Source organism: Schistocerca cancellata, chromosome 7 (assembly GCF_023864275.1).
Source record: "Schistocerca cancellata isolate TAMUIC-IGC-003103 chromosome 7, iqSchCanc2.1, whole genome shotgun sequence".
Lineage (NCBI taxonomy): Eukaryota > Metazoa > Arthropoda > Insecta > Orthoptera > Acrididae > Schistocerca > Schistocerca cancellata.
Window position 1 is genome coordinate 257,218,849 of NC_064632.1, and position 288,358 is coordinate 257,507,206.

Genomic DNA, 288,358 nt, shown 5'->3' on the forward strand with positions numbered 1-288,358 from the left:
TTACGGCGCCTTCCATAACCACCAGGGGCGTACGTCGGCCCCACATAATGCTACCCCAAAACAGCAGGGAACCTCTACATTGCTGCCCTCGCTGGACAGTGTGTCTAAGGCGCTCAGTCTGACTGGGTTGCCTCCAAACACGTCTCCGACGATTGTCTAGTTGAAGGCATATGCGACACTCACCGGTGAAGAGAACGTGAGGCCAATCCTGAGCAGTCCATTCGGCATGTTGTTGGGCCCATCAGTACCGTGCTACATGGTGTCCTGGTTGTAAAGGTGGACTTCGCCATGGACGTCGGGAGTGAAGTTGCCCATCATGCAACCTACTGCGCACAGTTTCAGTCGTAACACCAAGTCCTGTGGCTGCCCGAAAAGCATTATTCAACATGGTGGCGTGCTGTCAGGGTTCCTCCGATCCATAATCCGTTGGTAGCTGTCATCCACTGCAGTAATAGTCCTTGGGTGGCCTGAGCGAGGCACGTCATCGACAGTTCCTGTCTCTCTGTATCTGCTCCATGTCCAACCAACATCGCTTTGGTTCAGTCGGAGAAGCGTGCTGAGAGCCCTTCATGGCACATAGTAACTACGTGGATGCGATCGAACCACGTTAGTGACTGTCTAGTCATGCTTGAATTACAGACAACACGAACCGTGTACCTTCTTCCTGGTGGAATGATTGGAACTGATCGGCTGTCGTACCCCCTCCGCCTAATAGTCGCTGCACATGCATGGTTGTTAACATCTTTGGGCGGGATTAGTAGCATCTATGAACAGTCAAGTCAAAGGGACTGTTTCTGTGATACAATAGCTACAGTCAAAGTCTGTCTTAGGGAGTTCTAGGCACCGGAGTGATGCAATACTTCTTTTGATGTGTATATTAGAGACTGAAGTCAGAAGCACAGTGTTGGTGCGGACGTTTTACTGTTGGAGGGGAGAATTTTGGTGTATGGTTTGCGTCTGATCGCGACGAACCGTTGCGGGATTCTCCGTGCTGGAGCTAAATCTGGCTATTGGACGGCAGTGTTTTGTATTATAGCTACTAGCAACTGGCACTGCTTAGCGGAAAACGGAGAAGAAAGTGAAAGAGAGAGCCAAAAATAAAGGACTCAAGGTTGAGATGCAGTGGTGTCGGCATCATCCCCATGTCCAGACTCGGTGGAGGCGGCATCAGCTTTGGCTGAGACGTGGTGGTAACCACAGCTAGTTCCCAGTTACGAGACGTCCAGGGAACGTTGCCGCAGTTGTAGCAACGCGCCATCGTGTTCTCGAGAGAGCCCGTGGTCATCATGGCGTGCGGCAATTCAATGACGGTGAGCATTCATAGTAGCATTCACGGGCTAAATCGTTCTTATTCCGCGCTTGTAGAATCATATAGAATCGCCTGTCCCAGATCAAACGTACGTGTGTTGAATGTATTAACCTTTCAGTCAGTCACTAATGTTTCAGTCACGATTTTCCGCCCGGAAATAGCGAGTTTCGAAAGTGACTTTCAGACTGCCATTTCTGAGTTAACAGGCAGTCGAGTAACGCTGCAATCCTTATAAACATTAATCATAATTTTCATACAGATATCATTAGTCAACTGTTTGATTATCTTTTCTTTATAATTTAAGTGGTTAAATGAATGATGGTTTGGTCAGACACCTTTCCGTCACATTAAATTAATGAGTAAATCCCCCACCTTAGGGCTACACCTAGCTTCTAAGAAATCGCGTTATCCATTAGAAGTGGCGCATATTAAATTCATAGGATAGGTCTTAAGATAGTGGCCTACTCATAATTTGTTTTCAATGTTAGGGAAATTTTTCACAAAGATAAGATTTCACAAAACAAGCAGTTTCAAATGGATATAGGTTGTAAGAGTTATTCAGAATTGAAGAGACTCGCAGAGGATATACTAGTGTGGAGAGATGCATCAAACTAGTCGTCGGACTGAAGACCAGAACCAGCCCAACAACAAAAACGGATTCAGGAGCACTGCACTGAACACCATTCCCAATCTCAGCGACTAGCTCCCGAAAGTGCAGACATATTATTTCCTCAGCCGTGCAGGTTGGTACAGTGCCAAGCCATGGGATTATCTGCAACGGAACAGATGTCCACACAGACAATACGGAGACGTCTGGAGGGAGGCGCACTGTCGGCGCGCAACCACTGTTGCTGCTTCCTTGGACGCCGCGACAGAAATAGAGGCGATGACAATGGTGAACCCACCAACAAGAGGAAGCACGGGAGTGACAATATGTCGCCTTTTCAGACGAGTTCCTGTTCAGCATACGCCATTGTGCCGAAGGTACTCGTGTGTGAAGCCTCGCAGGAGAATGAACATTACCAGGCTGGATTCGTCATTGTGTTAGCGGCCCAGCATCCGACCTGGAGGCATAGAGTGCCACAGGGTATACAACATAGTTATGTTTTATTTACATAGCTGGCAATTTTGACTGCAGCCGATGCATTTACAAAGGTGGTTATGTCCTATTTTTTCGTCTCCGTGGCGGTACTATTCAACAAGATAACGCAAGACCACATGTTGCCCCCGCTTTTCTGATCTAACCCGATATAAAGTGTGTTCTTGCAAGGATACTGTGACATCACTAACACACCCACTACAATTAAAGAACTCTGGCATAGAATCGCGGCCCACATCTCTCATCCAAGCTCACGTCAACTTGGTGCCTAACAGTAGTGGAGTCCTGTTGCTGCCAGAGGTAGGAGCTCTATATGCTGTGTGCTATTCTTCCTACTATTTTAGCACTGGATTCGGATCAAGACCGAATCACATATAACGAAGAAATACTCGGCTATACCGGAAAGTTTTACAATGACCTGTACAATCAAATCAATGATGATACCTTGGTCCAAAATGAATTGGATGCTTCTGTCTCCCAAATTCCAGAAACACTCACCTCAGGAGTCAAACATGTTATAGACAAGATGAAAATAGTAACTGCTTCAGGTAGTGATGACCTTTCAGTCGATATTTTAAAGCTGCTCGATGAGGGATCTAAAAAGCATTCAGCTAAAATACTTTCAACTTGTGTGCTCATTGGTACGAAAAGATTGGAATGAAACCAAAACAATCGTAATACATGAAAGACTTGTACTAAAGATATAAAGAAAACTGGCCCTCTCAGCCTTCTATCTATGCTGTACAAAATGTTCACTAGAATTAATGAGCACTACCCTAGACCTGGCTCAGTCCACTGAGCAGTTTCGGTTCCGCCCAGGGCTCAGTACAACTGACCATATCCTCACCCTACGTGAAACAATTAGTAGAACAAACGACTATCATCTATCTCCACACCTTGCCTTTACAGATTTTGAAAAGGCATTCGATTCGATCAGTCACACTGCTGTGTTTGAGGTCCTAATGGAACAAGGAGTAGAACTTGGCTATAATTGAAATCTTATATGATACACACAAAACCTCCTCAACGTTTGTGAGTGTTATTGACGAAAGTAATGAATTTACTACTGACACGGGTATAAAACTAGGTGACTCTACATCTCCAAAACTATTTCCAGCAGTCCTAGAAAAAACAGAGTCTAAATTCAGTTGGGAATCAAAACGAAATTGAGTTCTGGGAAAGAGATTAAATAACCTGAGATATGCTGATGATATTGTTCCATTTGCAAATAGTATAGAGGAACCTCAAACATTAGTTCGCGAACTTCCTTTTAGTATGGCTGTAAGTGGTATTGTACTATAATAAAACCAATATCTAGGTGAATGAATAGACACTGGAGGGAAATACGTGTGTTGGAAGTACAGTCAGCTTGCAGATGTGGAGACATAAAACAAGAAATATTTCGACGTATTACATTGGACATTGAGTTTAAGAAAGGTAGTTTTCAAGTCGAAGATGTTGGCTAAACTGAAGAAAACAGTTCTTGGCCAATGTATGCCACCAGTAATAACTTGGACACTACATGAGATGACTGCTAGAAGATTCCTACAACCTCCAAGAGGAATGGAAAGATCAGTGTTAGGCTACATAAAGAGAAACAGAAAGAAAACAATAGATACTAGACGTACAACAAAGGCTAGTGACGTAAGGGAAAGAGTAAATACCTTGAAATGGCAGTGAGCTCGACATGCCATTCTAAGAAAGGTTGGCAGATGGTCAAAACAAAAATTAAATGGTTAAAATGGCTCTGAACTCTATGGGACTTAACATCTGAGGTCATCAGTCCCCTAGAAGTTAGAACTACTTAAACCTAACTAACCTAAGGACATCACACACATCCATGCCCGAGGCAGGATTCGAACCTACGACCGTAGAGGTCGCGTGATTCCAGACTGAAGCACCTAGAACGGCTCGGCCACACCGGCCGGCAACAAAAAATACATTGAGCCAACTCACCAATAATTATTTAAACGATACTAAAATATTGCCATACCACGTTTTTAAGTTGGATTAATAAGTATAAAATAATTTCTACTAGCACCATACATATTCCTAGACCTACACAGTCACTCCCGAAAATTTGTGTTTATCAATTTTTAACAGCTGTGGATATACTTTTAAGATTTAAAACAAAAAACGTTAGTCACTTACAATACATGACTATTGCACGAACATTTATCTACTGCATGCCTCAGTTTTTTTGTTTTAAATCTGACAAGTATTTTCATAGTTGTTAAAAATTCACAATCATACATTATCAGGACTATCTGTAGGGCGTCAGGAATCTGTATGGAACTAGGAGAAATTATTTCATACACTCCTGGAAATGGAAAAAAGAACACATTGACACCGGTGTGTCAGACCCACCATACTTGCTCCGGACACTGCGAGAGGGCTGCACAAGCAATGATCACACGCACGGCACAGCGGACACACCAGGAACCGCGGTGTTGGCCGTCGAATGGCGCTAGCTGCGCAGCATTTGTGCACCGCCGCCGTCAGTGTCAGCCAGTTTGCCGTGGCATACGGAGCTCCATCGCAGTCTTTAACACTGGTAGCATGCCGCGACAGCGTGGACGTGAACCGTATGTGCAGTTGACGGACTTTGAGTGAGGGCGTATAGTGGGCATGCGGGAGGCCGGGTGGACGTACCGCCGAATTGCTCAACACGTGGGGCGTGAGGTCTCCACAGTACATCGATGTTGTCGCCAGTGGTCGGCGGAAGGTGCACGTGCCCGTCGACCTGGGACCGGACCGCAGCGACGCACGGATGCACGCCAAGACCGTAGGATCCTACGCAGTGCCGTAGGGGACCGCACCGCCACTTCCCAGCAAATTAGGGACACTGTTGCTCCTGGGGTATCGGCGAGGACCATTCGCAACCGTCTCCATGAAGCTGGGCTACGGTCCCGCACACCGTTAGGCCGTCTTCCGCTCACGCCCCAACATCGTGCAGCCCGCCTCCAGTGGTGTCGCGACAGGCGTGAATGGAGGGACGAATGGAGACGTGTCGTCTTCAGCGATGAGAGTCGCTTCTGCCTTGGTGCCAATGATGGTCGTATGCGTGTTTGGCGCCGTGCAGGTGAGCGCCACAATCAGGACTGCATACGACCGAGGCACACAGGGCCAACACCCGGCATCATGGTGTGGGGAGCGATCTCCTACACTGGCCGTACACCACTGGTGATCGTCGAGGGGACACTGAATAGTGCACGGTACATCCAAACCGTCATCGAACCCATCGTTCTACCATTCCTAGACCGGCAAGGGAACTTGCTGTTCCAACAGGACAATGCACGTCCGCATGTATCCCGTGCCACCCAACGTGCTCTAGAAGGTGTAAGTCAACTACCCTGGCCAGCAAGATCTCAGGATCTGTCCCCCATTGAGCATGTTTGGGACTGGATGAAGCGTCGTCTCACGCGGTCTGCACGTCCAGCACGAATGCTGGTCCAACTGAGGCGCCAGGTGGAAATGGCATGGCAAGCTGTTCCACAGGACTACATCCAGCATCTCTACGATCGTCTCCATGGGAGAATAGCAGCCTGCATTGCTGCGAAAGGTGGATATACACTGTACTAGTGCCGACATTGTGCATGCTCTGTTGCCTGTGTCTATGTGCCTGTGGTTCTGTCAGTGTGATCATGTGATGTATCTGACCCCAGGAATGTGTCAATAAAGTTTCCCCTTCCTGGGACAATGAATTCACGGTGTTCTTATTTCAATTTCCAGGAGTGTATTTCTTAGTTTGATTTCCTGCCTCTTAGTCCCGTGTGAGTGAAAGTCTCCAATGGAATTTAAACATATCGAAAAGGTCGCAACAGAGACACGCGTTAAATTTCAGGTTTATTTCAGTGTCTTCTCACCTAGTAATATGTGGAACAGAATAAAGTTTTTTATACCCACTGATAATTTAGGTTAGTGCAAAAATTCGTGGCGTTTCCGTTTTGCGTGTTGGAATTCCGATTGTTATGGGTTTACTTATCGATTGTCATTTTGGTATCTGAGTTTACATATTTTCATTTTCTCACATGGAGATAGTAAGTTGAGCTGTGGACGCTATAAAATGGGAGTGCCAAGTGGAGAAATCGGAACATTTACGACATATTGTTTCGTTTCAGTTCAATAGAGGGATTACAGCAGCGGAGGGAGCTAGAAACATTTCCGCCGTGCAAGGGGATAATGCCATTGGACAGAGCACGGCAAGAAAACGGTTTTCTAGTTTTAAAGAGGGGCGTTCAGGAAGACCTTCGCGGTTTTATGAAGATCGTTTAAACGGATCGATCCAAATAATCCATATCAATCTTCTCGAGAACTGGCAAGTGGGTGAACTGCGATCATTACCATCGTGTGACATTTGCATGCAATGGGGAAGGTTCCAAAATGTATCTATATGTACTACATATACTCTAAGCCAAAATCACAAAAATCAGCAGGTGGGCATATGTATATCCCTACTTGCTCGTCATCACTTGACTCGTGAACGACACTCAACATTCCTAACCCGTATCGTTACTGGTGACTATAAATGGTGTCTTAATGCTATCAGAAGGAAAAGAAAGGAATGGTTGAGCCGAAACAAAGCTGCAACTCCCTGTTCAAAGACCTGCGTGCATACACAAAAGACAATGTTATGCATCTGGTGGTACAGCGACTTTGTGTTGTACTAAGAACTGCTTCACCTAGGTGTAACCAGCAGTGTCAACACTTACTGTCAACAACTGAGATGTCTTACAGATGCAGTCCAAGAACGACTACGGCGCAGACTGCGTCATAACAAGAAAATAAGAGCTCACACGGGAAGATGTAAGTGTTAGTGTTGCTCGCGTACTGTTAAAGACTGGAACGTTGGAGATGTAGCTGAAAGGTGGTTATATGAACCCTGTTCTAGGTACTTAATTATGAACTGCAGATTAATCATGTTGATGCAGATGTGAAGTGGCACTTCTCCATGATGACATCCGTCCGCCTTCTACTAGTCTGACAAAAAACAGTATACAGGAGTTGCGGCGGGAAATCATTCCGCACACACTTTATTCACCTGATCTTGCAGCCTGAGACTTTCACCTTTCCCGCTCTCTATCGAACAACCTTTAAGGCACTTCCTTCTGGATGTGAATGAGCTCCGAACATGGTTCGAGGAGTTCTTCACCTCAAGGCACGTCATTTCTATAGTCGCGGAATCGAAGAGTTACTCCAGCGTTGGCACATTGTTGTAAATAGTGAAGGAGAACATATCACTAGTCACTAAAGTCTCTGTTATGTGTTGTCTTTATGAAACTTACGGAAAAACGCTACGAACTTAGGCAGCAACCTAATATATCCATCTGTTTGGTTATTATTTCCTAAAAAAATAAAATAAAGAAGCAAGAAAAATTAATTTTACGTCAGTTTTGTAAGATTTGCATCTCAATATTAGTTTTATACCTGTGGCTTCACCCTTGTAGACATGTGTCACACATCTTCCCTTCCCCCCTCTCTCTGTCCATCTCCTCCTCCTGCCTTGTCTATGTGCATCTCATCCCCCCACTCTCACTATCTGTCCTCTTCTCTCCCTCACTAAGCTAAGCCGTGCCTGTCCGCATGTACAGCCCCTGAGGCACATTCTGCTACTACCCACACAACACACTGGTGACGTGGGGCACCCTAGATGGCAGGCATTAACAATCTTCTACACTGACACCCCCACCCCTACCAAACAGCCCAACAAGAAAGCGAATTAATATTGCCTTGGCATCCAGTACTAAGCTCTTTTTAAAATTTCAAACTCAGTACTGCTATTACAGTATACTAATAATTTCTACCCTCTGACTACAACTGAATGATATTGTGTCTCACTGTTTAGAGGTACAAAACACGTGGGTGTTTTCAGCTCGTTACTAACTGCAAATAAGTAGGAGGCCGAGTTGATAGGAGCTGAAGGAGTCCAGATTGCAATAATATACAGCACAGCACACTGTTAGAGAGAAGGATTATTATTCAATATACACATAGTACAATGAAAATTACTTATCTTCAGTAGTTTGTAGGACTGCAGCTACAGCTATGAACTAATACAACATATTCTCAGGGACTAAGCCTGATGGGCCCTCCTAAGAGAATCAATGCACACAGAACTGGCTGAGGGCCGATTATGAAAGTGCATCTGCCTAGGTCGAAATCCAGCTAAGAAGTGAACGAGGCACACTCCAGTTCCGTCGAGCTGCACAGCCCGCTAGAGTGCGCTGTGCTCGGCAGACGACGGCGCGGCGTTGTAGTAGTATCTGTGGCAATGATACTACGAATGAAACACAATTTTCGTGCCCATCATACGGTCCAAAAAGTAAAAATTGTCACTATACCGTAATATTACACGCAACTGAGGAAGACAGGACTACAAAAGTTGGAGATGTCAGTACTGACAGATCTTCAGGAAGCTTGTTTAAAAGAAATGGATAAATTTTTTGCCAGACAGACAGACGAGGAACTCAGCTAATAAAAACTTGGTAAGGAAGATCAGGGGGAAGGTCACCAGGCAGATGGGACAGGGACGCACGACAGACAGATTGATTCAGTTGGCAACAGGAAGCTCGAGATTGGCAGCAATGGAAGAATTTGTTGGGATCATATGTTGCACGCTAAGAGAGGCTTCAACACAAATTGATTGAGGTAATGATGATACTGTCTACGGCACAATAAACAGACTTTCGTTATTTTATATTATTTCTGGCGTTGCAGATCCGATGGCCACCAGTATGCTTGAATAACTTGGAATTGAGAGTGGGCCGACCGTGATTTGCTTCTCTGTTGCAGTGGCGTGACGGTCCCGCAACTGACTGCGTCCGTGGCCGTCCATGCGGTGAACTACCGTGCTGCCCCACAACGCAAGAAGCGCCCCGCCGCGTCTGCTTCCTGCCACCGCCTCTCCGGGAAAAACCCAGCAGCCAGCAGGTGGTAGTCGGGCCCACCGTGGCCTACCCGAGTGAGACCGGCAGCAAACGGCCTACCCCGCTGGTAACTCGCCGCGGCCCGGCAGGCATACCGCTCGCAGGGGGCGCGGTTGGCGGAAGCGTTAGGCAGTGTCCTACGTAAGCTTCAGAAGAGACCGTCTGCCCCAATAGCTTATAAAAATTAAAATAAGAAATATAAAAAAGTTAAAAAAATACAAGTAGAAAAGTAAAATAAAACAATTAATAGCTGAACGGTCAGCGCATTGGAATGCCACGCAGGGGGCCCGGGTTCGATTACCGGCTGGGGAGGGAGATTTTCTCCCCTCAGGGACTGGGTATTGTGCTTTCCTCATCATCATTTCACCCCCATTGTCAACGCGCAAGTCACCCAATGTCGTGTCGCACTCAATAGGACTTGCACATGGGGGGCCAACTTCCCGCCTGGGAACTCCCGGCCATTGACGCCATACGATCATTCCCATTTTTTTCAGAAGAGACCGTCAGCGAACGACATCAGAATACGCGACACTCAAGCAACAAGCAGCAGCATTGGGCGAAAAGCTCGGGTGTCCTGCGTGCGAGCGACCATCTTCCGCTACAAGACGGCTGCTTATAGTCGACCAGCTGTTTCTATGAAACGGCGCCCCTATAGTGTAGCTGGAGAGTGAGGCTACAGCATTAGCTTTACTTAGAGAATTTCTTACTTGGAGAATTTCATAATTTATGTCATCAACTACGAAGACCACCAGGCTGTGACGCGACAGTGTTTGAAGAGACAGAGGTCGCCACCGTATCAGGCGGGTTGACCACGGCACGTATACAACAATTTGCGCGACGGATGGGCTAAAATAAGACTTTCCGATATCAGCGATTTCAGTGAATGTTACCTTTCGGTAACTGCCATTTTTAGTTGCGATTAATCATAGTTTACAATCGCAGGTAACAAATTCACGACTTACATACCTCCTTGACATTAAGGTGCGATTCGTCGCAAGTAGCAACTGCGGTGATAAAAAGCAGAAATCGCATTTTAACGTCGCGAAGGAATACAATTACATCTGTTATCGAATTTCTGGCCACTTTAACTGACAGTGCAACGGCAGTGATATGCTTTAAAGTGTGCAAATTGAATATTTCAACAGAGTGTAGTTGCTATGTGACTTGAAAAGGGATGAAAAATAAATGTGAAATACACTGTTAATGAATAATTCAAAAAAGCGATATTCCCCTTGTTAAATCCATCTCCTACATTTTGTGCCATGTACTTTTGAAAAAGTCTAGATTATATGTTTTGAGGTAAATGTTGTTGTGGTTGTTGTTGTTGTTGCGGTGGTGGTCTTCAGTCAGAGTCTGGTTTGATGCAGCTCTCCATGCTACTCTATCCTGTGTAGGCTTCTTCATTTCCAAGTAACTACTGCACCCTACATCCTTCTGAATCTGCTTACTGTATTCATCTCTTGGTCTCCCTCTACGATTCTTACCCTCCACGCTGCCCTCCAATACCAAATTGGTGATCCTTTGATGCCTCAGAACATGTCCTGCCAACCGATACCTTTTCCTAGACAAGTTCTGCCACAAATTCCTCTTCTCCCCAATTCTGTTCAGTTCCTCCTCATTAGTTAATGACCTACCCATATAATCTTCAACATTCTTCTGCAGCACCACATTTCGAAAGTTTCTATTCTCTTCTTGTCTAAACTATTTATCGTCCATGTTTCACATCCATACATGGCTACACTCCATAGAAATACTTCGAGAAAAAGACTTCCTGACACTTAAATCTATACTCGATGTTAACAAATTTCTCTTCCCCAGCAACGCATTTCTTGCCATTGCCAGTCTACATTTTATATCTTCCCTACTTCGACCATCATCAGTTATTTTGCTCCCCAAATAGCAAAGCTCATCTACTACTTTAAGTGTCTCATTTCCTAATCTAATTCCCCCAAAATCACCTGATTTAGTTAGACTACATTCCATTGTCCTCGTCTTGCTTTTGTTGATGTTCATCTTATAGCCTCCTTTTAAGACACTGTCTGTTCCGTTCAGCTGCTATTTCAGGACCTTTGCTGTCTCTGACAGAATTATAATGTCATCGGCAAACCTCAAATTTTTTATTTCTTCTAGATGGATTTTAATTCCACTCCGAATTTTTCTTTTGTTTCCTTTACTGCTTGCTCAATGTATAGACTGAATAATGATATGCAAGAGAAAACAGTCGGAAGTACAGATCTGCCTGTTAAAAGTTGACAGTGGTAATAGTTTAAATGCAATACTGAAGACACACGCATAAATTTACTTATGTATTGTAGTGTCCTTGTGAATACACTACCAGTACCGTTAAACGTCCGGCAAAAATTACTTGTTGGTCCCCATCCCCGTTGAATTTTTACAGTTCATGCACAATACGGCCAACGGCCAGTGGTTACACCGGTTCCTGTCAGATCACCATAAGTGAAGCACTGTCGGGCCTGGCTATGACGTTGATGGGTCACCGTTGGCGTCTGCCGAGTGCTGTTGGCAAGCGGGGTGCACTCAACCCTTGTGAGGCCAACTGAGGAGGTACTTGATTGAGAAGTAGCGGCACTGGTCACAAAGACAACGGCCGGGGTAGCGGTGTGCTGACCAGGTGCCCCGCCACATCCGCATCCGGTGACGCCTAAGGGCTGAGGATGACACGGCGGCAGGTAGGTACCGTTAGGCCTTCAAAGCCTGTTCGGACGGTGTTTGTTTGTTTTATGTACGATGTATGTGAATAAAATGCATCCAAATACTCATCGGAGCCTTGTCCATTATCTAAAATACGTTTTCTGAATTTATCTTGCAGCTTTAATTACGTAGCGAACCCTCGCCCTCTTGTATTTTTCGTAGTTTGTACGCGATTTATGCACGTAATGTATGCATCAGTGTTGCTGCCGTGTGAAACATCATGTGTAAAATTTTTTATGACCAGATTAGGTGCATAGTTCATTTCATCCATAGCTGAGACACAAGGTTCTTAGAATGTCGCTCGACAGATGGCTAGCGCCGTTGAACGTTAAATGTTACTTTCAGTTGTTATTGGCGACTTCTGGTTGCGACTTCTCACTGGAATCACAGCCAGACTCGACTGCTTCACACGAGGTTCTTAGAAAGAAGTACTAAATTCGGCTAACAGATGCTGAAACGTTTCTTTTTATGTGTACATAAATGTAAGCGCCAAAACTAAAATAATTTATGTAAACCTATTTTTGTATGAATTCCGTGTATTGTCTTTAAATTGTTTTATAATGTATAATTGTAATTAATTCTTAAATGTGAGAGAGCAACTGTAATTTTTAATTGGCACAATGCATCAGACCAGTGCAAGCGGCGTCAACAATCAAATTTTATGCGACCATCCGCGCAGGGAAGGAGCGCAGCGAAGTTTCCCGAACATTTTTCCCCGCAAGAGGCTTCCAGAACAGGAAGAGTCCGACGAAAAATGACAGTAAAGCTGTTTTCAGTTGTCTACTTGTATATGAATACGAGCGGCATCTGGCTCATTCTCTTTCGATCTCTCTCTCTCTCTCTCTCTCTCTCTCTCTCTCTCTCTCCTGAGGCCCAATCTCTATTGATTCTCCGCTGTTCTCGATTGTTCTCTCTTAATGGTCGCTCTCTCGAATGATTTTGTAACAGTCAGTTTTACTTGAAAGATATTTTCAAGGTGTGTAAAGTATTTATGTGCGTAAAAGTATTGTCAATATATGAATAATTGTTATTGTTTACCAATATTTCATTTCAACAACATAATCTGCCAGCTTTTCTATGTTTCAGCTAGGAGAACTGCAAGACTGCCGACATACTGTTTGCTGGCCACTGCCGAACATAATTGGTGTCCGAATTTGTAGCAGCCACTCGTGCGTCCCTGAGATCTGTTAAGCCGATATGTAAATGTACACTCCTGGAAATTGAAATAAGAACCCCGTGAATTCATTGTCCCAGGGAGGGGAAACTTTATTGACACATTCCTGGGGTCAGATACATCACATGATCACACTGACAGAACCACAGGCACATAGACACAGGCAACAGAGCATGCACAATGTCGGCACTAGTACAGTGTATATCCACCTTTCGCAGCAATGCAGGCTGCTATTCTCCCATGGAGACGATCGTAGAGATGCTGGATGTAGTCCTGTGGAACGGCTTGCCATGCCATTTCCACCTGGCGCCTCAGTTGGACCAGCGTTCGTGCTGGACGTGCAGACCGCGTGAGACGACGCTTCATCCAGTCCCAAACATGCTCAATGGGGGACAGATCCGGAGATCTTGCTGGCCAGGGTAGTTGACTTACACCTTCTAGAGCACGTTGGGTGGCACGGGATACATGCGGACGTGGATTGTCCTGTTGGAACAGCAAGTTCCCTTGCCGGTCTAGGAATGGTAGAACGATGGGTTCGATGACGGTTTGGATGTACCGTGCACTATTCAGTGTCCCCTCGACGATCACCAGTGTTGTACGGCCAGTGTAGGAGATCGCTCCCCACACCATGATGCCGGGTGTTGGCCCTGTGTGCCTCGGTCGTATGCAGTCCTGATTGTGGCGCTCACCTGCACGGCGCCAAACACGCATTCGACCATCATTGGCACCAAGGCATAAGCGACTCTCATCGCTGAAGACGACACGTCTCCATTCGTCCCTCCATTCACGCCTGTCGCGACACCACTAGAGGCGGGCTGCACGATGTTGGGACGTGAGCGGAAGACGGCCTAACGGTGTGCGGGACCGTAGCCCAGCTTCATGGAGACGGTTGCGAATGGTCCTCGCCGATACCCCAGGAGCAACAGTGTCCCTAATTTGCTGGGAAGTGGCGGTGCGGTCCCCTACGGCACTGCGTAGGATCCTACGGTCTTGGCGTGCATCCGTGCGTCGCTGCGGTCCGGTCCCAGGTCGACGGGCACGTGCACCTTCCGCCGACCACTGGCGACAACATCGATGTACTGTGGAGACTTCACGCCCCACGTGTTGAGCAATTCGGCGGTACGTCCACCCGGCCTCCCGCATGCCCACTATACACCCTCGCTCAAAGTCCGTCAACTGCACATACGGTTCACGTCCACGCTGTCGCGGCATGCTACCAGTGTTAAAGACTGCGATGGAGCTCCGTATGCCACGGCAAACTGGCTGACACTGACGGCGGCGGTGCACAAATGCTGCGCAGCTAGCGCCATTCGACGGCGAACACCGCGGTTCCTGGTGTGTCCGCTGTGCCGTGCGTGTGATCATTGCTTGTGCAGCCCTCTCGCAGTGTCCGGAGCAAGTATGGTGGGTCTGACACACCGGTGTCAATGTGTTCTTTTTTCCATTTCCAGGAGTGCATTTTCCGGGCAGCACTTCTATGCATAACGCGTAATGTTAATGATCGGCATACGGCCAACAATCGATGTGCGCGGTCAGTCCACTCCACGGTATCAAAGCAGGTTAGACAAAATTTAGAATCATTAATTTTCTCTCTCTTAGTGGTAAAGTTATCTGTGCCGTGTGATAATTTAAACTTATCACTGTTTTTTACTTGAGTTGATTACCTCTTATCAAAATTTTTCATTTGCCACTAAAGAGCGCCACACAAAATAGAGAAAAGCTTTTTTAAATAATAATTCAAAGTAATACAGCGGTAAATGTTAAATGCTACTTTTAGTTGCTACTTGGTAATTCCAGCTGTGACTGAAATTGCAGCCACATACTGTAAAGATGTTATTGTGAAAATTAAGGCTTCTCAGTCACTATTATTTGTAACAGTAATGTGATTTCTTGCCCTCTCCTGTTCTGGGCAGAATCCTCCTCAGGATCCACGTACGCGATTATTCCCATCGAGTTCGTGAAAGCATCACAAATATTTCATGCAATCATGAGTTGTCTTCCCTCTTATGCTCATCTTCCACTCGTTGCCTATTATCTCCGCCCAGTGTCAAAAAGACGGAGTGACTTACATCAAGTAGAACGCTTCTCTTGAACAAGGATGTACTTCGGTACATCAAATTATCTACGCTCCATATCCTAATGAGGGCGTTATTGACGCCTTTCTATCATCTAGTATATTTCTCGTGACCATGGATGTACTTCGGTACGTCCCGTAGTCCATAAAGCCCCGTTCTCTGTCATTGCTAGATAGAATGTCTTTTGGAAGCTATTAGGTGCAGCGTCTTAACGTATACTGCTGCCTACCTTCCCTGAACGTATCGTTCGCAAACTTTCCACATTGCCTATCCAGTCATTTTAATTTGCTTGTTTTCCGTGATTAGTAGTCCCCAACCGTCTTTTAGTGAAGAGAAGAAGATTAACACTTAATGTCCATTCAACATCGAGATTATTTCGGACAGAGAACTGGCTTGAATTGAGCAATGTTAGTGAAAATCTTTATAAGATTCAAGAGGTGTGCAAAGATTACCAACTGTGCATTTCACTAAACGAAAAATCGTAGTACCTTCTGAATGCAACATCAGTGAATCAGCTGAAATCGGTCAACTCATACAAAACAACCTTGGTGTAACAACTTCTAGGGATGTGAAATAGGATTATCACATAGTGTTAGTCGTAACTAAATCAGGTGGCAGTCTGCGGTTCGTTCGTAAAATACTAGGGAAGTGTAATCAGTCAGCATAAGACACTGTATAAAAAACATTCGTACGAGCTTTCCTAGAACATTACTCAAGTGTGTGGGACTTGTATCAAACAAGACTAACGGGGTTATTGGAGGGATACAAAGAGGGGCAGCATGAGTAGTGGTTCAAAATGGTTCAAATGGCTCTGAGCACTATGGGACTTAACATCTGAGGTCATCAGTCCCCTATAACTTAGAACTACTTAAACCTAACTAACCTAAGGACATCACACACAGCCATGCCCGAGGCAGGATTCGAACCTGCGGCCGTAGCGGTCACGTGGTTCCAGACTGAAGCGCCTAGAACCGCTGGGCCACACTGGCCGGCAGCATGAGTAGTCATAACTTTGTTTGACCCATAAGAGACTGTCAAGAAAGTGCTGAAGGACTGAACTGGCAGACACTAGGAAACAGATGCAAAGTATCCCCCGAAAACGTACTTAGAAAATATCTAGAACCAACTTTAAATAATAAATCGGGAATATGCTCCACCTCCCTACGTATCACTCCCATAGCGGCTCGCGAAACGAGATCAGACAAACTACAGGGCGCACAGAGGCGTATAAGCCATTATTTTTCCCACGCTCATCACGTGTATGGAACAGACATACACTGACAAGCCAAGAAACACTATGACCACTGCCCCACCGCGACATTGGAAGCCGCTTGGCGGCGTTGCGGGCACGCGACGCGGTAACAAAAGGATGTAAGCGGAGCAAACACGGACGGGGGATTACCATGGCGAAGATGGAAAATCCATTGAGATAAGCGACTCTGACAGAGGGCAGATTATTATTAGGCAGAGCCTGTGAACGAGTATCTCGAAAACTGCGAAGCAGATCGAATGTTCACTTGTTACTGTTGTGAGTATCTACGGAAAGAGGGAGAAGGACAATAAAGCTACTACAAGGTGCTAAAAGGTTGGACATCCACGACTCTTCACAGAACGTTAGGTTCGGAGGCTTGTCTGTTTTGTAAAGTAGGATAGAAGGTGATCTGTGACATCTTTGCCGAAAGAGCACAATGCTAGTGCACGCACAAGTGTTTCGGAGAGCACCGTTAGTCGCACATTGGTGAACATGGAGAACCGCAGCAGACCTTCCCTACGTCTTCACATGTTGACCCAACAACATCGTCAATTACGATTTCAGTGGACAAGGGACCATCGGGATTCGACCGTTGACCAATAGAACCGTGTAGGGTGTTCGGGTGAATCACACTTTTGCTACACTAGGACGATGGTCGTCTTCACAAACGTCGTCATCGAGCTGTACGGCCGCACGAAACGTGCAGCGCGCCACAAATATTGGCTATTGGGAGCTGTATTATGGTATGGGAGACATTCTCTCGCGCTTGCATGGGACCTGTGGTAGTAATGGAAGACACGCTGACAGCTGCGAACCACTTGCATCCCTTCCTGCTTGATGTCCTCCCGGATGGCGATGTCATCTTTCAGCAATATAATTGTCCGTGTCTCTAGGCCAGAAACATGCCGCACGGGTCGAAGACAACTATAGTGAACTAACGTTGATGTCTCGGCGACCAAATTCGTCTGATGTGAGTCCTATGGAACCCATCTGGGTCGCTATCGGGCGCCACAACCGCGTACGGAAATCAGCGGCCCTTTTATTTAGTTGCAGTATATGAGCTGCGTGTAGATATCTAATGCCTCACACCTCGACACACCCACAAAAAAAAAACTGTTGGATCCCTGATACGCAGAATCACTGATGTTTTTCGTTCCAAAGACGGACAAACAGACTATTAAGCAGGTGGTCATAATGTTTTGGCTCATCATTCTACATTGGAACGTTCCTTCTGCCATTACTTCTCAGTGGCTTGCATAGTATAGATGTAATATTACATCATGAGATTTTTTGTGGAGCCGACCTAGCATTTGTATCAATAGCTTTCGGAGAACAATGAAAATAAATGAGTACTGGAGTTGGACAAAAATATGGAATAACCAAACACACGCCATCGTACCACGGTTAATATGGTGTAGGAAACCCGTTGCATCCAGATCACCTTCCAGGCGTCTCTAAATGGTTAAATACGGGTTTTATATGGTTTCATATGAAGTCTCTTACTATCCTTCCTGGATTTCTGAAAATAATGACAAGTTCTGTTAACGAAAATTGAGGCGGCTAGCGATGACACACCCTTCCATCCAAAGTAGACCACAAAGGCTCAGTAAATCTCGTACTCACAAAATCACTCCTGGACGACGTGAGTTTTGTGGACAGAGGCTCCCTCGTCTTGAAACACAGTATCACAATTCGGGAACAGACACTGTATCATGGGCTGGACCCTGTAATCTTACCCTCCCACACATCACCATTAAATTTTTCTTAGTGTCTTCATTAGTTTCAAAAGCTTAGAGAAGCGTAAGACATACAAAAGAAAAACTTTTTACATATCTCCATTATCTCATTGTTGTTGCTGTTGGCTCCAGGTCTTGCGTCTACGGGTACATTGTTGCGGCTGAAATTTTAATTTGACGTTGTGGGTTCCTGATGACTAAATAACTGACGAAGTACTATCTGTTGCTATGAGTTTATTTTATCCCACTCTTGTATACCACGCTGTCTTCACAATCTCCATTTTCTTAGAACCATAAATTACATTGTTCTAGGCAAAATTAAAAAAAAATTCATGCGTTTCCATCAGAGACATGCCCACTACTATTTACATTCTGCTGTACTCACAATATTCCAAAGAGTTTACAAAGCAACAGAGATTATGAACTTCATTCACAAAAGAAGAATCATCACCAAGATACAATATTATTTTATAAATGAATCCAGAAATAAATTTAATAATTAGCGTTATATTGCGCAATTAATAATATTAATTCTAAGTATACCAGCAATTTCGTAATTTCAAATATTTCTAAAATAAGAGTAAGTTTAACCATTAGTACATATCGATTGCATCAAATTAATTTCTTTTTATACATTTTAGCCTGAAATATAGTACATTGTACAGAAAATCATATGAAATTCTTTTAGTGAAACAGCCGAGATAATGTTCACCTATACGACAGTCGAGATGAATTCTGGTATCGGCTACTTATGTAAAAAAAAGGTAATGTTAGAGGAGGGTATCCCATTACAACCTCATCAGCCAAAATTGTCATACAACCCTTGGCAGTAATATGGCCTTGCCAAGTAACAATGATATACAGATCGGTATCTGCACGCTCTCAGCCACCACCATCCGGCACAAAAACGTGGCGTCCTGAATACCCTCGTCCATCGTGCTAAAGTCGTCTCAGACGCTGAAAGTCTGCCACAAGAACTGAGCCACCTCCGAAATGTCTTCCGGGAAAACGGGTACAGCCACGGACAGCTGTCACAGGCTATAGCTGGTGTTGGTGTGACACGCAAGAAACACACCAACAGAGAGGAGAACACCACCGAGGAAGAAAGCAAGAAACTTGTGTTTTTGCCTTTCTGTGGTACAGTATCGCGAAAGATTAGCTGGCTCCTGCAGAGATATAACATTTCATTGGTGTTCAAGCCCCCAGACAAAATTCGTCAGGTCATGAGGCCTGTGAAGGACGATCTAGGACTTAGAACGCCTGGAGTGTACAAGATAGCATGTCAGTGTGGCTGTTACTACGTCGGCCAAACAGTACGCACTGTAGAGCAACGCCGGACGGAACACGACAGATGCTTACGCCTACGCTATCCAGAAAAATCAGCCGTGGCAGAACACGCCCTAGAAATTGGACACCAAATTCTATTCGACGAAACATCTGTCGTTATGAAGAGGAAGGGATTTTGGGACAGCGTCATAAAAGAAGCTATTGAAATAAAAACCTCTGAAAACGCCATCAACAAGGACGGCGGTTTGCAGCTCAGCACAGCCTGGGACCCGGCTATCGCGATGTTAAAACGGGCGCGACGGACGCGGGATGAAAACATTACCTTATATGGCGAGGAAGAGAGCACCAGTGACGTCACAGCCAGCAGTGCGGCTATATGACGACGCGGCCACGGCGACACAGCAGTCAGTCTTACCACTTGACAATGACCGGGGAGAGCTCGGTCGAAAGTTCGTGGGATTTTAACCACCTGATGCGGGTAGAAGCCCGAGAAAATTTTATTAACAATCATATCGTTGGACAAAGATGATACAGCTGCCCAAATCAGCACCGAGCCCCAACCATGTTTCACTCTTGTTACGTAAACTAAACGAGGAGTTGGAACAGTGTGAATGAAGACTCATCCGACCAAATAAGTTTTTTCCACTGCTCTCCATAGTCCAGGTTTTATGGCTTAGGCATCACGCTGTCCTATTGCAGTCATTCACATCACTGATGAGTGCATTTTTCACTTCCGGCTCGCCTTGAAATCCCCTGGTTATAGGGCTCCCTCCATGTTGTGTGTGTTGACAGGGTTCACGAGTGCGACATTCAGTTCTGCTGTGATTTTTGCAGCCGTAGTCCACTTGTCACAAACCTCCTCAATTACTGTCTATCACCATCGCTCAACACACACTTTCTTTCGCGTTGTGACATAGCGGATGACGTTTTTCCGCTTTCCGTGCGTGCCGTGTACAGCATCGACACGGTGCCTCTTGAAACACCACACACTTCGGCTTCGTTGATTAGGGAAGCACCAACCAACGAGCACCAACAATTTTCCCACGTTCTAATTCACTTAGCTAGGGCATAATGCAGTCTCAAGTACACAGAACACTGGTCTGACCATGACTGACACTAGTATTGTACCCGTCCGTGGTAAAAAATACACACATCAAAAAAAGTTTTGCATCACCTCGGTTCCGAGAGATCCGGAACCTGTACAGAAAATTGGAGTAGAGATCAACATAAACATCATTTCCGCACTTTTTATTGCTCATGAAAACCACACATTGCATTTTGTACCACCATACAGCGAGACCTTCACAGGTGGTGGTCCAGATTGCGGTACACACCGGTACCTCTAATACTCAGTAGCACGTCCTCTTGCACTGATGCATGCCTGTATTCGTCGTGGCATACTATCCACAAGTTCATCAAGGCACTGTTGGTCCTGATTCTCCCACTCCTCAACGGCGATGCGGCGTAGATCCCTCAGAGTGGTTGGTGAGACATGCCATCCATAAACAAATTTTTCAATCTATCCCAGGAATGTTCGATAGGATTCACGTCTGGAGAACGTGCTGGCCACTCTAGTCGAGTGATGTTATCCTGAAGGAAGTCATTCACAAGATATGCACGGGGATGGGGGGTGGGGGGTGGGGGAGCGAAATGTCATTCATGAAGGCGAATGCCTCGCCAGTATGCTGCCGGTGTGGTTGCCCTGTCGGCCGTTACGGGGCCTTCCGTGGCCAAGAGGGGCGTACGTTGGGTCCGCACAGTGTCACCCTAAAACAGCAGGGAACCTACAACTTGCTGCACCTACTGGACAGTGTGTCTAAGGCGTTTAGCCTAACCGGGTTGCCTCCAAACACGTCTCCGACGATTGTCTTGTTGAAGCCAAATGCGACACTCATCGGTGAAGAGAACGTGATGCCAATCCTGAGAGGTCCATTTGGCATGTTGTTGGGACCATCAGTAGCGCGCTGCATGGTGTCGTGTTTGCAAAGATGGACCTCGCCATTGACGTCGGGAGTGAAGTTGCGCATCATGCAGCCTACTGCCTACAGTTTGAGTCGTAAATCCTGTGGCAGCACGAAAAGCATTGTTCAACATGGTGGCGTTGTTGTCAGGGTTCCTCCGAGCCATAATCCGTAGGTAGCGGTCATCCACTGCAGGAATAGCCCTTGGGTGGCCTGAGCGAGGCATGTCATCGACAATTCCTGTCTCTCTGTATCTCCTCCATGTCCGATCAACATCGCTTTAGTTGACTCCGAGACGCCTGGACACTTCCCTTGTTGAGAGCCCTCCCTGGCACAAAGTAACAGTACGGACGCGATCGAACCGCGGTATTTACCGTCTAGACATGGTTGAATTGCAGACAACACGAGCCGTGTACCTCTTTTCTTGTGGACTGATTGGAACTGATGGGCTGTCGGAACCGCTCCGTCTAATAGGCACTGCTCATGCATAGTTGTTTACATCTTTGGACGGGTTTAGTGACATTTCTGAACAGTCAAAGGGACTTTCTATGTGATACTATATCCACAGTCAACGTCTATCTTCAGGAATTCTGGGAACCAGGGTGTTGCTAAACTTCTCTTTATGTGTGTGCAATAGCGCAATATGCACGCATTGCTAGCATTTGTATTCATCCATGATCGGTGTAGCGTCATCTTTTTAGATTGTGAAAGAATGTATCTGTAGTGTGGTTTTATAAATGTATCAACAGTGTACCAGTAACTTCTCGCATAATTAAATAACATGTGTGTAAGAATGTGTAAACGGGAAGGAATTTACGCTAGAGTTAAATGGAAGGGGTTTGCACTATTTATAAGATGTGGCCTTGTTTTCGGGAGGATGGAGGCTAAATTACCTGAAGCAAATGCTTCGATGGTTGCTACAACAAGGCCACATCTCCTGTCATTGACGTTTAGACATGTGTGACTGAAAACATCTGTAAACGTATATATATATATATATATATATATATATATATATATATATATATATATATAACATTATCGCTGTATATATTTCGTAAAACACATCAAATACTGGCGAATCGATTCCACAGACCGAACGTGAGGAGAGGAGCTAGTGTAATTGGTTAATACAAATCTTAAAAAAATGCACAGAAGTATGTTTTTTAACACAAACATACGTTTTTTTAAATGGAACCCCGTTAGTTTCGTTAGCACATCTGAACATATGAACAAATACGTAATCAGTGCCATTTGTTGCATTGTAAAATGTTAATTACATCCGGAGATATTGTAACCTAAAGTTGACGCTTGAGTACCACTCCTCCGCTGTTCGATCGTGTGTATCGGAGAGCACCGAATTACGTAGGGATCCAAAGGGAACGGTGATGGACCTTAGGTATAGAAGAGACTGGAACAGCACATTACGTCCACATGCTAACAGCTTTTTATTGGTCTTTTTCACTGACGCACATGTACATTACCATGAGGGGTGAGGTACACGTACACACGTGGTTTCCGTTTTCGATTACGGAGTGGAATAGAGTGTGTCCCTATGTGTCAGGCCAATAGATGTTCAATGTGCTGGCCATCATTTGCTGCACACAATTGCAATCTCCGGCGTAATGAATGTCGTACACGCCGCAGTACATCTGGTGTAACGTCGCCGCAGGCTGCCACAATACGTTGTTTCATATCCTCTGGGGTTGTAGGCACATCACGGTGCACATTCTCCTTTAACGTACTCCACAGAAAGACGTCCAGAGGTGTGAGATCAGGAGGACGGGCTGGCCAATTTATGCGTCCTCCATGTCATGGTAATGTACATGTGCGTCAGTGAAAAAGACCAATAAAAAGCTGTTAGCATGTGGACGTAATGTGCTGTTCCAGTCTCTTCTGTACCTAAGGTCCATCACCGTTCCCTTTGGATCCCTACGTAATTTGGTGCTCTCCGATGCACACGATCGAACAGCGGAGGAGTGGTACTCAAGCGTCAACTTTAGGTTACAATATCTCCGGATGTAATTAACATTTTACAATGCAACGAACGGCACTGATTATTTATTTGTTTATATGTTCAGATCTGCTAACAAAACTAACGTGGTTCTATTTAAAAAAACGTAGGTTTGTGTTAAAAAACATACTTCCGTACATTTTTTTATGGTTTGTATTAAACAATTACACTAGCCCCTCTCCTCACGTTCGGTCTGTGGAATCGGTTCGTCAGTATTTGATGTGGTTTACGAAATACATCCAGCGGTAACGTTAAGTGACTCACCCAGTATATACAGGGTTATTACAAATGATTGAAGCGATTTCACAGCTCTACAATAACTTTACTATTTGAGATATTTTCACAATGCTTTGCACACACATACAAAAACTCAAAAAGTTTTTTTAGGCATTCACAAATGTTCGATATGTGCCCCTTTAGTGATTCGGCAGACATCAAGCCGATAATCAAGTTCCTCCCACACTCGGCGCAGCATGTCCCCATCAATGAGTTCGAAAGCATCGTTGATGCGAGCTCGCAGTTCTGGCACGTTTTTTGGTAGAGGAGGTTTAAACACTGAATCTTTCACATAACCCCACAGAAAGAAATCGCATGGGGTTAAGTTGGGAGAGCGAGGAGGCCATGACATGAATTGCTGATCATGATCTCCACCACGACCGATCTCCTGTTTAAGAAATGCCGAACATCATGATAGAAGTGCGGTGGAGCACCATCCTGTTGAAAGATGAAGTCGGAGCTGTCGGTCTCCAGTTGTGGCATGAGCCAATTTTCCAGCATGTTCAGATACACGTGTCCTGTAACGTTTTATTCGCAGAAGAAAAAGGGGCCGTAAACTTTAAACCGTGAGATTGCACAAAACACGTTAACTTTAGGTGAATTGCGAATTTGCTGCACGAATGCGTGAGGATTCTCTACCGCCCAGATTCGCACATTGTGTCTGTTCACTTCACCATTAAGAAAAAATCTTGCTTCATCACTGAAAACAAGTTTCGCACTCAACGCATCCTCTTCCATGAGCTGTTGCAGCCGCGCCGAAAATTCAAAGCGTTTGACTTTGTCATCGGGTGTCAGGGCTTGTAGCAATTGCAAACGGTAAGGCTTCTGCTTTAGCCTTTTCCGTAAGATTTTCCAAACCGTTGGCTGTGGTACGTTTAGCTCCCTGCTTGCTTTATTCGTCGACTTCCGCGGGCTACGCGTGAAACTTGCCCGCACGCGTTCAATCGTTTCTTCGCTCACTGCAGGCCGACCCGTTGATTTCCCCTTACTGAGGCATCCAGCAGCTTTAAACTGCGCATACCATCGCCGAATGGAGTTAGCAGTTGGTGGATCTTTGTTGAACTTCGTCCTGAAGTGTCGTTGCACTGTTATGACTGACTGATGTGAGTGCATTTCAAGCACAACATACGCTTTCTCGGCTCCTGTCGCCATTTTGTCTCACTGCGCTCTCGAGCGCTCTGGCGGCAGGAACCTGAAGTGCGGCTTCAGCCGAACAAAACTTTATGAGTTTTTCTATGAATCTGTAGTGTGTCGTGACCATATGTCAATGAATGGAGCTACAGTGAATTTATGAAATCGCTTCAATCATTTGTAATAGCCATATATATATATATATATATATATATATATATATATATATATATATATATATATATATATATATCGACCGGAAAACTCTCTTCAAAATTCTAGCAGAATACAAAGTAGATGACAAAACACGAGCTATCATAGAGCAAACTTTAACCAACACGACCTCCAAAGTAAAGTTCTGTGGGGAACTATCAGAGCCCTTCGAAATTCGCACAGGTGTCCGACAAGGCGATGGCCTCTCACCTCTCCTTTTCAATCTGGTGTTAGACAAGGTCATAAAAGAATGGGAAACATCACAACAGGGGATAACCTTAGGAAACCTACAGATTAAATGCCTGGCTTTTGCAGATGATTTGGCGATTGTCACGAAAGGTATAAAGGAAACAAAAGACGCTATTGAAAAACTGCACGAAATCGCTTCCAAAACTGGACTACAGATCTCTTACGAAAAGACACAGTTTATGAGCACAAAGAAACTCTCATCTCTGAACACAAAGTATGGCACGATTTACAAAACAGCAAACTTCAAATACCTCTGTGAAACACTACAAATGAGTGGACATAACAGAGACTCAAATGAAGAAAGAAAGACTAAACTGGACAAGGCGTACAAAGTAGTGTGGAATCATTACAACAAGAAGTCTATCTCACAAAAAGCCAAATTACGCCATTACGACACGGTGGTGCTCCCCGAGGCACTATATGCAGCAGAGACCACCTAATCCGAGGGCATACACGTATCAGGCAATTAGAAAAAGTAGAACGGAAAATACTTAGGAAAATATTTGGCGCAACTAACAACAATGGAATATGGATCAAGAAACCTACAGAGGAACTGTACAAACATACGGAGACAATCACAGAAAAGATTAGAAAACGCAGACTACAATTCTATGGACACCTATACAGAATGCCATCACACAGGCTGACCAAACAGATCTTTGACTGGGTAACCACTAGAAACAACAAATGGGTGGCAGAGGTAGAAAACGACCTGAACCAGCTCAACATAACAGCAGACACAATAAACGACAGAATAAAGTTCAGAAACATCATTAAGAAAAGTAAACTACATGAGATACAATGCGACAAACGAACAGGCATAAAATGGACCGAAGAACGAAAGCAAGATCACAGCCAGAAGATGAAAGAAATATGGGCAACCAAAAAGGCAATCAAGATGAAGCCGAAGACACGAAGCCGACAAGAAGCATGGACAGAGGACCGGAAACAGAAACACAGCGAGCGAATGAGGGAAGTTTGGGCAGCAAGGAAGGCAGCAAAAGGAACTGGCCATGTAGTTTAGTCCAAATGCGCTCTTTAAGGGCAAAACACCAATAATAATATATATGATGTTATAGTCTACGAAAAAAATTATATATATATACTCGTATTATATATATATACTCGTAAAAGTGATCCATCGATGAATAATACTGCTACAGCTACTACATTTTAATACCACTACTACATTTTAATACCACTACTGTTGTTGAGAATGTACAGTTGGACTACAGCATCCTACGGACGTTAATCATGGAATGTGCAAAAACAGGGAAACGAAAGGATCGAAGGTTTTGAGATGTGGTGTTACAGAAGAATGCTAAGGATTAAGTTGAATATAAGAAAGAGGAGGTACTCCACAGAATAGGCGAGGAAAGGATTACGTGGAAATCACTGACTAGATGGAGGGACAGGATGATATGCTCATGACTTTCGTACCTGAAAACTGAGGACGTTCGACGTAATTCTTGAGACTGATTGTTGAGGAAGAAGCGTGGAGGGTCTGCTAAAACGGTCAGGAGGCTAATGACTTCCCCCCCCCCCCCCACTCCAGAAAGGCAAGACGACATAACATACCGCTAGTCCATTCCCGAGAATGACCTCCATCCACTCGCCTGCATAAACTGCCTCATCAGCAGAGGACCACTTCAGTCTCAGCCATTACACGGAAGGAGCCTGTGCATGGGCCACTGAACCCAGCGTGCGGCTACTGACCGTCGCGGACCAATGGCGAAGGACAATCGGGCTGTTGTTGGAAAGTTCATCATACCTGTGTCCTGTCGCTATGGGACTGTGTGGCGTGTAGTGCACGGCTTGGCGAACCTCACCTCAACGTCGACCAGAGTCTTCACGCCCATTGAGGCAGCGATCGCTACCTGCCGACTGCCACACGGCGACAGTTTTATGAAGGAACGCCCAACACAACTAAATCACCTGAACGGATGTAAGCACTCTCTCGGACTACGCTAGTCCTGCTTGGTTGAATATAGGCAATTTCAAGGCCTTTAGATAAGTGGTTTCGCTGCTTACCATCGAAATTTGCAAAGAGTTAGCATACCCATTTTTTTGTTTGTTTGCATCACCCCTTCGACCACCTGTCGCTCATTTTCCTTTCACCATGACCATCTCCTCCCAGCTGTTCTTCCTATAATCACCAATGCCTTCATCCCCCATCCTCTCCCGCACTATAGCACTATTTTCGTCGCTCCCTTCCCCACCCCACTCACGTCGCTGCAAAACATCTACCTCTCTCTCTCTCTCTCTCTCTCTCTCTCTCTCTCTCTGTCTCTCGCTCACACACACACATAAAAAACTAGGAAAAAATTTCCACTCACAGGTTGGCAATACGATCTACACAGACAACAGATGAACACGCTTGAACACTGTGCTGAGTTCGGGACACGTGAAACTACTGTACTATTCCTACTGTGAAGCTGACAAAAGTGGGGTATAATAGGGGAGACACAAAAATTGGACTTAAGAAGCACAGGTTACAAAAAAGATGGAAAAACAGCGGTAAGTGAATGTACGACAAACGTTTCCACTAATAAAGAAGAAAAAAGCAACGCACTTCATAACACAATATATAAACAACAGCGAAACATAATGTAATTAAGTTGCACGCCATTGTTATGAATAAATACTGTTTTCATCCTGTAAATTCGAAAATGGAGAGACGTATTGCGTATATCATGATTCCAAAATGGCCGCCGGCCGCGGTGGTCTCGCGGTTCTAGGCGCGCAGTCCGGAACCGCGCGACTGCTACGGTCGCAGGTTCGAATCCTGCCTCGGGCATGCATGTGTGTGATGTCCTTAGGTTAGTTAGGTTTAAGTAGTACTAAGTTCTAGGGGACTGATGACCACAGCTGTTATGTCCCATAGTGCTCAGAGCCATTTGAACCATTCGAACCAGAATGGTCACAGGAGATGCTTTACAAATAAAAGCGAGAAGCGTCTCCTGGAAAATTCTGTTTAATTTCAGTTGGCTTAAGAAGGAAAATGCAATAATGATTAGTAGTAATTGATCTTTTCTTCTTCACTGTTAGTTCATTCACTCATCCCCCACCCCTTGGAAAGACGCGAGCTACCACCATTTATACCTCTCTTCAAGCAAAGATTTCTAATGTTCAACTAAGTTGTAAATCTATGAAACAGATGAAATGAATTCTGTTTTATAATACATATTACAAAGGAGTGTTTATCATTAAAAATGATGACTTTACACAACAGTTAAAATATAATCACGGATAATGATGGTGAAGTAAGCATGATCAAAAGGCGATGCTGGTCGTATATGAAAATGACTGTGTTCATGCTTGAGGTGGAATGATGAGTGCTTCAATATGCTCTAAGGATCTGTAGCAACCAATTAACAATTTTTGACTGGGAGCATGGGGCACAAAATAAAACGGAAACATGAGCTAAAATGTAGAATTGTTGATTGGGGCTTAAGGGAAGGTATTGTAAGGTTGTTGCGTTGATTTGTTCTGAAAGCTGTACTGATAGACAATAAAAGCTGGTTAAAAGCTGTGAGCCGTCTGGGGAAGTTAACCTTGCATTACTGCGCAACTGTTTCACCAGGTATCCAGTCTAGCTTACCAAATTCCCAACCAGACTAACATTAATTATAATCTTTTAGTACTCATCTTACGATAACCGGTGATATATATATAAAAGACAATTTAAATAAAAAGAAATAAATCAGTTTATATTTGGACGTTATTTTAACATTGATCATTGTTCTGTTAAAATTTCAGCATATCAAACTTGATTCTTAACTAAACTGGTGCCTTATTTAGGATTGTGGAAATGTGAGTTTGTAATCTTATGGAACACATCAAATAATGAGCCAAGATTGGGAGACTACATGCAACACTGCATTCATAAATTAACACACTAAGAACGTTCAAACATATCCAAGAGGAAATCAACCACAAGCAACCGATTCAATTTTCACCCAAAGAAGTTACGTTCGTAGCGCAATCCTGTCTGTCATGAAATTACCACACACTGGTATACTAAATTCATACTAACTCACTGTGAAATCTTCCCGAAAAGAATAGCTGAGGGCTACTTTGATGCTTACACGACACGCTTCACGTGGTCAACTTGGTTTACACAAAGAGTCTAACTCCACAATAATTTTGATAATTAAAATAAATTACATCGAAACGCAATTTACAAAAGAAAAACCTCGAACTGGTTACTATCGTCTTACTATTAACCTGATGGGTCAAACAATTGTATAAGCACGTGGTACTGGTCTCACAAAGTACACCCCACGTGGGTTGAACATAAAGAAAAGTTGCTATATTGAAAAATATTGTCAAGACGAGACGTTATAATCTCACGCACATTTGCATTAAAGATTGATGATCTTAGGCAGAGTTACTGACCAACACGTGGTTCCACTTTACTCACAAAGTAGTGACAAAGCAACTACCAGAAGATATTCTGAACTTCACACGCGAATTACACTGCGTTGCAATTTAAGATAACATTAGATATTTTAGAGCTAAACCTGAAATAAAGGTGATTAAATTTTCAGTTAGGCTGAACATAAGAAATCCATTGTCCTACGGACTTAGCAGACACGCGCTTAGCCAGAGATCTTACCACTTCAGACGCTCGCTGTGGACAGACTGCCTTGGTCCCTTCCTGAGGGTGGCTCACAAATACAAACGGAAGTGACCAGAGAGGCCGCTTCCTATACCAACATGACAAGGGACAGACAGGACCATACTAAGAATAGAAACCTCTCTGCTTTTAGAAAGCGTAGCTATCTGTTCCAACGTTGGTCCTACTGTTCTCTAGCAAACAGGCTTGTCTGCTACCCTCAAGCATGCAACTAGAAATACATTTGCTCATTCATCCTCTCACACAGAAGGGAAGGGGGATGACAGTATCTTATCATATACAGTATATAAAAGAAAGCGGATGTAGGTTCCGTATGAGACTGTGTGACATAAATTACATATAAACTGTGTTTTAAAGTGTGGTAGTGTGACAGATCGTTCTTGTTTATGTGTAAAAGTAACACGTTCCACTACTCAGTCTCCTCCCACATAGTCAGAAACACCACAGTAAATTTAGAAAAGGAATTTATGCCGTAAATGACAACACATTTAAGAAATTAACATGAAAGGAATCCAACAGAGACCTTTCAGTATATCTGTGAGAGATTTCATCATTAGATAGTGCGATTCGAAGTTCTGGCCGGACAAGACAAATGGGGCGTGGAGTTGAATGAACGTTGGATGTGAATGTAAAGGCGCAGAAGGGTACATAGGTTGTTAATTACTGGGCAGTATATTGGTTGCTGGGACTGGGCTTTCCGCTTAACGTATTTTGACCAAAGGTGCTCCAAACAGAGAAACTGTGGAGAATGGGATAAGATGATTTATTATTTCAGGTGGGGAGCGTGCATATACTTAAGGGGTTTCAAGAGATTTGTAGAACTTGGGAGATACGAAGATCCAAGCAATATCGGCGTAATTCAGTATGGGTGGATGAGGGATTTATAGATAAAGATAATGGCAGAAGTATGTATAGTTCAAGTGGCGTTTGCTAATACTTTTAACAGTTTTAGTTTGTTTCGAGCAACGTATGTTTTGTGTTGGAAAGTAAGGAAGTGTGCATCGCAAGTTATTTTTCTGCCAAGGGTACTTCTAAATACGTACTCTGTTAGTCAGAGGAATGGTTGGTTGCAGTTAGAGAGGTGGAAACTTGAACGACGGAGTCGCCCAGCGGTGAGACCAAACAAATTACTCTGGCTTTCCTGTAGATTTACTTGAAATTTCCAAGTGGTAGGGCATCCAAGTGACGTCGGAGGGAGACACGTAAAAGTTGGAGGTTATGAGGGGTCGCTAGATGGCGGTGCGGTCAACATAATGCAGGAGACAGAGAGATAAAATCGATAGTGTTGAAAAGTGACATTTATAAGAATAAGTAGTTGTTAAACTTAAATATCGTAAAAGACACTGTTGGCAATTTAAAATAAAAACTGGCCAGTTAAACTTCAGTATTATAAAAGAAACTTTTGAAAATTTAAAATAAAAATTGGCTGCTTAGAATACACGATTTCACAAAATGGGAGAAGATAGCAAAATATCAGGAAATGATTAGTGTAGCCAGAGAGAGGTTTATTTAAGGAGAAGATCAACATTGCGTCATTAGGGACAAATCTGTAAACTTCTAAGCCTATTGCAGAGCACTGCATAAAAGAGAAACTTCACCAATGACCACACAGCGATTTTTATAGCTCATACACCAACAAATGAAAAACGCAATGCACATTGTTAGAAGACTTGGACCGAGATGTCAAAAGCACATGGCGCTGGGTGAAACAGCAACAAATTTTACACCAGAGTCTTCGTGTCTGTAAAACGGAAAATCGAAACTTTAAAATCTTTCCTTATGCATCATAATGCATATTTATGTAAACATATAATTAGTTTTTATCTAAAAATTGTGTCCTTTACTGTAATAGTGCAGTCAATTAATATGTTCTTCGTATCAATATTTCACATAGTTGATCGATTACCTTCATATAAACTGGTTTCACGAAATGCAATGTTTTATATTTTGTAGTGAAGACCAACAATGACATGTTTGTATCATGATATAACTGTATGAGGTGAACTGGTCTTTGCTGAAAGCAGTAATATTTTTATAGTATCGCGGTCCATCGGACAAATGAATAAAGGCGTACCAACTGGAAAAACACATGTTGTTCAGTTGTTCAGATTTTAACACGTACAAATACTTGTTTGACTGATTTATGACTCGATTTCCTTTCATCAGTTTTTGTGACTATATCGGACTATTTATTCCTCGTGTGTTGTGTACTGTGCTCAACACTGCCACATGCCTGGTATTTGTTATATTCTAGGTCACACATACCAATATATAAACAGCTTATGATTTTAATTTTTACAAACAGTGTAAACATGTTCTAATGCGTATGTACTTGGCAAAGGCACAGATGTCGTGACCGACCGCAAGAGCCAAATGAAATAGAAATATCTATTCTAATGAATGGACTTCGCAGAAATACAAATGTCTATTCTAATGAATGGGCTTTTGCAGAAATGGTGTTGTCCTTCTGAAAATTAAAAAAAAAATTCATTGAAAGAATTATGTTCCAGAAGGGTGTAAAAATTAAGCACGCAGAGAAACTATGAAATATGATGAGCAGGAAAGTAATAAAGTAGAAAATTTTTATGTTTTCCTAATAGGTATTGGTCGATGGCAGCTAAGCTAAGACATGAAGGAACAGTTGACTTCTCCCTTCTTATTAGAAAATATTTAAAATTAGATGGCAGAGATGTGGCTCATTTAAAGGCAATGACAATACCAATGGAACACACTTTACGTAAATTTCGCTGAAGGATTAACTACCATCTGGGTCATTCCAGAGCCGAGTACGTCCCAGTTCAACTGTTGCTTCATCAGTGTGGAACTTTCTAGTCTATATGCAGTGTGATTTCGTGAGTCAATTAGCTTCTCAGTAGATGAGTACCGACAGTGACTTGAAGGCTTTTAAACTGTTTGAAGAGCGTAACAGTATTATTTGATTTTGTTTTTACTTCTTATAACATAATTTGACTAATTGATAAACACCTTATCTATTTAGCTTTTCTTTCATTTTAATCTCTTAATAGCAGTTTTTACTATGTAACGGGTAGCAAACTAAAGAAAAAGTAAAAAAATGGTAATAAGTATTTTGATGGAGTATTATGTTGGTGCATAAGTTCGTAGTGTTTTCTTTTTCCATCTTGGTATTTCTGTTTCATGGATTTATGTGTAGATTGTCATTTTTTATTTGTAGTTCATTGTTGCTATTTGAGTTTATATATTGTCATTTTGTCATTTGGAGATAGTGAGTGGCCCCGCGGGATTTGCCGAGCAGTCTTAGGCGCTGCAGTCATGGACTGTGCGGCTGGTCCCGGCGGACGTTCGAGTCCTCCCTCGGGCATGGATGTGTGTGTTTGTCCTTAGGATAATTTAGGTTAAGTAATGTGTAACGTTAGGGACTGATGACCTTAACAGTTAAGTCCCGTAAGATTTCACACACATTTGAACATGTTTGATAGTGAGTGGAGCTATGGACGCTAGAAAGTGCAGTGCCAAGTGGAGAAATCGGAACATTTTCAACATATTCTTCTGTTTGAGTTCAGTAGAGGGTGACAGTAACGGAGACAGCCAGAAACAATTGCACCGTGTATGGGGATAATATCACTCGACAGAGCACGGCAAGCAAATGGTTTTCTTGTTTTAAGGAGGATCTTTCCGATATTACTGACTCCACGGTCATGAAGACGTTCGGAGTTTGGTAAGAACGCTTAAACGCATTAATCCACAATGATCGACGTCAGTGCTCTCGCGATGTGTCAGATGTGATGAACCGTGATCATTCCACCATCGTGAGATATTTGTTTGCAATGAAGAAGGTTCAAAAATCGAGTACCGAATGCTGTGGGCAAAAATCACAAAAGTTAGTAGTTGGCCATTTGTGAATCTCTGCTTGCTTGTAACCAATTGGCTCGTGAACAGCACCGACGATTCCTATCTTTTATCGTTACTGGCGACGAGGCATAGCGTCTTTATGTTACCGTAAGGAAAAGAAAGGAATGGTTGAGCCCAGACAAAGCAGCAACTCCCCGTACACAAACCTGCATACATCCGCCAAAGTTAATGTTATGCATCAGGTGGAACACCGACGGTCAAGTGTACTAAAAAGGGAACCTCCCCATCGCACCCCCCTCAGATTTAGTTATAAGTTGGCACAGTGGATAGGCCTTGAAAAACTGAACACAGATCAATCGAGAAAACAGGAAGAAGTTGTGTGGACCTATGAAAAAATAAGCAAAATATAGAAACTGAGTAGTCCATGCGCACGATAGGCAACATCAAGGATAATTTTAGCTCAGGAGCGCCGTGGTCCCGAGGTTAGTGTGACCACCTGCGGAACGAGAAGTTTTTGGTTCAAGTCTACCCTCGAGTGAAAAGTTTAATTTTTTGTTTTCAGACAATTATCAAAGTTCGGGTACTCACACATAATCAACTTCGCTCTCCAAAATTCCAGGACATGTTCAGATTTGCTTGGAAATATGCAGGATTTGACGGTCTACACAAGGAAAAATTTGAAAACGTTAAAAACATATGTTTTGACAGAGAACAGGGAAAACTGCGACTGTGAAACTGTTGCATTCATTTGTTGCAGTTTATGTGACAAATTCTAATGTTTTCATCACATTTTGGGAGTGATTATCACATCCACAAGAAAACCTAAATCGGGCAAGGTAGAAGAATTGTTGTGACTTGGCAAGACAGCCAAGCCACTAGGAGGAAGCCGAAAGGCACGCGTTAAGCTCACGCAGGCTGGCGTGAGGTCTGGAACAGGTAAAGTAATTATACTAGCAAAAAAGGTACGTAGCTTCTGGAATACTTAACTTTAATTCATAATTGGTGAACATCGGTCTGACGGTACATGCATCACAAGATAAATAGCAATTGATAATGGCGCCTTGCTAGGTCGTAGCAAATGACGTAGCTGAAGGCCATGCTAACTATCGTCTCGGCAAATGCGAGCGTAATTTGTCAGTGAACCATCGCTAGCAAAGTCGGCTGTACAACTGGGGCGAGTGCTAGGAAGTGTCTCTAGACCTGCCGTGTGGCGGCGCTCGGTCTGCAATCACTGACAGTGGTGACACGCGGGTCCGTCGTATACTAACGGACCGCGGCCGATTTAAGAGCTACCACCTAGCAAGTGTAGTGTCTGGCGGTGACACTACAAGAATCTTTTTACCCATTCGCCAAGTGTACAAGTTAGGAGGGTCGACAACATATTCCTGTCGTGTGACGCACATGCCGTCACCAGTGTCGTATAGAATATATCAGACGTGTTTTCCTGTGGAGGAATCGGTTGACCTATGACCTTGCGATCAAATGTTTTCGGTTCCCATTGGAGAGGCACGTCCTTTCGTCTACTAACCGCACGGTTTCCCGGTGCGGTCGCAAAACACAGACACTAAACTTATTACAGTGAACAGAGACATCAATGAACGAACGGACAGATCATAACTTTGCGAAAATAGAAAAATTAAAATTTTTTCTCGAGAGAAGGCTTGTACCAAGGTCCGCTCGTTCCGCAGGTGCTCACGCTAACCACGGAACCACGACGCTCCTCAGTTAAGTTTATCCTAGGTGTTGCCTATCTTGCGCATGGACTACTCAGTTTGTATATTTTGCTTTTTTTTTCATAGTTCCACAAAACTTCTTCCTGTTTTCTCGGTTGATCTGCTTTTAGTTTTTCAAGGCCTATCCACTGTGCCAACTTATAACTAAATCTGAGGGGGGTGCGATGGGGAGGTTCCCTTGTAAGAATTGCTTCCGCGAGGTGTAACCGTCACTGCTGACGTTTGTGATCAACATCTGAGACGTCTCGCAGGAGTAGTCCAATAACAACGGCCAGAAAGACTGAGTGAAGCGATGTTATTCCTCGATGTCGATCGCCCACATTCTGCTAGACCGACAAAAAACACTGTACAGGGGTTGGGTTGAGAAGTCGTTTCACCAACGTTATTCATCTCATCTCCCGCCCTTAGATTTCCACATTTTTTGCTCTCAATCGAACCACCTTCAAAAAACTTCCTTTCTTGATGAAAATGCGCTACGACATGGCTCAACGAGTTATTTTTCTCAAAACCACGTGATTTCCACAGTCTCAGAATAGAAAAGCTACCCGAGCGTTAGCAGACTTGTATGTAGTGAAGGACAATATGTTATTGATGACCAAGGTCTCCGTTATGTGTATCTGTTGCGTTTATTAAAATTATAGAAAAACTAGAAGGTATCAGATAGATTATATAATGGTGACAGATTTAGGAACCAGGTTTTAAATTGTAAGACATTTCCAGGGGCAGATGTGGACTCTGACCACAATCTATTGGTTATGAACTGTAGAATAAAACTGAAGAAACTGCAAAAAGGTGGTAATTTAAAGAGATGGGACCTGGATAAACTGACTAAACTAGAGGTTCTACAGAGTTTCAGGGAGAGCATAAAGGGAACAATTGACAGAATTGGGGGAAAGAAGTACAGTAGATGAAGAATTGGTAGCTCTGAGTGATGAAGTAGCGAAGGCAGCAGAGGATCAAGTAGGTAAAAAGACGAGGGCTAGTAGAAATCCTTGGGTAACAGAAGAAATATTGAATTTAACTGATGAAAGGAGAAAATATAAAAATGCAGTAAATGAAGCAGACAAAAAGGAATACAAACGTCTCAAAAATGAGATCGATAGGAAGTGCAAAATGGCTAAGCAGGGATGGCTAGAGGACAAATGTAAGGATGTAGAGGCTTATCTCACTAGGGGTAGGGTAGATACTGCCTACAGGAAAATTAAAGAGACCTTTGGAGAAAAGAGAACCGCTTGTATGAATATCAAGAGCTCAGATGAAAACCCAGTTCTAAGCAAAGAAGGGAAAGCAGAAAGGTGGAAGGAGTATATAGAGGGTCTATACAAGGCCGATGTACTTGAGGGAAATGTTATAGAAATGGAAGAGGATGTAGATGAAGATGAAATGGGAGATACGATACTGCGTGAAGAGTTTGACATAGCACTTAAAGACCTGAGTCGAAACAAGGCCCCCGGAGTAGACAACATTCCATTAGAACTACTGACGGCCTTGGGAGAGCCAGTCCTGACACAACTCTACCATCTGATGAGCAAGATCTACGACACAGGCCAAATACCCTCAGACCTCAAGAAGAATATAATAATTCCAATCCCAAAGAAAGCAGGTGTTGACAGATGTGAAAATTACCGAACTATCAGTTTAATAAGTCACAGCTGCAAAATACTAACACGAATTCTTTACAGACGAAGGGAAAAACTGGTAGAAGCCGATCTCGGGGAAGATCAGTTTAGATTCCGTAGAAATATTGGAACACGTGAGGCAATACTGACCTTACGACGTATCTTAGAAGAAAGATTAAGGAAAGGCAACCCTACGTTTCTTGCATTTGTAGACTTAGAGAAAGCTTTTGACAATGTTGACTGGAACACTCTCTTACAAATTCTAAAGGTGACAGGGGTAAAATACAGGGAGCGAAAGGGTATTTACAATTTGTACAGAAACCAGATGGCAGTCATAAGAGTCGAGGGGCATGAAAGGGAAGCGGTGGTTGGGAAGGGAGTGAGACAGGGTTGTAGCCTCTCCCCGATGTTACCCAATCTGTATATTGAGCAAACAGTAAAGGAAACAAAAGAAAAATTAGGAGTAGGTATTAAAATCCATGGAGAAGAAATAAAAACTTTGAGGTTCGCCGATGACATTGTAATTCTGTCAGAGACAGCAAAGGACTTGGAAGAGCAGTTGAAAGGAATGGACAGTGTCTTGAAAGGAGGATTTAAGATGAACACCAACAAAAGCAAAACGAGGATAATGGAATGTAGTCAAATGAAGTCGGATGATGGTGAGGGAATTAGATTAGGAAAAGGAGTTTTGCTATTTGGGGAGCAAAATAACTGATGCTGGTGGAAGTAGAGAAGATATAAAATGTAGACTGGCAATGGCAAGGAAAGCGTTTCTGAAGAAGAGAAATTTGTTAACATCGACTATAGATTTAAGTGTCAGGAAGTCGTTTCTGAAAGTATTTGTATGGAGTGTAGCCATGTATGGAAGCGAAACATGGACGATAAATAGTATGGACAAGAAGAGAATAGAAGCTTTCGAAATGTGGTGCTACAGAAGAATGCTGAAGATTAGATGGGTAGATCACATAACTAATGAGGAGGTATTGAATAGAATTGGGGAGAAGAAGAGTTTGTGGCACAACTTGACAAAAAGAAGGGACCGATTAGTAGGACATGTTCTGAGGCATCAAGGGATCACAAATTTAGCATTGGAGGGCAGCGTGGAGTGTAAAAATAGTAGAGGGAGACCAAGAGATGAACACACTAAGCAGATTCAGAAGAATGTAGGTTGCAGTTAGTTCTGGGAGATGAAGAAGCTTGCACAGGATAGGGTAGCATGGAGATCTGCATCAAACCAGTCTCAGGACTGAAGACCACAACAACAACAACATGGAAAAACGCTACGAATTTGTGCACCAACCCAATAGGTGTCACGAAAAAGGATTAATTTCTCGATCTGATACAGAATTGGCATTGATGTTCAAGATCTTAATGTTGTTAAATGTTACGCGGTAACGTAAGTCAAGTTGTGACGAATCAGTGCAACTGAAGCCACAAATAACCAAAATCCTTTGCAATTTTCTTGTAATATGTTCTGTATGTAAGTAATTATTTTATATGTATGTTGTAAGAAACGGATGGTAGATCTCAATACAAGCTGTATTATGAATGTCTGTGATACACTATGTGATCAAAAGTTTCCGGACACCTGGAAAATGACTTACAAGTTCGTGGCGCCCACCTTCTGTAATGCTGGAATTCAGTATGGTTTGGCCCACCCTTATCCTTGATGACAACTTCCACTCTCGCAGGCATACGTTCAATCAGGTGCTGGAAGGTTTCTTGGGGAATGGCTGCCCATTATTCACGGAGTGCTGCACTGAGGAGAGGTATGGATGTCGGTCGGTAAGGCCTCGCACATAGTCGGCGTTCCAAAACATCCCAGATGTGTTCTATAGTATTCAGGTCAGGACTCAGTGCAGGCCAGTCCATTACAGGAGTGTTATTGTCGTGTAGCCACTCCGCCACAGGCCGTGCATTATGAACAGGTGCTCTATTGTGTTCAAAGATGCAGTCGCCATTCACGAGTTCCTCATCAACAGTGGGAAGCAAGAAGGAGCTGAAAACATCAATGAAGGCTTGTGCTGTGATAGTGCCGCGCAAAACAACGAGGGTTACAGGCCCCCTCCATGAAAGGCACGACCACACCATAACACCACCGCCTCCGAATTTTACTGTTGGCAATACACACGCTGGCAAATGACGTTCACCAGTCATTCGCCATACCCACACCCTGCCATCGGATCGCCACATTGTATACCGTGATCTGTCACGCCACACAACGGTTGTCCACTGTACAATCGTCCAATGCTCACGCTACTTACACCAAGCGAGGCGTCGTTTGGCATTTACCTGCGTGATGTGTGACTTACGAGCAACCGCTCCACCATGAGACACAAGTTTTCTCTCCTCCCACCTAACTGTCACAGTACTTGCAGCGGATCCTGATGCAGTTGGAAATTCCTGTGTGATTGTTTGGATAGATGTCTGCCTATTGCACATTACGACCCTTTTCACTGTCGGCGGTCTCTGTCAGTCAGTAGACGAGGTCGGGCTGTACGCTTTTGTGCTGTACGTGTCCCTTCATGTTTCCACTTCACTATCACATCGGAAACAGTAGACCTAGGGATGTTTAGGAGTGTGGAAATCTCGCGTACAGACGTATGACACAAGTGACACCCAATCACCTGACTACATTCGAAGTCCGTGAGTTCCGCGGAGCGCTCCATTCTGGTCTCTCACGATGTCTGATAACTACTGAGGTCGCTTATATGAAGTACCTGGCAGTAGGTGGCAGTAAAATGCACATAATATGAAAAACGTATGTTTTGGGGGGTGTCCGGATACTTTTGATCACATAGTGTATGTAAGCAGGGTGTTACAAAAAGGTACGGCCAAACTTTCAGGAAAAATTCCTCACACACAAAGAAAGAAAATATGTTATGTGGACATGTGTCCGGAAACGCTTACTTTCCATGTTAGAGCTCATTTTATTACTTCTCTTCAAATCACATTAATCATGGAATGGAAACACACAGCAATAGAACGTACCAGCGTGACTTCAAACACTTTGTTACAGGAAATGTTCAAAATGTCCCCCGTTAGCGAGGATACATGCATCCACCCTCCGTCGCATGGAATCCCTGATACGCTGATGCAGCCCTGGAGAATGGCGTATTGTATCACAGCCGTCCACAATACAAGCACGAAGAGTCTCTACATTTGGTACCGGGGTTGCGTCGACAAGAGCTTTCAAATGCCCCCATAAAAGAAAGTCAAGAGGGTTGAGGTCAGGAGAGCGTGGAGGCCATGGAATTGGTCCGCCTCTACCAATCCATCGGTCACCGTATCTGTTGTTGAGAAGCGTACGAACACTTCTACTGAAATGTGCAGGAGCTCCATCGTGCATGAACCACATGTTGTGTCGTACTTGTAAAGGCACATGTTCTAGCAGCACAGGTAGAGTATCCCGTATGGAATCATGATAACGTGCTCCATTGAGCGTACGTGGACGAAACTAAAATGAGCTCTAACATGGAAATTAAGCGTTTCCGACACATTTCCACATAACACCTTTTCTTTATTTGTGTGTGAGGAATGTTTGCTGAAAGTTTGGCTGTACCTTTTTGTAACACCCTGTATACCTGTATACACTGTGGAGGTGTCAGGCCTTATAATTTTAAAGTAATACTTTTAGGGGTAGACGGTTTTAGAATGTTCATGGGAAGCAGAACTAAAAGTCCGCGCGAGATCTGCCTAAACCCCGATTTATTGTTGATTGAGATAAACTAGGCTGGAGTCACTGGGTTTGAGGCACGCTCGAATAATTGCGGATTACTCACCGTTCACAGCAGCGAGCTAGGTGTTACCTGTTAAGAACCACAGGCGCTATTACCGCATGCTGCGAGCGCCGAGTCAGGCACATGTAAACGGTAGCCCTAGTGGATTATTGGAGGTGATCATCACCCGACACCACAGTAATCAAGCCGTCGACAGTACGTAAAGAACATCGTCTGGACTGTTTAGCATGTAAAAGACAGCCCCAGAGCATGCACCAGTTAAGCTGTGTAATGCTGTTGTTAAGTGTCAAGTCATTATCTTCACATTATTATTACGTCGGATAAGATCATGTACCTATTACCAGTTGTGGAGGAGTCTCATTCGGTTAATGAAGTAACTTTTATAACTACAGAGTCCAGCAAAAAGACCTCTCGTATTTGGTGAGGCCGTATGTGGCGGGGATACTGATGCGAAGAAGGTACCGCGTCATCTTCAGCATGCGCAAAGGCTTGGCTAGGTGAGCATAGTGCGTTTGTTGTTGAGGCTGCAAAATCTCCTTCTGTGTGACTTGCGTTTACTGACGGGGACAGAAAAATTGTTGACTGCTTAGTAAGAGAAAAAAAAATTAACAATTTGAAAATTAGAGACGCCCGGAATTTGAGGATGATTTTCGATGGAATCGTTAGTAGCAGAACACATAGGGATTTCCATTTTAGTGAGAGAGGTACGAACGAATTATTTCCTTGTGTCATATTTCACGATTATGGCTAGTTTTACGATCTAGAAAAAAAATGTCTCTCTCGCTTTAGATGGGTATTCAGGATGCAGAGGGTTCTCTGATGAACTGACTTGAAGAAAACTGTTATTCTTTTTACGTTTCGACCTTTAAACCTGAAAGTAAAAGACTGCAAGTTCTTGAAAAGGGTGGGAATTGCACTGCCAGTTTTTACGTACAGCGCAAGCGACCATTTTGACAGAGTCCAAGCCAGCCATGAATTAATCGGCTTTCACTTACCTGCTTTTACAGCCTCGAAGAGCCGCTAAACTACTTCGCCTTCTCCATCGCGGAAATTACCATAGGGAAATAATAACGTTTTTACACCAATTTATGCAGTTGAATCGTTATTAATAAATAATGAACGGACATACTCCAATCTGCCCAAGCTCTGTTCAACGCTAAAAAATTAAAGATATACGTATGTGACAGAAAAAGATCAATCTTAACGTATCTACTGTTTTTTTTCTACAGAGATCATAATATTCCATATGGCACCGAAATTATTTATTGCATGTTTTTTGTGGCGTATATTCGTAATGGTGGTTCCATGATTACTACCCGCCAAGCATTTGGCATTCGGTTCGAACTTTGCCGACATGATTCTGTTCCTGATAGAAAAACTACTCGAGTGTGGGTAGCAAACTTTAGAGCATCGCGGTTCTGCACTGCAAAGGAAATCTACTGGCCAACCTCGGACCGTAACAACGGCGGGAAATGTGGCGCTTGTGACAGCTCCCATCCAGCAATCTCCAAAGTTCCCAGCACTTCAACATGCAGCTGCCCTGGGATTGTCTGACAGGATCATCTGCACAAAAATCCTCACATCCACGCCTAAAAAATTATGATGGTTACCCAAGAATTGCGTAAGAGAGATTCTGAAACTTGCAAATCTGTGTGTGAGGAAAGTTTCCAGAACACTCCCCCTCGACACTGGTTGGATTTCTTATGATAAGCCCCACTTCAATTTCTCAGGTACTGTAAATAAACAGAATTTCCTTCCTGGGCAAGAGAAAACCTTCATAAACTTCACTAACGATCACATCACAGCCATCGTGTAACAGTTTGGTGTGCCGTTGTTGAATTTGGCCTGTGGGGTCCATATTTTTTCGAAGAAGATGGGCAACGGTAATTGATACTGTCACGCGATAGAGAACTAGGTTTAACCAGTTTCTTGGGGACCCGAAGAGGGAGAAGTCTGATTCCAAGAATACGCAGCCACAGCATTTCTAGGCGCTCTCTAGAAATTCTGAGAGAGTTGTTTCCTCAACGTCTCCTCTCTTAGCGAGGAGACATCGCCTGGTCCCCAAGGTCACCTCATTTATAAGTTTATGATTTTATTTCTTTGCTGACACTTAAGAGCTAAAGGTATAATCATCGTCTCACAACCCTGCAAGCACTTAAGGAGGCAATCACCCAGGATGTAGCTACCATACCACCGGAAATGGCACGAAGAACTATGGGCAATTTCCGGAAAAGATTTCGTCAATGTGTGAGGAATGGAGAACGCCTTTCATGTGTATAATTTTTAAAACCAACTAATGTAAAACTGCATAGTATTTGTTGTTCACAAATAAAAGTGATTTCTCTATATCTTTGTTTGTTTGTAACTACCTTTTGTAATTCGGGAGGTCCTTTTGCCGAATCCCGTATCATCAAAATGCGTCGCAGAAGATTTTAACTTTGTTTTTCACTAAAGTGGCACAACGAATAAAGCAGGCACTGAAGACCGTAAGACCTAAATCCAGAAATGAATCAGTATAATTTGAGGAATAAGAATTTTTTTTGTTTTGTGTTAATTACTCTAGTACCTCAACAATTCGATCCAAGATTGCATGTCCCGTGTTTTGTATGTTACGTCCGTCTCGATTGCTAATGATTTTTAGTGTATATATACCACATTTTCAGGAAGTGCCAAGAACATTTTCTTGTGCATAGATGTATGAACTCAGTTTCCCGTAAGGTAAGGTATATTTTAACCGAGCATAAAGGCCAACTCAGTGTCTGCTATAAGTTATAGTCCTACACAAAAATTGGTCAGCTTCTCTTATTTTCATTCGCTTGTGGCTTATGGTATTATATTATGGGGTAACTGTTCCCGTTCTCGAAGCGTATTTTTGGCTCGGAAACAGGCAGTTCGAGCAATATGTGGTGATAAGTTTGCAAACCTCTTGTCGCCTCCATTTCACGAGTGTGGGAATTCTGACATTGGCTTTTCAATATTTATTTTCTTTAATGTCGTTTGTTGTTGACTACACGGGATGTCGTGTGACTAGGGCTTCCTGTCGGGTAGACCGTTCACCTGGTGCAAGTCTTTCGATTTGACGCAACTTCGTCGACTTGGGCGTCGATGGGGGTGAAATTATGATGACGAAATAAATCTCGGGTGAACAGCCTGGTATGAGTGTGCATAGGACACAATATTTCGGCAATCGACCACGTTGTCATCATCAGGTGCGCTGATGTACTGACCGGCGGCGGGCCGGCGCCATGTATATACAGGATGTTACAAAAGGTACGGCCAAACTTTCAGGAAACATTCCTCACACACAAATAAAGAAAAGGTGTTTTGGGACATGAGTCGGAAACGCTTAATTTCCATGTTAGAGCTCATTTTAGTTTCGTCCACGTACGCTCAATGGAGCACGTTATCATGATTCCATACGGGATACTCTACCTGTGCTGCTGGAACATGTGCTTTTACAAGTACGGCACAACATGTGGTTCATGCACGATGGAGCTCCTGCACGTTTCAGTCGAAGTGTTCGTACGCTTCTCAACAACAAATTCGGTGACCGATGGATTGGTAGAGGCGGACCAATTCCATGGCCTCCACGCTCTCCTGACCTCAACCCTCTTGACTTTCATTTATGGGGGCATTTGAAAGCCCTTGTCTACGCAACCCCGGTACCAAATGTAGAGACTCTTCGTGCTTGTATTGTGGACGGCTGTGATACAGTACGCCATTCTCCAGGGCTGCATCAGCGCATCAGGGATTCCATGCGACGGAGGGTGGATGCATGTATCCTCGCTAACGGAGGACATTTTGAACATTTCCTCTAACAAAGTGTTTGAAGGCACACTGGTACGTTCTATTGCTGTGTGTTTCCATTCCATGATTAATGTGATTTGAAGAGAAGTAATAAAATGAGCTCTAACATGGAAAGTAAGCGTTTCCGGACACATGTCCACGTAACATCTTTTCTTTCTTTGTGTGTGAGGAATGTTTCCTGAAAGTTTGGCCGTACCTCTTTGTAACACCCTGTATAGGACAATCCCCCTCCGGCTCCTGTCTCAGGCGCTTCCTATGTATGAGTCGGTGCGGTCCGAGCCCCGCGCGCGGTCCAGGTGCAGCGTCCGTTCTCCCGCCGCCTGGGCGCTGCGTCCTAGGCCTTCTCGTTCAGGAGGGTCTGCCGGCACCGCTCTCGTCATTCTTCTCTCCTCCTCCGAAGTCGGTACACTCTGAGAAATATCCATTTTCTTCTTAATCCGGGTGATGGTGGATTCCCTCGCATTGCTAAGGATGTAACCGCTGTCACGATTTAATTGTGGCTCCCTTACTCTGATCTCTATGGTTTCTTTGATGACACAGTCCCAGAATTTTGAAGTCTGCGTCAGGACTTTGGTTTGGTCATAATCCATGCTGTGCGGTTCCGACAGGCAATGCTGAGCGATTGTCGACTTACTGGGCTGTTGCAGACTAGTGTGCCGTTGATGTTCTCGGCATCGGTCCTCAATGGTACGAATGGTCTGCCCTATGTGTACACTACCGCATTGGCAAGGTATCTGATAAACCGCTGATTTACGTGGACCAAGGTCGTTCTTGACACCTCCAAGTCCAGATGCTCAGTCTGAGTTTCGGCTCCATACAGCCATCACATGACTTTTTGGGAGCTCCGTCAGTGAAGCCATGCTTTTGTTGCGTGTTACAAAAATAGAACAGCGGATAAATATCTTGTGATGTTGCAGTTCTTCTTATTTCCGTGCTTGCTATAAAAAGCTGGATGAGGAATTCGCCTTACGCAAGACACCTTTGGTGTTTTGTTTCACTCAGATATGAGCAAACTAAAGCATACAGCCACCCTTTTTCCAAATAAGCTATAAAACCAGAACTTCAGAAATATTGTAATAAACAACATACACTGCATCAGCCCAGTGATACACATCTCAACTGTGAACTGTAAACAAACCACGTACAATATATTACAACAATCACTTCATTCACAAATATAAATATTTTGTACCAAATGTTTTTTTCTAAACGTTAGCCGACCACGGAGGAAGATCAGTTTGGATCCCGTAGAAATATTGGAACACGCGAGGAAGTAATGACCCTACAACTTATCTTAGGAGATAGGTTAAGAAAAGGCAAAAGTACGTCTCTAGCGTTTGTAGACTTAGAGAACGCTTTTTACAATGTAGACCAGAACTCTCTCTTTCAAATTCTGAAAGTGGCAGGAGTGAAATACAGGGAGCGAAAGGCTATTTGCAATTTGTACAGAAACCAAATGGCAGTTATGAGAGTCGACTGGCATGAAAGGAAGCAGTGATTGAGAAGGGAGAGAGACAGGTTTGTATCCTATCCCCGACATTATTCAATCTGTATATTGAGCAAGTAGTAAAGGAAACAAAAGAAAAATTTGGAGTAGGAATTAAAAGCTGTGGAGAAGATATAAAAACTTTGAGGTTTGCCGACGACATTGCAGTTCTGTCAGATACAGCAAAGAATCTGGAAGAGCAGTTCAACGGAATGGACAGTGTCTTGAAAGGAGGATATAAGATGAACATCAAGCAAAGCAAAACAAGGATAATGGAATGGAGCCTAATTAAATCAAGTGATGCTGAGGGAATTAGGTTAGGAAATGAGACACATAAAGTAGTAGATGAATTTTGCTATCTGGGAAGCAAACTGATATGGTCGAATTAGAGAGGATACAAAATGTTGACTGGCGATGGCAAGGACAGCGTTTTTGACGAACAGATATTTGTTAACATCGACTATAGATTTAAGTGTCAGGAAGTCCTTTCTGAAAGAATTGGAATGGCGGTTAGCTATGTATGGAATGGAAACATGGACGATAAATAGTTTAGACAAGAAAATAATAGAAGCTTTCGAAAAGTGGTGCTACAGAAGAATGCTGAAGATTAGATGGGTAGGTCACGTAACTAATGAGGAGGTACTGAATAGAATTGGGGAGGAGTGGCATAAGTTGACTAGAAGAAGGGGTCTGTTGGTAGGACACATTCTGAGGCACCAAGGAATCACCAAGTTAGTACTGGTGGGAAGCGTATGGGGTAAAAATCGTAGAGGGATACTGAGAGATGAATACAGTAAGCAGATTCAGAGGGATGTAAGTTGCAGTAGTTACTCGGAGAGTATCATTGAGAGCTGCATAAAACCAGTCCCTGGACTGAAGACCACAACGACAACAGTATGTAATAACAATTTTACAGAAAGGAAATAAAGTAACCCACCGAAGATAGCACAAACTTGTCTGGGTAAAACAAAACTCCAAAAAGGCGGAATTCCTGATGCAATGGAACAGCGGAAGTTATGCGTCTAAACATTTTATGACGTTGCGCAAAGAGCTTGACCGCGTGAGAGTATGTCAAAACACGATAAACAGGATGAGTGTTATTCGTCGAAGAAAGACGATGGAAACAAATGTTCCAGGCGATCATTTCACGTGAACGCATTGTAACACGAGTTTGCAGCGGAACCATCATCATCACAGTTTCTAAACTGCGAATTTATGTTTATCCCAGGGCAACTCACCTGTAAATGAGCATCCATAAGTTTCAATAAAAGCATGTAAGCCATCAGATGACGAATGCATCAATTCGGAAGCCATAACGGCGCCTTTTCAATTACGCACATATACATGTACATCTACATAAATACTCCGCAAGCCACCGTACGGTGCGTGGCGGAGGGAACCCTGTACGACTGCTTGTCATTTCCTTTCCTGTTCCACTCGCAAACAGAGTGAGGCAAAGATGACTGTCTATATGCCTCCGTATGAGCCCTAATTCTCGTATCTTATCTTCGTGGTCCTTATGCGCAATGTACTCCGATGTTGGCGGGAGTAGAATCGTTCGGCAGTCCGCTTCAAACGCCGATCCTCTGAATTTTCTTAAGAGTGTTTCTCGGGAAGAACTTCGCCTTCCCTCCACGAATTCCCACTTCAGTTCCCGAAGCGTCTCTGCAACACATGTTGTTCGAAGCTACCGGTAACCAAACCAGCAGCTCGCCTATAAATTGCTTCGATGTTTCCCTTCAATCCGACCAGAACGGATCCTAGACACTCGAGAAGTACTCTCCTTTACAGGTGAACCACTGTTTCCTAAAACTGTCCCAACAAACAAAAGTCGACCATTAGCCTTCCCTACCACAGTTCTCACCTGTTGGCTCCACTTCATATCTCTTTGCAACATTACGCCAGCATATTTCAACGACTTGACTGTGTCAGGTAGGACACTAGCAATATTGTATCCGAACATTACAGGTTTGTTCTTTCTACTCATCCGCGTTAACTTACGTTTTTACATATTTAGGCTACCTGCCACTCGTCACACCAACTCAAAATTTTGTCTAAGTTGTCTCGTTATCTTCCTACAGTCACTCAACGTCAACACCTTACCGTACACCATGGCATCATCGGCAAACAATCCCAGATTGCTGTTCGCCTTGACAGCCAAATCATTTATGTATATAGAGAACGATAGTGTTCCTGTCATACTTCTATGGGGCACTCTTGACAATACCCTTGTCTGTGATGAACACACGCTGTCGAGGACAACATACTGGGTTTTGTTATTTAAGAAGTCTTCTAGCCACTCACATACCTGTGAACCTATTCCATATGTTAGTACCTTCGTTAACAACATGCAATCGGCCGCCGTGCCAAATGCTTTCCGCAAATCTAGAAATACAGAATCTGCCCGTTGCCTTTCAGCCATAGTTCGCAGTTTATCACGTGATAAAAGGGCAAGCTGAGTTTCCCACAAGCGATGCCTTCTAAAACCATGCTGATTCGTGGACATACGCATCTCAGTTTCAGTAAAGGTTATCATATATTCAAATATTCTGCAGCAAACAGAAGTTAGGGATATTGTTCTGTAATTTTGGGGGTCCGTTCTTTCGCTCTTCTTATGTCTAGAGTCACATGCGCCTTTTTTCTAGTCGCTTGGGACCTTGTGCTGGGCGAGAGATTCGCGATAAATGCAAGGCAGGTAATGGGCCAATGCCGTGCAGTCAGCTTTGTAAAATCGAACTAGGATTCCATCCGGACCTGGTGATTTATTTGTTTTCAGATCTTTCAGTTGCTTCTCTACACCAGGGATGCTTATTAGTAAGTCGTCCACACGGGAGTCTGTCCGATAGTCAAAATGACTGTATGTTTGTACGATTGTCCTGTGTGAACGATTTCTTGAAAGTGAAATTTAAAACTTCAGCTTCCATTTTGTTATCTTCAACTGCCACACCAGACTGGTCAACAATAGAATGAATGAAAGCCTTAGACCCGCTCAGCGATTTTACATAAGACCAAAATTTCTCCGAGTTCTCTGACAGATCTTTTGATAAGGTGTGACGGTGCCACTTGTTGCGTGCTTCGCGCATGCAAAAATAGAACCGAATTGTGGCTGGCTGCTGCTGTACACTATCAACATTCTGTACCGTTTGTTTGTATGCTATATTTCAGGGCGAAAACAACAACAAGGTTCAAATTCGCCCATGTCAAAACTGTAAGACACGAAGAGAAAGAGAGCAGTTAAAAACGACTAAATGTCGATCTCAATCGACGGAAGATAAGACAGCTGATAACAGGAACGTGAAGAAAGGTTTATAAAATACACCATAGAGAAACGGAGGTCCAGAACTAAAAATTAAATGGCCTTCGCCATATTGCTACGACAGATAAAAAGTAAAAACCGGTTGACAGCCCTCGAGTCGTTCGCTAAAACGGACGACAACTCAGACGGCCAACCGAAATGGTAAAAAGGGCATTCTGTCAGGAAATAGTGGACAGTTAAAAGTTGGGAGCAATGTGTACAAAGTGGTGGGGGAGCACCACTGAACAAACGGCGATGGCTAAAAAGGCAGTGCCCAGTACGCAACCTAGCTAAAGTGACCTCGTAACGGCGAGAGGGCCGAGAGGTGACCGTCCAAGCCGATGGGAGGACTAATAACACGGTTCCCACGAAGGGAGGACCAATGGCGATGCCAAAATGACAGCACCTCCTGACAGACGGCAACACGGAGATCATCGGAGGTAATATAAGAAGTATAGGGCTGGAATATAGGAACTAATGGCCTGAGATACGAGGGCTGCAGCCTTGGCAGCGGCGTCAGCGGCGTCGCTTCCTGTCAGACCGATGTGACCAGGGACCCACATAAACGTCACTGTAGCTCCATCAGGAGTGAGCAAGAGACAGCTTTCCTGGACCCGTTGCACTGAGGGATGGACGGTGAGCAGCACACAGAGGCTTTGAAGGGCGCTGGAGAATCTGAGCAGATGACGCAATTGAAAAGCCTGTGTGGCCGGATGTACTCCGTGGCCTGATACAGGGCGAAGAGCTCTGCTGTAAATACTGAGTGATACGGAGTAACGTCGGCGCCAATGGCGAAGGCACACCCGACACCAGGGTCAGTCCGAGAGCCATCAGTGAACACAAAGGTACTATCGCAAAGTTCCGTGCGAATGTTGTGAAACAGAAGGCGATAGAGCGAGGCTGGAGTAGTGTCCTTTGGAAGCAAATGAAGGCCAAGGTGAGCACGCGCCTCCGCACAGAGCCAAAGTGGTGAAGGGTTCACGCCCACAGGTAAAGATGCAGATAGTGTGAAAAGCCGCCGGAGAATGTGCCGAAAGCGAACTCCAGGAGGAAACGGAGAAGAGGGACGCGCCCCATGCTGGCGATCAAGGGAGTCATCGAAGGAGGGGGCATAGAACGGGTGGCCGCGTATGGCATACAAACGGCTTGTATGTATGCTGAGGAGAAAGTCACGGTGGTAGGACAGCTGTAGTTCGGCAGCTTCTGCATACAGACTCAACCGTGCTAGTGAAAAAGGCACCAGTGGCAAAACGGATGCCACGATGGTGGATATTATAGACAAAGCACTACATCTACATCTAAATATATACTCCTCTAGCCACCAAGCGGTGTGTGTCGGAGGGCACTATTCGCTCCAAAGTCATATTTCCCCCACCCCTCTGTTCCACTCGCGGATGGCGCGAGGGAGAAACGACAGTCTGAAAGCCTCAGTACGTGCTCTAATTTCCCTTATCTTTGAATGGTGATAATTGCGCGATTTGAACGTTGGTGGTAATAATATTTGCTCTAAATCCTCGATGAAGATCTGATTTCGGAATTTAATGAGCAGCGCCTTACATTTAGTGCGCAGTCCATCTGCAGGTGTGTCCCACTTCAAACTTTCTATGAGAGCTGTAACTCTCTCGCGATGGCTAAATGTATCAGTCACGAATCTTGCTGCTCTTCTTTGGACCTTCTCAATCTCTTGAATCAGACCCAACTGAGAAGGGTCCCATACAGACAAACAATACTCTAAGACTGCATGCACTAAAGTGTTGTAAGCAATTTTCTTTGCTGAAGGACTGCATCGCTTCAGGATTCTACCAATAAACCGCAATCTAGAGTTCGCCTTGCCCGTTACTTGTGTAATCTGATCATTCCATTTGAGATCATTTCGAATAGTCACACCCAGATACTTGACGGATGTTACCGCTTCCAAAGATTGAGCATTTATTTTGTGCTCACGCATTAATGGGGTTTTTCGCCTTGTCATAACGCAGTAGGTTACACTTACTAATATTGAGAGATAACTGCCAGTCGTTACACCACACATATATTTTCTGCAAATCCTCACTGATTTGTTCACAACAGTGATACTACTTTCCTGTAGACTACAGCATCATCTGATCGGCGAACAGTCTAATGCCGCTGTCAGTACCATCAACCAAATCGTTTATGTAAATCGTAGAAAGCAGCGGACCTATTACGCTGCCCTGGGGCACACCCGAAGTTACACTTGTATCTGTTGAAGTCACCCCGTTCAGAACGACATACCGCTCCCTGTCTTTTAGAAAACTTTCTGTCCAACCGCATTATGTTATCATATGTTATCGGATAGACCGTAAGTTCATTACTTGCCGAGAAAACGTTCCTCCGCTGCCAGCTGTGGCTAAGCGAAAGATAGGTGCAGAGCGCCGAGGGACAAAGGGGAGGTTCAGTGACACGAGTCTGCTGCCGGCCGGAGCCAAAGACCCGCCTTCGATTCTCGGCCGGTCACGTCGGCACCTCCACGTTTTACGGTCACTGCAGGCAATCGCAAAAGGCGGCGCTGAACCGAGCCAGTTTTCTCGAATAAAATTTTATCCTCCGCTGGGAGGAATGGGGAGCAGACAGCAATGCGCGCGAGTCGCTCTTCCGGCCGCCCGCCAGCTGCTGTTTAAGCGGGCGCGCAAGAAAGTCGGAGCGTTGATCAGTGCGGCGCCTCCCTCCCTCCCTTCCTCCTTCCCGCCCTCCCCCAGTACTGTCAAGAGCAGCGGCCGCCTGACCACCTCGCCGTCGCTGTGTGGCGAATTGCGTTAATTGGCAGTTAACAGCGAGCGGCCAGCATTCCGCAGCAGGGAAAGCCGAGGGTCTGCGCCGTCGCTGCATCCAGCGAGCCGACACATCACATCACAACCGTGGCGCTATCCACGTTACGACGATTAGCGAGTGCGCCGCGACACTGGAAACTCACCGCCCGGAGAACACTATCGGCAGCGGCAGTTATCTGTGTACAGGCGTTGCCTGCAGGATATAGAGAAATGGTTCCCAACGTTTCTTAGTGCAATCAGACATTGTCCAGCACCCACGTCCTCCGCCCCCCCCCCCTCTTCTGCAGTCTGTTGCCCCCCCCCCCCTTCCACCATATTATCAACAACTTTAGCACCTAGATAAACTGTAGAATGAAAGACTTTTCTTGGAACACTTTTATTTTTAAAATGATGAAAGATGTGACAGTGTGTGTGTGTGTGTGTGTGTGTACGTCTGTATGTTTTAGAATGAATGAGGATACAATCTGCGGTGAATCGCAAGTGCTACTCACAACTCCTTCTCAGATAAGGAAGCTTACTATACACAGTGAGGGTAGACACTTGTTACAAAGCGTACTTCCCTTGCATTACTCCTCTCCATTGTGGCACTTACTTGACCTGCACACTGCAACTCCATTGAAAGTCTACATCTACATCCACATCTACATCTACATTTATACTCCGCAAGCCACCCAACGGTTCGTGGCAGTGGGCACTTTACGTTCCACTGTCATTACCTCCCTTTCCTGTTCCAGTCGCGTATGGTTCGCGCGAAGAACGACAGCCGGAAAGCCTCCGTGCGCGCTCGAATCTCTCTAATTTTATATTCGTGATCTCCTCGGGAGGTATAAGTAGGGGGAAGCAATATATTCGATACCTCATCCACAAACGCACCCTCTCGAAACCTGGACAGCAAGCTACACCGCGATCCAGAACGCCTCTCTTGCAGAGTCTGCCACTAGAGTTTGCTAAACATCTCCGTAACGCTATCACGCTTACCAAATAAACCTGTGACGAAACGCGCCGCTCTTCTTTGGATCTTCTCTACCTCCTCTGTCAACCCGACCTGGTACGGATCCCACACTGATGAGCAATACTCAAGTATAGGTCGAATGAGTGTTTTGTAAGCCACCTCCTTTGTTGATGGACTACATTTTCTAAGGGCTCTTCCGATGAATCTCAACCTGACACCTGCCTTACCAACAATTAATTTTATATGATCATTCCACTTCAAATCGTTCAGTACGAATACTCACAGATATTTTACAGAAGTAACTGCTACCAGTGTTTGTTCCGCTATCATATAATCATACAATAAAGGATCCTTCTTTCTATGTATTCGCAATACATTAGATTTGTCTATGTTAAGGGTCAGTTGCCACTCCCTGCACCAAGTGCCTATCCGCTGGAGATCTTCCTGCATTTCGCTGCAATTTTCTAATGCTGCAACTTCTTTGTATACTACAGCATCATCCGCGAAAAGCCGCATGGAACTTCCGACACTATCTACTAGGTCATTTATATATATTGTGAAAACAGGTTCAGATGTGTTGACTATATTTACTGTTTGTGAATGACTTGATTGTTGAACTCCTCCCTTCTACACTGGCACAAATTGGACGATTTCAGGCTGTTACTAATTTGTATCTAACCAGTCTAACAATAATAATAATTAACTGAACAAACACTGTTTTTGGCCTTGTTTGACAATTTTATTATTAATGTTGTTGCACAACCTAGGGTTCGGGTGCCCGCATCTCGTGGTCGTGCGGTAGCGTTCTCGCTTCCCACGCCCGGGTTCCCGGGTTCGATTCCCGGCGGGGTCAGGGATTTTCTCTGCCTCGTGATGGCTGGGTGTTGTGTGCTGTCCTTAGGTTAGTTCGGTTTAAGTAGTTCTAAGTTCTAGGGGATTGATGACCATAGATGTTAAGTCCCATAGTGCTCAGAGCCATTTTAGGTTTCGGGTTATAAGCCCATTTTTAAGTACATTGCTGATTCCCAAAGATGATAATGCACAGATAATCATGATGACAAGGCAAAGATAATCATCTCAACTTCTTAAGGTATCGATCCATAGCTTAATGTACAATTGCGTCAATGACCATTTTTAACAAATTACATACATTATTATACATTCAGCGATTACACTACAATGACAGGACGAAAGTTATGCATCAGCCAAGCTCTTTTTAACTACGATGCACTGGGGCCCAAAGTTTTGCTTCTATCCTGGGTTTGTGATCTCATCTAAAAGAGGTGAATAATTGAATTGGGTTTGCTCGTTTAATAATAGGTGTGGGGATATGCACATCTGTCTTTTAATTTCTAAAATTTCTGATTGGTTCAGTTTGCACTCCTTTTCTTCTTTGTGTAGGGCTTGTACATCTATCGTGTATCTGTGGTTATTGTTCAGTCAGTGTTCTGCAAAGGCTGAGTCGCCTTCCGCAATCTCCAGCTTCTGTGGTGTTCTTTAAGTCTGGTACAGATTGACCTCCCCGTCCGTCCTATGTAGTATGTGAGTTTATAAACACCACTTTTTGTGATAGCTGGTGGTTCGTCTTTCGCATTGAACAAGAAACTACCTATTGTCCGAGGCACATGGAAAAATACTAAACGAGCAAACCCATTATTCACCTCCTTTAGGTGAGATCACAACCCCAGGATAGAAGCAAAACTTTGGGCCCATTCCATCGTAGCTAAAAAGAGCTTGGCTGATGCATAACTTTCGTCCTGTCATTGTAGTGTAATTGTCATGTGTGTAATAATGTATGTAATTTGTTAAAAATGGTCACTGACGTAATTGTACATTAAGCTATAGATCGATACCTTAAGAAGTGGAGATGATTATCTTTGCCTTGTCATCATGTTTATCTGTGCATTATCATCTTTGGGAATAAGTAGTGTACTTGAAAATGGGCTTATAAGCGAAACCTAGGTTGTGCAATAACATTAAAAACAATATCGTGAAACAAGGCCAAAAACAGTATTTGCTTAGTTAACTTACAATATTTCGCCAAGAACCCGTAGTTGATTCAGTTAAAATAATAATAATAACTCCGCCATTGCTGGTCTCAAACCAAGGGCCTCATCTGGCAGGTGATGAGGAAGGAGGAGGGGGAGGACTAACAATCTCGTTCATCATCATCATCACCATCATCATTTAAGACTGATTATGCCTTTCAGCGTTCAGTCTGGAGCATAGCCCCCCTTATACAGTTCCTCCATGATCCCCTATTCAGTGCAAACATTGGTGCCTCTTCTGAAGTTAAACCTATTACTTCAAAATCATTCTTAACCGAGTCCAGGTACCTTCTCCTCGGTCTGCCCCGACTCCTCCTACCATCTACTGCTGAATCAATGAGGCTCTTGGGTAACCTTGCTTCTCCCATGCGTGTAACATGACCCCACCATCTAAGCCTGTTCGCCCTGACTGCAACATCTATAGAGTTCATTCCCAGTTTTTCTTGATTTCCTCATTGTGGACACCCTCCTGCCATTGTTCCCATCTACTAGTACCTGCAATCATCCTAGCTACTTTCATATCCGTAACCTCAACCTTGTTGATAAGGTAACCTGAATCCACCCAGCTTTCGCTCCCATACAACAAAGTTGGTCGAAAGATTGAACGGTGCACAGATAACTTAGTCTTGGTACTGACTTCCTTCTTGCAGAAGAGAGTAGATCGTAGCTGAGCGCTCACTGCATTAGCTTTGCTACCCCTCGCTTCCAGTTCTTTCACTATGTTCCCATCCTGTGAGAATATGCATCCTAAGTACTTGAAACCGTCCACCTGTTCTAACTTTGTTCCTCCTATTTGGCACTCAATCCCTTTATATTTCTTTCCCACTGACATTACTTTCGTTTTGGAGATGCTAATCTTCATACCATAGTCCTTACATTTCTGATCTAGCTCTGGAATATTACTTTGCAAACTTTCAATCGAATCTGCCATCACAACTAAGTCATCCGCATATGCAAGACTGCTTATTTTCTGTTCACATATCTTAATCTCACCCAGCCAGTCTATTGTTTTCAACATATGATCCATAAATAATATGAACAACAGTAGAGATAGGTTGCAGCCTTGTCTTACCCCTGAAACTACTCTGAACCATGAACTCAATTTACCGTCAACTCTAACTGCTGCCTGACTATCCATGTAAAGACCTTTAATTGCTTGCAAAAGTTTGCCTCCTATTCCATAATCTTGTAGAACAGACAATAACTTCCTCCTAGGAAACCGGTCATAAGCCTTTTCTAGATCTATAAAGCATAGATACAATTCCCTGTTCCACTCATAACACTTCTCCATTATTTGCCGTAAGCTAAAGATCTGGTCCTGACAACCTCTAAGAGGCCTAAACCCACACTGATTTTCATCCAATTGTCCTCAACTAATACTCGCACTTTCCTTTCAACAATACCTGAGAAGATTTTACCCACAACGCTGATTAAAGAGATACCTCTGTAGTTGTTACAATCTTTTCTGTTTCCATCTTTAAAGATTGGTGTGATTACTGCTTTTGTCCAGTCTGATGGAACCTGTCCCGACTCCCAGGCCATTTCAATTATCCTGTGTAGCCATTTAAGACCTGACGTTCCACTGTATTTGATGAGTTCCGACTTAATTTCATCCACCCCTGCCGCTTTATTGCACTGCAATCTATTGACCATTTTTTCCACTTCCTCAAATGTGATCCTGTTTCCATCATCATTCCTATCCCATTCTACCTCGAAATCTGAAACATTACTGATCGCATTTTCACCTACATTGAGCAACTCTTCAAAATATTCCCTCCATCTGCCCAAGGCATCCACAGGATTCACCAGCAGTTTTCCTGACCTGTCCAAAATACTTGTCAATTCCTTCTTACCTCCCTTTCGAAGACTGCTAATTACACTCCAGAATGGTTTTCCAGCAGCTTCACCCATAGTCTCCAACCTGTTTTCAAAGTCTTCCCACGATTTCTTCTTGGATGCTGCAATTATCTGTTTGGCTTTGTTTCTTCCTTCAACATAACTTTCTCTGTCTACCTGGGTTTTGGTATGTAACCATTTTTGATACGCCTTCTTTTTCCTTTTACAGGCTGCCTTGACTGTATCATTCCACCAAGCTGTTTGCTTCATCCTACTTTTACACACTACTGTTCCAAGACATTCTTTAGCCACTTCTAGTACTGTGTCCCTGTACCTTGTCCATTCCTTTTCCAATGACTGTAATTGACGACATTCAACTAACTGGTACCTTTCTGAGATCGCTGTTATGTACTTGTGCCTGATTTCCTTATCCTGAAGTTTCTCCACTCTTATCCTCCTACATATGGACCTGACCTCCTGCACTTTCGACCTCACAATCCCAATTTCACTGCAGATTAAATAATGATCAGTGTCATCAAAGAATCCCCTGAATACACGTGTGTCCCTCACAGCCTTCCTGAATTCATGATCTGTTATTATATAGTCAATGACAGATCTGGTTCCCCTGCCTTCCCAAGTATACCGGTGAATGTTCTTATGTTTAAAAAAGGAGTTTGTGATTACTAAGCCCATACTGGCACAGAAATCCAAGAGTTGTTTCCCGTTCCTGTTGGCCTCCATATCCTCTCCAAATTTACCCATAACCTTTTCATACCCTTCTGTTCGATTTCCAATCCTGGCGTTAAAATCACCCATGAGCAGAACACTGTCCTTGTCCTTTACACTAACAACTACATCACTGAGTGCCCCATAAAAACTATACATCTTATCTTGATCTGTCCCTTCACAATGCGAATATACTGACACAATCCTAATTTTCTTGCTAGACACCGTCAAATCTATCCACATCAGTCGTTCGTTTACATACCTTATTGCAACTACGCTGGGTTCCATTTCTTTCCTGATGTAAAGCCCTACACCCCATTGTGCTATTCCTGCTTTGACTCCTGACAGGTAGACCTTGTATTCTCCCACTTCCTCTTCTTTCTCACTCCTTATCCGAATGTCACTAAAAGCTAAAACGTCCAGCCCCATCTTACTTGCAGCCTCTGCCAGCTCTACCTTCTTCCCAGAGTAGCCCCCATTGATATTAATAGCTCCCCATCTCATTACCATTTGTTTGCCAAGTCGTATCTTAGGACTCCCTGGTTTGTCAGTTTGAGGTGGGACTCCGTCACCTCCAAAGGTCCGAGGCATTTTGCTCTGATTGTTGCCAGCATCATATTTAAAAGTACCAGGGAAGCAGGTTGCTAGCCTTACTTGCCCCGAGTCCCATTGGGTTTTACCCCTAACGGCTGAGGGAATAACCGGTGGATTTGGTAGTCTTTGCCGTATGAGCACAAATGTGACCACGACTCAGAATATGTCCGAGATGCCCAGCCTTATTCCAAAGTAACTGGTATCCCGACTGTCGGGACCACTTACTTGGCCACTCATACGTTGCCCGTGGTTCATCCATCTGGCTCCGTATGGTAGCACGCTTTGAGGGGCCCTGCCTAGGGTTACAAGTGAAACCAAAATCCAGACGTGTCCGTGTGGTAGCCACCGGTACTGTGTTCAGTGTCTGATGGCCCTGTGAGCTCGGCTGTGATTGAGTCCTCTGGAGCTAAAAACTCCAGTCGAAATTACTTGATATCCTGTGGGGTTTCACCACCAAAACCTCAGCTCAAACTAATAATCATGCCAGAACAATGGGAAAGAATCCACTACCCTGTGCCCCAGTCAATAAGACTGGGTAACAGACCTGATCATCGGATTTAGGGGATCCGGTTTGTCATGAAGAGAAGAATCGAAGCTCCTCAAAAACCCTTAAAACTTAGAAAATATTTTGCTTGAGAACACTCGACACGAACACACTACTGAAACAAGGTAAACTGGAACAAATCACAACCAACATGGATAAATTCAATATCAAAATTCTGGCAATACAGGAAACACAATTCTCAGATCAGAACCACTTCGACTCAGAAAACTACAGAATATACAAGGGGAAACCAGTTATAACTATTCCAGGAAGAAATCTCAGACTCTTCGGAACGGGATTTGTAGTACACAAATCGATACTGGGCTCTGTAATTGATTTCACTTCAAAATCAGAAAAAAATAACAACACTCATGATACTATCTGAGAACGAAGCATATATACTAATCAATGCACATGCCCCCACAAACGATTACAGCAAGGAAAGGTCACAAATGATAGAACATTTCTGGGACGGTCTGGAAGAAACCACCAACAAAATACCCACGAAGCAGGTGAAAGTTTTAGTAGGAGATTTTAATGCCCAATTAGGCGGGAAAGAAAATTCAAAGACCACAGGGAAACACACGGCTCACAAGCGGACAAACAAGACTTGATAAAACCTGATAAACTTTTGCAGGAATTTCGACCTCAAAATCATATCCACTCAATTCCAGAAACCACAAAAAAACTCTAAACTAGGAAATCCCTCAACAACGCCCTATGAGGATTTCAGATAGCCTGCATCGAAAAATCCAAAAAAAGCCAGAGAAATTATAAATGTCAGAACAAGGAAAGTTTTTTTCCAATCTGATCACCACTTACTCCAAATTAAAGCAAAATTTTTACCCAGTAGACAGATCAAGAGAACCAACAGATGTTTCAGAACATACCCAGAGTACCTACTATTAAACAAGAACGAAATAATAGAAAAAAAATTAAGAAAATCGACAGTAACGACAGGACAGGACTGTCAGAAAAAGTTAAAAAACTGAAAAAACTGGGGCAACCACCGAGGTAAAGGAAACACAGACGGTGGAACATGGCAAGCGGCAGAGCCATAGAAGACGGAATACAAGACTGAACAAAATTTAACAGTTCAAAATGTTCAAATGTGTGTGAATTCCTAAGGGAATAAAATGATGAGGTCATCGGTCCCTAGACTTACACACTAACAACACATAGAGCTATGCCCGAGGGAGGACTCGAACCTCCTGCGGGAGGAATTTAACAGTCATAGAAACATCCGAGAAAGGGGAAGAATTCAACAGGATACAGAAGACCCCTTCGAAAATAATCCGCAGAGGAAAAGAGGTTATGAAAACAATAGATTGAAGGAGACAGAAAAGGACTCCAACAAAAGCAACACACGAAATTTTTATACAACAGTCAGAGAAAATATGACAGGACACCAACCACCGGGCTTATGCTTCAAAAGACAAGACGGAACACTGAAGACAAGCCCTAATAAGAACTGTGAAATACTAGCGCAGTACATTGACACACTACGAAACTGTGAAAAACGGACGCAGAGGTACCAGAAGAATGGAAGTCAGCGATAATACATTCCCTCCATAAGAAAGGAGACATAACCGAATCTAATAACTACAGAGGAAATTCACTACTGCCTGTGATATACAAAACTCTATCAAAAGTCCTGTTAAACCGGCTAGGGCCTCAAATAGATCCGCAGATAGGAGAATACCAAGGAGGTTTCAGAAAGAGAAGATCATGCAATAAACAGATCTGGTGCCTGAGAACAATATTGACAACAAGGAAGTCCAGAAACACCACTAAAACATTCGTTCACTTCAAGAAGGCTTACGACTCCGTAAATAGAGAAACACTCTTCAACACACTGGAACAAATGAAGATGGATAACAAGACCAGGAAGCAAACATTGACATATGCAACATCCAAAGTGAAGTTTATGGGAGTTATCTCAGAGCGATTTGAAATCAAGACAGGAGTGAGGCAAGGAGATCGGCTGTCACCTGCTCTATTTAATTCGGTTTTGGAGAAAATAATCAGGACATGGGACACAGGAGTCAATGGGGTAAAGATGGGGAGACACAGGGATAGAACCATCAACATAAAATGTCTGGCCTTTGCCGATGATATAGCTATCATAACAAATAACAGAGAGGAATCCAATGAAGAGAGACACTACATGAAATCAGCCAAAACAGGACTACAAATCTCATATGAAAAAACGCAATACATGGACACAAAATCCACAGGCAGAAACCCACTGGTAACAAACTATGGAAATATATCACAAGCATATAGTTTCAAATACCTGGGAGAGATTATACAGAAAACAGAACTGAACACAACATCGAATGGAAGAAGGATCACAAAACTACAAAAAGCATACAAACTTATATGGAACCTTTACAATAAAAACAGTGTTTCCACCGATGCCAAATTACGACGCTACAGTACAGTAGTCTTACCGGAGGCCTTGTATGCTACAGAAACAACAGTAATCAAGGGAATAACGAAAATTAAGGAGATGGAAAAACAAGGAAAGTACTGAGAAAGATCTATCGACAGATCTGGATAAAGAAACCGACAAAAGAACTATACGAACAGACAGAGGCGATTACAACTAATATCAGAAAAAGAAGGGTAAAATTCTGCAGACACATACAGAGAATGAACGAAAATAGATTGACCAAGAAAATTTTTACCTTAGTGACAGCTAATACAGTGAAAACCAACTGGGTAAAGGAAACCATGGAAGACCTCAAGAAACTGAACAGCTCCACAGAAGACATGACAGACAGGGAAAAATACAGAGAAAAAATCAGAAAACAGAAATTTCAGCAAACGCCCAATGAGAAGAAAACAGGAAAGAAGTGGGCAGTAGAGAGGAAGAAGAAACACAGTGAATGTATGAAAGGTTTTTGGGAAGAAAAAAAAGAGACAGAAAAAAGTTCGAAGAAAACTGATTGTGTTTCAGCGCTCTCCTTAACGTTAATAATAATAACAACAACAATAACAATAAAAATATAATACTGCGTACAGCCTTATGCAGTTACTGCTGCATTGTGCTGTCTATTAATTCATTTATCTATTCTGGAGTGAGAACTGAAGCAATTTCTGGACTGCTACTATCTACAACTAGGACAAGAAATTTTCTTGAAATATTTAGCATTTGTTACATATATGTCTCACTTTTATCATCAGCAATGTACAGGACAAAGTACAACGTATGTGTGTAGTGGGTATACTACGTGAGGAACCTGTAACCTCCACCTCATTAATGCTACTAACTGAGAAAAAGTAATTATTGATAACTTATATAATCAGTTTTTGGGTTTTACAAAATTGTGATAATAGTAATGATCTTTTGAAAATAATTTAGTTTCGTGACTGAAACAGAATCGAATCGTTTAGTTTTTACCCCTCGGAAAACTTCATTTTACCCCTCAGGGAAGCCGTGCGGGATAGCCGCTCGGTCCTAGGCTCCTTGCCACGGTTCGTGCGGCTCTCCCCGTCGGAGGTTCGAGTCCTCCCTCGGGCATGGGTGCGTGTGTTGTCCTTAGCGTGAGTTAGTTTAAGTTAGATTAAGTAGTATGTAAGCCTAGGGACCGATGACCTCAGCAGTTTGGTCCCATAGGAACTTACCACAAATTTCCAAATTATCGCTCTGGGAGTAATTACCGCCGGGCTGGGAACCACTGATACAGAGCCAACGACAGCTGACAGACTGCATGACCTCAAGAAGCCGGTCCCGCGCCATCGCGGAGGGTTATGCGAACCTCTGCTCCTCAGACTGGCTCTTGGCTGAATTTTGTCAAGTTCCTAATGTACTGAGGAAAGCTTAGAACTACCTGTCCCTGCAAAAAAAAACTGGGAAACTACATCCAATACATTTCTGTCACACATGACTTTCTCCCGGGGTACACAATGTTCAAATAACTCACGGGAACGCAACCGGATGACGCGGTCGACTACCGCCGTTATTTCGACAGGTGACGACCTTGTCATTTTCAAGGCAAAACTGCAGGAGCTAAGCACTATGGAATTGAATTTAAAACTTCGGTTTGGAGATCAATTTCGGAAATATAACATACATACGTACGCTGTAAACAATAGCGTCATCACACAACCAAAGATGATCAATATTAGAAGTTATCCATAGTGAAAGTTGATAACCAACTAGTGAGGTATAGTTAACTCCGTTCCTCCGTTTTCTGGAAAGGGAGAGAGCTGGATTTCGCACAGAACTTTAATAAAAACCTTCATCTCTATTTGCAAGTGTGCTTGCTCACTTCATTTCAACTGCTTCCCTAACTATCCCAACAGCTGGAAGGGCATACCGGAATCACTGTGTTGTTATATTCCATAGGATGACAGGTGCCAAGACAACGTTCTGCAATGGTGGACTTGCTCGACTGTTGTAAGCGTGTGTGCCGCTATCGCTCAGTACACCGACCTTCCAGTCTTGATAGTCAAATATGACATCTCGCAACGGCAAGAAGTGCAATAGGTACTCGCCTTACGCAATCCAAGAGCACTCTTATCCGAACCTAGAAGCACCCTAACCTTAGATGGAGGTCGGAAAATACATTTTATGTAAGGTTTCCTCAAAAAAGACCAATCTTGCTGGAAATTGCGTAAGGCAGACAGGCCGTTGACCTTGGTCCCAACTTGGTATTTTCATCTACATCTACGTGATTACTCTGCTAATCACAATAAAGTGCCTGGCAGAGGGTTCAATGATCCACCTTCATGCTGTCTCTCTACCGTTCCACTCTCGAAAGGCGCACGGGAAAAACGGGCACTAAAATATTTCTGTGCGAGCCCTGATTCCTCTTTTTTTTTATCGTGATGATCATTTCTCCCTATATACGTGGGTACCAACAGAATGTTTTCGCAATCGGAGGAGAAAATTGGTGATTGAAATTTCATGAGAAGATCCCGTCGCAACGAAAAACGCCTTTGTTTTAATGATTGCCACGTTCATGTATCATGTTTGTGGTACTATCTCCCCTATTTCGCGATAATACAAAACGAGCTGCCCTTGTTAGAACTTTTTCGATGTCGTCCGTCAATCTCACTTGATACGGATCCCACACCACACAGTAATACTCCAGGATAGGGTGGACAAGCGTGGTGTAGGCAAATTCTTTAGTAGACCTGTTGCACCTCCTAAGTGTTCTGCCAATGAATTGCAGTCTTTTGTTTGCTCTACCCACAACATTCTCTATGTGGTCGTTTCAGTTTAGGTTATTTTTAATTATAATCGCTAAATATTTAGTTGAATTTACAGCCTTTAGATTTTTGTGACTTATAGCGTAATCGAAATTTAGCGGATTTCTTTTAGTACTCATGTGAATAACGTCACACTTTTGCTTATTCAGGGTCAATTGCCACTATTCGCACCATACAGATATCTTATCTAAATCATTTTGCAATTCGTTTTGCTCATCTGATGACTTTACAAGACGGTAAATGACAGCATCATCTGAAAACAATCTAATAGGGCTACTCAGATTGTCTCCTATGTCGTTAATATAGATCAGGAACAATAGAGGGCCTATAACACTTCCTTGGGGAACGCAGGATATTATTTCTGTGTTACTCGATGACTCTCCGTCTATTACTAAGAACTATGACTTTTCTGACAGGAAATCACGAATCCAGCCGCACAACTGAGGCGATATTCCATAGGCACGCAGTTTGGTTAGAAGATGCTCGTGATGAACGGTGTCGAAAGCCTTCTGGAAATCTAAAAATATGGAATCAATTTTACATCCCCTATCAATGCAAAGTTGGTCGACATGGTAACACCCGTCACATGTGTCTTTCACTATATCCATTCTGACGAAGCCTTGTAAGTAGAGACGGAGGTTTTTGCTTAAACTCAGCGTGGATTCCTGCTCTCTCCCTTTGTCACAAACACAGGGGCAGAGTTCATGATACCTCACCAAAGGTGTAGTAATTTCAGTATGTATAACTTCTGGCATCGGTTATCTTGGTTGTGTGGTGGAGCTAGTGTTTATAGTCTCTCTCTCTCTCTCTCTCTCTCTCTCTCTCTCTCTCTCTATGTGTGTAGGGGGGGGGGGGTTTGGGTGGGTGAGTGTGGATGTTTTATCTTTCCGGAATTGCTCTGGAAACCGACGTTTTAAATTCCGTTCACAGCGCTTGCGTGCTGCAGTTTTGTCTTGAAAATGACTGGATGGTCACCTGTCGAAACATCGGCTGTAGTCGATGACGTCACCCTTCTGCATTCCCGTATGTTATTTAATACATTTTTTTCGTTACACAGAACCGCAATCACTCATCTAATTGTATACGTTTTCGGAAATTTAATAGGCTGCAAATATTTGTTATTGGCTGAATTTCATACAGACACTGTAAAGAATAGGTTTAATAACATTAGGAAAATGTGCGGTGTAATTAGGAAAATGTGCGGTGTATTTTACCATGCCTCAGTTTCGCAGGTTCTCGATTCTGAAAAGAATGATGACTATAAAAATGAGATCTGTGCCGTTTGGGGACTTTGATGAAAAAGATCCGACTGACCCATGTAGAAGATCCTGATGAATCAGAGTTTATTAGGCATTTAGACACTTTCACCAACATGCAACAAAAATAGGAACATCTCAAAATCGCTTAACTGTACTGTCCCGCATAGGGGCTTACATATCGCATTATTTATTAAGATGCCAGCAGTGATGACTTCACTGCAAGGGGGATAAACAGTGACATTGACTCATATTTACTGAATCAGTGCAGAGGGACCTTAAAGCAAACAACTTATTTAACATTTCAGATAGTTCAAATGGCTCTGAGCACTATGCGACTTAACTTCTGAGGTCATCAGTCGCCTAGAACTTAGAACTAATTAAACCTAACTAACCTAAGGACATCACACACATCAATGTCCAAGGCAGGATTCGAACCTGCGACCGTAGCGGTCGCTCGGCTCCAGACTGCAGCGCCTAGAACCGCAAGGCCACTCCGGCCTGCTTAACATTTCAAATTAACGTTGAAGGATACCAGTTGATTCAAATACTTGTACTGGTGATTTTCATATTTTTTCCTAGGCAGTGAAAAACATAGAAAAGTGTTTAAATAGCTTCTCGAACTAACAATTTGACATACTCGCTTCTCTGAAACAAGTGCATCTCGTAATGATGTGAAAGAAATCTGTTCAAAAACGTGTCACTTTCTAGAAGTATTTTCACAAACAACTATTCTAAAATAAGGAATAACTGTCCTGTAGACGGAACTAACATTTACAACATAAAGTCAGATTTCTTAGTACTGTGGTGCTTTCTTTTACCTGTTTCCCCTCAAGAATGATTTTCTGTACCACGTGATACAAAAGCCATATTTTTGTCATCTACAAACTCGTGTTAGAATGCATCTTACGTGAAATGGACTCCTAGAACACTTGCTTTCATTAGCTTCCTTCGACGAATAACACTCATGACGTTCTTTATGTGTTGACATACTCTCTCCATACTGTTCATTACTATTCAAGTTTGTTTCGCGATAACACAGATTGGCTAGACACATCACTTGTTTTAACCTATATCGAAGAAAATAAATACAGAGTCTTCACTAGGCACATGGGGGCCAAACACGCTGCGACACAATGATCCAGCGAAGAGATGCGGAACTTCTGTAAAGGAGACGTGTATTACTAGTAAGTTAAATTCAAACAGGCATTTACAACTTTGCTCACTAATCTTAAAAAATAGCACAGAAATAAATGTTAATAAGATTGCATTTAAAATCAGTAGTGCTGTCAACAATACAGGACGGTCAGAAACAGTCTGAAAAGGTTGTAAGGCTGTTGCAGGTTAGGTTGTGCTGAGATATAACTGTCAAGAAAGCAGTTAGATACGTTGCGCCATTTTAGTGTTAATTAGCATTAGATTAGCTAATGAAGCACCAAGGCTGCACATTTCGGGAAAGTTCGAAAATGAAGCAAGTAATCGCCTTCGAGGTTAGTTGTGTTTAAAGTAATATTGCTGACATGTGTTTATAGTTTTTATGCCCTCTTCTCAATTCCTCAACAGTGAAATGTTATACTGCATGTCTAAAATGCAAAAAAAAAAAAATGCCGATTTATAAGTGTGCACAGAAATTTCGAACTGGCGATCACACCACGACCTGCTAGCACCATCAGCACCAGTGCCTTCGCGTAGCAGTCAGGCTGTGACGTCATTAGGGGCAGCCCAGCACATTCTTCCACGAAGGCCTCGGTAGAGGTCCTCCTCCGACAATAGCCAAGATCCTCTCCTGCTACTGCTGTTTCCCCTCTGTGTGACAGTGTCTGAAAGTGCTCTTGCAAACAAGACAATAGATCCATTGGGACATTGTGGATTTAGTCCCTTCTTCTTTCTTCGTATTGGCCAGCTAGCGACTGTCTCTTTTTCCGAGCTTTGATTGTCTCCCACTGCTCCTTCAATAGTTTGCGGTTTGTTTCTCTTGGGTCCATGCTTTCACTCTCTTCGGCTTCGCCTTCCCTGGAACCATTATGTTTTCGTTAAACGAATCATGCTCCTGGACATCTTTAATCAAAATTTCCAATTCTCGTAAATCTTTTGCAATCTCTATGAGCCATGTCCGTTTGGTTTTCGTATCATAAAAGTACACTGACTTCGCAATATCATGGGATAGAGGAGTACAGGTGGCGTACTTCTGCTCTATGCGCACCACACACTCCCCATGCCAGCTGCAGTTGTACAGAAGACGTGAAGAAGAGGTTGTGCAAGTGATTTATGTAACATGCAACGCCTTCGTGAGATCACGTCGTTCGAACGGGATACGGTGCTCACTGCCCGACGGATGGGAGTTTCAATTTCGGCAGTGGTACAGGAATTCTGCTTATTACGTTCATCTTTCTCTACGGTTTATCGTGAATGGCTGAATGAGGGTCTCTCAATCCACAGCAGAGGAACTACCAGCCGTCCGGCTCACTCGATGATCGTGACAGGCGACATCTGATACGACGGATCGTCAGTAGGGACAGAAGGGCAGTGCAACAAATTATGGCTCAATTCAACACACTGCGTGCTACATACGTCTTCTACTGGGCAGTCTGTAGGAACATGGGTTCAATGGTGTATGGAAGCAGGCGCAGCACACGGGTGCTACTGTTAATCCAGCGCCATACGACACTATGGCTTGCATTTGTCACCAATCACCAGCGATAGACACTGGAACAATGGTGTAACATGATATGGTCGGACGAATCACAATGGGAGGTACCGTGTGTGGCACAGACCACATGAATCGCTGGATCCCGCCTGCCAAGAAGGCATGGTCCAAGGCGGTGGTGTCTCTGGTATGGTCTGGGAAGCATTTTCCTGGTATACAACTGGCCCCTTATGTGTTCTGGAAGGGACTCTGAATGGTCTAGGGTATGTTAGGCTGCTCGGGTGCCATTTTCACCCATTTTCAGCCTTCCATCACCCTGACGGTTCTGCGGTATTTCTAGATGATAACGCGCAGCCACATCACTCCCACATCGCCCGGGTATGGTTTCAGGAACATGCAGGGGATGTCCAAAGACTTAGATGGCGACGCTGGACCCCAGATTTGAAAGTCGTCGAGTATATCTGGGATGTCTTGGAATGTAGGCTCCGTGCCACCAATCCTGCGCCAACGAACAGACCACAATTAGCTGCTGCTCTGCAAATAATTTGGCGTCAGTTGCTTCCAGAGGAATACCAGAGTCTTGTAGACTCACTTCCACGGCGTCTTACTGCAGTCTGCAGGGCCAGTGGAGGCTCCACGCGATATTAGTTTACTGCCTGATGACATTTGCTAAGTCAGTATAGGTTACCATCCGTTTAGATATACTTGTTGGGCTCATTCGCGTCGCGTGGCCATCAAAGGCAACCCTTCTGTTCCTAATCGTCTCACTCATCTTCTCTACGTTCTTAAATAGTTCGTGGCTGCGACGTGTTCTGTGCTTTCTGTTTCTTTGATGGGGCCAAGCATATTTCTCAACAATTTTCTTTCTCTGGCCTTAGGTTCCTCCAATAGTCGTTTCGTATTCATTCTTAGAGCCTCTGTTGTATGAAGAGTCTTCAGTCGAATAAAAGTACACTAGTGTCTAATTTTGGCGTTTTAGTACAAGGGAAAGTTCCGTGTTCTGGCTCTACACGCGACAGTTCGGTCCGATCGACCGCTGTGCCTGCCTCTGTCAAACGGCGTCACAGGACAAAGATAGAACTCAACATATTGCTCTTAACGCAACAAAATCGACATATGTAAAGGTATAAACGTAGGCTCCCCCCCCATGAACCATGGACCTTGCCGTTGGTGGGCAGGCTTGCGTGCCTCAGCCATACAGATGGCCGTACCGTAGGTGCAACCACAACGGAGGGGTATCTGTTGAGAGGCCAGACAAACATGTGGTTCCTGAAGAGGGGCAGCAGCCTTTTCAGTAGTTGCAGGGGCAAAAGTCTGGATGATTGACTGATCTGGCCTTGTAACATTAACCAAAACGGCCTTGCTGTGCTGGTACTGCGAACGGCTGAAAGCAAGGGGAAACTACAGCCGTAATTTTTCCCGAGGACATGCAGCTCTACTGTATGATTAAATGATGATGGCGTCCTCTTGGGTAAAATATTCCGGAGGTAAAATAGTCCCCCATTCGGATCTCCGGGCGGGGACTACTCAGGAGGACGTCGTTATCAGGATAAAGAAAACTGGCGTTCTACGGATCGGAGCGTGGAATGTCAGATCCCTTAATCGGGCAGGTAGGTTAGAAAATTTAAAAAGGGAAATGGATAGGTTAAAGTTAGATATTGTGGGAATTAGTGAAGTTCGGTGGCAGGAGGAACAAGACTTTTGGTCAGGTGATTACAGGGTTATAAATACAAAATCAAATAGGGGTAATGCAGGAGTAGGTTTAATAATGAATAAAAAAATAGGAGTGCGGGTTAGCTACTACAAACAGCATAGTGAACGCATTATTGTGGCCAAGATAGACACAAAGCCCATGCCTACTACAGTAGTACAAGTTTATATGCCAACTACCTCTGCAGATGATGAAGAAATAGATGAAATGTATGACGAGATAAAAGAAATTATTCAGCTAGTGAAGGGAGATGAAAATTTAATAGTCTTGGGTGACTGGAATTCGTCAGTAGGAAAAGGGAGAGAAAGAAACATAGTAGGTGAATATGGATTGGGGGGAAGGAATGAAAGAGGAAGCCGCCTTGTAGAATTTTGCACAGAGCATAACTTAATCATAGCCAACACTTGGTTCAAGAATCATGATAGAAGGTTGTATACCTGGAAGAACCCTGGAGATACTAAAAGGTATCAGATAGATTATATAATGGTAAGACAGAGATTTAGGAACCAGATTTTAAATTGTAAGACATTTCCTGGGGCAGATGTGGATTCTGACCACAATCTATTGGTTATGAACTGTAGATTCAAACTGAAGAAACTGCAAAAAGGTGGGAATTTAAGGAGATGGGACCTGGATAAACTGAAAGAACCAGAGGTTGTAGAGAGTTTCAGGGAGAGCATAAGGGAACAATTGACAGGAATGGGGGAAAGAAATACAGTAGAAGAAGAATGGGTAGCTCTGAGGGATGAAGTAGTGAAGGCAGCAGAGGATCAAGTAGGTAAAAAGACGAGGGCTCTTAGAAATCCTTGGGTAACAGAAGAAATATTGAATTTAATTGATGAAAGGAGAAAATATAAAAATACAGTAAATGAAGCAGGCAAAAAGGAATACAAACGTCTCAAAAATGATATCGACAGGAAGTGCAAAATGGCTAAGCAGGGATGGCTAGAGGACAAATGTAAGGATGTAGAGGCTTGTCTCACTAGGGGTAAGATAGATACTGCCTACAGGAAAATTAAAGAGACTTTTGGAGAGAAGAGATCCACTTGTATGAATATCAAGAGCTCAGATGGCAACCCCGTTCTAAGCAAAGAAGGGAAGGCAGAAAGGTGGAAGGAGTATATAGAGGGTCTGTACAAGGGCGATGTACTTGAGGACAATATTATGGAAATGGAAGAGGATGTAGATGAAGACGAAATGGGAGATAAGATACTGCGTGAAGAGTTTGACAGAGCACTGAAAGACCTGAGTCGAAACAAGGCCCCCGGAGTAGACAACATTCCATTTGAACTACTGATGGCCTCGGGAGAGCCAGTCATGACAAAACTCTACCATCTGGTGAGCACGATGTATGAGACAGGCAAAATACCCTCAGACTTCAAAAAGAATATAATAATTCCAATCCCAAAGAAAGCAGGTGTTGACAGATGTGAAAATTACCGAACTATCAGTTTAATAAGTCACAGCTGCAAAATACTAACGCGAATTCTTTACAGACGAATGGAAAAACTGGTAGAAGCCGACCTCGGGGAAGATCAGTTTGGATTCCGTAGAAATGTTGGAACACGTGAGGCAATACTGACCTTACGACTTATCTTAGAAGAAATATTAAGAAAAGGCAAACCTACGTTTCTAGCATTTGTAGACTTAGAGAAAGCTTTTGACAATGTTAACTGGAATACTCTCTTTCAAATTCTGAAGGTGGCAGGGGTAAAATACAGGGAGCGAAAGGCTATTTACAGTTTGTACAGAAACCAGATGGCAATTATAAGAGTCGAGGGGCATGAAAGGGAAGCAGTGGTTGGGAAAGGACTAAGACAGGGCTGTAGCCTCTCCCCGATGTTATTCAATCTGTATATTGAGCAAGCAGTAAAGGAAACAAAAGAAAAATTCGGAGTAGGTATTAAAATTCATGGAGAAGAAGTAAAAACTTTGAGGTTCGCCGATGACATTGTAATTCTGCCAGAGACAGCAAAGGACTTGGAAGAGCAGTTGAACGGAATGGACAGTGTCTTGAAAGGAGGATATAAGATGAACATCAACAAAAGCAAAACGAGGATAATGGAATGTAGTCAAATTAAGTCGGGTGATGCTGAGGGAATTAGATTAGGAAATGAGACACTTAAAGTAGTAAAGGAGTTTTGCTATTTAGGGAGTAAAATAACCGATGATGGTCGAAGTAGAGAGGATATAAAATGTAGACTGGCAATGGCAAGGAAAGCGTTTCTCAAGAAGAGGAATTTGTTAACATCGAGTATAGATTTAAGTGTCAGGAAGTCGTTTCTGAAAGTATTTGTATGGAGTGTAGCCATGTATGGAAGTGAAACATGGACGATAACTAGTTTGGACAAGAAGAGAATAGAAGCTTTCGAAATGTGGTGCTACAGAACAATGCTGAAGATAAGGTGGGTAGATCATGTAACTAATGAGGAGGTATTGAATAGGATTGGGGAGAAGAGAAGTTTGTGGCACAACTTGACTAGAAGAAGGGATCGGTTGGTAGGACATGTTTTGAGGCATCAAGGGATCACAAATTTAGCATTGGAGGGCAGTGTGGAGTGTAAAAATCGTAGAGGGAGACCAAGAGATGAATACACTAAGCAGATTCAGAAGGATGTACGTTGCAGTAGATAGTGGAAGATGAAGAAGCTTGCACAGGATAGAGTAGCATGGAGAGCTGCATCAAACCAGTCTCAGGACTGAAGACCACAACAACAACAAACGTAGGCTTCCGTGGCCATTGTCACCTTCAATAAAAATTGTGTGTTTGTGACCGCATTGTCAATATATATAATATATAAAACTACTGACGTTTCGGTCCCTGTTGCAAGCGACCTTCTTCAGGGTGTTTTTACTTACTGCTGAATGAGAAAACTTTGTTTCTTATATACCTGAAGACGTGGCTGTTATCAAATTCTGATAGGCTGTTTAGTATGAAGGGGAGGGATGTTAGAAGTCTTTATTGGTGTTTTTATTATTTGTTTTCATTGGTGGGAACCAGACGTTTTGATTGGTGCTTGCATTACTGCTTGTGATTCGTGGAAATCGGCGAATGGAAAACCAGGCGGCAGCTGTGACGTGTCGTTGTTTTCCTGCTTTCTAGCGCCGGCCGAGACGCGCCGGTACTCTATGTACCTAGGGCCGCTGCGGGCTCCCGCGCGCCTGTATGTGTCGCTTCGCGTGAACTTTCGTCCCGTACCACTGTGTTTGCTGGCAGCCAAGACATCGGAAGTCGGTAGCCGTCTTCCTATTCATGCTGGCCGGTCGTTTGGCTATTTCTGTTGTCTCTCTAATCTTCCTGCTGAAAGTAAGAGGCTGTTTCGCCTGTACGGGAGCTTCACAAAATCAATCAAAACGTCTGGTTTCCGCCAATGAAAACAAATAATAAAAACACCAATAAAGACTACTAACACTCATCCCCTTAATCCTAAATAGCTTATCAAAATTTGATAACAGCCATGTCTGCAGGTATATAAGAAAGAAAATTTTCTCGTTCAACAGTAAGTAAAAATACCCTGATGAAGGTCGCTTGCAACAGGGACCGAAACGTCGATAGTTTTATATACAGGCTGTTACAAAAAAGTACGGCCAAACATTCAGGAAACATTCCTCATACACAAATAAAGAAAAGATGTTATATCGACATGTGTCCGAAAACGCTTAATTTCCATGTTAGAGCTCATTTTAGTTTCGTCCACCTACGCTCAATGGAGCACGTTATCATGATTTCATACGGGATACTCTACCTGTGCTGCTAGAACGTGTGCCTTTACAAGTACGACACAACATGTGGTTCATGCACGATGGAGCTCCTGCGCATTTCAGTCGAAGTGTTCGTACGCTTCTCAACAACAGATTCGGTGACCGATGGATTGGTAGAGGCGGACCAATTCCATGGCCTCCACGCTCTTCTGACCTCAACCCTCTTGACTTTCATTTATGGGGGCATTTGAAAGCCCTTGTCTACGCAACCCTGGTACCAAATGTAGAGACTCTTCGTGCTCGTATTGTGGACGGCTGTGATACAATACGCCATTCTCCAGGGCTGCATCAGCGCATCAGGGATTCCATGCGACGGAGGGTGGATGCATGTATCCTCGCTAACGGGGGACATTTTGAACATTTCCTGTAACAAAGTGCTTGAAGTCACGCTGGTACGTTCTGTTGCTGTGTGTTTCCATTCCATGATTAATGTGATTTGAAGAGAAGTAATAAAATGAGCTCTAACATGGAAAGTAAGCGTTTCCGGACACATGTCCACGTAACATATTTTCTTTCTTTGTGTGTGAGGAATGTTTCCTGAAAGTTTGGCCGTACCTTTTTGTAACACCCTGTATATTGACAATGCGGTCACAAACCCAGAAAAATTTTTCTATTGTAGATGTAAATTTAGTTTCCGGAGTACCCCAAAGAAGTCTGGTAGAACCGTTACTGTTTACAACGTATATAAATGATCTAGTAGAAAGCGTTGAAAGCTTTTTAAGGCTGTTTGCAGATGATGCTGTTGTCTAATAGGATAGTTGTGTAGTGGTGGATGTCTTTTCCTATGTATTAACAATATGTTACAACTACGCTATTAATGATGAATTGTTGGAAACAGTACTTACCGTAAAATATCTGGGGGTAACCGTCCAGACGAATGAGCTTAAGTGGAACGAACACATACAGCAAACAGTAGGAGAAACGGATGGTTCAAATGGCTCTGAGCACTATGGGACTTAACTTCTAAGGTCATCAGTCCCCTAGAACTTAGAACTACTTAAACCTAACTAACCTAAGGACATCACACACATCCATGCCCGAGGCAGGATTCGAACCTGCGACCGTAGCGGTCGCGCGGCTCCAGACTGAAGCGCCTAGAACCGCTCGGCCACTCCGGCCGGCACTAGTGGGTGCCTCACACTGCACGACACTCTTGAAATAGCTGTACTTTATTGTTGTTTCTTCTTTTGCAAAGTTTCTCCACAACGCTTGAAGAACTCTGCAAGTTAAGTAAAACTTTTGTTTACTGTATTTGCGTGTTCATTAATCATTTTTGGTGCTGTCCAGCTTCCCTACGACGACAGCTGCTGCGCCACTCTATAGCACACCTCTCCTCACCGTTCTGTACGAAGTAGTACACAACAGTGTATCATAAACGTGTCTTCTCAAAGGCGATTTGAAGCCCAGGCTTGGCTGCTTGTGTTCAGTCGGTTGTTTTGTTGCCACACCTATGGCCTCTGAAAAGGTCACTACATCATCTGCAAAGGCTAGTTAGTTGATTGTAACATTCATATAATTGTAGCCCAGTCTTACCACATTTTCTATCCTAGAACACATCATTTGTTTCCGCTATTCTCGGATGTCCTCTTCAAAAACACGCTGAAGTAGTAAAAAAATGGAAATTTTTTCAGTTTTACCAATAACAACCATTTTCTTTAGACGAGTTAGTAATTTTCCAAAACAATTTTAGATTTAGAAAAATTACACATGACGGTCAGGCAAGGAGACGTTACAAGGTGGCAGAAAGCAGCTATTGTGTTTCGACGTGTACGTCACCACACTGCGAATGAAGTTGTCCGATTAGTTGTGTCATCAACGCCGATGGTCCCAAGATTCTGCACCACCTGCAGGTCTGTAACACGGCGTAGGAACAGCGTTAATAAAAATTTGCTAATGAACAGAAACCAGAAACGAGTACCGAGCTAGATGCCACAGTGGTTAGCATTCGGGAGGACGATGGTTCACTCTCGAGTCCGGCCATCCTGATTTAGGTTTTCTGTGATTTCCCTAAGTCGCTTCAGGCAAATGCCGGGATAGTTCCTTTGAAAGGGTGCGGCCGACTTCCTTCCCCTTCCTTCCCTAATCCTATGAGACCCATTACCTCGCAGTTTAGTCTCCTCCCCCAAATAAACCCAACCCAAACCAACCAATAGACGAGTGTCACGCCTTGTCAGTGTCAATTGGTTTGAAACCCGAAATAATTTCTGCTGTCGGTGAATGAACGCCCATCTAAACAGACACCTCAGATTATTTTCACGTGACGTAGCTGTCTGTGATACAGTATTTTCTAAACACAAGCTGCATAAACATGCAGTCATATCTTCGTAAGGTTTCACAGTGGTGCAGAGATCAGCTACTTATTTTAAAGGTTCAGAAATGCTAAACTGTGCGCTTCAGAAGGTGAAAAAAATAGCCGTGTGTGGATGCAACATCAGTGAGTCACTGCTGGAATCACTCAACTTATACAAATACCTAAATGTCTCAATTTGTACGGATATGAAATGTAATGATTGCATATGCACAGTAGTGGGTTGAGGTAGGTAGCAAATTTCGATTCATTGGCAGGATACTCCAAAAATGTTATCAATCTGCAACTGAGACTGCCTACAAATCACTCGTGCGTTCAATATTTGAATATTGCTCTAATATATGCTTATCAAAGTTCAAATGTTCAAATGTGTATGAAATCTTATGGGATTTAACTGCTAAGGTCATCAGTCCCTAAGCTTACACACTACTTAACCTAAATTATCCTAAGGACAAACACACACACATCCATGCCCGAGGGAGGAATCGAACCTCCAGCCGTACAGTCCATGACTGCAGCGCCTCAGACCGCTCGGCTAATCCAGCGAGGCATATGCTTATCAAACCAAATAAGACTAACAGTGGATATTGAACGTACACAGAAGGGCATCTCGTATGGTCACAGGTTTGTTTGACTCACGGTCTCACATTAATATCCTTAAATCATGAATTGGCTCATTCTTGAAGACAATCACTAATTATCCCGGCAAATTATACTTACAGTGTCTCTAAAACCAGTGTTAAGGAAAGCCTTTAGAGATATTTTTCACACACCTCCGTCTCGCAAGTTAAGGGGTCGTGGCGAATAGATTAGACTAATTACCGATTCATTTAAACTTTCATTCACCCATATACGATTTGAAACGGAAGAAACTCTGTGGTGGCATGCTATGTGCGTTCTGTCATGCTCTTCACAGTTGTTTGTAAAGTTTGTATGTAGGTCTGTAAATGCTGAACTAGTTACCCAGCAAACACACTGAATGGAACTGCACGAAAAGGAGATGGACACCTCACAAAAGGCCAATGCACACAGCTGTAGGACCAGCTGCACATCTTCGATGGGCGCAACAACATAGAATGTGGGCAGTTGCTGACTGGGAAAGTGAGGTGCGGTCCGAAGAGCGTTCGTTTTGTCTTTTGGCGAATGATGAAGATCGTTGGGTGCACAGTCGTTCCACTGAAGCGTTAAACCCACAGCATGAGGAGGGTGAAGCTCAGACAGTTGCGTTCTGGGTGTGCTTACCGTGTCATGACTAGAGACCAGTCATTGAGGTTACTGTGAACATAAACCTGAAAGTTCATTTCACCATTATTCTGTGACCAACAGTTGCCTTTTGTCCTTCATGATCATTCTGCAGTCAACATTCATGTCTACCAAGATAATGATACCATTGTTCACAGGGATGAAGACACGTGTGTCTGGTTTGATGAACCATTAGGCAACCAATCAAACATCAACTGGCCCACTAAATCATCCAATCTTTATCTCACAGAAAATATCTGGGACAACGGTTGAAATGTAGTCATCTGTTTCCCGACGATCTGGTAGTTCTGTGGGATTTTACCATCAATCAGTGACTTCAGGTGGAAACGACACAATTGAAGATAAAGTCCGTGCAGAATGCCATGCCCTGTAGATGTACAGATGGCAGGGCACGCATGGGGAGAGCGGCAGTGGCAGACGCTGTAGGGCAAACGCCGAGCGCTGGAGGGGAAGTGCGTCGTCAACTGAAGCCTACAATCACATTTTTTGTAGATGGTGACGGAAAAGATATGTAAGCTCTGCTTTGGTTAGTATCTGAAAAGAATTTCGCCAAAAATGCAGCGGTCTACTTTCACCTGGCCTAATAACCATTTGTAACTTTCAGAGAAATTCCACGAGTGGAGAATATTGAGTAAAAATCACACATTTCCCTTGTTGCCATGTTAAAATATGCTTCGTTTGCCAAAATACAGCGGAGTTTACACAGTCTAGTCTCACTAACATGTTGTGCAGGTGCAACTGCGAGAGAATTGTGAAACAGTGGTTTAATATAAGTTTGTTAAGTGAGGAACTGAGGAAAAGTAAGGTTAGTATCTTATGAAAAAGCACATCCTCGGACAAAATAAACATGTAAGGTCTTCACTTCTGTTGTTCCAAAACCCACAGCAGTTCTCGTTTCACCAGCCATTGACGGCCCTTAAAAATTATATTCTTTCATCTAAAAAGTCTACAGTTAGAGGTATAACCCGGTAGATAATGAAGTTTTGCATAACAACCATAGGCCAAAACATTTTTGTCTTTACTTGCTATCATTTGCCAAAAGCTTTTTTCCATATCTCAAAATATTTATCAAATATGAGGAATGTTGTGGATATTTCACTCTGGCTTTATCGCTGGCGTTGCGCAATCGCAAATGAATGTGCTGTGTCAGATCAATTTTCTCTGTATTGGTGACAGATAGAGACCTTCACCCAAGTCTACAGACAAGTTCAGTATGTTAGCTAAATTTCATATGCAACAACATCTTCTGTAATATGCACATAACGCACAATCATAGCGACCCCTATTTTTCATTGCAAACTTTTACAGTTTCGCACTGTGTCTTATTTCCATGTAAATATCGCAATAACTATGGCCATTAACTAAATGATGGGAACGTCATCATGAACCTAACGTATGAAGCTACAAGTAAACCAAAAATTATTTTTTTTTACCGAATAGTTTCAGTGAGATTGTTTGAGAAAGATTGCAGGGCGTGCGCCTCGATTCTGTCACCGCCGACCGGCCGAAAGGTAGCAGACGATGTGTGACGTCCCTTCTCTCCTCCTTCACTCGCCGGGATGAGACGCGACTCGTAACGATGTTCGTCCCCGTCGGTATGACGTGGAACAACACCTGTAACCCTCGTAAGAACGCAAGTCCTCGCTTGGTTTAGAAATATTCTGCTACCTGTCCGCAACCTTCTTCTCAGTTTGTGCGAACTGGCAAACTGCAGTCGTTTATTTTTATTTTTATGCCCAGTTAGTTCCTTGATGAAATAAAATCTTTATTCCTGATTTCATCATTACGGTTGTTTTTCACATCATACATAGCGAGGATGAAATTTTGCTGTCTACCATTCCGTTGCTATGCCGTTGCTACGTCCAGTTATTAACAACGGTCCGACGTAACTCCAGAATAACTTATGTTGGAGTACAGGTTTTTTTTTGTTTTTTTGTTTTTAATACGCCCTAATACTGGTTTAAACTAAGCACTCTTCAATGTCCATTATTCAGGTACTCAGTAAGTTACTTAAAATGTTAGTCAGGCGGCACGTAAGATTTACCTTTTGACTCAGATTTTATTGTTCTTTCCGTAATTAATTGTTTATCCCTACAACACACGCACACCGATATGTCATTCAAGATTAACTTCTGTTCAGTTCTGTAATCATGACGCTGAAAACAACTTTTGACTAATCGGCGTACTTGTCTTTCTTCGTGTCTTCGTTTTATTGTGTCCTACTCAAGAGTACGAATTGTTTTTCTAACGGTGATCCATTGCTCTCAAGGTTTGTAATTGTTCGTCAGTACGAAGGCTACGTCCGATAAACCAATATCACTCAATCGAAGTCTAACACTCGTCTTACTTTACCGTCGAGTTGAGAACGGTAAAGATCAACTTTCATCAGTCGAATGACTGAGCAGTACTTCAGTCTCTGTCTCACGAATTATCAAACTTCCAAAACTGAAACAATGTAATAGCGTTCCTGTCCAGACAGCTATCGCAAAAGTACTCTAGAGCGACTCAAGAGCAACTAACTAACTGAACATTTCCATATTCGAGTTGCATTGTAGTCACATTGAATTTCCCTTTCGATGCGGCTACAACTCTCTTCCATGGTAAATGTTATCTCTGACTGAATTACTTTCTTGGATTTAACCTTCGTTCATATGATTTTGAATTTATTCTATGGATGTTTGATAAAGAATGTATGATAATCCTTTCCTTTTATCTCCCGTTTTTGTATGCTATTCTCAGTATTTGAATAATAAAGGTACTCATATTAATCAAAATATTACCAGTGTAGATTTTATCGTCAATAGTTGCCGTCACTGACAAGATGACTCTCTTCCCTACTTTAAGTTTCCACAAAGTTTGTTAAATGGGTTTTTCTGTCCTTGGGGCGTTACACAATGTCGGCCTCCCCTTCCTAAGAAACGAATGATCTCGCCCAGCGCTTTGGACGAAAATTGGTCAGTGAGCATCTGCCACCTGCCACCTGCCCAGACTCAACTTGTACACTCATCCCTGTCGAACTGGGGCCATTTTAGGGTTGTAGGCGGCATTAGACCATTGTTGATGTTGTGGTCTTCAGTCCTGAGACTGGTTTGATGCAGCTCTCCATGCTACTCTAACCTGTGCAAGCTTCTTCATCTCCCAGTACCTACTGCAACCTACATCCTTCTGAATCTGCTTAGTGTATTCATCTCTTGGTCTCCCCCTACGATTTTTACCCTCCACGCTGCCCTCCAATACTAAATTGGTGATCCCTTGATGCCTCAGAACATGTCCTACCAACCGATCCCTTCTTCTGGTCAAGTTGTGCCACAAACTTCTCTTCTCCCCAACCCTATTCAATACTTCCTCATTAGTCCATCTAATCTTCAGCATTCTTCTGTAGCACCACATTTCGAAAGCTTCTATTCTCTTCTTGTCCAAACTATTTATTGTCCATGTTTCACTTCCATACATGGCTACACTCCATACAAATACTTTCAGAAATGACTTCCTGACACTTAAATCTATACTCGATGTTAACAAATTTCTCTTCTTCAGAAACGCTTTCCTTGCCATTGTCAGTCTACATTTTATATCCTCTCTACTTCGACCATCATCAGTTATTTTGCTCCCCAAATGGCAAAACTCCTTTACTACTTTAAGTGTCTCATTTCCTAATCTAATACCCTCGACATCACCCGACTTAATTCGGCTACATTCCATTATCCTCGTTTGGCTTTTGTTGATGTTCTTCTTATATCCTCCCTTCAGGACACCGTCCATTCCGTTCAACTGCTCTTCCAAGTCCTTTGCTGTCTCTGACAGAATTACAATGTCATCGGCGAACCTCAACGTTTTTATTTCTTCTTCATGGATTTCAATACCTACTCCGAATTTTTCTTTTGTTTCCTTTACTGCTTGCTCAATATACAGATTGAATAACATCGGGGAGAGGCTACAACCCCGTCTTACTCCCTTCCCAACATCTGCTTCCCTTTCATGTCCCTCGACTCTTATAACTGCCATCTGGTTTCTGTACAAATTGTAAATAGCCTTTCGCTCCCTGTATTTTACCCATGCCACCTTTAGAATTTGAAAGAGAGTATTCCAGTCGACATTGTCAAAAGCTTCCTCTAAGTCTACAAATGCTAGAAACGTAGGTTTGCCTTTCCTTAATCTTTCTTCTAAGATAAGTCGTAAGGCCAGTATTGCCTCATGTGTTCCAATATTTCTACGGAATTCAAACTGATCTTACCCGAGGTCGGCTTCTACTAGTTTTTCCATTCGTCTGTAAAGAATTCGTGTTAGTATTTTGCAGCTGTGGCTTATTAAACTGATTGATCGGTAATTTTCACATCTGTCAACACCTGCTTTCTTTGGGATTGGAATTATTATATTCTTCTTGAAGTCTGAGGGTATTTTGCCTGTTTCATACATCTTGCTCACCAGATGGTAGAGTTTTGTCAGGACTGGCTCTCCCAAGTCCGTCAGTAGTTCAAATAGAATGTTGTCTACTCCGGGGGCCTTGTTTCGACTCAGGTCTTTCTGTGCTCTGTCAAATTCTTAACGCAGTATCGTATCTCCCCTTTCATCTTCATCTACATCCTCTTCCATTTCCATAATATTGTCCTCAAGTGCATCGCCCTTGTATAGACCCTCTGGTTACTCCTTCCACCTTTCTGCTTTTCCTTCTTTGCTTAGAACTGGGTTTCCATCTGAGCTCTTGATGTTCATACAAGTGGTTCTCTTATCTCCAAAGCCCTCTTTAATTTTCCTGTAGGCAGTATCTGTCCTACCCCTAGTGAGATATGCCTCTACATCCTTACATTTGTCCTCTAGCCATCCCTGCTTAGCCATTTTGCAATTCCTGTCGATCTCATTTTTGAGACGTTTGTATTCCTTTTTGCCTGCTTCATTTAGTGCATTCTTATATTTTCTCCTTTCATCAATTAAATTCCATATTTCTTCTGTTACCCAAGGATTTCTACTAGCCCTCGTCTTTTTACCTACTTGATCCTCTGCTGCCTTCACTACTTCATCCCTCAAAGCTACCCATTCTTCTTCTACTGTATTTCTTTCCCCCATTCCTGTCAATTGTTCCCTTATGCTCTCCCTGAAACTCTGTACAACCTCTGGTTCTTTCAGTTTATCCAGGTCCCATCTCCTTAAATTCCCACCTTTTTGCAGTTTCTTCAGTTTTAATCTACAGGTCATAACCAATATATTGTGGTCAGAGTCCACATCTGCCCCTGGAAATGTCTTACAATTTAAAACCTGGTTCCTAAATCTCTGTCTTACCATTATATAATCTATCTGATACCTTTTAGTATCTCCAGGGTTCTTCCATGTATACAACCTTCTATCATGATTCTTAAACCAAGTGTTAGCTACGATTAAGTTATGCTCTGTGCAAAATTCTACCAGGCGGCTTCCTCTCTCATTTCTTAGCCCAAATCCATATTCACCTACTACGTTTCCTTTTCTCCCTTTTCCTACACTCGAATTGCAGTCACCCATGACTATTAAATTTTCGTCTCCCTTCACTATCTGAATAATTTGTTTTATTTCATCATACATTTCTTCAATTTCTTCGTCATCTGCAGAGCTAGTTGGCATATAAACTTGTACTACTGTAGTAGGTGTGGGCTTCGTATCTATCTTGGCCACAATAATGCGTTCACTATGCTGTTTGTAGTAGCTTACCCGCATTCCTATTTTCCTATTCATTATTAAACCTACTCCTGCATTACCCCTATTTGACTTTGTGCTTATAACCCTGTAATCACCTGACCAGAAGTCTTGTTCCTCCTGTCACCGAACTTCACTAATATCCCGTATATCTAACTTTAACCTATCCATTTCCCTTTTTAAATTTTCTAACCTACCTGCCCGATTAAGGGATCTGACATTCCACGCTCCGATCCGTAGAACGCCAGTTTTCTTTCTCCTGATAACGACATCCTCTTGAGTAGTCCCCGCACGGAGATCCGAATGGGGAACTATTTTACCTCCGGAATATTTTACCCAAGAGGACGCCATCATCATTTAATCATACAGTAAAATTGCATGCCCTCGAGAAAAATTACGGCCGTAGTTTCCCCTTGCTTTCAGCCGTTCGCAGTACCAGCAGAGAAAGGCCCTTTTGGTTATTGTTACAAGGCCAGATCAGTCAATCATACATACTGTTGCCCTTGCAACTACTGAAAAGGCTGCTGCCCCTCTTCAGGAACCACACGTTTGACTGGCCTCTCAACAGATACCCCTCCGTTGTGGTTGTACCTACGGTACGGCTATCTGTATCGCTGAGGCACGCAAGCCTCCCCACCAACGGCAAGGTCCATGGTTCATGGGGGGCATTAGACCATATAGCGCGATATCGCATTAGACCATATAGCGCGTTATCTCCTCGGGGTGTGGTGGAGAGGTAACTAACATTTCCTCGGGTGAACTGAGCTATCGTCACTCGAAATACACTGAAAGGAAAAGTATTTTAATTTAATCGCTTCTATTGTTATTAATTTTCAGAACAGGAGATTACGCAACTGGACAAAGTAGGAAGATTCGAGCCCACGTGGAGCTTTACCAGAAACCATCTTTATTCTCATGGAAAAATGAGCGCTATCGACTTGGCATCTCAGATTCATTCCGTATCTCTAGCTTTTCAGAAGGCTATTGATACCGTTTCTCAAAGGGGCTTCTAGTGAAATTAAGTGCTTATGGAATATCATCTCACTTGTGCGACTAGATTGGTGATTTTACGTTAGAAAGGCCACAGATCGTAGTACCTGAGGGAAAGTCATAGAGTAAAACAGAACTGTTATCTCGCGATTTCCAAGGAAGTGTTAAAGCCCCTCTGCAGTTCCTAATCAACATAAATTATTTAGGAGACAATCAGAGCAGCCCGCTTAGATTTACCGCCAAAGTCATCAGATCAAAACCAATTTGAAATGGTTAACACGACATATTTGGTGTTTGCGAAAAGTGGAAATCGACCCTAAATAATGAAAAATGTGAGGTCATCAACATGAGTACTAAAAGGAATCGTTTAAAAATCTCGGTTACACGGCAAATCACACAAATCTCCACTTAACTAAATACCTAGGAATTAAAATTACGAACAACTTAAATTGGAACGATACCATAGGTAAGGTGGAGAGGCAAACCAAAGACAGAGTTTTATTGGCAGAACAATTAGAAGACGCAACAGGTCTACTAAAGCGACTGCCTGCATTAAGCTTCTCCCCCATCTTCTGGAGTACTGTTCTGCGGTGTGGGAAGGCCATCTGATAGGATTAACGGAGGACATCGAAAAGTTCCAAGAAGGGTAGCTTGTTTAGTATTATCGCGAAATATGGGAGAGAGTATCACGGATACGACAGGCGAGTTGGTGTGGCAATGATTAAAACAAAGGCAATTTGCTTTGCGGCGACATATTTTCACAAAATTTAAATCTACAAGGTTCTCCTCCAAATACGAAAGTATTTTGATGATCATTGTAATAAAATAAGATAATTCAGAGCTCGCACGAAAAAAAGTGTTCGTTTTTCTCACGCGCTATTCGAGACTACAACGGTAGAGAAAGTGAGGCAAAGTGGTTCGGTCAACCCTCTGCCATCCACTGAAGTGTGAATTGCAGAGTAGTCGTGTAGGTGTAAATGTACGCGACTGAAATAGGGGAAGTGACAGAAGTACAGAGAGTACCCTCTGCCACACACCGTAGGGTGGCTTGCGGAGTATTGTTGTAGATGTCGACGTAGACATTACCATAACCGCAGAATAGTGCATTAATGATAAACACACCTGTTTCCTTACAAGAAGTAAGCAACTATTTTCTATACCAGAGAATTGTTTGGAATCAAATTACTAATATTTACATTTCGCAAACTTCTCGTACAATAAATAATGTTTGTGTCCTGCAGATCATAAAAGTAAACAACAAAGGACCACAAATACATTTCAGAAAGTTGTGCGGGGACTTAAACTTGGCCAGGCATGGTGATTTTCACCGCCCTTTGAGAGGCTTTGCGCAAGGAAAAAAGTAAGATTTTATATTACATTATGCAGCGCAAGGTTACCTTGGCAGTAGATTTGCGCCTAAGCCGGCATCCGTACGGCGACAGATCCCTGCAGCTGAAGTGGCCTGCTTCAAGTACCTACGTTTCTGTGGCAACGGCTCATTGTTGTCGCAGCCATGGCTTTCAAGGCAGTACTGACGGCGTTAACCTTTTTTGCACATGGCTCTTAGAAAATGGAAAAAGCGCTGCCATCTGTCAGAGAGAGACCTTCTTCCGTTCTACAGAGGGGCCGAACGTTTTGTATTTACTACAACCAACCATAAAGATTCTTCTCCTTCTTCTCCTTCATTATGTCCATTTATAGATTTTGGTGACCACACGATGCACCTTTATCGTATGAACCGCAGTATATGTTGTGACAAACTTCTATGGGAGGGGAACACATCGCAAGGGTTTAGAATTCCATAGTAACCCACGGCCAGAAAACGTTAGAGTAAGTAGTAACAGAGGTGGAACATCGGAAAGGAAAGAAGACAGCGATTAATTTGAAACATTTTATTGGACATAATCAGTACATATGCTGTACGACATGGCCACAGTTTTCGTGTTACATGTTTGCACTATCAAACTCCACGCATTCCTAACGCTGAAGGAGCTTTGGCTGCCGGACGCGTTCGAACCCCTGTCCCCCTTCCTTACCGCATTTATCGAGCCTTGATTTCCTTCTGTGGAGAGCCATAAAATCCCTCATGTATCGTGATCCTGTGGAGTCTGAAACGGATCTTGTCGCTAGAATCGCCTGTGCAGCTGCTGCAGTCAAAGAAACTGCCGGTGTGTTCGAGCGTTCCCCGCATTCAATAAGTTGGGACGCTGCCATGCATAGCGTCTGATGGTGCAAACTCCGAGCATCTCTTGTAACATAAAACTGGAGTCATGTCGTACACCGTGCGTGCTCATTATGTCCAATAAATGTTTCGGATTAATCAAGCTTTTGTTTTCTTTTCGATCTTCGACCTCTGTAACCACTTACCCTGACGTCTGCGGCCGTGGAGTGCTATTCAGATCTCAGTCCTTACGATGATGTGTCCCACATCCCCCAGAGGTTTGCCGCAACATTTTTCGGGCCCACTGTAAAAAGTACTTTATCTGTTCTTGGTAGTCTCGTCCACTGCTTTATGTTATCCAAACAAGATATTTTTCTTCGGCCTCTTTTTTATCCTCGATATTCCTTTCTATTATCAACTGTAGATATATATCTCTGATGTTCTGTGAGATATGTCCTAAGAGCGCAGATGCGCTTCTCTTAAGTTTTGTCAACATTTTTCGCTGTTTGTTTATTCGTCGCATTACGTCGGTGTTAGTTATTCTCGTCGTCCATAACATTCTAATCACTCTGCGGTAAATTCAAAATTCCAAAACCCTCGATCTTCTTTGATATTGACGTATTTGGTGTCCATCTTTCTGAACCGTGTAGAAGTACAGACCACCTGCGGTAAATTCAAAATTCCAAAGCCCTGGATCTTCTTTGATATTGACGTATGTGGTGTCCATCTCTCTGGACCGTGTAGAAGTACAGACCAGATGTAACATCTTACAAATTGAACTCTTAAGTCATACGTCTATGTCTGTAATAATAATTTTTTTATTATTTTCATGAAAGCATTACGGACGTTCTCTATGCGAAATTTCAACTCCACTCCTCATCTGCAATCTTCACGTAGTCACTTTCCTTGGGGCCCAAACGTGTCTACTCTTTCTATTAAGAAGCCACTCCATGGTAGATTTGCATTTGTAAAGGAGTCACGCGATTGTGTGACGATCATAAAATGCGTCTTTTTCGTATCAATTTTCACGCTTATATCACTGATGTACACCCCTATTACGCTGACGAGTTGTTGAAGAGCACTTAAATTTTCAACAATCAGCACTGTATCATGAGCATAGCGAATATGATTGCTGAAGAATCCATCAACCTTTATGCCTTCTTCTATATTATCAAATGCTACCTGCGAGATGCTCTCTCAGTGCAAATTGAATAACAGGGGTATCAGAACGCGTTCTTGCTAGATTCCTCTACAGATATTAAGCAATTGATTGACCTCAGTATCAATATTATCATTATCTGCCTGATTCCAAAATAAATTCTCTACACAGTGGACGTCTTTCCGACTTCAGGGTGAACCAAAACTTCACCAACAAACTTTAAGAGGTGTTCGTATGGACAAAACAAGAAAAAAATATCTACTAAACATAGGTTCTCAAATACATACCTAAAGAGCTATGATCAATGTTCATCTTCGGCACTGTGAAACACATCGCTTCTCCTGTAAGCTCTTTGCTTTCCAAGGAAGTAGTATGGACTAAAACATGAAAAAAGTATCTATTAGACGGGGGCTCTAAAATGTATACCGTAATAACTATGAACAGTTGTTCGGGAGAAGAGATAGTCCTTACTAAAACCTCTGAAAGTTTGCCGGTGGAGTTATGGTTTACCCTATATATCCATTCCTTTGAGAATTTCCGAAAGTTTATATCTATCAAAGAATTTCTTTCGTTCAGTAAAAGAAAGTTGTACATTTTTACACTCATTATAGTATTTTTGCGCTAGAATTCGTATCGCATTTATTGCTTGTCCTTTACTTTAATCTTTTCTAAATCTAAACTCTGCCTCACCAATGAATTCCTCACATTTTTCATAAACCCCTTGATGAATAACTTTCAGAAATATTTTCATAAGACTAATGATTTTATGAGCTTTACATTGACGCACATTCTTTCTCTTTCATTAAGGAAGTGATAGCTGATAATAACCAATGGGCAGGATAATGACCTGTATCGTAAATTTGGCTGAAATGTTTGTGTAAGATTATAATATCTTCTTCATTAAGATGTTAAATGAGCTCTAATTGAGTTTTATTAGATCCTGTTTCTTTATGGTATTTCGAATTTCGTACGGATTTCCCTATTTCTTCTTTCATAATTGGAGGTCTTGTTAGATTCTCGTTCCTACAAATCTCAGTATTTAGTCTGTAATCTGAAAAGAGGTTTCTAATAGAGTCTTCTCACGTTTCTTACTTCTCTGCGGCATCAAGAACTATTTTATTACCTTTAAGAGAAGTTTGTTTCTTTTACATATTCCAGCGGTTTGTTTTAGCTTTCCATGTAAGATTGCAGACATAAAAAATTCAGTGTTCAAGAAGATCAAGAAAATAAACGTAGAAACAAATAAAAAGTATAAAAAGCCACATACATGCCTGTATACAGAAATGAAATGTATCTGAGATATACAGAACCACACTGATGTTTGCTAAACGGAATAGACATATCAGCCAAGGGGGCTGGAAAGGGTTGGGATGTGTTTAAAGAAGACAGATAGATCAGCGTTGTCAACATTATCTGTACGTCGTAACAGGAAACATGGTCTATTAAATTATCCTGTCAGCAGCTAATTACGGTCATTAGCATTTCGATTTGTCAGTAAGAAAAGATGCAAATATGCTAAATTTACTGCTTATTGTTGGAGAAATTTAGTGGTCACACTTAAGTCCTTTTTAAACGTGTAGAAAATGATCACGTCAAAAGTAGTTATCCTGCTAAGATGGTTTAGTGAGCAGCATTATGTGAAACAAATGCCGAGAACTGCTTTAGCGGAATGTGAAAGGTTGATATACGCTCTTAAAACACAGTTTACAGCTGGTACACAAAGACAAAAAGCACTTTTTTCCCACGTCACTTCGTGTTTGCTGACAAAATACCAATGTCGAGTCCATGCAGCGAGTTGTTTATATTATCCATGACCGAAAAGTTGAAACAATCTGCATGATGATTGCAGCATTGTCTTTCTGGGACGTGTGTGAATTGTTTGTACATTTCGTGCAGCCAGGAAAAATAGTAACAAGTGAGGTGTAGTGTGCACACCCACCCTAAAAAATTGAGAATTTTAGGAGACAGGTCAAAGAAATGAGCTGGAAAGATGTTTACAATACTTCTGACTCGAATGGAAAATAAAAATTAGTAAAAGTACTTCCTCATCTGAAAATTTTGTTCGCCTAAAGATAACTGAAATAGAACAGAAGTCTAAAAATAAATCACAGATTACACAATAAATACAGATATTATGTAGGGCAAAAACGAAACTGTATCTGCTATCTAGGAACGGTTCTGATGTTAGCTTTCTAATGCATTAAAAGAATACTGCAAAATATTGAAGCAACAACCCAGAAATTTAAGCAGCTTTATTATGGGAAAAAAGATAATTACATCAGGCAACAAAATAAAAACTACATGGGATGTGGTGAACACAGAGATGGGTAGGGCCAGAAAGAAAGAGGAATCGATAGGTATAAAAATAAATGAGACATTGGTAACAAGTGCATGTAGTGTTCCAAACCTTCTAAAAAGTTCTTTATTTCTATTACTGACAGCTTGGGATCATCAGGTTCGGTGAAAAGAGCAATGGAATATCTGAGAACAGTCTCTACGAATAACTTCAATAAAATGAAAATGACACTCATTTCTCCCAAAGAAGTAGCATCCATCATAAAATCCTTAAAATCAAAGTATTTGAGCTGTTATGGTAACATATCAACAAAGTTAATCAAAAACTGTGCATGAGAGTTGAGTTCTTTGTGTAATCTTGAGTTCTTTGTGTAATCAGTATCTTATCAGCAGAACATTCCCAAGCTGGCTCAAATATGCAGAAGTTAAACCTGTGTACAAGAAGGAGAAGAGATATCACCAAACTATCAACGAATTTCACCTTTACCAGCTTTCTCAAAAACTTTTGAAAAGATGGTGTTCAAGCGTCCTCTTAAGCATGTGACTCCAAATAATATATTGTCTGATTCACAGTTTGAGTTCCTTAAGAGTTATGATATAGAGAAAGCTACTAACACGAATAGCCAGGATGTGTTAAATTCATTAGATAACAAATTAGAGGCTACTGTCATTTTCTCTGACATGTCAACAACCTTTGAGTGTGTGAATCACAGCATTCTCTTAAGTAAATTAGAATATTATAGTGTCACTGGCAGTGCTGCAAAATAGTTTGAGTCTTACCTAACTAACAGAAAACAAAGAGTGTCCTTGTCAAATACCTGTGGAATAAGCCATCAGTATTCATCTGATTGGGAATTAATTACATGTTATGTTCCTCAAGGTTCCATCTTGTGTTCCTTGATTTTCATGTGTAGATTAATGGCCTCTCGTCTGCTGCATTGCCAGATACTAAGTTTGTTTTGTTTGTAAATGATACAAATATTGCAATAAATATCAAGTTTAGTACAGATTTAAAAATTGTTGCTAATCAAATTTTCACTGACGTTAATAAATGGTTTAAAGCTAATTCATTGTCTTTAAACTTTGAAAAGACCCACTATACATTCATACATACATAAACCCTTGTTCCATAGATCATGAATACATTTCGTAATTATGTAGAATGTGTCACTATAACATAAGTTTTCTTTACACAAGATAATTAATTAATTAATTAATTTTTTACTGTTACTACTTATGTCTAAGAATTGATCTATAAGTGGAAGGAGCTGTCATTCAAAAATTCTTTTAATTTGCTTTTAAATGTTGGTTGGGTATCTTCAGATTTTAATTCTATTTGGCAAATGACCAAAGATTTTTGTGGCAGCATAATTCACCCCTTTCTGTGTCAAAGTGAGATTTAATCCAGAATAGTGAATATCATCCTTTCTTCTAGTGTTGTAGCTCTGCACTTCGATGTTATTTTTAAATTGGGGTGGGTTATTAATGACAAATTTCATAACTGAATAGATGTACTGCGAAGGTACTGTGAATATCCCGAGTTCCTTAAATAAATGTCTGCAAGGGGATCTTGGGTGGGCTCCAGCTATTATTCTGATTAAACACTTCTGTGCAATGAATACTTTTTCTCTTAATGATGGATTGCCCCAAAATATGATGCCATATGAAAGCAGTGAATGAAAGTAGGTATAGTAGGCTAATTTATTGATATGTTTATCACCAAACTTTGCAATAACCCTAGTAGCATAAGTAGCTGAACCTAACCATTTTAGCAGATCATGGACGTGTTTCTTACAATTCAATTTCTCATCAATGCACACATCCGGAAATTTTGAGTATTCTGCCTTAGCAACAGATGTCCGTTCATACTCTATATTTATCAATGGTGTTATACTATTTCCTGTGCAGAATTGTATAACCTGTGTTTGCCATTCAGAACCTGTAAGAGATTTCCTTACTGCATGTATATAACATACAAAGACGTGCAGATAGAAGAGGTTGACATTGTTAAATTTCTGGAATTACAACTCAATAACAGTTCGATTGGGAAGGGCAGACCACAGAGTTGTTGAAGTGCCTATACAAGTTAGTACGAATTATGTCAGATGTATGAGATTTATTTATAAAAAACCTTCCATACTCTGCTGAGTTTCATTCTGTTACTTCATATGGGATCATATTCTGGTGTAACTCATCAAACAAAGCAAAAGTTTTCAGAGTGCAATAGCGTATAATTAGACATATTTTTGGTATAAATTCAAGAAAATCAGGTAGATATCTGTTCAAGGAACAGTTAATTGTAACCACTGCTTCTCACTATATTTATTCCTAAATGAAATTTGTTGCAAATAATATGTCTCCGTTTCCAAACAATAGCTCAATACATAGTAGCAATAATAGCAAAAAGAGCAACCTATATAAAGGCTTAAATTCACTTATCGTGGAACAAAAAGGGGTCCAACACTCAGGAATGCACATTTTCAATAAATTTCCAGCAACCATTAAAAACTTGGTTACAGATGAAGCGCAGTTTCAACAGAGTTTAAAAGACTGTTTAATAGTCAATCCCTTGTACTCTATAGATGAATATCTTAACATGGATTGTTAGACCAGCTTAAGTAAATGTGTATGTTAGATTTCAGTTTTCAGAGCACTTGGTCACAATTGTCATGATTAGGTATTTTGTGTATGATGAATCTATTACAAGTGCATAACAATGGTTCATTCTGACAGTGTATTAATTCTGTAAATATTAGCAGTTACTGTCTACTGTAATGTATTCATAAACCTTCACAATCTCCTATCAAATGATCGAGGAAGTGAGTATTATATTCACATGTTCTACATTTTTTATGTTATACTTTCTGACGTATTCCACGCCCAGGAGAATCATCTCAGTTTTGAGTTTATGGAACGAAAACTTAATCTAATCGAATATAATCTGCACAGCGCTTAGAAATACGTATTTGTTCCTCAGCCCACCAGGTGCACTAGGTGCATCGAAGATAGTAGTCACTACGTAGAATTTTGGTGTTAGAAGTTTAGCTGTAGTTTTTAGTTTTAGTTAGTTTCATGTTCCATGTCTCATGTGTAATCTTAATCGTAATGCTGTGGAATCAGTCATGTTAAATTCACATTACACATTCATACGTATATATGGCTACACGCTGACTAGTTACAATGTTTCTCTTTTGTTTAATACTGATGTGAGTTACTTATTTCTACCTATCATCATTCACACATTACAAAAATAGAAATTCTTGTACGAAATAGAATTTCTCAGGGGAAACTTATCAGTCAGTTTTCAAATTAAACTTTGGTCTCGGTTAGACGTTTCGTAACATTGGGAAAATGATCAAAAGTTTTGGTGACAACATTATGCACTCCTTTTGTGCTAATGTCTAGTAATGAATGTCATTTTTTCTACTTGTATTCTAAGTGCCATGTCGTTGTTTCTTTTGAACTGCAGTGGATTATTTACAACCAACTCCTTAAACATACGTCTACTAGCACAACACGATCATGGGTGAGTACAACATTTTTATGGCATATTTCTGAGGTATTTTTACAAGCAATTTATATGAGTAATGTTCTTATTCTTGCAATTTCATGTGATCAGCAGTCCGTCGATAACCGTACTTCACGCATGTTGGTCCTCATGTACTTTTCAGTGTGAGTGAGAGTATCTTTATTCTTTATGTGAATTTTCTCTCTGTATTACTGTAACAAGAGTATGGGAAGAATTAGGACAGTTCCTGCCCCCCCTCTCCCCTCATCTGACTTAAATCGATTCAACTTCATTGTGTGTGGTTGCGACAAGTAATCGATTTACACGACATTTGTCAATGATACAGCTCTCTTTTTCGCTGTCATAGATGCAAGTGGGAGAGAAAGTCTTATGAGAGGTGTATTACTATCAAAAAGGTGTATGTATATATTCAGATCGTCCGACATGAGCATTCCACAGCAACATATCTCTTTATAGATGTTCGCAGCAGTAACATTCCACCAAGCTTCTATATCTTCTTCAGTTTTTGCGAAAATCCAGCATCGAGACAAGTCAGGCCTATATCTGATAACAGATGTTACTTTCGAATAGACTTCTCAGAACCGCAAAAATAATGATAAGCGCTCTTGTTTAGTTGCATTACCCTTTTCAGACTTCCGCCATTAGCCATCGTTTCTTTAATCTAGTTTCTTCGCGTGAGATTACTGGCTGATGGGCAGACGTGCAGTTAACAAGGCGTTAACGGCTTCTCCTGACTGTAGCAGTTACTCATACGTGGTTAACGTGTGTTCTATGAACTATCAGCGCCGTTACGCTTTCGCCTTTCGCGGGAGGCTTTCGTGGCCTTGGCATATCGGTAGCTGTTCCGCATCAATGATTCACGCTACGTTTCCAGTGGACAAGAGTTATGATGCCAAGGTGATGACTCTTATTAGGAAGATCCAGGTGAAAAATCCGGCCCGGACCCCATGATTTTGTTTCCCCCCTGTATTCCTAAATCATTTCAAGTCGGTACCGAGACAGCTACCTTTTTACTGATACTATCTGAAGCAGAGATCTCTTGTCAGCAGGGGGATTAAAAAAACGGTAGGGTGATTCATTGTAGGGACCTTCAGGAGGAACAGCAAACATTTTAGAACTTGGTAGTATAAACTAATTCGAATAAAACGTACCATATAACAAATGTTTAATTTTTACTGATTACAGGAATAAGTTTTCATTTCATATGTTGGTATTCCAATTGATATGGTCTTAGTTATCGATTGTCAAGCTCATTCTGTGAAGTAGTCCTTGACTTTATACAAACGAAATTTCCAACAGTCTTGTGATTTGCTGGGAAATTCAAGAATATTTATGGATGTTTATGAAGATGCGCTTCGTATTTGCAAATAAATAAAACGCTGTTTGTTTTGTGCCATACACGTTCCACTTATTTTATTTGTCAGCATCCTCACTGGCCTGTACACTATTACATTATTGTTGTATGTATATAATAATTAGGATGCACCTTATTTACAAATATGTCACTACCTTAAACATTTACTTCTTATCCTCTCTTTTTTAAGATGAGAAACAACTTTTGTAGCACAACCTTTGTGAGGTTAAAATAACATTTGGTATTACTAGGATTTCTGATCGTATTAATCCTCTAGTGTTGTCCTAGATGTGTTAGATGGTCTACATACTCAATATGACCTTCACTGTGTATTTCTCATTAATCTCTCCTTTGTGTAGTAGTGCATATATGTAGTTTAGTATTTGCTTCTCTTTTATGCATTTTTGTTTGTTTATGTAGATATGTGTGCTCTGTCAGGTCGTGTGTGTGTGTGTGTGTGTGTGTGTGTGTGTGTGTGTGTGTGTGTCTGTGTGTGTGTGTGTTTGTGTCTGAGAGAGAGAGAGAGAGACACAGAGAAAGAGAGAGAGACAGAGAGATGGAGAGAGGGAGGGCGGGATGGAGGGGACAGGGGAGAATGATAGTGATAGAGAAGGGGGTGACAGAGAGAGAGAGAGAGAGAGAGAGAGAGAGAGAGAGAGAGAGAGACGAAGAGATTACTTTATTATTTGGTGTGGTTATGTGTTACATTAGTTTCTTGTTATTTTAATGGGTAATACGAACAGTCAGTGGTTGCTTATATTGATTTGGCCGTTCATTGCTTTTATGTTCATTGCAAAGGGCTCTTTCTGTGTTTGTCTTCCTATAACGATGGGAGTCGTTTGTTGTAATTGTTCCCTAATAAGTTCCATATGCTGTTCCACGTTAGATGGTTCATGTTAACGTTTTATCAGGTGTTCAGCAAAAGTAAAATGGCTATTTTCATGTATCCAGTTTCTTATATGTTCATTGTATCTAGTTTCAAAAATTATGTCTGTCATTCCGAGATACACTAATGTGCGTTCTTGACATTCTAACTGGTATACACCTTCTCCATGTTATTTTGTCTGGTTTGTGCATTGGTGTTTGTAATTGCGACTGGAGTGTATTTCTTGTTGTGTAAGCAACGTGTCGTACCTTTTTTCTTCAGTATATCACTTATTCAGTGTACTGATTGGTGTTTATATGTTAAAGAGTACCATTTCTCCTCATGAGTCGTCTCATGAGTGTTACTGTTTCGTGTGCTCTGCAATGTATGTGCTGACACAAAAGTTTTCAGAGTATCGTACCACGGTGTAATGAAAAAAAGAAAGACCCACAAAAAGGCCACTGTAACAGTGGGCGAAGGGCAACATTGGTTTCTCCAGTACAGGTTTTTTTTCATTACGATATTATTCCAAAAAAACTTTTGTGTCACTGATTCCGGCCGCGAATCCTGCACGATTATAAATGTATGTGTTGTTTGTGGATTTTTTTCGTGTACTGTGCTTGTTTTTACTTTCTTTTGTTTTGTTTTGATTTTGCGGTAGGCTTTGTGCTATGTGGGTGTTATACCCATTGCTTCTTTGCTATTAGTCGTATTGTCGGTAATTCTTTTTCGTAGCCTTTTTTTCTGCTGATGGGGATGTTATTCAGTCTACGCGATTGTGGCGTAGATCAGCAATTTTTTATTTTCGTGGGTGGTCTGACGAGCATATACATGTGTCTGTTGCTGTTGGTTTTCTAAGGCTGTCAAATTTGTGCTTATCACTGTCTCTCTTTATTTATCGTATCGTTAAAGCGTACTGATACAGGACCCAGTAACTTCGTCTTTCTTGAGAAAAAGCTTCCAGCACTACTCGAAGATTTTCTTTTGGCTTCGAGAATGGGTATTCTCTTCAAGCTGGGCGGGCCGCCTGCACATTTAAGTCATCAGTTGACAAATTACTTAAACATAACTTTTTCCGGAAGATGTATCTGATATGATCTTGTTTCTTGGCCTCCAAGAAACCCGAACATTACCTCTTTAATTTTTGCACATTTGGATGGTTCAAGGCGAAGTCTGTGAAGAAAATGTAAAGACAAGAGTCTAATTGGTCGTTCGGGTTATGAAGAGCGCCGCCCCCGCAAAAGAACGTAAAGACGACTGCAGAAGAGTTACACATATTATTGTCAAGAGAATTCGAAAGTTCATTGAAGTTGGAGGTGGAATTTATGAATATCAGTTTTGAATTTAATCATTTGCCTCTGCATAACACCTTCTGCGAGTATCTGATTGGGTTAAAATCTAAAAGTTGTATCAACGTCACTCAAAAATTGGGCACATGTTATACGGACTGTTTTATTGGAATTTGTTAATACTACGACCTCGTAAAATATTTACTATTTGTCCCGAAATATCCGGTGTAGCACTTTTTTTTTAATACTGGTAATTATGCTTGAGCTAGTGCTATGTCAAAATAAGGTGTATCAAATTCGGAATAGTAGGATAAGGGGAAGTGGTGCCTGTGGGTCTTCAAAACTGGGAAATTCTGGAAATAAAATCAATCAAGTTCGAAAGATATTTCCTCTGTGTGACAAATTCATTCATTATCTCATTAAAATTAGGCTGGTTGCTTACTTTAATTGCAAATTTTCTCATGTTATAGTCCGCATTGGTAGAGATGACATGAAGGATCAGCGAGCACAAGCTAGACAGAGAAAGCACAGTGAACCGAGGAGGTGTTTCATTTTAGGGGACACGCCAGACCACACCAGTCGTCTTCCACCTTCCGGGTAAGGTAGCAGTCATAACACGTACAATGTCTACCTCTTCAGATTTTTGTGAAGGTATGCAGAAGCACTGGTTCAGGTGCATCGCGCCTGAAAATATTTGGAAATAGTTGGCTTCAATTTGATGTTCAGTACCAAATTGTAAATCGACACGGAATGGTCAATGAACGTCTGGATCAAGGCTATGTGTCTCCAATCCTTGTTTTCGTTCGAAATACACTAAGAGAACAGCAGAATAAAGAGAATGGTAGAGAATTTTTAGGATTACTGCAATCTTCCCTGGCGAAGCAACATCCTGGAGAGCATCTTTCCTTGTTGCAGGGCTACCATCATGCAAAGTGCGTAAGTGCGTGGCGAAACCTATTTATTGCCTGAAATGTTTGTGTTATATGGTGTATTTGAAATAGCTTCGCGAGAACAAACAGTAATTTTTGATACTCATATCTTATACAAGCGCATATTAAACGGTGGTTGTATGGCCCTTCTACAGCGACAATTCCATAAGCTATATAATCAAAATATCCTCATACATATCAATGGACATTAATATGGGGAGTGAACATCCTTCATCTTTATGACAACTTGACTCTGCTAGGGTCACTGTGTCTGAATATCTGTTGAGGAATGGCAACACATTCCTTCTGAAGAGCAGAAACCAGAGAATATATTGATGTTGGATGTTGGGGTCTGGACCACAGTTGATGTGCTAACGCATCCCATAGGTGTTCCGTTAGTTCAGATTGGGGTTCTGGGCAGAGCAGTGACTGGGCTGGTTTCCAACCTTTCTGAATTTGTGACGCCCCTGACCAGTTACGTTGTTCCCGTGGTTCCCCTGTAGACAACTTTGCCAAAACTGAAATTAATACAAAAATCTACGAATGAAATACTACTCACCTCAATTCGTCACTTGAGATTGCATCTTGTCACACAGCTTGTCAAAACTTGGCACCAGATGAGGTACATCTACCTCATTTCTCTCTATGCACTAAGTCTTGATCTGTACTTAGTTTTTATGACAGTTACTGCCGAAAAGCCACTCCCGTAGAGGTAGGAGGTTTCAGAAGGAATTAGTAAATACCTTCAGTGCTTTTTTGATTAAGTTTGCAAACTATTTTTGCTTACTAAATACCAAAATATTGGCAATGTCCTTGATGGAAACTTCACTTTTAGTGAAGAATCTGATTAAATTCCTATCCACACTTCACCTTGTGCATATTTAACTCAGAAGGAGAGTCACTACTGAAGGGATTTTGAACCCGTTGAGACCTTTTTCAGGAAAGTATTTTTCAAAATGAACATGAAGTTCAAATAAATGTTCTCCAACTCCTAGAAAAAATATCTGCTGTACGGCCTGTCTCATTGTCGTTTATAAAATGCTGCAAACATGGAAAGTAGTCCATCTCTCCTACGTCGTTCATTTTTCTCTTGCAAAGAAGAAGCTTCCTTTCGAAGGCCGTAACTTTGTCAATAGGCTGAATGATATGAGTTTCACTTCTTTGCAGAGCCTTACTCAGTGAATTTAACTTCTCGAACACGTCACATAAGCATGCGACCTTTAATAGGCAATCAGAGCCTAGAAAGAGCTTACCACTGATACGATTTTGTTCTTCCAGATAATAAAAGACTTCTCGCCAAATTTACAAAATGTGCGCTAGTGCATTACACCCAGAGAGCCAACGAGTGATGCCATAAAACAAGAGATGTGTCGTAGCAGAATTGTCTAAGAAATCTACCTTTGTTACGACGTTGTATATAAAAGCTCATCATATTTATGACAGTCTGTAATACTCTTGATCAACATGCAAATGTTGCGAGACAACTGATTCCCTATGGACCGTGCAATGGGTCCACACAATATCAGGAGCTTTGCCACGAATAAGTACTTGTAGACCACCGTAATGACCCGACATACATGACACCATCAGTGCAAACACACTCATACACAGTGAGCCTAGCTAAGTTGAATTTCTCTCATGAAATTGTCCACTGTCTCGAACAAATCTTTTCCTGTCTCAGCTGCGTTTATTTCCTTACAAAAAGGATCTTCCATCGGTTAGTTAATTTTTTCATCGAATCGCACAAAGTAAGTAAAATGAGCATCTTTATGGTTATCAATGGCGTCATGAAGCTGCAAACCAAAATCCCACCCTCTAACTTTTTCTATAATTTGTTCATGAAGATCCCCTTCAAAACCTTGAATTCTACGACTGATTTTACTGACACACAAAGTAATGGGCACACAGCGTTTTGTTCTGGGTTATCCAAGCATAATGGATCCATATCAACAACACACAGTAGAATTAGTTCTTCCGCAATCGTATGGGCTTGCTTATATGTTGCTACTTTGTAAACTAAGGACGCTAGACGGGCTTTACTCAAGATTTTCGCCTGCTTAGAAAATTATCACTTTTGGTCGTTCATTTGACTTAGTTTCTAGAGAAATGTTCTCTTGGTTTGATCACGTCATTCCTATGAACACTATCTAAATGGTGCTGTAATTTGATAAGTAGCATACATTCAACAGAAAGTATTTTCACACAACAAACACACGATGTACTCTCTTCGTTGTTCACAACAGCGCAGGTGAAACCCAAATCTGAGTAGCTGATGCTAGAATTTTCTATACTTGCGTTACCTGTCTTCATTACCACTTTCCATCTTGTCCTCAGCAAGTTCTCGCTTTTTACTTGCACTTGATAAATTTAAAAACTTTTCCACAGTTAACGGCCCTTATCAACTTTATAACAAAGTGAAGTATAATAAAAACTAGTTGGAAACACAACTGTAATTGATGGTGCTGTGTGATGCGCTATAGTTCAGCTTCGAGGTTGAGACTGCTTACGCAGGCTGGTCAACATCTAAGGTGGGATTCCTCCGAGTCCACACAGGCTGACACCAGAGATGAAATTTCCTGCAACTGTCTTCTTTGCCACTAACTACGAAAGAAATCCACGGCGTCCCAGTCAGTCATTCATGGCGCACCGGGTTGCCGCTGAGCACATGTTGAATACAACTGTGCCAGTTCATTCCAGAAAGTTACTATGACAAAACACAAAAAAATATAGTAAACCATTGCACGAAATTTTGAAGAGTTTGCAGAGGTAAAAGTCCATAGACTATACTTTCCGTATGGTTGATTTTAGTTGCCACAATGTTGAGAATGAAATGTGGACAAGATACCTAAATTTCATATAAAATTTACTGTATAACAATAGCTCAGTTAAGTACCACATAGGTGTCGTATGTAATATTGAGAAATATTCCGTCTTTCGCGACTGTAACAAAAGTTTTATTTACAGTGAGCACGTTTGACTTTATTTTAAAGCACTTCAATCAATCAAAAGGAAGTAGACAAAATACACTCCTGGAAATTGAAATAAGAACACCTTGAATTCATTGTCCCAGGAAGGGGAAACTTTATTGACACATTACTGGGGTCAGAGACATCACATGATCACACTGACAGAACCACAGGCACATAGACACAGGCAACAGAGCATGCACAATGTCGGCACTAGTACAGTGTATATCCACCTTTCGCAGCAATCCAGGCTGCTATTCTTCCATGGAGACGATCGTAGAGATGCTGGATGTAGTCCTGTGGAACGGCTTGCCATGCCATTTCCACCTGGCGCCTCAGTTGGACCAGCGTTCGTGCTGGACGTGCAGACCGCGTGAGACGACGCTTCATCCAGTCCCAAACATGCTCAATGGGGGACAGATCCGGAGATCTTGCTGGCCAGGGTAGTTGACTTACACCTTCTAGAGCACGTTGGGTGGCACGGGATACATGCGGACGTGCATTGTCCTGTTGGAACAGCAAGTTCCCTTGCCGGTCTAGGAATGGTAGAACGATGGGTTCGATGACGGTTTGGATGTACCGTGCACTATTCAGTGTCCCCTCGACGATCACCAGTGGTGTACGGCCAGTGTAGGAGATCGCTCCCCACACCATGATGCCGGGTGTTGGCCCTGTGTGCCTCGGTCGTATGCAGTCCTGATTGTGGCGCTCACCTGCACGGCGCCAAACACGCATACGACCATCATTGGCACCAAGGCAGAAGCGACTCTCATCGCTGAAGACGACACGTCTCCATTCGTCCCTCCATTCACGCCTGTCGCGACACCACTGGAGGCGGGCTGCACGATGTTGGGGCGTGAGCGGAAGACGGCCTAACGGTGTGCGGGACCGTAGCCCAGCTTCATGGAGACGGTTGCGAATGGTCCTCGCCGATACCCCAGGAGCAACAGTGTCCCTAATTTGCTGGGAAGTGGCGGTGGGGTCCCCTACGGCACTGCGTAGGATCCTACGGTCTTGGCGTGCATCCGTGCGTCGCTGCGGTCCGGTCCCAGGTCGACGGGCACGTGCACCTTCCGCCGACCACTGGCGACAACATCGATGTACTGTGGAGACCTCACACCCCACGTGTTGAGCAATTCGGCGGTACGTCCACCCGGCCTCCCGCATGCCCACTATACGCCCTCGCTCAAAGTCCGTCAAATGCACATACGGTTCACGTCCACGCTGTCGCGGCATGCTACCAGTGTTAAAGACTGCGATGGAGCTCCGTATGCCACGGCAAACTGGCTGACACTGACGGCGGCGGTGCACAAATGCTGCGCAGCTAGCGCCATTCGACGGCCAACACCGCGGTTCCTGGTGTGTCCGCTGTGCCGTGCGTGTGATCATTGCTTGTACAGCCCTCTCGCAGTGTCCGGAGCAAGTATGGTGGGTCTGACACACCGGTGTCAATGTGTTCTTTTTTCCATTTCCAGGAGTGTACATTAAACAAAACTGTGGACTTACAAAAACATTAGGACTTGAATATACCGTCTATCAGTGAAGTGCTCTGAGCTATGTCAAATATAATTTTTGTGTGTGGCACACACAAACATCATTTATTTGCTAAAACACTGATCTGCCAACACAAACGTTGAATATTGTGTTACCGCAGCACAAAATTACGAAAGGTGACTTGGCAATGGAGGAGACAAAATACTGTCCACTGAAGATGCTTCAAAAGAGAGAAACGCGTCTGGTGTAAATGAGCCCCTTGTTACAGTTGCAGAAGAGGAATATATTTCAGTACCATTGGTGAAACTGCGACTGTGGAACAAAAACAAGAAAGAGAACATGAGTACCATTGTGTATGTGCCATACCTTTCCTTGATTGAAGTGCTTTAAAATAAAGCCAAACGCGTCCGGTGTAAATAATACTTTTATTACAGTCGCGAAAGACGGAATATTTCTCAATATTACATACGACACCTATGCCGTACTTAAATTAAATGAGATATTGTTATACAGTAAATTTTATATGAAATTTAGGTATCTTGTCCACATTTCATTCTCAACATTGTGGCAACTCAAATCAACCATACGGAAAGTATACGCTATGGAAACCTCTGCAAACTCTTCAAAATTTCGTGCAATGGTTTACTACATTTAATGCTGCATAGTAACTGCATTGAACATCGAAACAAAATTAAGTCATTTGTGGGGGGAAGGTATCAGTCAAGAAGACGTGTAAAAATCAATTTTTTGGGCCAAATAGTTTTTGTGAAATCGAATGATAAGTGTGTCAAAGCAGTTGGAACACCATGTGTCTGCACAGGCCAGCAGTGCAGTGATGACAAAATCGCGCACAGCGCGGAATGCGGCGCGCACGTGTCTGCAGCAGCGAAAGGGTTAATGAAGAGACAAAGCACTAGAAATTTTAAAAAAATTGCATTCAAACGAATATAATTGGTGAAGTAAGGCACTTCGATATTGTTTTTAAATAATGAATTTTTAGGCACCGCATAAGGTTTCAACTCATAACCTTTCGCGTAGCAGCCCAACACCTTAACCGTTACGCTAACGCACATCGTCTGACTACCTAAATACTGACAAACACTGTTGGTATGACTATGAATTACTCACGCTTCGTCGAAGTACAATAGGAAATAAACAATTACCGCTGTTCTTTATTGCGAAAAAGAGGTTCGTGAGAGTGGTACAAACACCTTTCCTTGCTATCACCTGAATTAGGAGTCTTATTGCTTGTTTGGTTTAATTAATTAATAGAATATGAAGCAATTTGTATAAAGAATGCTTTTTCCAAACTTTCTATAAAAGAATGTCTGCTATCAAGCTATTGCTTTTGTACTTACTTGCCGGCCGAAGTGGCCGTGCGGTTAAAGGCGCTGCAGTCTGGAACCGCAAGGCCGCTACGGTCGCAGGTTCGAATCCTGCCTCGGGCATGGATGTTTGTGATGTCTTTAGGTTAGTTAGGTTTAACTAGTTCTAAGTTCTAGGGGACTAATGACCTCAGCAGTTGAGTCCCATAGTGCTCAGAGCCATTTTTTGTACTTACTTTATTTATGACTGAACGTTTCTAAAACTGAAGACACTCGTCCATGCTCTGCACTGCAGTCGAGATGTGGCAATGTCGTTCTCTGTTCATTGGCTGACTGTGTTTTGTGACGTCAGATGCGCAGAACGAACCTAAACTCGGCCGCCAACATAAATGACGCGCACCTTATAATGTTCAGTTGCGAATGTTACTCCAGCGGGATTGTTTGCCGTGAAATATAGTTGTCCTTTCAATAAATTCTTAAGGGTGTGTGAATGCATTGTTAATATGCAAAATTCTCCAACGTTTCGACCAGTGTTGCAAACGGCCTTGAGGGTTTTCTGACTGACGCTTTATAACGGTAGAAATATTTTTAGAAACGCTATAACTGCGTATGCGTAATAGCAAACATGCACTATAGCTTCAAGTGTCATGAATTTCTAATTTAGCGGTCTTAAAGGAAAATCTTGAATTTTTTCCTTCTTTGGACGTCAGTGTAGTAGATAATATGTTAGTGCGGGAAATAAAATTTCTTGATAAGGAAACTGATTTCATTAAGGTTACGAACTGCAACGTTCCACGGAAAACCAGTCGATCGAATTCCATGCGTTGAATACATTAAGTTACTGTTTCAAGAGTCACTAAGGAAAACAGATTTTTAATATAATGAAAGTGACAAAGATTTTTCAATGATTCACTAAATATCATCAGTATAGTGTCATTCGTACTGAAATAGAAGACAGTATGAAAAATCACATAAATTTTCTTCCTCAGGATTCAGATGCTAAATAGCAACCGTTTTGTCAGACATCACTCAATAACAAAATTAATACGATTATGATACGGAAACAAATGTGCTATGTTGGTACGGTTCGATAAATCTCACACAAGCAATGATCAAGTACTGTTAAGTGCACACTGCAAAAAAAGCTCATGATCAACATGTACCAGGAGCATATGTTGCGCAACGAAAAATAAATTTTTCACGACTGGTTTTGCATATCGAGGATCATTTAAGAGGAAGTAGAAGATCATAACTGAGGAGCGTGTTACGCTGGGCTGGCGTCTAAAATATCTAGCAATTTTTACTGTGTTACTGTAGATCGAAGAGCAACGTTCACAGTGATCGCTGACGTATGATAAACTAGTCAACACTAGTAAAAGAAGGGCGACAGAGTCAGAAGCACAAGACTTTACCTCTCTGAAGTCTACACGCAACAGGTTTTTCGCGGGGATATCGTGTCAAAGGTCTATCTCAAGTACCTAAGATCTAGTAAAAGCACTGATAGCTGTGTCAGGTCAGTCGTAGCAGTAGTCGCCTTTCACCCACATCCTGGCGAATTTCGTCAGTTGCGCACTTTTCTTGAAGCCAGTGGCCTTGCCGCAGTGGTAACACCGGTTCCCGTCAGATCGCCGAGGTTAAGCGCTGTTGTGTTTGGCTAGCACTTGGATGGGTCATCGTCCGCGTCTGCCTAGTGTTGTTGGCAACGCGGGTGCACTCAGCCCTTGTGAAGCCAATGAGCGAGTTATTTCATTGAAAAGTAACGACACCGGTCGCGAAAACTGACAACGGCCGGGAGACGGGTGTGCTGATTACATGCCCCACCGTATCCGCATCCGGTGAAGCTTACGGGCTGAGGATGACACGGCGGCCGGTCGGTTCCTGCTCGGATAGTGTTTTACTTTTTTTTTTTGCACTTTTCTTGTACTACGATTCCCCAATGCTACCACTACGTCGTGGCAACACAAATAGGTGCATTCTAGAAACAACCCCCAGGCTGTGACTAAGCCATGTCTCTGCAATATCCTTACTTCCAAGAGTGCTAGTTCTGCAAGGTTCGCAGGAGAGCTTCTGTGAATATTGGAAGGTAGGAGACGAGGTACTGGCGGAATTAAAGCTGCGAGGACGGGGCGTGAGTCGTGCTTGGGTAGCTCAGTTGGTAGAGCACTTGCCTGCAAAAGGCAAAGGTCCCGAGTTCGAGTCTCGGTCCAGCACACAGTTTTAATCTGCCAGGAAGTTTCATTCTAGAAATAGATGCAGTCGTCAGCCGAAGATGTATCTTCAAGTACTCAGCTGGTTTGCAGCATAGACTTCCTGCTGCTGCTGCCACATCTTCTTTTCGATTCGAATCAGCAACAACAATCCAGTCTGGTCAGCTGCGTTCCGTATGGATGACCAAACAAATCCTGCACGGTGGAGGAAGGACAATGAGTCAGTGCATAAAATGGGATACTGTTTAGACAGCACGACAGGAGCGCTGAAAATAATCTCCTGATAGAAGAAGCCACCCTGAAATAACTAAATCCAGCAAGCAGTCTGTTCTGTCTGATGATTGCCAGACGGACCAAAGTTATTACTTCCCATGGTATAGTGTTCCCGCTAAAATAATAAACTCTTGTTCCGTAGCTTTGCTTCCTCGCCATGTTTATTAGGTCACTCTGAAACGAGGGAACTGTGGTGCTTCTGAGAGAGTGACGGTTGGAAATATGACATCTGTCGATTATGTTTTAGAGTATATTCACATCGAAAGAGTACCATACGTTGGACATTTTAAGCTGGATGTTTACGAGAAATTCTGAACACGACTTGCCCCGATATTTAAGTCAAAATTACTGAACAAGATCCACCGAAACCGCCGTCAGACGCAGATATTAATACTTCGAATTTGGTAGAAATTTCTAAAGCGCAACAAGGGGCTATACCGAAATGATTCTGAAGGGTTTAGATCTTAGCATTCACTATAACCACTGCACAATTAAGACCCTCGGTGTGCATTAAGCATTGCCTTATAGACTCAGCCCGTGCGGGACAAATGTGCGTCTAATCTAATAATGTATGAGCCGGGGAGGTGGTTAGCCTAAACTCCGGTGATGGTGTTTATGTAACTGCATGCCTCTCAGAGCTGCATCCCGAAGTCTTACTTGTAATGGCGAGAAATTTATAATGCAGACAGTAGCAAAAGTGCAGCACAGCTAAATGCTGTTGCGCATGAAAACGAGAGCATGTAAGAAGTTGTTGTTGTTGTGAAATTCAATCCAAAGACTGGTTTGATAAGCTCTCCGCGCTGCTCTATCCTGTGCAGGCCTCTTCATGTCCGAGTAACTACTGCAACTTACATCCCTCTGAATCTGCTTACTGTGTTGACCTCTTAGTCTCCCTCAACGACCCTCCCCCCCCTCCCCCTTACATACTTCTCTCTGGTACTAAATTAGTAATCCCCCAGTTCTATTCAGTACCTCCTCATCAGTTACGTGATCTACCCGTCTAATCTTCAGCACTCTTCTGTAGCACCACGTTTGAAAAGCTTCTATGCTCTTCTTGTCTAAATTGTTTATCGTCCATGTTTCACTTCCATACATAACTAACTCCATGTAGATACTTTCAGAAAAGACTTCCTGACACTTAAATGTATACTCGATGTTAAGAAATTTCTCTTCGTCAGAGACGCTTTTCTTGCCACTGACAGTTTACATTTTATATTCTCAACACTTATTTTGCTTCCCAAGTAGCAAAGCTCATTTCCTACAGTGAGTGTCTCATTTCCTAATCGTATTCCCACAGCATCACCTGATTTAATTCGACTACATTCCATTATACTCGTTTTGCTTTTGTTGATGTTCATCTTATATCTTCCTTTCATGATACTGTCCATTCTGTTCAGCTGGTCTACCAAGTCCTGTGCTGTCTCTGAGAGGCTTATCAGATCCATTTCTATGAAGCAACTCCAACATAAACATGACCAGGTGATGGTGGTCCAGTGTTAAGGTGTGGGGAAGCATAATGTTGCATGGGTGCATTGACCTCAAAATCTTTGAACACGATACACAACGTTACTGTCACAATGTGTTCCTTCCCCATGTGCGTCCTTCCAGGGACGCATTCGGCAGCTGGGGAGCTTTTGGAACGTGAGAATCTGGCCTGCCAGTTCCTGTGACTTAAACCCCTTCGAGCAAGAGTGCGATGCGTTGACGAAATGCGTTGCAGCGCGTCCACACGCCCCAACGATCATCGATCAGCTGTCGACCACGCTGGTGGAGCAATGGAACGCCCAACCACAAGAACTCCTTACCAACCTTGTGCCCAGTATGGGAGCACGTTGCAGAGCACGCAATGTCGTCCGTGGCGATCGCACGTCCTATTAACAACTATGTCCTTCCATTTTTAATGTCCAGGGGACCATCACCAATCGCGGTGTCTTAAGGGTAAGTATTACGTTTCAATAAAACTGTCATTTCGGTTCATCTCCCTGCGTATTTTTTTTTCCTTTACCTTCTATACTATATAGTAGCACTTCTTTCTATATACAGCCCAAGTTTCATCGAGCTACATTACCCGGCAGTGACACGTCATGTGAAACTTACTTGCGTCGTTAAGTTTTACACTGCATAAAAAAATGGTTACCGTGGTTTTACGAGACATAGAGAGAGAGAGAGAGAGAGAGAGAGAGAGAGAGAGAGAGAGAGAGTAACTTAACTCACTTTTTCCCACTTATTGTTGTACTGAAACGAGATATTGGCTTCCACGGGCACAAGCGAAATGTAATACACTACAAAAGGATGCTAACGTTACAGAAGTCGTGGGAGACACCCCAAATATAGTGTCGGACCTCCTTTTGCCCGGCGTAGTGCAGTAACTCGACATGGCATGGACTAAACAAGTCGTTGGAAGCCCACTGCAGAAATAATGAAACGCTGCCTCATAGCCGTCCACAATTGCGAAGGTGTTGCCGGTGCAAGATTTTGTGCACGATCTGACGTCTCGATTATGTCCCATAAATGTTCGATTGGATTCAGGTCGGGAAATCTGGGTGGCCAAACCATTCACTCGAGTCTTCACTTAAAACTTCCGGGCTGATAGGCCGTGGTCGAAGTATAAAACTCTGCCCCGACGTTTCATATCCCACTGTGGGAGACATCCTCGGAGGTACAGCGGCGAACTGCGAAGAGAACTCGAGGAAGCGCTGATTATAAAGGCAGTACAGAGGGCGCCACTGTCAAACACATTGCAGACTGCATGCGGTTGTAAATACGATGAGCCTGAGTCAAGCAAAACATCCTCTTCACCTTCAGGAATTTAGGAACCGTCGAAGTGTCCCTGCAGCGTAACAGGAAGGTGAGGGAACACAATTGTTGTGCTTTCTTCTTGCGCATTCCTTCAAATCGTCGAACCGATGCTGACATATCCTCCCCGTAAAGACGTTTGATCATACAATGTAAGCTTTCACGGCCGGTATTGTCTTCATTTAAAACTTCCGGGCTGATAGGCCGTGGTCGAAGTATAAAACTCTCCCCTGACGTGATTAAACGACGGGACGGAACGTTGGGCCATAAGGTGTATAGAAAGGCCTCACATACTGATCGTTATCTACATAAAGATTCAAACCACCACCCTAGACAAAAAAGAGGTGTAATGAAAACCTTGGTAGACAGGGCATACAAAATTTGTGAACCTGTTTATTTAAAAGATTAGATTGAACATCTACGGTCAACTTTCATGAAGAATGGCTATTCTAGCAAGGATATAGATCGAGCACTTCGCTCTAGGCAGAGAATCAGGAGCAACGACGAACAACAGTCGCCCAAGGGCAAAGTTTTTCTTCCGTTCATTAGTAAGGTCACAGATCGCATCGGGAGAGTTTTAAGCAAGTATGGGGTGGAAACTATTTTCAGACCCACCAGGAAAATAAAAGAATATTTAAGATCGGCAAAAGATGCACGACACCCTCTGGCTACACCGGGGGTGTATAAAATTCTTTGTAGTTGTGGACAGGTTTATATCGGTACCACAAAGAGAAGTGTGAATCCCCGTCTTGTTGGACATAAGAGGAATTGCCGTCTGGGTCACACGGATAAATCGGCCGTAGCGGAACATGTTTACCAGGAAGGTGATCATGAAATAAAATTCAGCGAGACGAGCGTCATATCAAAAACCTCGCATTATTATGCACGCATGTATAGAGAGGCTATCGAGATTGATAAACACCGTAACAATTTTAACAGGAAAGACGAAGGTGTTAAACTGGATAAAATTTGGATGTCAGCGTTGCACCGCAAGCGTGACGATCGATTACTTTCAATCGAGAATGTTGGCATTACCAGAGACAATCTCATAGCCGACGCCACGTGTTTGACAGTGGCGCCTTCTGTACTGCCTATATAATCAGCGCTTCCTCGGGTTCTCTTCGCCGTTCGCCGCTGTACCTCCGCGGATGTCTCCCGCAGTCTGAGACGAAACGTCAGGGGAGAGGTTTATACTTCGACCACTGCCTATCAGCCCGAAAGTTTTAAGTGAAGACAATACCGGCCGTGAAAGCTTACACTGTATGATCATTCACTCGAGTGTTCCAGAATGTTCTTGAAACACATCGCAAATTGTTGTAGCCCAGTGACATGGCGCATTGTCATCCATAAGAGTTCCGTCGTTGTTTAGGAACCGTCCATGAATGGCTGCAAATGATTTCCAGTAGCCGAACATAACCACTGCCAGTCAATGATTGGTTGAAGTGAACCAGAGGATCCAGCACATTCCAAATAAACACAGTCGACACTACAGGGCTATTACAAATGATTGAAGCGATTTCATAAATTCACTGTAGCTCCATTCATTGACATATGGTCACGACACACTACAGATACGTAGAAAAACTCATAAAGTTTTCTTCGGCTGAAGCCGCACGTCAGGTTTCTGCCGCCAGAGCGCTCGAGAGCGCAGTGAGAAAAATGGCGACAGGGGCCGAGAAAGCGTATGTCGTGCTTGAAATGCACTCACATCAGTCAGTCATAACAGTGCAACGACACTTCAGGACGAAGTTCAACAAAGATCCACCAACTGCTAACTCCATTCGGTGACGGTATGCGCAGTTTAAAGCTTCTGGATGCCTCTGTAAGGGGAAATCAACGGGACGGCCTGCAGTGAGCGAAGAAATGGTTGAACGCGTGCGCGCAAGTTTCACGCGTAGCCCGCGGAAGTCGACGAATAAAGCAAGCAGGGAGCTAAACGTACCACAGCCGACGGTTTGGAAAATCTTACTGAAAAGGCTAAAGCAGAAGCCTTGCCGTTTACAGTTGCTACAAGCCCTGACACCGGATGACAAAGTCAAACGCTTTGAATTTTCGGCGCGGTTGCAACAGCTCATGGAAGAGGATGCGTTCAGTGCGAAACTTGTTATCAGTGATGAAGTAACATTTTTTCTTAATGGTGAAGTGAACAGACACAATGTGCGAATCTGGGCGGTAGAGAATCCTCACGCATTCGTGCAGCAAATTCGCAATTCATCAAAAGTTAACGTGTTTTGTGCAATCTCACGGTTTAAAGTTTACGGCCCCTTTTTCTTCTGCGAAAAAAACGTTACAGGACATGTGTATCTGGACACGTTGGAAAATTGGCTCATGCCACAACTGGAGACCGACAGCGCCGACTTCATCTTTCAACAGGATGGTGCTCCACGGCACTTCCATCATGATGTTCGGCATTTCTTAAACAGGAGATTGGAAAACCGATGGATCGGTCGTGGTAGAGATCCTGATCAGCAATTCATGTCATGGCCTCCACGCTCTCCCGACTTAACCCTATGCGATTTCTTTCTGTGGGGTTATGTGAAAGATTCAGTGTTTAAGCCTCCTCTACCAAGAAACGTGCAAGAACTGCGAGCTCGCATCAACGATGCTTTCGAACTCATTGATGGGGAATGCTGCGCCGAGTGTTGGAGGAACTTGATTATCGGCTTGATGTCTGCCGAATCACTAAATGGGCAGATATGGAAAATTTGTGAATGCCTAAAAAAACTTTTTGAGTTTTTGTATGTGTGTGCAAAGCATTGTGAAAATATCTCAAATAATAAAGTTATTGTAGAGCTGTGAAATCGCTTCAATCATTTGTAATAACCCTGTACTATGGAGCCACCACCAACTTGCACACTCATTGTTGGAAACTTGGGTCGATGGGTTCGTGGGATCTGTGCCACACTCGAAGCCTTCCATCAGCTCTTACCAACCGAAATCGGGACCCATCTGACCAGATTACGGTTTTCCACTCGTCTTGGGTTCAACCTATATAGTTACGAGCCCAGGAAAAATGCTGCAGGCGACGTCGTGCCGTTAGCAAAGGCACTTGCGCCGGTCGTCCGCTCCCGTAGCCCATTAACGCCAAATTTCGCCTCACGTTCATTGAACTTCCCACGTTGACTTCTGCGGTTATATCACGCAGTGTTCCTTGCCCGTCAGCGCTGACAACTCTACGGAAACGCCGCTGCTCTAGGTCGTTAAGTGAAGGCTGTCGGCCACCGCGTTGTCCGTGGTCAGAGGTAATGCCTGAAATGTGGTATTCTCGGCATCCTCACTTTGAATTGCGGAATATTGTATTCTCTAACGATTACCGAAATGGAATGTTCCAGGCATCTAGCTCCAATCACATGGGACACTTTTCACACGAATCACCTGAGTACAAATGACTCGGCACTGTACTGCCCTTTTATATCTTGTGTTTAAGCGATACTACTGCCATCTATATACGTGCAGATCGCTGTCCTATGACTTCTTCCAGCTCATTGTATGTTTCTTCATCAAATCGAATGAAAACCGCCACTAGTGAAGTTAGTCAGGTTTAGCATTATTTGATCCACAAGCAAAATTTCCGCATAGTAAATGAAACATGACAGCATGAAACAAGCAGGTATATCTCTAAATTCTTTGAAGTAACGTGTTGAACTCGTCCATCTCGAAGCACTCACCCATTCGACGAAGAGGCAGCAGCCAGCGTGTGGAGCAGAAGTGTAAGCAAGTGTGTTGCTGGTTTGTTCTGCAACACGCGGTCCACTAACTGAACTGTGGCGGCCGACACCTGATTGGCTGTCGCAGGTCAGAGCTTCGGGAGCGGGCAAAAGATGCAACGCGGTGGCATGTAAAGACCTACCTCGCTGGTAGAAGAATTCTCCAGCGAACGAGATCCTCTCAGGAGACAATTGACTCACGTTTGTGGCTTAGGTGCAGGTAAAAATGAGGTAAGGCCCATCAGCAAGCAGTTATAAATTGCAGTTGTTTCAAAGAAAATGCCTTTTTTGCATGCTGCACATCGAAATTTTTATTTTTATTTATGCACCCAGGCACGTTTCGCCTTTTTTACGAGGCATCTTCAGTGGGTGTCCTGAAATATTACGTGATTTGTCCTTTTTACGCATAGGTTATGGTTTCACATCTAGGTTATAGATTTAAAAACAGTTCCTTATCTTTTTTTAATGAAATGGAAGGGTACTTACAGGTAACTTATAATTCAGTGCATCTAAGCAAACTGCTTTTTCTCATCTGGCAACCAGGTGGACATCTTACAGTTCACTTTCAGTTCACTGTTTACGTTACACATAACTGTAACTGCCATCTTTTTAATATAGAGATTCATTTGTTTTTCTAAGTGTTACCAACATTCTCAGTTTTCTGCATTCAACTGTTTTGTGAATGTGTGTGAGTGTGTGTGTGTGTGTGTGTGTGTGTGTGTGTGTGTGTGTGTGTGTGTATTAGAGAGGGAGAGAGATTTCTTGTTTCTTTGAAACAACTGCAATTTATATACAGCTGCTGCGAAAATGGCCACTACAAGAAACGTGCAAGCAATTATGTTTCAATATTTAAATGTGCAGATTATTATTTCGCGTCTATGTGCCGTATGCTTTAAGTTTTCAGTACTATTCCTTCGATAACTAATGAATAACTAAATATTAGCACTCATCATTGCGTTTTTTTGAATAAGGAACACAATATCGCCAGGTATCAACAGTCAGTTAAATCGCTTCTGCTTTTATAAAATAGATACTTCTCATCTTGCCAACTTGGCAAACTTTTTATTCTGTCCAGGCTACCTCCGTCGACTTATCTATGACGTAACGAAAACCCCTTGTAATTCCTTTAAACAGCTGAAGAACTGCTTGAAGAAGAATTGTTCTAACCACACCTTCCTTTGACAATGCCGCCTAATGATTCCACGTGCAGACGACGAGAAAGTGGTCGGTCATCAGATTTATGTGGGCTCGTTAATTGTTTTAATAATTTTTTACCTTTTTATTTTGTGTTTATGTGTGTGTGTGTGTATGTGTGTGTGTAAGAGACAAAAAGCAAGATACAGAATACAGCACATATCAGTGATATGACGTTAATCGTTGCCCATTTAGATGAAAATGATGCCAACATTCTCTTTAAGAAAATTGTTCCTATCGGCATTTCGAAACAGAGAAGCGTGATTTAGTTTTATCAGAGGCGAAGCACTTAAAAAACTGGCGTTCCTGCGTTAAGAAGACGTTATTACGGATCTTTTTAGTGGAAAACTTCCTGAGTCATTCTCAGTAGGTGGAGGTGCAATTGAATGCTAGTTACCTGTTTCGGTGTCCGAGAACGCGGCAATACATCCTGAAGATGTACGTGTGAGCTTCCATGCGCGTGTTAACGCGTGACGCAGCGGCGCAGCTATGCGGAAGAAACCGTGCTCTACCGCTGCACTGCGTGTCCAGCGGATTAGCATCGCCACCACACACACACACACACACACACACACACACACACACACACTCACACTCTCCTCCTCCTCATCGCCGAGAACATGATCCGCTGTCTGTAAACGTGCCACTCCAGTGCACACCTGGATTTAAGCGGTCACTGTTCTTTCCTTTCTCTTTCCGACGGCGATTATTTATCTGTTTCATTGCGTCAGATTACAGGCGTTCGAAACATAGAGATAAATGAATACTTGAACATAAATGCAGATGCTAGCAAAGCCTGTATGTGTAGAGCTGATATAGACTGATGCACAAAAAAAAAAAAATAAAGATAAAAATAAAAATAAAAAAATAAAAGGAACTGCTGTAGGCATTCGTATTCAAATACAGAGATACGTGAACAGATAGAACACGGCGCTGCGGTCGGGAACGTCTATATAAGACAACAAGTGTCTGGAGCAGTTGTTAGATCGATTACTGCTGCTACAATGGAAAGTTATAAATATTTAAGTGAGTCTGAACGTGGTATTATAGTTGGCACACGTGCCATGGGACACAGCATCTCCGATGTAGCGATGAAGTGCGGATTTTCCCGTACGACCATTTCACGAGTTTCCCTGAATATCAGGAATTCAGTGAAACATCAAATCTCCGGCATCACTGCGGCTGGAAAAAGATCCTGCAAGAACGGAACGAACGACAACTGAAGAAAAACTTTCACCGTGACAGATGTGCAACTCTTCCGCAAATGGCTGCAGATTTCAATTCTGGACCATCAACAAAAGTCAGCGTACGAACCATTCAACGGAACATCATCGATATGGGCTTTCAGAGCCGAAGACCCACTCGCGTATCATTGATTGCGCAACACAAAGCTATACACCTCTCCTCGGCTCGTCAACAGCGACAATGGACTGTTGATGACTGGAAACATGTTGCCTGGTTGGGCGAGTATCGTTTCAAATTGTATCGAGCCGATGGACGTGTACGGGTACGGAGACAACGTCATGTATCCACGGACCCTGCATGTCAGCAGGGGACTGTTCAAGCTGGTGGAGGCTCTGTAATGGTGTGCCGTGTGTGCAGTTAGTGTGATATGGGACCCCTGATTCATCTAGATAACGACTATGAAGGTGACACGTGCGCAAGCATCCTGTCTTATCACCTGCATCCACTCATGTTCATTCTGCATTTCGGCGGACTTGGGCAATTCCAGCAGCACAATTCGACGCTGTAGACGTCCAAAATTGCTTTAGAGTGGTTCCACGAACACTCTTCTGAGATTAAAGACTTCCGCTGGCCACCAAACTCCCAAGACATGAACATTATTGAGGATGTCTGGGCTGCCTTGCAACGTGCTGTTCAAAAGAGATTTCTACGACTTCGTATTGTTACGGATTTATGGACAGCCCTGCAGGATTCATGGTGTCCGTTCCCTCCAGCACTACTTCAGACATTAGTCGAATCGATGCTACGTCGTGTTGCGGCACTTCTGCGTACTCGCGGGAGCCATACACTATATTAGGCAGTCCGCAGCTCGTGGTCGTACGGTAGCGTTTTCGCTTCCCGCGCCCGGGTTCCCGGGTTCGATTACCGGCGGGGTCAGGGATTTTCTCTGCCTCGTGATGACTGGGTGTTGTGTGATGTCTTCAGGTTAGTTAGATTTAAGTAGTTCTAAGTTCTAGGGGACCGATGACCATAGATGTTAAGTCCCATAGTGCTCAGAGCCATTTGAACCATTTATTATATTAGGCAGCTCTACCAGTTTCTTTGGATCTTGAGTGTATTTGACCACAAACGGCATCTGTGCAATTTCCTCAATACGTTGCAAGTGTCAGTTGCGGGCATAACAGTGTTCTGGGTAGTCGTGAGTGCACTGCGTCCCACCTAAGTGGATTGGAACGTGGGCAAATTTTTGATGCTCGTATGGTAGGTGCTTCCATAACGAAGGTACCCGGAGTGTTTTGTGCATCAAAGACTTATACTGCATGCAGGGAATCGCAACGCGGACCAAAGTGAATGTTTAGTGATCGTGACGGGTGGTCGCTGAAGATGATTGTGACGGAAAGTGTCGCACACGCGAACCCTGTCAGCACAAAAACAAAACGAATGTGGCTCCAGAAGCAGGGGATTGCAGGGCGAGCAGGAAATCGAAAACCACTGGTCAGTCATCCAAACGCCTGTATCAGGAATACGTGGTGCCGAAGACATAAAACCTGCAATATAGAGCAATGGAAGTAATTCGTCTTGTCGGATGAGTCTTGTTATGCACTGTTTCCAACTTCTGGCAGAGTTTACGTGCCAAGAGTGAAACATGGCGGACGTCCAGTGATGATTTCGGTGGCCATACCGTCCTATTCCATGGGCCCCAAGGTCGTATATTTTCCAAGGATAATGTGACCATTTTGGCTGATCAGGTCCCTCTCAAAGTAAAACTGTTTTTCCCCAAGTGGTGAAGACGACAGAGCGCCTCTACAGTCTTCAGATCACATTGAAGGGCATGGCAGACGGTAATTCAATTCGAAGCACGTATTGAAGTTTCTTGCCGTTTCATTCACGCTGCGCGGCTGGTCCCGGCGGAGGTTCGAGTCCTCCCTCGGGCATGGGTGTGTGTGTTTGACATTAGGATAATTTAGGTTAAGTAGTGTGTAAGCTTAGGGACTGATGACCTTAGCAGTTAAGTCCCATAAGATTTCACACACACTTTTTTCATTCACGTATTGTGCGACGCTAGACGAGACTTACATGGAACTGTATTGTTATGGATGAACCAAGGCTACTGCAACAAGATAACTAGCATACATTGCAGCTGTTTCGTCACGCACGTTAGAAACCAATTATTTAGTGGTCAATTCTGTAGTCAGCTCGGAAAATAATGTACTCAAAATTGCATGTTAGTTAATTAACATTTAGATATATGTTCCGTAAAACCAGTTGAAGATATGAAAGATAAATTGCTGGTACCTCTAATTTTCATTAACCACTCCGTCCTCATTCTGTCAACCTAAACTGCGGCTCCCTATTCCATTCGACGTTCCTGTACGTCTACAGTAGTGTCTAAATGATGGGCGATGTTTTTCGCGGAGCATATAATCCTTTATTTTCACGTTTTACTAGGTTGGTGCATAAGTTCGTAGCGTTTTCGTTTTGCATGTTGGTATTCCGGTTACGATGGATTCATTTATCGATTGCTATTTTTTATTTGTAGTTCACTGTTACTATTTGAGTTTACATATTGTCATTTTCTCATATGGAGATAGTGACTGGAGCTGTGGAAGTTTCAAGTGAAGAAATCTGATCATTTTTCGACATATTCTTCTGTTTGAGTTCAGTAGGGGAGTTGCATCAGCGGAGACAGCCATAAACATTTGCGTCTTGCGTGAGAAAAATGCTATTGGACAGAGCACGGCAAGAAAAATATTTTCTCATTTCAAGGATTTTCGTTGTAACATTAGTGACTCTACACCTTCGCCGGCCGGAGTGGCCATGCGGTTCTAGGCGCTACAGTCTGGAGCCGAGCAACCGCTACGGTCGCAGCTTCGAATCCTGCCTCGGGCATGGATGTGTGTGATGTCCTTAGGTTAGTTAGGTTTAATTAGTTCTAAGTTCTAGGCGCATAGTGCCCAGAGCCATTTGAACCACTTCTACACCTTCAGGAAGACCTTCAGGGTTTTGTGAAGATCGTCAAACTTATTAATCCCCAATGATCGACGTCAGTGTACTCGAGAACTGGCAAATATGATTAACTGTAATCATTCCACCCTCGTGCGACATTTGCAAACAATGGGGAAGGTTAAAAAAATCGGGTGTATGGGTACCGCGTGCTCTGAGACAAAATCGCAAATTCCACCGATGGCTACATCTCCATCGCTGCTTGTTTATCATCAGTTTGTTCGTGAACAATACTGACCGTTCCTATCCTGTATAGTTGCTGATAACGAGAAATGGTGGCTTTATGATCACATAAGGAAAAGAAGGGAATGGTCAGGCGCAAACAAAGCAGCAGCTCCCCGAACGAAGAACTGCGCGCATCCACGAAAGATAATTCATTGCATATGTATTATATATATTATTGGTAGATTATAAAACAGTTCACTTATCGGTTTTTATGTACGTAAGTGACTATTTACAGTTCTTCGCGTCTTTAGTTTCTTCCGCGTTTCCTCTTATATGATCACATGGAATCGCACTACCGCTATGTTTACGAAACGTAATCGTGTTATTATGTTTCGATTTTTCTTCCCACTTTTCATTTTGTTTGTCCTTGATGTTGTGATGGACTATAAGTCTTCTGTCACTAATATATACATTTGATCGAAAACTCTGACTTCAAGACGTAACTATTTTGAGTTCACTGTATATCTTATCCTGTTTGTTTTGTTTACGCTCATGTTGCCAACCTAACGAAGTATATGCTGAAAACTAACGTCTATTCGTTTATGTTATGCTTATTTCTCTTGTGTGTGTGTGTGTATCTGTGTGTGTGTGTGTGTGTGTGTGTGTGTGTGTGTTTGTGTTTGTGCGAACGACAGAGAGGAAGAGACAGTATACATGTATGGACTTTTTTTTAGCTGTAGAATGTTGAATATGAATGTAATAGCTGTTAGAGAACGGTTTAAATTCTTTTATGGCACAGTCGAGTGCAATGCTGGCCGATAGATTTGCCATGTATAAAAGGAAACAACTGATTTTTCTTTTCAATAATCGGGATGACCAAGGATAGTAGAAATTAGTAAGTTCTTTAAATTGAAATGAATGATTGTCAAAAATTACTTTTTATGAGAAAGATTATTACTAAGAGATTTTTTTAAACATTTACATGGGACTTAATATAACAATACTACATATGCGCGAGGCTGCTTTTACCTTATATTATACCGCTCAGGCTCTGCCATCGCTCTACCACGACCAGCCCAGACAACACGATACACCAGACTGCTCGCTAGCAACAACATACTCCTTATTATACCGCTCAGGCTCCGCCATCGCTCTACCACGACCAGCCCAGACAACACGATACACCAGACTGCTCGCTAGCAACAACATACTCCTACTGCTACACAGTTCCTACTGCAGTCAACACTGCTCTCTGGTCTGAGATTCTCTTATACCTTACATATCGCAGGTAGCGCGTGAGCAATACATCGAAATTACATCTTCTCGGACCTCTTACACTGTTCTTGCTACATATTAACGCCATTTTATTTGACTCAGAAGCGGAATTAGTCCAGTCTAAAGACGATACAAGCATTGTTCTGAAGTCGAGTAAGAAGCGTCAATAGAGAAAACAGTAAATGTTTTTATGGATGTTGCTCCTATACTAAGGAGAAACACTGATAGAATAGAAAACTGTAAGTTCTTAGGGTGAATATTGTTCAAAATTTTAACTGGAAAATCCATGTAGTAGACCTGTTAATGCGCTTAGATTCATCTACTTCTGCCATAAAATTACTGCCAACTTCGGCGATATAAAAGTTAGTAAGTTAACGTACTTTGCACATCTGCATTCTTAGATGTCTTCTGGAGTAATAACCTGGGGGTAACTTCTCCCTTAGGCAAAAAGATTCATTGCACGAAAATAAGTGATTGTGTGTGTCCAGGCACGTATATCTTGCAGGTATCTCTTTAAGCAGCTGGGAAAATCAAGACACAGCCTCATACTCTATGTTTATGGTCTGGCCACACGGTGTAGAATCTCTAGAGCACTTCCTTGAACGTATGAAGACTATGCTCCGCAACATCCAGTTCACTGTCGAGACAGAGGAAGAAGGCAGGCTGGCATTTTTGGACGTGTTGGTACCGGGAGTGTCGGATGGACGTCTCGGCCACTCAGTGTACCGCGAGCTGACGCGAATTGATCTGTATCTTAGCGCTCACAGTTTTCATCATCCAGCCCAGAAGAGTATAGTGGTACACAGAGCAAAAACTGTTTCTGACGAGGACCACTGCGATTCCGAAATTATTCATTTGAAGTACGATTTCCGAAAGAACGGCTATGGCTCACATAATATGAATTCAGCGATCTCCAAGAAAAGGCAACGTGTAAACGTTGAACATTCATGTGATGAACCACCGACTGTATTTCTTCCTTTCTGCAGCTCTACATTCAGTGAAGTGGGCAGTCCTGGGAAGACGCTGTGCAAGACCTGTTTTCCGACCTGCTAAGAAGATAAAGGAGATGCTACGTCCTGTTAAAGACAGTATCAGCCACAGCATCCCTGGGATTTATAATACTCCTGGTGAGTGCTGCAGTAATGACATCGATCAGTCCATCCGTACCTTTACCGACAGAATCAATAGCATATTAAAAATCCAGAAATGGAGAAATCTGCAGCTGCTGAGTACAGACTCACAAACAAATACAAAATACTGTTCGACAAAACAAAAGTTTTGTCCCAGGCTCCTATATACTGGGATTCTGTAATTAAAGAGGCTATAGATATAAGAATGTGCGACAGGAACTTCATTCGTGACAGCAGATACGATCTTAGCGGCGCATGGAAGCGATTTCTCGGTGCAAAGAAAAGGCAGAGATATTCGTTGCAATGTTTACGCTACTACTGGGGCGGTGGCACCACAAGCGCAGACGTCGACATCATATGCAACGTAATTGTGTAATTACTGACGAATCAGAAGCCGTCTATGGACTATACAAGACCACCACAGCAGCAGTTTTGAAAGTCGGTTGTTCCCGACGAGGACGATGGAGGACGATAGTGGAATGCCTGAGGTTTTACCCTGAACTCACACGGCAAGAAGTCCGAGAATGTTTTATACAACAGGTCATCGCGAAAGACTTCGTTCTCAGATAACAAAAGTATTTTCAAATGTAGACTAAAGCAGTTTCTTCTTAATAACGCGTTCTATACACAGAGGAATTCTTGAGTAGAGACAGTTAGTCAATTTTCAACAAAAAGAGACTGTAAATAGCCAGCGTGTAGCGACATAAATATTATTATTATTTCTTTTGTTTTTTTACATTTATATTAGTGTTATCTTTTCTGTTGACACGTTCCACTTCGAACGTTTATCGTCAATTTGACCTGTGGAAGATGTAATGAACTATAACTATGAAATTCATGGTTCTACTCTGATTGTGGTGGTTAGAATAACACTAACACAAAAAATTGTTGTTATTTTAAACTGCTTTAAGCAAATCCAACTCACGACTCGTCCTCACAGCTTTAATTCCGCCAGTACCTCGTCTGACACTGGACTCGCATTCGGGAGGACGACGGTTCAATCCCGCGTCCGGCCATCATGATTTAGGTTTTCCGTGATTTCCCTAAATCGCTCCAGGCAAATGCCGGGATGGTTCCTTTCAAAGGGCACGGCCGACTTCCTTCCCCGTCCTTCCCTAATGCGGTGAGACCGATGACCTCGCTGTCTGGTCTCCTTCCCCAAAACAACCAACCAACAACCTCGTCTGGTAGAGCCCTTGCCCGCGTAAGGCAAAGGTCCCGAGTTCGAGTCTCGGTCCGGCACACAGTTTTAATCTGCTAGGAAGTTTCATATCAGCGCACACTCCGCTGCAGAGTAAAAATCTCATTCTGCTTTAAACAATTCGTTGTTTCCTTTCACCAAAGCGCTGCAAGCAACCCCTTCCAGGAGGGGCCTCATCGCCCCTGGACATCCCACCCCAACCGAAATCAATGCCGAACGTCAAAACCAGGACAAATGTCACTCTGGCCACCTTCACTGAACCTCTGTTCAGCACTGCAAAATTCAGTTCCTACTGGCGAATACCGCGCATAACTGCCCTTGTATTTCGACTTATTGAGATCACGAAGGATAGTATAAGACCTACTGGTAGTGTGAATGGTCTGCAGTCACAAAACGGCCGTACATTATGGATCAGAAGAGTTCAAGAGGAGACATTCACTGCCGAACTACCTGCACGGCGTTAAAAGAAAACAGCTACCCAAAGCATCGGAGATTGCTCGATACACCCCTTTCTTGCCGGATGGCGCGTTTCGACTTCATGGTAGGCAACAATGCGCTGCACTGCCCGAATAGGAGAAATGTCCAAATATACTAGATGGACGTCGTCATTTCACGAAGTTTCTCATCAAACACATGCACATAAGACTGCATCATCTCGGGGTATGCTTTGTGCTAGGAGAACTGCGTGAAGAATTTAAGATTTTGCGAGGACCGCAAGCCTCGGAGGGGTCTTTACTCTTCTTCGCCCTGCAAGATAATACATCTACATCAGCATGGATACTCTGAAAATCACACTTAAGCGCCTGGCAGAGGGTTCATCGAACCATCTTCACAATAATTCTCTATTATTCAAATTTCGAACAGCGCGCGGAAGGAACGAACACCTATATCTTTCCGTGCGAACTCTGATTTCCTTTATTTTATTACGATGGGCGTTTCTCCCTACGTAGGTCGGCGTCAACAAAATATTTTCTCATTCGGAGGAGAAAGTTGGTGATTGAAATTTTTTTTAATGAGGTCCACACTAAATCCTGTAGCATGTCAGTGACATTTTGTCCCCTGTTTCGGGAGAATACAAAACGTGCTGCTGCTCTTCTTTGAACTTTCTCGATGTACTTCCAAAACAGGACGGACAAGGGTAATGTAGGTGGTCTTTTTAGTAGAGCTGTTAGATTTTATAAGTGTTCTACCAATAAAACAAAGTCTTTTGTTGGCCTACCCCACAACATTTTCTATGTGTTCTTTCGAATTTAAGTTGTTCGTAATTGTAATTTCTAGTTATTTAATTGAATTTACGACTTTAGATTTGCTGATTTATCGTGTAACCGAAATTTAACGGATTCCTTTTAGCACTCGTGTGAATGACTTCACACTTTTCGTTATTTAGGATCAGGTGGCAATTTTCACATCATACAGATAGCTTTACTGAATCTTTTGCAATTTTTTTAGATCTTCCGATGACTTTACTAGACGATGAACGACAGCATCACCTGCAAACAACTTAAGACGGCTGCTCAGATTGTCTGCTATTATCATTTATATCGACGAGGAATAGCAGATGGCCTATAACACTACCTTGGGGAACGCCAGAAATCACTTTTGTTTTACTCGATGGCTTTCCGTAATTTACTACGAACTAGAACCTCTCTGACAGGAAATCATGAATCCTGTCGCATAACTGAGACGATATTTCATAAGCACTTAATTTCGCTGCAAGCCCCTTGTGTGGTACAGTGTCAAAAGCCTTCTGGAAAACTAGAAATATGGAATCAATTTGAAATCTCTTGTCAAGAGGACTCAACACTTCTTGTGAATAAAGAGCTAGTTGTGTCTCACGACATTTCCTAAATCCTTGTTGACCGTGTGTCAATAGACAGTCAATACGACGAAATGGAGGTTCCACGCCGGCCGGAGTGGCCGTGCGGTTCTAGGCGCTACAATCTGGAACCGCTAGACCGCTACGGTCGCTGGTTCGTATCCTGCCTCGGGCATGGATGTGTGTGATGTCCTTAGGTTATTTAGGTTTAAGTAGTTCTAAGTTCTAGGGGACTGATGACATCAGAAGTTGAGTCCCATAGTGCTCAGAGCCATTTTAACCAGTTGGAGGCTCCACTACCACTGGAGACTGGACAGTAACGTGCATTCATTTCGCTCTACCATTATATGTCGTAACTCGCGAGGTGACTTTTCTGTAACGTATACCACGAGGTGGGGTCTCTAGGACCCCTATGTTTTAACCGAGATTTAAGGCAAAAATCATTTGAAATTTTTAATTTATACTATATAACATTTATTTTTACAATTATTTAAGTGTTTTTAAATGATTCTAGTTTATTTTATTGCACTAAATAAAGCCGGCAGTATTTTACTATTTACCACACAAAGCACATAATTTTGTGTGGATCTTTTAAATAGTACACATAAACGAGTTTTACATTCTGAAAAATTATACAATCTCTGTAGCAAATAAATTTTCAAGTAAAACTAAATTCCAAGGTTTAAATTTGCGCATAAAAATTCCACCCAATAGCTACTAAAAGAAAGTTTGTCAAATTGACATTCATTGCTGGAATCTACATTTTTATCACCACTCAGAACACATTCCATTTCAACAGACACTTCAAGTATTTCATTGAAGAAAGAGACAGATCACCATCACAACTTTCCTAAAGTTCTTCCTCTGAATGAATGTAAAATCGTCGTTTTTTTCGTTTATTTCTTGATCTGTATCACTGACACCTTCCTCCATAGGCCGACTAACAATTTCGTCAAACTCGGGAAAGTTATAAATGAAACATTCGTGCCAACACATTTTGAGCTATACGGTACCGTACTGAAGAAAACAGGTACGCAGTTCACGAGGCGCGGTCTAGGAGACTCCAACACCTATGAATAACACGTGTCAACAATAAACACAGAAGGCGATAACGCAACCGTCAGCAAAACATCGTAGCCTTGGCAATTTAAGCAGGGTAGGAGGAGTATAAAAGCATTACACAACAACTGGCCTTGGAGAGCGTGTTCGAAAATTTTCGCGCTGTCTGTGAAACCACACCTCGTGAGTAAAGGGATATGTCAAAACTGGACACCAAATAAAGAGGTCCTACACTGCCCCATTCACATACGCCATAGGACGTGCAATTAATACTGAACTTGTTACTAATATGCCCACCGATCATTTCTGATAGCCATGCAACGCTTTGCAGGACACAGATGCCTACCGCTCAATGTTTACTCAAACAATACTACAACATTTCATGCCATGCTATCTGTCTGAGCTCTTCAGTTCCACTGCGTCCACCATGGTGTCACTTGAAAGTGCATACCACCACGGGCAGCTTGGTGGGGCGGGTAGTGGGAATGCATGTTAGGTTCCGACAAGCGTTGCTTGAGGAAGAGTGCGCGGTCGCCCTCAGCTGGGTAGAGACAGCCTGGACACCATTTTGTTGGCGGTAGAAGCCGCAGTAAACTCAGGAACCAATGAAATTGATACCAGCCCATTTCCTAACTGGAAGCAAACCAGTAACCGTTGCGTATGGGACAGTAATAGCAATTAGGAGGTATGTTGACAAGGAGTTCTAACTGAGACAAAATATCAACGAGGGTATTTGGCGACAGTGGAAAAACGAACACCACATGCTGCTAAGAAAATGTCACGAGGTGAAGGGAAATCCTTCAAGAAGAAAACCCAGAGTTGGAGAAATCGTTCTACTTTAGAAGAATAGCAGACAAAGGAAGTTGTGGAAGAGAGCAGTGGTGGAAGAGGTGAGGCACGGCAGAGCGGAAAAAAAGGGATACATCATTCAGCGGCAGCCGTACGGCACGAAGATTTGCGGACAGGTCCAACTGGTCATCCCAGTTTGTATAAACCAGGATAGGAAGGACGCAGGTGAATAAGAGACTCTCACACCATCTGTTGATGTTGTACGCAAAACTGTAGACTGTCCTGCCCTGTGCAGCATGTGTATGAATTTCTAACTATAACTGTAATGTGACACTGTGAATGAAAGTGTGAACTGAAGCTACTGTGTTGAATTCCTTTGAAATACTCGTAGCAGTATTGTACGGACGAAAAGAAGGCCTACGCTAGTGTATGAATCACCAGTTACCGAAACCGAGGTGTGATCGCTAAACTGGTTGTAACTGGTATACAGTCTTTCATATTCGTGTTGGCCTTAGAAGCTCTCAGACAATTTGTTATAAACGATGTATACAAACTCCTGTTCCAGTTTAAAATTTTAGAAAGCACTCTGTAATTGGAGCGAAGCATCGATCGGTTTAAAATACAAAAATAAAATAAAAAATCTTTCTCGATCGCATTTTCAGATTTTTACTCGTTAGCAAGCGGTTTCGGCCCTTTCCTCAAACTATCTTCAATATTTTCCCCGCCATTAGGGCTCCCGATGGTGGCAGACGGAGCGAGATCCGTAGAAGTACGGATGTCACTGCCAACAGATCTCGCTCTGTCTGCTGCACCAGCAGCCATAATGGCGGGGAAAAGCTTGAAGATGGTCTGAGGGAAGGGTCGAAACCGTCTGTTAGCGAATAAAAATCCGAAAGCACGGTATAGCTTTTTTTTCAGCATCTTGTTTCAGTACTTTGAAAATGGTATGTGAAGTGTCGGCAGAATTGCCAACACTGTTTTTAGAGGAGGCCGAAATGCACGCTATAAGCTCACGCAGGCTGGCGTGAGGTCTGCAACAGGATACGTAATGAATGCTATAAAGAAAAGTACGTAGCTTCTGGAATACTTAACTTTAATCCACATTTGTAGAACATTGCTCTTGATGATACAGAAGTATTATAGCAATTGAATACGGCGCCTTGCTAGGTCGTAGCAAATGTAGCTGAAGGCTATGCTAACTATCGTCTCGGCAATTGAGAGCGTAATTCTCAGTGAACCATGGCTAGCAACGTCGGCTGTACAACTGGGGCGAGTGCTAGTACGTCTCACTAGACCTGCCGTGTGGTGGCGCTCGGTCTGCAATTACTAACAGTGACGACACGCGGGTCCGTCGTGTACTAGCGGACCGCGGCCGATTTAAAAGCTACCACCTAGCAAGTGTGGTGTCTGGCGGTGACACCACAGTATGCATGCATCATCAGTCCAGGACTTTAAGTTTCGCAAGAACTTCCATTATTTAAAAAAGAACACATCGACGAAGCTCCGTTTTTCTTTCTCGTGCTCAGTTTTCTAGTTGCGAAATGCAAATGCAGAAGTCCATACTCTCCCACGCTAGCTCGCTTTCGCCCATTTTGCGGCCATAGTACGAGCCGAGAAAACACTTCTGGTGCAGAAACTAATTGCCGCAAACAATGCAGGGCAATAGTGTTCGGCAATCCACGCAGTGCGTTCAGGCACTATTGCCGCCCTATGTTGTCAGCAGCATGTTATTTTTATTCCTCGTGGAAGCGTACATTCATACACTGGTACACCTGCCAAACATCGTGTAGGGTGCTCGCGAGCACGAATGAGTGCCGGAACACGACGTGGGATCGGCTCGACTAACGTCTGAAGCAGTGCTGGACGGAATTGACAACATGAATCCTGCAGGGCTGTGCGCCTATTCGTATGAGGGGTGGAGATCTCTTCTGCAAGACACGTTGCAAGACAACCCAGATATGCTCAATAATGCTCATGTCTAGGGAGTTTCGTGGCGTGCGGAAGTTTTTAAACTCAGAAGAGTTTTCCTGAAGACACTCTGCAGCAATTCTGGGCTTGTGGGGTGTAACAATCTCCTGCTGGAATTGCCCAAGTCCATCGGAATGCACAATGGAGATGAGTCGATGCAGTTGATCAGACAGGATGCTTACGTATGTGTCACCTGTCAGAATCGTATCTAAACGTATCAGGGGTCCCATACCACTCCAGCTGCACACGCCCCACACCATTACAGAGCCTCCCCCAGCTTGAAAAGTCTCCTGCTGACATGCAGGTTCTATGGATTCACGAGGTTGTCTCCATACCCGTACCCGTCCATCCGCTCGATACCATTTGAAACGAGACTCGTCCGACCAGGCAACATGTTTCCAGTCATCAACAGTCCAATGTCGGTGTTGACGCGCCCAGGCGACGCGCAAAGCTTTGTGTCGTGCAGTCATCAAAGGATACGAGTAGGCCTTCGGCTCCGAATCCCATATCGATGATGTTTCTTTGAATCGTTCGCACGCTCACACTTGTTGATGGTCAAGCATTGAAATCTGCAGCAATTTGCGAATGGGTTGCACTTGTGTTACGTTAAACGATTCTCTTCAATCGTCGGTAGTCCCGTTCCTGCACGACCTTTTTCTGGCCGCAGCGATGTCAGAGATCTGATGTTTTACCAGACACTTTTTGTCTTATTTAATACCAGTTTCTTTGGTGCTTCAGTGTACACTTTGATTGTGCCCGTCAGTAAGACCCCGCATTGTCACCTACTGCCACGGTTTGCTTGCGCGGCCCGCAGCCTTTGAAAGCAGACAGTTAGCTGGCCGGCCAGTAGACAGTAGACTTTCTTGGGAAGGGAGCGTCGCGATCACAGCCGCGGATCGCGCAGCCCGGGTCATCGACACGCCGCGGTGGACCGCCACGCCACAGCGGCCTTCGACAATGCCGGAAAGAATCCTCAACAAGGGCCAGCCGGACAGACCCGGCCGATTCCTTTCCGCCACACAAGAAGCCGCCGCAGTCTCGTTACTGATTCTCCGCGGGGAACAGCCGCGGCGGCCGCCCGTGGTCCAACCGGCGGTTGCAAAACGGCCGCAGAACGCCAGCGCGCTTCCGGAAACTTCTGCGTCACCAGCCGCAGAGACGGTCTTGTACGAGCTCTGTTCAAAAAATCCCGGAACTTTGTCCACAAAATTTTTGTAGGCTTACCTTTTACTTATTGTGTATGGTCTCCTTCGAAATACTCTTCGCAACAACTGATACACTACTCCCAACGCCGTTTCCACTTCCGGAAGCAGTCGTGGTACAGTAGAGTCTCGATAGTTGGAGGTGAACGGGACCCGAACCACCTCGAACTATCGAAAACTCGGACCATCCAAATTTAAATGGCAAAAAGAACTATTATGGTATTGTAAGTAATACAGGTCAAAATATGAACTTTATTAAAATAAAAGTATTTACACATGCATTTGTCCGCCGCTCGTGGTCTCGCGGTAGCGTTCTCGCTTCCCGAGCACGGGGCCCCGGGTTCGATTCCCGGCGGGGTCAGGGATTTTCACCCGCCTCGAGATGACTGGGTGTTTGTGTTGTCCTCATCATTTCATCATCATCCAGGAAAGTGGCGAAATTGGACTGAGCAAAGATTGGATAATTGTACGGGCGCTGATAACCACGCAGTTGAGCGCCCCACAAACCAAACATCATCATCATCACACATGCATTTGCATTGGCAGAATAACAATAATTATTTATTTAGACAAGTAACAGTGAAGTGTCGCCCGCATCTCGTGGTCGTGCGGTACGTTCTCGCTTCCCACGCCCGGGTTCCCGGGTTCGATTCCCGGCGGGGTCAGGGATTTTCTCTGCCTCGTGATGGCTGGGTGTTGTGTGCTGTCCTTAGGTTAGTTAGGTTTAAGTAGTTCTAAGTTCTAGGGGACTGATGACCATAGATGTTAAGTCCCATAGTGCTCAGAGCCATTTTTTTGAACAGTGAAGTGTCTTTTGTTTGGCGAAGCTGCAACGTTTCCTCGCGGCAATGTCACGTCAGGAGCAGTAGGTCAGTTGGTGTCGCCTCAGGCTGTTGTTCCACGTAGCATATGGCGGCCTCGAGAGCAGCGTAGCCATCGGTGTGACTCATCATCGGTGCAGCCTCTGCCTCGTCACTCTCACACTGCGATGGAACGTTAACCATGTCAATTACAGAAGAGTCTGTCACTTCCAACTGTTCGTCCGAATTTAACCACTCTACTACTTTCACCTCTTCTGCCTCTTCACACCCTGAAAATAATCTGATTAAATTACACAATGGTTGATCGTCTTCATCTGCTAAATCTTCAGTTTCTGTGTCTGGCATACTTTCCTGTAGAATTTTCCTCCATGACTTAGAAATTGTGTATGACTTTATTTCGCTCCAAGATTCGCTAATCCAGTACACGGCGACCTTCAAAGTCACTTTCTTCAAAGCTCCTACAATGCTTTCGTTGTCTTCGGAATGCATGATTGACTGTAGCAATCGCCGTCGATACTTTTTTTTAGATATTACAGAACGCCCTGATCCATGGGCTGAATGAGACAGGTAACGTTTGGTGGGAAAAACAAGGCGCGGATACCGTCGCACTGCAGTTCTCCTGCACTTGGATGTGAGGACGCATTTCCATGAGCAAAATTGCTTTGCATGCCAGTCCCCTTTCTTTTAAAAAATTCTTGCAGTCAGGTACAAATGAGTTAAAAAACCAATTCTTGATGATTTCCTGATTCATCCAGGCATTATTCTGATGTGTATAGCCAACCGGAAGAGCTGAGATGGATACATTCTTGAATGCTCTTGGCTTGGCAGACTTCCTAATCACAACTAGTTTTAGTTGCTGGTTTCCAGTTGCATTTGAAGCTGCCATAACTGTGAGCCACTCTTTGCTTTTTTTGTGCCCAGGAGCACTTTTTTATTCACAAGGAGCAAGTGTTCTTGCTGGTAACATTTTAAAATTTAGCCCAGTGTCGTCACAGTTATATATTTCTTCATTAGACAAATTTTCGTCAGTTATGATTTTTTTAATCTCGACGATAAAGTCTGAAACGGCATGACCGTCACCAGAGAGTTTTTCTCTAGTCTAGTTGACGCACTTCATACCTCTTCTTCCACTTGTCGAGCCAGCCCACACTAGCTGCGAAATTGTCATCTCCTTCCTGCAGCTGGTTTCTGAAAAAAACCTTTTTCTTGCAAGATTGAGCCAGAAATCGGAGCACCTCTGTTGGGTAAACCACATGAAAAATGCCTCACTTGTTTTTTCGAAGTCTGACTTCTTTATACTTCTTCGACTGAGAGATTCGTGTGAGCATTTCTGTGAAGAAAACTGTTCCAGTTTAAGTCGGTTTCTTCGCCAGTCACCAACAGTAACTTCACCGACACCTTATTAGAGAGCAAGTTTTTTAATAGTTTCTCCTTTGTCAAGTCGTCTTAGTGCTTCTAATTTTAGATGCAAAGGCACAAATTTCCTCTTTTTTGTTACAGCACTAATCTTTGTAACGTGTACAACGGAACACACAGTCAACAAACAAAACGACACACAACATTGTACAGTACAGGTACTGGGAACTACAGCAGCGTATGAACTCCCCAGTTTTGATCGGTAGCAGCCGGCAGCAGTCGGGGTATTTCGTGCCATACTGACAAAAGATGTCCGTGCAACAGGGCAACGAGCTAGTCTTCGAAGTTGATTGCATTGTTGTCTGCTTTGTCACTGAGCTGTACTCTCCCACTCTATCTTTTGCAATGATGTTTTCATTATTTATCATGTCAGTAAATAAAAGAAAGTAGATCTTTACAACGTTTTTTTTAACAAACAAAGGCTCGGATTATTGGAAACTCGAGGCTCGAATTATCGAGACTCTACCGTACTCCCCTTGCAGAATCGCGCGAAGCGCCGACCGCGAATTTTTTTTTCTCTCGTCTGTGGTGGCATATCTTTGTCCTTTCAACGGTGTTTTCAACTTTCGAAACAAAAGAAAGTGCGCAGGGCCCAGGTGTGGAGAGTACGGAGGATGAGGCAGCACAGTGATTTCATATTTTGTGAGACAGTCGCGCACCAACAGGGATGAATGTGCGGGAGCGTTTCGTGGCAGCAAGAGCCATGAATCTTCTCGCCATATTTCAGGCCGCTTCCTTTGCACATTTTCTCGCAGGCGTCGCAACAAGTCCCGATAGTACCACCGATTAACAGTTTGTCCCTGTAGGACGAATTCATGATGAACTATTCCTTCAAAGTCAAAGAAAACTATCAGCATGGATTTGACATTTGCCCTGACCTGACGAGCTTTTCTTTTCGTCTAGGACAACGTTCTCCGACCCTTGATCTCAGCGCCATAACCGTAGACCTACGTCTCAACACCAGTTGTTGTTGTTGTTGTGGTCTTCAGTCCTGAGGCTGGTTTGATGCAGCTCTCCATGCTACTCTATCCTGTGCAAGCCTCTTCATCTCCCAGTACCTACTGCAGCCTACATCCTTATGAATCTGCTTAGTGTATTCATCTCTTGGTCTCCCTCTAGGATTTTTACACTCCACCCTGCCCTCCAGTACTAAACCCGTGATCCCTTGATGCCTCAGAACATGTCCTACCAACCGATCCCTTCTTCTAGTCAAGTTGTACCACAAACTCCTCCCCAATTCTATTCAATACCTCCTCATTAGTTATGTGATCTACCCATCTAATCTTCAGCATTCTTCACCAGTTATGATTCTCTTAAGGAACATCTCGTCATCATTTGAGCAATCCGAAAGCTCTTCACAGAGTGCGTGGCGAAAGTCTGTCTGGTCTTGACTCATGATCCCTGGGACGAATTTGGCGGCAACACAATGCATTCCAACATGCTATGTCATGATTTAATGACATTAAATGGCTCTGAGCACTATGGGACTTACCATCTGAGGTCATCCATCCCCTAGATCTTAGAACTACTTAAACCTAACTAACATAAGAACATCACACACATCCATGCCCGAGGCAGGATTCGAACCTGCGACGGTAGCAGTCGCGCGGTTCCACACTGAAGGGCCTAGACCCGCTCGGCCACACTGGCCGGCTTTCATGACATGATCCAGCTGCTATGTTTCAGTCTTCTGCAATCTCTCGAACAGTCAGTATTCAATTCGGACACACAATTTCGTTGACGTCCCTGACATGAGGGTCGTCAGTAGACGTCGAAGATTGTCCTGAACGAGGGTCATCTTTAACTTCCGTCCTGCCGTTTTTAAACCTTTTAAACTATTCGTAACAGGTACTACCACTTAAGCACTCATCACTGCACCTTCCTGCATCATTTGCTCTAGCTCTGTAGAGTTTTTCTTGAGTTTCACGCAAAATTTAATGCAGACGCGTTGCTTCTCTGCCGTCTCGAAATTCGCAAACTGTGCGACTCGACGCTCTATTCAATACAACACTGGAAATAGCTGACAGACATAGAACAGTGAAACACTCAGCAGTTACACATTAAACGAAGACTTGTGCAGGGATGCCAACCACACTGCGCTTCAACACACCATTGGAGCGAAATTACGACTGCTCCGGAATTTCTCGAACAGACCTCCTGTGAAGGCAGCACGTAAGACTTTATCCGAGAGTGCTTCATGACAGTGGTGAAGCAGTCACATTTCAGCTGCCCGAGAAGAATGTGTGTGCGGCAGATGTACATTATCTGTTCAGAAATATCCGGACACCTGTTACTGGATATAACATTGGATGAGTCCAACGTACCTGTTTCTGATGGCTTGAACTCTGCTGAGGACGCTTTCAATGACGTGTCCAAGTGTCTGTGGAAGAATGTCAGCTAAATTTTCCTCAAGGGCCAAAACACGAGAAGGTAGTGATCTTGGACCCTCGTGTCGGCAGCGAAGGCGACGACCTAACAAGGCGGCGCAGCACAACGGTGGGATCACGGATTTACTTTAGACTTTGTACACCTTCAGTAGGACATTAAAACAACATAGTGAGAGTAAGGTGCACTTACCTGGCAATTCCTAAAGAATCGCAAGAGAAGAACTGTTATGTAACTGATGTACCTGTGTGAAGGGCCTGGCTTCAAGCGGCAATTCCTTTCAATTATTAGCACTCGTGCTTCGCAAGAGATATGTCATGAGGCAACACTAATTTTTTAATCTATATTTTTTTCATCGTTGGTGTCATTATGTAATTTGTGAAATTTGAGAAGTAATGTAGTGAAAAAAAAAGTCCCAAGAGCATTTTCATGAAGTTGTAGTGAATTTCGTATGTTATTTGACTATTTACTATTCGTAATTAAATTTTCGAGGACGAGGGCCTGGCTTGGAAAGACCAAGTCAAATGTCGATATATGATGATAGGAATGACGTTATTGTTAATAGGTAATACAGAAAGTCACAATGTGCCAGACCACGAGAGTAAAGTACAGTTATTCGTCGGATGAGGTCTCGACATCACACGTTGCAGGATGGAATTTGTCGTACAGACATGCAAAATATAAAGTGAAACTTCATGCAAGTGTTTCATGCAAATACACGTGGTTTTTATTATATTACCTTTCAAATGTCATATAAATTAAATAATATGACCAATGATGAAAAAATAGATTAATATGTATTAAGTTTGACAGGGAGCCGAACTGTCGCCTCGTACACGTTCGTCTTACTGAAGCTCGAATGCTGATCACGTGACCACCATGAAGTCCAACGTCCCGCATCTACGCGTAGATACATAATCCCCATAATAGACACATAAAACTTCTCTAGCGATTTTCCCGAAATTGCCAGAGTAGTACACCTTACTATTTGCACATTACGTTGTTTTCATAGCCTGCTACAGATGTAGGAAGTCTGAAGTACACTATGTCATCAAAAGTATCCAGATACCCCCAAAAACATACGTTTTTCATATTAGATGCATTGTGCTGCCACCTACTGCCAGGTACTCCATATCAGCGACGTCAGTTCTCCTTAGACATCGTGAGAGAGCAGAATGGGGCGCTCCGCGGAACTCACGGACAACGAACGTGGTTTGGTGATTGGGTGTCACTTGTGCCATATGCCTGTAGGCGAGATTTCCACACTCCTAAACATCCCTTGGTCAACTGTTTGCGATGTGATAGTGAAGCGGAAACGTGAAGGGACACGTACAGCACATAAGCGTATAGGCCGACCTCGTCTGTTGGCTGACAGAGACCGCCGAGTGTTGAACAGGATCGTAATGTGTAATAGAGAGAAGTCTATTCAGACTATCACAGAGGAATTCCAAACTGCATCAGGATCCACTGCAAGTACTATGACAGTTAGGCGGGAAGTGACAAAACTTGGATATCGCGGTCGAGAGGCTGCTCATAAGCCACACAACACGCCTCGCTTGGTGTAAGAAGCGTAAACATTGGACGATTGAACAGTGGGAAAAGATTGTGTAGAGTGCGAACCACTGTACACCATGTGGGGATCCTATGGCAGGGTGTGGGTATGGCGAATGCCCGGTGAACATCATCTACCAGCGTGTGCAGTGCCAACTGTAAAATTCGGAGGCGGTGGTGTTATGGTGTGGTCGTGTTTTCCATGGAGGGGGCTTGCACCCCTTGTTGTTTTGCGTGGCACTATTACAGCACAGGCCTACAGTGATGTTTTAAGCACCTTCTTGCTTCCAACTGTTGAAGAGCAATTAGCGGATGGCGACTACATCTTTGAACACGACCGAGGACCTGTTTATAATGCACGGCCTGTAGAGGAGTGGTTACACGACAATTACATCCCTGTACTGGACTGACCTGCACAGAGTCCTGACCTGAATCCTACAGAACACATCTGGGGTGTTTTGGAACGCCGACTTCGTGCCAAGCTTCACCGACCGACATCGATACCTCTCCTCAGTGCAGCATTCCGCGAATAATGGGCTGCTATTCCCGAAGAAACCTTCCAGCAACTGATTGAACGTATGCCTGGGAGAGTGGAAGCTGTCATCAAGGCTAAGGGTGGCCAATACCATATTGATTTCTAGCATTACCGATGGAGGACGCCACGAATCTGTAAGTCATTTTCAGCCAGGTCTCCGGATATTTTTGATCACAAAATGTAGGTGCCAAATATCTCTCGAAAGCCTGCTTACAAAGTTTCGAGAACTAGCTTTCAGTCAGGAGTCTAGGAATACTGAAGAACCTCTTACGTATCATTCTCGTATGGATCACAAAAACAAGATCATACAAATCACTGCGTAGTCGGAGGCCCTTAGGCATTTATTCTTCTCACGCTCCTTATGCAAATGGCTCTGGAAGAAGCCCTAAAAATGGGACAATAGGCAGTACCCTCTGGCATGCACCTCACAGTAGTTTGGACAGTAGACGTAGATGAAGAGGTATTGTCTGCGCACACCAGCCGAAATAATACTCATGCCCTTAAAAGAACACACTGCTCGCCTTCTAGCGGTGTAGGTGGTGTAGAAGCGTTGCCAGGTGGTCCAGTGAGTCTAACGATGACGTAAGTCAAGGCGATGAAGTTGTGTGTCTGTGCTGGTCCGATCTACGGCATCTGTGCTGCAAGATGGGTGGACTTGGAGGCATAGCATAGTAGCAGGTACGAGGTACCACGTTTGGGCGCGGCCATGGTCTCCTCATTAGTGAAGTTAATCGGTTTGTTGGCGCACCGACGTAGACTGTCCAACGTGTCCACACGTGGACATGTAACTTGGCGTAGGAGCAACTGTCGTAAAAAAGATCCTAATTGACGGTTTCAAGCCCGACAGGAATTGCAACTGTCAGTGAATGTCAGTGAATATTGACACTTTCTCGGTGGTCATATTTTAACGATTATTCTACATATTCATGATGGTCACATCTGTCTTCCAAGATGACAATATCCGTATTCGAAAAGCTGCATGAATACCTTTCTGGTATAACGAACAGCCAGGCACATTATCGCAAATCGAAGTACCCACTAAATGAGCCGACCTTAATCTCATAGAAAACGTCGTTCATCTTCATAAACCAGCCAGAGGCATGCACACACATATGAGGCATTTTACTCTGTGGATCTGAACAAACTGAGGTTTTACCGGACTGATGGTGTAGCCAACCAATGGGTACTGTGATATCTAACCAAAAGGATGCAGAAAGTTGCACTTTGTATTCAACAAAAGTAGTCCAGGGATATTATTCTGACTGTAGAGAAATCACGTATATGTTCACCAAGGCTCAGCCTTAGGTCCGCTATTGTTCCTCATATATCTAAACGCTATTCCGTCTAACATGGAAAAGAAGAATTGCATCTTTTCGTGGATGAGGCTATTATTGTAATCAATCGAAACATACATACAGCAACAGTAGAAGTAGTAAAAAAATTTCTTAAAAGTATCATTGAGTGGTTTCCTGCGAATAGTCTCACTCTAAACTTTAAAAACACACAACATATTCAGTTCTCCACATTTAGAAGTACTACCCCAGTGATAAGTGTAAACACAGTGAAAATTTCAATATTCTTAGATGTCCATGTCGATGAGCATCAAAACTGGATAAAGCACGTTTTGGAACTCCTAAAACAACTTAATTCAGACACATTTGCATTTAGAATACTTGAAAAAATTGATCGGAGACAAATCAGTGAGTTGACGTATTATGTATATTTTCATTCAGTAATGTCATTTGGAATATTGTTCTGGGATAACTCTAAGCAAGAAAGTCTTTATTGCTCAAAATCATGCAGTAAGAATAATTATGTAGTTTTCACCCACGATCACCCAGTAGATCCGTTTAAGGAGTTAGGCATTTTGACTATTGCTCGTATTTCCTCGTGAAGTTTGTTGTAAATATTCTACTGCAGCTCAGAAGGAACAATGAAGTACATAAATACAATGCCGGACGAAAAAATGAAATTCAGTACGCCACATTCAGATTATCTTTAGCACAAAAAGGACTTCACACTCCTGCATCCAAAATTTTTGATCACTTACAGAGCGACATAAAATTTCTGAGTCACTACAAAGTAAAATTTGAAAGCAACTGAGCGCTTCTCTTAGACAACTACTCCTATTCCGTAGTAGGATTTCTGTTATTTAATGTGCAATACGTGGCGTGTAGGAATTACTTATTCACATGTACATTAAAAAATCTTGTAAATGATCGGTATGTAGCCATATTTACATTATTTATAAAATAATTTGTTATGTGAATGTAAAACGACTCGTTTCACGCTAGCACGATTTATCATGCAAATGATCCACAGAACATGAAATTAACTAGTTAAAACACACACACAATATATGATTGATATGTGAAATGTTCTTTATTTTATAATATTTTACAAACTCGGATAATGTTTTAATATGAAAATGTGTATGTGTTTACGAAAGTTGTAACGTATCAGAGTGGCTTGCTGTTTCCAGTTTATTTATATTGTATAGGATCGTAAACTTTAATGTTTAGCCCAGAACTATTACTGCCGTTACGACGAATTGAAAGTACGTTTTAAGATTTACACTCACTCGTAATTTAAGTGTCAGGAAGTCGTTTCTGAAAGTGTTTGTATGGAGTGTAGCCATATATGGAAGTGAAACGTGGACGATAAATAGTTTAGACAAGAAGAGAATAGAAGTTTTCGAAATGTGGTGCTACAGAAGAATGCTGAAGATTAGATGGGTAGACCACATAACTAATGAGGAGGTATTGAATAGAATTGGGGAGAAGAGGAGCTTGTGGCACAACTTGACTAGAAGAATGGTTCAAATGGCACTGGGCACTATGGGACTCAACTGCTGTGGTCATAAGTCCCCTAGAACTGAGAACTACTTAAACCTAACTAACCTAAGGACATCACACACATCCATGCCCGAGGCAGGATTCGAACCTGCGGTTCCAGTCTGTAGCGCCTTTAATCGCTCGGCCACTCCGTGACTAGAAGAAGGGATCGGTTGGTAGGACATGTTCTGAGACATCGAGGGATCACCAATTTAGTATTGGAGGGCAGCGTGGAGGGTAAAAATCGTAGAGGGAGACCAAGAGATGAATACACTAAGCAGATTCAGAAGGATGTAGGCTGCAGTAGGTACTGGGAGATGAAGAAGCTTGGAAGCTTGCACAGGATAGAGTAGCATGGAGGGCTGCATCAAACCACTCTCAGGACTGAAGACCAAAACAACAACAACACTCACTCGTACAAAAAGAATTTCATACTGACTTTGAGTCGAAACGATAACTACGGTAGCTTCCTCTAAGTTCGGTATCCGAGAAAAGATTTCATATGATGTTAAACCGTTATTCTTAATTTTTACGCTTCATTCTTTAAATTCCTATTAGATTTTACATTAAAAACTTCAAAAATTAGTCTGTTTCGTATCTCACATTTTCGAGATTCTTTTCCACAGCGCCAGTACAAATGAACATAGGTCACGAGAGTATTTCGCATAATATTAGAAGAAATGCGCACAGATCACTGCTCTTTATGAAAGACGAAAAGACGGGGTCAAACAATTGCAGAGGAATATCTCTAACGACCGCCTGCTGTATGATCTCAGAGCACATACTGAATTCGAGCATTGCGACATTCCTGGAACAAAAGGAAGTTCTTTCAGACGAGCTGAAACGATTCAGGAAACCCCGTGGGGATGGTTAAATATTCAGCACTCCGACACCACTCAAGTGAAGTGCGTGACCTCGAACGGTCAGAACCCCACGAAAATGGTATTAGAATATAAAAAATAGTTCAAATGGCTCTGAGCAGTATGGGACTTAACATCTGAGGTCATCAGCCCCTAGAACTTAGAACTACATAAAACCTAACTAACCTAAGGACATCACACACATCCACGCCCGAGGCAGGATTCGAACCTGCGACCGTAGCGGTCGCGCGTTTCCAGACTGTAGCGCCTAGAACCGCTCGGCCACCCTGGCCGGCTGCTTAGAATATACAAGTCATCATCAGACTTCACACGTGCAACACATTCAGCTTTTTGCTCCGAAGTACAAACCTGATTTGCCGGCCGCGGTGGTCTAGCGGTTCTGGCGCTGCAGTCCGGAACCGCGGGACAGCTACGGTCGCAGGTTCGAATCCTGCCTCGGGCATGGATGTGTGTGATGTCCTTAGGTTGGTTAGGTTTAAGTAGTTCTAAGTTCTAGGGGACTTATGACCTAAGATGTTGAGTCCCATAGTGCTCAGAGCCATTTTTACAAACCTGATTTACAGTATACTTGTAAAAAGGCAGGTAATCACACAGATATGCCAATATCAGTGTTTCCAAATGTAATTATTGTCATCCACATCTACATCTACATCATACGCCGCAAGCCACCTACTGGTGTGTGACGGATGGTACTTTCGGTACCACTATCTGATCTCTCCAACTCTTTTCCACTCGCGAATCGTGCATGGGATGATGGGATGAATGATTGTCGGTAAGCTTCTACATTGGCTCTAATTTCTCGGATTTTCTCCTCGTGGTCAAAACGCGAGATGTATACGGGGGTGGGGGGGGGGGGGGTGGGGGGGGGAAGAAATATATTGTCCGACTGCTCGTGAAAAGTGCTGTCCCGAAATTTCAATAGTAAATCTCTCCGTGATGCACAGCGCCTACCTTGTAACGTCTGCCAGTGGAGTTTTTAGCATCTCTGTAACGCTCTCTCGCCAGCTAAACGGTCCCGTGACAAAATGGATCTTCTCTATCTCCTCTATCAGTCCTACGTGATAGAGATACCAGATAGGTGAACAGTACTCAAGAATCGGGCGAAAAAGCGCCTTATAAGCTACTTCTTTCGTGGATGAGCAACATTTCCTTAAGATTCTTCCTATGAATCTGAGTCTGGTGTCAGCTTTTCCCACTATCTGTTTTATGTGGTCTTTCCACTTAAGGTCGCTCTGGATAGTTACGTCCAGATATTTTACGGCAGACGCTGTCTCCAGCTGTTTGTCATCAATAATATAGCTGAACGGCAGTGGGTTTGTTTTCCTATGTATGCGCAATGTGTAACATTTATTTACGTTCAGGTTAAACTGCCAGAGCCTGCACCATTCATAAATTCTCTCCAGGTCGTTCTGAAAATGCTTACTATCTTCTGACGTTACTGCTTTAGTATAGACAACTGCATCATCTGCGAATAGCCTAAAGAGCATCCGACGTTTTCTACTAGATCCTTTACATGTACTGTAAACAACGGTCCTTTCACACTTCCCTGTGATACTCCAGTTATTGCCTTTACATCTGTCGATTTTGTTCCGTTAAGAACGACGTGTTGAGTTCTACCTGTAAGATAGTCTTGGATCCGATCACAAGTCTGCTCCGATACTCCGTATTTTTTTCACTAAATGGCAATGCGGGACGGCGTCAAACGCCTCACTGATATCAAGAAACACGGCATCAGCCTGAGTGCCGATGTCCACTGCGCTGTGAATCTCACGGAGGAACAGAGCGAGATGAGTTTCGCAGGATCTCTGTTTGCGAAATCCATATTGATTTTTATAGAGGAAATGTTCATTTTCCAAAAACATCGTAATTATTGACCATAAATCATGTTCCATAATTCTACAACAGGTTGATGTCAACGATATATGCCTATAATTGAGTGGATCTGTCTTACGGCTTTTCATAAAAAGGGGAATGACCTGCCCTTTTTTCCAGTCGTTAGGAACCTTTCGTTGCTCAAGCGATCTACGATAAATTACGGCTAGAATGGGAGCAAGTTCTTTCGCATAATCTTTACAGAATCTTAAAGGTACCTCATCTGGTCCTGACGCCTTTCGACTACTAAACGATTGTATCTGCTTCTCAGTTCCGCAATCGGTTGTCTCAATATCTACCAGGGTTTGGTATTGGAATGCTTGAATGTAGAAGTGATGATGAGTGTGAAAAAGTGGTTTTAAACAGGTGAGTATACTATTCTTCCAGTCTGCTTTGACCACGTCATTCCAATTCCACACATTCGCTTTAAAGAGTGAATATCTGTGCAATACTATCGCATCAGTAGAAAAAGTTTGTTGTTCATATAGCATAATTACGTGGGTTTGCAGAAAAGTAATGCCTACTATTTCCTTTTTGTGAAAACTCTTACAGCCTTTTAAATAAAACAATTGTTATTATCATTCCACATATTTATTATTAATGTCTACATATTTGCAGCCCTCTGCCGCAAGAGGGTTCCGAATTGTATCGCGTTATATAGCGGTGTGGAACGTAACTAAATCGGTCCAAGAGAAGCAGATAGCTGTAATCGAGTTTCGAATACGAAGACTTCGTCCACACATGGAGGGCTCACTCTTTCAGCTGGACGTTGCCAGATCACACACGAGCGTTGCGACATCCGCAACAATCCGGCACCTTGGTTTCACTGTCACCGATCGGATTCCATCCAGTCCCAACTTGGCCACATTCCATATCCATCTCTTTCCAGAACATAAAAAAAACCTACGAGGACCTCACGTTGATAGTGATGAAGCGGACCAGCATTGGTGAGGTTGTGGCTCTGTCCACAAAGTCAAACATTCTACCCTAACGGTACCAACAAACTGGTCTCTCGCTGGGAGAAATTTGTTCATCGCCAGTGTGACTATGTTGAGGAACCAATATGTAGATATGAAGAATAAAGATACAGAAATTAATTAAGACTGTTATATTTAAAAAACTTTAAACAGATTTTCACATAAGAAATATGGAGGTATTACATTTCAGCACGTCCTCATGTTTTGTTAGAGAGAAATATAGCGATAAGCCAAGACATTGAAATCTGAGTGATTTTGTTCCTATCGGTAATTTGTTTCTTCGCGTTAGCAAAGTTCTTCTCTTTGACCTTGAACGGGCGATCATTCAAATGTCTCTCGCGTAAGAGGCGAAGTTTTGTATGTGAATGTCTCATACCTCTATTATTGGGGTGAACGATTTATATTATAGGCACATTTTTGTGCAGTTCTGAACGTTCGAGGTCACGAACTTCGCTTGTCACAGACTAAAATATCGACTGCTAGAGTGGAAACTGTACACCATGAGCAGCCACAATTTCTCCTACAAACTGGTTCCTTGCAACACACTTCGCATCTCGGAAGGTAAGGTTCAGAAGTGTGATAGTTATCGGACATAAAAATGCCGACAAATAATAACATTCTCCTCTGCTAAATCATAACACACTTATTTAGGGGCATCAAAGTGACTGTCGTTTCATATTAAATTTCCTCGCTTGAAACGCAATTTTGCCGATGCCATTGGTATTAACCCAGAACTACCTCTAACCGTCGCCTCCATTTTCTGTGTTAGATCTTGGTTACAACTAGAAGGAGGGATAGACCAGCTAACGGAAAAAAGACTGGAGGTGAGAAATTCTAGAAGGTGGAAAGCGTCAAGTATTTGGGAAGTGCGACAGAGGAAAATGGAAGAAACGAGAGAGAGATCAGTGAACATGACAGATAACCAGAAGGATTACTCCAAAGTGTTAGGAGCTCGGTTTGGAGCGAAGAAGTCCCATAAAAAAGCAAAGAATACAAAGAATAATACATAGAAGTTACTGCGTTCCAATACTGAGCTATGCACCTGAAACACGGGTAATGAAGGAAAGGTATGTTAGCAGACTACAGCAATATGAAGTTTCTCAGAAGCAAGACAGGAGTAACAAGGAGAGATAGGGTAAGGATTGAAATGGGTTAGGGAAATAGTGGAAAAGGGACCGTTGCAGAGCAGGACGGAAGTATCAAAGTTAAAATGGTATGATCCTATAAAAAGAATGGGAAACAAGAAAATTTCCAAGAAGATATGTGAAATGGAGATGCGAAGGAAAGGAGCAGGAGGAAGATTAAGAGATAGGTGGCTGAAAGGTGTGGAAGAGTGTGTTGAAAAAAGAGTAGAGAACTGGACTAGAGTGAACACAGAAAAATGGTAGGAAAAGAGGACTAGACAGTGAGGCTAATGTTCGAAACTGATCCAGCCTGGGGCTGGAAACTGTTCAAGATGATGATTCGCTGTTTCTCCATCTCAAAGTGTATCAATCTGCCATTTTATTTTATTGTTTAGTTTCTTGATATGCAACAGGATTTTCTCAATCGTTCTGACTTTTTTTTGTTTTTCAGATTTTAATTTCCGGTTCCAGCCTTACATAATGGGTGAGTGACTTATCTGCCAATGTTTTCTAGTTTTATTTTCTAATTTGTGTTCGGTATCCCGAATTTAATCGTATGATGACGCAATTTCCGATCATTGAATAAAGGAGGTGGCATCGGTAATAATATAAAAAGCATAAAATGAAATCTGCATGTACTATTGATTTATGGTTAATCAGTAGGTATCAAAGCAATCTGCATTAAAATACTTACTGTATGATTATCAATCGTCTCAAGTACAACAAGATTTGTGTACTTCTCGTCGAACTGACTTATTGGAACAATAGAGGTTTTAAAGTCACCAAATAGTTAGATCAAAACTGATAATTTTTGAATCTTGACCCCTACTAAAGAATAAATGTCCAGACGAACAGGCTTCTCAAAGTAGAAATGTTTCCTTAAGGATCACATTACGGTTCAATATGTTCTGAAAATTGTTGGTTAGCGTGTATAGCATACGCGTCTAATTACACGAATAAATCTGCCTCCAACTACAGAGTTGCCGCTGATATTTCGGAACAGCCCATCTCGTTTATTGAATTATACTGGGAGGACATGTTAATGATGTATTAATAAAGCGTAAGAAATGAGCAATAAAGTACCTCAGCAGAAATGTAGGCATTATTTCTGGACTGGAGAGGTTGGTAATGAGGTTCGACGGAAGCGGAAGTGCACCGAGTTTTGTTGTGGCCGCAGAGCTACAAGACCGACGCCGAGTTCTCTAGCGGCAGCTACAAAAACAGCCGTTGGCTGAGAGCGGTGGGCGGTCCTAGGAGAAGGCTGCAGCCGCCCCCACTTAGCATGGCGGCGGTACGGCCCGCAGGAGACCCACTGCGGCATCGGAAAACTTTTACATCGGGGGGTTCCCAGCTCACTGCGTGCCTCTGAGACTTCTCCAAGAATTCATTCGCATCACTACGACTGCCACTGTCCGTGAAAAAGAGCTCAAATTCCCTTTCAAACATTCAACATTTCAGTCAACAGTACATAAATAATTACGAGAAATGGGAAGTAATTCTCAATAGACCGTGAATCGGCACCTACGTGAGTTAGTTTTTCAGAAGCCGCAGTCTGCGTCTCTGTCCGCTACATAGCTTTGTACTCGCATGGTGTTACGAGGACTGACTTTTTACTTTAAATCGTTTCACTGTTTCTCAAAATAATCTCCTTTAAAATTTATGCTAAAACTGAAAGAGTATTGCATTTTTCACACCACGGCGAACAGAGTTCGCGAAAAGAAAGTGTTACCTGAGCAACACAAGGGGTTGGGTTGGGTTGTTTGGGGAAGGAGACCAGACAGCATGGTAATCGGTCTCATCGGATTAGGGATGGATGTCGGCCGTGCCCTTTCAAAGGAACCATCCAGGCATTTGCCTGGAGCGATTTAGGGAAATCACGGAAAACCTAATTCAGGATGGCCGGATGCGGGATTGAACCGTCGTCCTCCCGAATGCGAGTCCAGTGTCTAACCACTGCGCCACCTCGCTCGGTAGCAACACACTGGACTAACGCACAGTATAATCACAATTAAATCAGGTGATATGCGTACAGCTGACTTGTATGGTACGCTTTCACACTTCGGAGGAAATTTTATGCAGATTTGAAACCAATCTTAAAATGTGTGTACGTATGCGCATGTGTTCTGTGTCACTCTATCAGATATTCGCTTGTTCCGCCATCTTGATCATCATATGTGTCTACACGTTTCAAAGGCATGGATAAGCGGAACTAGCAAACAGTAAGTACACTCAACGTACATACACAGACCCCACCTCCACACGCCAATTTACAAAGCGCATTCGTGATCACTTTATCCCCAAAACATTTCTATAAACTAGTACTTTAACCTAACAAACGGTAGTTAAAGAATAAAACAATGACTCTTTTTTGACAGCAGCACACACCGTAATATAATGACAGCAGTACTCTAATCTAACATTGTCAAAGCGAAAAGATGCAATATTTTCACTTCAGGACAAACATTTTGATAATTATACGTAACGTAATATTGAAAACTCCTAATTAATTAAAGATGACAATGTGGAGCAAAGTATGAGCTATACTGCAAATGTCAGACAGCTACATGAACATGACTCTCTAGTATTGAAGTACATCTACATCTATACATACATCTATACATACATCTACATCTATATTCCACAAGCCACCAGACGGTGTGTGGCGGAGGGTACCTTGAGTGCCTCTATCAGTTCTCCCTTCTATTCCAGTCTCGTATTGTTCGTGGAAAGAAAGATTGTCGGTATGCCTCTGCGTGGGCTCTAATCTCTCTGATTTTATCCTCATGGTCTCTTTGCGATATATAAGAGGGAGCAATATTCTGCTTGACTCCTCGGTGGAGGTATGTTCTCGAAACTTTAACAAAAGCCCGTACCGAGCTACCAAGCGTCTCTCTTGCAGAGTCTTCCACTGGAGTTTATCTATCATCTCCGTAGCGCTTTCGCGATTACTAAATAATCCTGTAACGAAGCACGCTGCTCTCCGTTGGATCCTCTATATCTTCTCTATCACCTCTATCTGGTACAGATCCCACATCGGCGAGCAGTATTCAAGCAGTGGGTGAACAAGTGTATTCTAACCCACTTCCTTTGTTTTCGGACTGCATTTCCTTAGGATTCTTCCAATGCTGCTTTACCGAAGATTAATTTTATGTAGTCATTCCGTTTTAAATTACTCCTAATGCCTAGTCCCAGATAATTTACGGAATATACTGCTTCCAGTTGCTGACCTGCTATATTGAAGCTAAATGATAAAGGATCTTTCTTTCTATATATTCGCAGCACATTACACTTGTCTACATTGGGATTCAATTGCCATTCCCTGCACCATGCGTCAATTCGTTGCAGATCCTCCTGCATTTCAGTACAATTTTCCATTGTAACAACCTCTCGATACACTACAGCATTATCCGCAAAAAGCCTTAGAACTTCCGAGTCATCCACAAGGTCATTTATATATATTGTGAATAGCAACGGTCCTACGTCACTGCCCTGCGGCTTAGCAGAAATCACTCTTACTTCGGAAGACTTCTCTCCATTGAGAATGACATGCTACTTTCTGTTATCTAGGAACTCTTCAATCCAATCACACAATTGGTCTGTTAATAATTTTATAAAAACAAATGCCATAATCTGAAAACTTTTATGTATCGTCACACAAAATTTCTTAATATGTTATGTGAAAGATAGTGAAGCTGCACCGAAACAGGCGAACTCAAGGCAGAACTACATTTCCATAATTACACACGGTGTCCTGCCTAAGAGTCGTTAGGCACATTTTCTGTGGCGTTTCGGCAACCACTTGCAATGCATAACTGGAGTCAGTCCAAGCAAATACTGCCCATCATATCTGTCATGGAAGCCCGGTGTCGATGGAAATATCGGTTTGTGCCCTCTTACAAACAGAACGGAATTTTACGTGACAATCCGATAGAGCGGTCCCAGATTAGTCTCGCGCGATATTCGTTTTATCGATATGTATGAACAGGAACTTGAAAACTCAATGAATAACGAGTACTTCAGCAGCAACGACAACACCGCCGTCTGCTGCACCGCTGCTCAGACGTTGCTAGCGTACCAAGTTACTCTTCCTGTTCTACTGTCCCTGTTAATACTTCCACATAAAACGACTTTCGCCAGAGACTAATCAGGGAGGCTCTATCGAACGGGCACGTGAAGTTACACTTTAAAAACCATTTTGTTTCTAACGGGAAACAAGTCGACGATTTCCATAGGCACTGGGAGTCACTGGAAAGACACGACAAGCAGTATTTGTTTGGACTGACTCCAGTTGCACACTACAAAAAACGAAACTGCAAATAGCTGCCGAAACCTCAGAGAAAATGCTCCTGATGGCTCTTAGGAGGTACATCTGGTATATTAGGAAACAACCACAAACATAAAGACGGCTTCAACCACTAAATGAATATTTAACCAGTTCTTTCCGCTAATTGACATGAACAGCTACTTGAGCTTTTGTTAAATCGTACGCAAACCATCGGTAACAGATGTTTTAACAGATGTGTTTCACAGCTAACTGTTGATGCTCAATCGAATGAACTGCAGTTTTCGGTATTCCAAAGGATGGCTCTGTCTCACGGTAAGTTACATAATTCATTCATGTAGCGTAGAGTATGAAAGATTTTTGGAGCAATAAGCGATTTTGGTGGACTTTCGCGAAATTCATCGCTGACGATAGCAAAAGCCTACAAACCAGTTGTAAACAGTCTGTTTTTGTAGGATGCTGATTCAGGTTATTGTTGTTGAGTTAAACACGTACAAAAATCGTGAAACATCATTGAACGAAAATCTTCGAGTAAAACGACCTTGTTATCTAAGGATTGTTTTCTTGGTTTTTTTCTTTTTTTTACACACACTGTAAACAATTACTCGGCAAATTTCTGAGTCACCCTTACGTTAACAATAACAAGACATACATTTTAAAGCAACAGTAACGGCATTTCCTGAGGGTTAGAACTGTGTGGCGGCCTGGGATTTGAACCTGGGACTTCGCTTTTGTGCGGGCAAGTGCTGTACCTATTAAGGTAACAGAGGTAGGGCTTTGATAGCTCAGTCGGTAGTCGGAAATGAAGTTGGTTCTCCATTGTGAAGAAACTATCGACGAGAATACGTAGCTGATCTAATTTACTAAAAATGTATTAACGCACTGATCGGGAAGTGTATTGTTACTGGAAGTGTTTTGGAAGAGTCCTAGAGAGATGTCCTGATGTTCCACGTGTCAACAGTGACGAAAATCGGGCGATGATGACGATGAATTTGTGTTTACGGCGTACGGCAGACGAGTCATTTGCAATTATTGTAGGTTTCATAGAATTCCCAGTGTACTCGTAATTGAAGCCTCGAGACAATAGAATGATATGTAAACAGTACCAGGACACATAAGATATACGAAATTATCAATCTATTCCAACCGAAATGTTCATGGTATGGGACTGCTATGTCTTTTGTATGACTATGCTGATTTTCTTCGGTGTGTTTCGATTTCGGGTGATTACTCAAAAAATGTGTGTGATGGATGGAATGAATAAAGCAGTTAAAGATATGGTGAAAGAAAAAGACAAAATGATGATTTTTGCAGATGATATGGTAAAATGGGGCGATAAAGAGGCAGATGTAGTTATAACTTGATACGTGGAAGGAAATTATGAAAAGGTATGGATTAAAAATAAATAAAGATAAGAGTGAAGTAATGGTATTTGGAAGAACAAAGGGATCAAAGGGAATATTACTTTGAATGGAGAAACCCTCAAAGTGGTAGACAGTTTCACTTATTTAGGGAGTGAAATATCTAGTGATGGAAGAATAACCAACAAAATTAATAGGGAGCTACAGAAGGAAGGCAATTTATACCAAAGAAAAAACACCTGATTTGGAATAAGGAAGTTTCAGAAAAAGCAAAACTCCTTAAGTATAACAATTATTACTTCCCTATTGTCACCTATGGAGGAGAAACATGGACAATGACAGAAAGGGCCTGGAGCAGACTGCAAGCAGAGAAAATGAAATTTCTCAGAGCAGTTAAGGGAAAAACAAGAATGGACAGAGTAACGACCTTAAACAAGAAAGTATGAGAGAAGAAATCGAAAAAAAGAGATTAAGATGGTACGGGCATTTTAAGAGGATGCATGGGCAGAGACTTCCCAAAATTACTGAAGAACAAAAGATGTATGGAAAAAGACCAAGAACACGGTGGAAAACGGCAGTGAGAATATCTGTGGAAAGGAGAGGTGGGACCTGGTAGCAAGTGGAGGAAAAAAGTGGTTGGAGGACCGAGCCAAGTGGAGAGGACTCGTCAGCACCCACACCCGGCAGTAGCTGGAGCGGAATCCGGATACACACATGCACACACTCCCAAAATCGACGCACTGTAGTTCGATGAAGTCAGTGTACTACGAAAGAGAGTAATGTTACTGGGTAATAAAACATCGATTAATACACTAAGACTTGCCAGTGTGCCAAACCAGCTTCAGTTAACCCACTGTGCGTTAAGCTGCACGGGCAGGTACAAAATTTAATTTAACTGCCCTGCATTTATTGTATGGAATATGTCTTGCTGTATGTATAATCTTTTTTCTTCGTAAATTTTATTTTTGTGTCTCTCTTTCTGTAATTGTGGACAATAGAGGACTATCAAGGTTAAGCATTTACATTAGCAATCTGTGTAATGAAAGCTAGTTATTATAGCATGCAGATTAACTCTCTCTTATTCTTTTGTATTTTCTTAATGTATACCTTGACTCGTTCCACATCGTAAATGCATTCCTTTAAGGGGTCGACGGAACACAATTATACGAACAACATACAAAAAAGAAAAATCGAAAGCGCACTTAAAGAAATAACATTAAAAATAGAAGAAAATATCACAAATAAACCTACCTATGTCACAGCACCATACATAGGTCAAATAATCGAATAAGAAGAATAACTTGTCAAGCAAACGAAAATTACATTAGCATTACGTACGAATAACAACTTGTAGGGCAAAATACTATCACCAAAAAAATAATATCTCCACTTTTTCAAATCCAGGTGCCAAAAACTTTCTTGTGACTACTGCAATAAATTTTATAAGGCAGAAACAGAATTTAAAAAACGTACATCAAACTACAAGAGCAAGCAATCAACATCTTAATTGCATTTAAAAAGCCCAAAACATAAAAGATAAAATATTTAAAATGCCCTAAAAGTTCTACCCAAAGTACCTAAAGGATATATAATGATCTTTAAGAAGAAATCTAACTTTGCAATTAGACAGAAAAATACGCAGAGGGCATCCTTAGTGAACGAACAGACTTTACACATAAAAAACCTGGAACAATTTAACTGACATTATAAAAGAAAAATGGTAAGCTATCACGACGAAGAACAGAACATTATTTACGTAAAACCAAGAAATACTGTCTCTGCAAATTTAACGTACTCGGAGCCTTACCGCAAAATATATATTGCAAACAAATAGCATCGCTGGAGCCGGAGTTGCAAAAAAGCTCTCAAAAGTAATTTTACCGAGATCGTGCTGATATATAGAAATAATGTGATCACGACAGAAAAGAAGAACAACCGACGTTCACGATCCAAGATGCAGTATGGAGCACGTCATACCACATAAGACGTAAGCATAATGTACCACACGTAGGCGAAGTAACTAACATAGACGTAGGGTACAATATTGTGCCTATTATACCATTTGCAAATGTACGTTTGATAATGGCAAACGCCAAAACGAATTCGCAGTGTAGTTGTGCAATCACTACGAGTAAATAAATCATTTGTGCAGTAAAAACCTGCACCAAAAGTAAAACATAGTAAAACGCAAGTGTCTACCTAATTTTACTATATATGAGGGAATGTTTACTTCAGTAAAACGTCAGTCTAATCTTTTCTGGCCATCCTGTTTCTCGGACAGAACAAGGATTAAATTAAGCAACATATAGTTCTTCAGAAATCTGTTCATCCAACTTTTCCGTCTAGCTGACGGACTCACCAAATTTTAAAACTAGGGAAGCGTCCTGGCAGGCAGTAGTCTCAAAATACGCTTCTCTGTTTTTCTGTCAGCTCATATTGTTGCAGATAATAGCTTCTTGTGGCACACCAGTATCTCTGTACTTTACCGTTTAGACAGTGTTCTACTTATCTACGAATTTTCTCGGTAATATTTTGTAAATATGTCAAGAAAGGTAAAGTTCGAATTCTAGTGGTGAAACAAACTGTCATCATCGTCTTTTTCCCATCATGTAAGTTAGATTCTCGTATACCCGATAGATAAGTCCCACACTGAAACACTAGGTACAGCTGAATTCTCTTAAAAGATCCTCTATGTCAATTATATAGTAGGTCTTCCAGAATGAGATTTTCACTCTGCAGCGGAGTGTGCGCTCATATGAAACGTGCTGGCAAATCAAAACTGTATGCCACACCGAGACTCGAACTTAGAACCTTTGCTTTTCGTGGGCAACTGCTCTGCCATCTGAGCTACCCAAGCACGACTCACGCCCCCTCCTCACAGCTTTAGTTCAGCCAGTACTTCGTCTCTTACCTTCCAAACTACACAGAAGCTCTCCTGCGAACCTACAGAACTAGCACTCCTGGAAGAAAGGACATTGCGGAGACATGGCTTAGGACACTCCACTGCAAAGTGAAAATCTCATTCTGGATACACCCCAAGGCTGTGGCTAAGCCATGTCTCCGCAATATCCTTTCTTCCAGGTTGCAGTTTCGCAGGAGAGCTTCTGTGAGGTTTGGAAGGTAGGAGACGATGTACTGGCTGAAGTAAAACTTGGGTAGCTCAAATGGTAGAGCGCTTGCCACGAAAGACAAAGGTTCTGAGTTCGAGTATCGATCCAGCACACAGTTTTGATCTGCCAGAACGTTTTATATATTGGGTCCTTTCTAATCAGCTTCTATGTCTTTGTCTGTTTATGTTTTTCTCCTCTTTGGCTACAGCAGATGCCTGTGCAGTCAGTTATATATTATGGGAGTCAAACAGATTCGTGAAACGCACGAAAAACTCCAAAGTCGAAGAAAAATCTGCGTCTTGAAACGTTTTCTAAGCTTTAACTTCAATTTATTACAACTCTGTGAAGTGACATAGGTAATCCGTTGTGTGCAGTTCAGATGTCTTACACCTTTTTCCATCTTTCCATACGCTCTGAGAGAGATTTAATCACTCTCGGTAGACAGACGTTGGTTAAAACTAGAGCACCGATCTGATTCCACACTGTTTAGCATTTCTCTAAAAAAATGATTCACCGAGTCTCATAGCACACAGAACGTCAGCAATAAGCTCAGGAATCTCACAGCGACCCAAAACCTCTAACTTCGTTTTTTTTTAATGAACACGACTAATGTATTCATTTCTTTACTTCGATAGACTCACTTGGTTTTCATGATTTCTCAAACCAACGGCCACGAACGTACTACAGGGACATGGTTACAATGAAAAAGGCAGCGTTAAGGTGATGTAAACGTACAGTATTATTGTTGTTGTTGTTGTTGTTGTTGTGGTCTTCAGTCCAGAAACTGGTTTTGTGGAGCTCTCCATGCTACTCTATCCTGTGCAAGCTTCTTCATCTCCGGTTAACTACTGCAACCTACAGCCTTCTAAATCTGCTTACTGTATTCATCTCTTGGTCTTCCTCTAGGATTTTTACCCTCCGTGCTTCCCTCCAACACTAGATTGGTAATCACTTGATGACTCAGAGGGTGACCCACCAAACGATCTCGCAGTATGCTCTTCTTATCTATACTGTTTATCGTTCATGTTTCACTTAATACATGGCTATACTCCATACAAATACTTTCAGAAAAGGCTTCCTGAGACTTAAATCTGTACTCGATGTTAACAAATTTCTCTTCTTCTGAAATGCTTTCCTTGTAATAGGCAGTCTAAATTTTATATCCACTCCACTTCGACCGTAATCAGTTATTTTGCTCGCCAAATAGCAAAATTCAAAAATGGTTCAAATGGCTCTGAGCACTATGCGACTTAACTTCTGAGGTCATCAGTCGCCTAGAACTTAGAACTAATTAAACCTAACTAACCTACGGACATCACACACATCCATGCCCGAGGCAGGATTCGAACCTGCAACCGTAGCGGTCGCTTGGTTACAGACAGTAGCGCCTAGAACCGCACAGCCACTCCGGCCGGCACAAAATTCATTTACTACTTTAAGTGCCTAATTTCCTAATCTAATAATCTCATTATCACCTGATTTAATTCGATTGCATTCCATTATCCTCGTTTTGCTTTTGTTGATGTTCACCTTATATCGTCCTTTCAAGATACTGTCCATTCCGTTCAGCTGCTCTTCCAGGCCCTTTGCTTTCTCTGACAGAATTACAATGCCGTCGGCAAACCTCGAAGTTTTTATTTGATCTCCATAGATTTTAACTCCTACTGAAGATTTTTCTTTTTATCCCTTTACTGGTTGCTCAATACACAGATTGAATAGCATCGGGGATAGGATACAACCCTGTCTCACTCCCTTCTCAATCACTCCTTCCCTTTCATGCCCTTCGACTCTTATAAATGCCATCTTCTTTCTGTACAAATTGTAAACAACTTTTCGTTCCCTGTATTTTATACTTGTTACCTTCAGAATTTGAAAGAGAGTATTCCAGTCAACGTTGTCAAAAGCTTTTTCTAACTCTACAGATGCTAGAAACGTAGGTTTGCCTTTCCTTAACCCATCTTTTAAGATACGTCGCAGGGTCGGTATTGCCTCCCGTGTTCCTACATTTCTACGGTATCCAATCTGATCCGAGGTCGGCTTCTACAAGTTTTTCCATTAGTATTTCCTCTTAATGGAAAATAATAACTTACTACTGTACCTGACGGGCACTATGAATATCAATCTGGTAAAAGGGAAAGCGCACGTAACGAAAACAGAAAAGTCTGTGTCATGCTGTTTCTGACCACCAGACTTCTAGAAACGTCGTGAATTGAGGCGAAAACTCTTCCACAATGTTATGCTGTGAGACCATGTGATCACTGTATATGGTAATTCATAAAGTGGATTTTGGTGTTAAGCTTAGCGGCTACTACAGTGTACTTCAAGAGGACGAGGCCACACTGTGTGTGACGACAGTGGGTTTTTCCCCTCAGTCGTTTCACTCTATAGTTTTGCTTAATGACAGTCAGTACTACACACGTCACATATACCCATATTGTACAGATACACTCTTGACACATCATTTTGTGAAACTGTGGGAAGGAACTTTCCTGGGGCATGGCCAGGAATACGCAGAACGGCTGATGTCCTCACTGTTGTATGTTGTCCTGTCTTTTCTGGACGACTTCATGGACTGTTCATTTGTTTGCCTGTTGTTTGTTTTCTTACTGGTACGGCATCAGCACTGCTGGGCAAGCTCACCCTGAAGCTGCTCCTAACAGATAATAACTTCCATAACCGTGTGCATATGTGTCAGGTGTCTCCTTAGTCTGCTACTTCTAGTCTTCAATATGACTGACTCAAATAAATGTGATGTCATGAAAAGGGACCTCGAAATTAAACATTTTATGAAAAATGGGTCTACTATGTTTTGTATCATGTTAATGTCCCTAAGTCGATGTAAAGTTCATTCATAGCACATGCACAGTCACACTATTTATATTGTCACTTGAGTTACCCATTGCCCTTTAAGTTCTGTTTCAGCCATTGTAAAGAAAAATATGCTGATTTATATTACACCATATTAACTATAAAATAAATCCAGGAAGTCCACATGAAACCCCCTCACTTCCAAATTCAATTAAGGAAAACTAAGAATCAAAGACACAGCCTGTTTGCGGTATCATGTAAAGCAGCAGAGAATATTTTATGTAGATTTTTTTTTTAAATCGATTCCTTTGGTTTTTTTTTCAGGTGCTAAATGATTACCAGAGGAGGAGGAGGAGGAGATTAGTGTTTAACGTCCCGTCGACAACGAGGTCATTAGAGACGGAGCACAAGCTCGAGTGAGGGAAGGATGGGGAAGGAAATCGGCCGTGCCCTTTCAAAGGAACCATCCCGGCATTTGCCTGAAGCGATTTAGGGAAATCACGGAAAACCTAAATCAGGATGACCGGAGACGGGATTGAACCGTCGTCCTCCCGAATGCGAGTCCAGGATTACCAGAAACCACTACACGTCAAGAGAGAGCCCAGCGGGTAGTGTGGTATGCGGGAACAAAGTGAGGCCATTCCTGTCCGAGGAAAATTTTTTGACCAAGGATTTGAAAAGGAACTACCGGACCTTAAGACTACTAACGCCTACTGGGAATGTAAACAGACAGTCATGTGTTGGCAGGAAACGTATATCTGATAAAGTGCTAGAGGAGATTGTAGAGACTTTCCAGACAAGCCAATTGAAGTCAGTTCACCGAGCATAACGAGAGCTAAACATTCCTTGCTCAACAGCTGAGAAGATGCTGCATAAACGAGTTCGCTTGCACGCATTCAAAGTTCAAATGTGTCGGCATCAGAGCGAAACAACTTGCAAGTTCGCTACGTATTTGATACTGAGATGTTGGACAGGATCGGGCAAAACCGAAACTACCTAGGAAGCGTCGTTTCGTCTAGCGAAGTAACCTTCCACACTCGTAGAAAGGTTAACTGGCTCAACATCCGCATCTGGGGTTCGGAAAATCCCCACAGTTGTCGTGAACGTGTCATAGACAGGGAAAAGGTGAATGCGTAATATGTACTGCCGCTTCAGCAGTTTGCTGCCCCTCAGCTTCTTTCCTTTTAGCCAAGTGTGACCTTCCAGCATGATAGTGCACTACAGTAGTGAATTTCATGTCTTCGTTGTTTCCTAAGACGAAACAGTTCCACAGTGATGGATAGAGCGTGATGCACCAACCAACTGGTAATCGCGATCTGCAGACGTGATACCTCTGGATTTCTTCCTGGGGGGTGTGAAAGACATCGCGCGTGTGAAACTCACTGTGCCCTTTTCTCACGTGGTATATTGAAAACTATGGATGAAGGGCAATAGGCAAATTCGATACTTCTAAATTTCCGAAAAGCATTTGACACGGTGCCCCATTGATGGCTCTTAACGAAGGTACGAACATATGGAATAGGTTCACGGACATGTGAGTGGCTCGAAGACTCCTTAAATAATGGAACCCAGTGTGCTGTTCTCGACGGCGAGTGTTCATCAGAGACTAGTGTATCGTCAGGAGTGCCTCATGGAAGTGTGATAGGACTGCTGTTGTTCTCTGCATACATAAATGATTTGTCTGCCAGGGTGGGCAGCAATCTGCAGTTGTTTGCTGATGATGCCGTTGTGTATGGTAAGGTGCCGAAGTTGAGTGACTGTAGGAAATACAAGACGACTTAGACAAAATTGCCGCGCTGCTGCTACGGTCGCAGGTTCGAATCCTACCTCGGGCATGGATGTGTGTGATGTCCTTACGTTAGTTTGGTTTAAGTAGTTCTAAGTCTAGGGGACTGATGACCTCAGATGTTAAGTCCCATAGTGCTTAGAGCCGTTTGAACCATTAGACAAAATTGGAAAAAAGTAAGTTAATGCGGATGAGCAGGAAGATCGAAGCTGTAATCTTCTGTTACAGTATTACTAGACTTGGATCCTGCCTAGTCGTCAAATTTTAAATCCTGCTTAGTCATCCAATATGGAGTGTCTAGGAAATCTGCTTTCTCGGGTCGCTAGACAACATTCAAACAAATCGTATTGATGAGTTTTTATTACAAATGGTAAAGATTACAATACTTAACTTTGTTCACGACATAGATGTGTCGCAAGTAAAGGGCGATATGCCAAATAAACAAGGTTCTTCAGTATCAGAATCGTAATACAAGAGAAGTAATACATTTGACTCTTTTATTCAGGTCGCTAGTCTTGAAGTTTCTGTAGAACTGGGCTGCGGCCAGTCGGGTGTGGCGCTTATATCCTCTTCACATAGAGGCCTCTGCTGTAGCGTTGTCGTCGTGGAGTGTGGTCAGTCAGCGAGCAGCTGGCTGACGTCTACTTCACAGCCCTCTGTGCCCTTTCGTTCCCAACTGGCGTTCCGCCGCTTGACTTAACTCCGTAACAACTAGTGTCCTCCTTGACACAGTCATGTCGTTTAAATATCTGGGCGTAACGTTGCAAAGTGATATGAGGTGGAACAAGCATGTGAGAACTGTAGTAGGGAAGGTGAATGGTCAGTTTCGGTTTATTGGGAGAATTTTATAAAAGAGTGGTTCACCTGTAAAGCAGACCGCTTATAGGATGCTGGTACGACCTATTCTTGAGTACTGCTCTAGTGTTTGGGATCCGTACCAGGTCTGATTGCAGGAAGACATCGAAGCAATTCAGGGGCTGGCTGCTGGATTTGTTACTGGTAGGTTGGAAGAAAACGTAAGTGTTACGGAGATGCTTCGGGAACTCAAACGGGAATCAATGGAGGGAAGGTGACGTTCTTGTCTTGTAGAGAACCGGTATATGACGTTGACTGTCTAACGATCCTACTGCCGCCAATATACATTGATCGTACGGACCACGAAGGTAAGATACGAGAAATTAGGGCTCATACGGAGGCATACAGACAGTTGTTTTTCCTTCGCTCTATTTGCGAGTGCATCAGGAAAGGAAATGACGAGTAGTGGTACAGGGTATGCTCCGCCACGCACTGTACGGTGTCTTGTGGAGTACCTATGCAGATGTAGAAGACATTGTCTGTACCTCGCCCGTACGTAACGTTTGTGACCTCTGCAGAAGAATAATTGTGGATGCAATAGCCTCCATCATCCCAGACAAGCTTGTGCGGACATGGGCTGAATAAAGCATTGTCCAGAGTTTTTACGGGTTACAAAAGGAGCCCATGTAGAAGGGTGTTACATTTTTAAATCATTTTCAGTTAATTTACATGAGGCTACATATCGCAAGTATCTGTCTCTCGTAGTCTTTTCCTTTTTTACTGTCTTTGGAAATAAGGGATATGTTTTGTGGTCACCCTGTACTTCGCATTCATATTTGCGCCAACAGGGACCGTGCCCATACACGTTCGCGTTCACTCTACGAGCCAACCTCTCATCCTGACTGCATGTCTGCTCCAGAAGGGATGGGCAAGGGTAAGAAGATTCGATACATGGCAGCGGTATCGATGTCTGTACCTCGACGGTCTGAAGCTGAGCCACTTCACGTGGACCTGGCCCGCATTTCTGTGTGCTAACTGCTGTGACGGCAGAAGCAGGGTGGATTAAGGCGGAAAGCTGCATGATGCGCAGTTTGCGTGTCGCGGGTCAGCCGACTCGGCGCCAGAGTGCTGCCACGACTGGCAGAAATGGGACCACTTCCACATAGCGTCACACCGAAATGGGTGGAATTCTCTGCCAAAATCATCTGTGACCACAATAATTAAGTGAACTTTCCTTGTGAAGAGCATCAAGCAAACTGAACAGCAGAAATTAGCTTCTTAGACTGTTAATATCGCCAGAAAGAAACTAATATAGAATATCAGCCATCAAACAAAATAATAGCGTTCTACTGCGATATTTACGCTATCTGCCACAGTATCATGAACTGAAGAGCCAAAGAAACTGGTAAATCGTATAATATCGTGTAGGGCCCCCGAGAGCACGCAGACGTGTCGCAACACGACGTGACATGGACTGGACTAACATCTGAATTAGTGCTGGAGGGGAATAACACCATGACTCCTGCAGCGCTGTCCATAAATCCGTAAGAGTACGAGGCAGTGGAGATCTCTTCTGAACAGAACGTTGCAAGGCATCTCAAATATGCTCAATAATGCTCATGTCTGGGGAGCTCGGTGGCCAGCGGAAGTGTTTCAACACAGAAGAATGTTCCTCGAGCCACTGTGAAGCAATTCTGGGCGTGTGGAACGTCGCATTGTCCTTCTGGAATGGGCCCAAGTCCGTCAAAATGCACAACGGAGATGAATGGATGCAGGTGATCAGACAGGATGCTTACGTACGTGTCACCTGTCAGAATCGTATGTAGACGTATCAGGGGTCCCATATCACTCCAGCTGCACACGTCCCGCACCATTACAGAGCCTCCAACAGTTTCAACAGTCCTCTGCTGACATGAAGGTTCTTGGATTAATGAGGTTGTCTCCACACTCGTACACGTCCATCCACGAGATACAATTTGAAACGGCGGCCGAACTGCACAATAACACTGGGTTCGGTGTGGGATGGCGGTGGGGTGAGTGGACTACTGTCGCCTGTTGGAGGATTGTATACCACTGAGGCTACGGCAGAGACGAAGCCTCTCCATCGTTTCTAGGTCCCCAGTTCAATACAATACAATAAAATATACAGTATTAAAGCTATTTGCAGTATACTATTAATTCTGCAAGTACAGAACTTTCTTGTAAGTAAAAAGCTATATACACATCAAAAAAGTTTTGCATCACCCGGGTTCCCAGAACTCCTGAAGATAGTCGTTGACTGTGGATATTGTACCACAAACACAGTCACTTTGACTGTTCAGAGATGTCACTAAACCCACCCAAAGATGTAAACAATCATACAATTGCAGCGCCTGTTATGAGGAGGGTTCCGACAGCCGATCAGTTCCAGTCATTCCACCAGGAAGGAGGTACACAGCTCGTGTTGTCTGTAGTTCATCCATGTCTAGACGGTCAATACCGCGGTTCGATCGCGTCCGCATTGTTACTTTGTCCCAGGAAGAGCTGTCAACAATGGAAGTGTCCAGGCGTCTCGGTGTGAACCAAAGCGATGTTGTTCGGACATGGAGGAGATACAGAAAGACAGGTACTGTCGATGACATGCCTCGCTGAGGCCGCTCAAGGGCTGCTACTGCAATGGATGACATCTACAGATTATGGCTCGGAGGAACCCTGACAGCAACGCCACCATGTTGACTAATGCTTTTCGTGCAGCCACAGGACGCCGTGTTACGATTCAAATTGTGCGCAGTAGGCTGCATAATGCGCAAATTCACTCCCGACGTTCATGGCGAGGTCCATCTTTGCAACCACGTCACGATGCAGTGCGATACAGATGGGCCCAACAACATACCAAATGGACCGTTCAGAATTGGCATCATGTTCTCTTCACCGACGAGTGTCGCACATGCCTTCGACAAGACAACCGTCAGGAACGTGTTTGGAGGCGACCCGGTCAGGCTGAACGCCTGATACACACTGTCCAGCGAGTGCAGCGAGGTGGAGGTTCCCTTCTGTTCTGGGGTGGCATTATGTGGGGCCGACGTATGCTTCTGGTGGTCATGGAAGGCGCCGTAACGGCTGTACGACACGTGAATCCCATCCTCCGACCGATAGTGCAACCAAATCGGCAGCATATTGGCGAGGCATCCGTCTTCATGGACGACAATTCGAGCCCCCATCGTGCACGTGTTTTGAATGACTTCTTTTAGGATAACGATATCGTTCGACTAGAGTGTACAGTATGTTTTCCAGACATGAACCCTATCGAACATTCTTGGGATAGAATGAAAAGCGCTGCTTATGGACGACGTGACCCACCAACCACTCTGAGGAATGTATGCCGAATCGCAGTAGAGGAGTGGGACAATCTGGACCAACAGTGCCTTGATGAACTTGTGGGTAGCATGCCACGACAAATACAGGCATGCATAAATGCAAGAGCACGTGCTACTGGATGTTAGAGCTACTGGTGTGTACAGCAATCTGGACCACCACCTCTGAAGGTCTCGCTGTATGGTGGTACAACATGCAATGTGTGGTTTTCATGAGCAATAAAAAGGGCAGAAATGATGTTTATGTTGGTTTCTGTTCCAGTTTTCTGTACAGGTTCCGGGACTTTCAGAACCGAAAAGACGCAAAACTTTTTTGATGTGTGTATTATTATACATCAGGTCGACAGTTATGCCATACTTCGTCGGTCGTGCACCATCTTATACCTTGAAACAGAACGTCGTCTTTTATCATGGAAAACGTGGCATTTGCAAAGAAACTGTGTTTCTTTAATGTCCCAACAATTTTCTCTGTCGTGAAACTGGAAATTTGTGTCAGTTCCCAATTGCTTCTAGAATTCCAAAACGTATTTAAATTGAAACTGTTTTTTGATAATGCTGTTGCTTCATTTTGTTATACTTACTGATTGTTGGTGTGCAGTAGAGTAATAATACGACAGATAGATTATTAAATAGAATATGGAAAATGTTTTATATATTACAGTACTTTTTAATTTCGGTTGAATATTTGTTCCTGGGTAAATGGCCAGTGTACCTCGAAATATATTTTCACATCTGAAAAAACTTTAATTTTCTGAAGTAATCTTTGTAATTTCAGAAAAAAACTACAGCGTATAAAAAGCAGATATCATCATTTAAAAATGGAATCAGAAAATAATATTAAACTTCTATTACAGGAATAGCTAGTGTGAATACTGTACCAGCACACAACACTCTGACCTCCAGAACATGCAAGACAAACCCTCGATCTGTTCAGTAGTCCGATTCTACCCACAGTTAGCATGTCGTAACTCATGGTGAGAACTGCTGCTGTGATGTTGTGTCTCAAGTCTTCGAGGCTTTGTGGTAGCATCGGAAAACAGACGCTGGTCTTGATGTAAGCCCATAAGAAAAGATTTCAGTGTGTCAGATCTTGTGAGCATGGTGGCGTCTTGAGTAGCACAAGGGCTGGTTAGGAGCCTACACAGCAAATTGGGAATATCTCAGTCTGGTAATCCTGAACACAACAGTGGAAATGTGGAGGGGCACCATCTTGTTGAAAGATGAAATGCCTGCTATAAGTTGTAAGTTACGGTACGACCTGCAGTCGCAGCATGTGGGGACTGGTGATACCATTGGCAGTTCTCTACCATTGGCAGTTCTCTCAGCACAAAAGAAGGGTCCATAGGCTGTCTAGGAGGACAAGACAAAGGACACGTTGACTTTCTCGGAATCGCGAACGTGTTCGACAGCAGTGTGTGGATTCTCTGTGGTGTGGCAGATGATCTTCCCCGAAAGATGGAAAGTGGTTTATCAGTGAAGACTAATATTCTTGTAAAGTCGTCATTTTCAAGGCGGAGCAATTTTTCATCCATAGATTATGGATTGAAGGAGCTGCAATTTTTCCAGTTTCACTCTTAATCGCCTATGAAGCATCTTGCACACTGTTCCAAAAAAAAAAGGTTCAGATGGCTCTGAGCACTATGGGACTTAACATCTGAGGTCATCAGTCCCCTAGAACTTAGAACTACTTAAACCGAACTAACCTAAGGACATCACACACATCCATGACCGAAGCAGGATTCGAACCTGCGACTGTAGCGATCGCGTGGTCCCAGACTGCAGCGCCTAGAACCACTCGGCCACCCTGGCCGGCTGCACACTGTTGCAAGAAGGATGTTCCATTCTGTACTGCCTCGACAGGTAGACTTTGAGGGACTTCGGATCATCACGTCCCTCACACGGTCCACTGCCTGATCTGATACGCCGCGGTCAGCCCCAACGTTTTGCGTCGCACAGACATCCATCCTCCTTGGATTTCTTGTACCACTTTACTATGTCTTGGTAAACTGGTGGTGTCTTGTGAAACTTGTCACGGAAAGCTCTTTGCACACTAACTACCGATTGGCAACGGGCAAATTTTCGTACACAAAATGCTTTCTCTGCCAGGTTCGTCGCCATTTTTCGCAACAACGATCGGTGGCGTCCCTGCTGGCAGTTTTACAAACTAACCTGCCGGTGTTCACGTTCAAATAAAAAACTTTTGAAAGTTTGTCTCACACGAACTGTATCATTTGTTACTTTACGTTTAGTTGCTTAGTTATAACTGTTTTGTGGACTTCGTAAATACACGGTACAGAGACAAAGAACAAAACATTAATTAGACCTCGTTCTTTTCTAGCGTTCATTCTACTGTACGGATACCATTGTTCACGTGATTTGGCATATTTGTTTTATTTTTTTACTTTGTAAATGGATTCATTTTGTAATAGTTTTCGTTAAATCTCAGGGACGGAAGTCCTATGCCATATCTATCTATGAATCGTTTAAACTTTGTTGCCTGTTTATCGTAATTCAGCTCTTTTGCGTATCGTATTTTCCGAAGAGGAGATCGGAGAGCTGTCCAGTACTCGCCATCAGTAGCGTGGGAAACCGCTTAAAAACTACACTCTTAGTCTGTCCGGCGTAACAGGCCCCACGGATTGGATCCGATCCAGCTCACCTCCGTCTCTTATGAGCTACCGTACAGCGCGTTAAGCGGTACAGGCAAGTCAAAATGTAAAGCACATCATTATTAAGGAATCTTCGTTTAGGTACTATTATCTCTAACAATGACAGCTACTTCCATTTTATTACAATAGAGAGAGAAAGAGAGAAAAAAAACAAAAGAGCAAATTAATAAGGAGATCTTCATGGAATTACTTACTACAATACCGGTGTTGTTGTGGTATTCAGTCCAAAGACTGGTTTGATGCAGCTCTCCACACTACTCTACCCTGTGCAAGCCTCTTCATCTCCGAATTGCTACTGCAATATACATCCTTCTGAATCTGCTTAGTGTATTCGTCTCTTGGTCTCCCTGTACGAGTTTTACCCTCCACGCTTCCCTCCAGTACTAAACTGGTGATCCCTTGTCTCAGAATGTATCCTACCAACCGATCCCTTCTTCTAGACAAGTTGTGCCACAGATTTCTATTTTCCCAATTCTATTCAGTACCTCCTCATTAGTTATGCGATCTACGCATCTGACATTCTGCATTCTTCTGTAGCACCACATTTCAAAAGCTTCTATTCACTTATTGTCTACACAGTTTATCGTCCATGTTTCAAAGCTTCTATTCACTTATTGTCTACACTGTTTATCGTCCATGTTTCACATCCATACATGGCTACACTCCATACAAATACTTTCAGAAAAGGCTTCCTGACACATTAATCTATACTCCATGTTAACATATTTCTCTTCTTCAGAAATTCTTTCCTTGCAATCGCCAGTCTACATTTTATATCCTCTCTTCTTCGACCATACTTAGTTATTTTGCTAATCAAATGGCAAAACACATCAACTACTTTAAGTGTCTCATTTCCTAACCTAATTCCCTCAGAATTGCCTGATTTAATTCGATTACATTCCATTATCCTCGTTTTGCTTTTGTTGATGTTCATCTTATCTCCTCCTTTCAAGACACTGTCCATTCCGTTCAACTGTTCCTCCAAGTCCTTTGCTATCTCCGACAGAATTACAAAGTCATCGGCAAACCTCAAGGTTTTTATTTCTTCTCCCTGGCTTTTAATTCCTACTACAAAATTTTCTTTGGTTTCCTCTACTTCTTGTTCAACGTACGGATTGAAAACCTCCGAGGACAGGCTACAATCCTGTCTCACTCCCTTGTCAACAACTGCTTCCCTTCCATGCCCCTCGACTTTTATAACTGCCTTCAGGTTTCTGTACAAATTATAAATAGCCTTTCGTTCCCTATACTTTCCCCCTGCCATCTTCAGAATTTAAATGAGGGTATTCCAGTCAACATTGTCAAAAGCTTTCGCTAAGTCTACAAATGCTATAAACATAGGTTCTCCTTTCCCCAACCTAGCTTCTAAGATAAGTCGTAAGGTCAGTATTGCCTCGCGTGTTCCTATATTTCTAAGGAATCCAAACTGATCTTCCCCGACGTGGACATCTAACAGTTTTTCCACTCGTCTGTAAAGAATTCGTGATAGTATTTGGCAACCCTTACTTATTAAACTTGTAGTTCGGCTATTTTCACACCTGTCAGCACCTGCTTTCTTTGGGATTGGAATTATTTTCTTCTTCTTGAAGTCTGAGGGTATTTCGCTTGTCTCATACATGCTGCTCACCAGATCGTAGAGTTTTGTCAGGGGTGGCTCTCCCAAGGCTATCAGTAGTTCTAATGGAATATTGTCTACTCGTGGGGCCTTGTTTCTACTTGGGTCTTTCAGTGCTCTGGCAAATTCTTCACGCAGTATCAAATCCACCATCTGATCTTCAACAACATCCTATCCATTTCGATAACATTGGCCTCAAGTACATCGCCCTTGTACAGACCGTCTATATACTCCTCCCACCTTTCGGCTTTGCCTTCTTTGCTTAGAACTGCTTTTCCACATGAGCTCTTCATATTCATGAAAGTGGTTATCTTTTCTCCAAATGTCTCTTTAATTTTCCTGTATACAGTATCTATGTTATCCCTAGTGATACATGCTTCTACGTCCTTACATTTGTCCTCTAGCCGTTCTCGCTTAGCCGGTTAGCACTTCCTGTCGATCTCGTTTTTGAGACGCTTATATTGCTTTTCGCCTGCTTCATTTACTGCATTTTTATTTTTTTTTCCTTTCATCAGTTCAATATTTCTTGTGTTAACCGAGGATTTCTATTATCCCCTGACTTTTTACCTACTTGATCCTCTGCTGCCTTCACTATTTCATCTCTCAGAGCTACCCATTCTTCTTCTACTGTGTTCCTTCTCCCTGTTGTTGTCAGTCATTCCCTAATGCTCCCATTAATGGTACTTCATTTTACCCACGTCTCTGTAGCACACGTTCCGTGAAAGATCGAAAAAACATGAATAATTCATCTCAGGAACATATAATTTGTGTCACAAGTGACACTAATAACGGGAAAGATAGTTGTGCCAATGAATGAGATCTGGAGAGGCCTTTTAACTGTAAGAACTTTTACAGAGCAACGTAACAAACGTAAGGTGGGTTGGAGGCATTTCTGAGACAATACCAACTGGAAGGTGAAAGGAGCGGTGAAAGGAGCCTGTTTCGTACTTCCTGCTTTTCTCATTGTTCACAACTTTCCACCACGCATGAACTGAAGCACTAAAAATTTATACCCCTCTAAACTTGTGACAGGTAGATCACTGGTGCACTAAGTTCTTCGAAGCGAGATTCATTCGCGGTTTTGAAATAAACTTATGGTTCTTGCGCTTACCGCTGTCAGTGTTCCGGATAGTGCTGCGTGGCAGAGATTGTGGCGGTCCGACGTTAACAGAGACGTCACGTAGGAAAAGCATCGCACTACGTCACGTACAGGCTTATGAGGGGATAGCATAACAATTTTTATGTTGTCTTATGTTCGTTTTGATTCCTTGTATATTGCTCACTAATATGAAGTTTGGTCATTATTTTAAATAAGTTTGCTGAAGCGAAATGAATCCATGGTTTAACAAATGCGGCCGATTTGGATTACGTGCCTACGCGCCAAATAAATGACTGGTTGAAGTGAGAGAGAGAAGATAGAAGATCGTACACTTCGCTGAAGATGGCCGCATTGACAGTTAAAAGATAGCCTTTTCTCAATATGCTTCATTATTAATAAGGGAAAATAACGCTTTGTTTTTTATGCCTAGTAATTCATACGCTAGAAAGGATTGTGGTAGCGCAGTTGCTTTTGAGTTGACTTGAAGCTGCTACCTAACAGATATGTTTTTGTCGTTAGTGTGGTCTTCAGTTCGAAGACTGGCGTGATTCAGCTCTAAGTGCTACTCTGTCCTGTACAAGGCTCTTCGCTTCCCGGCGGAGGTTCGAGTCCTCCCTCGGGCATGGGTGTGTGTGTTTGTCCTTAGGATAATTTAGGTTAAGTAGTGTGTAAGCTTAGGGACTGATGACCTTAGCAGTTAAGTCCCATAAGATTTCACACACATCTGAACATTTGAATCTTCGCTTCCAAATAACTACTGCAACCTACATCCGTTTGTACGTGCTTACTGTATTTATTCATCTCTTGATCTCTCTCTCTACAATTTTTATCCGTACACTTCCCTCCAACAATACACTGATGATCCCTTGATGTCTCAGATTATGTCCATCATCCGATACTTTTCCTTTAACCAAGTTGTCACATAAATTTCTTTTCTCTCGATTTCTAGTCAGTACCTTCTCACTAGCTGTGCGACCTACCCGTCTAACCTTCAGCGCTCTTCTGTAGCATCAAATTTCAAAAGCTTGTATTCTCTTCTTGTCTGAACTGCTCATCGTTACGGTTCACTTCCATATATGGCTACATTCCATACAAATACTTTCGAAAAAGACTTCCTAACACTTAAATTTCTATTCGAAGTCAATAAATTTCAGTTCTTCAGAAACGCTTTTCGTGCCATTGCCAGTCTACATTTTACATCCCCTCTAGTTCGGCCATTATCAGTTATTTTACAGACCAAGTAGCAAAGCTCATCTACTACTAGTAATGTTTAATTTCCTAATCTAATTCCCTCGGAATCCCCAGATTTAATTCGACTACATTCCTTTACCGTTATTTTGCTTTTTTGATGTTCATTTTGTATCCTCTTTTCAGTGCGCTATCCACTTCGTTCGCCTGCTCTTCCAAGTTCTTTGCTGTCACTGGCAGAACTGTAGCGACTTCGGCAAACCTCCAAGTTTTTATTTCTTATCTCCGAACTTTAATTCATTCTCTAAGTTTTCTTTGGTTTTCTTTACTGCTTCTGAAGGTACAGATCGAGTAACTGTCTCACACCCTTCTCGACTTCTGCTTCCTTTTCATGCCCTCCGACTTTTATAACTGCTATCTCCGTTTGTTCATAATATAAATAACCTTTCGCTCTCTGTGTTTTACCCCTTCTACCTTCAGAATTTCAAAGAATGCATTCCAGTAAACACTGTGAAAAGTTTTCTCTAAGTCTGCAAATTCTGTAAACTTCGGTTCGTCTTTAACCTCTCTTTTACGATAAGTCGAAGGGTCAGTGTTGTTTCAAGTGTTCCTACATTTCTCCTTCACCCAAAATGATCTTCCCTGAGGTCGGCTTCTACCAATTTTTCCGTTCTTACGTAAATAACAACACATGTAAGGAAGGTTTTGCACTTGGAGTTAGATTACGTGATGGTTGCAGTCGTATGTTCAGATCAAAAATAGGTTGTTACTGGATTGAGTTATTTTTATTCCACTGTGATTAAAACAACTGCTCATAGAAGTAAAACAGAATACGAGTCCCGCGTAATATGCTGCGATGAATAAATGACCCTCAGTAAGTTACGAGGGAAAGCGCGTCTCAAACTAAGTTAATAGGTTGTTCACGGAGAAGAATATTTTCTAAAGTTAATTGTACCGACTATCGTCAAAAAAGATATTTATCCATGGGCAGCGCCGTATCTAGTGAGATCGGAAGCTGTTGTTTTGAGGTTGGTATTTGAATCTGAATGTATATCTACAGTCATATGTATAATATCGCACATATTTCGAATGGGCCGAGACGCTAATAAATCGAAAAATACAGGGAGTATAATATTTAAAAAATTTCAATTACCAGTGCTGAGATAGGGTAGAGTCTGGTATTGCAGATAGCAGGAAGATCATTATTCTCCACTTAAAATGTACCGGCTTCAGTTTTGCAGAAATCGCTGTAGCAAGGTGATAATCAGAATATTCCATCTAGTTAGACTCCAATTCCTGAAGTGGCTGAGATATATTTTGTTTGTCTTTCAATAGGTATAAATTGGCGGCGGAAAAATACGTGTATTTTTTTATCGAAGGTAATGTCTATAGCTAGTCGGGGAACGCCATGGAACTCACACTGAATACATAAAACATCAGAAAAAATAAAAAAATAAAATAATTATTTTCCAGCAAAATCTTAAAAGTTTGGTTTCACCCGTTTCATTTTAGTTCACCCGATTGTTAAAGTGACAACTATTAAATAAAAAAGAGAGAAACAAAAACTGAAATATATACTTTTTCCCTACAGAAAAGTCATACCATCAAATATATACCTAATAGCGATCAACAAAAAATTACTTTTTCATCAATCTGAGGTGTTATTTGTTACAAATACATCAGAAGAAACCATTTCATTTCGGTATACTTGAAAAGTAATAAATGGAAACATAGTATTATCTATAAGGCAAAAAGATAATTTTTATTGCAAGACTAGATTCTTAACGAGTTATCTATGAATGGAGCTTAATCTCTTTGGATTACTCAAGGATTTATGAAAGAAATAAAAAAGGTAGGTACAGAAGGACTAAATTCATCAATAAATATTGCGAATTATATCTATCATTGATTTGGAGACCTTGGTAACAGTATATTACAGATCTGGGTGAAGCGGAAAGTATTATTTTATTATTATAAACTAAGAGATTTTGTCACACTGACCGGAACGTTTTAGTAGGTGGCATAGAATTGAATCCAGATCAGACTATATCAGGTGTATCTATATAGCAGCGTACCTAAAATGTCCCCCTTTTAATGTCATTCGTGGAAATTCACCAGGTTTTGCAGCCTGTCACACAGATATCTTGCTAAGACGCATGTGCAAACGTTATCATTTAGTTTCTGTGAAGCTGCTGTCGGCTTACAAAGAAAAGTGGCGCCAGCGCACGTCGACGGAGTGTCACGAGATTCACCAGATGTTCTCCCGAGTTCCATGTGATTGGCAGCAGCTAGCATATGGAGCAGCAGACCACTGTGAACTGGCAAGTATAGCCCAGAAAGCTGATTCAGTCTGACCATCTTTTGTTGTTCCCAAGGAGTCATATTGCAATTTAATCTTTATTCAGTCGAATTTTCTAAAATTTGTTACATCAAACGAACAGTTATTTCCTGCATACCAACATCGGAGGAATTGGGGCCACCTAATGTAATAGAGGGAGATACCTGTTGCACTGACGCGTCCTGTGTTTAAGGACTAATGTGTTCATGTGTGCTGATTAATGTTGAACAAATGCAGGGCACCTTAAATCACTGTGGTACAGATTATAGTTCCGTTTTCAATGTTTTTTCACCCGAGTGGAACACATGGATTGTGCTCTGAACTTCTGGGCTGAGGTTTAGCCGGCTACTGTTTTGCGAGATTTATTTTATATATAGGAAATAACACTCACTGCTGCAGTTAGTTTAGGTATTATACACATCGTGCTATCAGGGGCCAGTGGGATATAATACCCTGATCTGTAACTTGCCTGTACTGACCTAGTCTCTACCCGAGCGGACAAGGCGGGAGGTTAGATGAATGTATGAATACATGGTTAGTAGACAGAGTGTACGAGAACCGTATTAAGCGGTGTTAAATCAGATTAGCAAGTTCATTACAAGCACGTTTATTGTAATATCCCCCAGTTAAACATGACATCGCGTTGTCACCGCAGAGAATACAGCACGTCAAAGGAAAAATATATCAAGTACTGAAAATATATTCAGTACATATATATATATATATATATATATATATATATATATATATATATATATTTTTTTTTTCAGTACTCGATATATTTTTCCCTTGACGTGCTGTATTCTCTGTTGTGACAACGCGATGTCATGTTTAACTGGGGGATATTACAATAAACGTGCTTTTAATGAAGTTGCTAATCTGATTTAACACCGCTTAATACGGTTCTCGTACACTCTGTCTACTAACCATGTATTCATACATTCATCTAACCTCCCGCCTTGTCTGTTCGGGTTAAGACTAGGACAGTATAGGCAAGTTACAGAGCAGGGTACTATACTCCACGGGGCCGTGACAGCACGATGTGTATAATACCTAAACTAACCGCAGCTGTGAGTGTTATTTGCTACTGCTTTAATTTGAGTCATCCACAGTCATGAGACACACAGTAATCTGCTGTAGAAAGTCTTTTTTAAGTGAAACATAGTGTCAGGTTGATAGGGGGCAGAAGGAATCCTCAAATTTAAATGTTTGGGAGGAGATTCGTCTGATGACCAAGAGAAACATCTCGAAAACTTCGTCGGGATGGAGGATTGAAACCATTTTAATTTCTCTCAGACAGTGTTGTTGGTAATAATCTTCAGTGGTTTATTCCACATAGTAATGCTGGAGATGGTTTGCCCAAGCTTTTCTCCTACCAAAAGAAGACCCATAGTTTTACGCGACCTCCGAATCACGACGCAACTTGTAACATTGTGAGAGGTGAGAGAAGTGGTAAGTGAAAGGAACAATAGCTAGGCAGACTGGAGATCGAAGTCCAGAAATCTACAGTGGTGGTACGGCAATCATCCATTGAGCCATTGAGCGACACGTAATAAAATACCCGGTCCAGTCACATTAATGAGACCAACGCCTATGTTCGACATGAACGTGCAATAACCACTCACAGGCGGCAACTGACAGCACTAGCAGTGGAGGGTATATAAAGTGTGCCAGGGGAACGCGGAAAACATGCAGTCGTCGTCGTAATGTGGAAACGGAGCGATTTATCTGACTTCCAAAAAGTCATGATCACTGGCTGTCATGACAAGAGGAGAAACGTTACAAATGGTTCAAATGGCTCTGAGCATTACGGGACTTAACATCTGAGGTCATCATTCCCCTAGACTTAGAACTCCTTAAACCTAACTAACCTAAGGACATCACACACATTCATGCCCGAGGCAGGATTCGAACCTGCGACCGTAGCACCAGCGCGGTTCCGGACTGAAGCGCCTAGAACCACTCGGCCACATCGGTCGGTGAGAAACGTTTCCAAACCGGCTAAGTCTGTAAACTGTTCGCATGTCGCTGTGGTTAGATATTACCGTGCATGACAAAATGTCGCTATCGAAAACCGACGCCGAGGTAAGTGTGATTCACCACAGCCCATAGATGACAGGGATGGACCACGGGTATGGAGATGTGTACGGGCGCACAGACGTGCAACTGAGCTGGCAGATGAACCAAGGGGCTACCAACAGCGTCTCCTCAATGAGCGCACAGTGAACGTTGCTGTGTGTGGGTCTCCGCGGCAGGCGCATGGTTGATGCTCGCAGCTGGCCTCTGTTCATCGGCGACGAAGACTGGAATTTACACGTCAGTACCACAAGCGGGCGGCCGCTGACTGGCGACAGGTGGCCTTCCAGGTTAATCACGTTTGGTGCTCCATTGGACAGATGACCGTTGGCGTGTACCGCGCGAAACGTCTGAAACCAAGCATCCAGGCTCGAGGAGGCAGCGTTATGGTCTGGGGAATGTTTTCATTGCATTCCCTCGGCTATCTCGTCATTCTGTAACGCACAATGGATCAAAGCATGTATGCATCTGTCCTTGTGGACCATTTCCACACTTACGTGGTTTTATTTTTTTTTTTCCCGCGGTACGATGGCATCTACCAGCTGCACAACGCAACGCAACTCAATGTAAGTATGCGGTTCTAAGAGCACCAGTGTTAGTATACTGTACTCCTCTGGCCATCAAATTCCTGGCGTTTATACCCAATCGAGGATCTAAAGGACTACCTCGATCGAGTTATTCGCGCCTTGGATGCTCACCCGAGAAACCCAGCGCACTTGGCCACGGCACTGAAGTCTGTACCTCCCAGAATCTCACTCACTCGCTTCCTGCACGTCGCACAGCGCCCCACGCTGCAAAAGGTGGTCGTTCAGGCTGTTGACAAGGGTCACATTAATGCGGCTGGACAGTGTGTTGAAAAAAAGGAGTCATTTGTTCTGCAGTTCATTAGAGGGTAGAAAAGTTTGAGAGACACTCAGGGAAATGCTAAATAGTATTCAGATCCTTTACTTTAGCGAATTCACGAAACGTTCAGCAGTTGGTAACAGTGCCCTTCTGAGTAATGTAGCGGACTGTGAGAAAACATTTTCACGTCCCCTTTACGGTTGTTTAGCAACGCAGCGATTTCAAGCAAAAACATCCCGTTCTCTGGAGAGGTACAAAAGCGTTTAAACTGTGAACTCGGACAAGTTAACAAGAGTTACGCTGCAATAGATTTCCTGTCGAACAAAGAAAAAAGAGCGTGAGAAATCAGTTCCCACAATTAAACCTCATTATTTACTTTTATTTGAGTCACTGCATTCTTGCTAGCCAACAGTGCTTTCTGAAGCACAAATTAAAATAAAGGCAATCCACATATATTAAAATTAAATCGTGCCGATCACCTTGCGTGCTGTCGTTTGTACCATTGTAAACAATCTGAACTCGTATCATATCAGCTAAAACTGAAGTGTGATTTTTTTTTTTCAGGACTGTGCCAGCTTTTTCGACGCAGCTCTCATCTTTGGAAACACGTAAGTCGCGGAAGGAGTACTGGGCATCAATGAAGTGTTCACTTTTAGTGAAGCTATGCAATACACGAAGGAACCCGCGAGACCAGGTGACAGGTGTCCGCCTGATCAAATTATTGTTTTACATCCGTCGAATGAGCTGTTATCCACGGAATATTTCCGTAAGTCTTAGTACGACGTCTTTACTGTGTATTGCATTACTAGGTACTGGGGACAGGCACTTGAGAAATCGACATTTAAAACAGAGTTTTAAAACAGAGAAAAGTATCTTGTAGATAGTAGTACATACACCACGCTTAAATGCTCGCTTATATTCGCAATAGAACTACTGGAAAGGCAAACCGTCTCTTTCTTGGCGTGGAAACAATGCCTATTTATAAATGCCTAACGAGGCACAAACTTAAATTCACATACGCAATGCTCATTACCACATTCTTCCACTGAATGATCACTATCACTTTCCCTCACACATGTCTGGTCATACAATTTCGACGACGTTGCTCCGATGGTGCGCTAAGTGGCAAAATGTAGTGTTTTACATTTACATATTCACTTAGCTAGTCACCGTACAGTCGATGGCGAAGGGTGCTTCGTACCACTGTTAGTAACTTTATGTCCTACTCCATCCGGGTACTGAGCGAGGAACAAATGATGATTATCTGTATACCACAGTACGTGCTCTACCTATTCTCTCTTGTGCTGCTCTCATTGTTCCTACTCGAGGTACGTGATGGTGGCAACATGACTGTCACACAGCCATCTTGTTTGGTAGACTAGAGAATATCTGTTCTAGGATATCTCGGGAATTACGTAGCCATTCTTTCAAAGATTTTCATTTAGGTTTCCGATGATATCTGCTGCACTTCAATGTGAGGCTATACCGACTACTTACCATCATTGCAGAGCGTCTCTCACTTTGCTTCATGTCTGTTTACATGTCTACTTGGTAAGGGTTGAAACGCTGGAACAACACTCCAATATGGGTCGTAAAACCGTAAAGTAAAAAATTTCCGTTACAGATACGCTCCATTTCTCCAGAATCCTTCCGAAAAGAATCTAATACGGACAATTCACTAACTGTACCACTTTTGAAATTTTATTTATTATGGCCTCAACTGTATGATACAAAATTCTCTAAACAGTGCCATCTTCAAATGTAGGATGTTGTTCTTGGTATCTGTTTTAAAGACAAATTAGATGGTGGTACGATATAGGGAACTCTCCCCTACTTCCATTCTCCTTCATTAATACTAATTTCTCGTGATTGTCTCATTTCATATCGCTCCTTAGCAAAGTTCTACAATGTGTAACACTTTGATACAAACGTACGACCTAATTTTTTTTTTTCCATTTGTGTACCATACATAATTTTGTCAATTTTGAAATATCACCTGTGATTTAAAATGAAATGTTTTTGTAATTAACGCAAATATTGTTAATGTAATTTATATAATAATTACATTGGTTCCGATAGCGAGCTGACAGGGAATGTTAGGCGAATTTCGTAAACATGAGATGCAAGCACCGTCTCTGGCCTTCATGCGTATACGTGATGGTGTGGACTCGCAAGTTGCGTGCAGAGTGCAAAGTTAGCTATGCGTGAGACAAAATTGTTAATTATGAGGCACAACGGGCGAAACAACTGTGAGCAGATGTACCCGTACAAGGCTCCAGGAGCACCAAGATCCTGTCGCATGTTTCGTCACTGCTAATCAATGTGCGCTCGTATTAAGCAAATTAAAGGGAGCATTGTTGCGCAGACCTCGATGTCACCATCTCCGAAAGCTGTAAGACTGTTCTGTTTTCGTTCACGTTACAAATATTATGGAGTATATCGGGTAACTTTGAATGAACTTTCAAATAATAATAGTTACATTTTAAAGCTTTAGCTCCTGATCAGATCATTCACCTGTGTCATTGCCACCTTAACTAGGGTCCTAAACCTTTACTGCTGTGTAAAATCTGAGTGTTATTGATTAACAAAAGAACTTATTAAACAGAGTAGTAGTGCCAGTTTTCATTTCTCTTTGAAAATATAATTGAAACTCATCATTAATGACGCCTCGGTAAGTTAGCTGTTCTGTTCCATAATAATTAAAGATAATGTTCATTATAGAAGTTTGACTGAAATTACAACAGTAATGGTGACAAATTAAGATTTCATTTCAAGATATATAAAATTTGCACAGTTTCATATCATGCTGTATATCTGAGTGTGTTCTTGCGTAGAAAATGTGATGAAGGTTTATTGTTATTGATACATTCGAACGACTTCAAAATTAATCAGGATACGAAATTTCAGTGAGCTTCACACGCAGATTTTACGAGTCCTGTACACGTAAGCAAATTTTACTGTGAGATTACGTAATTCTTGCTATAATAGAAAGCTTTCACTAGCGACACATTCCGGTAACGAACGCTCATTTATTTACTTGTTATGCCAAATTAATGCTTTCGACTTTCTTAACAAGGTAAAACAATTACTAACATTTTCTCACTGATATTTTTTTTACCGTGTTGTTTTATAGGTTGTGTGTGTGTGTGTGTGTGTGTTTGTGTGTGTGTGTGTGTGTGTGTGTGTGTGTGTGTGATCTTCTGTTGCCAGACGGTTATTTAAATAAATACGTAATTACTACTTTACCGATTGTCGATCAGGTAAAAAACAAGTGTCGTCGAAATAGACTGGTGATTTTTTAATTACTTTAAATTGTTTCATTTGATTTTTTGCTCTGTGTTATTTGAAATTTCGTACACCCACTTTTGTTTCGTACTTTACCGTGTGTGGCTGCACTGTTTCACATAGGTCCTACGTTATCCAAAATACAAGTAAGCAGGGAGTATAGAAAGGATAAATTGTTGTACACTTCTGCCCACTAATAAGATATATGCTTCGGAAACAAATGCTTTAAATATTTTCTTGTTGCGATTAGGTCCACACGAGCAAGGTCAGTGTAATTTCGCATAGGTGATTAGTAATGGGTGTGGTTACAAATGCCACGTGCTCTAGATGTTGGATACTAATCTTATAATAATCGTATACCGTCTCATGACATATCATTCACGTAACAATATTGCATTCATCCACATCAAAGATGTCTACCATTCAATACACCAAGCAGGAATTTGGTCCAAATATTTCTGTGTTGTCGTACGATAGCTGATAAGTCATTTATGTGAGTGTATTGAGATCACTCAAGGTCCTAATATGCTTCCTTATTTCCTGTCTCTTGTCAATAAATTTTGGAGCTTGGGACGTTATAGTATGGTTTTCTTTATTATGAAAAGAATTAGGCTTCATGCTATTGCCCAAAGTACAGCAGGAGCAAATATATTCCTACACTTTATTTATTACTCGTTGCTTCAGGGACTCCTCAGTAACTCAAAATAAAATTAGTTCCTGAGGACTTCAAAATACTCGCATCGGATGTCAAGAAATGCTCTAAAAAGATGACATTATTGTAACGCACACAGACGTCAGAGATTGAAGCAGTACTCGAAACATGAAGGGGTCATATAATACTGGATGACAAGAGCTGGCTAAGATCAGAAGTTGATATTAATATTTCTTTCGGAGAAACATTACTACCGCATACATTCCGAGGTATTACCCGCCTCGAACTGAAGGTTTTGTTCAAACTTAATTACGTATATCGATATTTCATTTATAGGTTTTAATGAGTGAGTTTGCGAGTTCAGGATATGTGACATAACTGGCAATATGTTCTGATAGCATGAACTTAGACGCTTAAAATCTTTATACCGCCAAGGGACCGTACATCCTGGTATTCGACATACGTTTCAAGTCCATACTTCTTCCCGTTTCTGAGAGAATGGAGTATTAACACAAGAACGAACAGCTAGCTGGACACTATATGGCTAAAATATTTTTATGTGATATAATCAGAAATTAGCAATTTTCGGATATTTTTTCTTTACTTCTCCTGTAAAATCTTGCATCTTGCCAAATTTCGTATTTTTTTGTGAATGGGAACTACCTCATAGGTTTTGATGAGTGAATCTGCGAGTGTCAGAGTATGTGACGTAAACGGCCGTATAGTTTGATTTCATGGATGTAGAAACTTAAATTTTTTACACCGCTCAGGGATCGTAGGCGGTAGTATTTGACATAAATTTCAACTAGATACGTCAACACGTTCCTGAGGCAAAGGGCCTTAATACACGGACAGACAGCCACACAGAACGTAGGGTTCCTGTAAGGACCCCTTTTGTACCGATTGAGTTACTGGACCCTACAAATATCTTTGCTACGAGATAACCACAAAACAATGACCAAAATAAAGCCAGTATTTTCGAAAGGCCAAATCTATCACAAACGTGTGATAAATATCTGTTGCTCAGCCCAGTCCATGGTAATATCATTTGACCCTTCTTGGGGTATTGTCAACAGAGTGGTTGAGGCGTTGCTGGTCAAACTTGTCCCACTCAGCGGCCGTCCTGGCTTCATCCAATGCGTGAAAGCGGTTCCTGCGAGGATGTGCTGCAGGTTTCAAAGGTCCTAGATGTGATAAGCCCAGTTCCTTTGTTCTTCCCGTTTCACTTCACTACCCCTTCGCTAGGCATTTGACGTAGCCATTCTACACTCCTGGAAATGGAAAAAAGAACACATTGACACCGGTGTGTCAGACCCACCATACTTGCTCCGGACACTGCGAGAGGGCTGTACAAGCAATGATCACACGCACGGCACAGCGGACACACCAGGAACCGCGGTGTTAGCCGTCGAATGGCGCTAGCTGCGCAGCATTTGTGCACCGCCGCCGTCAGTGTCAGCCAGTTTCCCGTGGCATACGGAGCTCCATCGCAGTCTTTAACACTGGTAGCATGCCGCGACAGCGTGGACGTGAACCGTATGTGCAGTTGACGGACTTTGAGCGAGGGCGTATAGTGGGCATGTGGGAGGCCGGGTGGACGTACCGCCGAATTGCTCAACACGTGGGGCGTGAGGTCTCCACAGTACATTGATGTTGTCGCCAGTGGTCGGCGGAAGGTGCACGTGCCCGTCGACCTGGGACCGGACCGCAGCGACGCACGGATGCACGCCAAGACCGTAGGATCCTACGCAGTGCCGTAGGGGACCGCACCGCCACTTCCCAGCAAATTAGGGACACTGTTGCTCCTGGGGTATCGGCGAGGACCATTCGCAACCGTCTCCATGAAGCTGGGCTACGGTCCCGCACACCGTTAGGCCGTCTTCCGCTCACGCCCCAACATCGTGCAGCCCGCCTCCAGTGGTGTCGTGACAGGCGTGAATGGAGGGACGAATGGAGACGTGTTGTCTTCAGCGATGAGAGTCGCTTCTGCCTTGGTGCCAATGATGGTCGTATGCGTGTTTGGCGCCGTGCAGGTGAGCGCCACAATCAGGACTGCATACGACCGAGGCACACAGGGCCAACACCCGGCATCATGGTGTGGGGAGCGATCTCCTACACTGGCCGTACACCACTGGTGATCGTCGAGGGGACACTGAATAGTGCATGGTACATCCAAACCGTCATCGAACCCATCGTTTTACCATTCCTAGACCGGCAAGGGAACTTGCTGTTCCAACAGGACAATGCACGTCCGCATGTATCCCGTGCCACCCAACGTGCTCTAGAAGGTGTAAGTCAACTACCCTGGCCAGCAAGATCTCCGGATCTGTCCCCCATTGAGCATGTTTGGGACTGGATGAAGCGTCGTCTCACGCGGTCTGCACGTCCAGCACGAACGCTGGTCCAACTGAGGCGCCAGGTGGAAATGGCATGGCAAGCCGTTCCACAGGACTACATCCAGAATCTCTACGATCGTCTCCATGGGAGAATAGCAGCCTGCATTGCTGCGAAAGGTGGATATACACTGTACTAGTGCCGACATTGTGCATGCTCTGTTGCCTGTGTCTATGTGCCTGTGGTTCTGTCAGTGTGATCATGTGATGTATCTGACCCCAGGAATGTGTCAGTAAAGTTTCCCCTTCCTAGCACAATGAATTCACGGTGTTCTTATTTCAATTTCCAGGAGTGTATAACAACACATTTCAGAATAATTTGTCCGTCTCTTGTCTGTGTCCGCCTCCACAACTGAGTGGTCATCGATGGTAACTGCCATGGGAAGGAAGCCAGTTTCGATTCTAGCTACTGCTGGGGTTTTCCCTGGTGGGGAGACTGGGTTCAAATGGCTCTGAGCACTATGGCACTTAACATCTGAGGTCAACAGTCCCCTAGAACTTAAAACCACTTAAACCTAACTAACCTAAGGACATCCCACCCATCCATGTCCGAGCAGGATTCGAACCTGCGGCCGTAGCGGTTGCGCGGTGCCAGACTGAAGCGCCTAGAACTGCTCGGCCACAACGGCCGGCGGGGGACTGGGACGGGGTACATACAGCTTCGTGATGCCGTCTGAGGAGCTAGTTGGTGAATAGGAATGGCAGCGGGTCTGCTAACCCGTCAACGGCCGGGGAGCGGTCAGCTGACCTTACATTCCTCCGTACCACATCTCGATAACGTCATTGCCAGAGGATGACATGGCGGTCGGACGGTCCGGTTAGCCCGCCTGTAGCCAGAACGGCGATGCTTTCCGTCTCCTTCCTATTGATTGTACTGTTTATTGTCCTCATTAACTCCACATAATTTTATCCTGCAGACTCAGAAAGGCCTTTCCAACACTTAAATTTACTGTTGGTGTTGACCAATTTCTCTTTTTAAATCTCCTCTTTTTATATCATGTTCAACGTCAGTCACCTTTCTACTATAATAAAAGAAATCATATACTACTTTTAAGGAGTTATTTCCTAATCTAACGCCACAGGGTCGCCTAGTTTAAAAAAATAAAAAAAATGGTTCTCAGCACTATGGGACTCAACTTCTGGGGTCATTAGTCCCCTAGAACTTAGAACTAGTTAAACCTAACTAACCTAAGGACATCACAAACATCCATGCCCGAGGCAGGATTTGAACCTGCGACCGTAGCGGTCTTGCGGTTCCAGACTGCAGCGCCTTTAACCGCACGGCCATTTCGGCCGGCTCGCCTAGTTTAATTCGACTACATTCCATAATCGTGGTTTAGCTATATTTTATATTCATTTTATAACCTCTGCCTCCATTCTGCTCAACTAATTCTACGATTATGATAGTTATAGGCACAGTTACATTAGATGTAAATTGTGCACGTAAAAAGGAAAAAAAGTTCGACTCGAATGGAGGTTTTGTCAATGTGTCACTGTAGACCACCAAAATGCGTTAGTTCAAGGGTCGAATTTTTATCTTTTTACGAATGAAATTCACGTCTGAGATGTTTATGCCCGTAACTACCATGAATGTAAGAACTCAGTATTAAGGGCCCTATCAGATGGTACTTCTTCCACACAGATGTGTGGGATATGAACTGCTATGTGATTACAGTTTTTCTACCGTGGTGCAAGTAACAAAGGAAGCTTAAAAGTTCCCAAGGGTGCGAGCTTAGGCGGCGAAGTGAGCTAACAGCTAAATTATGAAACAAAGGGATCATTTCAAAAATTGGAATCAGATTACGCAGTAAATTGACTTCCCTCAAGAAACCTTATAACTGCAGCCTTGTGTCCGCACCAGTATTAATCGACTGGAGTCGTTCTGCAAAAAAAGATCGTTTCACATACGATCCATATTGGAATACTGCTGAGATTAGCAGTTCGGAGTGAGAGGAGATATTGAGAGTCAACAAAAATAGATGATGCGAAAGGTTGCATGCTTCTCTCACGGGAGAAACAGTGTGGCTGAAAAATCTAAACAGGCTGATGCTCTGTAACGTCACCGCTCGACATTTCTGACGAAACCATAGTGATGTGGATTAGCTGCAACAGCCAGATACTTGACGGAGGTGTTGTAGGAAGACATGTAGAGTTCAGGTATACACTGCTAACATTTAATGTTCCTTACACTCACCTTGCGTCTGCAGGTAGACATGTAGACTTCAGGTACACACTGCGAATATTTAATGTTCCTTCCGCAGTCTGGAACCGCAAGACCGCTACGGTCGCAGGTTCGAATCCTGCCTCGGGCATGGATGTTTGTGATGTTCTTAGGTTAGTTAGGTTTAACTAGTTCTAAGTTCTAGGGGACTAATGACCTCAGCAGTTGAGTCCCATAGTGCTCAGAGCCATTTTTAATGTTCCTTCCACTCACCTTGCGTCTTGTGTAGCTGTGTCCATCATAAAGCAGATAACATAGCGTAGTAGCTCTGTAGACAGCATTCATGATGACTGCAGAAAAACTTTTGTGAAGTCTGGAAAGTAGGAGACGAGGTACTGCCGGAAGTAGACCTGTGAGGACGGATCGTGGGTCGTGCTTGGGTGGCTCAGTTTCGTAGAGCACTTTCCCGCGTCTTGGTCCGGCACACAGCTTCAGTCTGCCGGGAAGCTTCTTGCCACTTGTGTGTTGCCAATGAGAATTCGTTCTTTGTACATGCCAAGATCCTTTTTGTTTATCACGAAAATTATCCTCGTGGAATGTGTATCACTTGTAAACACAATCACTCTGAAAATTAAAATGTGTACCACGTACAACACGACATCGCACCGTGTTTGACATCCTCACCCTCAGACTGTGGCCACTTCTGCGTGTCAGGCCATTCTGGAGTCTCTGTTCTCGAATGCTGGCCAATCGCAGGCCAAAAAAGGCCAACGTTTGCTAAAAAAAGGAGTGCTCTGGTCAGTCAATGGGAGACGAGGAACGTATTTCTGAGACTTGAAGTATACAGGGTGTTTATAAATGAATATCGGGTTTTTTAATGCTTTATAATATTTACTATATTAAATTTACAGTCATAAATGATATGTCAAATGAAAGAGCAACTCAAACAATTTTACCAAGGACCTTATAAATGTTAGATAATAGCGAAGTACGCGTTTGGTTGAACTTCACTGTACCCAAGCGCTGGATATGTCGCAAGGGGCCCAATGACAGGGCTTGCTTTGCATGGCCTCCACGTTCACCCGACCTAGCGCCAGGCGATTTTTTCCTTCATCAAGGATCGTGTGTACGTGCCTCCACTATCAAAAGACCTTCCTGAATTAAGAAACCGGATTGAAGCAGCTGTTGCTACAATCACTGAAGACACACTTATCAACGTTTGGGAAGAACTCTGCCGTGTGACAAATGGTGCTCACATTGAACATTTATAAGGTTCTTGGTAAAACTGTTTGAGTTGCTCTTTCATTTGACATATCATTTATAAATGTAAGTTTAATATAATAATATAAAGCGTTAAAACCCCGATATTCATTTATAAACACCCTGTATTATTCAAATTACTCTTTTGTTTGGAATAATTTTTCTCTTTGTCGTATGTAACAGAATAATTTCTTCCATTGCAAGCAAGTAACTGATTCCAAACAGAAGTCACCGAACTGTAGGCTACAAAACGTATACAGAATTGACACCAATGAAAGGTCAAGTCCACAGATGGATAAAGAAGATTATATACTGACAACCAGTAATAAAGACGAACATTTCTAAGAGAGCCCATGAACTGAGAAGATATTCACGATGGATTAATAAGCTATGCATTAATAAGCAATGGTCACAACACTACAAAGAAGATGGAAAGTTTGGGTATCAGCTGGTGAGTGCGAAGGAGATACATCGACATTGATATCTCAGGAACGGCAGGTTGGAAATATTCTCTAAACTTTTTGATGTATTCAAAGCTAGTAAAAATGGGATTTTTTTCAGTCGGAGATAAGAGGCGGGCATACCGTGCCAGTGCGTGATCACGATGCACTTCTCACGCAGCTGTGTTTATCTCATATGGTGCAGCATTACGGTTTCCATACACTGCTTTATTCGAGTGGAATGACTGACTTTCAACAAACCAACATCATATTTCAGATATGACTGCTAAAACTTGCTCATGAATTTCCATTAACCGTTATTCAGGGGTTTGATTGTTGAAAGTTTTTCAGCCCGATATGCACCACATCCATAGAGACTGAATATTACATTAGATTAAAAACAGCTCGTATATAGGCATGTTGATAATCATTGTTCCCATTCTTCACACGAAAACAGAATGGGATGAAAGTTTAATTACATATCGGTAATATCGTTTCTCTTACTCCACCGGACAACTTTGTAATGAACACCGTTCACATGACGGTCGTGTAGACACCACGTTAATTATCGTTATATACTAATTTCTGTGCAACTGTAATGGTAAATTAACTTGTACGGAGAAAGAAAGGTTGCTGATCTCTCTGGACAAAGTCATATCAAAATATGTCTTATAATAAAAAGTACCCAATTCCATGGGTATTATTGTGATTCGCTTAGCAAAAGTAAATGAAGAAGATCGGTTTTTTGGACCAGTGCACGCACGTCAAAAACACTTTCAAAGAGGAAAGATTTCCGAAAAACTGTTTAGCGTAAGCGGTCTAACCTGCATATAGTCCTGTTCAGAACTGATCAGACAAGCAGTGAAAGTTTGCAGATCATGTATTCTCGATAGATTTTAAATAAAGCGTTACACACAGACTCGTTGGACGAATCCTATCCATTTACGAAGGAAAAAAATACAGAGGATATTGAGAGTGGACCTACTCGATCTGTCACGTGCTCATTTCGTCAGCGAAGATCCATCACAAAAGTTGTTTAGCGAATCTGGACGTCAACAGGGAGCACTTTCATATTACACTCTCACAGCATTTCTCTTGGGATGTAACGCTTAAAACGTTGTGGTTTTATGCCAACACCGAATGACGTTAGTTAAAGCATTATTATGGACTATACTTATTCATCGATGATAGTTTAATTACTACAACAATTTGTATAAGAGTTGAATTTTGAATGAACTTTTAGTTTTCGGTATTGTTATCTGGGCCATCATACATGCTCTGCCCGGCTTCTCTCAACATAAGTAAAATTCCGTTATGTCTCACATACTATCGTTTGGAGTATATGTGAGAGAATAACAAAGAAATTGTTTCCCCTAAATATTAATTTATTTACGAATTATCATAGATAATGATGTGCAGTATACTCCAGTAGTATGTGAGGAATAACATAATTAGCCGGATGGAGTGGCCGAGAGGTTAAAGGCGCTACAGTCTAGAACCGCACGACCGCTACGGTCGCAGGTTCGAATCCTGCCTCGGACATGGATGTGTGTGATGTCCTTAGGTTAGTTAGGTTTAAGTAGTTCTAAGTTCTAGGGGACTTATGACCACAGCAATTGAGTCCCATAGTGCCCAGAGCCATTTGAACCATTTTGAATAACATAATTGTATGGGCATTCTGAGTATCATTAGAAGGATGATGTCCCATATTACGGCACCGAAAACTAAGTGTGCAATCAAAGTTGCTCTAGTAGATAGGTTGTAGTAGTAACTAAACTATTACAGGTAAATCAATACGATTTCTAATATTGCTTTACCTAGCGTCATTTAGTGTTGCAGAAACCGCGTCGTCCAAAACGTTATAAATTAAGAGTAATACGCTGCGAAAGTATGCGGTGAATGTGGTATTTGTTTATGACGAGGGGCCTTTAACAAAACTGAGTGTGAAATATTACTAGAAAGGAATTTTTAAAGACGGAAACTTATCTTTTTCTTTAAGTTTTATCTGAACAAACTTCCTTCGCACTACGATTTCAGTCTTTCCGTTGGTCAAACATACATATTCTTCACGACTGGAAAAGAAAGGCAGTAAAATGAACCTGCTGTTACACGTAAGCTCTGTCGGTGAGAGTACGAAAGTAATGCGAAAGTGCTCATCAATTTTTCATAAAGTGAAGCAGGTTATTCAAATTGCACTTGTGTCTGGATTAATTCTTCTCTCTGTCAAATGTTACAGAATCATGTGCCCCCTTTGTAAGCGAGTAACTGATTCCGAACAGAAGCTAACGTCTTGTAAGTGAATTATCCGTGAACGGAGGGCTAAAATACGTGTACAGAATTGACACCAATGAAAGAGCAATCGTACACATGAACTGAAAAAGTTTATAAACAGAAAACCAGCAATTAAGACGAACAACGCAAAGACAGCCCATAAGCTGAGACCTCCGACATCATTCATCATTCTGAAAAGGTGTTTACGACCCAGATGCTTGGTGCGTTAATAAGCTAAAATCACAACGCCACAAAGAAGTTGAAAATTTCTGGGATCATTACGTGAGTGCGAAGGGGTTACTTCGACATTACTATCTGAGAACAGGGGGCGGGGGGGGGGGGGGGCGGATATTGTCTGATCTCTTTGACGTAATCCAAGCCAGTAAAAATTGGACATCTTCAGAATGAGACGAAACGTGGACAGACATTTATAATCTAGATGCAACCAGTCTCTATATATAAAAGACAATGTCCTGACTAACAGTCTGAATGACTGACTGACATAGCCCACACCAAATCGCTAAGGATAGAAACTTGAAATTTGGAGAATGTCTGGATCTTATACTGTACGCGTCGTTTAAGAAGCGAGTTTTCGAAGTTCCTACCCTAAGAGGGTGAAATAGGGGATGAAAAGCATTTTGAAAGTATTTTCCTACCAAGGGAATTTTGAAGCTATAACTACGAAACTGGTATTTGGTTTCTCAGTCAGAAAATGAAAAAAAAACATGAACACCATAAAAATTCGATTAAATAAAAACAAAAAAAAAACTCTACAGTCTACGCGAGCGAAGCAGTGGGCGCTAAGCTAGTACCTGTATATGGTCACACCTCTCCTCCAAAGCAATATGCAGTTTATGTGCCAATAATCAGGAGAGTGCGATAAGCTAACTGCATGTTTTTTCCTCGATTTTATTAAACATATCCATATCACCAAAAGAAAGCGGCACACTGATACAAAACAACTATAACGTTTACTTTAGAAATATCTTTGCTGGTTCAGGCATTTAGTTCTGCAATGTAAAGTGTAACAATGCTTTACTTTACTATGTTATAAAACGTATTTTCTATTAACAAGTTTATTTTCATTTTTTGGGTAGCCAACAATTTTACTTTTATGGTAATGTTTACAATAACTCATAACTCAGACAAACATACGGCGCCATATCGATAGTCGGAGAGTCGAACAGTGGGAGTAAGAGTTCGCACGTATGCAACGAGTAGCGGGTCGGTGTTGAGATGGGTTGCCAGACTGAACTCGAGGCGAAACAACGGACCACGGACATTTGTCTGAATGGGGACAGAATTTGTTAAAAGGATTTTTGTGCATTATTATGGTCACAATTTTTACTAACGTAATAAAATAAACTACTACTCTGTGACTACTAATCACCTATTAATGCTGCCATTTACTACTAATCGACCCTATACCAAACCAAATAGTAGTAACAAAACGTTACTGTTAAAACGCATACCCTATTATTCATACTTCGTTGAGGAAATCACTGCACTCAGAACAGTCTTGCTTTAAAGAACATCGTTGTAGCAATCTTCATATGTCATTTTTAAATTCATCTGATTACAAATCTCCGCTTTCTAGAATCCGACTATAACGCACTTATTACACTAACCACTTGTTCAACATGCGCGTTACTCTCGGGAACTGTGAGGACATGCTGCACTATTTTGAACAGATTTGGTGCATCTGCATTTTCGAAAAACGCATTCCACACCTTACAGCAATTATTATCCTTCGCATCGAGATTTAATACAACCGGTTTAAAAACATAAAACCCGTTGTACAGTTTGTTTTCATCGAAACTAATTTTCAGTTTCTTTCCCACTTCGGCCAAGTCATTACATGAAAATAGTTTTGGTTGTCGTAAACATAGCACAGGCACAATTTTATACACATTTTCATTCCCACTAAAGTTTTACCAATTATTCAGATAGCTAAACAGATGTGCACTCTTATATCAGAAATTATTTTCTTCTGTAAACTGTTCTAAAGACACTAACTTAAATGCATAAGACTTATCCTCCGTTTTTTCATCACTTACAATATAACCTCGTGAACATCTGCGGAAAGCGTGTCCTCTTTTTCGGAAAATCTAATCGCTTTGGAAAATACAGGTAAAATTGCTTTTACACGTACAGAAAACACTCTGCTAGTATTATTGAATATTCGTTTATTCCGTCTTGTTGCGAACCAATAAATTTTCCAATTAGGAAATATGTTTTCTCTTCACCCCGTGCTACGTAAAACATCTTTAAAACTCACCACATCTTAACAAGATGCTCCACAGCTGACTGCAAAGACAACCATAGCACAACAGTGTTTCGCAATATTTCACTATAGTCATGCTGACCAAACTCGCAAAATGCTTTTAGTTCATCGCAATTTTTTGCTGGTGGAAATTAATCTGAATATATTTTAAGAACGAGACTTTGTGCATCATACTTTAGAAGCTTCAGCCAAATTTACCACGATTACGTAATGTATGATGACTACAGTTCGCTTTGATTAAGCTTGCATTTTCCTGTTTTAATTAGTAAAGACAGAATTATGGTCACCAAAACTAACTTCATTGTTTAGTGTCCAATATATTCCAATTAAATATATTTTAGTTTATTTGAAATACCTTGTGCAGATTCCTTTACGTCTTCATACAAATCAAGAGGTTCGTTACATTTTCCCTTATCTTTGGAGAAGTACGTCACAACTATCGGATAATGTTTTTATTGCCGTTATTTGAAACGTATGAACGTGATGAATACGGAACATTTTACTTTAATTTGTTTGCTAACTCCTATGTAGCCTAAGGCAGAAGCAAATTTTTTACCAACCCCTTACTTTTAGTTCGGCCGTATATTACTTCCGTTGTTACATAGAAGTCTCTGAAAACGTGTTGATATAAAATATTACCGCAAACTTCAGAGCTGTCAGTTATAAGTCAGTGTTAATTCCGTTACAGCGTTTTTGTTGTCTCGCGAAAAAAAAAAAAATGTTTCGGCAAGAATTTAAGAACAGATTGATTTTTTTTTCTTTTGTGTGATAATATTCATTTTGGTAAATGTTTATTCACGGCCTTCAAGCCATCTGATTTAACAATAAATGAGATACTGCATATTCTGCACATACACATACATTCATCATTATCAACGTTTTGCAACCACTCTTCATAATTTTCATACTGCAACTGTTCTTTACGGAACGCACTTAGATACTGTCTTCTCATTTCACTGTTATTACTCTCTATTCTGCATTATGAAAAGTCCGCCGCTCGTGGTCTCGCGGTAGCGTTCTCGCTTCCCGAGCACGGGGTCCCGGGTTCGATTCCCGGCGGGGTCAGGGATTTTCACCTGCCTCGAGATGACTGGGTGTTTGTGGTGTCCTCATCATTTCATCATCATCCAGGAAAGTGGCGAAATTGGACTGAGCAAAGATTGGGTACTTCTACGGGCGCTGATAACCACGCAGTTGAGCGCCCTACAAACCAAACATCATCATCATCATCATCACATTATGAAAGCTAGTTTATTCACGTACTATCCGAGCCTTCCAGCAATTGCCTGAAAATTAATAACTGACAATAAACGAACGAACAAAAAACATGTTGACAGTTGAAATGTTTCCGCGAGTTATCCCTCTTTCGTTAACAATACGCTAGCCGAATATTAGAGATGCAACAATGAAAAGTTGTCGGACTAAGAATAGAAACGTGGTGGTTTGTCACAATAAGAAGTTAACAGTCGAACAAAATTATTCAAAATAATTAGAAAGTAAGGTCACATTGAAACTCGTAGGTTACAGTCATTGGCCCGAATACGCGAAGAATTCATTTCAAAGCCGAGCCCCTGGTCGGTGGTCAGTTGTCTGGCTACCCTAGTGGCAAGCTGGAATAATACTTACACCGAATACTACCGAGCACTTACTTTCTGAATACGGCACGGACTTGACGTTGCCATGGGCATTGTGAAAAGGAAGTGTTCGACTCTTTCGAGTGGCGGAGGCCTCTTGAAGCGCTGCTAACAGAACTGACCATGCGACAGAGTATCGATTGTTGTCTGCTGGATTAAATTTGTTACTGTAGCGTAAGGAAGCGACATCGGAAAATAAATATCGATATTCGATATAATCGATTGTCAGACATTTAAATATCCGTATTAGCGATTAACTGAATAAAGAATATCGATATTATATTGTATCGATGCCAAAAATTTAGCTGTAGAATTCAGATTATAGCTTACGATTTCAAGTGTTACTTAAAACTATGAGGAGTATGTTCTATGGATTAATAAAAAATAGGCAAAACCCAATTTCATACATTATTTGGCTTATAAATAGGTAATGCGTTAGGAAATAATAAAAAAGACGTACTGCAGCATATGAAATAACAGACAGAAATACGCACAAAATACGATAATATAAATGAAACTTATTTTCTAAAGAAGTTAAAGAAATTGTTTTGTTTGCATTTACGCTTTCACGCTAAATATCAGAGCAGAAATAACTTCACCAGCTTTTGAAAATAGTCTTCCTGCGGGAAATGAAGTCCTTTCTATTGATAAATATTTCCTACTATCTAATACGGACTGGAACTAGTTTGACATATTTCCCTCCAGATTCTGAATGGATTATCTCCTAACTCTCCATGTGGTGGCATCAATAAATACATTGATACCTTTAGAGAAGTGTCTTGATGTCTAGTATTACCCTTTTTTTTTTTTTACTTTCCCCATTTTGAGAGTTACATTTTAATCTTTTCTACCAACCTTGCTTTAGAGCGAGAGAAAGTCATTAAAGTACGCTATTTACAATAGTCAAAATTTTACTAAGAACTTCAAACGAATAGCCTGCAGGTAACGTTCACACGTTGTAACTATTTTAATGTTAAAATGAGTTTAGAGCAAAAATTTTTTTGTGTTATAAGTCAGACGATACAATAACATTTACCCATTATATCACAACAAAAATCGATGTCACTTATACACCGGATTAATAAATATCGATTAGCGTAAATGATTCCCATATATCGATAAACTCTTGTCTCATATGGCAACCCTAAAACTACTTTGTTCTAAAATCTTAGATTTGGAAATGAATGTAGTTTCACACGCGTACAAGGATTAACAGTCTCTATACAAACAGCTACGAAGATTTGCATATTTGAAAGTTATTCGCCAAATTGAGAAGTCACGACTATGACGCGTGTGGCAAGATGGACGAACTTTAACTTCAGAATCTGTGAGACGAAGTGGATGTAGCACACTTTCAAAAACTGTGAACTTGAAATTAATAACTGTATTGTGTGCCAAAAACGTTATCGTCATACGCATACTAACTTCTGTCTACAGCCTAAGCTGGACATCACGAAGCAGTTATCCGAATAGGACGGAAATCGGTACATCTATATCTACATTTATACTCCGCAGGCCACCCAACGGTGTGTGGCGGAGGGCACTTTACGTGCCACTGTCATTACCTCCCTTTCCTGTTCCAGTCTCGTGTAGTTCGCGGGAAGAACGACTGCCGGAAAGCCTCCGTGCGCGCTCGAATCTCTCTAATTTTACATTCGTGATTTCCTCGGGAGGTATAAGTAGGGGGAAGTAGTATATTCGATACCTCATCCAGAAACGCACCCTCTCGAAACCTGCCGGCCGGAGTGGCCGAGCGGTTAAAGGCGCTACAGTCTGGAACCGCACGACCGCTACGGTCGCAGGTTCGAATCCTGCCTCGGGCATGGATGTGTGTGATGTCCTTAGGTTAGTTAGGTTTAAGTAGTTCTAAGTTCTAGGGGACTTATGACCACAGCAGTTGAGTCCAAGAGTGCTCAGAGCCCTTTGAACCATTTGAACCTCTCGAAACCTGGACAGCAAGCTACACCGCGATGCAGAGCGCCTGTCTTGCAGAGTCTGACACTTGAGTTTGCTAAACATCTCCGTAACGCTATCACGCTTACCAAATAATCTTGTGACGAAACGCACCGTTCTTCTTTGTGCTCTTCTCTATCTCCTCTGTCAACCCGACCTGGTACGGATCCCACACTGATGAGCAATACTCAAGTATAGGTCGAACGAGTCTTTTGTAAGCCACCCCCTTTGTTGATGGACTACATTTTCTAAGGACTGTCCCAATGAATCTCAACCTGGCACCCGCCTTACCAACTATTAATTTTATATGATCATACCACTTCAAATCGTTCCGTACACATACTCCCAGATATTTTACAGAAGTAACTGCTACCAGTGTTTGTTCCGCTATCATATAATCATACAATAAAGGATCCTTCTTTCTATATACTCGCAATACATTACATTTGTCTATGTTAAGGGCTAGTTGCCACCCCTACACCGCCGGAGTGGCCGTGCGGTTCTAGGCGCTACAGTCTGGATCCGAGCGACCGCTACGGTCGCAGGTTCGAATCCTGCCTCGGGCATGGATGTGTGTGATGTCCTTAGGTTAGTTAGGTTTAATTAGTTCTAAGTTCTAGGCGACTGATGACCTCAGAAGTTAAGTCGCATAGTGCTCAGAGCCATTTGCACCATTTGAACCACTCCCTACACCAAGTGCCTATCCGCTGCAGATCTTCCTGCACTTCGCTGCTATGTCCTAATGCTGCAACTTCTCTGTATACTACAGCATCATCCGCGAAAAGCTGAACGGAACTTCTGACACTATCTACTAGGTCATTTGTATAGTTTGTGGAAAGCAATGGTCCCATAACACTCCCCTGTGGCACGCCAGAGGTTATTTTAACGTCTGTAGACGTCTCTCCATTGAGAACAACATGCTGAGTTCTATTTGCTAAAAACTCTTCAATCCAGCCACACAGCTGGTCTCATATTCCGTAGGCTCTTACTTTGTTTATCAGGCGACAGTGCGGAACAGTATAGAACTCCTTCCGGAAGTCAAGGAAAATGGCATCTACCTGGGAGCCTGTATCTAACATTTTCTGGGTCCCATGAACAAATAAAGCGAGTTGGGTCTCACACGATCGCTGTTTCCGGAATCCATGTTGATTCCTACAAAGTAGATTCGGGGTTTCCTGAAATGACATGATACGCGAGCAAACAAGATGTTCTAAACTTCTGCAACAGATCTATGTCTGAGATATAAGTACATGTGACGTACATGTACAGTCAAACAAATGATTAAAATTTCAGAAAAACTGTATGATTTATTCAAGAGAAAGAGATTCACCAATTAAGCAGGTCAATAACGCGTTGGTGTGCCTCTGGCCCTCATGCAAGCAGTTATCGGGCTTGGATTTGATTGACAGAGTTCTTGGATGTCCTCTTGAGACATATCGTGCCAAATTCTGTAGAACTGGGGCTTTAGATCGTCAAAGCCCCATAAAGCTCCAAACGCTCTCAATTAGTGCAGATCCGTAGACGTTGTTGGCCAAGGTATGGTTAGGAAGGAACGAAGACAAGCAGTGGTACGTCCCGCAGTTTGTGTGAAGGCATTCTCTTGCTCAAATATGACCTCAGGATGACTTACCATGAAGGCCAACAAAACAAGGCATAGAATGTCGTGAACGTACCGTTGTGGCATAAGGATGCCATCGATGACAACCAAAGGGGTTCTTCTATGAAATTAAATGACAACCCATACCCTCACTCCTGGTTTTCCGCGACCGTCAGGTTGACATCCTAGCGCCGTTCAGGGAGTTTTCTGACACGTCATCGCTGGTTCAAAAAAAATGGTTCAAATGGTTCTGAGCACTATGGGACTTAACATCTTAGGTCATCAGTCCCCTAGAACTTAGAACTACTTAAACCTAACTAACCTAAGGACATCACACACATCCATGCCCGAGGCAGGATTCGAACCTGCGACCGTAGCAGTCGCACGGATCCGGACTGAGCGCCTAGAACCGCGAGACCACCGCGGCCGGCTCATCGCTGGTCATTGCGGCTTAATTCGAGGTGGAGTTCATCAGTGAAATCAATTATATTACAGTCAATGGGATTTCTGGTCGAAGACGTGTCTGGAGACAGTGGTGGGATACCAACCTCAGTGTCGGCCGCCATAGGACTCGGCAACCACCAGTCTTGGTCTGCGGTGTCATTTCTTTTCATAGCAGGACCCTTTTGGCTGTTGTCCGCATCACCCTTACAGCGCAGGCGTACGACGACGATGTTCTACGCCCCGTATTGTTGCCTTTCATGGCAAACCATCCTGCGCTTAGATCTGAGCAACATAACACCCGCTCAGACACGTCGAGAGTTTCTGCTGCTTATCTTCGTACTTGCTAAACCCTCGCTTTCCAAGCAAGGTCGTCAGATCTCTACTCAATGGAGAACGTTTGGAGAATGATGAGAAGAGCCGACTGCAGTGACCAAGCGGTTCTAGGAGCTTCAATCCGGAACCGCGCGACCATGCCTGGGGCATGGATGTGTGTGATGTCCTTAGGTTAGTTACGTTTAAGTACACTACTGGCCATTAAAACTGCTAAGCCATGAAGATAAAGTGCTACAGACGCGAAATTTAACAGACAGGAAGAAGATGCTGTGATATGCAAAAGATTAGCTTTTCAGAGCTTTCACACAAGGTTGGCGCCGGTGGCGACACCTACAACGTGCTGACATGAGGAAAGTTTCCAACCGATTTCTCATACACAAAGAGCGGTTAACCGGCGTTGCCTGGTGAAACGTAGTAGTGATGCCTCGTGTAAGGAGGAGAAATGCGTACCATGCGTCGAGATGACAGTCATCTTATCCGCATGGTTGTAACGGATCGTGCAGCCACATCTCGATCCCTGAGTCAACAGATGGGGACGTTTGCAAGACAACAACCATCTGCACGAACAGTTCAACGACGTTTGCAGCAGAATGGAGTATCAGCTCGGACACCAAGGCTGCGGTTACCCTTGACACTGCATCACAGACAGGAGCGCCTGCGATGGTGTACTCAACGACGAACCTGGGTGCACGACTGCCAAAACATCATTTTTTCGGATGAATCCAGGTTCTGTTTACAGCATAATGATGGTCGCATCCGTGTTTGGCGACATCGCGGTGAATGCACATTGGAAGCGTGTATTCGTCATCGCCATACTGGCGTATCACCCGGAGTGCCATTGGTCACACGTCTCGGTCACCTCTTGTTCGCATTGACGGCACTTTGAACAGTGGCCGTTACATTTCAGATGTGTGGCTCTACCCTTCGTTCGATCCCTGCGAAACCGTACATTTCAGTAAGATAATGCACGACCACATGTTGCAGGTCCTATTCGGGCCTTTCTGAACACAGAAAATGTTCGACTGCTGCCCTGGCCAGCACGTTCTTCAGATCTCTCACCAATTGAAAACGTCTGGTCAATGGTGGTCGAGCAACTGGCTCGTCACAATACGCCAGTCACTAGTCTTGATGAAATGTGTTATCGTGTTGAAGCTGCATGGGCAGCTGTACCTGTACACGCTATCCAAGCTCTGTTTGACTCAATGCCCAGGCGTATCAAGGCCGTTATTTCAGCCAGAAGTGGTTGTTTTGGGTACTGATTTCTCAGGATCTATGCACCGAAATTGCGTGAAAATGTAATCAGATGTCAGTTCTAGTGTAATATATTTGTCCAATGAATACCCGTTTATCATCAGCATTTCTTCTTGGTGTAGCAATTTTAATGGCCAGTAGTGTAGTTCTGAGTCTGGGGGAGTGATGACCTCAGATGTTAAGTTCCATAGTGCTCAGAGGCATTTGAGCCATTATGAGAAGGGCTTCCCAACCACATCTGGATTTTGTCGATCTAATGCGCCAGTTTTACAGAATTTGGCACGATATCAATTGAATCCAAGCCGAATAAATGGTTGCCTAAGGGTCAGAGGTGCAGCAACAGATTATTGACATGCTTAATTTGTGAAGCTCTTTCACTTGAATACACGCCCGGGTTCCCGGGTTCGATTCCCGGCGGGGTCAGGGGTTTTCTCTGCCTCGTGATGGCTGGGTGTTGTGTGATGTCCCTAGGTTAGTTAGGTTTAAGTAGTTCTAAGTTCTAGGGGGACTGATAAGCATAGATGTTAAGTCCCATAGTGCTCAGAGCCATTTGGACCATTCTCTTGAATAAATTATCCCATTTTTCTGAAATTACAGTTATTCGTTTCTCTCCAGATGTACAGTATATTTACCGATTTCCGTCCTATTCGGGTAATTCCTTCGTGGTACGTAGTTCCATTTTTTTTCTTTTTGCACTGGTTTGTGTTTCTCGATCGATATTGTGGCGAGGTACAGAGAGTTACATTTAACCAGAAATGTATTAGGTGATTTTTAAAACACAGAGTTCGTATTTCAACCACTTTAGTACACGAGGTGCTGGAAGCAAGTGTCAGGTGCAGGCGCCGGTACAGCACGAGTCTCGACGTGGCGGACGGTGGGGCGTGCAGCTGGTCCGCACAGGCAGCAAGCAGCGTCTGGGCCGTCACGCCGCGCGCTTTTTCGCCGACCAGCCTCCAGACTCCGTCGTGCTCCAGCAACCCGCCGGCTTCTTATCGCTCCTGTCCGCGGGCTCGTTGGAAGCACCACTGTTTCAACTCAAGGCTGGTGACGTCACTGCCTCGATTCAACTAAACGCCCAGCCCCAGGTGGCAGCTCCTTCGCGGATTCCACCTGTCGATTTTCTTTACCCACCATTCGCCTCCCTTCCACTAATCAACCGTACCTTAACACACGTTCTGCGCTTGCTTACGTTCCAGTATTGTAACTCCGCTGTTCCTTTGGTCACGCGTCCACGCTGGTGGCTGCTGAATGCATTCAGCTCAAATATTTCTTCCCCAGATCCCCTTGTAAGAGTGAAACGGTGAGTCAGGTCAGTAACTAGCAGTGTAGTCTCTCACAGTTGCCACCATTGGAGCGGGCTGTCAGCCTCTGGAAGCTTTATTCTCTATGTACGCCTTTCATGCTCACCGAAGTCCGCAAGAGTTCTCCTATATTCCTTACTGCACTTTCATTCTGTCAGAGGAGAAAATGAATTAGTCACGAAATGAGGGCTGTTCCAAAAGAAATTATATCGAAGTGTCTTGGAAATTTTATACTAAGTTCTACAACGGAAATTCATTTGAATCTCTGCTTTCTGCAGGCAGCGCTCATCAAAATAAACAGCAGAGTATACGTCTAGTATCACCCGCCACGTTAGCCGAGACCGCTAATGCGCTGCTTCGTAGACTCGGGTGGGCGCGCCGGCGCCGGATCGAATCCGCCCAGCGGATTAACGACATCGGTCGGTGTGCCGGCCAGCCTGAATGTGGTTTTTAGGCGGTTTTCTACATCCCCATAGGTGAATAGCGGGCTGGTCCCCACGTCCCGCCTCAGTTACATGGCATGCAGACATCTGGACACTTCCGCATTACTCCATGGATTACTCTAGTCGCAGACATTTGGGGTACACTAATTCCGTCCCGGGGGGTACAGGGTGGCGGCAGGAACGGCATCCGACCACCCCTTAATCTAACATTGCCAAATCCGATGAACCATGCCGACCCTGCGTACCTGCGGGAAAAAGGCACAAGCAAAAGAAGAAAGAAAGAAAGAACGTCTAGTATGGTCTCAAAAGTATAATTTGCAGTCATCGCGCCCTATCTCAGTAGAGGGTTTGCTTAGGTAGATTAATTTTCTAGTTGAAATCATGAATGGCAGTTAGCTCTAAGTGCGGAAAAATGTATGTTAACTCGGATGAATAGGAAAAACAATCTACAATATTCGAATATCTCCAGGGGACTCGCACCTAGTGATGTTGTCTGTCGCCAAGTCTTTTCAACCTGTATGGAGAAATACTGGCGTAGAAGCGCTCAAAGGACGCAGAAACTTCAAAGTAGGAGGACGTCTCATCAACACCATCAAGTATGCAGACGACCTGGTAGTGCTCGCTAAAAATCAGAGACAGCTGCAACACATGATGAACAATTTGGTGGGAGCGGGAAGAAAATACGGCATGGAAATCAACATCGAAAAATCAAAAGTGATGCGCATATCAAAACGTGAGAAACACTTGAAGGTAACTGTTGACAATCGGGAACTGGAAAATGTGAATCAGTTCAAGTACCTGGGAAGTTTTATCACAAAGGATGCCCACTGCACCAATGAAATCCGAGCAAGAATCGCCATGGCCAAAGCTGCTTTCAACACGAAGAGGACTCTGCTGACCAGCAAGTTGAGTTTGGCATTGAGGAAAAAACTGATAAAGTGTTACATTTGGAGCATTGCACTGTATGGAGCAGATACATGCACCATGAGAAAGAAGGAGAAAAAATACTTCGAGAGCTTTGAAATGTGGTGCTGGAGGAGAATGGAGAAGATCAAGTGGACAGATCGCATAAAAAATGACGATGTACTGCGAAGAGTAGGAAAGAAGAGAAGTATTCTGCGTACAATTCTTCAGAGAAGGGCCAACTGGATTGGACATGTACTTAGACACGAGGGACTCATACATGATGTCATCGAAGGGAAACTCAGAGGAAACGCAGGACGAGGAAGAACAAGAATTTAACATCTGGACGACATGAAAGATGGAAGGAGATACAACAGACTGAAGGAAGAAGCTGAAGACAGGGAACAGTGGAATCAGAAATTCTCCGTACGAAGACATGGACCTGCCACTAGGCAGAATACTACATAATAATAATAATAATATTCGGATACAGCATTAGTAGCGTCCTGCTTACTCAGTAATGTCGATTAAATGGCTGGATGTAACGTTGCAGAGCGATGTGGAATGGAACGAGAATACGAAGATTGTGTTAGGGAAGGGGCGTGTTGGACATCGGTTAACTGGGACAACTTTAGGAAAGTGTGGTTCACCTGTGAAGGAGGCCACATACAGGAGGCTGGTGCGACCTATTCCTGAGTACAGCTCGAGTGCTTCGGATCCGCACTAGATCAGCTTAAAGGAAGACATAGAGGTAATTTAGAGGCGGTCTGCTAGGTTTGTCTCCGGTAGATTCGAGCAACACGCAGAGATTATGGAGATGCTTCGAGAACTCAGATGGAAATCGCTGGAGGCAAGGCGACGTTCGTTTCGAGGAACACAATTCAGAAAAACTAGAGAACCGGCATCTGAAGCTGACTGCCGAAGGATCCTACTGCCACCAACATACATTTCGCGTAAGGACCACGAAAATAAGATCAGAGAGATACGGAGGCATACAGACAGTCGTCTTTCCCTCGTTCTGTTAGCGAGTGGAACAGAGAAGGAAACGACTATGAGTGGTACAGAGTACCCTCCACCACGCACCATAATGTGGCTTGGGGAGTATGTATTTAGACGTAATTTTTCTGTGCACAAGTTGTGGACGCCCCTTAGGAAGTCTGAAAATTTTTGAGCCAAATGAGAACGGTTCGGATTGTACTTAGGAAGATATATTTGCCGCTGCAATCTATCTACGAATAGGGTGAATGACACCTGCGGTCCTACACTTCGTGATTACCAGACTGTACATCCTTTCCTCTGAGTGAAATTCCGTATCCATCGTCAGTGTATTATGCACTGAAAACAGAAGAAACTGAAGATAGCGTCCTGTCTGTGACATCGGGATATTAAGAATGACACTGCTTCAAAGATTATCCTGGGCATTGGATATCCACCAGTGGAAGGGCCATTGCTCACATGAACATATGAAGTTCAACGTCTTCGCTGCTCCAAACAACACAGAGACTGGACAGTATCTGACCAGAAGCATGTAATGTGGTCCCAAGAGTTTGTATTTAGTCTCTTTTCAAACAATGCAAATACTAGAGTGGGCCAACCGCCAACACGCTGTTGTTAGTCTGGTGATAGTTTTTGTTGCGTTTTGGGGACATTGCTTATAGTATAACTTGGGCCTACTCATTCATCTTACCGTGAAGGTTAACCGGAATATTTATGTCAACGTTTTCGGTTACCATGTGTTGTCCTTCCTTCTGCATCTTCACGATGAGAATAGGGTGTAAAAGCCCATCTTCCAAGACGACAACAGTCGTTTTCAAAGAGCTACACGAACTGGTTCCTGGTTTGACGAACGCTCAGGTGCCATATCGCACCACAACTGGCAAGTTAAATAACCCAATATTAAACCCACACAAAATATCTTGGTGGGACATAGCAATCAATTTAGTGGACTGCTCGACTGATAATACCATTTACACTTTCACTGACCAAATATTACAACCCTTAAATGATAAAATATTCCCAATTCGTGTTTTTGGGATATTTCGAAGGTGTTTGATTGTGTACATCATATAACTCCCTTAGAAAGCCTTAGGGATTAAGGTAGCATTGACTTTACAACTTGTTTGAGTCATACCCTACAAATAGAATGCAAAAAGTTTTGGTGAATAATTCAAAAAAAGGTTGAAGTAGGACACATTTCTGTGGCTGGGCAAAAGTTACAGAGTGTGTCCCACAGAGTTCAGTTTTAGGTCCACCCCTTGTCGTTATACAAGTGATTTATCTTCCACTTTCTTTCATCAAGCTGAATTGATATTTACTGAAGATGGTACTAATTTTACACTAAATCTCATTAAAGAGGAAGCAACAGAAGAAATCAGTAACAGCTATTGTTAATGTTATAATTAATATCATCAAAGAGAAAACAACAGAAGAAATCACTAACAATTATAGTTAGTGATGTTTTTCAAACAATTATTAAATGTTCTGTGTAATGGACCATCTATACGTTTTTAGAAAACACACTATATTTAGTTTTGTAGAACAAACAGCCTTGCCAAAATGAACAGTACTCGATAAACCTGGTGGAACGCTCCTGTTTTCTGAGTGTATTCAAGCTTATGAAACATTGATCTGGAAAAGGCATCTTACTGAGCTGCTTAACCAGTTAAGTTCAGCTACTATTGATATTCCTACAATTGTTAGTCTTGGAAAGAAATGTATCAACCTTCTGACATATTCTGCATGTTTCCGCTCAATAATGTGTCATTTAATAATTTTCTGAGGTAGCTCCTACTTGGAAAACAAGTACTGAATGCACAAAAGCAAGAAATAAGAATAATATATGGGGTTCACTTGCAGTCATCATGTAGGAACCTCTTCAAGTAGTTGGGCATCTTAACTGGACCATCACAATATACATATTCACTAATGAAATTCGTCATAAATAATCCATGACAGTTCGAGACTAGAAGAAACAAATCACCTTTAGTACCTTTTATTAAAGCTGCCAGTGGCTCTGAAAGAAATTCAATATGAACCAAAAATTTTTTTGATTATTTCCCCAATAACGCAAAATGTCGGACAGGTAGCAAAGCAAGTTCTAAGTCTAGCTTAAAATCCTTTTTTTGTATAACTCCAACTACATAGCTGAATCTTAATTTAACAACTTGTAGCCTGTAACGAAATAGTTCAAATGCTCTGTGAATGGAACATCAGACTAAAGTAACTACCTCGCAATGTGGTAGGTCTGCGGGATCTACACGTCAGTGGGTGACTTTATCTCGATATGGCACGCCTGAAAGAGCTTAGAGATTCTCTTTCTCGCCGAAATGAGTCCATTGTGAGCGGTAGAGGGTGCGTTACACTGTATCAGGACGAGGTCTCATGGGGATAACTCATTGTTTCCTCAGTGTGTTTAGTAAGTATATTTCATCTTGAAAACTACCGAACCAAAGAGCATCGAAGAACCCTATGCTGTAGTTGTATGGACATGTATTTGTGAGATCAAATAATACACTTTTTGACAGTTCTCATCTTGTAGATAAGATTTGTATACGATAGTGTGACTCACGTTCTCTGGTTAGTGTAGATTCCGAGGCCACTGTCCGTCTCGTAGGTAGGGAGGACTGGGTTCGATTCCTTGCCATTGAGGGACTGAGTGTTTTGTTGTCTTTATCATTTCATCATCGTCGACAGACAAGTTGCTAAAATGGTGTCAAATAGAAAGACTTGTACTAAACGGCCGAACAACTCCAGATGGGCTCTCCTGCTCAATAGCCCCATACCATCTTTTCATTTCGCAAGCCATGGTGTATATCCCACAGAAGTCAGGATTGGAAGCTACACTACTGGTATCTAAGACGCATATAATGATAATGTGTGAGTAATATTTCAGTTTCCCTAAGAATGGATGAAGGTTTAAAATTAGGTACCAGAAATCAAAATAAAAGAATTTAACGTCTAAAATACAATTCCAGGTGTGCTCAAAGGACTTTACAGGAAAAATGTTTTAAAATGGAAATTTATTTTTAGAGTCCTGGATCTAAAAGACGATTTCTCCATGGAAGCAACAATGACTCGGTGTGTGTTTGCGTGTGTGTTTGTGTGTACAAGAGAGAGAAGAAGTGAGAGAAAGGAAGAACACTCGATGAGAAATGAACACAATGAATCTGAATCGCAACGCTGAGAAACATAAATCAGTCAAGACCAGCTCATACAGAGCTTAATCCTCTTAGAAACTGTTAGACTATTGTGTTAGATTATTTTCTTTACCATTTGATGAAGATGCATTAACTTTTAATACGTAAGACGTCATCTAAATCGTTGATGAGTATCAATCTGTTCACTCTTATTTACAGGTGTCACATTGGCCTTCTACTCAACATACTACACTGTAGTATAAAAATAAATTTTGCAAGGCAGAACTATATTGTTAGAAGTTCGTGCAAATTTTATTTCTACGTGAGATTATACCCTACCTAATCAAAAGTATCCATGTTGTGCGTCCTGTTTCACGACAGGTGGACCCCCCAATATAAAAGGATACTGGGATCATTGTGTTGTCAGTATAGATGCAGTAACAGCAGAATGGGTCGGTAGGGACAGCACACTGACTTCGAACGTGGACCAAACTTTGGATGCCACCTAAGCCATCAGGGATATTTCAACCCTTCTACAATTGCCCAAGTGACTATGAAGTGGAAATCCGAAGTAATAACCACAGTTAAATCGAGACAAGGCACACCTCTTATAGCGACCGACAGTGACCGTCGACTATTGAGGAGGGTTGTTGTATAAAACCGCATGGAATGAGCGGAAGGAATCACTCATGAATTGCAAAGTGCTACCAGCTGTCCATCTAGTAGAACGTCGATGCGTAGAAAGTTTAAAAGAATGAGGTGTAACGGTCAAGTGCCTAATCGTAAGCCTCACATTTCTGCACTAAATTCTAATTGATGCTTGAGGTGGTGTTAGGGCGACGCCACTGGACATTTGGCGATTGGAAACGAGTGATTTGGTACGATACACCACTCGATTCCCTGTGGGAATCCGCTGGTAAGATCTAGGTTTGGCGAATGCCTGGAGATAGCTACCTGCCATCATGTGTAGTGTCAACTGTGAAGTATGGAGGTGGTGGTGTTTTGGTATGGGGGTGTTTTCCTTGGTTATGGTGTGGTCCCCTTACTTCGCTGAAAAAAAAAGCTTGATGCGGAAGTATATGATCACATTCACAGCATTGCATACTGCAGACAATTGACGAATAGTCTGGAGACACTCATTGTGTAAGTAGGCTGTTTAGGTTATTTTATTGGTAACACCACGTAGCGCTCTGTATGAAAATCACTGGCTGTGCTGTGTGCAGTCTGTGGCTAGTTTGCATTGTTGTCTGCCATTGTAGTGTTGGGCAGTTAACAGCGCGCAGCGTTGCGCAGTTGGACGTGAGCCGCCAGCAGTGGTGGATGTGGGGAGAGAGATGGCGGAATTTTGAGAGCGGGCGATCTGGACATGTGTCCTTCAGAAAGAGTAAATTTGTAATATTGGATATCATGGACTGATATATATATATATATATATATATATATATATATTATGACTTTTGAACACTATTAAGGTAAATTCATTGTTTGTTCTCTATCAAAATCTTTCTTTTGCTAACTATGCCTATCAGTAGTTAGTGCCTTCAGTAGTTTGAATCTTTTATTTAGCTGGCAGTAGTGGCGCTCGCTGTATTGCAGTAGTTCGAGTAACGAAGATTTTTGTGAGGTAAGTGATTTGTGAAAGGTATAGGTTAATGTTAGTCAGGGCAATTCCTTTGTAGGGATTATCGAAAGTCAGATGGCGTTGCGCTAAAAAATTTTGTGTGTCAGGTTAGTGTTGATCAGAATAGGTAAAGAGCGAAATGTCTGAGTACGTTCAGTTTTGCTCAGCTGGTTGAAAATCAAATAATGTAAGAGCAAAGTAATTCAATAATTTTTCTAAGGTGACATGTATAATTTTTCTAAGGGGACGTTTCATATGTCGACCCATAGCCGAGAATACCTCACTGGAATCTTCTGATTTTTTTCTTGTAGTTTGTGTAATTAGTGTAGCTATTGTTTATTGCTAGCGCGTAATTGTAGAGAGAATCTTCTTTGTAGTTGCAGTTTTCATTGTTGTACAGTAAAACAGTTGTGGAATGCATGTAGATTTGCACCAAGTATGTCGCAGCTGCACTCTAATTAACAAGACATTATTTTCAGTGCTATGCTAATGTTTTTTTCTTATTTTGCTCTTCAAATTGTGCTTTTCTGTGTTGTCGTGTGAAATATTATGACAATAATGGCGTGTGAAAAACGAAACACTAGGCTCCAAAGTAAACTGAGAAATAATAGTGACGACGAGCGCAGCTTATCAGCACCACTGTGTAATGAATTAACAGACATTCAAAGTGGTAATTTGGTAATTGTGCATAGGGAAATGGAGTGGGCGGCAAATAATGGCGTAGTCAGTGAAACAATTAGTGAACAGGGAAGCATTATCGATCGATCGGTCGGCAACAGCTTGCCTCAGGAATCCGAAATGACAGGACACAATCTCGCAAATACTGTAGATTCAGGTTTTGGGTCCTCACCGTTTTGTTATATAAGTCAAGACACATTTTCTGCTTGTCAAAATGTGAATGTTGCCGGTGCAAATTCACTGCCAAAAAGCACTGAGGAGCATGTTTCAGACACCAGTGCATTGTTATTACAATTAATACAACAAATGGGACAAACATAGTAAAAGCTTCAAAAGTTAGACACGATGGAATAAAATCTTCGAAAGTTAGACAGACTGGAACAAAATCTTCAAAAGCTAGACACAATGGAACAAAATCTTCAAAAGTTAGACACAATGGAAGAAAATCTTCAAAAGTTAGACACAATGGAACTAAATCTTCAAAGGTTAGACACCACGCTTGAACAAACACGTGAAGATTTAACTACTGAGTTACATAAAATCGAATCGAAATGTAAAAAAGGCTGTAATGACGTAAACACACAAATTTGTGAGCATTTCCAACCTATTTTTTTGCGGCATGAAAATACATTACAGAATCACGAAGCAGCCATAAAAGAACTGCAAACTATTGTTCATGAAAATCATGAGACCTTGCAAGATAAGATTGACTCAGTTGCATCTACCGATTCGGTTACGCAACTTGCAAGAACTCAGGAAAACTTAAAGGACACAGTAGATACAATTTCAACACAAATGGACATGACAAGGCTATTCTTACAACGTAAATCGTGACCAAAACAGACACCACCCGTATGACAACTGTTGGCAGAGTAGTAATAATTACAGGGAAAGATCACCTCTCCGCAGTAATGACTATCACAGAGACAATCAGAGAAACAGACAATATGGGAACCAAAATAAATATTATCACGGGAGACAGAATAACTTCAGACGCAACGGCCCACTGTGCAGTTACGATTCAGGGAGAAATTCTCCACCACGTAACCGACATGAAAGGAACTACAGGAACTACCGACATGACGACAGACGATATAATCATAATGACAGACCTGAATTTCATCAGAACTGGCGGGATTTAAACAGGGCTGGGCCCTCTTGGCAAGGTAAATTTGTAGCAGTTAGGTCTCCTAATCCCAATAGTGATGCACGCCAACAAAGAGATAGCAGACAATGACTCGCATCGCAGGCAGCCACGTGCGCCGGCTGGCTCAGAGAAAAATAACATAGACGCTAACCTTGAGAAAAATTTGAGCATTCTTTACCGATGTACCATATACCACATGATAATTCCGTTGAACCTGGAGCTCTCCATAGTAGGAAGAGTGAAGGTTTACACCACATTTCACATGTAAAACCATTTATTGAAAGATAATCTGCTTTTTAACTTTGTCTTTGCCATAAAACTTTTCACTTCACGTTACTAGTATGCTTTGTCAGACTTAGAATCTGTTAACATGCAACAATGTTTGAAGTTAAATATCCAATCAAGAACCAAGAGAACTTATTTAAACAGAAATTACGAATGCATTGTTATAGTGAACAGAGGACACAGTGTTATTGTGTGTGTACATTCTTGCTTGTTAATTGCACGATTACGTAACGACTATAAGGTTTACATACTTAGAACATATCTGGTACTGCTAATAAGATTTTAATGCAACATTTTGGTTTAGTTGAAAAGACATTCTTTATTTGAAGTACTTTCTGTGAGATTAAAGATGACTTGGTATTTGGTTTCTTTGACAGCTACACAATTATATCACGACGCTACTAATGTGTGACACAATTTACATTGTTGCTTTTGCAGTGTATCTGTTTTATATCTGCACAGTTTTTATGTATTATTCTGGAAAGTAAAACATGTATTAGTAGTAATTTTGTGGTATAGCTACAATGAGACAGCCTTTTCCGTAGCACAACAATACATTACAGTACAGTACTTCCTTCATCATGTCAATAAGCATAATAACTACGATATCTATACGCAAAGCATTTCACTTTTGTTTATGATGAGGTGAGTACATTGACTTCAGCAGAACTTTGCTTACAGAGGACGATAACTACGACACTTCCACAGAATTATCTTACTTATCTTACAGCAAGGCGCACATTTAGCGCTACAGGACACGCATTTGATTGATTAATTTTGTATTTAAAACATTTATTTTTTAAGATTTTTGAATTACAAAGAAAGCTTTCCGTGATACATTTCATTCCATTGCAGTTATCTGTAACATCTGAGGGAATAATTACATTAATCCTCAGGGGGGTACACGCTTACTTTGTGTACCATGTGTGTGGCAAGCAAAAGGAGCCCTAGCTAATATGGTATTTGCTTATACAACTTTACACATCGGTACCATATTTCCCTAACACAGGTTTACACAGCTATCTGATTATTTAACAGAGAAACAAAATTTTTTTTTACTATGTCAGTGACACTTGTTTACGCAATTACACAGTTGGATAACTTCACACTTATGAAATTATATTTTGTCTCTACTGTGTGAACTGTTCATATTTTTACGGAACCATTGTGATACTATGAGAACTTTGAATGATATATTTGGTATGAGATCATGATTTTTAAAGTACGTTTGAGGTAGATGACACTACTGAAATGAGCAGAGAATTATTTTTAGGTTTTGAAATTACTGCAGAAAGCTACGACGATTTTGAGATTTGACTGAGGTGTTATGATCTTATTTTTACGACAACAATGTGTATTATGATGTTGAGGTGTGTTTATGATCAATAAGCTGATGTTATATGAGGAATTTGATTTTGCTATGTATTTATTATGATGAAATATTGAAGACGTGTTGACGAGTATGTATATGTGTAATAAGGTAAGGAATAATGAGTAGTGGTTAGGGACTCTGTCTTGTGAAAAAGGATGTTGGAAACCAAGAATCGTACTTTAAGAGTTATGAAATGTGTGTAAATGCGTGAATGTATTACAATGCCAACGAATATTTTTTGGACACTGTTATATTTATAGGATTTTGTTTCTACACATTTGCAACGCAAATTCTTGACCTGTGAAATTTTTATATGAGACTGTCACTGTAGTGCAAACTGGTGTCGCAAATGTTTCAGTAAGAAAGCTAAGTGACCTTGATGTAATACACTGTAGGCCCCAAGCTATGCGACAGTCACCTGAAAAAAAAAAGCTGTGCCTTTCAGAGGCACAACAAAAAAGGAGAGGCCATTAACCTCGTTATTGACATTCCTTTCTAGAAAGCATCACAAATACAATACGCTCATTACTTGGAAAGATACTTACATCTGCACACCTGATAATGACAAACTTCTACGAGAGTTGAGAGAATTTCTACTTGATAATGACAAACGTCTTTCTACGAGAGTTGAGAGAATTTCTACTAACTTATGAAATGCCACATGACTATTGAATGATATTTTTATGCTTCGCTTTAGATAGTTGCTTATTTCATTTGATATCTGTTTTCCAGCTGTGTTGCAGCATTGGTTTTATAAAATAAAATTAAATGCATTTGCTAATGTGAAAACTTTCTGTTAACAGATCTATTAAATAATAATTTTATGATCCACATTCTTCGAAAAAGGAGCACTTGGAAAGGAAATAACAACAAGAAGGGACTAATAACAGTAGCTGCATATATAATTTTCTTTTCAAGTACTTGATAATTTTTTGTAGAATAAATTTTTGTGGTGCACCACTTTAATTACATAGACATTAAGATGTGAACACACATTTCCCTTATCTGCATTGTAGTCTTTAGTGTAATATTTTTTCTGCTTGAGCTTTGTCATGTTTACGTATAAGTTATAGCATTTGCTGCTGCTGTTTGCCAGGCATAGTGCTACTGAATGTCACTTTGTATTACTCTGTTAAGCCAGTTTTACTACTGATTTATTTTTCTTGTTGCTGCACATTGGCTCACATTAGTGATAATGTTGCATTTGCTTTGCTAATTTATATTTATTGCTGCTTGCTTTGCCAATTTGCATTTTTGTCATTGCTGTTTGTATTAATTGTTTTTTGCTGCTGCATTGCCTCGTCTCTTGGTATATATATCTGAGCTCAGTAGATTTAAGTTAGCTTAAGAGGGCGTAGGCTATATAAGAGAATGAGTTGCGATGAATTGGAAGAAATGCATTGAGAAGTTATACGAAAAAAGTACAGAAAGCAGTTATAGATAGCACTTTTTGGGAATAATGACGAATGAAGGGAGATCTCCAAGAAGTAAAGAAAGTTTTGTTTGCAAAATACTGCAGTAAAACAAGCCCTGTCCTTTCCTTGTGTTATCCTACTATGTGTTTGTGTACCCTTGAGCATTTGTGTTCTTCCTTTCTTTATGTGTTTAGCTAATAAGATTTATGTTGTAGAATTTTTCAAATACTATGTTATTTTCTTTGTAAAGATGTTTAGACATTATTTACTCTGTTTTGTTTTAATGCTCATGTGTGAAGTTGATGTTTCAAAGTTATTCTGATCTTTTATGTATGCACTTATGTCATAATTCTTGTAACACTGATGTACATGTTAATTTCTATTCTTTTGTAAAGCCTGTTTTACTACAAATGTTATCTGTATTGTTATGTTCTTTAATGATGTATTTTGTACCTTTGTTATTGTATTCTTATGTTATAAAATTGTAATTCACACCAGTTCGTCAAATTAAGTAACTTGTAAGTTACATTTCACTGCACACGTTTCTGTTGGTCATAGTATATGCACAATATGTGAAAAAAGAGGACTGTTAGTGCTTGCACGTGTGTTGATAATTCAGCAAGGGACTGATAAACAGCATTGCTGGTTCTAAGGACAATTCCAAAAACTTTGTGAGAAGTGGTGGTTTATGGACTTGCTATATTGTCCGCAAGAGTCTTCGATGGTGATTGTGCACCTGCACAGTCGCAGCAGATGGCTGCTGGCCATCTCTACAAGGACTGAAGTGGGTCTGCATCTTTGATGGCCCACCAATACCATAATCTCTACCAGGAATACAGTGGGTCTGCTCTGTGATGACCTACCTACCAATATTCTCCAAAACTTCGACTGACTCTGCTGTGGGTTTGCTCTGTTGTGGCCCATTACCTGTTTGTATGTCAAGAGTCAGCACTGACTTTCCATTGGAAGGACAACACTACTTCTTCAAGACTGCATGGAAATCCACTACTTCCGTGTGCATTTTCTTTTACTGCTCAGACTTTGAGAAAAAAAACCGCAATTTTACTGTGATGAACGATCAAGACTGTCTTTATGGACTGTGAGAAAATTTTAGCTTTTGATCAACATTGTTTCAATAAGTGTGTGAATTTGATGTCTTTGTTATTGTAATTATGAAAAATTTTATAAAATCATTATTGGGCACTGCCCAAAACAATTTGTAAAATGTTTCGTGGGGAGCATGGGGGTATGTAAGTAGGCTGTTTAGGCTATTTTATTGGTAACGCCACGTAGCGCTCTGTATGAAAATCACTAGCTGTGCTGTGTGCAGTCTGTGGCTAGTTTGCATTGTTGTCTGCCGTTGTAGTGTTGGACAGAAGAGTAAATTTGTAATATTGGTTATCAGGGACTGATATATATATATATATATATATATATATATATATATATATATATATATATATATATATATGTTATGACTTTTGAACAATATTAAGGTAAATACATTGTTTGTTCTCTATCAAAATCTTTCTTTTGCTAACTATGCCTATCAGTAGCTATTGCCTTCACTAGTTTGAATCTTTTATTTAGCTGGCAGTAGTGGCGCTCGCTGTATTGCAGTAGTTCGAGTAACGAAGATTTTTGTGAGGTAAGTGATTTGTGAAAGGTATAGGTTAATCTTAGTCAGGGCCATTCTTTTGTAGGGATTATCGAAAGTCAGATTGTGTTGCGCTAAAAAAATACTGTGTGTCAGTTTAGTGTTGATCAGAATAGGTAAAGAGCGAAATGTCTGAGTACGTTCAGTTTTGCTCAGCGGTTTGAAAATCAAATAATGTGAGAGATTTATTAGCACAGTAATTCAATAATTTTTCTAAGGGGACGTTTCAATTGTTAGTACCAACAAGACAATGCACACTTTCGTAAAACAGTATCTGTAAGGCTATAGTTCGTGAACAACATCATTCCGGATATGGACTGGCCTGAACACAGTCCAGACCCGAACCCACTGGAGTATCTCTGGGATGATTTAGAACGTCCACTTGGCTCCATATCCCAGCGTCCAACACCACCACCTTCTCTGGTTTCGGTTCTTGAGGAATACCGGGCTGGCATTCCTCCAAAGACATTCAGATACCTCATTAACCCTTGGATGCATAACAGGGATCTGTCGAATCCCAAAACCTCCATTTCATCGAGACACTCTTTTAGAAATTGTTTACTTCGATTAAGTTTTGTATGATCTTTGAAAATACAACTGATTCTCTTTAGGAAATCCGTTATTAGGTGCAATTCAAATTAATTGTTGTTCTTCATTAATTTTGTTATCATACATCTTTAATGGTTACGAGGAGTCTTTTAGACCCCTCAGCGAACAAGCCATCTTTCTAAGAGTTAATTTATCCTCGGTCACAATGGCAAATTACGTTAGCAAGGTTGCTGACAAAGTTAACAATCTGGCACATATAATCTCATTGTTCGAAAGCTGAACTGCAGAAGTTACAGTGAGTATTCTCTTGGTAGGTAAGTGTATTAATTTTCTTTACGTCAGAACCCTTTCAGGTAAGCGTAAGATTAGTTTCAGGACAATATATTTATGCAGGTTACTTTTATCCTTTTCTTATAACATGGGTTCCATATTATCTCTTAGAAACAAAATAACATCTTCTGTATTCAACACAAGTGATCAGAATTTTGGATCGTCGATTCCTGAGTGGTTTGCAGATGAAGATTTTTTTTTTTATATGGAAGATGATAATGATTGAGGCATTCATGGTACCCAGGATAATGGATCCTGGTCTTCTGCGATTACGGAAGTGCTGATTTCTTTATTGGTGGCGATGGAAATTACTTGAGTAAAACACCTCCTCCATGCAACAGAATTTGATTACAAAATATCACTAGAATTCCACCTAACCCGGTAACAGATAGTGTTAGTACCACTCTAACAACATATGGGACTATTTTATCTCGCAAAGACCGCAGGAGAAGATCATGCATTTTACTAACTCAGAAGGCAGGTGCATTGCTAGTATCAAGAAAAAAAGTCAGAACATTGGGTCTGAGGAAATAATGCATTTTTTGGACTCTGATCAGAAAAAAAACAAATGTAAAGTCACCAACAAAGACAATGAGAGCAATGCGAACAAATATTACAGTGGATACTTTTTTCACAAGTGTCCAATTATTTAAAGAATTCTTGCAGGAAAAGATTACAGTAATGTGAACTTTGAGACAGAACAACAAGGAAATTTCACCAGAAACGAAGACTTCCAAGCACATGGAAGTTTTCATCATCATTTGGTTTCGAAGATAGTTTGACAGCTGGAATTTATATACCCAAACAGAACAAAAGTGACAGACTGCTCAGTTCTCAACATCATAATCCGACAGTAGTTGAAAGACGTAGAAGAAGCAATAGATTATTTTATTGAATTGTAAGCTACCGCTTCCGTTTTTGCTGTTTTCTGCTGATGGTTAAGCCTGAGAGCCGAACGTATAAGTGCAAAATTTTGCACAACGGATTTTATAACGCTAATTTTTCGCCCTGACACTTATACGCTCTCCAGAATGGTAAGCTTATCCTTTGCTCTATATGTGACGTTAACTAGTCGTATGCAAATCTGATTAGTTTCTAACCATATCCTCAGAATACGCTAGAATGTTCAGATGTGCTGACCTACAAACACTGCCTCCACCAGGTGGTTGCAAACATGAAATACACAAATAAGGACATAATAAAAACGACAAAGGAAAGTACTAGCTATGAAATGATACACTCAGTAGTGTTAAATTCTTTACTCTTCTGCAATTCACTCTATTCAAGATTACACAGTACGAGCAACATTATAGTTCTGCCTATTCGCATTTGGTAATCGCTCTGTCTGGCACTGTCCTGTGATATATAATCGCGGTCGTTAATTCAAGCACGGAATACTGACATCAGCTATGGCAATTGCAATTATATTTAGAACTACACTCACGACTAGCAACGTGAAGCTTCAGCATAGAACGAAAAAGACACGTGATCAGCAATTTACTTTACTTCCCTCGCACGACCACTACAGTGATCTGACGTTTATAGCTGCAAAGGTTCTCGGCTCAGCGAGATAACGTAAATTCTGCCTCACCACAAGCTTCCGTGGGCACCTCCACGGCTGCCGTGGAACACCAGACGATCCTCAGGCTCTCGCTACAAGTCCTCTGTCCCAGTAACGAGGTCGCACACCTCGCCAGGACCAACCTCTCTCCTCGACGCTCCAGGAACAAGTCTCTCTCAGTGGCTACGCTTTTTCGTAACTCCTGTTCTTTTTTCTTCCCCCTTTTAATGTGTGTGGCCAATAATGTTGCTGGAAGGTGTTCGTTTCCGAGCACCGACCAATCTCATTTTTGCAACCGACCGAAGCTTCTAGAAGCTTCCAGACTGTTCCAGAAGCTTCCGCTCCGGCCGTTGGGAAAACCACCTACACGCCGCCACGCGTTTTGTGAGCGAGCCCTTGTGTCTTCTCCTTGTCCTCGGCCACGTGGCTCCCGCTAAGACGCGGTCCACCCGCCTGGGCTTTCCAGAGTAGCTTACGGGCGCTGTTGTCTTCAGCTCTCAGGCCTGTCTGCCACGCTTGTGTCTTTCCCGTTCTCCTGCCAGCCTCCCGTCTCCGTCCGCTTCACTATCGCCCAATGTGCAGATATTCTGCTACAAATTAAGATCCCTAGCCGATGTCAGTATCGTTAATGGTTCCCTGTCTCGATGTTTATACTTCCGGAGTGGTAGTTGTAATGTCACTCAAAATGATGCCTCCTTATAGAATAACAAAACTAAATCCTGAGCTGATTTTCTTTACCAGAAGCCACGCACATACAAATTCCAGACAAAGTCAAGGAGGCAGTCCTTTCGCAATAAGTACAAGCGAGATTGATATACGACCCATAAATACTCTGTGTTTATTTTCACAGCGAAACCCCTGTTAGCAGGAAGGCAGATCCGATAAAAGGAGAATTTTTCTCAAGGAATTACGACAAGAAATGATACGTCCTCAAGTGGGAAAGAGAATCAACAGCTCACGCCTCCAAAAGAATGTTCTGCAAGCGATTGCACATTGTGAGGTAACTAGCCAACAGCTGAAGATTGTGGAGACTTTTCAAGATCACCAAAAAAAGATGTTTCATGATGTGCATCTATTACACAGAAAAAGTAGTCAAACGTGCAGCAAATGCATAAAAAATTGCTAAAACATAGTGCAATTATTTATAAACAGTGTATTCCTTATGAGCATAGCTTCCAGAGTGAGGCTAGTAACATTGGAAGATTGCTGTTTATTCTCGGATAAATCATTATGTAACTTACGATATTTTATTTCGTGTAATAAAAAGGAAGGTCACAGTATCATAATAAATACTTTTTCAATCATTCTGTGTCACCCCGCTCATCGTGATTTGCTTTTTTTTATATTCGTATTTGTTCGGAGGAAGGGGTCTCGTAGATCATTCCCATGTATCTCTGCGAGTTCATCCGTTCATGCATCCATGGGTTAAAAGGGTCCCCAGCAGAGCTCAAGTAGTCATAATAGCGAAGGGTGGACACACACGCCAAATTAATGTCCACTTATAGGCGTCCAGATACATTTGGTAAGATAGTGCTTGTACAGCAGAGTGAAATGCGATGATAGTTGTGTTTGTTGTAAATTTATTCATTTTTCCGTATTATTGATTCTATAGTGTAGTGGACACCTGTACATTAAATCCAGTAAACAAATATGAGTACTTTGAAATGTTGTTATTATTATGTGCTAGCGTACAAGAAAAACAATGGTATAACTGTCGAGAAAAATACTGTATAAGGAAATGGTACGAAACATCAATTTTCTGCGCGAAATAACTCCACAAATGCAATGGTAATGAGGTGATATGAAGTGGTTCCTCAGTGCTGCCACAGCATAATTTATTGCGACAGCGGCTCGACAAGGCGATCAAGTACAGTACAATATCCAAAAAACAGCGTTGGTTTCTTTTACAATAAAAGAAAAGTAATCAAAATATCTGAGCAGTGAGACATATCGCAAACAAACAAAATGCCTTTGCATTTTGCTCTTCAGACCTTTAAGCGAAGTTTATTCCACATATTATAGATTATTAAAATGCTTTTGCATGTAGGGCTCATGATACTTTCTAACGGCATCTTTCTGAACGAGCGATTTAGTGGCACTCAGACCCTGCAAAACGCTTTTCGAGGAAACCTGCGTCGTGTCCTAGTCATGTGAAGGGAAGCACGATGAATTTTGCGAATCCGAACGCTCCTTTCTGCAATTACATTTGAATCAGCTCCTTTTCTGATATACATACAAAGTCAAGCAGTTCATAAAAACTATAAACCATGCAATTGTTATTTTCAGCTGCCTTAGTCTCTTTCTGTTCAACAGCACCATAATTAATGGTACCGAATAAGAATTAAAATTTTATACTTTCGTGAACGCTGCATATATTTCTTTGAATTTCTAGTGCATTTGCGGTACATCTCTTTTTCCTCACAAATTCTTCTTTTTCTAGGTATTGTATCATATTCAGTGTTGCTTTACTGTTTTCCTACAGTGATCACAATTATAACTTAACGTTATTTGTTCTTATTTAACCTTCTATCAACTTTAAAACGCTTTTCTTCTTTTATTGATGAATATTGCATACTTTTATTACACGTTCCATACCATGACGCATCCGCTATACCACAATATTTTTAGAGTCACAATTTTTAATTTTGTTCCTTACCTAATCTTTTAAAAATTTTTGAGGGATTAGTCTTTATGATTTTGAATTATGAATTCTTTGTTATTTGAGATGTTCTTAGACGTCTTTCATCTCCAGTTTTCTGTCGGCTGCAAAGATAACATGAACGGAATCATATACATTCCAGGGATCCACTGTAAGCGAAAGTGGGGTAATTTTGCGCACCTAAGGCATTTTGACTATAACCTTTATTCTATAATACCTACAGGCTGCAATTTTCGTGTAGCATTAGTGGCATGTGTTTACTGTAACATATCTTAAAAAGCATTAACATACACCAGCACGTTTTAGAAATAAAAGCTAATAATTATGACTTCACTGCATTGCGTCAGTTTACTTGACATACCGGGTAAAATGACGCTGCAAAAGAGGTAAATTGGCGCAAGCACTGGTATAAGGTTGGCCTATTTAATGCCACATATTTAATAATACAAAATATATGTACTGAATATTATGTTTATTAAACAAAACACTGAACAACATAGTTTACAAAAAGAAAATAGCGAAAACTCAGCTTAATTAATTATGGAATAGATACAAAACAAGAAAAATAATAATAGTTTTCTTATAAAATATTGACAAAAGTGAAGAAGAAGACTGCAGTATAAGCGTATTCAGTAACTGATCTCTTGAAAATCTCTCAAATTTGTAATACAACTTACGCTTCTTCAGACAGGAATCACAGTTACAGTTTCCAGGACTGTCCTACCGACTGTATTCAGAATGACACCTGTGCCATTCCGACGCCATCTTTTCCAAATTCAGCACTTCCTGTGCACAGACCTTTACCTCTGGTGTGATGTGCTCTATGGCTATCTGTGTAATAGAAGTCCCATTATGAACAACACTGACGGCATTTCTTAATTCACCCTCCGTACTAATAAGCTCTTTCTGTTTTACAATTGTACGTCATCGGCTTCTGAAAGGAGGAACACAGTCTTACGAAAATCATGCACTATGTTATTTTGTTATTCATTAAATATACATTAAGTATCTCATTTAGCTACGTACTTACATTAGAGTGAAACTGACATGGAATAAAATGACGCACTCTGTGCGTCGAATTACCGCTACAAGCAGGGTCTATATAAAAGTACAGTTCCACACTCCCGCATTTCTTAAGAGAAATAATAGTTATATAATCGCGAGTGTTAATACCCAGAGTTAGGAACAAAAACAAAAACTTGTATTTTAACATAACAGGGAATGGCTAACTTCTTACTAACTATAGATCAAATATTAGACGAAAAAGGACAAAACATACTCTTACGTCTTGTACCGACAATGGCAAGTAACTATTGGCGCTTTCTGTATGCTTATTTGTATAACTGAGTATCACAGGGCAGCACCGATCAGATAAGACTAGGTCTCACAGTTAATGACATACAGCGTCATTTTACTCGCTGCGCCAAACTCCTCCACTCTCCCCATCCCCGTTGGATGGCAGACAGCCAAACAAACAGAAAACTGATTGATGTCGTCACCAGCTGACATCACATGCTAGAAGCGCCTCCATGCTAAATGCCTTGTCACTGCGCTTACGTCGTTCTGTAAGCCTTGTCATCCTGTCCCGTAAATGTAACGTCGTTTCTTCGTTGTGCTTAATTTTTAATAATGGTGTAGTTTGAATTACAGGAAATGTATTCACAATAGCGAATATGTACCACCATCGGCTGTGTATTCGAATGACGGTAGTGAAAATTTGTGCCGCACCGGGACTCGATCAGGAATTTCCCGCCTTACGCTAGCGATCGCCTTACCATTTGGCTATCCAAGCCTGAATAACCGCCGGACCGAAACTTCCATATGTCATCCTCCATGTGCTACAACCTGCACTCATACGTTACATACTTACTCGTCCAGGAAGGACAAATTGATTGAGAGTTAAGAGCCTGGTATTGGCGAATAAATACTAAATAGCTTTGCTTATGTTATTAAGAAGTACGATGCAATGTTCCTTCCGGCATGTACACTACTGGCCATTAAAATTGCTACACCACGAAGATGACGTGCTACAGACGCGAAATTTAACCGACGGGAAGAAGATGCTGTAATATGCAAATGATTAGCTTTTCAGAGCATTCACACAAAGTTGGTGCCGGTGGCGACACCTACAACGTGCTGACATGAGGAAAGTTTCCAACCGATTTCTCATACACGAACAGCAGTTTACCAGCGTTGCCTGGTGAAACGTTGACGTGATGCCTCGTGTAAATAGGAGAAATGCGTACCATCACGTTTCCGACTTTGATAAAGGTCGGATTTTAGCCTATCGCGATTGCGGTTTACCGTATCGCGACATGCTGCTCGCGTTGGTCGAGATCCAATGACTATTAGCAGAATATGGAATCGGTGGGTTCAGGAGGGTAATACGGAACGCCGTGCTGGATCCCAACGGGCTCGTATCACTAGCAGTCGAGATGACAGGCATCTTATCCGCATGGCTGTAACGGATCCTGCAGCCACGTCTCGATCCCTGAGTCCACAGATGGGGAAGACTGCAAGACAACAACCACCTGCACGAACAGTTCGACGACGTTTGCAGCAGGATGGACTATCAACTCGGAGACCATGGCTGCGGTTACCCTTGACGCTGCATTAAAGACAGAAGCGCCTGCGATGGTGTACTCAACGACGAACCTGGGTGCACGAACGGCAAAACGTCATTTTTTCGGATGAATCCAGGTTCTGTTTACAGCATCATGATGGACGCATCCGTGTTTGGCGACATCGCGGTGAACGCACATTGGAAGCGTGTATTCGTCATCGCCATTCTGGCGTATCACCCGGCGCGATGGTATGGGGTGCCATTGGTTACACGTCTCGGTCACCTCTTTTTCGCACTGACGGTACTTTGAACAGTGGACGTTACATTTCCGATGTGTTACGACCCGTGGCTCTACCCTTCATTGCCGGGCAGAGTGGCCGGGCGCTTCTAGGCGCTGCAGTCTGGAACCGGGCGACCGCTACGGTCGCAGGTTCGAATCCTGCCTCGGGCATGGATTTGTGTGATGTCCTTAGGTTAGTTAGGTTTAATTAGTTCTAAGTTCTAGGCGACTGAGGACCTCAGAACAACATAGTGCTCAGAGCCATTTGAACCATTTTTGCATCTACCCTTCATTCGATCCCTGTGAAACCCTACATTTCAGCAGGCTAATACACGATTGCATGTCTCAGGTCCTGTACGGGCCTCTCTGGATACAGAAAATGTTCGACTGCTGCCCTGGCCCGCACACTCTCCAGATCTCTTACCAATTCAAAACGTCTGGTCAATGGTGGCCGAGCAACTGGCTCGTCACAAGACGCCACTCACTACTCTTGATGAACTGTGGTATCGTGCTGAAGCTGCATGGGCAGCTGTACCTGTACACGCCATCCAAGCTCTGTTTGACTCAATGCCCAGGCGTATCAAGGCCGTTATTACGGCCAGACGTGGTTGTTCTGGGTACTGATTTTTCAGGATCTATGGACCCAAATTGCGTGAAAATGTAATTACATGTTAGTTCTAGTACAATATATTTGTCCAATGAATACCCTTTTATTATCTGCATTTATTCTTGGTGTAGCAATTTTAATGTCCAGTCGTGTATGTATGTTTGGAGGAACGTTGCATCCTTCTTCTCAGTAACTCAGACACTACTATTTCGTAGTTTGAATTAAGTATTCATCAGTGGAAAATCATTATTTGTCAGTTTTCAAACAATCACCGAAAGAAGTGTCATGCTGGATAGCAAACTCGACTCGCCTTCGGGGGCTGTGGGGTTCAAATCCTGCACTGACCATCCTGATCTGTGTATTCCAAAGATTCGCAAAGTCGATTTTCCTATCCTTCTCCAAGCCTAAACTATGTCTGAATTCTAGTGACCTAGTCGTCGACGCAACGTTTAACCCTAATCTTCTTTCCATCTTTTCACGTGCAAAGCAATCTCTCTCTTGCTGATTGCTTCACAGAGCAGACGGCGATTATGTTAAGCTTCCTAGATAATATCCTCAAAGTCGGTAACTGGACGCAGAGGAACGGCAACAGGATGAAGACCACTAAAAATAAAGCCCGCCTATCTGGTCGCCCATCTGCCGCTACGGGACCTGCGAGATGTAGCCACGACCGCGGAGCATCCGAAGCCGCGCTGAATAATTCACGAAGCCCGCGACGCGGGGCAGCGCCCGGCGTTCTTATCTCACCCACTTTACAAGTGCCGACACATCGTCTCTATCGACGCGTAACATACTTAAAGCGGCCGAGGGTGTAGGAGAAGAAATCGGAATGGCGGGGATTTCACGATCTAGCACACACGCGGATCGCCTCCCTGCCCACCAGAATAGCTACTGACGTCAACACACAGAGCGGCCACCAGACCTCGAAAGACCTGTGATGAAACCGGGAGATGAAATGAAGATTCTGCTACTGTGCCTTTTGGGGTCAGGACTCAACGAAAGGACGCAGTATAGATGGTGTCCCAGGAGGAACAATGATATAATAGGAATGTTCATTCGTAGCAAGGAACTTCTTATAAACATATTCCCTATTCCCAATGGTTTCCGAGATAGATCGCACTTGATATACATTTGTAGTGAGGCGTGCGTATTTGTCTTACCCATCCATTCTCTTTGACGTCTTAGTCTAGCCCACCCTACCTCGTTGTTATCAACTTCATTGCACGCAGTGTCTTTCTGCCATAGGAATAGAAGTGGAACCAAAATTGAACCCTGTGGGACACCCTTTTGTTATTTCTCCCCAGTCACTGACATGTCATAGCTTTCACACAATTTTGAATTATTCAGCACAACATTTTGCATTCAATTTCTAGACTATGATTGAAATCGGTCGTGTCTAAAGGGGCCAGTTACAGAAATATCTATACAGGGTGTTACAAAAAGGTACGGCCAAACTTTCACGACACATTCCTCACACACAAATAAAGAAAAGATGTTATGTGGACATGTGTCCGGAAACGCTTATTTTCATGTTAGAGCTCATTTTAGTTTCGTCAGTATGTACTGTACTTCCTCGATTCACCGCCAGTTGGCCCAATTGAAGGAAGGTAATGCTGACTTCGGTGCTTGTGTTGACATGCGACTCATTGCCCTACAGTACTAGCATCAAGCACATCAGTACGTAGCGTCAACAGGTTAGTGTTCATCACGAACGTGGTTTTGCAGTCAGTGCAATGTTTACAAATGCGGAGTTGGCAGATGCCCATTTGATGTATGGATTAGCACGGGGCAATAGCCATGGCGCGGTACGTTTGTATCGAGACAGATTTCCAGAACGAAGGTGTACCGACAGGAAGACGTTAGAAGCAATTGATCGGCGTCTTAGGGAGCACGGGACATTCCAGCCTATGACTCGCGACTGGGGAAGACCTAGAACGACGAGGACACCTGCAACGGACGAGGCAATTCTTCGTGCAGTTGACGATAACCCTAATGTCAGCGTCAGAGAAGTTGCTGCTGTACAAGGTAACGTTGACCACGTCACTGTATGGAGAGTGCTACGGGAGAACCAGTTGTTTCCGTACCATGTACAGCGTGTGCAGGCACTATCAGCAGCTGATCGGCCTCCACGGGTACACTTCTGCGAATGGTTCATCCAACAATGTGTCGATCCTCATTTCAGTGCAAATGTTCTCATTACGGATGAGGCTTCATTCCAACGTGATCAAATTGTAAATTTTCACAATCAACATGTGTGGGCTGACGAGAATCCGCACGCAATTGTGCAATCACGTCATCAACACAGATTTTCTGTGAACGTTTGGGCAGGCATTGTTGGTGATGTCTTGATTGGGCCCCATGTTCTTTCACCTACGCTCAATGGAACACATTATCATGCTTCTCAACAACAGATTCGGTGACCGATGGATTGGTAGAGGCGGACCAATTCCATGGCCTCCACGCTCTCCTGACCTCAACCCTCTTGACTTTCATTTATGGGGGCATTTGAAAGCTCTTGTCTACGCAACCCCGGTACCAAATGTAGAGACTCTTCGTGCTCGTATTGTGGACGGCTGTGATACAATACGCCATTCTCCAGGGCTGCATCAGCGCATCAGGGATTCCATGCGACGGAGGGTGGATGCATGTATCCTCGCTAACGGAGGCCATTTTGAACATTTCCTGTAACAAAGTGTTTGAAGTCACGCTGGTACGTTCTGTTGCTGCGTGTTTCCATTCCATGATTAATGTGATTTGAAGAGAAGTAATAAAATGAGCTCTAACGCGTTTCCGGACACATGTCCACATAACATATTTTCTTTTTTTGTGCGTAAGGAATGTTTCCTGAAAGTTTGGCCGTCCTTTCTTCTAACACTCTGTATACGTTAATCCTAGGTACATAAATCTAGCTGAAACCTGAAATTGATAGCAGTGAGATTTTTGGGAAAAACTGATTGTATATCTAAAGAACAGGCGAATGGGAAATGGAGGTGGTGTATTGTCACAATATACGAGAAACTCAAATCAATCGAGATAGAAATTGAAACTGCATGTGAGACTGTTTAGGCAAGACTCAGTATCAGGGGTGGGCATAAAATGATAAATGGATCTTTCTATCGTCCAGCACTCTCATCTCCTGATGCAATCGAATACTTTAGAGAAAACCTCATTTACTTGAGAGTAAGTTCCCTGGTCATACTGTAATCATTTGTGGAGACTTTACTCATTCAACAATTAGTAGGGAAAGTTAGGTTTGTTAGTGGTGGTTATCGTAAGAGATCGCGTGAAACATTATTAAATACCTTCTACTGCTTAGAACAGATAGCTAGAAATCCCATTCATGATGGAATGTATTGGATCTAATGGCAACAAATAGACCTGGCGTCTTTGAGGATGTCCACATCGAAACAGGTATCACTGACTGTGATAAGATTGTGGCAAAAATGATTACCAAAATTCAGCGGACAACTAAAACAAGCAGAAAGATACATGCTGTTGTTGTTGTGGTCTTCAGTCCTGAGACTGGTTTGATGCAGCTCTCCATGCTACTCTATCCTGTGCAAGCTTCTTCATCTCCCAGTACCTACTGCAACCTACATCCTTCTGAATCTGCTTAGTGTATTGATCTCTTGGTCTCCCTCTACGATTTTTACCCTCCACGCTGCCCTCCAATGCTAAATTTGTGATCCCTCGATAACTCAGAACATGTCCTACCAACCGATCCCTTCTTCTAGTCAAGTTGTGCCACAAACTTCTCCTCTCCCCAATCCTATTCAATACCTCCTCATTAGTTACGTGATCTACCCACCTTATCTTCAGCATTCTTCTGTAGCACCACATTTCAAAAGCTTCTATTCTCTTCTTGTCCAAACTAGTTATCGTCCACGTCTCACTTCCATACATGGCTACACTCCATACAAATACTTTCAGAAACGACTTCCTGACACCTAAATCTATATTCGATTTTAACAAATTTCTCTTCTTGAGAAACGCTTTCCTTGCCATTGCCAGTCTACATTTTATATCCTCTCTACTTCGACCATCATCGGTTATTTTACTCCCTAAATAGCAAAACTCCTTTACTACTTCAAGTGTCTCATTTCCTAATCTAATTCCCTCAGCATCACCCGACTTAATTTGACTACATTCCATTATCCTCGTTTTGCTTTTGTTGATGTTCATCTTATATCCTCCTTTCAAGACACTGTCCATTCCGTTCATCTGCTCTTCCAAGTCCTTTGCTGTCTCTGACAGAATTACAATGTCATCGGCGAACCTCAATGTTTTTACTTCTTCTCCATGAATTTTAATACCTACTCCGAATTTTTCTTTTGTTTCCTTTACTGCTTGCTCAATATACAGATTGAATAACATCGGGGAGAGGCTACAACCCTGTCTCACTCCTTTCCCAACCACTGCTTCCCTTTCATGCCCCTCGACTCTTATAACTGCCATCTGGTTTCTGTACAAATTGTAAATAGCCTTTCGCTCCCTGTATTTTACCCCTGCCACCTTCAGAATTTGAAAGAGAGTATTCCAGTCAACATTGTCAAAAGCTTTCTCTAAGTCTACAAATGCTAGAAATTTAGGTTTGCCTTTTCTTAATCTTTCTTCCAAGATAAGTCGTAAGGTCAGTATTGCCTCACGTGTTCCAACATTTCTACGGAATCCAAACTGATCTTCCCCGAGGTCGGCTTCTACCAGTTTTTCCATTCGTCTGTAAAGAATTCGTGTTAGTATTTTGCAGCTGTGACTTATTAAACTGATAGTTCGGTAACTTTCACATCTGTCAACACCTGCTTTCTTTGGGATTGGAATTATTATATTCTTCTTAAAGTCTGAGGGTATTTCGCCTGTCTCATACATCGTGCTCACCATATGGTAGAGTTTTGTCATGACTGGCTCTCCCGAAGCCATCAGTAGTTCTAATGGAATGTTGTCTACTCCCGGGGCCTTGTTTTGACTCAGGTCTTTCAGTGCTCTGTCAAACCCTTCACGCAGTATCTTATCTCCCATTTCATCTTCATCTACATCCTCTTCCATTTCCATAATATTGTCCTCAAGTACATCGCCCTTGTATAAACCCTCTATATACTCCTTCCACCTTTCTGCTTTCCCTTCTTTGCTTAGAACTGGGTTGCCATCTGAGCTCTTGATATTCATACAAGTGGTTCTCTTCTCTCCAAAGGTCTCTTTAATTTTCCTGTAGGCAGTATCTATCTTACCCCTAGTGAGACAAGCCTCTACATCCTTACATTTGTCCTCTAGCCATCCCTGCTTAGCCATTTTGCACTTCCTGTCGATTTCATTTTTGAGACGTTTGTATTCCTTTTTGACTGCTTCATTTACTGCATTTTTATATTTTCTCCTTTCATCAATTAAATTCAATACTTCTTCTGTTACCCAAGGATTTCTATTAGCCCGCGTCTTTTTACCTACTTGATCGTCTGCTGCCTTCACCACTTCATCCCTCAGAGCTACCCATTCTTCTTCTACTGTATTTCTTTCCCCCATTCCTGTCAATTGTTCCCTAATGCTCTCCCTGAAACTCTCTACAACCTCTGGTTCTTTCAGTTTATCCAGGTCCCATCTCCTTAAATTCCCACCTTTTTGCAGTTTCTTCAGTTTCAATCTGCAGTTCATAACCAATAGATTGTGGTCAGAATCTCCATCTGCCCCAGGAAATGTCTTACAATTTAAAACCTGGTTCCTAAATCTCTGTCTTACCATTATATAATCTATCTGAAACCTGTCAGTATCTCCAGGCTTCTTCCATGTATACAGCCTCCTTTCATGATTCTTGAACCAAGTGTTAGCTATGATTAAGTTATGCTCTGTGCAAAATTCTACAAGGCGGCTTCCTCTTTCATTCCTTCCCCCCAATCCATATTCACCTACTATGTTTCCTTCTCTCCCTTTTCCTACTGACGAATTCCAGTCACCCATGACTATTAAATTTTCGTCTCCCTTCACTACCTGAATAATTTCTTTTATCTCGTCATACATTTCATCTATTTCTTCATCATCTGCAGAGCTAGTTGGCATATAAACTTGTACTACTGTAGTAGGCATGGGCTTTGTGTCTATCTTGGCCACAATAATGCGTTCACTATGCTGTTTGTAGTAGCTAACCCGCACTCCTATTTTTTTATTCATTATTAAACCTACTCCTGCATTACCCCTATTTGATTTTGTATTTATAACCCTGTAATCACCTGACCAAAAGTCTTGTTCCTCCTGCCACCGAACTTCACTAATTCCCACTATATCTAACTTTAACCTATCCATCTCCCTTTTTAAATTTTCTAACCTATCTGCCCGATTAAGTGATCTGACATTCCACGCTCCGATCCGTAGAACGCCAGTTTTCTTTCTCCTGATAACGACGTCCTCTTGAGTAGTCCCCGCCCGGAGATCCGAATGGGGGACTATTTTACCTCCGGAATACTTTACCCAAGAGGACGCCATCATCATTTAATCATACAGTAGAACTGCATGTCCTCGGGAAAAATTACGGCTGTAGTTTCCCCTTGCTTTCAGCCGTTCGCAGTACCAGCACCGCAAGGCCGTTTTGGTTAATGTTACAAGGCCAGATCAGTCAATCATCCAGACTGTTGCCCCTGCAACTACTGAAAAGGCTGCTGCCCCTCTTCAGGAACAACATGTTTGTCTGGCCTCTCAACAGATACCCCTCCGTTGTGGTTGCACCTACGGTACGGCCATCTGGAAAGATACATACGTTCAGTAAATTAGGTAAAACATCAGTAGCGTCATATCTCAATTAGGAAAGTGACACTTTCAGCATAGGGAAAAACAATGTACACGAAATATGGCCAAAGTTTAAGAGAATAGTTGATCATGCACTGGATTGATATGTACCCAGTATAATAGTCTATAATGTGAAGTGCCCTCTATGGTACACAGTCACTGTAAAGAAACTTCTAAAGATACAGCTATTACACTCCTGGAAATTGAAATAATAACACCGTGAATTCATCGTCCCAGGAAGGGGAAACTTTATTGACACATTCCTGGGGTCAGATACATCACATTATCACACTGACAGAACCACAGGCACATAGACACAGGCAACAGAGCATGCACAATGTCGGCACTAGTACAGTGTATATCCACCTTTCGCAGCAATGCAGGCTGCTATTCTCCCATGGAGACGATCGTAGAGATGCTGGATGTAGTCCTGTGGAACGGCTTGCCATACCATTTCCACCTGGCGCCTCAGTTGGACCAGCGTTCGTGCTGGACGTGCAGACCGCGTGAGACGACGCTTCATCCAGTCCCAAACATGCTCAATGGGGGACAGATCCGGAGATCTTGCTGGCCAGGGTAGTTGACTTACACCTTCTAGAGCACGTTGGGTGGCACGGGATACATGCGGACGTGCATTGTCCTGTTGGAACAGCAAGTTCCCTTGCCGGTCTAGGAATGGTAGAACGATGGGTTCGATGACGGTTTGGATGTACCGTGCACTATTCAGTGTCCCCTCGACGATCACCAGTGGTGTACGGCCAGTGTAGGAGATCGCTCCCCACACCATGATGCCGGGTGTTGGCCCTGTGTGCCTCGGTCGTATGCAGTCCTGATTGTGGCGCTCACCTGCACGGCGCCAAACACGCATACGACCATCATTGGCACCAAGGCAGAAGCGACTCTCATCGCTGAAGACGACACGTCTCCATTCGTCCCTCCATTCACGCCTGTCGCGACACCACTGGAGGCGGGCTGCACGATGTTGGGGCGTGAGCGGAAGACGGCCTAACGGTGTGCGGGACCGTAGCCCAGCTTCATGGAGACGGTTGCGAATGGTCCTCGCCGATACCCCAGGAGCAACAGTGTCCCTAATTTGCTGGGAAGTGGCGGTGCGGTCCCCTACGGCACTGCGTAGGATCCTACGGTCTTGGCGTGCATCCGTGCGTCGCTGCGGTCCGGTCCCAGGTCGACGGGCACGTGCACCTTCCGCCGACCACTGGCGACAACATCGATGTACTGTGGAGACCTCACGCCCCACGTGTTGAGCAATTCGGCGGTACGTCCACCCGGCCTCCCGCATGCCCACTATACGCCCTCGCTCAAAGTCCGTCAACTGCACATACGGTTCACGTCCACGCTGTCGCGGCATGCTACCAGTGTTAAAGACTGCGATGGAGCTCCGTATGCCACGGCAAACTGGCTGACACTGACGGCGGCGGTGCACAAATGCTGCGCAGCTAGCGCCATTCGACGGCCAACACCGCGGTTCCTGGTGTGTCCGCTGTGCCGTGCGTGTGATCATTGCTTGTACAGCCCTCTCGCAGTGTCCGGAGCAAGTATGGTGGGTCTGACACACCGATGTCAATGTGTTCTTTTTTCCATTTCCAGGAGTGTACTTCATAACAGGTGTAAAACAAAGTGTAGGGCTATAAACAAAGAGATGCTGAATGAAACGCGTTTGGCTGTCAAGAGAGCTATGTGTGATGCCTTCAGTGACTACCGTAGCAGAATATTGTCAAATGATGTTTCACAAAACACAAAGAAAGTCTCGTCATATGTAAAGGCTGTTAACGGCACCAAAGTTGGCGTCCAGTCCCTAGCGAATGACACAGGAATTTAAATTGAGGGTAGGAAAGCAAAAGCTGAAATACTTAACTCCATTTTAAGATGTTCCTTTACAAAGGGAAACCCAGGAGAATTCTCCAGTTTAGTCTTGCACCACTGAAAAGATGAGAGTAATAAGTGTTAGAGTCAGTGGTGTTGAGAAACAGCTGAAATCCTTAAAACTGGACACAGCTCCAGGGCCTGATAGAATCCCTGTCAGATTCTATACCAAATTTGCGGCTGAGTTAGCCCCTCTTCTAACTATAATTAGTCGTAGATCTCTAGAACAAAATGTGGTGCCCAATTCTTGGAAAAAAGCACTTCAAGAAGAGTAGTAGAAGTGATCCACAAAACTACTGTCCACTATCTTTGACATCGATTTCTTGTGGAATCTTAGAACATATTCTGAGTTCAAACACAATGAACAGAAAGACATCCTCTATATCAACCAGCGTGGATTCCGAAATCACCTGTCACGTGAAACCCAACTCGCACTTTTCTCACAAGACATTCTGAACGCTTTGGATCAAGGCAGTCAGGTAGATACAGTATTCCTTGATTTCCGATAAGCATTTGATCCAGTGTCACACCTGCGTTTATTGTCAAAAGAACGAAGATATGGGACATCAAGTCTAATTTGTGGCTGGATTGAAGATGTTTTCGCAGGGAGGACGCAGCATGCTATCTTGGATGGAGAGTCAAAGTCAACTTTAGAAGTAACTTTTGGTGTGCCCCTGAGGAGTGTGTTAGAACCGTTGCTGTTCATGTTGTATATCATTGACCTTGCAGACAATGTTAATAGTAACCTGAGACTTTTTGCAAACGATGCAGTTATCTGTAATGAAGTACTGTCTGAACGAAGCTGCATAAATATTGAGTCAGATCTTGATAAGATTTCAAAATGGTGCTTTAAATTTTCAGAAATGTAAAATTTTGGGCTTCTCACAATGAAAAAACGTAGTATCCTATGACTATAATATCACTGAGTGTCTGTTGGAATCGGCCAACTCATGCAAATGCCTGGGTGTAACACATTGGAGGGATATGAAACGGAATGATTTCATAGGATTAGTTGTGGGTGAGGGAGGTGGTAGACTTCAGTTTATTGGTGGAATACAGGAGAAGTGCAATCAGTCTCCGAAGGAGATCGCCGAAAAATCGCTCGTGCGACCGCTTCTAGATTATTTGTCGAGTGTGTGGGACCCGTATCAAACATGCGATGTTGAACGTAAATAGAGACGGGCAGCACGAATGGTCACAGGTTTGTTTAATCCACGGCAGTGTGTCACAAAGATACTGAAGAAACTGAAATGGCAGACTCTTGAAGTCAGACATAAACTATCCCGAGAAAGTCTATTAACGAAGTTTCAAGAACCGGATTTAAATGATGACTCTAGGAATATACTGCAACCTACGTCCGAACACACGGGGATCGTGAGGATAAGATTATAATAATTGCTGCACGCACACCTCATTCAGACAATTATTCTTCGCCCGCTCTGTACGTGAATAGAAAGAGAAGAAACCCTAACAACTGATACGATGGGACGTACCCTCTGCCATGCTCCTCAGGACGGTTTGCAGGGTATAGGTGTAGATGTAGATGTAGGAATGTGTTCTGTCTACGAAACCATTTGGGATAAGGCATACGTCTTAACGCAGTTTTTTGGTTCAACCGAGCATTCCTGTCATATTCCCAAATACTGACCATTGCTGATATTCATATCGGCTCTGCGGCCGGAACACAACGTCACCTTGACACAATATTCCGGCGTTCCACCTTTTTCAGGTAAGTAAGCTGAAATAAAACCTCAGCGGCTTTCTTTATACACCTCCTATAGGTCCCCGCGCTTGCGTGAACATTATTGCCCTCTAGCGCAAAGCACGACAGCGCACCGGATGGTGAAAACTCACGGGTTTATTTCAACCAGAAAAATCTGCTGTTGCGAAAGGTCACAAATTGTTGTATGATGAGACACAAGTGGTTGCCCCTGCGTGGCGTTATTCGGACTGTGTAGTGAAGGAAGCTATTAAAATCCGGCTATCTGACAACATTATAAATTGAGATAAGGGTATCCTATAAGTAAAATTTGGAACCCCGTTTTGTATGACATCAAAAAACAACGGTCTTCGTTTCGGTCATCAAAAGGTGTCAACAGTGTTTGATATTCGATTTATCGTTTCTGCGAATTTTCACCACCGGTGTGCTGTCGTGCTTTGCTCTAGAGAGCAGCTACGTTCGCGCGCACGTGGTAGATCTACAGGCGGTGTATAAAGAAACAGCCGCTGTGGTTATATTTCAGTTCCGGCGAATTAGTGCGACGGCTTACTCACCTGAAGATGGCGGCCAGGTGGATCGGCGAAATGCTGTGTCAAGATGACGTTATGTTCCGGCTGGAGACTCAATATGAGTATCATCAATTACTATGCCAGGAAAGTTTACGGAGTCACATTGACCATTGCTCTTGGCAGAGCAACATTCACCATCATAGTCAAAAGGATGACTAGTCGAGACGCAGCCACACCAGATACGATTCACTGACAGTTGAACAGGTCTATAGTTTGCTCACCACAGACATCTTCAGTCTTGATTTTACATGTTGTTGTTGTTGTGGTCCTCAGTCCTGAGACTGGTTTGATGCAGCTGTCCATGCTACTCTATCCTGTACAACTCTCTTCATCTCCCAGTACCTACTGCAACCTACATCCTTCTGAATCTGCTTAGTCTATTCATCTCTTGATCTCCCTCTACGATTTTTACCCTCCACGCTGCCCTCCAATACTAAATTTGTGATCCCTTGATGGCTCAGAAAATGTCCCACCAATCTATCCCTTCTTCCAGTCAACTTGTGCCACAAACTCCTCTTCTCCCCAATTCTGTTCAATACCTCCTCGTTAGTTATGTGATCTACCCATCTAATCTTCAGCATTCTTCCGTAGCACCACACTTCGAAAGCTTCTATTCTCTTCTTGTCCAAACTGTTTATCGTTCATGTTTCACTTCCATACATGGCTACGCTCCATACAAATACTTACAGAAAAGACTTCCTGAACTTAAATCTATACTCGATGTTAACAAATTTCTCTTCTTCAGAAAGGCTTTCCTTCCCATTGCCAGTCTACATTTTATATCCTCTCTACTTCGACCATCATCGGTTACTTTGCTCCCCAAATAGCAAAATTCCTTTACTACTTTAAGTGTCTCATTTCCTAATCTAATACCCTCAGCATCACCCGACTTGATTCGACTACATTCCATTATCCTCGTTTTGCTTTTGTTGATGTTCATCTCATATCCTCCTTTCAAGACACTATCCATTCCATTCAACTGCTCTTCCTAGTCCTTTGCTGTCTCTGACAGAATTACAACGTCATCGGCAAACCTCAAAGTTTTTATTTGTTCTCCATGGATTTTAATATCCACTCCGAATTTTTCTTTTGTGTACTATACTGCTTGCTCAATATACAGATCGAATAACATTGGGGAGAGGCTACAACCCTGTCTCACTCCCTTCACAACCACTGCTTCCCTTTCATGCCCCTCGACTCTTATAACTGCCATCTGGTTTCTGTACAAATTGTAACTAGCCTTTCGCTCCCGGTATTTTACCCCTGCCACCTTAAGATTTTGAAAAAGAGTATTCCAGTTAACATTGTCAAAAGCTTTCTCTAAGTCTACAAATGCTAGAAACGTAGATTTGCTTTTCCTTAATCTATCTTCTAATATAAGGCGTAGGGTTAGTATTGCCTCACGTGTTCCAATATTTCTACGGAATCCAAACTGATCTTTCCCGAGGTCGGCTTCTACCAGTTTTTCCATTCGCCTGTAAGGAATTTACATAGACTCATATAATGAAATTTGTAACAAACAAAGACGACCTACTGGTAACAGGAATAGACGTTAATGGTCGAACGCTAAATGAGACACTACGCGCAAAATTCCTTGTGGTCCAACATACGTAATGATCAGGACAGAGTGATAAGAGGGAATGCTGGGTCATGCAAAAGAGTGAGGGCAGTGCTTCTGTCCCCGTCCCATCAGTGAATGAAATGAAAAGGTGGGTAGGGGTGGCGGAGGAGAGAGAGGTACCGGAGCGCCATTCAATGCCTGCTGCTAAGTGAAGATGTAGATGTAAATGAAACCGAGATACATTCAATTCGTAAACTAAGTAAGCGTCTCTGTTCAGAATACAAAATTGTTGAGCCTTCCGCGGCCACCAGTTGACGTATTGCCACCAGTAATAGCAGGTGAGTAACTGACAATCTGACAACGCCAGTCATTCGTGGTGGCGAAACGCTAGAAAAATTAGTAAACAAACGTCGGTCGAATAATCCGAGACGAAAGCCAGTCTGTTCGGGATGTTCCCCATGTGTAAGTATGTCCTCTTTACATTGACTGGAAGATACGGAAACCAGGTTATTTTGTGTACTTCCCCTGGTGCAATTTGGAATTACTCTTAAATGATATTTGAGACTAATATTAGTTTTAGATAAACTACAATGATTACATTAATGGATTATTCTGTCGGTATTTGGAGGAACATAGACATATTAGAATCTTAAATACACAGTACTGATGTTCCACAATAACATTTTTTCATCGTGTATTATGAACCAGTTCAGGTGTCTTGGCTGTCCTCAGATAACTTAATACTAAATAAGTGGTCCATACGGCATCAGCGAGACTTCGTGGCTGTAGAAAGGATGTTTTTCAAAGATATATGGCATTTTACTACCACTTTATCTCCGTAGAGGAACTAAAGACTCTACGTACTCGAAATTCTGGCTATTAATAAACACCAGTCAAAGAATCAGACCCTGGTCCATAACGACCAAACACAATTTCGTTATTCACCCTTACTAAAGTAGCAGCTGCCAGTTAGGGTTGTTCTTACCACCAGATAATATGCTTATCATAACTTCCACACTCACATTCCATAGACTCCTTTCCGGTCTCTGTCCCCTTATTTCGGCCAGTTCATCAAATTCACAAAATTTAATGGTGAAACATGGTAGCCCGTGCCATTACTTGTACAACGTTTCTGGATTATTGATTCCTATACTTTTAATCTTGGAGCATAATGTATTATAAGATTTACTTGTTGAGAACTTCTTTGTGAATTTAATTATGCTTCTGTTCCTGTATCGATAAACAGTCATGAAATGTCACATACCTTTGAAAAACAACCTCTGTACAGCCATAATCTTTCGCTGATGTTGTGCAGACTATCTGTTTAGTACTACATTATCACCGAGCGAAGTGGCGCAGTGGTTAGCACACTGGACTCGCATTCGGGAGGACGACGGTTCACTCCTGTCTCCGGCCATCCTGATTTAGGTTTTCCGTGATTTCCCTAAATCGCTTCAGGCAAATGCCGGGATGGTTCCTTTCAAAGGGCACGGCCGATTTCCTTCCCCATCCTTCCCTCACCCGAGCTTGCGTTCCGTCTCTAATGACCTCGTTGTCTACGGGACGTTAAACACTAATCTCCTCCTCCTACTACATTATCAGAGAATGCACTAGAAAGCCGAAAGGTGGTTCACAACGAATTGCTAAATTAATACGGGAAATTGCAGTGGAACGTCAGCACTGTATGTTTAAGTTTTTAATACAGTGATTACAGTCACAGAACAAGATCTAAAACATGTGTCTAATGTAGATACATCTCCTTGTCCAGGATTCAGAGTGTGGTTATACACTTTGGAACGACGATTTTTGACAACTTGCTAATCGACATAAAACATGAAACTGGGAATCTCAACTCGTAAGCCAAAGCAAGAGTGTCTGTTCGGAATACAAAATCGTTGAGGCTTTCGTGCCCTGGAATAAATCTAAGATCTAGATTCACATCGTAAACAACAACGTTCATTGGAAACATGCAATAAAAAGTGGATAACACACAGCAGCTGCTTAGTTGTTGTTGTTGTGATCTTCAGTCCTGAGACTGGTTTCATGCAGCTCTCCATGCTTCTTCATCTCCCAGTACCTACTGCAACCTACATCCTTCTGAATCTGCTTGGTGTATTCATCTCTTGGTCTCCCTCTACGATTTTTACCCTCCACGCTGCCCTCCAATACTAAGTTGGTGATCCCTTGATGCCTCAGAACATGTCCTACCAACCGATCCCTTCTTCTAGTCAAGTTGTGGCACACACTTCTCTTCTCCCCAATCCTATTCAACACCTCATCATTAGTTATGTGTTCTACCCATCTTTTGTTTCCTTCACTGCTTGCTCAATATACAGATTGAATAACATTGGGGAGAGACTTATCCTATTTTTTTAAGTAGCTGCTTTCTTCTTAGTTTCAATCTGTTCATTGTAGCTCGCGTCGACACAAAATTCAGGCTGAAAGTTAATGAATGTTTATAGTTAACACAGTTTCCAGAAGTAGTTTGTAACTCCTCCGCTTAATTAATGTCTACTTATTCTCATGCCATACATGATGAAATCTAAGGAGCATACCTAACGAATTGAATGGGCGAATGTCAAGAATCGTCTTCGTTGGAAGAATGGTTTAATTCACAAACGATCGTCAAGAACGTTTTCTATTTAAACTTGACATTTATCAAGTTGGTTGGGAAGTTTTAGATACAACAGTGGAAGATAACGATAAGCGAACAGTAGGTAGGTAGTCCGTGTTGACATCGATGATGATTTCCGATTGATTACTGTTTTCCGACTAATTTTCCTGAGAGTGTAATTGAGTTATACCCATTAAAATGTCCGAAATAGAGGTCCGCTGCACATAGGTTTCTTCTGCATCGCAACATTTACGGCAATCAAAATTATTAAGTTAAAAGTATCCTGATACACAGGGGGTAGATGAATTTCTGGAACAACTTAGGAAGCGTCATGTTACTCAAAATATCCTTTCCGGATGCTCATGGTTTCCTTGGCCTCCTCTGTCTTTCGCGACCGTTGATCGATCTATCTAAGCTTCCTAAGCAAATTACATGTTAGACACCAATTCCAGCATATTCCGGATGCACTTCACCTGCCGCACAGTGTACTTCTTCCATATCATCTCTAGAACATCCCTGACCATGTAAGTAGGCTGTTCAGGTTTTTATATTGGTAACGCCACGTAGCGCTCGGTATGAAAATCACTGGCTGTGCTGTGTGCAGTCTGTAGCTAGTTTGCATTGTTGTCTGCCATTGTAGTGTCGGGCAGCGGCAGCTGGATGTGAACAGCGCGTAGCGTTGCGCAGTTGGAGGTGAACCGCCAGCAGTGGTGGATGTGGGGAGAGAGATGGCGGAGTTTTGAAATTTGTAACACTGGATGTCATGAGCTACTATATATATTATGACTGTTAAGGTAAATACATTGTTTGTTCTCTATTAACATCTTTCAATTGCTAACTATGCCTATCAGTAGTTAGTGCCTTCTGTAGTTTGAATCTTTTATTTAGCTGGCAGTAGTGGCGCTCGCTGTATTGCAGTAGCTTGAGTAATGAAGATTTTTGTGAGGTAAGTGATTTGTGAAAGGTATAGGTTAATGTTAGTCAGGGCCATTCTTTTGTAGGGATTTTTGAAAGTCAGATTATTGTGTGTCACTTTAGTGAATGTTTGAGTACGTTCAGTTTTGCTCAGCTGTTTGAAAAGCAAATAGTGTAAGAGGTTGATCAGCACAGTAATTCAGAAATTGTTCAAAGGGGACGTTTCATATGGCGACCCTGCCATTATTGTCACAATATTTCACACGATAACACAGAAAAGCACAATTTGAAGAGCAACAATAACAGAACACATTAACATAGCAATGAAAATAATATCTCATTAATTGCAAGCACAGCTGCGAAATACTTGGTGCAAATCTACATGCATGCCACAACTGTTTTACTGTACAACAATGAAAGACTGCAACTACAAAGGAGATTCTCTCTTATGTAAGTAGGTTGTTCAGATTTTTATATTGGTAACGCCACGTAGCGCTCGGTATGAAATTCACTGGCTGTGCTGTGTGCAGTCTGTAGCTAGTTTGCATTGTTGTCTGCCATTGTAGTGTTGGGCAGCGGCAGCTGGATGTGAACAGCGCGTAGCGTTGCGCAGTTGGAGGTGAGCCGCCAGCAGTGGTGGATGTGGGGAGAGAGATGGCGGAGTTTTGAAATTTGTAATACTGGATATTATGAACTGCTATGTGTTTGTGTACCTTTGTTTATTTGTGTTTTTCCTGTCCTTATGTGTTTAGCTGATGAGAATTATGTTGTAGAATTTTTCTAATACTATGTTATTTACTTTGTAAAGATGTTTAGACATTATTTATTCTGTTTTGTTTTAATGCTCATGTGTGAAATTGATGTTTCGAAAGTTATTCTGATCTTTTATGTATGTACTCAGTCATAATACCTGTAACACTGATGTATATGTTATTTCGATTCTTTTGTAAAGCCTGTACTACAAATGTTATCTGTATTGTTATGTTCTTTAATGATGTATTTTGTACCTTTGTAATTGTATTCTCATGTTATAATATTGTAATTGACACCAGTTCATCAAATTAAGTAACTTGTAAGCATTCATTTCACTGCACACATTTCTGTTGGTCATAGTAATGCACAATATGTGAGAAGTTGGGACTGTTAGTGTTCGCACGTGTGTTACTAATTCAGCAAGGGACTGGATAACAGCATTGCTGGTTCTAAGGACAATTCCAAAAACTTCGTGAGTGCACAAGTGGTGGTTATGGACTTGCTATATTATCCGCAAGACTCTTCAATGGTGATTGTGCACCTGCACAGTCGCAGCAGATGGCTGCTGGCCATCTCTACAAGGACTACAGTGGGTCTGCATCTTTGATGACCCACCAATACCATTATTTCTACAAGGACTACAGTGGGTCTACACCTTTGCTGACTCACCAATACCATTATTTCTACAAGGACTACAGTGGGTCTACACCTTTGCTGACTCACCAGTACCATTATTTCTACAAGGACTACAGTGGGTCTGCACCTCTGGTGGCCCACCAATACCGTAATCTCTGCCAAGACTACAGTGGGTCTACTCTGTGATGACCTACCTACCAATATTTTTCAAAACTTCGACGGACTCTGCTGTGGGTTTGCTCTGTTGTGGCCCATTACCTGTCTGCACGTCAAGAGTCAGCACTGTCCTTCCGTTGGAAGGACAACACTACTTCTTCAAGACTGCATGGAAATCCACTACTTCTGTGTGCAATTTCTTTTACTAATGAGACTTTCTGAAAAAAAAACTGTAATTCCTATTATGATGAATGATCAGGACTATCTTTATGGACTGTGAGAAAATTTTAGCTTTTGACCAACATTGTATCAATAAGTGTGTGCATTTGATTTCTTTGTTATTGTAATTATGAAAAATTTTATCAAATCATTATTGGCCACTGCCCAAAACAATTTGTAAAAATTTTTTGTGGGGAGCATGGGGGCTATGTAAGTAGGCTGTTCAGGTTTTTATATTGGTAACGCCACGTAGCGCTCGGTATGAAAATCACTGGCTGTGCTGTGTGCAGTCTGTAGCTAGTTTGCATTGTTGTCTGCCATTGTAGTGTTGGGCAGCGGCAGCTGGATGTGAACAGCGCGTAGCGTTGCGCAGTTGGAGGTGAGCTGCCAGCAGTGGTGGATTTGGGGAGACAGATGGCGGAGTTTTGAAATTTGTAACACTGGATGTCATGAGCTACTATATATATTATGACTGTTAAGGTAAATACATTGTTTGTTCTCTATTAACATCTTTCAATTGCTAACTATGCCTATCAGTAGTTAGTGCCTTCTGTAGTTTGAATCTTTTATTTAGCTGGCAGTAGTGGCGCTCGCTGTATTGCAGTAGCTTGAGTAATGAAGATTTTTGTGAGGTAAGTGATTTGTGAAAGGTATAGGTTAATGTTAGTCAGGGCCATTCTTTTGTAGGGATTTTTGAAAGTCAGATTATTGTGTGTCACTTTAGTGAATGTTTGAGTACGTTCAGTTTTGCTCAGCTGTTTGAAAAGCAAATAGTGTAAGAGGTTGATCAGCACAGTAATTCAGAAATTGTTCAAAGGGGACGTTTCAACCAGTACGAACAGATTTTGTTTTAACGGAGTACACTGTCGAAGCTTTCATGCTAACAAACATTCGTATGACCTCAGCGCCTGCTATTAAGGATAATTTCTTAAGATGGTCGCCAGAAAATTTTATTATCACCGCCTCTACGACAGACGAAGTGCAGTCTTTGGGCACTGCAGTATAATCACCGAACTGGGGTCCAATTACAAGATTTTCATTCTGTCAGTGAGCTACATGCAATTATTAATTATTATTACTGTTGTTATTAGTGTGTCTGAATCGGGTGTGAAGATAAGGCAAATCCGTGACCCCTTAGAACTGACGCTTTCCGATTAAAGAATAAAATATTGACAGTATACCGTAAGCCCTCGAAGGAGTTGCGTGTGCAGGGTTGAAATCGCACGCAGATGGAAAATAAAGGCACTCATTGTACCAAAAATGCTGATATAGATGCACAACCGTTGCGTATCATTACAGAGAGAAGAAAACGGCTATTTCCCTTCGGTATAACAAGCGTTTGTGTGGCGAATCAACGTCGAGATTTAACAGTGTCTGTGTCACGCAAGCCAGTCAAGGAACTTGTAACATAAGTTGGGAAATGCCAATGAAATGTCTCAGAACATAATTTAAACTAGCTACAACTTTAACTCGAGTAAGTGTAGGGGCCGATCGGTGGCTCTAGCCAAGGATTTATACAAGCTGACCGTGAACTGTAAATCAGCACCAAATAACTTTACAGATAGCAACAGGAAGTACAATATCAACGCAAAATGCTCTCAGTCGTCTCAGTGAAAATGTCCTGTAAGTGTGCAGGTTCGTGATGATCTTCCCGTTAATTACATAATACCATAAACCTTTAATCTTTGGTCGGAGACCATTGCGGTTGGGAGCAAAGCAAATGGATCAGTGATTTGTTCAGTGATTGGTCGTGACTTCTTTTCGAGTCTGAGGCGTGACACATTTAGTAGAGGAGACAGAGCGTAAGATAAGTTTTGAAGACGAAATTCTTTACGTTCTCTAGCATTACGGTCCCTTTGATTATTTAATAACTTCATTGATTACTATGAATGATATTAAATTATGATTCCTTTGCCGATTCTTCCTCTTCATTTGAGAAAGTGCTCACACTCGTCGCTTCTGCCAGTAGATGACACTCCACAAAGTGTGATTGTCAAGACTCGATGCCATGGCGGAACTACTGTTAATCTAGTTCTAAGACTGCGGACAGCCAATTTATATCAGTGGCAAAATCTCTTCCAGTAACTCATCAATAATGAAATTAAATCCAGGACAGAAGGTAGGTCAGCATCGGCCGTAATGCCATCTGTCTGTTTTATTGCATTGCAGATTAGATTTCAATTAGGAACTAATGCTTTCACATTCCTGAACTAGATTGGAATATGTGTCATTATAATTACGTTTAGTCCACATGACTACATATAACGCACTGATGATAGAGGCACTGTCATTTGAAATCCAGATCTCCAATCCAGTAAGAAAGATAGAAAATATTACAAGAGATAATGACCTTCTTTCTGTCCTGGATTACTTAAGGTTATGGGGCAGTCATTCCTATAGAATCGAACAGGACAAGTAAACGGTCTCCATTCATATACCGTGCGTCCAAAAAGTTCCGAAACTGGTTTTATTACTGGCGTTTAAGCGACGTCAGTGCAGCAAATAGGGTGGCAGTGTGAACTAACAGCAAAAACAACAGGCTTGCACTCGACCAGTCAGTTGTGAGCAGGCAGTGTTGAGTAGTGGACATGCGGTCGTAGTGTGGCAACGTTGTTGCTGTGTCACAAATCGCAATGTAGCACCGTCTGTAAGTCAAGCGCGCGACACGTTGTCCAGAATGTTTTGTAGAAGAGAAACATGTGTGCAAAGTTTGGCCCGCACATCTCGACTCCCGCACAAAGGCAATGATGCGTGAACTCCTGCCGAAACTTGACTCAAATGCAAAACGCGGACATTTCTTTCCTGGAAAAAAGCGTCACGGGTGACGAGACTTGGTGTTACCAATATGAATCTACTACAAAACTACAAGGTGAGGAAATTCACATGAAGTTACAACGCTTTGACGACATAATTGACATTCAAGCCATCGTAACGTGCAAGTTGATCAACATACCAAAGAAGGACTGACTTGACAGTTATTGTATGAACGGTCTGATCACTGTAATCGAGTGTGGGAGACTGTATAGGACACCTGAGGCATTAAAAGCACCATCTTCACTTTTCCCTGTTTTTTGTTAATCCAGTCTCGAGACTCTATGGACTGACATGGTGTACCACATTATGAGTGACAAGCTATGATTGTGATACCTGTTACTAAGCTACTACAGAGGCGCAAAAGTTTCTTACCAATACGTATTTACCACTTCGTATGGGTGCTTGACTTTCTAGAAAACTTTAGTTTCCATTAGGGTGTAAACTCCTGACAATAAATTATGAACATGCTGCTCCTTCCCACTGTTCTGAAAATCAATCTTTATCCTGCTCTTTTCCTTAAAAAAGCTGAGTGACCCTTTAACACCGAAAATGCACTTAAAATACCTTCTGCAGCAACCAAAATTTTTCGCCGTTTAATATCCGCTGATAACTTGTAGTGTACTCTTGATTCAGAATCTGTAAGCTTTATTACAGAAACTATATTTAATACGTAATCGATATAGTAGTGTATTTATTTCTGACTGTATATAATTGATTGTAATTGTAATGAAAATATTATAAATTGCTGTATAATAGCCAAGGGAACTTTACTTATGTGTATCGAAAGGAACGACGAAATGGTAGCAGCGTTGTTTATCCTTCCGAATGGAGAGTGTCTGTCGCGTTGCGAGCAAAGAGGAGGCAGAGCAGCCTGCGTCTTGAAAGAGTGTGGACGTTTTTGTTGGGCGCTCCCGTTCACGCGGTGTGCAGCTATGCACGTGCCAGTGTAGGCGCGCCTAATTCGTTAACCCGCGGATACTGAGAGCGCGCCAGTAGTGGACAGGCGGAGGAAGCTGCAATTCCAACTATTGCCTGTCCCATTACTATCCGTGACTCTGGAGACAACTCTAAAGTTCTCATCGAACTGCTGCAGTAGTAGCTCAGCATTGTCGTCGGCTACATTCTTCGTCGTCCGCACAGGTGCAACATCGTAAGACTGTTAGGTGAAAAATTATTAACTTATATGGGCATTATTCAGAGGCATTTCTTTCAGAAAGTATGACTAACTTGAATAATAACATGCAATATCTGAAACTTGTAGGGCATCTGTGTTGTAATTGTCCTCAGATATTATTAACGAGCAAGGTCGTAAAATTATGAAAATTGATTAACTATTTATACGCACTTTTGGGTGTTTGCTAATGACCAGTTTCATTCTAAATTTTCTGCCTGAATAATTATTCATTCTTATATTGCGTAACAGAGGCATTGCTATTTTGAGTATTAACTTCGTTCACTTAAAGTAACGTAAAGTTTCAGTAGCAGCCGCGCGGGACTAGCCGAGCGGTCTAGGGCGCTGCAGTCATGGACTGTGCGGCTGGTCCCGGCGGAGGTTCGAGTCCTCCCTCGGGCATGGGTGTGTGTGTTTGTCCTTAGGATAATTTAGGTTAAGTAGCGTGTAAGCTTAGGGACTGATGACCTTAGCAGTTAAGTCCCATAAGATTTCACACACATTTGAACTTTTTTTTCACTAGCAAAAATAAGAACTAAAGATACAGCACAAATTAGGAGTGCACAATTTCGTTTATACTCTATTTAGCTTAGCGAGTGACTTCTGCTGGATTGGTGTGTATTTTATTGTTGTTATGGTAAAAGTAAAATCAGTTGCCCACTTGTTTAAAGGGAATTACATTCAGTCTTTCAGTGACCAAAAGTAAATTGCCTGCCCTTTTCTACATTTTGCACTTTATTACACTGAGATTGTTGAAAGTATTTTTTTTAATATAACAAAGTTTTAGGTACTTTTATTTAACTAGTAACTTTACTTTCAAAGTTTAGTGTTTCAGAATAAGTAACTGAAAACTCAGTGCTTTCTAATTCATTTATTTCCTCGTGAACTGTTGTGTTGTGGAAAAGCGTCACAACCTTCTGTGGCCACGTCAGTGAGTATTTGCTTAAATTCTTTCCCCTTTATCTTTCTTAAGATTCTGGAGATTCATTGCCCTAGCGGGCTAGCGACCGTTTAATTATTCTCTTGTTAGCTAATCAGTGTTTTCTCTGTATTATCAGTAATTTTTGTAGTAAATATTACGTGGTACACTTTTACCCCCTGTGTGGTTCGTGAGCGATTTCAGAGTGTTCCACCCATTTGAAAATTATCGTCAGTATTTAGCTTAAATTTAGATTAGATTCTTCCTTCAGAAGGATCTGTTGTACAGTTACCCCTACTAACAGGTGTTAATTTCCTTCGATAACGATAGCCTTAGTAACTGTAACATTTCATTAGGCATATGTGATCACGGTCAGTTATATCTAAATGAAGTAGACCGAATAGGAAGGAGGAGGTTACAATCCCATTGACATTACGCAAATAGATTATTAAAAGTTATTGTAATTTTAATTTTATGTTCTACAACTGACAAATCCGACATGGCCTGGGTATTCATTTTGACAATTTTCTGTTGGAAAAGAAAACAAAAAATGAGCTGTCTTTGTGGTGGCGTGGTGGCGTACCGAAAAAATTCATATTTGTATATTCGTGAAAACACCTTCAAAGTTACTAAACAGCCGTACAAAACAAATATGCATAATGTACAAATTTATAAGTACAGTAGCCAAATTAGAAATATGATCCCCGGCAGTTTCTGTACTCTGAGCGCGGCTGCTTCGCGTTTCTACGACGCGATTTTGTAAACATGTCTTTGACGACGACTCTTCATAGTTTTATATTCATAGTTTTTAGCAAAGGAGTAATAAATATCAAAGTAAAGTATGATGCTGCAGATTTTAAAGAGCCTCCGTGCTAATGCCATATCATCTCCTGATCTATGCATCATACAATTATGTAACTTTGTAGGTATATTCAGCGGCATATCTCGATATTGTCTGCAAAATGTGTTGAGAAAAGAGTTAGTAGATAGAAGTAATAAATTTAAAAGTCATGCAGAACGAGGCATTTTTTCACGCATCTCAATGTTTATGACGTCATATCTCCTGAACCACTGGTAACGTGATATACTGTTGTAGGTGTATTTAGCGGCATGTGTGGATACTGTCCGCGAAATTTATTGTCAATACTGATAGGAGTACAGAAGTAATACATACAAAAGTCATTCGTGATGCAGTAGTTTTTGACGCAACTCATCGTCTGTGTCAACATATCTCAAGAATTACGTTAGGTATGTCGTTTTTACCCCCACAGCCATTATTGCCTGTCATTTGTTGATACATATGTACCATATCTGGTGGAAATCGCTCCAGAGGTTTAGGGGTAGATGTGAAACCTACAAACACACACAGCCAGCCGCGATAACCGAGTTAAGTCCCATAGTGCTTAGATCCATTTTTTGCCGGCCGCAGTGGCCGTGCGGTTAAAGGCGCTGCAGTCTGGAACCGCAAGACCGCTACGGTCGCAGGTTCGAATCCTGCCTCGGGCATGGATGTTTGTGATGTCCTTAGGTTAGTTAGGTTTAACTAGTTCTAAGTTCTAGGGGACTAATGACCTCAGCAGTTGAGTCCCGTAGTGCTCAGAGCCATTTTTTTTAGATTCATTTGAACAAACACACAAACACACACACACACACACACGCACGCACACACACACACACACACACACACACACACACACACACACACACACACACACACTCATCCATATTTATAATATGTATGGCTAGATTTGCTACAAAGGAAATAAATTTACAGTATCAGATCCAAACAGTCATGTACAGAAAAAAAAAATATTTTTGTGAAGCCCTGGCTCTCAAAGTGATGCAGCGCAATTGAGTTTTCACTTTCTTCGAAGGTGAACAAAGGAGACAGTTGTCAACTAACGCACACTGAAAACTGCGATAACAGTAATTCGTAAATTGTCAATTCCCTGTACCAAAAATGATTAGGGCATTGTTTGTTGTAACATGAATATTACAGTATTAAAAGCTAATAATCATATCAATGATATAAAAATTATATTGTGAAGAAGTTAATCACGGAGTTGCATAGGATGTGAAGAGATTGTAGTATATGACATATTGTTCTTGGTGTCAGATACATGGCAAACTGCAACTCTTGTATTTTTTCAGGGTTTTGCCTATGTAAATTTTCCTATATAGATTTGTGTTTCAGAACATAAGAAGTAGCACTACCGCATAACATTCATATTTTTTCCCACGTTTATAGGGTTAACTTGGTACGTATGTTGTTTGAATGGACAGCGCCTGTGGAAAGCGATTAGCAGCAGTTGCTAATCTATGGTTACATTTATACCCTAGTTACATAGTTTCGAAAGTGTTTCCACTCATTTTGGTTACAGAATTCTTATAGGTACTAACTCGTTATTTGTTAAAGGTATTAGTACCGGTTGTGAATTTCTAAACATCCCTGTTATATACACACATGCTCATAATTTAAGGATAATTGCAGAATGTGGAGCCACACAACGTGGCACTACACAAAACAGGCACTAATAGCATAGGCACATAGGGAACACACTCGACACAGGTCAATAAGTCCACGGTATTGGTGATAAGTTGTGCAAATCGTCCCGAAACACATGTGCTACAAAACGCCACTTTTTCCTTTGCATGTAACCCGACATGAATATGGGATATGATCACCATGCACCCGTAAACAGGCCGCACAACGCATTAGCATACTCTGGATCTGGTGGTCGAGCAGCTGGTGGGGTATAGCCTCCCATTCTTGCACCAGTGCCTGTCGGAGCTCTGAAGTGTCGTAGGGATTTGAAAACGTGCAGCGATACGTCGACCGAGAGCATCCCAGACGTGCTCGATGGGGCTTAGGTCTGGAGAACAGGCAGACCACTCCATTCGCCTGCTAACTTCTGTTTCAAGGTACTCCTTCACGATGGCAGCTCGGTGGGGCCCTGCGTTATCATCCATCAGGAGGAAGGTGGGATCCACTGCACCACTGAAAAGATGGACATACTGGTGCAAAATGACGTCCCAATACAACTGAACTGTTACAGTTCCTCTGTCAAAGACATACAGGGGCGTACGTCCACCAATCATAATCCCAACCCACACCATCAAACCACGACCTCCATACAGATCCCCTTCAAGGACATTAAGGGGTTGGTATCTGGCTCCTGGTTCACGCCAGATGTAAGCCCGGCGAGAATCACTGTTCAGACTATACCTGGACTCGTCTGTGAACATAACTTGGGACCACTATTCCAGTACCATGTACTGTGTTCTTGACACCAGGCTTCACGGGCTCTCCTGTGACCAGGGGTCAGTGGAATACATCTTGCAGGTCTCCAGGCGAATAAACCATATCTGTTTCAATGGTCTGCAGACTGTGTGTTTGGAGACAACTGTTCCAGTGGCTGCGGTAAGGTCCCGAGCAAGGCCGTCTACGGCCACTGATGGTGAGATATCGGTCTTCTTAGGGTGTTGTACACTGTGGACGTCCCGTACTGTAGCGCCTGGAAACGTTTCCTGTCTGCTGGAATCGTTGCCATAATCTTGAGATCACATTTTGTGGCACACGGAGGGCCCGTGTTTCGACCTTCTGTCTTTGACCAGCCTCCAGTCGCCCTAGTATTCTACCCCCTATAACGTCATCAATATGTGTTCTTTGAGACATTTTCAATACGCAGTATCCATTAGCATGTCTGAAAACGTCTACACACTTACTCGATGCACCGTAGTCTGACATGCACCAACACACCTCTGCGTATGTGGACTGCTGCCGACGCCACCGAGTGACGACGGCAGGACAAATGCACCGCATGGTCATACCCCGAGGTGATTTAAACCCGCAAACCGCCCACCAGAGCGTTGTTCATCATGTATCAGCATTATCCTTAATTTATGAGCATGAGTGTAGATCCAAGGGGCACAAACGTTATAAATTAAGTTATAACGATATGGACAAAACCTATTTATTTCAGTTAAGCCTAAAGCTGTGCACTATGTGTAAAAAATAAAGGCAAGAGCTGGCATTTAGGTATAAAAACATTATGGAAGAACAAACTCCTCTCGAGGTCATATTGCCTCGGAGATAATAGCAGAATTAAAACTTATTGGAAGCGCCCAATAGAGTTATCAATATATTAAGTGCCAATATCCTACCGCTATCACTTCTCTTATGTTACATCAAGAGAGTGAAAAACTGGGAACTGAAAATGGGTTTGAATATGGGGTTCATATTACTTTAAAACGTCTTTTTTTATTTCACACTGGGAACCAAGTCTATCCAGTCCAATCAGATTGTTTGCATCTGTTACTGCCAATATATGTAAAAGCTTCATCCACACACATATACACGCTAATCGTCAACTGATTTGTATGTCGCTATACGTTAGTTTTTCGTTACACCAGTCGCTTTATAACATTTCATTACATTGTAATACATATAACACGAAATGGTCTCCATTATTTGGTAGTTCAGATTTTATGAGAATGAAGTCTTTCGCGATGGCATTCTCGAGCTTCTTGCAGCGTCAGTTGAGGGTAGAACCTCGAGCTTTCAACATTTACTTCCATCGTCTTCGTCAGGAGGAAATGACTGTCAAAACTGTTGCTGTGGTTTCCTTATATAGCTCAAAGATGGTTTCTGATTGGTCAGTTATTACGTCATACTGTCTCAGATGGTGTCAACGCCTGCGCTGGATTTCTGTAATTACAGAGGCAGTAGAAATAAGAATGTGTGAGAAAATCTTCAACCGTGGCACTGGATATAATCTTAGCGGTGCATGGAAGCAAGCTCTCGATGAAGAGAAGAGCCAGAGATATTCGTCGCAATGTTTACACTATGGCGGGTCCGCTGGCGCCACCAGCGCAGACACTGACGCCATCTGCAACAACATGACGTAATTACCGACCAAGCAGAAGGTGCCTTTGGGCTATACACCGCAACCACAGCAATAGTATTGACACTCAGCTGCACCTGACGAGACGATGTACGTAATGGTCGAAGGCTCGAGATTTTACCCTGAGTTGATGCGGCAAGAAGTCCGAAAACGTTTTACACAATTCAGGTTTTACTTAAATAACTACATGCTGTCGTTTAAACTTATCTGTGTATGGGCACCAACAATGTAACCAAATAAGTAGGTAGTTCTAATGCAAATTCATGAACCATTTTTTTAATATATTGATTTCGATTAATATTTTTACATCCAAGTTAGATGTGTTCTTCTTCACCCCAGGAACAATTTCGAGTGTCCATCAAGCCCATCGGGACAAATATTTCTTTGAAGCATCCGTGGATAAGTTTCAGCCTCGAAATATTTTGGAAATAGAAGCTTGAACTGTTAGATGTCAACTACTATTACTGTTGTTGTGTATCTAGAATTTTTTGCTCTTACAAGGTTACATTTCTGCCGTTCTTGTAACCTCTCTGAGCTTTTATATATATATATTTTTTTTTCAATTGTGATATTAAGTCAAATGCTGGGACTTTATTAGCTTTTCTGTTTCTCTGAAGCTGTTCTGTAAATTACTGAACTGCTATAAATTTCTGAATTGGTATGGAGACATATGTATCACCGGATTTTATCTGGAGGGCTGTTTTTTCTCAGTTTACATCAAGTTATTCGCAGTGCACAGTCGCTTCAGTGCACAACTGATTAATAGTGCAAAACAAGTATGACATTAGCACTGATACATAGGAACACTAAAATAATGTATAGTCCCTATCTCAAAGGTTTAACATTGGCATTATGAAATTAGTTGACATGTTCGTGTACTTAATGCAACTGAAGATTACTAGTTTCTGACCGCGAAATCAGTAAAATGGTGGATTAAAATTACTTATAGTTTATGTAGAAACTAGATACAGTATTCAGAAATAAATTACCAGAAATCTATTTTCAGTGTGTTTTGCCAGCAAGAGCACATTGGGCATAAAGAGTGAAACTTAGCCACAAATGAAAAGAAACCCGACATGTAACAGACAAAAATGGAATTTTAACGCCGTGAAGCGACAGGAGTCGAGAATGTCGTAGTCATTACTGACATTCAGCTCGACTAACAGAAAATACACTACGGCAAAGTGTGTTTCGTTGCTGTATTTCTTCAAGTAATGGAGACTGTTTCTTGAATTGCTCGTAGTATGAAAGTATCTAGACGTTGCACAGCTTGAAGGTGAGTGAATGGCATCGAGAAAGGTCATACATAATACGTGCAGAAACTAGACTTGAGTTTAATCTAGTGTTGAATGAGAAATGGCTGATAATGGTCGCACATGATGAAGATTTCTGCTGAATTCACGGTGTGACTATCTATGTACCTGTAGATATGTAGATGAATTATTGTGACCTGTTTATAAACTTACGAAACTGACATTATAATAACCATCCCGTAGAACACTATCTTCAATTTTCAACCGACATGGAAACAAGTACTGCAACGTTAGGTAATGACTGTGTAGAATAAACAGTTTGCTATAATACTGCATTGGTATTTGAAAAAAGTATTCGTTTTCCAGAAATTTTACACCACAAACACAATTTAGTTTGAAAATAGTTGGGGTACATCTTCTAATTTTGATACAGTTTATTTGTCTATGAACTCAGGACGTTTGGTACACCAATGAGATACTACCAATTTTTAATTCTCTACCGTCTACGTTCCATTTAGTAATAGTGTATTTACTATATTTCTTGCGTTGTCTAAGCCTAATTCTTTTCTTCCAATGGGTAATATTGTGTTTTGTATTTCGACTCTCAACGGGCACCCTTTAAAGAGAAGGCTAGTGTGACAATTTTTGCTTTTGATACAGTTACTGAAAATATCTGAGCAATACAACAAACTTTTGACAGGATGTGGGAGTTTTCTTAAGTTTTGTTTAGCCTATGATATTTAGATCTCTGCGACTGTGAGCAGTGTTGCTCGAGTTTTGCCCACAGCTTCAGGATGATTTGCTGTTGTTGGCTGGAAGGGACAGCAATTCCATCCAGTTCCCAGTATTTTCATAGTGTCCACTGTTTGGACCCATGTCAAAGTTAGACTGCAATGTCTATTCTTAGCTGCAGAAACTTCATCTTCTTTTTGTTCACTTTTACTGTGGTTGCTTTACGGCAAATTTGCATTATTTCATATCTTTCTTTCAGTTCTTACATTGACCCTTATATCATATGCGTGTGCAGCTTGTACGATTTTTATTTCATTGATGTCCAACCTCGTAGTTTTTTGTATACTGCTCTTACTGTTGTGCAGATTTAGGAGTGATGACAAAAAGCTACTTAGACATTGGGCAATCTTGTCTGAGAGAATGTTCTGTTTTAGTCGATATCCCTTAACGTGTTGTTAATAATGCTGTCAAAGATGCATGAATGCTAGAGCCTTTATACTTGCAAGGACAAAGTAATGAGCGATTCTATCAAACACTTTGTCCAAATCAGTCGAAAATGTGGCTGTGTGGGTCTAGTGGACTGACATGGCGGCTATTGCATAATGATAGTTAGGTACATCTACATCTACATCTACATGGATACTCTGCAAATCACATTTCACTTGGCAGAGTGTTCAGCGAACCAACTTCACAATTCTCTATTATTCCAATCTCGTACAGCGCGCGGTAAGAATGAACACCTATATCTTTCCGTACGAGCTCTGATTTATCTTATCTTATCGTAGTGATCGCTCCTCCCTATGTAGATCGGTCTCAACAAAATATTTTCGAATTGATGATTGGAATTTGGTAAGAAGATTCCGTCGCAACGAAAAACGTCTTTGTTTTAACGATTTACAGCCCAAATCCTGTATCATTTCTGTGACATTCTGCCCCATATTTCGCGATAATACAAAATGTCCTGCGTTTCTTTGAAATTTTTCGATGTACTCCGCCAGTCCTATCTGGTAAGGATCCTACTGTATACAGACTCGATGATATACTGGTGGGGCTATTCTTTGATTATACCTAGGCAGTTAAAAGCTGTTGTACCCTTTCTCTATCTCTCTGGGATTTCCTAGAGAATATGCTTGGATTCCGTAGAAATGTTGGAACACGTGAGGCAATACTGACCCTACGACTTATCTTAGGAAATAGATTAAGGAAAGGCAAACCTACGTTTCTAGCATTTGTAGACTTAGAGAAAGCTTTTGACAATGTTAACTGCAATACTCTCTTTCAAATTCTAAAGGTGCCAGGGGTAAAATACAGGGAGCCAAATGCTATTTACAATTTGTACAGAAACCAGATGGCAATTATAAGAGTCGAGGGGCACGAAAGGGAAGCAGAGGTTGGGAAGATAGTGAGACAGGGTTGTAGCCTCTCCCCGATGTTATTCAGTCTGTATATTGAGCAAGCAGGAAAGGAAACAAAAGAAAAATGCGGAGTAGGTATAAAAAACCATGGAGAAGAAATAAAAACTTTGAGGTTTGCCGATGACATTGTAATTCTGTCAGAGACAGCAAAAGATTTGGAAGAGCAGTTGAACGGAATGGACGGTGTCTTGAAGGGAGGACATAAGATGAACATCAACAACAAAAAACGAGGATAATGGAATGTATTCGAATCAAGTCGGGTGATGCTGAGGGAATTAGATTAGGAAATGAGACACTTGAAGTAGTGAAGGAATTTTGCTATTTGGGGAGCAAAATAACTGATGATGGACGAAGTAGAGAGGATGTAAAATGTAGACTGGCAATGGCAAGGAAAGCGTTTCTGAAGAAGAGAAATTTGTTAACATCGAGTATAGATTTAAGTGTCAGGAAGTAGTATCTGAGCCGGCCGCGGTGGTCTAGCGGTTCTGGCGCTGCAGTCCGGAACCGCGGGACTGCTACGGTCGCAGGTTCGAATCCTGCCTCGGGCATGGGTGTGTGTGATGTCCTTAGGTTAGTTAGGTTTAAGTAGTTCTAAGTTCTAGGGGACTTATGACCTAAGATGTTGAGTCCCATAGTGCTCAGAGCCATTTGAACCATTTTGAAGTAGTATCTGAAAGTATTTGTATGGAGTGTAGCCATGTATGGAAGTGAAACATGGACGATAAATAGTTTGTACAAGAAGAGAATAGAAGCTTTCGAAATGTGGTGCTACAGAAGAATGCTGAGGATTAGATGGGTAGATCACATAATTATTGAGGAGGTATTGAATAGAACTGGGGAGAAGAGGAGTTTGTGGCACAACTTGACAAGAAGAAGGGACCGGTTGGTAGGGCATGTTCTGAGGCATCAAGGGATCACAAATTTAGCATTAGAGGGCAGGGTGGGGAGTAAAAATCGTAGAGGGAGACCAAGAGATGAATACACTAAGCAGATTCAGAAGGATGTAGGTTGCAGTAAGTACTGGGAGATCAAGAAGCTTGCACAGGATAGAGTAGCATGGAGAGGTGCATCAAATCAATCTCAGGACTGAAGACCACAACAACAACAATTTCCGCTTGGTTTGTTACTCCTGTTTACATGCCGTTTTTAATTGTTTACTTGCACCTGAGAGGCAACGTACCTTGCCTTGCTTTTAACTACCAGAATGTTAGTTTTTGTTTCTTTTACCGTCTGAAAATTTTTGAGCATGTCAATTCTTTTTCCGTACTATTAAACAGTACAATTCTAGAGGAGCGTTTTCCAACGGTGTCTTTTGATAACTATGGTTTCTTTGAGTTCATGTTAATTTTGGTGCGGCCATTTTTACCCACCACTGTAGTATGGTCGGATATTTGTTTTCTTGACGGTATACTCGTTTCCATGCTCTCCAAAGCGCTTTACATAGTTTGTCATCTCTCTTAGTTTCCACGGCTGAGGCAGTCACTAGAGTGACAATCAACTAGTGAGCCACTGACCTGCTTTATGTAAAAAGCTTTTACTAACTCGCAGGAGCACATCCATAGACAAAACATCGTTGTTATGTTACGTCGGTAGAAAAGGAATAACAGAACACAAATACACCAGCAAGACATACACTAACGTGCTACCACAGTTGAAAATAGCACAAGCTACTGTTGATAGCGAATAAAACAACGTAAAGAGCTCACCTGATTGGCCAGTGAAAGCTGCATCAATGGCGTATCTTAGGTGCATTTAATTTGGTAATAATAATTATTCACATACGTACCACGAAACACTGCCGTACATGTCACATAAAGATGTCCAATAAAGGTAATGACTGACAGAAAAATAACGGAAAGAACACATAAAACATGAAAAGTACATACAGTCTCTGTTACACGAGTAATAATTAATAGTCGGCAATTTAAAATAAGTCTGTAAGTCTTCGATTAGAATAACTGTAAAATAAAAATTAAAAACAAAAAAATTATAAAATTATTTCAACTATGTGCAACAGTAGACGTGAAAGATAGTAAAACATAAAATTTTTCATTAGTTTCTTTCAGCATCCACAACGACTGGTACAGAAAGTACAATATAATTATTTAGAGACTTTGTAGCACTGCAATACTAATCAAATGGAAGTTCATTTAAAATTTATCCTATCATGTAACGGGAAATGAAGGTTTAAATGCTGTAATAATGAGATGATACACTGGTTTTGAGATTGTCAGATATGTATGTTTATTGATATCCAGAAGCAATTTTACATTACGTAAGTGTGTCAAGCAGGCAAAACGGAATACAGATGTCTAAAAAGTGACAGAAAGTGCAAAATGGCTGTGCATGAATGGCTAGATGTGTAGGGCGGAGTTGTAGAAATATACATGACTATGAGAAAAGAAAAGTGCAGCATACATGAAAATTAAAGAGACGTTCGGAGAAAAGAGAAGCGCATATATGAATATTAAGAGCTCAGATGGCAATCGTGTACAAAGCAAAGAAGGGAAAGCTGAAAGATGGAATACATATAGGGCCCATATAAGGGAAATAAACTTGAAAACAATCTAATATAAAGGGATGAGGATGGAGATGAGGATGAGCTGGGAGACAAAATTCTACGAGAATATTTTCAAAAATGGCTCTGAGCACTATGGGACTTAACATCTTAGGTCATCAGTCCCCTAGAACTTAGAACTACTTAAACCTAACTAACCTAAAGACATCACACACAACCATGCCCGAGGCAGGATTCGAACCTGCGACCGTAGCAGTCCCGCGGTTCCGGACTGCAGCGCCTAGAACCGCACGGCCACCGCGGCCGGCCGAGAATATTTTGACAGAGCTCGGAAAACCTAATGTGAAAGCAACCACAGCAGTAGGAGACATTCCCTAAGAGTTATTGAGTCCCTTGGGACAGTCATTGACAAAGTATTCCACGTAGTGTGCAAGATATATCATATAGGCTTAGAGAAGGATGTAACAGTTCCTATTCCAAAGAAGGCAGGTACTGACAGGACCGAATATTGCCAAGTCATCAGTTCATGGCTGCAAAATAATGACACAAATTACAGTGAAGGGAAAAAATCGAGGCACCAGGAAGGAGTCGTGCGACGTAACGAAAGTTGGTAGGCGTATTTCTACAGCTGAAAGATAATGTATATTCAAATGTCGCGCCAGTTGGACACGAGTGGCGCCGGTAGCGCCACTAAGACGATGCAAATCAGGTTTGCTTTGAATGCACACTGTAATGGTTGTGGACGTTATTTACGTTTGAGACTGGACGTGGTGAGTTAATGATAGTCAAGAATGCTTTTAAGGTGACAAATACGTTATTAACCATACCTCACTGACTTCGAACGAGGTCGTGTAATAGAGCTACACAAAGCTGTATGTTCCCTCTGCGATGCTGCAGAAAGACTTTGCAGGAATGTAGCCACCGTACATGATTGCTGGAAGCGGTGGTCGCAAAAAGACGAGGCTCCGGACGGCCACGTGGCACTACCGAGAGGGAGGACCATTGCGTCCGGCATATGGCTCTGGCATATCTCACTGCATCCGCAGCAACAATGTCAGCAGCATTGACAACACAGTGACTCAACGATCTGTTACAAATCGGTTACTTTAAGGGAAGGTCCTGTCCAGAGGCGCTGTAACGTGCATTCCACTGAATCCAAACCACGGCCACTTGCGACGTCAGTGGTGTCAAGCAGGAGCTCAATGGAGGGCAGGGTGGAGGTCTGTTGTGTTTTCTGATGAAAGCTAATTCAGCCTCAGTGTGATGATCGTGTGTTGATTAGAAGGAGGTCAGTTGAGGGCTCGCTCCCAGTCTGTCTGCATGCTAGGCAGATTGGAACTACACCCGAAATTTTAGATTTGAATGCCATTGCGTATGACAACAGGAACACCCTCATCGTTAGCCCACGCGCCCTGACTGTAAATTTGTACGCCAGTCTGGAAATTCGTTATGTTGTGCTGCCATTCATGAACAGCTTTCCATGGGACGTCTTCCAACATTATAACACTCGCCCACATACCATAACGCAACACGTTCTACAGAGGGTCAACATGTTGCCATGGCCCGATTGATTACCAGATCTGCCTCCAATCAAACACGTAGGGGACGTCATCGGACGACAACTCCAGTGTCATCCACAAACAGCATTAACCGTCCCTGCATTGACTGGACAAGTGCAACAGGCATGGAACTCTATCCTACAACTGGCTATCGGGCACCTGCACAACACAGTGCATGCAAGTTTGCCTGTTTGCATTCAACGTTCTTGCGATTATTAATGTACCAGCATTTCACATTTGCAGTGGAGTATGTTGCGCTTACATTAACCTGTGATCTTGCAATGTTAATCATTTAAACAGGTTACCTACATAAAGGTATTCCCGAAATTTCAATATTCTACATTAATTATGTTTTTAGTGTTGCGAAGCTTGGAAATGGAATTAAAGTACAGGGAAAAGGAATAAAAACTTCGCTGTTGGTCGATGACATTGTAACTCCGTCAGAGAATGCAAAGGACTTGGACGACCAGTTGAAAGAATGATCAGTGTCTTGAAAGGAGAATATAAGATGAACATCAGCGAAAGCACGGTAAGGATAATGGGCTGTAGTCAAATTAAACCAGACGGTGCTGAAAGAATTAGATTAGGAAACGAGACACTTAAAGTAACAGATGAGTTTTGTTATTCGGGCAGCAAAATAACTGATGATGGCCGAAGTAGAAAAGATGTAAAATGTAGACTGGCAATGATAGGAAATGCGTTTCCGAACAAGAGAAATTTGTTAACATCGAATATAAATTTAAGTCTCAGAAAGTTTTGCTGAATGTATGTCTATGGTGTGTAGCCTTGAATGTAGGTGAAAGGTAGACGATAAGCGGCTCAGAAAAGAAGAGAAGAGGAACTTTAGTAATGTGATACTATAGAAGAATGCTGAAGTTTAGATGGATAGATCTATTGACAAATGAGGAGGTACTGAATAGAACGGGGAGAAAAGAAATTTATTGCACTACTTCCCGAAAACAAGAGTCGGTTCAGAGAAGACGACCTGAGACAGCAACGATTCGTCAGTCTGCTAATGGAAGGAAGTGGTACGGGATAAAAACTGTAAAGCGAAACCAAGGCATGGATACAGTAAGCAAGTTCAAATGGATGTAAGTTGCAATCGCTATTTAACGATGAAGAGGCTTGCCCAGGATAGGGTATCGTGGAGAGCTGCATCAAACCATTGGGCGAGCTGAAGACCAGAACAAGAACAAATATATGAGAACCTGAAATCGTTGTAACGGGGTAGCAGCTAACATCTCAACGAAGTACTTGCAATTAATGAATCCATCCCCAGGATGAAAGGTAATCTAAAATCTATCGCACTGTCATCCCACCAGTCGCCTTGTATGGTTGTGAGTGATGGGCTACTACAGTTGAGACAGAACGCCGCCTGAGTGTATGGAAACGTAGGTGCTATGGTGGACAGTGGGCCTCACTAAGTTAGATCACGTTTCTAATGACAGCATTAGGAAACAGTTTGGTGTTGCACCGATCCAAGACAAGATGGGGGAGAGTCGTCTTCGATGGTTTGAGCATGATCTACGGGCCGGTGATGACTCTATGGCCAAGGAGGGTTACACACTTAAAGTCATCGATAGTAGACCCAAAGGACGACCTAAGCAACGTTGGGCTGATACGATTCATAAAGACCTTAAATGCGTGAACATCGACCCAGATGCAGCCCGTGATACAGCGAAATGGAGACATTGGACCCATGTAGCGGACCCCGCAGGCACGCTGGACAAACGCTGAAGGAAAAGAAGAAGAAGAATCACTTCTCATAACCTCAAAGACAATAGCCGGGCTGATTTAGTGGTTACTTAGAATGACAAGTTAAAAGATGGTAGTGGAGCCAAAACAGATCGATAAGCCCACTCTGTGGATGGCTGAAGACAAACAACAGCGAAGCACACAGAAAGAGAGGAGGAAACGAAATGGAACTTCCCAGGTTGAGAGGATATCTAACGCAAATGACGTGGCAGCAAGACTCACTTATCATTATAACGTCGCACCCCCTGAGACCAGGATGCATGCACTGTTTTGGTTGTGCCGGGTGTGAGATAGCCATTGTATGCTTTCCTGAGGCAAGCTGACTACCGACTATTGCAACTGGCCGTTTATATCCTGGGTACTGGCAATGCAATGGAACTGACGTCCGCGCTGCTCCCGTACATGATCTGTCAGAGACAGATCTGGGGACATTGCTGGCCACCGGAGTACGTCAGCATCAAACACGGAATTCAAAGAGATGCGTACCATGCGTGGACGACCGTTTCCCTGTCCAAAATCGGCACCACGATATTGTCGCATGAGATATAACTCGAAGACACAGTAAGTTGGTTGGCTGATTCGGGGGAGAGGACCAAACAGCGAGGTCATGTATCCCATAGAATTAGGGACGGATGGGGGAGGAAGTTGGCCATGTCCTTTCAAAGGAACCATCCCAGCATCTGCCTGAAGCGATTTAGGAAAATCACAGAAAACCTAAATCAGGAGGGCTGGACGCAGATTCGAACCATCGTCCTCCAGAAAGCGAGTCCAGAGTGCTAACCACTGCACCACCTCACACGGTGGTTGTGGCACGTGTCAACTAGTTGACCACATGGAGATCCCCACCTTCTGGTGGTCAGACGTGATCGACCGGAGCTGTGACGATGAATATGCTTCCACAGAGTCAAACATCGGGGCACCGACAGAGCTGAATGCCCCACAAATCTGGATACGGCACCGTTGGTTGGTTGGTTGATTTTGGGGAGGGGACCAAACAGCGAGATCATCGGTCCCATCGGATTATGGAAGGATGGGGAAGGAAGTCGGCCATGTCCTTTCAAAGGAACGACGCCAGCATTTGCCTGAAGCTATATAGAGAAATCACGGTAAACCTAGATCAGGAGGGCTGGACGCAGGTTCGAACCGTCGTCCTCCCGAATGCGAGTCCAGAGTACTAACCACTGCGCAGCCTCACTCGGTGGATATGGCATCATTCGACCAGCTGCCCACATGACTATCCTCAATGAAGCCCCTGCCAAATTTTGTCACGTGCTCATAACGTTGTGTTACAAGAGTAGACGGCATGTTCATTGTTACGGCGTGAAGTCAAGCGCCAGCACGCCAGTCGGGAACGATAGAGAAGAGATGGCTATGAGAAGACGACAGCCAGTCGCACGCAGACCGATCCCTCTCCAGGACGACAATGCGACAGCAGCGGCCCCTATGTGAAGAGGACATAAGAGCGGGGACCGACTGGCGACGACCCAGTTGAATAGTAGCTTCAAGACTAGTGACTTGAATAGCAGCGTCTACTCCAGTCACTTCGCTTGTACACTCTGTTTAGCACTGACTTAGAATCGTTATACCGAAGAAGTGTGATTATTACGTATGTCGCCCCTTGCTTGCAACACATCAGTGTAATCCTCAAAGTACTGCCGTTTACTTTTTTGTAATAATATTAATACGATTTGTTTGATGTGATTGTGTAGTGAACCGAGTACGAACGATTCCTTGCACCCCATAGTTGACGACAAGGCTTGACGTAATATTTGATGACGAGCATGGAGACAAAATATCCTTGTTCTTCGCTGTGGTTACACCTGACGTTGTTCAAACTTATTACATATCCTACCAGGCTTGGTAACCAAAGCAAGCACCTACAATGCTAATGCACTCTGATGGCGTTCTGCTTCTCACAGGGAATCACAGCTCGTGTAGTTTACATACGCACCAATGGTGTGCACGTGCACAAAATTCCATGAACATCTGATCATATCTTCCGTTATTTCAACTTTTTGTGTCAGGCAGTATGTTAATGACATTTAATGACATGAGCTGCACGTCGGATCCTAGAAACACATGTAAAATACTGTGATACATTGTAAAATACTGTGATACATTGTAAAAATATAAAGCTGGACAGGACCAATCACAATTGGGCCAATGACAGAGCAGCTAGTCGCGGCAGAATGTGAGAGGAAAATATAGAGAACACTTTGTCCAGAGATCCTGAGATGATGCTGGGATAAGGGCGGGGGTGGGAAGGGGGGGTTGGGGGCGGCGTATCGAGTAGACGTATGGGAGGCAAATGGCTCTGAGCACTATGGGAATTAACATCTGAGGTCATCAGTCCCCCAGAACTTAGAACTACTTAAACCTAGCTAACCTAAGGACATCACACACATCCATGCTCGAGGCAGGATTCGAACCTGCGACCGTAGCGGTCGCACGGTTCCAGACTGAAGCGCCTAGACCCGCTCGGCCACACCGGCCGGCCGTATGGGAGACACTTCTCTGACTCTCGGCATTACGCAGAAGAATTTACGCGGTGTGTAAGACGTTGCTTCTCGCTTTTGGACAGCAAATGACAAGCAAGATACATATCGATGCAACTGTGTCGTTTTGTCTCTCAGCTCCCAGTGGAAAACGTGGCTTCCTTAAAACTCAGAGTAACATTAAACTACCAAATGATTTCAACATGTCACTTGCCGGCGCTAAAACCCCATTGTGTTACTACATGTATTTGTTGGGTAGCGATCATGTTTCCAGTATGGACAAGCACTTCTGAATGACGAAGAACGGAGCGGTAGACCACCTCTCTGTAAAGAATCGGGAATCGCAAGAGGAGTAACTTGTTCTTGAAGACCGGTCTATTGGAGTAGAAATGATAGTGGTAAAAATTAAAATCAGACATGGATCTGTTTTTAGTATCCTGCACGATTTTGAACATGTCAAAGGACGCCGCCTAATGACCATGGAGGATTGGTGGGCATTCCACTATGATCCAGAAGTGAAGGAGCATAGCAAGAAAAGAAAAGGTGTGGATTCGCCACCTCCTGAAAAGGCGAAGTCCCAACCGTCGTTGGGCGAGGCGATGTTGAGTGTTATTTGCGACTGCTGAGGTGTGGCGCTAAGGGATTATGCTCGTAAGAGACAATTGTCACAGGCGCACGGCATCTAAATCTCCTGATGGGGTTACAGATACCTGTCAGAATGAGGCACTGTGGAAATCAGGCCAAATGAATATTTTTCCCCAACGACAGCACCTCAGATGTTTCTTCACAGGACTCTGTTACAAATACTCTTCCTCTGAGCTAACAAATTTTGGTTATTGTGTTGACATGGTACCGTTTTACTTTTTCCTCATTCTTCAAAAGGAAGAAAAAATTGTATTGCTAGCACTTCTGCAATGACGAAGAGATTTTCGAGGTGGATCGTCTCCTGAACAGATAAAATGCAGATTTCGTCAAGCAAGGTCTCCTACAAGTCATTCACCGTTGTTAAAAATGTGCCGTGTTGAATGGATTAATACGTAGAGTAGATGGACTAAGAAGTGCAGCAAGTTTTATAGTCGCAATTTTTTTTTCTAGGTATAATTACAACGCCATGACTACCCCTGGCAGCAGGCAAAGGATGAAGTTTTCTGCTTTGGTCGTCAGAGCTGGTATGTTAAACCGCTGCTTGGCTGTTGTAAAAGCATGTAGCAGCAAACACGGGACGTATTTGTAGACGAAGCGCAAACGTAATGAAAGTGTCCCGCTCTGCTGCACAAACCAAACTCATCACACTGAGAATATGAGATTTTCTACCCTTATTAAAGCTTCGTTTGCACACATTGCGCTATGTTTACACAGACGAGCCACATTTTGCTTCCCGCCGCATCTGAAAGGACGGTATATGATCTGCCGAACTCCCAGAAACCACTCTCTCTCCGATCGACAATCGATATTCGCACTCGATAGTTGAGCTCTCGGGTGAATTGTATCGATATGGAGGAAGACCTACAGAAGATCGACGCTCGGTTCAGGGATTGGCAATTGTCCGCCAACACACGTAAATGTAACGTACTGCACACAAAAAACGCAGGTAGAACAGCCATTTTATGATTACACGATTGCCGAAGAACTGCTAGAAGTAGTCGCATACGTTAAACATCTGAACGAATTAAGTTGGAACGACCACACAGAATTGTAGGGAAGGCCCATGACTCACTAAGACTCAGGAAGTGAAATCCATCCATAAAGGATTTAAATTACAAAAATTTCAGTTCTACCGATACTTTAGTATTGAAGGCCAGATAGCATTGACAGAAGAAATAGAGAATATCCAAATAAGAGTAGTGCGTTTCGTCGCAGGTCAGATTAGTAAATGAGAAAGTACACAGAATTAATCCAAATCCAGTGGCAAAGTCTGCGAGGAGAAACCCGAGCTACACAGTAGAGCTATGCTCTGCACCTGCACCACTGGTACATTTACACTGGTACTCTGCAAATCACACTTCAGTGCTTGGCAGAGGGTTAATCGAACAACCTTCACAATAATTGTTTATTATTTCACTCTCGAACAGGGCGCGGAAAAAAACGAACAACTATATCTTTTCGTGCGAGCTCTGATATTCCTTATATTATTATGATGATCGTTTCTCCCTATGTATGTCGGCGTCAACAAAATATTTTCGCATTCGGAGGAGAAAGTTGGTGGTTGAAATTTTGTGAAAAGATTCTGCCGCAACGAGAAACGGCTTTGTTTTAATGACGTCCAGCCCAGACCCTGTATCGTGTCTGTGACACTCTCTCCTCTATTTAGCGATACTATAAAACGTGCTACTCTTCTTTGAACTTTCTCTACGTGCTCTGTTAATCTTGTCTAACGCAGATCCCACACCGCGCAGCAGTACTCGAAAAGAGGACAGACAAGGATAGTGTAGGCAGTAGATCTGCTGCATCTTCTAAGTTTTCTGCAAATAAATAGCAGTCTTTTGTTCGCCTTCTCCACAACATTTCTTACGTGTTCTTTCAAATTTTAGTCGTTGTGTTTGTAATTCTTATGTATTTAGTTGAATTTACTGCCTTTAGCTTCGACTGCTTTATCGTGTGACCGAAGTTTAATGGATTCCTTTTAGTACTCATATGGATGTCCTCATACTTTTCATTATTTAGAGTTAACTGTCAATTTTCGCACCATACTGATAACTTTTATAAATCGTTTTGCTATTTGTTTTGGTTTTCTGATGACTTTATTAGATGTTTCCCTGTCGCCGTCATCAGTGGATTCGACTGTACGTTCACACTAAAAAACTAGACTGAATCTTCAGTGTGCAATGCTAATAATTTTCATCGTAATAACCAGACCTTCCGAGACTGCTGTCTTTATGTAAGTATAAATATTTGATTTCTCATCCAAGTCCACTCCGAAATAAGAAGGCAGGACAAAAAAATTTGTCATCTTCAGATAATGTCAAGATAATACCGTCTAACACCGTCTCTAACGAGGAAAGAAATTAAATGAGGTGGCGTCGTGGTTAGCATACTGGGCTCGCACACGGAAATGTGGCGGTCCGAATCCGCCTCTGACCATCCAGATTTAGATTTTCTGTGATTTCTTTAATCCCTCCAGGCAAATGCCGAGATGGCTCTTTTGAAACGATGCGGACGATATCCTTCCCCATACCTGAATCACTCCAAGGTTGTGCTCAATCTCTAATGATCTCGGTCTTCCTCCCTTCCTTCCTCCTAACGAAGAAGAGCGTCTGCAAGTTTCTTCAGGCTATGTTACAGTGCACTGAAGTGATTTGAAAGCTACTTGAAAAGTAGAGAGCATTGTGTAGTCTGTGTGAGCGAAGAATCGTCCTGGAAATATATTCTCTCCCGATTGTCACAGGTGTCAGTCTTAGGCCCATTTTTCCTGTACGTCAATGATATTTCGTCAGTTCCGTGCTTCTGTAAACATCATTTATATGCTAGACACCTGCTGCTTTGCCTGAATGCCAAATCTGAAGATATAAATACTGCGACCGTCCAGCTAAATGATGATCTTTGGGGCTAAAAACCTAGTACTTAAACTAAATGCAAAGAAATCAGAAGTAACCTTAGTATCCCATCAGAAATTAATAAGTTCAGAATACCGCGAACAATTGCTTCCTATTCTGCTCAAGCGTATTTCAATACCATATCAGAAAATAGTGAATAACTTGGGTGTAACTTTGGATCAGTTTCTGAGGTGGGCAGAGAGTACTGTCTCCACGTGACGGAAGACTTGGGCTTGCCTCTATACCCCCAAAAATTTTCAGAACACATTTTCTCACGAGTGAAATATCCACTCGTGTAAGCATTCGTTCTACCAAATCTCCGTTATTGTTATGTAATTCAGCATGGCACGAGCAAGGAAAACATAAGAAGGTTAGAGGTAACCGCAAATGCTTGTGTGCGTTACATCTGCAACATCTGTCCATATGACTATATCAGTGCTTCATACGCCCAAGTTGACTTCTGAAGTGAGGTATAAAGATCATTCACTTCGCACTATTCTTGAGCCAGGATGATGTATACCATGCCAACCAATATCTCCCCCCGAAGCTACAAAAGTAGCCGTTCCTTTGGGTAACAAATCTTTTAAGGGCTTTCAGCAGTGCACTCCTTTGTGCGTTACTGCAGATAAAACAAGCGAGTAGCTAGTATCTCAGTTACAAATGTGAGACTGATATGAACTGACATTGCTTGAGAAAAAAGTTCATTCCTATTGCCAGCACGACCACCATCAGAACGCAAATCTAGTTGAATCTGACGATAAACTAAGAAGTCGAAAGCAGGATCGTAATCAAGCAAAGAATATTATCAGAACTTCAGTGCAACCTACAATTATGGATAAAGGGATGTAAGGCGAAAGGTTAGTGTCCCAGTACCGTCATGTGTCATTCTTTGTTAGTAAGATGTTGAAATAAATATCTCTGAAACAGGTAGGTCTCAGGAAATCAAAATTTCAGTAAACTGCAACACAGATTGAATGAGAAATCAGACCACAACAATAGGGCAATAAAACACGGAGGCCTTGATTAATAAGAGTTTCAGCTAACCCAAGTTATGCCGCGCGGGGTAGCCACGCGGTCTTAGGCGTCTTGTCACAGTTCCAGTGGCTACCTCCGTCGGAGGCTCGAGACCTCCCTCGGGCATGGATGTGTGTGTTGTAAAGTTAGGTTAAGTTAATTTAAGTAGTGTGTAAGCATAGGGACCGATGACCACAGCAGTTTGTTCCCATAGTCCTCAAACAAATTTCCAAATTTTTTAACCCAAATTATGAAAGGGAAGAAGGAGGCCTTCAATGATAATAGCTGCAGCTCAGTAAAATTACCAAATACAAAGAGGCAGGCCTTCAATAACAACACTTTCAGTTAAGTAAAATTATCAAAGGCCTTCAATGATAACGATTTCAATTACGTAAGATTATGAAACAGAAAACAGGTAGGGCTGCAATGATAATAGCATCAGTTAAGTAAAATTACAACATAGAAAAGAGTGAGGCCTTCTTTAATAACAGCTTCAGTTAAGTAAGACTACCAAATAGAAAACAGGCAGGCCTTCAGTGATAACAGCTTCAGTTAAATGAAATTACCAAATACAAAACAAGCAGGCCTTCTTTAATAACAACTTCTGCCAGGTAAGACTACCAAATAGAAAACAGGTAGGCCTTCATGAATAACTGCTTCAGTTTAGTAACGAAGAGTTTGAATTGCCTCCTCACAAGGGGTGCACCAGAAGGCTTATACCCAAGGAGCACAAGACTACACCAAACAGGAAAGCCACAAAACGTTACAACGGAAGGACTGGCCCTCCAAGGCCCTTGACGTTCGGTCCAGAGCGGCAAAAGAAATATTAACACAGCAAGACAAATTACGTGAAAGCAACAATAACTAGACAATCGGTTTACCCGAGCCACTGCAAGATTCCGCCTCTGCAACGATGGCGAAACTGCAGAAAGAAAACTAAGCTGCCAAACCCAATTACATAGACTCAGAAAATGTAAATTTTGACACCAAGACAATGTCATTAACAGACCGATGACGTCTGCAGTGCCAAAAGGTATCTCGAAACCGGCATCCGGCCTTGTTACAAGAGAAAGGTACTTACCTGGTGTTCGAAGATGTTTGGCAAAGTGGTCGGCTAAAACCCGACCGCCTAGGTACTGCGTGACGATGGGGGGAGAGGGGTCCGGCCACAGCATAGAAGAAACACGTTATCGCTCCGGCTCAGGAAACACCATCAGCTCAAACTGTTTAAGATAGCCTTTTAAACAACCAAGTCCAGTATCGACCCAAGAAAAGCGAAGAACAGCTACAATTCAAGGAACCAACTGGTGGTGAAAAAGATCAGATAAGAAATCATGTTGATCACAACAGATCTATAGGTGTTGTTGTTGTTGTGGTCTTCAGTCCATAAACTGGTTTGATGCAGCTCTCCATGCTACTCTATCCTGTGCAAGCTTCTTTATCTCCCAGTACTTACTGCAACCTACATCCTTCTGAATCTGTTTAGTATATTCGTCTCTTGGTCTCACCCTACGATTTTTACCCTCCACGCTTACCTCTAGTACTAAATTGGTGATCTCTTGACGCCTCAGAATATGCCCTACCAACCGACCCCTTCTTCTAGTCAAGTTGTGCCACAAATTTCTCCTCTCTCCAATCCTATTCAATACCTCCTCATTAGTTATGTGATCTACCCATCTAATCTTCAGCATTCTTCTGTAGCACCACATTTCGAAAGCTTCTATTCTCTTCTTGTGTAAACTATTTATCGTCCACGTTTCGCTTCCATACTTGGCTACACTCCATACAAATACTTTCAGAAACGACTTCCTGACACCTAAATCTATACTCGATGTTAACAAATTTCTCTTATTCAGAAACGCTTTCCTTGCTATTGCCAGTCTACATTTTATATCCTCTCTACTTCGACCATCATCAGTTATTTTTCTCCCCAAATAGCAAAAATCATTTACTACTTTAAGCCTCTCATTTCCTAATCTAATCCCCGCAGCATCACCCGATTTAATTAGACTACATTCCATTATCCGCGTTTTGCTTTTGTTGATGTTCATCTTACATCCAGCTTTCAAGACCCTGTCCACTCCGTTCAGCTGCTCTTCCAGGTCCTTTGCTGTCTCCTATAGAATTGCAATGTCATCGGCGAGCCGCAAACTTTTTATTTCTTCTCCATGAATTTTAATTCCTACTCCAAATTTTTCTTTTGTTTCCTTTACTGCTTGGATCTATAGGTATCAGTAAGAAAATACTGAAGTTCACGAATCGAAGCTGAAGTTTATCGATTCCAAAGGGGGGGGGGGGGGGGCCCAGAATTCAGCAGAGCGGAACTGGCTCCAATTCTCTCTTATAGGTGTGTTACGTCCCAGAGCTGGCTGGCCAGGCTACGCACAAAGGCGGCACTCGAAGTCAGCTACGGATTCAAATCGTCGCACGAATACGCTCAGTGACCACTCGCCAGACTCGTCCCAAGACGCAAGTGCTTGCCTTAATCGTCGGGCGGACCTCTCACACCGTCCCCCTTGCTCCGTTATCACTCCGCATCTCTCCACGCCACAACACGCCTCGTCGCCCGTCGACAACCTCGATCAAAGATCTTATGGTCTTAAACGAGAGGGACATCACACGACAGATCGAGCTAGTGGGGCCAGGGATACAAAAGGCGATGCCTGCAACCCTGCCATGGCTCAACTAGGAATGTTCAAATGGCTCTGAGCACTATGGGACTTAACTACTGAGGTCATCAGTCCCCTAGAACTTAGAACTACTTAAACCTAACTAACCTAAGGACATCACACACATCCATGCCCGAGGCAGGATTCGAACCTGCGACCGTAGCGGCCGCGCGGTTCCAGACTGTAGCGCCTAGAACCGCTCCGCCACTCCGGCCGGTCAAATAGGAATGTGCTTCCTTTCTACTGTCTTAGTTATTATTACGAGATTCGCTTGACGCTTTTCATGATAGATGTACATCGCGTGCCAAAACTTCAGAACGAGCTTCATAAAGTAACGTATTTACAACTTTGTGAAAATGAACGAAACAGAGGGAGCGTGTTGTCAGTGGTCTCCCAGCCAAGCACAGACAATTCAGCGTGACTACAGCGCCAAACGGTTCTGTCCTCGCAACACGAGGCAGTTGAAGGAAGGGGAGACGACAGTGTGGTGTGTTCATCAGTGAGCAGGTACGGAAGAACATTTGGATGGCTTCACACGGGGAAGAATCATTGGAAAGGACGAAGTGCATCGCGTGTAACCCAGGAGTGCGTTACTGCACATAGCATTGTTTCATTTGCATGGGAAGCGTTCCGAACCACAGGCCCTGTTGGGGGAAGGAAATGTGGCGGTCGACCACGGTTTCAACAGCAACAGATCAGCGCTACATACTGCAGCACTCAAGAAGGGATGCATGTCATATAGTGGCAGGAATTGAAACTACCTTTAACAAGACTGTGGGGGGTTCCATGCCCTCTTTCGCATGTCGCCCCTCATTTTCATCAATTTTATTAATGTTTTATGTCACTGCACGGTGTTAAAAGGCCGAATAAGGTTATTTTAATGAGGGTATTTGTACTGAGAGCTCAAAATACTTTTCACTTGATTTCTATGCATGTTGGGTTACTTCCCTGGGTGGCCTGTGCGAGGCGAGCACCGGAGGACGCGGCACACTGCGCTTCCAGTTAGGGGCTGCACTTCTGCGAATACTGAGAGGGTCGTACATCAGTGGGCTTAAGTGCCTGGTAGAACGACTGTCGTTGGTCGAGTTTCACCTGTTGTATGCAGTGTGAAACGACCTGCGAGACGTTTGAGAGTCGCCGCAGTTTATGTGTTTACCATTCCGGTGCATCCGGAACGAAGACTGCTGGCAGCGACTGACTGCATTGTCGTCATGATTCTGAGAATACTTATGGACTGTGCCCTGCTGGACTCGACTGTCTGGTGCCAGATCGCCGGTGGTCTAGCCATGTTGTTTTCGTAGCCAGTCAAACGGCAAGTTCAGTGCCCTTAGCTGAATAGCAGAGGCATGATTGGTCAACTTAAACTGAGGCAAGTTGACGTCATAAAGCTCTGCTCGAAATTGGAGGGAACAATCGCTATTGGCGCCAATCATGTTCTGAGACAGTGTGTGTGTGGGGGGGGGGGGGGAATTTTGGGAATCATCACTGAATGCTGATTCAAGGTTTTCGAGGGTAGTAGGGAGTTGAGCAATGTTGGCTTCGCTCTTGCGTTGTGCGGGGGCAGGGCATTCGTGATCCGATCATAGTAGGAGTCGGATAGCCTTCGAGCCCAGGCGTTGAAACAGAGTTGCTGCACAGCAGAAGTCGGCGCCTGCATCATCAGAACGCTGCCTAAAGACGAACTGCTACAGATTTCAGGATTGGTAAAGTATTTTGCGGCTCGGGTATTGTATGAGGCCTATCAGTTTTATACTGAAGTCCTCAACAACATGTGCGCTCTCTTTGCTACAAGTTCACCTTGCTTGTTTCTCCATGTGATCCCATTTTAGCTCTCACTACTAATCGCAATGTGCAATATAGTCGGGAGATTAATATTTGATTCATTAGGACCTCCAGTCATTATCGTCAATCTATTGCATCACAGAGAGTAGGATCCTCTTGTTCTCGAGCCAACTCTTATTCTCATAATACTTCAGTATCTCCTATTCTTTAATCTACTGTTTGTGTAGATAATGATGTGCCTTTATGGTCTGATGTGTAATAAATCTCGTTGTAATATTGAATTAGCATATCATTTCGTAGATATATTAAGAATTCCTTTTCCTTTTGTTTATTATGATACAGTTCTCTTTCTTTTTTTTTGAGTAGATTACGATTTTTATTAAATTGTTGTGAGTGAGCACTCCTTATTTTACGAACTATCAGGGTCCACCATCATTTCCTTTCGTTACCGTTGTGCGCATAATTAATTAGGTGGTAGGTAAGGAGCGGGTCGAGTGCATGTCTCGTTCTCATGCAAAATTCGTCTGCATTAAAGAGGTACAAACCCTTCTTCATCCCGGCACCTCGCAACTAGAGGGCACGAAATCTCGCCCTTCGCAGTGACACTGCGTCTGCGTGGGAGTGGTGTCTTGCTCCCGATGACCAATACGTCGTGTTTCGTTGAGACCTGCACATCGACAGCGCCGTTTGCGATGGAGCCAAGAGCATAGAGAATATACCGATTAGGGGTGGAGTCACGTATTCCTCTCGGTTGAGAGCCTGAGTAATGCCTTTGGATGTACTCTCACATGACAAGACTTGGGAACACATAATACACGCAGAAACATAGTCGAAAACACTGGTTTTGGTGGTTCGTATGTTGTGGTGTAAGAAGCCCTAATTTTGCATGGGCGTACTGACGTCGAAATGTTTTAAGGTGGTACGCTCACTGGTCAACGTCATCCTGGTATTGTACTCGTTCCTGTCGTCCGTTTTTGTCCTTTTATAATGTCCAGGAAACCATCACAAATAGAGATGACTGCAGTGAAAATACTGTTTTTGTGTAAAAGTGTCATTTCTGTTTGTCCCATTGCGTGTTTCTTTCAGTTACCTTCTGTACTGCACTATACTGTTACAGTTCTCTGTACGCGCAATCCAAGTTCCATCGAGCTGTGTTGCTTGTCACAGACACATCGGTAATTTCGCTGGCTCCAAACGACAGATATCGAATGTACGACTCTAAATCGATCAAGCGACTGTGGTGTCGGGCGTTACGATAAATTCTAAGTTATGTGCGTTGCTAGGGAAATCTAAAGGATTTACGTCGGCAATGAGTTGGGATGTCTGGTCGTAGACGTATCTTCGGTCGTTTGCCTCACGTGGAAGAATCTAATCCCATGGTTATGTAATGTAGAAAATTGTTTGCCGGAAATATGAACCAATACCGGATGACGAAAGAGAGACTGTTTAGACTGCGGTGGGGCAAAGTCTATAAAAGTTCGTAAGAAGAGTTCTGATAATGAAATACCTTTCAATTTCATTGTGGAAACTGTAGTAAACGAACGACTATCAAGAAGAATACATGGTTTGACTATTCCAAATCATCGATCCAGACCAGCATAGTTCTTGTATCTTGCTGGATTAGGGACTGCACCCTGTAAGCAACAGCATCGGACTTATCTACCAACACCGTGTGCGACTTTTCCGCGTTTTGCAGAGAAGTCTGTTATGTAACAGTGTCGAAAGACAGTATACCGACCGGTCGACCAAATATGAGTCGCACATAGCAAGAAGGAAAAACCAGAGAGGACGGCCTTTAAAGAATGGTAAGAGTGCTCTCCAGACACAAGGTAACTTCAGTCGGTTTGATAAAGCATTTGATATTGCCCGGTAGCATAGTCATTACGGACGGCTTTCAGTTCTACAAGACACTGACAGCAAAAGGATTCAATCACGACTTCGTGAACCATTCTGTAGTGTTCATGTCTTCCGATGATCCCAGCGAGCACACGCGCAATATCGTGCGGCTGTAGATATCAGGGAAATCTTCAGTTAAGAGAGAAGGGCGCCCAGAAGAAAGAGACGAACTCTACTTGTTTTAGTACCTACATTTCCATAACTTGCGGTTGCAAGGAAAAGTTGACGCATGTGACACACTACCCATATTTCTGCTTGTCATTGACGGAACTTCCCGCTTTCCACAGCATACACATCAAATGGACTCTCTTATGACGACAACGACGACGACGAGTAAGGTAAGTCGTTTCCGTTGTAATTCCAAGTATTTTAATCAACGCCCTTCTTTTGTCACTGCTATAGTGACCACTATAAACATGAAACTGCCAGGAAGTTTCGTATCAGCGCACACTCCGCTGCAGAGTGAAAATCTTATTCTGGAAACATCCTCCATGCTGTGGCTAAGCCATGTCTCCACAATATACTTTCTTCCAGGAGTACTAGTTCTGCAAGTTTCGCAGATGAGCTTCTATGTAGTTTGGAAGGTAGGAGACGAGGTACTGGCAGAAACGAAGCTGTGAGGACGGGTCGTGAGTCGTGCTTGGGTAGCTCAGATGGTAGAGCACTTGCCCGTGAAAGGCAAAGGTCCAGAGTCCGAGCCTCGGTCCGTCACACAGTTTTAATCTCCCAGGAATTTTCGTACCAGCGCACACACCGTTCCAGAGTGAAAATCTCATTCTGGCACTATAAACATGTTCATAACGGCCGCCACCACAGTCACGGGATCGATTTAGAATCGCACGTTCGATATCTATCGTTTGTAGCCCTCGGCTTAGATATGAAAACATTCCTGGAAATTACCGACACATCATGCCAATGTTACTTTCGTCCTTAACTTTTGGACAACAGCCGACCGTGGTGGCCAAGCGGTTAAAGGCGCTACAGTCTGGAACCGCGCGACCGCTACGGTCGCAGGTTCGAATCCTGCCTCGGGCATGGTTGTGTGTGATGTCCTTAGGTTAGTTAGGTTTAAGTAGTTTTAAGTTCTAGGGGACTGATGACCTTAGAAGTTAAGTCCCATAGTGCTCAGAGCCATTTGAACCATTTTTTTGGACAACAGTATAAATGCCGTCATCACCATTCAATTCCACCCTTTTCTGTTTTCTGCCATGCTCTACTTGTCGGTGGCAGACACAATACCGAGAACGCAATACGTAATTCTTGCTTTGCATTCAGTGTTCATTAAGGAACGTAGAGACGAAAATTACTGATATGTCTGCAGTTGTATACGCTGCAGCTAAGTCTTCTGGCCTGTCCCGTGAATTCGTTCAGTGCTGTTAACTACTTTGGTGCTTACGCTGTTCGCCGTGAGAATAATAAGGGGGAAGCCTATGATGACATGATGGCAGAAGTGGCAATGCCCTGGGCGGCCGCCGTCCATCGCAGCCGCGGCGCTTCCTCTTCCTAAACAGTGCGAGGTGTCGGTCCCTGTCAGGGCTCGAGACAGACGCATGACCTGCTAATTAACACCTCGGCGCCAGACGAGGCGTCTCAAGTTACGGCGAACCTTTCAGGTCGGAGGAGGCGTCGTGTAGACCGGACATCAAGTCCCTAGCATTAGCTCCACAGGGTCTGCTGAAGTTTCACCCTCAAACCTCATTCTTAATTCCATTCTCGATAGGCCTATATTCCTCTTTTTTTCTCTTTAGACTTCCGTTATTGACGTGCAATGAATTTTATTTCTTAGAACTACTCTTTCGGCGAAGTTTCTCAGATAGTTCTCCGCGTGATTCCAGCAATTATTGTAATGTCTAACCTACAAAAGCATATCTTACCAGATATTGTTTATACATATTGCTGATTCTGTAGAAAATTTGCAATCCTAGTGTTATGTCCATGTAAGGACTCCCTTACTATTGCTGGCAGCTGTGGCTGAGCGGTTCTAGGCGCTTCAGTCTGGAACCGCCCAACCGTTACGGTCGCAGGTTCGAATCCTGCCTTGAGCCTGGATCTGTGTGATGTCCTTAGGTTAGTTAGGTTTAAGTAGTTGTAAGTCTAGGGGACTGACGACCTTAGATGTTAAGTTCCATACTGCCCAGAGCCATTTGAAAATCCCTTACGACGTACGCTCGAGCTATTCACTACTTAAATAGTGTAAATACATTTGATGACGACAATCGAGTGTTAATTCATCCTGATCCTGAACTTATAGATTATAAAGTTGGTTACTTGGAGTGTTCTCTACGTTAAAAGGTTATTTCAGGATCTAATTGTCACTGTAAACAAAACAAAAATACCCGTCACGAAGAAATTATTCGAAATTGACGGAAATCGGTAGATATTATGTATATATACAGACAAATAATTGACTACAATTTGAGAGAAATTGGATGATTTACTCAAGAGAAAGAGCTTCACAAATTGAGCAAGTCAGTCACGCATTGGTCCAAATGGTTCAAATGGCTCTAAGCACTATGGGACTTAACATCTGAGGTCATCAGTCCCCTAGACTTAGAACTACTTAAACCTAACTAGGGACATCACATATATCCATGCCCGAGACAGGATTCGAACCTGCTACGGTAGCAGTAGCCGGTTCCGGACTGAAGCGCCTAGAACCGTTCGGTCACAGCGGCTGGCGCATTGGTCCGCCTTTGCCACTTATGTAAGCAGATATTCGGCTTAGCATTGATTGATATCGCCCCAAATTTTGTCAAATTCGCGAGTTAGGTCATCAAAATCGCGAGCTGGTTGGATGGCCCTGCTCATGATACTCCAAATGGTTCCAACTGGGGAGAGATCCAGCAAGGATGAAGACCAACAGTAGAAACTCTCGCCGTGTGCGGGAGGGTATCATCGTGTTCAACTGTAAGTCTAGGATGGCTTGCTCAGAAAGATAACAAAACAGGGCGTAAAATATCGTCGATGTATCGCTGTGCTGTGAAGTGTGCGCAGATAATAACCTAAGGCATCCTGCTATGAAAACAAACGACACCACTGACCATTACTCCGCGCTGTCGGGTCGTACGTCGGGCTACAATCCGTTTGGTATCCGATCGCTCTCCAGAGCGTCTCCAAACACCTGTTCGCTGTTCACAGGGCCTTATTTCGAAGAGGGATTCATCACTCAAGAGAATTCTACTCCATTTGATGAGAATCGAGGTCGAAGACAAGTCTGTAGACAGCCTGGGCAACGGTGGGATACCAAGCTGACTGACGCCTGCCATACAAAGGCTACAAACAAGAGTGATGATCTGGGGTGTCATTTCTTGTCATTGCATGACCCCATTGGTTGTCATCCGTGGCACCCTTACAGCACAACAGTACGTCGACGATATTCTACTCCCCGTTTTGTCGCAATGCCTTTCTGGCCAAGTGACGTGCTAATGAAAGGATATAAGTAGAGTAGAGGCGAACAGGGAATCATTCTAGCGATGATTTGGACGGCAAGTGTGGAAGTGCACTGACGTAAGCGACTTCTACGAACGGTAGGTTGTTGTGGGTTGGTGTATGAAATGAGAAACTCGTAAATGGGGGCGTTGGAGATTCGCACACTACTGTAGCGACCCTCTATGGAAAGTCGTTGAAGGACGGTGGAATCACAACTAGTCGACAAGATTTTAAACCGCCACACCTCATCACACGACGCGGAGATCAGAGGCTTGTCCGCTTTGTGAAGCAGGCAGCCAGATGGGCAGATCTGACGACAAAGTATTACGTCGATCCAACGGCGTCGTCAGTTACGATTGCAGTAAGAGAGGATCGTCGAGACTGGAGCGTGAATCATGGAAACGTGACGCAGCATGGTAGGAGGAATCACGTTTCTCGCCACACCAATCGATTGTTGTCTCCAGACATACCGTCATCTAGGCGAACGACTGCTCGAAATTTATACAGTGCCACACACGCAGGCTGGTGCGGGCACTGTTACATCACGTGGGACATTCAACTCGACTTCCAAGGGACCTGCGGTACTAATCATGGGCTCTTTGATAGCTGTGGGCTACGTGAATATTATTGCGCATCATTTCCATCACTGCATGCTTCATGTATTGTCTGACAACGAGGGTGTCTCTCTTTCAATTTTTTATTTTATACGTCTTGTTCCATTCAGGACCAAATTGAAGAGCAAATTTCCAAGGTCATGGAACGTGTCAGTACATGATATTATAAAATAAAAGCAATAACAGATAAAATGAAATATTTATGAATCCATGAAAAGGCAAGACATTAGTTTATGTAAACGCAATCAACAATATAACACAGGAATTGGCTTAATTTGTCATGGAATTACTCGACAGAATAGAAGAATTGACCCGATTACTGTTGAGATTTTTTTAATTCTTGCGGTAGCTTACTGAAAATGGATGCAGCAGTATACTGCACATCTTTCTGCACAAGAGTTAAGGAAGTGTGATCCAATTGCAGATTGGATTTCTGCCTAGTATTAACTGAGTGAAAGCTTCTATCCCAGGGAATAAGATGACAAATTTTAACAAGAGACGACAGTAAAGAATATATACAGGGTGAGTCACCTAACGTTACCGCTGGATATATTTCATAAACCACATCAAATACTGACGAATCGATTCCACAGACCGAACGTGAGGAGAGGGGCTAGTATAATTGGTTAATACAAACCATACAAAAATGCACGGAAGTATGTTTTTTTAACACAAACCTACGTTTTTTTTAAATGGAACCCCGTTAGTTTTGTTAGCACATCTGAACATATAAACAAATACGTAATCAGTGCCGTTTATTGCATTGTAAAATGTTAATTACATCCGGAGATATTGTAACCTAAAGTTGACGTTTGAGTACCACTCCTCCGCTGTTCGATCGTGTGTATCGGAGTGCACCGAATTGCGTAGGGATCCAAAGGGAACGGAGATGGACCTTAGGTACAGAAGAGACTGGAACAGCACATTACGTCCACATGCTAACACCTTTTTATTGGTCTTTTTCGCTGACGCACATGTACATTACAATGAGGGGTGAGGTACACGTACACACGTGGTTTCCGTATTCAATTACGGAGTGGAACAGAGTGTGTCCCGACATGTCAGGCCAATAGATGTTCAATGTGGTGGCCATCATTTGCTGCACACATTTGCAAACTCTGGCGTAATGAATGTCGTACACGCCGCAGTACGTCTTGTGTGATGTCGCCGCAGGCTGCCACAATACGTTGTTTCATATCCTCTGGGGTTGTAGGCACATCACGGTACACATTCTCCTTTAACGTACCCCACAAAAAGAAGTCCAGAGTTGTAAGATCAGGAGAACGGGCTGGCCAATTTATGCGTCCTCCACGTCCTATGAAACGCCCGTCGAACGTGTACCTCACCCCTCATGGTAATGTACATGTGCGTCAATGAAAAAGACCAATAAAAAAGTGTTACCATGTGGACGTAATGTGCTGTTCCAGTCTCTTCTGTACCTAAGGTCCATCACCGTTCCCTTTGGATCCCTACGTAATTCGGTGCTCTCCGATACACACGATCGAACAGCGGAGGAGTGGTACTCAAGCGTCAACTTTAGGTTACAATATCTCCGGATGTAATTAACATTTTACAATGTAACAAACGGCACTGATTACGTATTTGTTTATATGTTCAGATGTGCTAACAAAACTAACGGGGTTCCATTTAAAAAAACGTATGTTTGTGTTAAAAAAATACTTCCGTGCATTTTTGTATGGTTTGTATTAACCAATTACACTAGCCTCTCTCCTCACGTTCGGTCTGTGGAATCGATTCGTCAGTATTTGATGTGGTTTACGAAATATATCCAGCGGTAATGTTAGGTGACTCACCCTGTATACTGAAAGACCAAGGTCAGAATACCCAGACTAATGTGCAGGATCGACAGGAGGTTCGCTAAATTAGACCACTCATTGCCCGAACCGCCCGTATCTGAGCCAAAAATACCCACTGAGAATGGGAAGAGTTACCCCAAAATATAATACCATACTTTATAAGCGAGTGAAAATAAGCAAAGTAGACTACTTTTCGTGTCGAACTATCATTTACTTCAGATGCTGTCTGAATAGTAAAGATGGCAGCATTAAGTCTTTGAATAATATCCTGAACGTGGGCTTTCCACGACAGTTTACTATCTGTCTCAGTAACTAGAAATTCAAATGGTTCAAATGGCTCTGAGCACTATGGGACTTAACATCTATGGTCACCAGTCCCCTAGAACTTAGAACTACTTAAACCTAACTAACCTAAGGACAGCACACAACACCCAGCCATCACGAGGCAGAGAAAATCCCTGACCCCGGCGGGAATCGAGAACGCTACCGCACGACCACGAGATGCGGGCAACTAGAAATTCGAACTGTTCAGTTTCACTAATCATATGCCCATTCTGTGAAATTAGAACGTCGGATTTTGTTGATCTGCCTGTTAGGAACTGTAAAAACTGTGTCTTTCTGTGATTTAGCGTTAGTTCATTTTCTACAGGCCATGGACCTATCTCACGAACTGCAATATTTGAAACAGAGCCAATGTTTCACACAACATCCTTTACTATGAAGTTAGTGTCATCAGCAAACAGAAACATTTTAGAGTCACCTGTAATACTAGAAGGCATATCATTTACATAAACAAGGAACAGGCGTGACCGCAGCACAGATCCCTAGGGCACCCCCCATTTGACCACGCCCCACTCAGACCCCACGCCGTAGCCATTCTCAGCACTTTGGATAATGACCTTCTGCTGTCTGTTGTTAAAGTAAGACGTGAACCACTTGTGAACTACTCTCTCTATTCCACAATGGTCCAACTTCTGGAGTAATATTTTGTGATCAACACAATCAAAGCCTTAGTTAAATCAAAAAGATGTCTAACCTTCAAAAGCTTTTGTTTAATCCATCCAGTACCTCGCGGAAAAAAGAGAATATAGCATTTTCAGCTGTTAAACCACTTCTGAAACCGAACTGTACATCTGATAACAAATTATGTGAAATAAAATGATCAATTATCCTTTCATACACAAATTTTTCAATAACTTTAGCAAACACTGATGGCTTAAAATAGGTTAAAATTGTCTACATTATCCCTTTCTCCCTTTTTATAAAGCGGCTTTCCTATTGAGAACTTTAATCTTCGGAAAGCCGACCATTCTCAAAGAAAAAAATAACAAATATGGTTGAGTAAAGGGCTAACACGTGCAGCACAGTACTTTAATATTCTGCTCGGCAGTCGCATCACATCCACGAGAGTCCTTAGTCTTCAGTGGTATGATTATTGACTCATTCTCCCCCTTGTAAGTATCACAGAGGAGTATTTCAGACATCAATCACGGCAAGGCATTTTCAAAGAGAGTATCTTTCAGCAGGATAACAGCCCGCATCACAAGGCAAGATCTTGCCACAGTGGTTTTGTGTAGCGTGATAATGGACTCATGTTGATGTCTTGGACATAAAAATCGTCTGATCTGCACCTAAAGGAGCAATTCTGGAACGCTATCGGCCGCTATCCACGCTGACAAACCACTGGGCGGTAATTTAAGAAAAATGCGTGACCTGGGTACAGACATTCGATGACACAGATATCCGGAAACCTATCAAGGGGTTTTGGAATCCAAGCCACACAAAGTCACTGCTTCATTGTGGTCCAAGGGAGGTCCAACACGCTTTTAAGTAGGCGATCATAAAATACTGGCTCATCTATGTAGGCCGCAAGGAGTGGCTAGTGGAGTAATCGTCGTGTACTGTCGGACACGTGGTAGTCCCAGACTTTTCGTTTCATAAGGGATCGCGGTTGTAGATTCTGCTTCAAGATTACCATCAGAGGTTGGAGCCGGCGGCCAGTGGCTTGGTTTGCGCTTGAATGTTCACTCCATACTAGCTTCGTACAGTAAAAGGATTCCCTCTATCTTTACGCGTTTGCCATAATCCACAACTTTCATGAATTACCAGTATGAATAGAATAAATACTACATATAAATTCATTGATACTAGGGACGTTATAATAAGGACGATGGTGGAAGGAACTTTCATATCCTATCTACGAGAGTTTGTAGGATGTTCACACAGTAAAGAGGAGTGACATACCATCGTACTTGTCAATATAGATGGTGGTCCCTACACCAAATATACTCCGGCGCTATTTCCCATAGCACAAGATCTGACAGCAGTAATAACCTGCCAAGAACAGATGATTAACTGAAGATAGTAGTCACACCACAAATAAAATAGCCAGGAAAATTTTATAAACTATTTCAGATCGACTATCTGAAATCGCATTTTCACAAAGTTCGTAAAAGTAACCCCACGATATCAGATGTAGTCGATATGATCGATCTCCTTAAAGATATCCGTCCACGACTGGAGACATATCCAGACCTATGAGATAGCGATAATTCGAGACGGGAGAATACAAACCCTAGAGTTACGAATCTCAAGCGGCAACCGCGTACCTCAAACACCCCAAGACAGAACAGTTTCAGGACAAAGTAGACATCGGAAGTACGAAAGACGTTTCTTTGACTTCACTATCGTTCTACAAGATCCGTGATTCTCGATTATGAAAAAAAAGTTCTGCTGTATTAACTGTGTGTTCTTTGAGAATACTCTATGCTCTCTCTTGCTCTTTATTCGCACTCTTATATACAGGCTTCAGAGGCCTCTCCTTTCTCTCATTTTTTCACTGCCAATTTCGGGTACCTATTATGGTATATACACAGAAGCGAGGAAGAAACTGGTACTCGTTTAGGTATCTGTATTCAAATACAGAGATATGTGAGCAGGTAGAATACGCCGCTGCGTACGGCAACGCCTGTATGAGACATCAAGTGTCTGGCGCAGTTTTTATGTCGGTTGCTGCTGCTACAATGGCATGTTATCAAGATGAAAGTGAGTTGGAACGTGGTGTTATGGTCGGCTCACGAGCGATGGGACACAGCAGCTCCGAGAAGCCGATGAAATGGGGATTTTACAGTACGACCCTTTTATGAGTATACCGTGAATATCAGGAATCAGGTAAAACATGAAATCTCCGACATCGCTGCTGCCGGAAGAAAATCCTGCAAGAACGGGACCAACGACGACTGAAGAGAATCGTTCAACGTGACAGAAGTGCAACCCTTCCGCAAATTGCTGCAGATTTCAGTGCCGGGCCATCAACGAGTGTCAGTGTGCAAAGCATTCAACGAAACATCATCGACATGGTAATATCACAAACTGATTCCGCCTTGATGCAAACACGGACAAAATGGAAAAGTTCCAAGATAAAATCATCATCGATATGGGCTTTCGGAGCGAAAGGTCCACTCATGTACCCTTGATGACTGCACGATACAAAGTATTTACTCCTCGACTGTGCCCATCAACTCCGACATTGGACTGTTGATGACTGGAAACATGTTGCCTGGTCGGACGAGTATCGTTTCAAATTTTATCGAGAAGATGGACGTGTACGGGTATGGAACAACCTCATGAATCCATGGACCCTGCATATCAGCAGGAGACTGTGGGCCGCGTGCAGTTGCGTTAATGTGGGATCCCTGATACGTATGGATACGACAAGTTACACGTACGCTGTGTTATCAAAAGCATACTATTTTCATATTAGCGATATCAGCGACCTCAGTAGTCATTAGACACCGTGAGAGAGCAGAATGGGGCCTTTCCGCGGAAATCACTGACTTAGAACGAGGCCAGGTGGTTGGCTGTCACTTGTGTCATGCCTCTGTACGCGAGATTTCCACACTCCTCACACTCCTACACATCCCTAGGTCCACTGTTTCCGATGTGACAGTGAAACGGAAACGTGAAGGGACACGTACAGCACAAAAGCGTAGAGGCCGACCTCGTCTGTTGACTGACAGAGACCGCCGTCAGTTGAAGAGGGTCGTAATGTGTAACAGGCAGACATCTATCCAGATCATCAAACAGGAATTCCAAATTGCATCAGGATCCACTGCAAGTACTATGACAGTTAGGGGAGACGTGAGAAGACGGATCTCATGGTCGAGCGGCTGCTCATAAGTCACATATCACGCCTCGCTTGGTGTAAGGAGCGTAAATATTGGACGACTGAACAGTGGAAAAACGTTGTATGGAGTGACGAATCACGGTACGCATTGTGGCGATCCAGTGGCAAGGTGTGGGTATGGCGAATGCCCGGTGAACGTCGTCTCGCTACGGTCGCAAGTTCGAATCCTGCCTCGGGCATGGATATGTGTAATGTCCTTAGGTTAGTTAGGTTTAAGTAGTTCTAAGTTCTAGGGGACTGATGACCTTAGCCGGCCGGTGTGGCCGAGCAGTTCTAGGCGCTACAGTCTGGAACCGAGCGACCGCTACGGTCGCAGGTTCGAATCCTGCCTCGGGCATGGATGTGTGTGATGTCTTCATGTTAGTTACGTTTAAGTAGTTCTAAGTTCTAGGGGACTGATGACCTCAGATGTTAAGTCCCATAGTGCTCAGAGCCATTTAAACCATTTTAACTGATGACCTTAGAAGTTAAGTCCCATAGTGCTGAGAGCCATTTGAACCATTTTTGAACGTCGTGTGTGAGAGTATGTAGTGCCAACAGTAAAATTCGGAGGCGGTGGTGGTATGGTGTGGTCGTGTTTTTCATGGAGGGGGTTGCACCCCTTCTTGATTTGCGTGGCACTATCACAGCACAGGACTACAATGATGTTTTAAGCACCTTCTTGCTTCTCACTGGTGAAGAGCAATTCGAGGATGGTGATTGCATGTTTCAACACGATCGAGCACATGTTCATAATGCACGGTCTGTGGCGTAGTGGTTACACGACAATAATATCCCTGTAATGGACTGGCCTGAATCCTGTACAACACCTTTGGGATGTTTTGGAACGCCGACTTCGTGCCAGGCCTCACCGACCGACATCGATACCTCTCCTCAGTGTAGCACTCCGTGAAGAATGGGCTGCCATTCCCCAAGAAACCTCCAGCACCTGATTGAACGTATGCTGTCATCAAGGCTAAGGGTGGTCCAGCACCATATTGAATTCTAGCACACCGATGGAGGGTGCCACGAACTTGTAAGTCATTTTCAGCCAGGTGCTTTTGATCACATAGTGTACGTAAGCAGCCTGTCTGATCACCCGCTTGCATTCTTATGAATATATGAAGCTGGAATCTGTACAGATACCACTGGTGATCTAGCAGCTCTCAAAGAATGAAGTTACAATGAAATCCACATCTTTAGCTGCTTACAGGTGTTGATAAATATCAACGGGGACAGTTGAAAAATTTGTGCCCGCCCGGGACCTCCTGCTTACATGGCAGACGCTCTATCCGACTTTCTTTTATCTCAGATTGTTCTATATTGTTCGTTGAATTTGTTCGAGGCGGGCGTCCTATGACACCCATTTAGGTTCTTCGTTGATCTATTCACTCCGTTTTTTTGTTGTTGTAACCCCCTGACCGAACACGCTGAGCTACTGTGTCAGCTAACTGGGCCACAGAGGACACATACGATATTGCGACTGCAGGCACTTATCTCTGGCACGCTCTCCGTGGGACCCACACTTTCCAAGTTTCTGTCCACACAATACATTTGTAGTGCCCGTGCCCAATATACTCATTACTCGCGGCAGTCAATCTACCGATTTTGGTGGGCAGGGGCACTACAAATGTATAGTGTGGACAGAAACTTGGAATGTGTGGGTCCCACGGGGAGCGTGCCAGAGATAAGTGCCTGCAGTCGCAATATCGTATGTGTACTCTGTGGCTCAGTCGGATAGAGCCTCTGCCATGTAAGCGGGAGGTGCCAGGTTCGAGTACCGGTCGGAGCGTACATTTTTCAACTGTCCCCGTTGATATTTATCAACGCATGTAACCAGCTAAAGGTCTGGATTTCATTGTAATCTCATTCACGCATCCATTCATGTCCACTGTGCATTCCGACGGACTTGGGCAATTCCAGCAGGAGAATGCGATGCGCCACACATCCAGAATTGCTAGGGAATGGTTCCAGGAACACTCTTCTGAGTTTAAATACTCCCGCTGGCCATCAGACTCCCCAGACATGAACATTATTGAGCATATCTGGGATGCCATGCAACGTGCTGCTCAGAAGAGACTTCCACCCCGTTGTACTGTGACATATTTATGGAACCTTGCAGGATTCATGGCGTCAATTCCCTCCAGCAATACTTCAGAGATTAGTCGACTACATTCTCCGTAGTGTTGCGACACTTCTGCTTGCTCGAGGGGGCCCTGCACGATGTTAGGCAGGTGCACCAGATTCTCTGAATCTTCAGTATATAGAGAATAAGAACTCACTGAATGAAAGTGAACTTGCGACATGAGAGAAACCTCAAGTTACTGCCGACGGCGGTGTAGCAGGGTGGGTTCTGGACGTCGCGCTCACCCCGACACGTGGCAACGTAACCGAACCACAGTGCGGGTATGAGAGGACCGTGACCTAGAAAGAACCTCTCTCCTCTTCCCGAGCACATGGCGATCCCTTCAGCCAATAGGAATCAAGTTCTTCCTCCCCTCTTCTCCCCATTTTCTTATTATTCCAATTGTTTCCAATCGCCACTCATTCGAGACTTGTACTCCATAGCGAAAGGATCATCCTTTATTAGTATGAATAACATTATTATTAATATCCTATGTGTTAAACTAATGTATTGTTATTTTTTTCCAACAACACAATGCTGTACTTGCGTAAATACGAGAACAAGCACATGTTCGACTTACTAATGCCAGTGTCACCACAGCAACCCAAAGATGGGCTTCCAGATTTAACGGAGTATTCCGTACCGTCACAGCAGTAGCAGCCACAGAAACTAACGAAACCCACCGGTCTGATGGAAGGTGAGGGAATGTGTCGCAGACTCTGAAGCTTTTGGGGCTCAGACATAAAATGTATACACACTGTACAGATACAGACACTCGAATGATCGAAAATTACAAGGAGTGTGTGCTTGACGACGTCGGCGGTGCTCTGTCTCGACCTTTGCACTTGGTGCTTCAAGTGGAGGGCCATTAGATACATACTGAATTGCATCCGAAAGTTGTCCTGTCGCATCAGCCAACAAATGGTTCGTCTGTGAGGATGGGATTGGCAACTTCCTGTTATCGCACTGTTCATTTGGATGACAGTTTGAGAGTGCACGTATTTATCTGTTTCTAAATAATGGGTGTGCATGAAATAGCAGAATGGACCATTTGTCACAGGTTTGCGTGTGCGTGCATGTGTGTATGTGTGTGTGTGCGCGCGCGAGCGCGCACGCGCGCGTGTGTGAATGTGCATGTGCAATGTGTACTATATACATGTCTATGTTACTGTGGTATTTATTCACCTGCTGCTAGTTGTACCAATTAGTCTCGTTTCTAGTGTATTGCATATTATTATTATTATTATTATTATTATTATTCCCGTATGGGCCCGATAGAACCACGCGAGGTGCAATCGGTCTCTGTCGCTTTTGAGAGTTGACGCTCCTTTGTGTCCAAATTTCTTTCATCCTTTCGGAATGAAGTCTCTTTCCTTCATCAGACCACGGTGTTCCATTCCGTTTTCTAATGACTAACATTCCAGTCACATATCTTTTGTCTAAATGGTTTTCTATCTGTAACTTCTGCTGGAGGTATACCAGCTACTTTAAGAACCTCCTAAATCCCAGCGATCCATTTAATTGGCTCAACTTTGGCCTTGTATTGTATTGTATGGAAGTGGAGAACGTGTTTGCGCAGCAATCGCCGACATAGTGTAACTGAGGCGGAATAAGGGGAATCAACCCGCATTCGTCGAGGCAGATGGAAAACCGCCTAAAAAACATCCGCAGACTGACCAGCACGCCTTCCCACCCGGAAAGCAGTGCGTTAGACTGCACTGCTAACCGGGCGGGCTGACTTTGGCCTTACTTCTGCTTTCGTAGAATTCTACTATTTGTTTTCTCAACCTAGTGGGGTCAGTCCTTTAATGTGCCCATAACATATAAGTCTTCGTTTTCTCATGTCACCATGTACGTCTGTGTATTCTTTTATCTTCTTACTACTCCTCAGCCTATAAGTTTCTCCATCAGTAATTTTGGGGCCTAATATTTTCTTTATAGTCTTCCTTTCTTTCTTCTGAATTCCTTCAATATCCCTGTTTCTGTTTAAAATTAAAGTTTCTGCTCCCTAAAGACTTTCAGGTTTGATTACAGTGCTGTAATGCCTACTGAATTTAGAAAGTGATTTTTATTATAAATATTTTGCATTAATTTGAATGCAGTAGCCATTTTTTGAAACAGCAATGTTCATGTTCAAAAACTTCGGCGCTTGTTCGTTGCATGTCATATATTCTGTTTTCTCGAATGATGTTTGTAGTCCTACATTTTCCGAAACTTGTGTAAGAATTTCAGTTTGTTTTTGAGCTGTTGTAATATCCCTAATTAAAATTTCCAGATCATCTGCCAAGGCGAGACAATCTACTGTAATATTACTTCTACCTAACTTTATTGAGTAATCTATATTTTCACTCGACTTTCCTCTCGACATTCTGTAATTACCTTTTTCCAACCACAGTTAAACAGTAACGGGGAGAGTCTATCTCCCTGTCTATCACCAGTTTTCTGCATTGTATACATTTTCTAAAAGTATGCAAAAACCAATCGGAAACATAGTAGTGTAAAGTATCTCTCTGATGAATCAATACCTGTGTAATAAGGTCTGTTAAAGTACAAAACAACTGTATTGTATATGCCTATTGTTATTTATGAAGGAAGATCTGATCCTTTTACTATGGGGTATAGAGCATGAACGACGAACCGCACAAAAAGGGAGAGGGAGAGGGAGGGGGGGGGGGGGGGAGGGGGAGAGGGAGAGGGAGAGGAAAGTGGAGGCGGGAGGGCTTGAGTATTATTTTCAATAATGTGATATTTATTTGTTATTATTATTATCGTTATTATTGTCATTATTATTACTATTTATAACAAAACACCTGTGGCCTGATTCCAAATCAGGCATCGTTTCACTATGAAGTGCAGCACACGAATGAAAGACGAAACCCACACAATTGGAATAATAAGAAAACAGGAGCAAGGGAAAGGAGGAGGGACTTCATTTCTAGTGACCTAGCTGTCGTCACGCGTCTGGGGACAGGGAAGGGGTTCTTATCTAGGTCACAGTCATCTTGTAGTTGCACTGTAGTTCAGTGACTGAGCCACATGTCGGGGAGGATGGGTGGGGAGATCACATCATAATCTTGGCTCGTACCCACCCTGCAGCACTACTGTGAACATCATTTAATTTACTGCTTATTGATGTATTTCTTTCTCCATGTACTAGAGTCTGCACCTACAAGGACTAACGTTTTTCCTGTACGTTTTATAGTGCCGTCAACAACCTTCCATTGCATCGGCCTCTGGGCGTCATCTCTTGGTATCCAGTAAAGTGCTACCCACCACCTAAATGTCTTTTGCAGCCCCTTTTCATTTTAACAACCACGTGACTTTCAAGTCAGTTTATTCCAGCCCCAGATGTCTACTTTTCTGTCTCGCTTTGTGGTTTACAACAAACATCTCTCAACTGTCCGTTGCGCAATCACCGTATTTTTGAATGTTTTTTCGTATCCAAAGTCATGTATGGGTCAAAATTACAGCTACGTATAGTTACGTAACGAATACTTATATAATTGAACGACTTAAAAATCTTACATTTATGACTCTAATGCCACATATCGTATTCCAAAATTAGCCAAAAGTGTGTATCTAGGATAAACATTGAATCTTACCCTTCCCAAATGCAGACTAAACTACCCATATTCTATTCCTCGTCCAATGTAAGAACATTTTTATCTACTTTCTTAACCTTAATTTACTGATAAGCTTATGCGTTCAATTTTTATGACTTTATATTGACAGTGCCGTCCACACACTGTGTAAGGTGCTTCGTGATAGGGGTATTTTGGCGTTAAATGGTTCGCTGCGTTCTATTTACAGAACATCCTTCAACGAAAGATTTACCCTTTCTCGTTATGTGCGATAGTCCAGTGTAGTGTCACTCCTTATGAACAAAGTATCTCCCCTCTGAACAACTTCGCACTTTGCGCAGACCAGACTGATTACGTATCGGAACCGCAGTCAGTCTCTTTATTGTGCTCGCCACAGGTTAATTTTCTCCTGAAACTGATGGCTGTATATTAGACGAGCAGGGCCGCAGTGTCTGAGGCCTCGACCTTCACTGCACCTTATTAGGTACGCCTCACCTGTCACCGGACTAAGAGCCGCCAGGATTCTCGCATTCCTATGAGGACCTCACCATCTGACGAGATCGGTAATTTGGACCTGCACGCATCCGTGCCCTTCTCATAGCTTCGTGAATTCTAAGTTTCAAACATTGTAATTGCTACGAAGCTGGTAATTTGGTTTTGGCGAGTAAAACGCCGTTCACTTTCCTCTTATAGAACTGTGATATTAGTAGTAGAAAATACTATGCTTCCGCTTGAAAAAGTGAACCTGATACCGATATATCTGTAATTACTATAGCTTATTTAGTGAGTACTGTCTCATAATTCATTTCTATTGAAACAGGATTACGATATCTTAAACGTTTTGGGAAATATTTAAGGTGAACACCTTAGCTGAATCACCCTGTGTGTATACACTGCCTGACGATAAAAATGAAGCACCCAGAGAACATAGCCAGGTGTCAACGTAACATAGTACGTACGCACACCATCGGCAGATATGTAAATGATTACCGTTTCAGTTCTCTGGGACATGTGTATCGGCAACCAGAATCAATAAGTTAGTAAGGTTCGCTACCCTTCTTACGCACCCTCAGCTGCCAAAAAGTTATTATTATTCGAATGGTCAGAATGAATAGGGCACTGAAATGAAATATTGATTTTTTCAGACTTTGTTTATAACAAATCCAACATGCGCGTTTCCAGAATTAGCATTCAGATCAAATTACAAGATAACACACTGTGACAGAAGATGTCGATGGCTGGCAAAGTTATTAAATGCACGATATTAGGAAGAACTCGGCTTACAGCTCGTAAAATTGTTGTTTATTAAAAGACGACCAGTTTCGCTGCTTCAGGTCGCGTGATCAGGTGGACCTACACGGTAAAAAACAAAGAAAAGTGTCAACACATTTTATGGATATTAAAATTAATAAAGGAGCGTCTAAAATATACTCACAACGTTAATAGATCATACCATACCCATTGCTCCTAGTCAAAATTTACTATTCAGAGGATATCGTCAATACTATGGCGAGCGAAAGGTAAAGAAAAAGTGCTCCATTCTTTAAATTTGCCTGCATCTAAAAAGAAAAGAAAAAATAAACTGAAGCGCTAAAGAAACTGGTATAGGCACGCGTACTGAAACACAGAGGTATATTAACAGGCAAAATACGGCGCAGCGTTCGGCGACGCCTGTACTAGACAAGTGTCTGAGCCAGTTGTTGATCGGTTACTGCTGCTACAATGGCAGGTTATCTAGATTTAAGTGACTTTGAACGTGGTCTTATAGTCGGCGCACGATCGATGGGACTCAGCACCTCCGAGGCAGCGATGAAGTGGAGATTTTCCCGTACGACCATTTCACGAGTGTACCGCGAATATCAGTAATCCGGGAAAACATCAAATCTCCGGCATCGCTGCGGCTGGAAAAAGTCCTTCAAGAACGGGACCACCGACGTTGTAGAGAATCGTTCAAAGTAACACAAGTGCAACCCTTGCGGAAATTCCTGCATATTTCAACTCTGAGCCATCAACGAGTATCAGTGTGCGAACCATTCAACGAAACATCATCAATAAGGGCTACGGGAGCCGAAGGCCCATTCGTCTGCCCTTTATGGCTGAACAGCACAAAGCTCTACGCCTCAACTAGGCCCCTCTACACCGACATTGTACTGTTGATGACTGGAAACATGTTCCCTGGTCGGAGATGTCCCGTTTCAAATTGTATCGTGCGGATGGACGTGTACAGGTATGGAGACAACCTCATGAATCCATGGACCCTGCATATTAGCAGGGAACTGTTCAAGCTGGTGGAGGCTCTGTAATGGTGTGTGGCGTGTGCAGTTGGAGTGATATGGGACCCCTAATACGTCTAGATACGACTCTGATAGGTGATATGTACGTAAGCATCCTGTCTGATCACCTGCATCCAATCATGTCTACTGTGCATTCCGACGGACTTGGGCAATTCCAGCAATTCCAGCAGGACAATGCGACACCCCACACATCAAGAATTGCTACAAAGTGGTTCCAGGAACACTCTTCCAACTTTAAACACTTTCGCTGGCCACAAAATTCCCCAGACATTAACATTATTGAGCATATTTGAGATGCCTTGCAACGTGCTGTTCAGAAGAGATCTCCACCTCGTCGTACTCTCATGGATTTATGGACAGACCTGAAAGATTCATGGTGTCAGTTGGCTCCAGCAGTACTTCAGAGATTAGTCGGGTCCATGTCATGTCGTGTTGCGGTACTTCGGCCTGCTCGCGGCGGCCCTACACGTAATTACACAGTGTCAATGGTTCGAATGGCTCTAAGCACTATGGGACTTAACATCTGAGGTCATCAATCCCCTAGAACTTAGAACTACTTAAACCTAACTAACCTAAGGACGTCACACACAACCATGCCCGAGGCAGGATTCGAACCTGCGACCGTAGCGGTCGCGCGGTTCGAGACTCAAGCGCCTAGAACCGCTCGGCCACACCGGCAGGCCAATTAGGCAGGTGTACCAGTTTCTTTGTCTCTTCAGTGTATTTTATAGTCAGCGGAGGCAATTTTTTTTTAAAAAAAGAGAAGCCGGATTGGTTATTAAGTATTGTCACTGCTAACATGATTAGTCGTGGCACATGCAAATTAGTATGTGGAAAGTATGAGGTGGCAGCAGGACAGCTTAGTGCCTGGCAAGGCAAAAGCGGCCAACACAAACGACAAAGACAAGACGAACTGGCTGGCGGAACGGGACTGGGAGCGCTGGGTCACTACCTTTACAAACGAGAATAATCATGGAATTTTATTGCACAGTAACACTTAAACATAGAAACAATCAAAATTATCCGGAATGCTGTGGTGCTTCAATTCCTACTGGTTATTCAACGTAAACTGTGCGTTTTCTTTTTTGTGTCTAAAAATTTCCACTTCCTCTAATATATTCGAAATATGACTTTTTTTCTTTTCTGTGAAGTATTTTTAAATTTTGTGACCGGCTTGTGAGGCTGTGGTCCTCATCGCGCAAGTGTGCTGTTAATGCAGTTCGCGGCCTACTGAAGTTAAGGTGTTACTGAAATCTTATTCGAAATTTTAGCGTCTGCTCAGTACAAAATATTTTCTTTTGCCTTTTTAGATGCAGGGAAATTTTAAAGAGTGGAGAACGTTTTCTTTACATTTCGCTGGCCATATATTGATAATATTCTCTGAACAGTAATTTTTGACTAGGAGCGGTGGGTATGCCTGTGATCTTTTAACGTTGTGATTATAGTTTAGATACTCCTTTATTAATTCTGATATCAACAAAATTTGGTGGACTGTACTTTGCTTTTTACCGTGTTGGTTCACCTGATGATGTGGCTTGAAGCTGCGAAACTGGTCGTGTTTTAATAATTTTACCAGCTGTAAATGGAGTTCTTCCTAACACCATGCCTTTCAGCAGCTGCGGTTGCACGGATTCTAAAATAGTTTGTGGTAAAGTTATTAAACGAAAGCGAGGGGGGGGGGGGGGACGTTCAGCTAAAACGATGCCTCCGTCAAGGTAATGGCAACAACGCTTTCTGACTATATGTGAGGTACTAACCGAAATTGTGAACCGCTAGCTGAACTTCAGTACGACAAAGGTTTGTTGAAATACACTCCTGCGGGTCAGATGGACTCGGTTCAGTGAATATTAATCCTCAGACGTAGATTGCTAATGGGCCCGGCTTGTCGATATGTTCTCCACTGGTGATGTGGAAATCGGCCTTAGATGCACAACTGCAAAGACCGCGGTCGTTATATCCTCACGCCGGGATGTGCAAAGCAGAGAACCACGGCTGGAGAGCCGAAAAACTAAGACTGTGCTCTGTGGTGGCTCTCCATTGAACTGCCGAGCGTACATCGACCTGTACGATTGACATTCTCCGAATGCCTCGAAGACCTCTCCTCTCTTTTCTCCTCGACACCAAATCCTCCTGGTGCTGCCAAAAATTGTCCCCTCCAGTGACCAAGCTGCCCACGCAAATTGCGCCAAAGGCGTACTTATAACACCGTGCCAAAACTCCCGCCTAGACACGTCATAGTGGTTTTCCTCCAATGTGAAAGTTTGCCGTCAAAATCTATAATGTCCCTCTCTAAACATGGCGCCAGAGAATCGTGTGTGTATTCCACACCTGTGGCAGATAATGTTCTTCTTCCCAGAGCGAACCAGAAAGCTCTGTCGGTCTTTTGTAGAAGCCCGAATGCTTTCCTGGAAGAGCCTACGGCTGTTTCTTTGACTTCTGCCACCCTGCTCACGTCTCCCTGCCATTCTCACTCACACGAAAAAAAAATATAGTGCCACAGCTATTATTGCTAGCGACAAACAAACTCTGTCATTGCCTGTCATACCTATAATGACTAGTGATGCCTCGCTGTGTAGCTGAGATGGCTGCAGTGCCACGGCAGGGATTACATCATTAACAAGGAGTGAAATATGTTGTGCCCAAATGGGCGCCACCTTTCCAGAGTTTTTTGCGTTTAGTGTTGTTACCCGGTTTGGTAGGGCAAATAGGGGG